Source organism: Gambusia affinis, linkage group LG07 (genome assembly GCF_019740435.1).
Source record: "Gambusia affinis linkage group LG07, SWU_Gaff_1.0, whole genome shotgun sequence".
In the NCBI taxonomy this organism is placed as follows: domain Eukaryota; kingdom Metazoa; phylum Chordata; class Actinopteri; order Cyprinodontiformes; family Poeciliidae; genus Gambusia; species Gambusia affinis.
The window spans coordinates 25,622,634-25,884,492 of record NC_057874.1 but is presented as its reverse complement, the minus strand read 5'-3'; the positions used below and the strand labels follow the sequence as shown (position 1 = coordinate 25,884,492).

General features: G+C 36.1%; 5 protein-coding genes across 9 annotated transcripts; 2 read left to right on the top strand and 3 right to left on the bottom strand.

Moving 5' to 3' along the window:
• Positions 1–22,684: 22,684 nt before the first annotated feature.
• LOC122833458 (metabotropic glutamate receptor 4-like) lies at positions 22,685–190,211 on the bottom strand. 2 transcript variants are annotated; one of them, XM_044121020.1, is made up of 12 exons: positions 189,781–190,168; positions 153,863–154,886; positions 94,100–94,316; positions 66,231–66,366; positions 65,889–66,043; positions 64,946–65,086; positions 51,900–52,100; positions 42,578–42,714; positions 40,430–41,365; positions 27,789–28,035; positions 27,527–27,572; positions 22,685–24,429 (listed from the first exon to the last, which is right to left on the bottom strand). In XM_044121020.1, coding segments are annotated over exons 2-11 (2,727 nt in total). In that variant the 5' UTR covers positions 154,418–154,886; positions 189,781–190,168; the 3' UTR covers positions 22,685–24,429; positions 27,527–27,570. The 2 variants fall into 2 exon arrangements, with proteins under 2 accessions (XP_043976955.1, XP_043976954.1); XM_044121019.1 differs by lacking the exon at positions 27,527–27,572 and having other exon boundaries at positions 189,781–190,211.
• A 12,095-nt stretch (positions 190,212–202,306) lies between these two features.
• nudt3b (nudix (nucleoside diphosphate linked moiety X)-type motif 3b) lies at positions 202,307–209,884 on the top strand. The gene is made up of 7 exons (XM_044121050.1): positions 202,307–202,370; positions 202,500–202,594; positions 202,733–202,833; positions 203,850–203,960; positions 206,052–206,096; positions 206,221–206,305; positions 206,560–209,884. Exons 2-7 carry the CDS (start codon positions 202,567–202,569, stop codon positions 206,754–206,756), a joined length of 567 nt encoding a protein of 188 aa, XP_043976985.1. The 5' UTR covers positions 202,307–202,370; positions 202,500–202,566; the 3' UTR covers positions 206,757–209,884.
• A 732-nt stretch (positions 209,885–210,616) lies between these two features.
• Positions 210,617–213,812, bottom strand: rps10 (ribosomal protein S10). Its single transcript, XM_044121054.1, has 6 exons — positions 213,692–213,812; positions 213,193–213,342; positions 212,170–212,344; positions 211,246–211,323; positions 210,803–210,858; positions 210,617–210,696 (listed from the first exon to the last, which is right to left on the bottom strand). The coding sequence occupies exons 2-6, from the start codon at positions 213,340–213,342 to the stop codon at positions 210,655–210,657; spliced, it is 501 nt and encodes a 166-aa protein (XP_043976989.1). The 5' UTR covers positions 213,692–213,812; the 3' UTR covers positions 210,617–210,654.
• Positions 213,813–214,474: 662 nt separating this feature from the next.
• Positions 214,475–241,827, top strand: pacsin1b (protein kinase C and casein kinase substrate in neurons 1b). Of its 4 annotated transcripts, none has more exons than XM_044121034.1 (10): positions 214,475–214,578; positions 228,849–228,974; positions 232,824–232,980; positions 233,110–233,345; positions 233,946–234,098; positions 234,547–234,722; positions 234,805–234,925; positions 235,340–235,464; positions 235,668–235,861; positions 238,820–241,827. In XM_044121034.1, exons 2-10 carry the CDS (start codon positions 228,915–228,917, stop codon positions 238,927–238,929), a joined length of 1,332 nt encoding a protein of 443 aa, XP_043976969.1. In that variant the 5' UTR covers positions 214,475–214,578; positions 228,849–228,914; the 3' UTR covers positions 238,930–241,827. The 4 variants fall into 4 exon arrangements, with proteins under 4 accessions (XP_043976969.1, XP_043976970.1, XP_043976971.1 ...); XM_044121035.1 differs by lacking the exon at positions 214,475–214,578 and adding an exon at positions 221,404–221,510; XM_044121036.1 differs by lacking the exons at positions 214,475–214,578; positions 238,820–241,827 and adding exons at positions 221,404–221,510; positions 236,763–237,160.
• Positions 241,828–244,017: 2,190 nt separating this feature from the next.
• Positions 244,018–252,477, bottom strand: LOC122833469 (SAM pointed domain-containing Ets transcription factor). Its single transcript, XM_044121047.1, has 6 exons — positions 252,175–252,477; positions 247,936–248,377; positions 247,119–247,316; positions 246,941–246,988; positions 246,538–246,672; positions 244,018–245,462 (listed from the first exon to the last, which is right to left on the bottom strand). Exons 2-6 carry the CDS (start codon positions 248,375–248,377, stop codon positions 245,284–245,286), a joined length of 1,002 nt encoding a protein of 333 aa, XP_043976982.1. The 5' UTR covers positions 252,175–252,477; the 3' UTR covers positions 244,018–245,283.
• Positions 252,478–261,859: the final 9,382 nt, after the last annotated feature.

The window sequence follows — 261,859 nt, the reverse complement described above, 5'->3', positions numbered from 1 at the left end:
GTTTTTAAAATTTAAAAAATAAATTCTTGCCTTTGGTATGACTATTCACAACATTACAACTCACTAGCACAAGTAAAGATTATGTGGCTGAGTGGTAACAAATCTCTTGATAAATGCATATCAAAAATTTAACTAAACAGTAAATTTTAAATGAGTTTAACACATTCTGCTGCAAATATGGCCAATATTTTGATTGCTAATAAATTGTTTAATGTGTTACTTTGTGAATATTTGATGCCAAGTAGGAGATTGAAATACAAATTTGATTAATTGTACATCCTTCATACAAACATAGCCAATAACTACACTTTTATCCTTTTTTTTCCTAAGTGGTGGTCCGTTTTTCTCCTACACCTAGAGAAAAAAACAAGTCAATGACGTGATCATAGGGATTTTAAGATAGTATTAATGTCAATATCAAATTTATTTAGATAGCACTTTTTAAAACAGGTTTAAAACTGCACTTGCTAGAGATGGCAAATGTCATGTATGAGATAGTTCTTTTGAAATAAAGGATTAAATATGTAAATAAAAAAAGTCTGTACTCGCAGAGAGAAAGCTTGTGTGGGTACATGGGAAGACAGTGGACCTTTTTACCAGTCGACCAACAAATTGTCATTTAATCTATGTGATGACCCTCTATTGTATGGAGCTAAAACAAAAGAGCAAATGTAACTCTTAAAAAACATCACAAAAAATAAATCTCTACGTTATGCATTTTCCAGTACAACCTTCTTATTCTTTGAGTTCATTGGCCTGAATGTTAACTGACCTGATAGACAATCCACCTTTGTACTGGGCCACAGCTTTTGGTATATATCACAGCCCGCCCTAAGTACCAACAAAATAAGCCCAGGCAAAGAGGTGATCCATCATGTGATGCCTGGTTGTAATATATCTCTCCGTCTTGGTCACCATAACTCATCCTTATAGGAGCTGTTGAGTACTGCAGTGTTAGCAGGGACAGGAACAATAACTCTTGTACAATAATGGACCCCTGCACAGCCATGATGGCAGACTATCCTTTGTTGGAGGAATATATTTCTAATATAAAAATATTTCTCCAGTAAAGGACCTTTCTCTTGGAAGTCCCATGTGAAAAGGAACTCAGGGTAGCGAATGCGCCACACTCCTGTGAATATTTGAAAATACCAATGTAGAAGCCAATGTAAAATGTGGAGGAATTTCATTCACCAGAAGTACACACATCTGAGCCCAACTGTAGCATGGACCAACTTTATGAATATGTGCTACTGTTTCACCAGTAAGACCAAGTCTAGGTGTGATGCTGTTAGTGAAGCATTTAAATTCAAATTCATGTATCAAATTCATATATCAAAAAACCCTACATTACTGTAAATTGGGTTTTAACAGAGATAATTTTATGCAGATGAGATGACATGCAGTGATATTCCTCCTTCAAATATTCTGTAATCCTCAAATCATTGATCTACTTGACTACCTAAAGAAATGACAAATTTTTTTAGGTAAACTCTGAGAGTGCCTCTGAGTGCCTGATTATTGCCCCAGAAAGATTCTTCTGATCGGGCAACAAATTAGACATTTCTACTTGACAATTTAAGCCAAATTTAAAGAAATTAGGTGTTGTTTTCAAGCAATTAATATCTCATAAGAGTAATGCAAAACAGCTTGTGCTGACCCTTTTTAGTATTTGAAAATTATTTCCCAACTAAGAAGGTTGTATAAAAACAGCATTTTGAAATCCATAAGAGGCATAAGAACTTCTGCTCTTGATACCACTCTGTTAAAAATGTAAATTCTGTATACTCTGCGACACCTCCAGCGCTGCAACCATCTTCTGATGTCTATTTATTTCTCGTTTTGTGCTGTTTGTTTGTTCATCTTTTTATGTATGTATATTTATATTGTGTGTTGTGTATGTGTATATAACCTGCACTTTAACTCGAGTCAAGCACGGTCTCAATCTCATTGTAATACCATACCAAATCTTGTTTACCTTAATAATTCAACGTCACTCTTTTTACTTGTATTTTACCTACTTTACAAATTGTCATAGGGTTTATCACAATGTTATGTCTGCTTTATGTTGTTTCATGAATACATAATACATATGTTGTAGCAGGTTGACTGTTGGAAAAGGGCACCTGCATGCAAATGCAAATCAGTTGCCGGTACATAAAAACATGATATTGAGAATTCCTTGTCCAAAACTAAGCTCTTAAGTAAAAATGCATTGTGTGTTAAGAAAATTCTTATTTAAAAAAACTAGAGTGAACAATTTTTGCACAAATCTCTGTTTTGTAACTAAAGCTACTGTTACATGTTTAAGACAAGATTTAAAATAAATCAACGTTTTAGTGAAATTGACAACATTTGAACCTTCTCTAGAAGATGCAGTTTTGGCATATAGCATAACACATTTTCTTTTAGGTACTGGTGGAGTTCACAACTGAAAGAAGCCATCTACTTGTGAAAAGTTGCTGCTGTTGTACAAACTGTTGTTTATTATTACTTTGGACCTTACGTGTTATTAGTAACTTTGTTTCCATTGAAATTGAGACACAAAACTATATTTCAAGCCCTGCTTACACTGACTGCTACACATCCATTCTTTAGCTGAGCAGCTTGAAAGACCACGAATTAGTTTCTGTTATAGGGACTTTTCTGCATCTGTCTGGAGTACATGAGGTGAACAAAACAGCAATATGAATCTGAATGAGAACTCAAATAATCTTTTGTTACTTTTGTCTTAGTCTCTTTGAAAAGATCAAAAATCAAAGATGAAAGGCATCTTAGTAGTTTTGTCAAACAGTACGCTGCTGTAATATTTAATAAGTATATAGAGCTCAGCTAACCAAACAGTATGTTTTGTCTTGGGAAGAAAAAAACATGATTTTATGCTTACTTCCTACCCCACTCAATCTCTACACAGAAACCATTTTTCTTTCATGTGATAAATCACTAGGGAACAGAATAAAGACAGAGGTAGAATTAGACAGGAAGGAAAACTCATACAGTCGCTGATATATATTGTGTGTGTGTGGAGCAGAACTGTTGATTTAATTCTTTCTACTACCAGAAATGTTTCTAGTTTTGGAAATAAAACAATAGAAAGTAGAAAAACTGCTTTGATATCTACAGTGTTTCTCTATCTGCATATCATAACCTTTTCTGATTAACTTCTGTTTGTCCAACCCCAAAACATCTTATACTTTTTCAAAATTGCAAGAAATTTACTAACCACTAAACAATTAAAAGAATGCAGAAGCTATGTAAAAGTTCTTTGCAGAAAGTAACTTAACTCTTATGTACTTTTCAGATTTTAAGCATTTAATCCACATATTTTCAGTGAGAAGGTATGTGAATGACAGGTTTAGCCTCGAGGTCGAAGGGTGAGAAATAAGTATATTATTGTAGATTTTCAATGTCGTCCCTCCAGACTCCATACTTGTCATACTGTGTAAAGAGATGTATTTCACTTATTACCTCCTGCAGCTACAAAAGACAAGAAAAAAATAATTTTAATAAAGAAAATCCCCTAAAACTAAAATTTCAGTAGCAAATATACTATTAAAACATAAACATGGTTCATTGGATGGCTGTGAGATTTACTGAAAAGTTTAGATGAACTAGGAAAGAGTTAAACCACATTTGTGTTGATGACTCACCAAGACTATTCCTTTGCAGTAAATAAGAGGAGGATTACAATTACTTTGTTTGCAGCTATCATGATTTTTGAGTCATTTTCCCTCATGATTTTTGCCATAATTAATGAAAAAACTACATATGAATACCACAATTTTAACATAAACATATGAAGTTTTATGGAGCTTTTTAAAAAAATAAATAAATAAAAATAAGCATGCATAAAATGTATGTTTGCAGTACAGAGCCCACATAAGCATTGCACTGAAATTTCTGATTGTATTTAATATTCTCAACTGGACAATATCATCCTTTATAATATGAATTAATCTTATCATTATGTCAGTCTTTTGTGATGACCTGCCTGATAATAAGTATAATTAATATATAATTATGCTGGACCTCATGCAGAGGCAATAAGAGGTCACAGATTTGAGAAGAGCTTAAAGTGGGACTAGCTGCAAGTAGGGACTCTGATATTTCAGGTTTGCAGAGTGTTTTTGTGCGTAGACTATAAAATCCAGCTGACATTATCAAACAAACTGTAAATATAGTGACATATCTTTCTTTTCTGTGCACCAGTCAGTTATTCTAGATACCACAGACTGTAAAAAGCAGACGGAACATTTACTGAAAGATAATATTGAGTGTTTGTATCACAGGGATATTGTTTACGATCAATGTGAAAGCAATAATGCAAAGAAAAATTTATTGACAGAATGGGTTTAATCCATCCATCCATCTTCTTCTGCTTATCCGGGGTCGGGTCGCGAGGGTAGCAGCTTAAGAAGGGAGGCCCAGACTTTCCTCTCCCCAGCCACTTCTTCCAGCTCCTCTTGGGGAATCTCAAGGCGTTCCCAGGCCAGCCAAGAGACATAGTCCCTCCAGCGTGTCCTGGGTATTCCCCTGGGCCTCCTCCCGGTGGGAGGTGCCTGGAACACCTCACCAGGGAGGCATCTAGGAGGCATCCTAACCAGATGCCCGAGCCACCTCAACTGGCTCCTCTCGATGTGAAGGAGCAGCGGCTCTTCTCTGAGTCTATCCTGGATGACTGAGTTTCTCACCCTATCTCTAAGGGCGAGCCCAGCCACCCTATGGAGAAAACCCATTTCAGCTGCTTGTATCCGCGATCTCGTTATTTCGGTCATGATCCAAAGCTCATGACCATAGATGAGAGTGGGAACGTAGATCGACCAGTTTATTGAGAGCTTTGCTTTTTGACTTGGCTCTCTCTTCACCACGACAGCTTCACAGCACTCCCTGCACCAATCCGACTATCAATCCTCCGCTCCCTTCATCCCTCATTTGTGAACAAGATCCCAAGATACTTGAACTCTTCCACTTGTGATGGGACACCCCCCCTGACTCATTTATCCCCGGGGACCAGCCCCCAAGGAGCTTTTTAACCACCTCGGTGACCTCGTCCCCAGAGATTGGAGAGCCCAACCCAGAGTTCCCAGGCTCTGCTTCCTCAATGGAAGGCATGTTGGTGGGATTGAGGAAGTCTTTGAAGTATTCTTCCCACCGGCCCACAACGTCCCGAGTTGAGGTCAGCAGCACTCCATCCCCACTGTAAACAGTGTTGGTGGTGTACTGCTTCCCCGTCCTGAGATGCCGGATGGTGGACCAGAATTGCCTACAAGCCCTGCGAAAGTCTTTCTCCAGGGCCTCTCCAAACTCCTCCCACGTCTGAGTTTTTGCCTCAGCAACCACCTGAGTCGCATGCCACTTCACCCAGCGGTATCCATCAGCTGCTTCTGGAGTCCCACAGGCCAAAAGGCCTAATAGGACCCCTTCTTCAGCCTGACAGCATCCCTCACCAAAGGTTTAATGGATATATTAAATAGTAACAGTTTTTATGTCTCTTTATAACTTAATCCTAAAGTGATTTTGTTTTCCCATATTTCCTGAGTCCTAAATATTTTAAAGTTAATTTTTCCTCATAAATCTGAAAAACTTTTTGAAGCATGAAGTGTTCTCAAATTCTAGTTATGTAAAGTTCAACAGATTATGTAATGATTTAAAACCTTAATTGCAATGTACTCGTTCTTGACCTTAGATTTCTTTTTATTGAATAGAATTACTTGATGTTTAAAATCTTGAATTTAATAAAGAAAATCAAAACAGCCCACGCTATGGCCATGAAAGGGCAGATTGCTTGCATTCTTCTTTCCCTTTTTTCTGAAGAAAATAAGTCTGTCTCTGTCTGTCTGTTTAGGCCTTCATGTCAACATCTTCTTCAGAGGCTCTGCCTGCAATGAACTGAAAGAGTTGTTTAGACTCATCAGAAAACTAAAACTGACTGATGGTATAACTTGACCAGGCTGATGAATTTGTCAGATTTTGATGCAGTCCATGTTTTTATTTTTATTTTAGTCCTTTATTTTTTCTTGCATCTCACAATTTGGTATGTCTGGAATTTTTGTGTGATTTTGATTTTCCACCATGGTCACTGTGTAACTCTGTTAGTTATTCTGAAACTTGAGTTGCCATTTAGACCCAGCATTCTTATTGGTTGTCCACATGTAGGCTACTTACCACTGTCTGGCTTCCTTTTTTATTTATTTATTTATTTTTCATTTATATATTTTAAAGGCAAGGTTTTAAATTCTTTTGACAGTGGAGATGTGGCTGATGTAGAGATGTATAGGTGTGCCAATCAATCGGCCACCAATCAAAATCAACCGATTCCATGAAAAAGTGTATGATCGGTGATCACCGATCACCAAAGACTTATTGGTGATGGGCAATAAGTTTCTTATTGCGGTCTCTGAGAGTGAATGGGGACGTTTGCATGTTGTTGCGGAAAATTTAGGATTGAAGCACATCAACATTTCTTCAACACAACGAATCTAATATGACACTTAAAAAACAAGCACTTGACGGAGTTTGGCTACATCGAGGCACAACACAAGAAAAAAAAACAAACAGACAGCAGGTAAAGCAGGTAAAACACAAATATCAACAATCACCTGGGTTAGCATCACGGTCAGAAAGCTAAACAGATAACCTGAAAAATAATTTAAATCAGCGAGCTAGCGGTGCAAGACGCTGGTTCTGATCTCATTGTTGGACCGCTGCGATGCGATACTGGTTGTAATATTTCATAGACGGAGCGCCGCTTCTACTCCACCTCACAGTGAACTGTCACATCGAACGTCTGCTTCAAGCATGAAAGTTAAACAGACAAAATGTTTTACATATGTATTAAAACTTTCGCTGTGTCCTAACATAAGATGGAAAATCTCTGAAAAAATAATCAATCTCGTCTGCCTCCCCCTGTGTTCTGCAGAATTACTCAGCTCAGTCAGAACCAACCAATCAGAACCAGAACAAAACAGCCATGTCCTCAGGAAGTTTTGATTTAATAACTCAGGATTGTTTATTTTGATGCAACCTGTGTTTAACATTAAATGAATGTTTCTTTTTTTTGACATTACTTGATATAGGCAGTGTTATGAGATTTATTTGATTTATTAGGCTGTTGAGATCCTTACTGTTAAATATTGTTTTCAGGTTGAGGTTTTTCAGTTGTCCTTTTGACTGAGTAGCTGCTGTATTGTGCCTGCAAATATTTTGCATGTTTTATGTCTAAATTGGGTGAATTTATTGCCAGATCATTTTTCCGATCACATAGTATCATTTATAACTAACGCGAAAAACATACAGCCAGTCCAGGTGATCGGCAGAGATCGGCCTCATGGGTGATCGGTATCGGAATCGGCAGCAGAAAACCTGATTGTAGCATCAAGACAAGATAAAAAAATATATTATTACATATTAATTCATATTTTGAGTCGGCTCTGGTCAGATTTCTATACACCAAAAGTTGATGAGTTGTAGTCCATCTTTTCTCTCTTCTATACATATTATCCTCTTATCAGTTCACAACTTGTGTGGAGGACTGCTAGTGTTTAGAGTGTAATTGCCATGAATAAAATGACTAAATAAGGTTTTGTTTCTGTCGTTTACTGCTATGTTTGTTGTGACTTGAGTCATGCAGCTCCAACTGTGAATGATGTATTTAAACACAGTCAGTGTTGGTCTCAAATGAAGGGGGACTGGTTCTGTGTTGCTTACAAGCAAACTGAGAAAATTGTAGCTTTGCATGCTTTTAAGTCTAACGATAGGGGAAGTAAGCATTTTGTTAAAGATATTCAAGGTTATGTTACAATACTGACAGAGTTTTATATAGCATGCCGGAGAGCTGCAGTCCTTTTTACCTGGCCTGTCAACAATTAATAAAATTATGCTTCATGACATACAGAGTGTCTCTAGACTTGTAAGTCAACTATGCCATTGAAGATGAGCAATAGTGAAGTGAACACATTGCTTAAAGTGACATGACTTTTTAAACTAGGATGGAACCACATAGCAAAACAACAGTAAAGTGTCTCCCTTCTTCCTAAGAGTTTGTGTTGACCAGTTGCCTTCTGCTTTCAGTCATATCACTCAGTCTCTAGAACTATGTGTGGTGCTCCTGTTTCAAATGCTCTGCCTTCACTATGATCCTCAGGAAACCTGCTGCTATAAAGTAAATAAATAAAAATGTAAATCAAATGGGAATAGGAAAAAAGACTGGGTTTGTGACCTAAACCTCTGTATAACCACATTAACTATTTTTCTGTGTTTTCTGTATCGCGACCCTTAAGTAAAGTTATTCATGAATATATTTATAGCGCAATCCTGCTAAATGAAGTCAAATATTCTTATAATTATATTTGGAATGGATTCATTAAATTGGATGTTTCTTGTTTCTCCTCATCATTACTAGCTGTGTAGTAACTGTTTATGCCACAGCCCTGATTTTTTAACACTAAACTTGTTATGCTCAGCACAACTAATTATTATAAAAAGGATACCAAAAAACAAAGATTTTTTTTTTCCTATGGATACTCAATTGTTAACTTCATTCAGCAAATAAAACCTTTCCAGGAATCACACCTCTGATTGTTTGTGTACAGAGCCACTGCTGCACAAAACAAGCTTCTCAGTCTTCATTGATTCAGTATTTTTTCTTTTTGTTTATCTGCTCATGTCAACTTATTTTGATTCAAGAGTCCATCTGCTGACATTTATTTCTTTTACGGGTCACACACAAAGAACGTGTGCATTCTTCTTGTGTTTGCTCCTTGTCGGTGCCTTCAGTCATTACAGCAAGATGAAAGCAGTTAGTCAGCTTCAAGGACTTGTGATTGCACTAAAATACAAGCAGCAGGGAGGCTCTCTAAACCGCGGACAGATTCACACGCTCTGCACTGATTCATCCAAGCACCTGTGAGCTATAGAACAGATCCAGTTCTTTCAAAGTCTATGTTCTTTCTATCATTCAATATTTTTAGTTTTTATGATTTAACTGTGCATGTGTGGAAAAAAAGCTTGTTAAAATAACTTAAAGGTAGGAAACAACATGCATCCAATTATGCACAACATTTGTCTCATCAAAAGCAGTTTTTTAGATTGTGTGGATCTTGTCTTCTCAAGAGGCTTTATTTCATTTTATATTTTGTCTGTTTCTTCTGAAAAAAGATAGCTACTCATCTGTTCTTTTTCTCATTCTGACTTTGCATTAGGATTGCACAAAATTAATTTTGCAATGTTGCAAGCCTTTCAAAAATATTGAGTGGGGTTTACATATTAGGCAGGCTGGAGATTTTTCACATTACTTTTTTAGATTAAAGGTGCAACAAACAACTGTTTCTCACAGACATTCTGGCTTGGAGCAAAAAAGTTATACCTATAGGTAAATGTCTAAAAATGAAGTGAATAACATTACTGTAGAATTACAGAATTAAAGGTTGTTTTTTGTTAGAATTCAGCCCACAAGTATTTTTGCCTCAGCAGGTAAAGCTGATTGCTATCACCAAGGTTTCTTTTCATCCTAGAAGTCTGTCTTTTTGAAACTTATTTTCTGCCTGGATTTATTATGCACAACATTTCTCTCCTTTAGAGCAAGCAGCAAATTTTCCCAATAAAAGCCTGCTACGAACTGTGCACAGAGCGAACGCAGAAGGATATGTGGTGTAATATTGTAGCTCTGCTTTCATGGATATCGAGCTAGCACTTCTGCTTCGTATTACTCCTTCTGCATCTTGCGCCTAAGTGTTTTGTTAGAAAACTTTCTCATGCTGATGTCCTCATTCTTTATTCTCTGGTAGTTACTGTTCTTAGTTTTCAAGGGTTTTAAATTCAGCAGTATATTTTTGTTTTGCAAACTTTAGCTCAGGTAATTTTCCATAATTTTGTTAGTAAAGTTACTTTTGGAATTTATTGCCTTAAAAGTAAATTGATTAATACTTCAAATGACGTAGATTTTCTTTAAACCTTAAGACCGGTTCATCTACTTTTGTAATGAAATAAAATCATGTGGTGGCACTACTCACTGTGTTGAAGTTTAGACGAAGACCCAATTGTGCCAGCCTGAATTGTGAGTCACAGCAGTACACTGCAGCGCTCTTAGATAATGATCTTGTTGTGACAGAAGGGAACATCACAAAGTTGTGTCATACAGTTCACTTACACACAAACACAGGAATATCTTCTTTTTCCAGTCATTCGGACCCTACATTATGTGTCTGAATGGCCCATAATGCAGTTATTACCAAATGCTCATTTTCTTACTTAGTAATCAACTATGTTTACATAATATCCATCCCTTCAGTGGATTTTCTATTCCAATGCAAATTTCCATCTGCCGTTTTCTGTACCCAAATAATTGAAATTGTAGTGAGACATTGCATGTTTCTTGTCACAAAAATAGATGGGGGTTTTTGGAGCGGAGAATGACCGGGCAACCTGCTTATGGTGCATAGGTAGTATATCTAACAGTCACATCCATGTACTCTGGTTCTGCCCACCTGTTCAGATGTTCTGGGGCTGGATATGTAAAAATCTACAAAAGCGTCTGAAATGTAGCATTCCACCTTGCTGCTGTATTTACTTATTGGACAACTTTGATGATTCAGTTGAAATTCCCCTTACAAAAAAATCCCATAAAAATCACATGTGACTTGCACATGTGATCACATGTGGTTCACACAAATTTTTACATGTGAATGATGTGAATCACATGTGCATGAATACGTGTGATTTTGGAACATTTCGTGGTAAAATCACATGTGATTCACATGTGAATCACATGTGATTTTCATGGGATTTTTTTGTAAGGGTCAGTTCACATGGTTCTCACTGACTTTGTTACGGGGGTTGACCAAATGTCGGGGTGGATGTACCTTATCTTCTGTGCTGGGGCTAGGTGGACACCATGGGGTAGAAGTACCAGGCCCTTCCTCTCTTGATGGATCTTGGCAAATGGATGACCATTTGCCAAGATCATTGTGGTTATCAGGGTTATTTCTTCTGTCCCCCAATCCTACCTGTCTAGATGTATTAATAACAACACAGATCAACAGTACATTTGAGTAGAAGCAGACTTGCTGGTGTTCTTATTGTATTCCCTTTATCCTTCTCCCTCTTTTCTATTCTTATCCCCCTCTTTTGCCTGTAACTTTTTGCCCCATCTTTGTTCATTTCTTAGCTCTCTTTTCCCCTTTATTTTCCGGAGCATTATAGAGAAATCTGTAATGCTTGACTTGTGGAAGTAAATCAGTTGGGCTTCTCATTTGTACTCTGACAACGATTCTGAGTTCTACACTCCCAGATAGGATACCTTAAAAAAACATTCCTGGACAAAACATTTACATTTACATCTGTGATGACCCATTCACAGAAGAAATTAGATGAACATTTTAAATGTTGGATTATTCTTCATTGCCAACATCATTAGGTAAGTATGTTGTAGCAGGTTATCACCATGTTAGCATGTCAGAGGTGTCAGATCCCAGCAAGTCACATTGGAGGAGAAGAGCATCCTCAGATACTTGTAAGCCTTCTCTACAGTATTCCCTGAATTAACTCCATGGGAGGTAATATCCATCACCGTAAAAATTTCGAGATAAAAAGCCAGGAAAACATGTCAGCACTCACAGCTTATGTGACTGAGACTCATTAGGTTTTATGCTGTCTGAACTTTTTCACACACATGCAGAGCAGCTCCCTGTAGTCATTTCTTGGAGTGTTTTCAACAATTTTGTGAGACTCATTTGGCTTTTAGAATGCTTGCTTTGAAATGCTCCACTTTCTAGACTACTTGGTATTGCTTAGGGAATACTTTGAGAGGATGATGATTGGCAATGTGGACATATGCTGAGACATATGTCCACAATAGAACATATTTGGGTTGTTTTTGTTTTTCATTTCAACTCTTAAATATGCACACTTAGTTTTGTGTGTGAAACTGTGTGCGATGGGACCAAGTCCTATGTCTTTCCACACTGGTCTTGAGTTAGTGCCTATCTTTTGAGGAAATTATTGAGTTTATGTAATGGAAATATTGCTTATGTAACCATGTAACTTTACAATTTCAAGATTCACAAATGGTACTTTTGACCGTCTGGTTATGAAGCCTGTCTGTCATCAATATTTGGCTTATGTTTGAGTTAGAGTCTGCAATCATTCTGATATTAATACACACATTGGTTCTTTTTTTTAGCTTTAGTCCACTATTGTTTGGAAATAGGTTTAAATGTAACAAAGTTTAAATGTAACAAAAAAGTGTATTACTGTTGCCTTTCTACTGCAATTGAGAGGCCACATGTGCAATGTGCAGGTTAATTTCTTTGATAATTTTGTTATCTGTGCAAATGTTTAATGATGCATACCTTCAATGTTTCGTTGTAGGCCTGGGTATTACAACACATCCTATAAGTTGATCATTTTATATACTACACATTAATTTATTCAATTAATTTAACTAATAAAGGTTTTTATTTGTGAACAATATGAGACTACTTATATATGTCTGTTCTATCTATTGTACCTATCTGTATATTTACTTGAATGTGAAGTTTGTAGGTTAAACTGAAACCTAAAATTATTAATCATAATAAATGTGCATGAGTTTGTTGTATTTCACAAGCACATTATTCATGCTGGCAACATTGCTTACTGGAATGTTAGATCCTGCAAGGCCGACACTTCCTCCGACAGGGGCATCTTACGAAGTCTGTTTTCCAAAGGACAAATATTGTCTTTGATCTATTAATGTATACAGTACATGTTCAAGTAGACTTGCATAATATTTGTTCTCTAGAAGTCTGTGAATAAATTACTGTAAAACTTAGTTCATTTGCCCCCAAGACAAACAGTATACACCGATTCTCTGACTTCCTTAGTCATATTTTTTGCATTTTTCTGTATTCGATGTGGTTCATATTTCAATTGTGAAACACAAATTTCATGCTTTTTAGTAAATATTGCTATATTTAAATGCAAAGCTATGTCAGTATTTGAGGTGAACTTGTCTCTATTAATAGACAGCTCTAAATAAAGATATTCATGTAACTTACCATTGTATAATATATACTCCTGTTTTTTTTTTTTTTGTTTGGCACAGTTTGCTTCAGAGCTCAACTTTTAGGATTCCTGTGATGCAGATGGTGGTGGGTAATTAGGAGGCTGAAATATTTCAGTTTTATGAGCGTAGTTTCTGGCTGCGCTTACCACAGAAAGCAGACTGCCCCCTGTTATTCCTCACGCCTAATTGACCATCAGTGAGGACTGGTGTGCTTAAGTTGTTGACAAAAGATGCTATGTGGTTTCCATAAATGTGCCAATTTTCTTTGCAGCAGATTTCTGATTTTGGCTCGGCACCTCAGCTCATAGCCTAATAAGCAGTTTGTATTGCCTTTTGATTTGTGCTATATAGACGCTAACACAAACCATTATCCTTCATATGCCAATGCCTTTGTTTTAAGAATATCTTTTCTATCTTGAAATGAAAACACTGTAGTTTCTCATCTTTTTTGTGTTTTTTGTTGTTGTGATTGCATGAACTGTGGCCTTAAGGCGACAAAAAAAGCATAGACAGAGCCACTTTGTGTATTTGGATCTGGAAGCAATATGGTTTTTAAAACTTGATGAAACACTGTAGGATTTTCTGAGAATAGACATCTTAATACAGTCCACATATCTGAAGACAGGTTGTAAACACCTTGCAGCCAAAGCTGCTGAATACGAGTGGAATATTAGAAAAAGATAAACTGGAGAAGTTATCACATGATTTACAAATTTTAAGTTTAGTTAGAATCACATACTAAACTAATGACTGCAAAAACAAGAAAGAATTGAATTACTGCGTGCGTAATTGCATCTGAAAGGACTTTTGAATTGTTCCTGCCTATTGTGAGGTGTTGTTAGTTTAAGAGAGAATTTGAGTCCTGGACAATAATTATAATCAATTCTGGTTTGATATGTGAATTTGTGATTACTTCTTTCCACTCCCTGCACCGGCAGTGTGTGTTTCTAAAATACAATCTGTCACCGTTTTTTGAATTGACAGCTTGTCTTGTTTTAGAGTGAACAAAAAGGCTTTTTGCAAAGATCTCCCAAGTGTGATTATTTTTCCTAGTCTGCTATTTTTTATATGTGTATCAGTTTAACTATACTCTATAGATATTAAATGTAATATAAAAATCAATGCCACTGCATTAGACACAACAACCCTGTATATCTGGGAGAGAATTCACAAGCCTAAAACGTTTTGTTTTTTTTCTAGTTCATCCTGTGACTGTCCATCTCGTCCTTTACATTTTGTACATTTCTCTTTCTGGTCACCTGGACAAACATAATACACCTTTTAAAAACGAGGTATACATTCTACAGATTAATTATTACTTATTTTATTAAGAGACATATTTGGTCAGATCTGCAACAATTTGGTTTGATAATGAATATAAATGACTGCTTATGGAAATTATTAACAAAACAAGCTATTTAAATAAAAACTGTCAAATCGGGCATCATATGATAAATAGGAAAATAGCCAAATACTTCAGCCTCAGTTATCGTCTATAAATTTTTGCCTGATAAGGCTTAGGTTTTAAAATTAACAATAGATGAAGATGCTTTTCGAAACAATGTGGTCCTCACAGATGAGTGTAGAAAGAGGCAGAGTTTCTACAGGAGCCCTCTTTTGTTAACCTGATTTCACATTCATGCTGTGAAACTCCTATACCTGCTAAAAGTGAAAGTATAATCATGCAGTGCATTGTGGGAATTTTAGTTCTTACATCAGCCTCTTGTAGTTCAGTCCTTCATGGCTGGAGGCAGAACAGGACAAATGTCTTTTAGTCAAATAACTATAAATTTAAAGTTTAGGACTTAGACTTGACTCTGGACTTACTGTACATGTCTTTAGTTCAACATTGATCTGAGACTTAAACTTAAGACTTATGTGTTATTTCTGAAACAATGACTTGGTTAAACCACTGCTAATGGCCCATTAACCTTTTCATAACCACTGGAGAGGCTCTTCTTATTGGACATCAACCTTTTTTGACTTTGTTTAATAGCTTACTGACAATTAACTTCATTGATATGTTGCAGCTGTTTGCAAAATATTGAAAGTCTACAGGATAACATACAGGAATATATGCTAAACTCAAATGCTTTTTGTTATGACAAATGTTATTTTTTATTTTATTTACAACCCTGGTGGATGAGTGAAGACAAACTTGGGTCATGTGAAAGACAGACAAGTATTCACTGAAAAATGATTCTGCAAAACATTAGTTCCTTAGCATGCGGTTTTAGTATTAATCTTAATTGTGGTCTGTGCAGCCAAATCAATCCTGTTGAATGATAGTTAATGTGCTACAAAAGTGAATCTCATGGAGATGAAGATTCCCTTGTTCCTCATATTAGTTAATTTCCATCCTGCTTCAATGACAAAAGACAGAATATCCTGGCTAGTAGTTGGAAAGAACAAAAATGTTTAAACATAATCAAAGCAAGTGTTGCTCAGAGAGTAGCTCATATTTCTGACTGAGTGGTTATATCAAAAGGCCCAAGTCTCTAGCCGGAAGGAGGAACTCCAGTATATTAAAAATAAGGAGCTATTTCCTTCTTCGTCCTCTCTTATTTGTCTTACAGTATGAACTTCTATCCTCTCTGAGACCAGACACTCCCTACTTATAAAACCTGAATGCTTTTTTAGCCCATATATCAGATTTACCTACAGTGTCATCTACTGTGTCACTGCAGAGGGGAGCTTTGAATGACTCGCAATAAATCATGATTTCCAACAGCTTCAGGGAGCTCACCTCTATCTAGACATGACCTACTTCTTAGCAAAATCCTAACAACCTTCTTGTTGAGTTCCCTTGTGGGATAAAGAATAAATGTAGATCTTCCCTCTGTGCTCATTGTCTGCTTTGTCACTTCATTAGTTATACACAGATGATGTCACTCCAGTCCTGGTCACATGACTTGTGTACTGTTTTAACTTGCATTCTACTTCATTATTCTTCTGTGCAACAAATTAGTGTTTGTTAGGCAGCTCTGCTTATGCAACAACAAAGCCGTTCTACTTGATAAGTGGTAGTCCTAATTTACGTACATAAGACAAACATGTGCTGGAATACAATAATTATGCTGACTTAAGAGATGTAAAACATGTTGACGCAAATACATAAAATCTTAATAGATCTTCACTCAAGATCTATTAAGTGCACAATTTCTTTCGGTCTTCAAGTGAAGCCAAAAATGACTTTAAAATAGTAAAGTTTCCTCTTACAATGAAAACCAGAATGGATTTTTTAATACACTAAGAAAACGTGCATTTGCCACTTTCGGCTACTTTTTTTATTACCACCTTTTGATAATAGGGTGGTTTGTATGCTACTCAAACTAAAAAATAAACATGAAGAATTTGACATTTTTTAAAAGTAAAACTTCAATAAAAAGATGTATTCACCTCGGATTTAACAATGGTCAAACTGTACAAACTGCAGTGTGATTTTCTGTGACTGTTTTGAAAATATGTAAAGGAAAAAAAAGGAACTTTTTTTTGATAATAGAACGCTGTTTAAATCCCCCATAAACAGAGATGTAAGACAATCATTTGAGGACAGGGTAAGCTCTCCTTTCAGGGCATTATGCAGACAGGGGTGAGAGTGACATTTTATGCTAGATGTGCTTTAAATGTGTCTCCTTATGGGATGTTATCATTTTCATTGCTCTTACAAATCAACTATCAAGAACATATGTTTTTATTTTAAAAAATCCCAAAAAGTTTTCTTTTAATTTCAAAGTGAAATATCCTTTCTACAAAATAATGACTTGACTAATGCAGACTGAAGCAGTGCCTGTTTGCTAACACAGCCCCAATTAATCTATCATTCACTTCCATCCTACCAAGACACTCGGATACTTGAACTTTTTCGCTTGAGGCAAAGACTGACCCAAAACCTGGAGGTAGCAGTTCACATTTTTTCCGTTTGAATACATTGGCCTAAGACCTTGAGGAAATGATTTCATATACATCTACATTTCATGACAAATTGGAGGAATTGTATTAAATTTGTAAGTATATTTTATGTACCAAAAATTTTGAATGTAGGAAGAGTGAATCTACTGTTAAAGAATGTTCCTCTCAAGATTTATTAGTTAATTAAATATTGAAAGAATACTATGTTAGCCCTTACACGTGACACTCGTTTATTTAGAAGAAACAAGTTGACCTTTTTGGCGTACTATGTGCTTTGCATCTTGTGTATAGTCAAGCAGCTTCTGAAAGAGCACTGAAATAATGAATTGTATTTACTATACAACATTATTCACTGAAGGTCAACAGAGCCTAAAACAGAGGGTGAAATGGTGCATAGCAAATGAAGGAAACGTCGATGGTAAATATAAGAGCTGGCTGTCGTTTACAAGACTAGATTCTTCTGTCACAGCCGTTCCCTGTCCTTGTTAGGATGGCCTAGTTTCATCGCAGAGGCTTTGCCCACCTCCTCACACTTCTTTTTTTCTTCTTCGTCTTTCGCTCCCTGAGGAAAATAAGTATCTCTCTTAGACCTCAGGATCTCTACATAAAGCATTTGTCTGGCTTCTCATCTTCCCCTGGGCTCAATTAGAAACATTTTTCTGTATTTGAGATGATCACTTGCTGTGCATTGCAGACAACTGTAATCTCTAAAGTCTCAATTTTAGAGCTAAACTTCCTAAGGACATCTTTATCTGCTGTGCATAGTGATTACATACAATAAAATACACATAAAGCTACTTCTCTGTAGTTCAATGATATGGATGTAAATCAAGATAATGTTAAGAGGATAGTATAAATCCATTAAATGTGATGCACTAGTGAAAAGCAGAATTAGTTATTTCATTTATATTTAATTGTTAAAAATATATATGCAATAAGCTAACCCTTTTGTCTATTCGTTTCTATTTCTAATTTATGTTGTCGCTTTTCATTGTTAATGTAAAACTGTTTGTACACATGTTCTATGTCATTGCTAACGAAGTTTTGGAACTGAAAGTTTGCAATAGTAAGTACCAACACTATCTGTACAAAAAAAACTGGCATGAGAAGACAAGTTTTTGACTTTGAACATACACATGATGCATAGAAAATATAACTGTATTTCTAATAATCAGCCCTTCTGAGTCTTTCTACATGAATGAGAAACAATTGTGAACACAGAATATTTTATGGCTGTAATCATTGATCTGGCCAATATGGCTCAAAAAATAAAATCTCCATTTACATACCAAATACGATTTCTGATTTTCTCCCTTTTTTTATTTATTTATTTTTTTTTGTTTAAAAAAAAAAAAAAAGAAAGAAATTTAGAAAATATTTAAAAAAAACTTTCTTTTATTTCAACCATTCCTTCTGGGAGTAGATCTGAATTGAAAGTCCAAATAAATGTAAAATTGTAAAATGTAAATTGTAAAATGAGATGGTAGGTCCTGAGCTGGCTGCCATCAGTTTGAACCTTGGAAAACCTCGAAACAAAAATCTGATTTTCAAAATATTTAATCTTTATAAACAAAAAAATGCCTTAATTACAAAAATCAATTTAATGCCCCCCCATATGTGATTATGTGTGATAAACACTGAAAGTTGTGAAAAGATCAACAATAACAAAAAGTGGAAGGATCAAAATATCCAGAAGAGTTAGTGATCAATAGTATTATTAAACATTTTGCAGACTTAAAGGGAAAAGGACCAATAGGCATTTATTGTTATTTATTTTGACTGTTTTCTTATTCTGAACATATGATACAAGAAGTAAAACAATAAACTTACTATATTCTGAAGTAGTAACTTTTGTTAAAACTATGTACAGTTGGTTAGAGCTTTAATCTGCATATAACACGGGCAATCAGTCATCGACTATGTAAAATTTGCTTTCTTAGTACGTAGGTTGCAGTTCCATGATGGCTAAGATAGTGATTAAAATTTTGAAGTTATGTGCCAAATTTACTTTAACTGTTCTGAGACTTGAGTTGAACTTTTCAGAGGTCATGTTGCAAACTTTTGAAGGCATTCCAGGACACAAACCGTTTACAGATGATACATATTTTCACATTGTTACCTGTAAAGCAGGTATATAGTGGCAATCTGTATGACTATTTGCAGTTGGCTCCTTAGATTAAATGTGCATTTTTTTTTCCCAGCAAGCAAATTAGGATTTTGTGCCAAAGTGTCAGTGGAATAGAAATCGTAAAATTACAACAAAAGTTACAGAATCAGAATTATTTGTTGATTTACACAGCAACAGTGAAATGCATTTGTGTTTAGGGAAAAAACAAAACAAAAAAACATTATATCCTTTTACGATGATGTAGGTGTCAGATTAACTGGTTCCATGTGTCTGTAAGCATCAAACACGCCTTGATGAGCTTGTATAAGCAGAATGGAATAATGTAAAGTCTGGGTAAGTGAGGGGTTTAGATTAATGGGGGGATACACAAAAAAGGTCACTGCTAGTCATAAGTTAGCAATAAGTTAGCACTGCTGAAAAGTGCATCTGTGCAGAATTTTGCTTTCACACACTTACTTAGCTGTCAGAGCCCTACCCCTTTGATTGTGCAATAACAGCAGGATATTCATGAGGCAGTTTCCTAGCAACATAGTGTATGCACTGTGTTTTAGCTACAGTAGCATGTCTTCTGGGATCAGTCACCACTAAGACAAAAGATGAATGAAACGTCGGCCGACTGTTTATAAGTGGGATGCGGACTTTCAAAGCTTTCCGAAAATTTTCTTTTATTTAGTTTAACACCACAGAAAAACTGTGGACACATACATTTTCAGCGTCTTCTTTCAGCATTAAATTGGCCGACTGTGTCTCTGATGCAGCCTCCAGATCTTTGCTTTTTACAGCATAGCAGTCCCTGTTTGTCGTAGCACACAATGGCATCAGAACACAGCTGAGAGAGCCCACTCACAGGAGCCCAGAGAGAAAACACCACCGCTTCTCTCAATCCCGCTGTAAATTGATGCTCGATTCCAGACAAATGCACTCCTGCGCTCATTCTGTCACCTGAGGGTACTTGTATTGTTCTGTGTTCAGGTGCTTATGAGAAAAGGTCTGTGCCTAGTGGATAAACATTTCATCTGCTCAACCACTTATATTTGCACAAGGACTGCCTCAGCATCAGTACTCCGGCTTACTTGCAGAGCACTCAGATGCCGCTTAAATGATCAATAGAATCACTTGGCTTTCATGACTCAAACTAAATGAAGTTATCATTTGTGGGGTTTTATTCAACACGAGGAATAACACTCACAAATGTACTTGCAATTTATAGAAATGTTAGAAGTTGCCCCTCAAACCATTTTTGTGTTTGTATGTGCTTCCCTAAAACAGATCATTTTTTTTTCTACCTTTCATCATATAGTGATACAATTAGGTGTAAGAAAACCTTTTTTATTCTAGTTTGCTGTAATACTTTGTTCAGTTCCTCAGATAAACTTTTCTCCCTCAGAAGGAGAATTTGTATCAGTTAATCTGCACTAAAAGAAACAGTTGGAGAGCTTGCACTGACCCCTTCAGTTGACATGTCATTATGGATGTCTTGAGTTTTTTCAACACAGAACATTTTCTTAAAAATAAAAAACATTACACATGTTCTGAAATTTAAATTAGCTGCATTCCAGACTCAGGCTCATCGAAGCACAGAGACACCAGCTGTTAGATACTCAGCTGTCAGTTCCACATGTACAAGAAAACCCCTTACATTTCGAGCCTGAAATCACAGAGGAGCTCAGAAATTAAATCAGTGTTATATGTTTAGTTGTTTGCATAGAATAAAAAATACAAATATAGAATAAAATTTAAACAACAAAAAATTTTATTTGATGTTTCTAATTTCTCTTTAAAATATACTTTGAACTTAAATGCAGAGCTATAACTAATTATTCAGGTATGAAGCCTAATGGAGTCAGAGTCCAACCTGCTTTTATCTGATCACAGAATTGGAAATCCACTTGCAACAAAGAACAAGAGTAAGGTTGGGTGTTTCAATTTCTTTTTCAGTTTTGACCATTATGTCTACTCTGATGTTCATGGGCTTGTACCATCACATTCCTCTAAACTGCTGTCACTAGAACATCCTGCTTTATACAGTATTACAGTCATTCAGGCATTGTGTGTCTTACTTTTTGCACATGACCAGCCTGTGCTTGACTGGGATGATTATTTGCACTACAGTAACATAACTCTGCCACACCGCTCAAGCTTTAGAAGTATGTGCAGTTTCCTCGTCATTATTTCTTATTTGGCACCAAAAACTTCATTTGAGTTGATGCTGCAGACATTGTGATTAAACCTGAAGTTAAAAACTGATATACAAAAAGATGGCTGGTGTAGAAAAACGCTTTGTCCTTCATTTGGCTCAGCCACAGTGGAAAGCAACTGAGTTGCTGGTGCAGCTTCCTATCCAAAGAAGACATGTGAAAAGAATATTTTGACAGAACAGACTTTGATTTATTTAACATTGCAATGTTTGGACAACAACATTTTGTGTTTGACAGAGGTCATGTAAAATGCACTTTGAACATGCATTTAAGGATAATGAAAACCTAAAATATTGTCCTATCTGCTGATTTTTTTATTTTATCTTTGGTGGTTCTTATGTTCTCTTCCTGTTTGAACTATCTGCTTTAGTCGTTGTAAGAACTATGTTGTGTTACCACCCTTGAGATTTGGGTTGTTTATCCCCTTAAATCTAAGATTCATATTATTTAATAATCCTAGGGCAAAATGTTTTTTTTTTTCTGAATAAAGATTTTATTTGAAAGTGGAAGAGATCCAACTTCTTTACCGGTTACTGTAGCTTCCACAGAGCTCACTCACATTTCCTGCATCCCTTTTTTGTGTTGCCTGTGGACACATTCCTGTTTGAAAATAAGTTTTTGTGCCAAGAAAAATCTGTTGTGTGAACATGATTATAGATACTGTCATGCTTCTGGACAGATCAGTTATGTGTGTTAAGTCATCATTCACAAATAAATGTATGTATCTGGTTTCGACAGTGTCTTAAAAGGATCTTTCTGTTAAAGGTCAAGTTTGATTTATTTATGTTTCATACTTTCTTTGTGTTATCTGACACTAAAATATAAGTTTTTGAAAACTGACTAATGTTTTGACTTTATCAGGACAGATGATCTAGATCTATAAGTTTTATGTAGAATAGATTGGTGTTCAAAACATGCAGAAAACAGGAGTCGTGATTGTGTGTTATGTAAATCCCTACTATCTCATGATGTTACCCTCCACTGTCTCTCCGTCGTGTTGTGGGAGGATAATGTACACTCCCCCATGTATATTGTTGTAATTGTGCAATGTGGACATGCATTTAGCACACTTGCTATGTAACAACTGTTATTTTCAATCCTTTTGTAAGGAAAGGCAGGAGGATGATGACGGCGGCAAGCATGCTGCCTTCAAAGACCTCAGATTTAAGCGCGGCTAAGCCTTGATTTAAAATAATTTCATGTTTTCTTCCTCTGAGTCACCATTTTCTAGTGCCATCATCAAAGCTCCTGCTATAAAATATATTTTCCAGGCAATTGTTGACATTATTTTCCTTTTTTTCCCCCTTCTTGCAAAATAAAGAGACTTGTTTCACCCAACTGATCAAATAAACAGAAACACAAACCAGCTTTTCATAGACAAAATCCTAAAATTGGACGCAGATGTTTTAAAACATTTTTAATAGAAATAATAAATTTTGTATAAAAAAAACTAAACATGCTTCACACACTTCTTAAGTTCTCTTGAGGTTTTACAAATACATAGTCATATAGCCAGGCACTGCATCTTTTTGTACATTTTCCTCAATTTTAGGATATGTCAGGACATAAAGCAGACATCATCAATCTATTTAATAACATATATTAACTTGCCATTTAATTTGGTCAGCACTCACATTTTACTCTGCAACACAAATGGTGTTGAAAGTAATAAAGAGGGAGGCATGAGAAGCAGCACTGAACTCACAACACAAATGACCCCACAACATTTTCTCCAAGACATCAGAGGGCTGTTATACTGCACAAAGCCAGATATTAATCTATTCAGCGAGCTGGGGGTGGATTGATAGATATATAGCATATCTTTTGCAATTTGATTTTCATTTGTTGAAAAGCTTTACAACTTCCTTACCCCTCCCTCTTATCATGAGAGTGCCAGAAGAGGACATGTACAGTAATGAATTTTTTCTGTAGTCGGCCCATTATGGAGATCATCCTCAGGACAAGCTGTACGATCTCCTCAAGGGCGTACTTCATCTTAATTCCCTTGCTAATGGATCTGTACAGCTAAGCTTCAGCCTTACGTTTTCTCATATGGCCAGGAGGGTAACTGATGGCAGTGATGGAAGGGTCATCCTTGATGACGGCTCACAGTGAGATCCCCACGGCTAAAACACAGACCGTGGTCCACCGTTTCAAAGTACATACAGGTATGAGGAGGGCAGTGGCAGCCTTTTAGGCTAGCTGTTAATACAAATCATGATCTCACTTAAGCACAGATAAACAATCACTCACTAGACCTTTTCACCAATTGAGAACAGATTTTTGAACGTACAGTAGGCTTGTGCCTAAACAATTTTAACAACGCTGCAACAAAGTTTAAAAGCATTCCAAAGATATTGTATTTTTTTCTTCTTCATTTTTTCCTTATTTTATTTGGTAAACAACACAATACAGGATGTTGAAACTGGCATGCTCAAAAACGGCAAATATCCTCTTATGTAAATGTGGTCCTTCTTAACTCAGTTGGACCCTGAAAGAGGACAGAAAAACACATGTAGTCTGGTACAGATCTGCTGCATTGTTGAGATGATCCCTGTTCCCAGTCATCTGAGCCATGAGACTGGAATGTATTATGAATAAAAACAAACAGAAGCCCGTTTTAGAAGTCACTGGATCATGTCTTCATGCCTTTTTGGTGTTGATTAATCCCTTGTGATGCCTTTAAAGTACTTGAAGATAACACTAAGAAAATTTGGAGTCAGTTCCAGTCAGCAGTGCGTAAAATGACAAGAGTCTCTAAAAGACGGCAAAACTGAAATGTAAAGAAAAACTCCATCTTTCAGTCTCCAGGCCTCTGTCCTGTTAGTATTTTTCTTTTTTTGTCAGCGTGTGTGTACTCTTGGTTGACAGAAGATGGAACCTTAAAATTGTAGTTATCTGTCCCCTTCGTCTCTTTTGTCCATCTCCACCCCTCTTTGTGGATTCTGCTCAGCGTGTCATGTCTTTGGGCAATGCTTGTGTGATCTCCCACTACACAATGACACTTCTTTTTTTTTTTTCAGCTGTGAAATTCCACTGCGTGTATTTTTTTTCTCCGCCGGGGTGGAAATCTTGAATTGAGATAAGAACCTTTGTCCCTTAGATTGCATGGTTGCTGTAGCTGATGTAGGTTTGCTTTGTGGAGAAGGCTGAAAGAGAAGAAATAAGAGAGGGAACTGAGACTCAAATACATGAGAAAGAGGAATATCTACCATTTGAAGGTTTTTCTTTTGGCTGTTTGTCTGATGTATCAACTATTACATGAAATGTCAAAAAATGGATAAAAATAAAAGCTTAATAGTTTTCAGCCACCACACGACAGTAATGAAATAAAATCAGTAATTCCTAATATTTCTCTTCTGTTTTTTTATTTATGTGATACTGTATACATGCATTGTCTACAGAGACCTTGCCACCTTTTTTTTCTTGCAACTGTCAAAAGTCAGCTATCCAGTTGTGTCCCCATACCGTGTTAGCTGATTCACTGAGGTGGAGCAGATAAATCCTGACATATTGCAACCAGATCTCGGCTGTTGTGGGAGCTGCCCTAGACAGGAATTTTTCAATTTCATCCACACCAGCGTTGACAATGACAAATGGTTCTTATTGAAATAGCCAAGCACTGTACAACCTCTGGAAACTGAAATCCCATCTGGATAAATTGTATCCAGCTATCAATTCTGTGTCTTTTGCCTTCGCACCACTTATGGTAACAAAAGGCCCAATTAAACCCTAAATCTGGAACAGAAATAATGGTGGTGTGTTTGTTTACATGAACACTTTCTACTGTAAACTGAGCATTGTGCTTTTGTTACTGTTTTGCATTGTCATACATTTTTTTAGGTAAAAAAAACAAAGCGTCAGCTCTTTTTCTGTATGCAGAAGAAAACACTTCCATTCTTGGTGTTAAAATAATAGACGGGACTGAAGCTTGAATATGTGCAACAAAAGCCCTGATTCCATCTTCAGGCCAGGTTCAGACCAGACTGAGTGAATTGATTTCTGTTGACAGAGAAAACTGATTAAAATTGCTTCCTGCCCAAGGCAAGCAGCAGAAGAGTGCTTTGAACACAACATAAGTATTTTTGCTCCCTCACTTTTCATTATGTACTTTTCTTTAATAAATCCTGGCTGTGCCACAGTACACTTTTATTGGTATTAGGAATAGTCAGAGGACAACTTGCTACTTGTTGAAGTCTTTGCTTCTTAAAGGAGATTTTTCCACAAATACAGATCCAGGGCTAACTAGAGCTCATTGTAGAGCCAGTTCTTTGCTCAGTTGGTTTTTCCACAGAAGGATTGCTCTGTCACTGAAATCTGTTTTTCAATAAATGTTTGATCTGGTCTATTGTTATCTAACTTTCTGTAAGAAAATACCATTTTTATACACCAACTACATTTACCTCATATTTCCATTTTTTAATAATAAGCTTAATTTTTCAGGGTGTTTCAAACAACAGGCTGAATTTGTGAATGCTTTGCACTAATTTCTGATCGGTAGCAGGAGCATTACAAATGGCAGTTAATTTCTGTTTTGTATAGCAGGTCAGTCTTGAACTATTCTGTCTCATGAGATCTAAATAAGAGTAAACTAAAAAAGATGTTTAAATTACCAGGTAATATTAAAAAACCACAAATAGGTGCAATAGCTCAGATTAAAAAAAATAAAGAGAATTTTGAGCCTGTCTCCCTGCCAGTTCTTAAGATGGTCAAGAGAAAGTTGGCTTGTTTGTTTTGGATAACTCTAGAAGAAAACTTGATAAAAATGGTAAAGAAATTGAATTAAGCACTAAATATTTGATCTAAATGAACATAAAAGGAGAAGCTTCTCTTTTTTTCCCATTTGACTAAAAGTTTGAAGCAAGGCGGCCTTGCTGCTGTGTTCAGATATTCAGAATTTGTGCTTGTCTCAATTCCTTTGAAATATGTTTGAAAACTTGGAAGGAGGCTTTGAATGTAGGAAAATTACAAAAAATTGTTACCAAAGAACAATAATGACATTGCTGATTACTGGTTTTGTTTGTTCTTCAAAAACTAAGTTTAATGGCAATTTAATGGGCGCAGGGTGATAGTTTTTTAGGCTTATAAAACATTCAGTCTTGTTTTAATTTTTGGAGAAAAAATGGATATACTTTTTGGTTGTTATTATGCTGTATATGCTTAACTATTTTGATGTGGCAGCATTTGTAATGCAACCATTGATGACTTCATTCAAAAAATAAGGCTTGTATAAGATAAACTGCTTGGGAAGTGGACAAAAGGAACCAGCAACAGCAACAGCATTCAAAGACAACAAATGATTGTAAAGCCAGATCAGCCATATGTTTTCAGGAAATCTCATCCAAAAAGATTAGGCGTTTTTTTTGCAATCAGTCTAGAGCAGGATTTACAAGCTTAGACAAGACTCAACAATAATTATTTAGAAGAATAATAAGAAGGTGAGAAATATAAATGAAGCAACTGCGCTAGGTTAGCATGCAATTTTGTTTTTAAAACAGTGGCGTGCAAGGACCCCTTTCAAATTTAATGCATAGTTTTGACGGTGATGCCGCGCAATACCTGCTATCATCCTAAACTGCTTCATTGCGTTTTTTCAATTATAAAGTGCAGGGTGAGGACATATATCATGATTTATGAATGGGCAGGGTTAGTTTTTTGGAAGATGTCTGGTTTAAATAGGCATATTAAAGCCATCTCTCATTTTACTAAAGCCAATGAAAACATCATTAGTTACTAATATGTACAAAAAAAAGTTGATTTAACAATAGACTTGTGTTGTTTGTCTACACTTCTAAATGTGTAGTTTAGCAATATGCTCTGTACACACTGAACATTTACAATTAGACACTAAATGGATGCAACAACAAAATTAAATATTTTGGAAAAAAAATTACCCGTGTGGAGGCGAAACAAATTAATTGTTACAAAATGGGAAAAAACAACTGTTTCCCATCACTCATGAGGTAGATGGTGGAAAGCAACTGAAAGATAAGACTGGGTCGGGGTGCAAACAGGACTGTTGTATTTAACTGCTAATCAATCAGCATCATGCTAATAAAGGGAATAATTCATTATTTAGGCAAGAACACAAACAGTATAAACAGAGACATATGAAAAGATGCGTTTTGGAAGTGAAATGTTAAATGGAATAAGATGTAGTTTAGTAAAACGGTAAGAGACGTAAGATGTACAGACATCAGAAAACACCATATTTCTTATTGATAATATAGCAATAGCAAAACACACCTTAAACTCCCAAAGTTATTTCTTAACACCAATACCCTCTTGGCCTCTGCATCAAAACAGCAAGAGTGACACATTTACTAGATTCAGTGAAGTTTCAAGGATCTTGCTACTCAGTTTTTCAAAAGTAATCTTTTTTTCTTTCTGATTTATATCACAGCATACATTGAGTTTGATTTGCATACAAAAGGACAGAAGACTTCTGGAAAACAAACCATTGTGGGTCTTCAGTGTACGGGTATCTGATTTGCATTTGTGTTCTTACATTGTGTTTCCAGGCTTTCGCATAGTTCAGTCTTGGCCTCTCCGTTGGGTCTGAGTCCAGCCTTGGGGTTGAACTTGTTGGACATGGTGGCAGCGGTAACCACAGCCTTCAGGCTGCGAGTGCGCTTTGGCACATTCTGCTCTGGGTGTAAAAGAATCACATAGACCTTGGGCATGTAGAGCAACCCGAGGGACACCGAAGCACTCAGGCTCACAGAGATGGTTAGTGTGGTTGTTTGGATGCACATCTGCGGAAAACAAACACCAGAAAAACAGCTAAAACAAACAGATTTTTCTAAATAACCACCATAACGAACAAGTGACATCTGCTTTAAGTCATTAGAATGAAAAGCATCCAATGAGCCATGGGTAAGCCAGGCTGCTATTTGAGTAGTTCCTGTTTTCTTCTTTGTCCAGTTGAAAATTCTGTAATACAACCAATGTGATAAAACCTCCTTGAAGCATCTCTTCTTTTATGAAGTCTGTGCTGAGCAACTCAAGGCCAGCATGTTTACTAAATTTCCTGCAATGATGGTTTAATATGACCATCACGTAAAGCTGGAAACCGATTTCATAACTTCAAGTGAATTGGACATTGCTATTATTCATAACAAGCAGACTCATAAAAAGAAACAAGCTCATGAAAATTTTACGCATGGTCAAATCCTGCGAACCGGGGGGGAGGGTAACTCTAAATATCAGCCTCACTCATTCCATTTTAATCGTCTGCAAAGCTGCAGCAAATTAATGAGTCATGTTAATGGAAGATTCGAGGAAGAGGAAAAGATATACATCAGTTACATTCAGTTTTGGAGTAATTCACTTTTAACTTATGAGTTCCAACTGTTTATTGACTGTTCATGACAGAAACATAAGTCACAATTGAGCCATTAAAAGCAGATATTTTACCTTGGGAAAGTTGCATTTTAGCCTCTACAGACTTGTAATACTGTGGATATCAGGACTAACGACAAAATAACACTTTATGCTACATAATTATGGCCGTATTGGATGGATAAAAAAATAATAGATTCATATCAAAATTCTCATGACTGGTTTAAATCATAGGGTGCAGGTCAGATAGCTAGGTGCCCTTAAAGGAATAGCTTAAATAATTTCTGAAAAAAATTATTTACTTTTTAATACATTTGTGAATAAGGTGAAAAAACTTTGGAAAAACCACATGAACTCATGGCATTCAGTCAAAGCAGATTTCTGCAAACTACTCCAGTCACAAAATTTTATTCAAAAAATATTTTAGAAACCCTAGAACTCTATTTTTTGTTCATGTAAATGTGTTTTACATGATAACTGACCCTGCATCAACTCAGTCAACTGAAAAGTAAAAGTTTAGAGTCTTGTCCTGTTGGACACTTATTTTGTTAAAATTAATTTATTTCTCTCTAATGCTTTCTGGTGTCTATGGATTGTACTGAGAGGAATTTTTTGATATATCTTTCATCATTGTTTTAGAAACTAGGATATTTTTGTAGTCTCTTAAGTGTCTGATCATTTTTGTGTTAAATTGATGTATGATGTGGAAAAAGAAAACAAAATCAAACTCAGATTCCACAGCTTTGTCTTTTAGGAAATTTAATAATTTATTTAAATTGTTAATGCTAATTATGTGATGGTTGTTATGACATATATTCTAATGTTGCAAAAAATCAGGTAATGGTCGGATTGGGTTGTTTACTTAATCTTGTTTATTTATTCAGGGACATTGCAAACTAGCTAATTTGCAGATGCCATATTTAAATAATCTCAACAAGATCAAAGAAGCGTCATACAATGAGCTGGTGCAAGAGCCACAAAAATAAACCCTCACACCTAAGGTGACTGTGAATCTTAGGTGAGTGAAAAAGCTAAGGTTGGATCTGGAATCTCAAAATGATCTCATTTGAGTTATAATATTGAGAGAATAAAACCATTAGGACTTCCTAAGTGTTGTGTTCAGTGCCCAGCCTACCTACTATTCCTAAAGGAAGTCAATAAAATACATATCTATTTATTTCCAGCATTTAACCTCACAGATAGAAATGTGTTGGGTTGTGGGCGACTCTGGATTAATGAGCTATAAACTGTCAGAAGTGCAAATAAACAATTTATTCCAACACCTTTTAGCTACTCTTCAGATATGCAGCTATATTGAACCAGAACCCAGGAATAATTAGAGATGTCTGACTTTCAAAGTCATCATTTACATTTCAAGAGGTTTTCTTAGATTTTCCAAATGTGTAACTTGGAAATTACAACTTCCAAATTTAAAGAAAAGTAAAATTGGTACATGATAAGAACCACACAGATTGTTTTAGAAAATCACTAAGCAGCATTGAATATCATGTAAATAACCTTTTTGTACGATGCAACTTTTTTTGTTGATCTACTCATCTGTAGAATTATGTTGTTAACTCAGAATTATGTATTCTAATTTAACTAGCTGAATGTACTTATATACTTTTTTATTTGTAGAAACTAAATGTTCCTTATTAGATTATGGTGGAATTACAGAAGTTTTACTTAAAAAAAAAAAAAAAAACAAACAAACAAAAAACGTTTAACAAACTGTACAGTGAGTACAGTTCCAACTATAGTTAAGTTTGCTGTTTCATCTCTTGTTTTGGTTCAGTCACATTAACAAATGCTGCAGTAAAAACTTGATGAATCTCTTTGGCAAATGCTCTGATAAGCAAGGTTAATGCTAATGCTAAACTGGGATTTTTAAAGTGGTTGAAGATAGGTTCAACTGCCTGACAGCAGACAAGAAGTACAGCCACTGATGCAGCTAATGAGCCCCAGGATTACAGGCATGAACTTTAAAACTAAACTTATGAAAACTATAGTGTCTTTTTAGCTGCGGTACTGACATCTGAAAGACCTCCTAAAATTATTTCCAACTGAAAAATAGTCTCATACTGGGATGGTAATGTACTTTTATTTCTTTTTCAAAATCAAATCTATAAAACCAACAGAAATAAACTGTTTGTGTATGTGCATAAAATGGAGTCCAATTTAAAACAAGTAAGATGAGAGAAAAATATCTTTGAAATTCTGTCTTATCAGGTTTATTTCTCTGTGTTGCTTTTATAGGTGGATTTCAATTAATCAGAAGTGTTTATCAGATTTTCAGAGAATGTTCAATAAGATCAGTTTAAAGCAAACATTTTAAAACTGCACTATTATGGCCTACATTGTTATGGACAACACTGTTGATTTAACTGTTGTCCAGCAGACAGTCAGTAAGTTTAATTACTGACTGTTTAAAGAATCAGTTTTTTCACAGGAGCTTGTATCCAATATTAAGAAGATCTGGAAGGAAATGTACGATAAGAAGGAGCATTGCTTTTTGAATTATTGAAATGAATTACTTTATCTTATCTCTTTTGCCAAAGAGAGAGGGTCTGTGCTATTAGGGTACATAGATAACCTCTTTAATTTGTGATTGGTTAAAACATTTTAAACCAATATCTTAATTTATCCAAATGGTTGTGTATCATGCCCTGCGACAGACTGGCGACCTGTCCAGGGTGAACCCCGCCTCTCGCCCGGGACGCAGCTGGAGATAGGCACCAGCAACCCTCCCGACCCCATTCGGGACGAAGGGTGTTCAGAAAATGGATGAATGGATGGATGGTTGTGTATCAGATCCAATAATTTAACTGTGTAAATATCCACTGCATTTTGTCCTAGTGATTGTGTGAAATAGTTTGGAAATTATTCCTATATATCAAGTTTAAGTTTAGAAGTGGTAGGTTATAGATTCTTTCTGTTTACATGAGGCATTTTGGGATTACAACACAATTTTCAATCTTGAGCTACATCACCGGGCCGATCAATGGAGCAGTAGTTAGCTCTGTCACCTCAGAACACTTCTCTGCAGGTCTGACTCAGCACTGAGCTGTACTACAAAGCAAAGAGATTACAATTTGACATTCTTCATGCTGGCTGTCTTTACAAAAGAAGAAGCGCCACACAGAGATGATGGTTATCGGAACGGCCGTTAATAGGTTTTCTTGCAAACCCACGTTTCATTCATTGTGTCCGATGCATAGTCTCATTGGGGGTCGCATGATGCATAATTGGACGCCTGTGCTTAAAAGACTAAAAGACGTCAGTTACACCACACCAATGGAGAGGGAAAGTAAGAAAAAAAAAAGACGGCTGCTGAAAGATTTGAACAAATCAGAAAGAAATTGTAATGTTCATGCTGTCAATTGTAAGTTGGATGATTCAGTTTACCCAACTGCCAGGCAATGTCTTGGAATGAAAACATTAGTTAAATCACATTTTTTGCTCTAACACCATCTTTATTTGTTTAAAATCAATCATATGTTTTCGATTACACTTGTGTTAGCAGTTTATTTACAGGTCAGATGCGGATCGGTTTATTTATACACAAATTCACGGAGTATCCATGCTCCATTCACTGTATTTTCCCATGCAAGTTTCTAATCAAGCACTGACAAATGGGCTTCTCACTTTAAGATATGGATTTTTATTTTTTTGTTTAATCAGGGTTGTTAATTTAAAAGTAAAAACAAATCACTTGTGCTCATTTTGTTTCTAAAGAATCCAGGAGCAGTTTTGCTTCATGTAGCTCTGCCTGAAGGAAAATGTGATGTGAATCTCAGCTTGAGCAACTGATATTGTTCTTAGATTACCATGAAAACTGATTTAGAACTAATTAAAGCACGGCTGGCTGAAATAGTCATATAAATGATTTGAGCAGACACACCAGCAAGTCAGAATCTGTAATTTCCACGTGGCATGAAATTAGAATCAGCTCATAAAATCCTTCATGCACAGGATTTAATTGTTTTTTTCTATGACGTTACATTTATTCAGCACTCCTTCTAGTAACTGGATGGAAAGTAGCATTTACTCTCCCAGACGTGACCTTGTCCTGAATATCTAGTTTGTTTTTATTATTATTTGTAAGTCTCCAGGGCACTCTCTCTCCAGACTGACTGCATCTCATCAGACTCCAACCAAGGTACTTTGTGAGTCTGTTGGCTAAAGAACAGACTGGAAGAATGGTGGCAGTATGAAAGAAAGAACAGCTGCAGTGGTCCCCTCCCAGCTTCAGAGTATTAACCAGTGTACTGCTTGAGGCTTGGTTTTCGTAAGGATTGACTATTCAAACAAATCTCCTACTCACATTAACAAATATAAAGTACACAAAAAACACACACTGAAATCTGTTACTTTATTCAGTGGTTGTCTGATAGATTGAAAGTGAACACTGAAACATGGAGAGTACGGTTAGAACAAATTAAAAAAGGAGCCAACAAATAAATCTGAAGTAAGTCTCGAAACCATTAGAATATCTCTCAAAAATAGATTAGGATTTTATAATGTGCAGATTTTCTCTTCCTAGCACTAACATTCAAAGCCAGGAGTGTAAGATTATGTGTAGTTCAGTTCCCATGTATGCCAAATAACAGGAACATTGTTATAAATCTGCACAAAAGACTACAAAATTCTACCTTTGAAAGGTTGCACATGAAGCAAGACAACAATGAAACAGACTGGACAATACAAACAGGAAGAACACACCCTCACTATTATTAAAGCCTGCTGTGTATGAACATTGATTCTCTATGAGACTGAGATCAGGGCCGTCCTAAACATTGTCCTTTTGATCCCTAAGCTACAATGTTATTAATCTGACACTATGTTTAGAGTTGCTGTTCGTTTGGTAGATCCACTTGTGGCTGATGTCTTGGCATGATGTGTCAATATAACAAAACGAGGTTCTTTGCTTTTGAGGCCATCTATTTCGTAATATACACCATAGCCCCCCAGAAAACCTAATTTTATATTGTCATTGCATGATTTGTATCAGTTAAATTACAAAGGTGTTTGAGTCAGTATATTTCTGTCTGGTATTTCATCAAGTGCTGTAAATGTGCCATTAGAAGAGAAACGTCCATCCCCAGTCTGCCTCATGAGGCTGCATTCCTGTTTTTACTGTCCGGCTAAATTCTATACCGGTACTCAATCCATTAATTTGTTTCCCAGGATTGCAGTGCACCTGAGCATTCACTGAGTGGAGATCGTAAACGAGGGCTGCTGTATATCTTCCGTTTCTGTCATCATACCACCTTCAGCAGATCATGCTCGAGGCAAAACACGACAGAGACGAAGCAGCTCATAGCATCATTAATCACTGAATTGCATGCAAGAAAAACAACACAAGTCCATCAGTACTTGTGGTAGAGATGACTGTTTAGAGAAAGGGCAACTCAACTGGTATTTTAAAGAGTACTAACTCTCAATGGAGTATGTTTTAAATCAGTGACCCAGGGAGGACCTTTGCTTCACAGTTTACATTATAAGATTAATTTAAACTATGTGATCTCACTCTGTATTTTAGCCACTGTGGTTTTTCTCAGCATGCTATGGAAATGTTCAACAGAAGGGCTTGCTGCATGAGAAGTCACTATAATTGCACTCTAATTAAGCCAATAAACAAATAGAAGCCTAAGGGGACACAATAATGTGTGCTTCACAGGAGAGTGTCATTTATAAAGATCACAATTCTTTGGCCTTGATTAGCTCCACGGCCTGTTCACGTTATTGGATTGCCCAGAGGTCAGCAGTTGATGCCCAGAGGGTGTAGCACTGCAGGCCTAATGAATGCAAAACCTGCTGTGTGAAGTCCAGGGTGTCACTCAGCTCCTTCTGCTCCATTGCATTAATCATTATTATTCAATATTAGGCCTGTGGGATATTAATGTGAATAATGCTGTTTAGGCCTGTCGCGATAAACGATAAATCAATTAATCGTACAATAAATTGAAACTATCAATGTCATTTTAATTATCGGCTTTATCGTCTCTTCCGGCCTTTTTCTCTTTCTGTTGATGACACTGAATGAAAAAAGGCTCAACTCCGGTGCTCTCCACTGACCCTCCCTTCCTCATATCCTTAGTGTAATGTCCAGGCACATTAACGCTGAAACAGCTGCAAAGTTACCAGGGTTCATCAACTGCGTAGCAATTTCGCTCCAACTCCTCCTCTTGTCATTTCTATATTCTTTGCATGAAATGTTCTTCCTTATTTAAATCTAATGATTACTGAAGGGTAATATAGTATACAGACTTCATAATCTGCACTCTTTTGGTTGAATGCAGTATTTATTTCTACTTTGGTGTTTTTATTCAAGTATATTTTTGTTAGAGGAAACTGAGAATCCATTTTACTTTTGTTTTTGGCTGTTTTGTTTATTTAATCAGCTCCAGTGTTAAATGTTCTTTTTAAAATAAAGTGTATCTATCTTTGGCAGGAAATCACATGTATTATTACATCATTTTCATTAAATCAGTGTAAAAAGGTCTTCAAAAAATATTATCGTTTGTCACAATAATTTTTGAGACAATTAATCGCTCAGCAAAATTTGTTATTGTGACAGGCCGAATGCTGTTATTGTTACAGATCAGAAGAGAGAACTGGCTTTTTTTTCACTGCATGAAGTTTGTTGATTCACAAACTTGATTTTCAGTTGTTTTGCCTTTGAATGCAGATGCTGAAGCCTTCAACTTAGATGAATCAGCTGAATTTCTACCAAGTTAAACTGCTGTGATTGAAGAACACAGTTTTTTCTCTTACGTTTTAAGTGGAAATTGAATTAACAAATCTGACAGCAATATTTGATCGAAGATTGCCATATAAGCATACATGGAAGCTACTGATGTTGCTGTGCTCTCATGACAATTCACAACCTGGTGTTACCCCTCTATATCTATATAAACAAATTTCTGATCCAGGCACATATTTGGAAATATGTTTCTCCAGAGAACAAGTTGAGTGTAATGGTTCAAGTTGCTAGAGAGACTTTCTAACATCCACATGTGATGAATCTCAGTGGTCTGCACTGCTTCAAAATCGCTGTCTAGTATTAGCTTAGCTTGCTTGAAACTTCAACCCAAGTACAAAGTACTATCTCTAGAGGACAAACAAAGAAAAAGAGAGTCGAGTTGAGCTCTACCATGCAGAGACACTGAAAGCACTGGGAATTGGGGGAGTAGTAGCAGGTAGCAGAAATCCACACTGAGTAACACACACATAGCACAAGCACACGCCTGTTTGACTTTTTTAGTCTTGCTGAACTCACTGTAACTCCCACTCTTTGTCTGCCTGGTGTGCCAACAGCATTTTCTGTTGACAGTGCCAATAGTGTGGTGGAGGCTTCATGAGGGAAATATATAACACCACTCAATTAATCAGGCCATTCATGCACTGTAATGGCAGGACCTGCTTGTGTGGGCTGATTGAATTCGAACTGAGCCCATTGTGCTGGAGCCTCATTCCAATGCATGGCCATTGTCTGACGCCCCTCCTCTTGCCTCAGTGTTACAGACAGCCACTGATTTAGACTGTTTCTCCAGGTAAGCAGGTGTCACATCTATTCCTGAAGGTAGTATAAAGCCTGTTGATGAACCCCCATAGATAGACCAGATGTCCTCATTTGAATGACAGAGAAAGCCTCCTATTGCACTCGCTACATCAATCCCTACACCAGATGACACAGAAATGATAGTGCTTGTAGTGCTGCTGCAGAGAAGCATTATAAACTGGTGATTAGAACGGTGAGGTTGTAAGATAAGGTAAATTAGGAAGATGTGAATCATTTTATTGTTCAGAGACATGTCGATGTGGTCTGTGAGGCTTTATAGAGCCTGTCATTTATAATGTGATGAAGATAAAGTGTATTTGCTTTGACATGTTCCGTCCTTACAACTAGAGATGGACAGGCTAGTAATTGAAATTAAACCGTATTCCTTTGATTACCAGCAGGTCAAAAAATACTCCAGCTTTTGGTTTGTATATTCACCTTCAGTCAGTTGAATAGATGAACTCTCACCTTGTCCAGATATTTATAGCTTTTGGGTTTATGTAAGCGACGGGATTTGACACCTTCATTCGTCACACACAGAAACATCTACTAGCTACGTGCCGCCATGATGAGCTTCACCACCCATTTGTTGAGACCAGGATGATATGAAATACATTTTCCGGTTCGTCCGTAAAGCTACACTTACGTTAATTATCTAATGTGCAGCCAAACGTAGTGTTCAGTCTATCTGCTCACCTGTCTAAATACACCTGGGCGCTCTTCGCCGCTGTTCACTCTGAACACTGGCCATCAGGCAGCAGCTCCAGGAGGAGAAATAACTACCGTACTCCAGGCATCGTGCCAGTCATTTTAAGAATGCTTATTGGTGCCCCGAAAAACGACAAAGACCCAGACATTATCATCAATCAATAAAATTCTCCCAGGTCGAACTTGAAAACTGAATGCTAAGCTTTCGTCAACAACTCAGGCGGAAGTGAGAGCACTGCACAGCGCAAGTAATAACCCAGCCAGAACACGGTGCGCTAAATAATAAAATATCATTTAACAAACCTTTGAGGCAGATAAATTTTCCTTGAGGAATTTTAATAATCTAGGTACTCAAATCACTCGAGGAATCGTTTCAGCCCTAATGTGGAAACAACATGATTGTTTATTCAACATTTCGTACAAGGAATATCAACAGTAATGATAAGGAGAGGAGCTGGAGCGAAATTGGGACTGCGGTTGAGAAATTTGGTAACTTCCCAGCTATCATTGACCTGCACAGTTACAATATATACAATGTATATTTTTGCAAAATCTGATCTTAAAGTGATTTATTTATTTATTTTTTCTTTTGGTTGCATTTGAACTGGTACCGTTGGTGGTGTTAAACATGTGTAATGAAGATACTTTCTGACATTAAATGTGGAACACCTTCGTAAAGCAGTCACCGGACCTAGGCTCTATTAAGCACAGTTTGACAAGCAGCAACCAATTACTGAGCAAGTTCAATTGAGTTTTTTTGGTGTTGACACTTAAAATTTGTAGGAACCTGGTTAGATATTGCACATGCTTATTTTCTCTCAAAGGAGAACAGAATAAGGAAAAAAAATAACTTTGCCCTAGAGCTAAACTTCCATTTTGTGTACCATTATGGATCTTACCTTAAGATCGCTCAGGGCAATGTCAGAACATTTTGAAAATGATAAAAGTAAAACTATCTCCTAGCCATTGTGTACAGTTGTCTACAGAAACTAATAGGTGACAAGCATCTTATATAATTTGGAGCAAGAAAGGGAGAGCAATTGAAATAAGCCTGTACCTAGAAGTGTTTTTGAGGGTTTGGAAATAACTTTCATCTGATGGATAGTGCACAAAACTAAATATAAGACTTCATTAACCCTTCAAAGAGTTTCCCTTCATTTTCTGTTTATCAATTCAAAGCCATGCTGGCTAATGGATTACCTCATCCTCAAAAAAAGCTGTTTCGTCTCTCTGTGACTGTATAATTCTCTTTCATCTTCAGAGAGACTAGATGGAATGATTAAACAAAGAACTCGCTGATATCCATGGCTCCTGTTGACATGCGACTTAAGATGTGCATCACTCGCATTAAAAAATAATGTGGGGCTTAGCACTTGGACTGCTTCCCCTCCGCTGTGTATGCCACTTCTGTTATCATGAATAATGAGAAGTGATGGTGACGCTTTTTAGTGTATTTATCCAAGATGTATGCAGGACATGTAACAAAATGCAACCAGAATGTAATCAGCTTGCTTGCTGATTTTAAACATTACCTTTTTTTTTTTTTTACAAATTATTCTAGAAATTTTGCTCAAAATATGGACGGCATATTTTGATGTAGATTTACCTGCTTAAGCATTCATCCCTCATGAAGTTGGTCACATTTAGCCACATTACAAATACATACTATGATATGGTGTAGACTCACACAAAGTAGGGCATAATTTTACAAAAAAAGGCAATCATAATAAATGGTGTTCATCTTCATAAATACAAATCTGAAAAGTGTTAAATTTCAGTAGAACCAGTTGTATTCAGAAATAACCTAATTAGTGGACTGAGTCCAAATGTGTTTAATTTGATTTCATTGTGAATACATCATCGTTAAAACCAAAGAACACAATAGGTAAGACAGGGATAAAGTTGTGGAGAAGTTTAAATCAGGGTTAGATTATAAAATATTATCCCAAGCTTTGAACTTTTCACAGTTCAATCCCTGTAAAGGAAAGTACCTAGCAGGATGTGATAGAAGGGGATTATTCAAACAAGTAGCCTGGACTTGAAAAGCTGCAAAGATCCTCATCTCAGAAAGGAACATTTGTTGACAAGTAAATTATTCATGCCCTCTAGAATGCCAAAATAGAAAAAAAAAGTCATAAGAAGTCCCCTCCTAAGTTTGCCAAAAGCCATGTCGGAAACACAGTAAACATTTGTGTCTCCAACATTTGCTGGGTCAACAATAACAAAAGTGGCATTCTTTTATAGAAGACAGGGAAACTGATCAGAGTAGATGGGAAGATGTATAGAGATAAACATAAAGTTATAAAAACTACAATCATCATCATTCCACTTATCAATAATGCAAAGGTTTGGGATGGCTTATCACATAAAAACATTAAAATTTGAAGTCAAAATGTGAAAAGGTTTAAGAGAAATTTATACTTTTGCAAGCTATTACATGTTGACTAAAAATGGAATTTCTGATTGCCAAATTTAGCCTTATTAATTGGCTGAAATTACATACAAATTTTATGCTATGCTTCACATTTTAGAACTTGTTTTTGGTGTTTTTTGAGAAAAGATTACATACTCTAGGTCTCTCAAGAATGTTTTTTTCCCAGAGCTTACTGTGAGAGCCAGTTTTCCAAACCAGCTTTTTCAGGCATTGTTTTGTTAAATCCCAAGAGGGAGGAGGTAAGGATTAATTTGTTGCATCTGTCAGGGTTCATGCCAGTATGAGTCTTTCCATCACCACCGTCCTCTGTTGTAACCACAGAGACCCTTTTGTTAATCTGCCAAAACAACCCTTTCAACTGGATTGACACATTTGTCATTGTTGTTGTACCCTGTTGGCTTTCTACCCGGACTGTCTCCTCTGAATGTGAGGTCTACACTCGGCCTCGAGTTTCCCGGGCTTTTTTGAATCCCTTTTGACCTGCTGACTTCCAGAGCTTCCACTGGATGTGATCCAGACTCATGGTTCATGAGGCTGGGCACATTGATTTGACATGGGAATATGAGAGTGAGCTTGTGTTTGTGAAAACAGCTCATGGCCCTCTGATGCAATGTGGCATACAGCCGTCACATATATATGAGTCACAAGCTTTCGTGCAGCCTTCAGAGTCATTATAAAATAATATTGTTTATTACTCTGTTTTCATTTAGTAGCTTGTGCAGTTGAAGTCTAAAAGTTTCAGATGACATCCCCTCAAAGTTTTGTTTTAAGATAACTTAAGATTCATTTATAAAGTTCTTGTTACCATAAAATAAACTGTAACTTTAACAACATATTTGATCAGTAAGATCTCAGAAAAATAAGTATACCACAGAGACCCTGTGGTCTCTGGTGCCAGGTACAAGCCTAAAGTGAACAGTGATCACAGGTTGACAAGGTTTTGGTTTTATTAAGGGTTTGGTCCAAAACCTTCAAAGCTGATATATTTAGTATTCTTCTTTTCAGGTTATTTTTAGATTATTTAATGAATGTCTAATACTTTCATCACAGTATTGTCTGTTACCAAAAATCTTGACAGAAAATAAGTTGGGCTCAAGCTTACCTTTTCTGTTGATTGTGAAGTGCCAAAGAAGATTGGGATGAATGCAAGCCAAATAATGCAGGTTGTGTACATTGTGAAACCAATGGGTTTGGCTTCATTGAATGTCTCGGGTACTCCTCTTGTTTTGATGGCGTAGACAGTACAGGTAACCATGAGCAACATGCTGTAGCCCAGCAAGCAGATAAGGGATAGGTCAGAGATGTCACACTTGAGCACACCACGAGCCAACACAGGGTTGGATGTCCTCTGGTCTTCATAGTCGATTATGGCCTTGGAGGGATCCACACCAAACCAGATGCACACCCCGAGCAGCTGCACTGAAGCCAGTGTGAATGTGATGACAAGCTGAGAGGCTGGAGAAATGAACCTGGGTGCACTTACAGACATGGTGCCCTGCTCAAAGATCCGGTAAATGCGGTTGGTTTTCGTGAGCAAAGCGGCATAGCTAATGCTCATCCCCAGGCCCAAGAAGATCCGACGGAGGGAGCAAATTCCTACGTCAGGGGTAGAAATCATCAGGAATGTTGTGGCATAACAGAGAAAGATTCCAGTTAGCAGCACATAGCTTAGCTCTCTCCCCGATGCCTTCACAATTGGAGTATCATTGTAGCGGATGAAAGTGACCACCACAAACAAAGTGGCCATGATGCCAAGGACTGCGATGAGCACAGGGATGACAGCCCAGGGGGAGCTCCACTCCAGCTTAACAATGGGGATTGGAACGCAACCTGTGTGATTCTCATTGGGACGCAAATCGAAGCGACACATTTTACATGTGTAGGTGTCTGCTTGATACTGATATCCATCACAACGCTCGCAATGCCAACAGCAAGGAATGCCCTTAACAATCTTCTTGCGCTCGCCTGGCTGACAGGGCTGACTGCAGATTGAGGTTGGAACCTGACGGACTCCACCCGGCCACTGCATCGAACGCACCTGCAGAGAAGAAAGGAACACAAACAGAGATGGTTGGAAACATAGAGCAAGATAAAAGCTGAGTAGAGTTTCTTACATTGGAGAAGGTGGATAGCTTCTGTTCTTTAATTAGAGGCATATGGAGGTTGTGAGGCTTTATTGATCCAGAAAGACCCTGAGAACTTTGCAGACCAAAGAGAATCTAGAAGGCAGTTACTTAATGTTCGAGTGTTTGACCTTTGGCTGCTGTAAACTTAGTTGTGAGTATTTATTTGAGCGGTAAGTGCAAAAGGTCAAACTAGGCATCACATCAGCATTCACTCTAGATTCAGCAAAATGTTTCAGTGGAAGGTGAAATTATCTGAAGGACAAAATGTTAGATGAAAAAGGAAACATGTTGTTTTCTCCACAGGGATTTGACAGCAGTGCTTCTCTCTTTTTTGAGGTTTATAGAGAAAATATCTGTGTAAAAAAATCAATCAGAGAAATAAAGCACAAATTTTATTTCTAGATATCTGTCTCCTTTGTGGATTTTCTCTTTCGCAAACATGCTTAAAAAGAATTAAATCCCTGATTTCAGACGGGGTCTTTCCTCTTTACTGTTATCAGTTTTATTCAATTGTGGCTGTTTGTTCAAAGCCGGTAAATTTCTCTTTAAATGTTCATTTAATTAAGACCTCAAAGAACACTAATTAAATACTGCCTTAAGAATGAGTACAGCCAAGTAGCACAGCAGGTACCAGCTTCAAACCTCAAAGTATTTCTTTTCTCTACAACATGTCAGCGAGTAAGAAATAAAAAAAAAAAGTCTTAAGTTGCTATTCAGTTGCCCTCCTGCCTGTTAAAGTCCTTTTCCTTTGCTTTTAAAAAACATTAACATTTCCATTTCTATTTGTAAATTACTGTTATTTTATGACAGTGTCGCCCCACAATGTTCTTTTTTTTTAAGTCACTGAATGTGTCTGGAGAGATTTTATTAAATATGTCTGTCCTTAAGCCTTTATGGCTCTCTTTTCATCACTGTCAGCCCTGTTAATCATTCAAAGCCCCCTCTGGATATTTATACCTTTGAAGATGGGACTTAGCACTATCAAATGATTTGGGAGCAGCTCTAACAAGCTGCTTCAGTGCTGAAAAAATATGGTTTTTATAGATTTTCATTAGAAACACGGACACAAACGTTCCACAGAGTGTAAGTGAAGAATAAATTGAAGGGGAAAGGAAAGTACTTACATTCAGATGTAGCTGGTCTGTCCAGTGACCAATGACTTTGTATTCAGGTGTTCGGTTTCTGATCTGGTATTGGTAGATCTCGTAGCGTCCCGGGGCATCTCCATTTTCATTGAAGAGCACTGGGTTGCCAGCTATGCCTAGATGTGAGAAAGACAATTATAATTTACAACACATTTGTTGGTTTCTGCGTACTGAACAGTGATCTGTGAAAGGAAGCTGTGCCGTTGCTCATGATACACCAGTTGTCATTCTACTACATTAGAACACAATCTGAATCTGAAAGGTTTTCCAACAAATGTGGATGGACTATTGAGCACTCTAAGTGCAAAAAAGTCTTTCCTTTTAAGACCTTAAACACAATCCTGACTTTCATTTTTATCTTATTTATGTTGGAAAGCAGAATGTGATGGTGTATAGGAGATAGCACATTAACTGTTGGGAACCAAAAACATTTACTGGCTTTTGCTTTGTTGCAGCCACAATTTATCTAGTCTGCCTCTATATTTCTATATCACAGCCTATAACTCCAATCAGTGCAGTGACTGAAAGGTCTGTTCCATTGTGCAAACTGATATGTAGCTGTTTCTGTCAACTGAAAGGTCACTCCGAAAATGCCTTTGGGGTTAGATAGAACTGTGGAAGGAGATAAAAACTGCTGTAAATGAAGAAACAACGTGAGAAAACTGACATAATGTTTAAGATCAAATATATATTGATCAAATATAATAAATAGTGTTTTTAGAATTTAGTAGATTATATGAACAAGGCCTAGTCAGTGGAAAAAAAATGACTTTATTTTAACAATGATCTTACTTCCTTATTTTAAGACTGTCAAATTGTCTTATGTATAGCTTTGACATTCTTAAAGCTATACGTAACAAAACATTTTACCACATTTAAGGCAATACATAATTATGAGTCACAATAAACAATAACCAAGTTGTCTACCAGAATCTGGAGGAGAACTTTATGCATAGTTCTCAAAGGAAAATCACAGAAACTTCTTCTCACTTCTGCTTTTAACAACTATCTGACTTGAAGCACCCCCAACCCCTTCTGTTTTAGGCCACTGTTGTGTCATTAAGTGTCCCAAACACAATGCACATCTTGTTTAAGACCAGGCGGATAAACATGTTCACTTGCAGCCAAAGTATTTCTGCTGATGAGCATTGTTTTCACTGCTCTTTGTTTCCACTCTGGAGGATACTGCCCTAATCCATATCTCGATGAGTCAGCCCTACTGGATTACAAGCATTACTGTTTTACAATAGCGCCCACACTAAAGCATTGAGTGATCACTGCAGGATTACAGTGACTTTATCAAGCTGAGGGGAAACATGTCTGTATAAACACATTAAGCTATTACTCCGCTTCTAAACAGTCACATATTTTGTCAAAGATTTTAATAGTGATGTGCTTTTTCTCTCAAACTTCCATGGTTACAAAAGGATTTTACAGTTTATCTTTAGATCTCAAACTAGAGCCTTGAAGTCTTTGAGTTAACCCATCTCCTCAAGTTTTTCTGGACACAACAGCACCAAAAGAGGAAAACAGATCTTAGAAATTCAGCTGTCTTCTTCTCAAACTACAACTTTGAGACAACAACATATATATATATATATATATATATATATATAATTTACAAAATATATATATATATATATATATATATATATATATATATAATTTACAAACATTAAATATGTAAAGGCTTTGTAGTAAAAAAGAAGCAGATATTTTCTTCTTTTTTTTCTCTGTGCTACAAAGTATTTCCTTTTATGTCACAAAATACTTAACAATTCTGCAATCATTGGCATAGAAGAAAAAAAACAAAATGGAAAATATTTGTCTTATTTCCTCTGCTTTTTGTAGTAGCATATAAGCATTTAACATAAGTCAGAAGAAAGAGAAACGCAGCTTGAGACAGCATGGCCAGTGTTTGAGTTAATGATGAGAAATTAAGGCTGTCATTTTCCATAAAGTGCTTGTCTAAACAGTCCACTCAAAAGTTAGAGGCATAATGAGTTCCACTGAGGCCCCTGCCATTACTGCGCTCTCCTGTGCATAACCTGGGGTCACACATGTGTACTATGGGCCACTCATCTGCTCTTTTATTTTGTGCTCTTAAAGAAACAGCTGGGGTTAATGAAGGGCATGTAATTATATGTAATATTTAATGATGGTGGCCCTATCTCGTCTTCACCACTGTATACATACACTCTCTAATTATTACTGGGGGAAATAATTAATCCAACCTGTGCTTTTTCTGCATCATTAAACAACCAAAACAATTTGGTGACTGACAAATACATGACAGCTAATCATTAAGCTCTGATGACCCACATGCAGAATTTACGTAGACCCCACTTCACATTTTAAGAGTATATAATGTTTCTTCGCTTCATCTGCCTTCTACAATTTTATTGTAAGTTCTGAATATGGTGTTGATGTAAAGAAGACTTTGAAGAAGAATTTGATTTTTTTTTCTCCCCTACCTCCTAAAAAAAAAAAATGTAGAGTCCAAAAAAATAGGAGGGCCTTGCAAAACATTCACAGTTATTAAATTTTCACGTTTTGTTACAATATAATTAGTGTTCAAAGTACAACTATCACCTGTGTGAAACAGGAAAACTCTTTTGAAACATTTGAATAATTCAAACAAAGTGGGTGGCGCCAACTGAGAGTGTGGGGCACAGCTAAGTGCAGGAATGAGCGGAAGAGGTGTAGCAGTGGTCAGGATGAAAGAAACACTGCTGCCTGCTTGGCACTTTATCAATCTATTTTTAGGCCCCTCTAGCAACTTTTCAAAAAAGCGACGAGCAACAACTGTGACACGTTTTACGTTTTTTTTCTGTGTTTTTGGAGACTCTTATGGCGACAAGAGAAGCACCAATTACTTTGCTGCTGAGCGCTGTGTTTTGAGCGAGAGTGCTAACGTGGGCCTCTCCTTCTTCCTAAGTACTGTAGTCAGTGTTACAAAGTTGTCCTTTGTGCAGCATACCGCCAGCAGTCAGAGCAGAGGAGATTCCTTCCACTCCATGTCCAATGGCTCAAAAAAATCACATGCGTGCGACACCAAGAAACGGCATCAATCAACACTCCCCTCACTTGTTATTCCAAATCCTCCTTCTCACAAGCCCATGTCTCTGAGGGAGATGGTTTATACTCCAATGTGGGGCTGTGACACCGACATCGACCAAGCAGTACTTTGTGATATGAATCTGTACAGTTGAAAGCAAATATGAATTTTCAACTGCAGCAACTACAGCTCACCCACAGACGCCAGTACCTGGATGTTTTTTGGGCAGTGTTTTACAGAACTAAACAAATTTATAGAAAAATGTCAAACTTGCACATAAATATAAAGAAAACACCATAAGAACCAATTTAGACAGATTTTTTGGCAAAATGTTGGTTTGGGTTTTAGTTACTCTTTGTAATGTAATGCATTTTGTAAGAAATTAGGTGATGCTGACTAACAATTTGTTGTTTTCAAATCTGTTTATGGATAAAACATTGAAAAATTTTACTTGCATTTGTAGTTAGCCCATTTATGCTTTATTATCTTTTAGGAAAATCAATCAAAATTAAGTCAACCCATTGCTTTCAGAAGGGACCTACTTAGTAGAGAGTAGTGGTGTGTAATTTAATTTACCTATAAATATAGTTGCTCTGGGAAGGCTTCAGAGGTTTGTTAGATAATAAATGAATGATTAATTTACTTTATTAATCCCAGAGGGAAATTCACATTTCAGTATAACCTGTCCAAAGAATAAACACAAACTTTGGACATGGCATGATAAACAGGTGCCTAAGGCTGCAGCCTTAGAGGGTGCCACCCTTTTGTTAGATGAAAATGGCAACATTAAGTAGGATGAGGGGGAAAAACAATCATAACAAATCTGACCTCCTAAGGTTTGAAAATCTTATTCTGGAAAAACAGAGGCACTAGGGCACAACTGCAAACCTAACAAGATATAGCTATCTAGCTAAACTGACAGGCTGGGAAAGTACAGCATTGATGAGAAAAGCAGCCAATAAGAAGCCCATGAGAACTGTTTAGTTTCACGTCTCCAGTGAAAGAATCTGTCGACAGCAGAACTATTGGTTGTCTTCTTCAAAAATGTTGCCTTGAAGAGTGACAAGAAGAAAGCCATTGTTGAAAGAGAGACAAGAAAGTTCTTTTGTAGTTTGCCAAAAGCAAGGTAGGCAACACAACTGACATGGGAGGCGTTATATTCTGGTCAGATGAGTCCAAGATTGAACTCTTTGGCTCATATGCAAATACTACATGTTGAGAAAAACTAACACTGTGCATATACACCACTCCCACTGTAATATATGGGGATGAGTGCATCATCTTGCAAAGCTGGTGCTTTATAGCAAAAGAAATGTTTGCTATAATTTTTTATTTTTTATTTTTACTTGTAAACGCATTTAAAAACACCTTGTGAACATATATATTTTTTCTGCTTCAAAATTATAAGGCAAACCTTTGTTGGTCTATCATAAATATACCAATAAAATACACAGAAATCTATAATGTAGAGAAAATAAAGATCTGAATATTCCAAGACTTTGTTTATATCTAGAACCAAAATAAATGCATGTGTCAAACTCATGACTGACAAACACATTCATATACAGACTACCATATGTGGAATTATCACAAACATGTCAGCTGGAACAATTCCTTTAGCTACACAACAACTAAAGCCAAAATCTTTTAGAGAGTGAAGGACATGCAAAAGAAGGAGTTCTAAAAGATTTATTTTTTTTATTGCAGACAAAAGTGGATAAGGTACTGCTTTTTGGTTTGTGGCGGAACAGAAACACTTCCCTTTCTATGATGTGATTGCCAGAGACATAAACGCTGACAGAAAGGTTCTTTCAGCTGTGGCCCAATAAAGTTTCAACAACTACCAGACATTCACTGAGGGAAGGATGGTCTAAATGTGATTGTTCTGTTGTTTTTGTGGCCTTGGCTTAGGTTGCTCCAAAGAAATGCTGCATCTATGGACAGAAAAATGCTTCCACAATTTCAGGTACATATGCTGTACAATCACAGTTGAAAAAAGTATGATTTCTACTTTTTTCTTAAGGGTTTCAGTATGAGCCAGCTTGAGCCTGGCAGATATTATTTGAATAATATCCATTTGTTTCTTCATCCAACCAGCTGTTTATGTAGTTTCAATAGATGAAGTCCAAACAAATCTTTTTGCAGATGTCAGCTAAAAACTGACATAAGACATAACAATACATCACTCTCATTGCTCGTAAATTATTCATCACAACAAAAGGAAAAAAACTGACCTACTTTTGTAAGCATTTTTTTCGATTGCTGATTTGAGAGAAAAAAGGCAGAACAACAGTTTGTTTCCTGAAGTGTAACACATAATTTACACAACACAAAGATAAATATCATCTTTGAAAATGTGACACGTAGCAAATCTACTCTCAGCAGTTTGCTGGTTTATGGATCCACGCCAGATCGATATACAGCTGTGAGCTGATGCAATTAGACAGAGTGTTATGTAGCCTCAAGGCAACCCTCTTGGACAGTGTGTGTGAATAGTGTCGACCTGGTGGAAACAAAAAACAACCAAAAAGTGCTTACTGCACAGGAGCTTCATGTTACTGCTTGCAAGCATCTTTAAAAAAAAAAAAAAAAACTTGTAGGAAACACAACAAGACCTCCTGGTCTCCACATTGTACAAACTGCTTTGAATGTCATGCAACATCTGTGTTCTAAAATCCATCCATCCATCCATCCATCCATTATCTGAACACCCTTCTTCCCTAATGGGGTCGGGAGGTGTTCTAAAATAAAAATTTTAATTCTTCATTCAGTTACTGTTTCTTTTATTCATTTTATTTGTGTCAAAATATTTCACAACTCTTGTGATTCGATCTGAACGTGCAGACTCAGAGGAGTACTTTAGATAAAAATCAAGTATACATCACTAATCTAAACACCTTCTTATCAAAATGCTTGTCTAGGATTAACAGGAGAACACAGAAGCTGTTTTATGGCAGGGCAAGAAACCCATTAATACAACAATGAGGCATGTTGTGAACAACAGCCCATCTCCAGTTTTTTTCTGCTCTGTGCTGTGGGACTCTGAGCTGCTCAGCCGGTACCTCTGGAACATTAAGGGAATCTTGATAGTTTCTTTTGAAGGACACTATTTATTCTGTGTGATTTTTTTCTCTCACCAAGTTCATACAGCTAGGTCACATTTGATGGTAAGTAATCAACCTATATTGAATATTGTTTCAGAAACACATCAATTACCATACAAATTGGCAAATATAAAATGCTTTAGCATTCACAAAAGGAATTTATTTTGCAGGTTTCATGTGTTAGTATAATATTTCCATTGTGATAATGCAAGTAACTGTCATATTTTTCATTCAATGTAGGTCTGTGGTGAAATCATTGCTCAAAAGGCTTGAAAAATAAAACTTAAAAATCAAAATTAATTTCTGCTTGTGAAAACAAGATCACATTGGAAGACGTCTTTTGCTTGAGCAGCAGCAGCTGGATGAGTCCAGGTGACATCAAGTATTATTATTTTAAACACCAGAAATTACATGAAAATTTCTGATGTATGAAAGCATTTATTACCATAATAAAGTGTGCCTGATCTTTTGTAATGCGAAAGACAGCACAATGACTCACTCAGTTATTTGAAGGAAAATGTTTCCCTTCACCTCTCAAATGTGAATTAAACATTGAACTGACATTCTGTAATAAGTAGATATTAGAATGACAAATTAGCTTGAAGAGCAGGAGTTCAAATGAATAATTTATCTGTATAAACAGTGCATACTCAAGTCTCTGTAAGGAATTTTAATTGTCTTGAGTCCCGTAGCATTATAAAACAGTGTCTACATAATGGAACTCTGGATCAGTTCGTTTTGTGTGAAAGCAGTCAATTATTAACATGCCAGTCATGAAAGTGAACTTGACTGATAAGTGGGTACAATGTAATTCTGCAGGAAGGGAGGGAAATTAGGCCAAAAAATAAAGGGAATGAAGTCAGTAGAGTTGTACATTGGTGCTTGTGTCTGCTGGCGGAGAAGGTTAGTAAACTGTGTGCTTGTGAAAGGATATCATTTCCAACAATGTCAAGGTAAAGTAGATTATATGAAGCACTTTAAACAGCTGAAATAATAGATATTTTTTCAACTGGTTTCTTCCCACATACAGACTCAAGGCCTAGTTTTTCAGGAAGCTATGATAAATTATATTACTTCTGAACTTTACTCTCAAGAACAGGACAGTCTAGAACCTGTAATGGAAATCTGCTTGTGAATTTTTATGAATAAGGTCAAGCAAAACGTTCAGTCATCTGGCATCTTTTATCCATTAACTGAAAGGGTTTTGAACATGGATATTCTTTTCATCACAAATAGCCTTCATAATCACAAGCTGCAGTGCTTTATGAAGTTACAACTAATGAAATGTATATTTTACCCAGTTTTGATAGTCTTTGCTTGCAAACGTTCATTTCAATTTAAGTTTGCAGTTTGTGAATCTAACATTAGAAGTTAGATTTTTTTTCAAGCTACATGAGGCCAGTGGGCTATAAACGAAGTTCTTTGATCCATCAAGCATCTTAACAATTGCCTTTGGAGCTAAACACAAAATGTTTTCCGGAGATTGAATCTTAATCCAAATTAGTTGACTTTTTCATTCACAATGCATCAAGGGTGACATTTTAAAATGGATAATCATGAAATTCAGCCATGACTTTCATGGTGCCCGACTGAGTAACTCCTGGTAATTTGTTATGCAGCGTGATTTCATCTAACACTTTCATCATTAAACAGGCTTAATATGTATATGTTGCAATTCCTGTCCAGTAGCGGGTCTTAACTTTATTTGGGTCTATAGGGTAGGGTTATCACAAACACCATCTTTTTTTTTTTTGCTGAAATTAGAAAATATTTATGGAAACACAGTGATATCGACCAAAACGTGTAAAAACTAGGTCTACTCTGGGACTGTGATTGTGATCTAAATGTAAGTGCTTAAATTTAGGCAGAATATATCATTAATATCATTAATATTAAAATACTACTTAACTCAATGTGGTAACACTTGCCAGAGACATTGAAGATTTTTTTTATTTTCATGTAAACAGTCATCGACTCAAGGAGAAAATCCTGTAAGGTCATAAATGCACCAGCTGGTTCACATTAAACTAAAACTGGCTTAACTCCTGGGCTGTGTTTTCTAGGAAGTGTGAAAATACACTAACTTGTTTTCTTAGATCATTTTAAATTTTTACATTTGAGACAGTGGCAGCTTTTACACCAAGAGGTTCTGACTAATTAATATGAAAACTCTAATAGACAGCCCTGAAATTCGTGATGCAGTGGTATTTTGCTTTACATCATGACATACATATTTGACAGTCATAGTGGCAGTGTGTAAAGAACCTGAACAGCATTATCAAAGAAAGTCGGAAAAAAGAGAGTAAAAAAAAAAAACTGTGAAGAAACCAGAACAAAACACTAACATTGTTATGACTCGCCGGAGAAAGTTCCGGAAAAACAGGTTGCAAGGCACATGGTGACTTAACCTTGTTTCCATCAGAGTAGTAAATAACAGCTTGCTTTCTCTGGGTTTGCGTTTCTTGGGTTTTGTTCCTTTCCCAAGCCTCTCTAATCTGACAATCATGATAATCATGAGATAATTTCACCTACTTGTTTCAAATCAAGGAAGTTTTTAAGCAAGCAGGATATTAATTTGTGTGAATCAATATGTTGGAGATCATAGACAGGAATTACACAAATATTTGACTCAATAGCACTGCTGTTTCAGTTATTTGCAACTGAAATAACAGTTACAAATAATTGTTATGATTAATAATAACAGTCAGATATTAATTAACTGTTATATAACTGGAGCAATAATTACTCCAATTATTGCTTGGAGTAATAATTGTATTCCAAGCAATTTTGAAAACCTTCAGTAGTTTTATTGTTTCAGACTGCAATGTTGCAATATGTTTTACCTAAATTTTATGAAATATGTATTGGTTTCACTCATTTACAGCTTTCATGTTAATTGAAAAAAGTATTTTAGGTGACTATTTATAGGTATGTGATTGTTTGCCAATATGTGCCAATATATAAAATAAGCAAGTTTATGAGTTTGGCTTTGAAAGTGCAGAATTAAGATGTGAAAAAGCGTTTCAGCAAATATTGTTTACATGTTAGAATTGGTCATTGAATAAAATGAAAAAATCTTCTTTTCATTTTCATTGTTTTTGTTGAGCAGAGAAAGACATTTTTGTTTGAAGGAACTGACCTGAGAAGTTTAGCCGGCGAATATGCTTGAGGAGATGGGTACCATTGATGGGATCCATTTTTGCGCAGAGACCCACCTTCCCAGGGCAGAGTTCTTTGTGCATGTTGTGCAAGCCATGAGCCATCGAATATACAGCATCTATAACAAACTGAACCTTTCCTTCTTGCTCAAAATCCGAGTCCTTTCCTATTCGCTCCTGATCTGTAAGACACAAGGATATTTGCAAATTTAAATCATTTATTCCACAATATTTGCAACCACAGTCATGTTTGATTCATGTTGGATTAGTTTTTAATGACTTATTTGAAGTATTTTTCATCTTGGGGTTGTTTTTCTAAGGAGGACTGACAGCACAAAATACAATTTTGATCATATTTAAACATATTGTGGATTTTCTCCTGTCCCCTAGAGCCAAAACTTTACATCCAGTTTTACATATACACATAGTTCTCTCTCTCTTTCTTTTCTCTCTCTCTCTCTTGTTCTCTCTCTCTGTCAAAATTAAAGTGACATAAAACCTAAAATATTAAAATTGAAATTGAAATCTGAAATTAACCCTGTCTCAAGATGCAAATTTTGTGCAATAACAGTAAGGAAAATGTTCATCTCAAGACTTGTTCATCTTTTTGTTAAAGATGCTCTTCAAGTGTGCCAACATTTGGTATAATCTCTCTTTTAACTCATTGTAGAGCACCTCAAGTTGGACTAATCTGGGCAAGCCATTTGGAATGAACCACCTATATGGAGGATGTGGCTGTAATCCAAAAGACATAGAAGAAAATGCATTGCTCCTTTGTGAGTCCTATTCTTTCACCACTGAATGGGTTCTGTCTCTTGCAATTAGCTAGAAGGTAAACATTGGGATCGCTACAGAGGAGCAAATCAATTTTAATATCTGGAGGGAAAGTTTTTCCTCTTCTGGGAAATCTCATCAGTTAAAAAAAAAATCTTTCTTGTATCTCCACTAATGTTTGATGCAATTTCTCTCTTAGCTTCTTTGTAAGCATTGAATATTGGGCTGACATTCTTTTGCCATTAACTATTAGCATCATGTCATGTGGTGTTCAAATTTGAGTGAATGCTGACCTGGCAGGTTCCAATTAAGCACAGACTAAAAGTAGAAATGGAGACATGCATCCTTAAGACAGGGATAATCCCCTTATAGTCTCAATGTAATAACTGGTGATAAGAGTTGATGAATGTTTTGGCCAAGTTGTTCCATAGTTTTTGTGATTATTAATTGCTGGAAGAAGGTAATGTCGGTAAAGAAGACACAATATGTCAATCCTAACTCGCCCTTTCTCTTCCTAAGCCTCAAATCATGAAGCATTCACATTGTAACTCTGCTGTGCATAAGAGATTATAAACAAACAAAAAATAATAATAAATCAGGTGTGTTCAATTTAGATTAACAATAGACTAATTACTGTGGATGAGCTAATGATAGAGCAGCATAAAACTGCTAAATGGAATCCAATTAGGCTTTGCAAGTTAATAAGACTCTAACAAGGGATATGCTGCTAAAATTCCTGCAATTATGAATAAGAGATTATAAACAAACAAAAATAATAATAAATCAGGTGTGTCAATTTAGATTAACAATAGACTAATTACTGTGGATGAGCTAATGATAGAGCAGCATAAAACTGCTAAATGGAATCCAATTAGGCTTTGCAAGTTAATAAGACTCTAACAAGGGATATGCTGCTAAAATTCCTGCAATTATGATTGTAATGTTCGGCAAAAAAGACCAACTGTTTAATGCTGTGCAACTGAATTGTCATTGGAATATTTACAAAAGCTGTTAAGTAAAACCAACTGTGATTAAAATTGTTTTCTATCTGAACATGTTAAATAGGACATAATTTAAAATCACAAAGTACCTTAATAAAATGTTAACATATCAAAGAAGAAGCTTATATTATATAGAAAACTATAAAAGTTTATATCTATTTTCTGATATAATTAGCAATACACATAAATGGCTTGATAAATGAATTCATTTGACAAATATTGCATCCAACAATGAGAAAATAAGATCTCTGGTTTGGCTCATGCGATTTTCATTGGCCACTTTAATCTGAGAGAGTCCTGGACCCTGAATCTGAGGAGGTCGCTTTCTGTATGCTGTCTTTCATTCCCGGTGTCTCCATCTCCTCGCTTCACACCAGAGGGGCTTTAATGTCCCCTATTATCTCATGAGCTTTTGAAATGCATGAATTATTGTTGGAGGTTACGACTCGGTAATTAGGAGCCACAGGCCCCTGATTGGACAGAGATTGCCACAGTTTTGGCCGCCACACTGATGCCATGGGGAATCCTGTGAGCCACAGTGGGTGTGAGAGTGATATTTCCCTTGGAGGCTTGGCAGGCCACCCACACTAACTTTCTGTTGTGTATTTTCCATAAGACCATTTTCCTTTTTTTCCCCTACTGTCTCTCTCTTTAGCTCCCTCTCATCAGCATTTTGGCTCTCTTACACATATTTCCCCGGCTGGCATTTCAGAGAAACCCTTTTAGATTGCATAAAGCGCAGGCAAAGTGTGGATGTTCTCCACTGAGAAGTCACATGAGACTTCATGTGACAGAGAGTGTGGGCTAAAGACTTTTGACCTTTTTATTCAGCTTGTGATGAGCCAGAGGCGAGCCAGTCTTTCCCTGCCAAGACAGTTGTGTATCCTCTCTAATAAATCTGACATCACTGCTATATCTCCCAAATGTACCTTTTTAAAATCCTATATTTTTCCTTTGAATCTTCTACGTGGAAATTTATATCTAGTGTGGAAAATAATATCTATCTACCTATGTAAATCATTTGTATTGTTGAGCAGCCTAAGCATCACTTTGATGAAAAGCCTTGATAAAAATACAAATATTACATTAATGGTAAATCACACGTTTTCAGGAAGATTTAAGTTACTGATGTTTATATTTGAAAAGCAAAAAAAAACATATATATATACTTTTTTGCTTTGGTGTATTGTCATATACATTTGTTTACATGAAATTCTAAAAATATCTATGTAATACATTTATTTTAGAACTTCCAGTTGCTAAGACAGTTGTATGAAACTACAAGCTTTTCTCCACGGTGGTCTGATTTCAGTATTTTTCCTTAGCTAAATAGCATTTTTATAGGTTCATTATTTTTGTTCATGAATGTTCAAAGAGATTAGAAAGTTTTTGTGCTGAGTTGCTGGTCATCATTTGGTCACTTTATGTTAAAAGATATTTTTTGGGATGCAAACTTTCCAGCTGGTAAACATTGGGTACTTCCAGAGCTAAATAATATCATATGTATTATTTACATTGGATATATAGTATTTAAATCTTTTTTTTATGTATTCCTGGATAGATAAATTTGAACAAATTGGGGAATAAGCAAAACTATTTTCTGTAAGTGCAATCAAAGAATTTGGTTTGGCGGTATGTCTTCAGATTTTAACCTGCAACTTTTTTGGTGTCAAGATGCTGAAATTACTCTCAGTACATAATGTCCAAGAGTTCATGTTAGCTAAAATTGTCCCCGAGTTACAGCTCATTTGTCTGATGAGCTGAATTTAGCATACGGCTTGATCCCTCTGAATTAGCTGCTGATAAAAAAGGTCTGACTTACTGAATTATCATGGTGATAGTTTTGAATCAGATACCAACTTTGCCTTTGTTTTCCCACTTGAAAGAGTTGTACACTCTTTTTAGGACAGCCTTTTAGTATAATAAGTGGAGGGTTGTCAAACAGTATTTCAAATGTCATGCATCTCTTGATTATAATCACATTTTTGTTCCATTTCCATTCCATTTAAATTATTATTTTTATTAATCAAAAAATCTCCCCGATTTTTATGGTATAATTTTTACCCAGAGCATGACAACAAAAACCGACAGCCTCTTCAATTTAAAGGTTTTACTATTTAGCACATTTAGTACTTTTTTATGCTGATGCCAGTTCTTAAAATTAAGTGAAAACAGATTCATAGTAGCAACATGTGACAGTTATTGCCCCTTTTTATTTGAATGATGAAAAAACTAATTCCAAATGCAGAAGCACAGTTTGAAAACATAGAGACACCTTTAATTCACATTAGGTGGGTAAGAGGCTGCCTACCAGTTATTGGTTTCACCTTAACTGATCATTAGTGTAAACTTGTTAGACTATTTATATAGATTGGTGTGTGTTAAGACAAATACATCTTCTTTTGAAAAACCATCTACTGAACAATATAAATCTGGGAGGAGAGAATCATTTGATTGCAATTTCATTTTCTTTTTCAAAATGGGATATCACTTAAGTCAATTACCGATATTTTCAGAAGCCAGTACATGTGTATGAATATAATGAGACAAAATCCTATAAAATATTCTTTGTATTAATTCTTAATTTAAAACAATAATGAAGACATAGTCTTATAACTTACTCCACCCCAGAGATCAAGGAGGGATCCAATAGGGCTCGGCTAAGTCACACATACTGGCTATCCCTCCTGGCTAATGTGCAGTCTTTGGAAACGAGCCAGACTACACAAAATAAGTTTTCTCATCTTTGAAAAAAGGATCAGTAGCTAAATCCTATCCTGCCTGATCAGCTATTGCACTATGAAGCACATAACATCATGGATAGGCTGAGTTTATGTAATTATGCCTGTCGCCATGTTGTTGTGGTCTGCATCCATTACTGGTGAAGTTTATTATTATCAATTGCCTGCCTTTCTGTCTACACAAGGAATTTGGGGATTCCTTCTATCCTTTCTAATGGTGTCTTCTGTCTGTTGCCTTCTGGAAAAAGACTCCAGAGTCTCTGGGCCAGAACCAGCATTCTTAGTGAAAGCTTTATCCACAAGTCTGTCAGAAATCTCAGCTCTCTCTCTGTTATGCCTTCCCATCTTGTCCTACTGCCTTACACATTTGAACTTTGGGCTCTTACTCCTTTGCTCATCTCTTTGTTTCTCCCTCAACAACAGGCCCCTGGCTTTTACAGGAGTCATTCAGTAATATGCATACACACAAACTGAACTCAGAGACCATACTTTCTACTTCATGCAATGTTGGACTCTCTTCTGCTCCTCTTGCACTTTTCATCCCTTTAAACTGACAGATGCCTTAAGTTACTGGTATGTTTTGCTTGAATCTTGTGTTCTTTGTAGGTCTCAGAAGCGCTGTGCAATGATCCAGAGTCCAGTTTTCAAATGAAAGTATATTGTCCATTTCATTTGGAAATTAAGATCCCAGTATGTGAAGGAAGACTGGAGAAGAACAGAATCCATGTTGCTAGAAGTCCAGTGTAAAGTTTGTACAGTCTGATAGTTTTGGGTGTCACTTCTTCTGCTGGTGTTGGTCCACTGTGTTTTCTGATGTCTACAGTCAACACAGCCATCTGGCAGGAAATTCTAGAGCACTTCATGCTTCGTTCTGCTGACAAGCTATTTGGAGATGCTGTTTTTATTTTTCAGCAGGACTTGGCATCTGCCCACATTGGCAAAGATACCAAAACCTGGTTCAATGACATTGCTGTTCCTGATTGGCCAGAAAACTTCCCTGACCAGAACCCCATAGAAAATCTATGGGCTGTTGTCAAGAGGAAGATGAGAGATACCAGATCCAATAAGGCAGATGACCTGAAAGCAGCTATGAAAGCAATCTAGGTCTCATTACACATACACGATACCACAGGGTGATAACCTCTATGTCACAGACTTGGGTGCAACATACTAATAATTTAATGATTTACAGAAGTTAATATTAGGGCATGCTTGCAAAAAACACCAAGTGCATTTTACTACCCTGATTTGCAGCAAAAACGTACATTTCAGTATCTCTTTTAAATAGATAAACCATGTTCTGTGCTGAATTTCATTTTTAATATACAAAAGAAAATCCTCCTGTTACAAATCCGACAAGCTTTCCAAAATATTTCCTATCTCTTGCCCACTGCATTCTGGGAAACATTCCAGCCACCCTGCAAGGCTCTTCAGGATAAGCGGTTTAAAAAATAGATGGTTGGATGGAAAAGCACATGTTCGGTTTGTCTGTGTTGCTTTGTTTTCTGCAGCTCTCCCACATCATTAATTCACAGGGAAAGCAGAGTCCACAGATTGACTGGTTTCAGTTCTACCTTATCTCTGCTCTCTGCATTAATCAATATCAGTTTTACCTCTTCTTCTCAAAGGGAAAGGACAGCTTTCCCTTTCTTTCCATAGTGAGTCATCCGGATCTACATACTTTGATACATACTAAGAAGCAGAGTTACCTCCTATGGACACAAATAATTCTGCAGGACAGCGCATGTGGCTCTTGCGCAGCTGCCTCAGGGATACTGCAGCGCTCTTTATCTCAGCAGAAACAACGCATATGCTACAAAAGAAATCTGACTCATTCTCATTGCCCCAAAACCAAGCAAATAGGGAAACTCGACATTAGAAGATCTGTATTGTGTGGGGTGAGCATTTGGCATTTCTAAAGAGTCTTTAACCTTCTCACCAAACAACTTGATAAAGTGAAAACACCTAGATTATTGCTTTGCATAATTTACGGCCCTCTTCACTCTTAATGAAACTTTTAATAATAAAGAAGTGCAAATAGCCTTAAAATAAGATAATTTTTCACCACATTAGCAAATAATGTTGAGAAAAACAAAAGTATAATCCAGTAGGGGCGGAGTTCAATTAATACTTAATTTTTTCGAATTGCTAAACTTTTGGCACCTCTCCCTTGAACAGTTTTTTTGTAAAGGGGACATTGTTTCACTAGGCTCTCGGTGCCTTAGTCCTTTATATTTCTTTCTCTTTAGCTCATCTGACAAGTTTTCTCTAAGGCTGAAGTGCAAGAACAGAAATGGCCATGATGAGAAGCTGATATTGTGTCTGTTGAACAATTTAATTTGAGATTTTCCAGATATTTTGAATGTTTATGAAAACAACCTAATGACCATGTCCATTCTTCTGACAAAAGCCACATTTATATTTGAAATATGTTGCTACTTTTAAAAGTTCATGATGCTATACAGAATAAAAAGGCTCTCAGAGCCTTTAAAAAAGAGGCAGGACCACACAGAGTTCATTACTTTTCATTACAAGACTTTTTAGACCTTGCAGACTTTCTTACGCTGGAGTGATATTCTTCTCAGTTGACAACCAAGTGTAAAAAATATGTTTTATCCATATTTATTTTAATGGAATTTGTTAGCAGAAACAGTCATTTTATTAAAAGCTATTATATCCCAAAGTGGGAAGTGAATTTTTATCCACTGAATAAAATGCTGGACTGTCCTACATTTTTCAGTTGAGGTTTCCTGCTGCAATTAAAAAATGTATTAATTCTCTGGCCCTTCACATATTTTTACCACAGGGCATTGTTTGTCTCCTAAATATTTAGTCTCTTATAGGTTATCCCTGTGGGGCTACATTTTATACTTCTTTCCTCTTATATTGGTTATATTTAACTTGTAATACAACAAGCTGTCAAAAGACTGAAAATGTTGCACATGCTCCGTAATGTAGAATCCAAATTTTAGTTAACATACTTTTAGATACAATATGGAAGTGCTAATCTATTGTTTTAATGGGAAAACTATTTTTGGATGTCCTTAAAATGCATAAGTTTGTTGTTCATAAACAGCAAAAAGGAAATAGTTAAAGAGGAAATTTCCTGCGGCCCTACAACAGCTAACATGAGTCAGAGTAATGTACATTTTCACAGCACATATTCCATTAGCTAGTGTCGTGTAACACTCACCACTCTGCTGCTCTGAGTGTCGTTTTTTATTTTAGCGAAACAAATATCATACAGGCTGTTGTGTTTTGGCAAAACCTTGATGATAATAAACTGTTGTAATGCAAACATATTATGATGCCTAGTTTTGTCACTTGATTTTTCTTACACAGTAAGCAGCACCTGGGAGGTTTGGGTTTGCACTGAAAAAAAGAATCAAAAGAGATGGATGTTTAATTTATTCCTACTCATATAAGCAAGACAGGACAGCATGTGATTGACATGTTTGATCTCAAATTAAATTAATTCCTGATCTTCTGTATATATTTACTTGAAAGTTATTACAAATGAGAAATAAAATGCACATTTTCACAAATGCACACATCTGGGAAAGCTATATCAAAGAGTTATCCTATGTTTTATTCCTTTTCATGCTGTTCTGTGGGATGATAAACTGATCTCAGTTTCTATGCTATAATTTCTATAAGGACACATTGCATGAATACTGTCATGTCTCGGTCTTATTTAGAAATACCCATGACTGGGGCATGCTTTGGTGGCGTAGGGGATAGCGCAACCCACATTTGGAGGTCTTGAGTCCTCGCCGCGGCTGTCGCAAGTTCGATTTCCGGACCCGACCGACATTGGCCGCATGTCTTCCCCCCTCTCCTTCCCCCTTTCCTGTCAGTCTATTGTCATATAAGGGACACTAGAGCCCCACCCCAAAAAAGAAATACCCATGACTGTGTGGAGGATTATACATTGTGTATTTGCAAATCTGGATCCAGGTGGTGTGGCTACTCAGTGATTAGCACCTTTAACTTATAGAAATAAGGTGGTGAGTTTTAATTCCTTTTTGTTTTTTTCTGAAAGTAGTGCATTCTCTTCTAATACAGAGCTTAAATATGCAAATACTCCAAGCCACAAAACTGCCCTTCAGTAGAAATGTGACAGTAATTGTTCAACTTTGTGTCCATTAAAGATATTGATTTATTGAGCTGTTCCTACTGGTCAATGGTAGTTATGCAACACTGTCAAATTATACTTTTAATATTTTTTGTGTTGCACATTACTGTCCGCCTACTTAAGGTAATATTTGTTTTTAGATTTTATTAACCTTTCAAATCAGCTCCAAGCAAGATGTATGGGTGCAGATGTCAACACTGTAAAACATCATATTGCAGTTATGCTATGGTATCAACTTTTTAACACTGCACTTGATTAATTTAATCATTGTAAAAATGGTTTGGATTTTTCTTTTTTCCCTTTAATATAATGCACATAAAATATTCTTTTCAGTGATTTAACAGACATATTCATGTTTACCACTAAATATACAGGTTTAGTTCCAGTAATATGATGATATTTTCCTTATATTTATTTTTTATATTGTGATTTAAGTTAGTACCCTTCAAGTATTATTTTAAAAATACGGTATTCCACTTATTCCATAGTCTGTCTTAAAATGTTAGAGGTTACCGCAGCAACTATGTTTCTTTCTGTCTCTATCCTTCTGCCCTTAGGTAGTGGCTCATTCCGCTATGAAATGTGTTATTCCTTAGAGAAGCTTTTACATCATCGGCTATTGCACAATTTCTTGCATATATAGTATACCCAAATGCTGCATGTCATGTAGCCATTATTGAGCCTGCAGACATTTCTTTATCCTTGTAAGAGGCAGGAATTTATACATTTTCTTATACATGATACTGTTTTTATTAACAAAGAAAATATTTTTATGAATATAGTTTAATGCAAGGTGCATACTCTAATAACATGGACCTAAAAAAATCTACATTGTTAAGGGGTAGAAATCTGTACCCCATTTCCCTCCCCTTAAATCAAAGAAACATTCACAATACTGGTTTGAGATTGAAAATGAATTGAAAGAATTCCAATGAGATTTAGTTATAGTCTCCGTTAAATCATCCACACACTGCTATTCTCTGGATGCGTTTCATTTTCATGACTCTCTCAGTTGATCTAGAATATTGGTGATGAGGATTTTTTTCTACATTCATTAGTTGAAAATACTGGGTGAATAAAAAAGCCAGCACAGGTTCTTTGATATAATTTTATTTTTGATTGTCGTCTTCTCACAACTGTTATTTCGTCAGAGCTGAATCTTTTTAAGATTGAATTGCTATTCTAACACATCTAAAGCAGCCTTGTTGTTTCTAAGTGGGAAACTAAATACGCTTGGACCTCAGTCTCCTACCCACAATCAGAGCTTCCTTTCCTTTGGGAACAATTCTCATTCCAAGCTGCTCTGAAAAGCTGGCAGCCTTAGTTTTGTGTTTACCAGTCCATATTGTGCTCTCCCTAAAAACATTTGCAGTGCTACTAAAATCCCCCACTTTTAAAAGAATATTTTGAAATAAACATGTTTAAAGTTAAATGAATGATTGTAAAGATTTTCTCCTTTAAGTGGCCAGATGTCCTGACCCTTTAAATGCTAGTTTTTAGTCTTTTTAATACCTGCACAGATTTTAATGTCAGCAAACGGGTTGCAAATAGGTATGATTGATACAAATCAAAGCCTCTGTCACAATTCAATAAGAGAATTAAAACTTGGCCTCCATCTCAAATGGAAATCTGGATTGTATCAAGCAGATCAAATCAGAAATTCCTCCACTGTGCAAGAACTCTGAGAATGATAGTCTAATGTATTCTTCAGGCAGGATCTTAATTGTATTGTGACACTCCTCAGGAGAACTTTGTGTTCATAAATATTTTCCATTGCAGAACATTTCCAGTATCAATTCCAATGTTGTAGTCATTAATTATTCAATATGAGAGTGAGAACATAGTAGGAATAATATTTTTTTACCAAGTAACGTGTTGAGTTTAGTTTTTATAAGCATGTCTACACAATGCTTAGATATTTGGTTTTACCAATACATTCTAAAAAAAAAATTGAGACAATTTTTCACATGTCATCATGATAAGTTTCAGTTTTGCACTTCCCAGGACAACTAATAATTAGGTTGTCATGCAATGATTATATGTGAAAGGGACGTACCCCCTTGCATTTAAAAAAGGCATTTGTTTGGACCTCTACACAATATAATGTTACTTCCTCCAACACTGTTTATATTGCTTTGTGAAGGAATCCATACCACTTAATTGGTAAGTGGTATGGATTCCTTAAATAAAGAAAATCCTTGTGTGCTTTTATATTATAAATAAATAAGCATATATTATAATTAATAATAATAGTAAAATACATTGACATTTGTAGCTTTAAAATAACCAAAGAAGTGAAAACATTAAGGTTTATGAATACTTTTATTGTATGTACAAGCACATCTTTAATTCTTTATTTTTAAATATATTTTATCCATAGACATTTGAGTCATTATTGTTGGTGGTGGTGGATGAAAATATGTTAAAATATCATTTTATCTCTACTTTTATAAGCATTTTCTGTTTTACCCTCCTTGAGGACTGCAGGTGGAAATTAGCCTATGGCTAAATCCGATGCAGTGGATATGCTTTATAGTGGGATTAATGTTCGTGTACATACTCCCAAATGAATAAGCTCAAACTCCAAATTATCAGCATAATATCAGATTTCTCCTTTTTTGTCTTATGCTATGCACAGTTCAAAGATTTCTTGCATCATAAGTTCTTCTCTATGGATTTTGTTGCACTGTGGGCCTCCACCTTTCCCCCCAGCACTATGTGCTCTGCTCTGCTAATGCTGCAGGCATAATATGAGGAAATGGATGCAACCCCAGAAAAAGAGTGTAATAATGGCATTACTCCAGTTGGAAGCACTAAGGTGTGCCTTTACCTATGTTTGATGCAGACTAAAAAAATCTACTATGTAAGAATTGAAGAAGGTTGGCTGGCTTTTTCTAGAAAAAATGGAATGCTTTATATATATGCACAAAGTTAATATTGCACTAATATACAAGCTAACCTCCAGAAACACCTGCCAAATGGACTATTTTAGTGAAAATATTGAGATCCACAACAAATTAAATGTGTCAGCTATAAAATTAATTTAACTTCTTTTTGCTACCACCATTACTGGTGTATAAAAAAGCTATCTAAAATAAATAAACATCACATAGCCTGTCCCTGCTGAATACACCATTCCCACAGTATGCCGTTGTGGGAATAAATTTAACATCTGAATTGCAGCTTTCAATTTGGCAATTTCGTGGTGAAGGGCTACTTTGCTATAGTCAAAGAATCTGGATTACCTTTGATCAGCTCTTGTTCAAATCCTAAAATAGTTAGACTGCTTTACCCACCATTCATTTTCTACAATGTCTTAAAATAGTACTTTACTAAAGTGCCAAATTGGAAGCTCTGATAAAAAACTGAATTCAGTGTCATGGAATGGGAGTGACTGGTTATAGTAAAGTCTTTTTAAAGGGTTAATTTTATCACAACTAAATATAGACAAGGTAATGACAATCTGACGATGGCATGACATTATATCAGTGACAAGTTATATCCCAGACTGACTGGTCTTATTAGAAAAGAAAAGTCTGGATAGTATCCTTAATTTTTGCTACTCACATTTCTAACGAGCAATTCTTTAACTTTATCAAGAAACTTTTCAGATTACCAAAGGAAAAAAAGAACTAAATAAAAGTTGTTTTTTTCAGGGATTCTAGTGTTCCCTCCAGCAGATGACCTCATGGAGGTGGAGTTTTGTAAATTAGCCTGAGGCAAACTGAATATTATAAATAAATGCACGTAATGATAGAAAAGTATGAATTTATTTGCTTCTGTATTAGTGCTTAAATTACTTTCAATTAGCCAGATGCCTGTACTTAGCAACTGCTAGGAAAAACTGTATACTCTGTTGAAAAACAACAGAAAATCTGTAAAATTTAGTATGTTGTTATTTATATGAGGTTGTATATATTTTCTTTTAGTTTTGGTAAATGTCTGCACAGCATACTTTAGAGTGGAACTTACGCTTTTCTATCACTGTATATTGTCCCACTGAATAGAGTTCTAAATTATGCAATGCTTTTCCCTTTCCACGCAGTGAGATTGTACTAAAAAGCCATAAAAAGAATGGCACAGAGCCGGCTTTTTTTCATGCAGCCCATCTAAGTCTTTCACTCATTATGGCCATATGGGTAAACAAACATGAGTCAGCAAAAGTACAGAGCAGCAATAAAACGAACTGCCAGATGAACTGTGGGTTTGAATTGAGAATGTATATCACTTCAACTTTTTATAGATGAGCAATGCTTTCCAAAACACTTTCACGATGAGCCCAATGTGTCACAGATGTAGGCAGAATATTTTGGAGTGAAGTGAATGTTTTAACAAATACACAAGATAGCTTTTTCCTGAAGAAGAGAAGATCTTACTTGTGCACTTTTTGAGACCGGACCCTTTCTTCACGGCGTGACGGCTGAGTTTGCATTTGAAGTTGTTCTCCCAGAACTCAGCAAACCAGATATTTCTTCTGTTGTTTTCCAGTGTACGGCTAATAAAGTACCTATCAAATCCTGAAAACATCAATGGATTCGCTGTCATAAGTTCAGCCAATGTAATCAATACAGGTGATACAATCTCAGAACAATGGCTAGGTGTTAACCTGTAATATAACTGAGTGTGTTTTACAATCCATTATACAGAATATATGCAGATTTCAAATTTATTTACTGCTTGTACTCAACTTTTGTTAAACATTTTCCATTAAAGCTGCAGTGCGTAACTTTTATAAAATTATATATATGAAATGGGTCTTTCGCTGTAAATCACTTCTTCATGTGGCACTGCTCATTCCCCCTTCAGCTCCTCCTTTTTTGCCTGGTAAGGTGCTGCTGCAGAGTACCAACTTGTCCAGTCCTAGAATTACTACCCAGACTAAGTAGCTCAGGTTAGTTAGTGTAGCCACTGGTGACAGCAGATGTACTGTTTTCCTGTTGTGATAAGTTGTTTTGCTGCCATTAGTACATTACGCAGAAAGCAATGTGGTTGATTGACAGTGCTAAAACATTCCTCCTGGCTCTGATTTGTGTTTTTTTTGTTAGGATAAATTGGGACCGGTGCATTCAAACAATAGTAGCTTAGGGAGGAGGTGGAGGAGATTGATCTTGTCACAGGTTATCTGTCTCATGACATACTGTCACAATATACAGTTTTAACAAATGCGTAAAAAAAAAATGTTTTGTTATATTCTGCACATGTAAAGCATTAAAGGAAACATAAACAACCTTGGTTCACATGAGGCGAATATTCCACTAACATGTGCACATAGTTTTAGAAAGACAGGGACACATGATGCCTGCGCAGTGCTCATTTTACCTTTGATGGACTGGCGCTTCGGCAAGATGGTGACTGCTCCCTCTGCCATCTCCTCCTGGTTCTCAACCGGAGCGCTCTTTGAGCCCCAGCTGTCTGAACCCACCCAGATAAAATGACCCGTCTGGTTGGCCTTTTTTGCTGCATGGAGTAGTCGCCTGCAAAAGAGAGGAAACAGATGTTGCCACGGATAAGGTCAGCATCCCAACCTGCTCCACTTTGATTTTGATTCACAATCCATTACACGGTGGGCCGATAGACAGGTAGAAACTCCTGTGTCTGCTGTAGTCCTGCTTCGCTTATCTTCAAAGCACTATTACAGTATGTAGCTAATCCAGGCTATACCTGATATCGTCTTCGTTGGCAAAAAGTATGACGACTCTTGCATTTGGATTTTCTCCGAGTCTTCGCATAATCTTGTCAAACTCTCCCTGCTTTGGTTCTCGGGGAATCTTAACTGACTGTGAGATGCACACGCCACCTGAAACAAGAAAAGAACATTTAGTGACATTATATCACTAAATATATAAAAAAATAAAATAAACATTCAGATGTCAGGAAAGTTGTTGTTGTTACCTTTAGGATTTTTTTTCCTTCAACCACATGTAATATATCTAGTGTAACAAAAACATGTTTGCTAATTTTTAACAACATGGATATTGAGGTACTGACTCTCGGAGCAAAACATGTTTGAAATGATACTTTGTGTTTACTCTGTTCAGCCAACTGTAAATGTAATATTAATTTCAATAACATAAATCAATAGTTAATTTATGTATGTGTAAACTTAAGAAATTTTCAATAAAACAAATAAACATCAAGTATTTTTTGCACGATGTGCTGGCATTATCTTAAATTTATGAATGAAATGCAGATATGCATAACGCATCTTCTTTATGTGAATACTTTGGTTCTTTACTACAGCAGGAGATTGATGCAAAGTCAATGTGAGACTTTGCTCAAAATGACTAAAAGAGGAGCTTTGTAATGCAAAGTTTAAAAAAACCTTCATGTTCAGACAAAAATCAAACACTCCAATTTCCCTGCAAAGCAAAACTCCTCAAAAGCAACTACCTGAAATTACAGTATTCTTGTGCTTATTATCATTTTAGGCAGGCACTACTTTATTGCCATGACAGCAGTCACAGGAACTGACCAGTGTGACTAGGACAGGACGTAATCAATGGACAACAAATTAATTAGTCACACTTTTCTCACGCTTGGCTCTGTGTGGTGTTTATACATCACCTACCTACATGCAAGTCTCCCACACAGAAATAAATAGAATGGATTAAACTGAAAACCACCTGTCTCAGTGTTGCTTTAAATGGTCAGAAGGTTGCTTATGTTTAGATTGTAATAATAAAAGTTGCTTTCTTTAAGCTTGAGCGCATTATTTGTGTATGTGGTTTTCTGCTGGGTAATGTTTGTGTGTCCTGACTGCAGTCATGAGAACCTTTCATCCTTGGAGATGTCCCTGTGATGACCCGCTTGTCCTGTTGACTCAAATAGTCTCTATTATCAGCCATTTTAGGTGTTTACTTAAATGGGTGGGTTTCGATAAGTGGAATAATTCAAAGCAAGCATCAACCTCCAGTTCCTCACATGTCACCATAGATGCCTATCCTGACTTTATCTCTACCATGTCCTTCTCTTCCTTGGAATTAATGGAAACCAATAGACAAATACCTGCAGCAGTGCGAGGCCCGGCACAGTGAGGGTGTCTGTCTTTGTGAGAAAGGATGAGCCATCTTATCTCTAACCTCTGTTTTTACACATATCTATACAACGTGCTGCTTTCCGGTTAGAATGAAACATGCAGGGAGATGAATTTGAGAGCAAGACAAATCCATAAATGGCAACTAAACTTCGGAATATCAGCAAACTGCAAATGTTTCATTCGTTTGAAGTATGTGAACAGAAACAGAAATTATATATTTACAGCAAAAGAGGCAATACATCTATAAACAGATCCAACAGAAAATATGTGAAAAGACATACATTTCACTTCATTTAATGATCGATCGACTGTTTAAAAATGTACCAAATCTACAAAAACTGAAGTCACACATTTTGGCCTTAACCAATGTTGCCAACACTTTTCTATATTATGAGACATGTTTCTTATTGCCTTTCCTCTCAGCTTTTATACCCCCAATCACATAAACTTGAATAAAGCTTTGCAATCAAAGCCAGCAGTATAATAATATACTTAGGCTTTTTCAACATAATGTAATTGAAAATGCTTTAGTTAAGTTTCCTCCCTAATTTTCATTACTTGTATCTCTTCTGAGCAATCCTTTTGTTGGAAATTGTTTTTCTATTTTCAAGGCCTCTTGGTCACAGTTGCGTTGCAGCTGCTCTATAAAAGTCGTAAAATACTTTTTCACTGCTCAGGCACAACAAAATGCCACATTTAGGGCAATTATGTGGGTAACAAGCAAAAAAGTATAACAGACTGTCTTTTTTGAGGGTTTGATTTGTTTGATCAGAATTTTTGTTATACATTTATTGCCTTGTGTGTTCCCTCCAATTTGAGAGATATCAGCTCAGCAGTCATGCAGTCGAGTTATAAATTCACTGTAATGCACTGCAGCAGTACATTACATCTTACACTGCATCTTAAATAAATATGAAAATTAGGACTGTTGTAAAGGAATATTTTAGTAATCAAATAATCTATCAATTATTCTTACGATTAATCAGATAAAAAAATGTATAAGATACAATATTGGTAAATCTGGCATAATGCTAGTGTTACTAATGGATATCAACATCAGTCCAATTTTCCATGTCTGAGCATCCCTAACAATAACTTTTCTTTAGTTTAGAAAATTAACTTGTACCAGCTCACTTTCTAAGTGACCTAAAGAAAAGTTGTGCAAAATTCTGAAATTATGTTCAAGTTAATAATTAAGAGTCATACTCACAAATTTGCTTATAAAAATGTCTATGCTCCAGCTTTTAGCTTATGTATTAATCTCCAGTCAGTTTACTAGATGAACTCTCACCTTTCCCAACCATTTATAGCTTTTGTATTTATGTTAGCGACTGGATTTGACACCTTCCTTCATCACACACAGAAACATATCTACCAACTATGTACCGCCACGATACGCTCCGTCACCTGTTTGTTGAGACCGGGATGATATGAAATTTATTGTGCGGTTCTTCCGCAAAGCTACATTTACACTATAAGCATCAAATACTCAGCCGCCCGCCGTCCTCAGTCTATCCGCTTACCTGTATAAATACTCCTGCAGCGCTCTTCGCTTTGAGCCAGCAGCTCCCGGAGAACAAAGCCTGCCGTACTCCAGGCATTGTCAGTCATTTTAAGGATCCTTATTGGTCCCCCAAAAATGATGAAAACCGGGCGTTATCATCAATCAATAAAATCTCCGCTGGCCAAACTTGAAAATTGGACGTTATGCTTCTAAAAATTCGCTTCGTCAACAACTCATAGGCTGAAGTGAGAGAGCTGAGCAACGTAAATGTAAATAATAAAACATAATTAAAGAAGCTTCGAGACATTTTAATGTTAACAATCGAGATACTCTAATCATTCGAGGAATATTTTCAGCCCTAGTGAAAATCATGATAATTTATTTCATAAAGTGAAAGTCATATATTAAAAAGATTTATTGCACACAGGGACATAATTAAAGTGTTAATTTCTTGTCATTTTTTATTATCATAACTTCCAGATAACAAACATGCAGAATTTGGTGACTCAAATATATTGACTATTTGAATATTATATAAGATCAATAAATAATTATATTTTGAACAGAAATGCCAGACTTTTTAAATATATGCTCATTTCTATGAACTCAACAGTTGGCTGGACCCCCTTTTGCATAAATTACTATATCAGTGAGATGTGGCATGTAAGTGACCAACCTGTTCCAAACCAAGCCCAGGTTGCTTCAGTGGCCTTTAGGTCATGTGCAGTGTTGGGTCTGGTGAGTCGAATTTTTTGCCTGACAGTACTTCATAGACCCTCTAAGAGGGAGTTCAGTGAGCCACTAAACCTGGGCGAGTTTATTGGCTTATCAAGCACAGTAACACTGTGGTACCTGAAACAACTTTTGGTACTTTAGGCAGTGTAAGCTGGTACCATGTTCTGCTGGAAAATAAAATTAGTATCCCATAAAATATGTTAAAAGAAGAAGGAAGCATAAAGTGCCCTAATTTTGTTTCTGGTACATAAACATACTTTTCTCTTTATAAACTCCTAAATTTTTAGATATGCGTTTATGTTATTGTTCACATTAATTTCAATTTGTTTTATTGTGAAAAAATTAGTTGGGAGAGGGTCTTTCAGACATAATTCATAAAAACCAGCTGCAGTCCTGCTAATTTCAAACAGCTTTTTAATTCCTTCGCTGTAGCTCTCTTGTTCAGTGCTCTGTAGAGACCTCTTTGTCTGTAAGTCAAGTTATTCCACGAAAAAACAAGAAAGTCACGGATGTTCTCAGAGTGAATATAAATAGTCCTAAATTACCTGTAATAATCAGCTATTGCTGGATAATTGAGGATAACCGAGTGATTTAATGGAGGTCAGCACTGAATAGGATCACGATGTGTGCAGACTTATGATCTAGCAGTTGTGAGTATGACATTTAAAAGGAAATGTTTGAACTATTCACATCATTATGTTCCCAGGAGCTGTACTTTGCTTTTACAAATGAAATGTGAAAAGCTGAAAAGTCACTAAAGTTTATAGGTGGCTCTATGTTCAAAATTAAAAGAACTTAGAGGTCCAGAGTCATATTTTTGATGGCTTTTTTTTTTCTGAAGTTCAAGACAGAGACAGTCAAGTTTTCTGTTTGGTGGTTGCGAAGATTCTTATTATATAAATGAAATTATTTAAAATTCTATCTTTGCATCTATGTTTCAATACTAGAATATCTGTAGTTCTGTTTGAGTCTCAGAAGTCAGGAAAGATGAAGAAGTAAAAATGTTTATATTGTACAGATATATATTACATTATTTATTGTAAATTGGACATTGTTTTATGTAGTGATATGTTATGATTTGACCATTTTCAGTTCATGTTCAGTTAAACCAATAGAATACAAAAGTATTAGTCCTGAGAACACAATTTTTTTTTTTCTGCTCCACCAAGTTTCCTAATTGTACATTTTTCCTCTGTTATTAGTTCACCACTCATGTCTTATTGTGAGTTGAGAGTGTGGAACCACTCAAGTAAATAATTAACATGTGCCACATGTCATCTTGATTTCTTTTTTTTGCTTTGGATTCCAAAAGGCTGCTTCCTTTGTTGCTGTTCTGAAGTACGTAAGGGAGAGCTTATCTTCAACTTCACATTAACACAATTTTATGAATCCAGTGGGAAAGAATGAGTCAAATATCAGTCAGCCAACACAAATTGAAAGTAATACTGACTTTTGGGTAATGTGCAGTCAACACAAAACCAACATCAGGGCAAGAACAATTTTATTTTTATGAAATCTATAAAATTGTGGCTTGTAATCTGCATGCAGCAATACATATTTGAAATAAAAAAATATACCAAAGGCAAAGCAATAAGTTCTTTTCTAGTGAGACTTTGGATTCAACCGAATTAGTTTGAGAAAAATGTTTTACATGTATTTTTACTACTGGTGACCAGTACTCAATTCATAAAAAGCAGAAATATATAGAATACAGTAACCGAGTAAAAATATTACTCAACAAGCAACTCAAGAAAATTTCCTAAGCATTGAAATCTCCTCCATCTTTGCACACAGTGCTCTTTTTTTTAATTGTATTTCTGATCCAAGTTAACCAAACCAATTGTGCCAAATACACCAAATTGGTTTTTTTTGTGTGTGTTTTGTGGTAATTTTTTTTCCCACAGAAAATCAACAATATAATTGTTGTGTGTATTAATGTAGCAGGAAGGTGAAGGGTTAAATTAGCTGTGTGATTTTAACTGTGACATTGGATTAAATAACCTGCCATTAAAATCATTACTTTGATTATTTTTAATTTGTTTTAATGTTAGGATGACCAGATTAATGCTGATATCTCAAAGTGATAATGATGTGAAAATTTCTTTTTTTCATTTACTCACATGAACTTTTAGCCTGAATCAGTTTCTTCCATCACTGCCCTGACCAAAGGTGTCACTGTATGACTTCACTGTCTTGCATGAATTTATGGAACCGTGTCAATTATGCAAGGACAAATTTTTAAAGTACTTTTTTTTCTATATCATTGTCACGGTTTTAGAAGAACTAATGGGCATTTGCAAGTTTACATTGGAACTTATAGATAAACTGTACAGGATATAATATGAATATGTTATTGTTTAAAAACATGGGTTGTTCAAAAACTAAAACATGGATTCATGTTTTTGGTTATTCAGGATTGCGTGTCATTTTTATATTCAGATTTTATTTTGATGTAAAAGATAGATGGCATGTCATAATCCACAGTAATCCCTTTTTGGTTGCATAAAAACGACTGAGGTTGTGTATTTGTGGGGATTTTTGTTTGTATTTTTATTTAGTGACTAATTCTGCTGCACACAGCACGGAGCCTTTTTATAATGGTATGTTTTTAATAATAATGTATTTAATCAACATTCCTTGCAATGGAGAACAGTTATACAACTTAACTTTCTCCTAAAACGCCCAATTAAGATGTTTAATTTTCAACCCTGTGGTTAATAGCAATGTTCTGATTATGTCAAAACCAGTAACATCCCTGGTTCAGTTACGATTATCCCTGTCCCTTGGTCAATCTTTTTTTTTTTTTTTTTTTTTTTTTTGTAGTTATGCTAACATATAGGTGAATAAAAGGCATTATTTTCACTTTAAATTATTAAATATCAATTGTGGTCTCAATTCTAAGGCATATGTTGCTTCATTCAATATAAATGTTGAAACCTCAGCCATCACTGCCAGCATTTTCCATTCCTTCAGGAACAACTGGCTTAAATCACTCACTCTCCAATCCCTGATCAGTTCATTTAAAAGAGGCATATTTTGAACGGTCACTGCACTGCTGTATATAGAAAGTGCTATATTTCTATTATGTTCTGCTGTCATCTGCAGTGAGGTGTTGAGAGAGGACTGTTGATATGTTTTCCTTCCTTTCCATTTTAGTTTAACGGTACAATGGCAAACAGTAAAACAGATGAATAAATAATCATTCAGTGAATCTTACATTTTGAAAGAAATTTGGTCAGAATCCCAATTATGACACTGAATGTGTTCCAAGAAATATATCTAATCAAATCTATGCTTTGTTTGCACTAATAACAGTCAAATTGCAAAAGAAGCCTTCATAAAAGCTTAATGTTAAGGGTGAACAACAACATTGCAGATGTCAAAACTTGCCTACTTAGAAGGCTGACCTTTAATTTGCATCAAACTAATCATTGTAGTGATTTTAAACACCAAATCACCGTGCCACAATGAATCTCCTTCTAAAGGGTGAGCGAAACAGGAAGGAGGTAGGGTATGCCATATCAAATTTACATAAAAGAAAGTGAATTTAATTAGAGCCCTCCTCCAGGTCAACCATAAGACACCTTTCAAATATACTATATCATCCCAGACATCCCACTACAAAATGGACTGACACAGGCATGTCACTGTAATCACTCACTGAAAGTGCATGACATTAAAATGCTACATGGCAGCGTAATAGCTTCAATGTTATTTTCATCTTTAAACCAGAAGCCCCCGCTTCAATCAAAACAATTGACTTCTGCCTGACCTCCCTTCTCTAACTACAAACCACAGGTGCCTGAGGCACCACTGAGTCCACACACACTGTACCCTTAGAATAAGAGTCCAGCAGACTGGAGCGTACCTAATTGACTTTGTAATAGTGCCATAGTTCACTGCCACCAAACGGACTGAATTTTCAAGCATAGTTTGGTAATGCTGATACTCTGAAAAAATGCAAAAGAGCCTTCCAGGGCATCTCTACATCTATCATTGAGATTGTAATACTACAAGAAGTAACAAACAGTTGAGCATCTGATTTTTTGTTGAATTGATTGTTTAGAACAAATGATATCATCCTGTTTTAATCAGACTTCTCTCAGTAATGTCTGTTCTTGTGTAACTGCATTTGGTTGTTTGATTTGAAGAAATTAAAATAAAACTATTTGTCCCAAAATAATATACAGAATGTCATTAGCCATTTTCCCTTAGAACTGACATCACCAGGCTTAACCCAAGGAGCTCAAATAGACAGTCTTTGTACTCAGCTTAGGGAAAGATGATCATCAACTCTGAGGCAATATCTACTGCCTATTTTCAAATGGGTCTGACCAGCCGTTCCTGACGGCCTTGGTTATTACAAATGGCTACATCAAAACTAAAGAAGAGGTTAGACAGGTGACAGGAAGCAGGGAAATGAGATTCACAGTCTTGGCTGTGATGACTGATTTCAAGATTTCAAGTGGTTCTCTGAGATGCTGATAAAGAAATGGAGCAGCTTTTCTTACTGCTATGATCTGATAGTTCAATGGAATAGACAAACAAATTCTTATTGTGCAAACATACATGACACCCTTTTTAACCTGATACCTCTAAAGAAACAAGAACACCCAACTGTATCACAAATCACCAGATTAATAAATGGACTTCGCCGGCAAAGCCTTGATAAAAGAAGCAACCAAGAGGCCCATGATAACCTTAACTGGAAAAACTGCAGAGGTCCACAACTTAGGTACTAGTGCACACCACACCACACATCTGAGCTGTGTAGAATGGTGGCAGGACAAAACATAGAGTTTATTGAAGTTCAAAAGTAATGCAGTTAGCTGCAAATGATTTTCTTTATGCCAGACCAAAAGTCATTCAGGGAACATATTAAACTTCTCCAATGAGGTGCTCCGGTCAAATGAGACTAAATTTGAACCTCTTTGGTCAACATGCAACATTAGGTTTCTGATGTTGCACCTATAGTTTCTAATGCTATAGGTAGCATTAGAAACCTAATGCTACATATAACTATAAGCACATTAATTCCCTTTGCGATGCATGATGGTGATATTGTCATGTTGTGGGGATGTTGTTTTTCAGAAATAGGAAGGTTGGTCAAAGTTATTGGGAAGATGTACCAAGCAATACAAAAGTGTGAATGTAAGGACTGTTTAAACGTTGCAAAAACTACATGAAACAGGGGCAGATTTTCCAATCACACCACATTTGCAATGAACTGCTTCTGAATTAAAGAGTATTTAAATGGTAGCCTATCTAGGTCAGAGTCCAGAGCTAAATATAAGTAAAAATCTATGATAAGAATATTTTTGTTGACTAACTGAAAGTTTGTGTTTGTGTGTTCAAGAACACACAAACTTTTGCAAGGTACTCTAAATTAAATTGATTTACAAGCCAAGGTTTTATTATTTTCTGTGCGTAAGCAAAATCTCTGATTTAATTTCATTTCAGGGGTATTTAACGGCTTATTAAATATTTAATGACATTTTGAATTTCAAAGAACCTCACTTGGTAGTGTAATGATTTTCTTTAAGAGGGAAAGAGCAGTCGTTAATACATTTATAAATTTTAATGCTGTTAAGTCTGTATGTTTTGACTTAAGTATATAGAAGGACAAATTAAGGTTTAAAGACTTAAATGTCACTTCCATAAGGGCATAACATAAAGGATTATATGTTTTAACTTTTACTTATTGTTGAGTTTGACCCCGTTTGCATAAACATAAAGGAAATAAATAGGTATAAAAATCATCACTTCTTACAAACAATGTGAACAATTACTTTATTCCTCACAGCGTTTTCTTTATCCGTCAAATTCACCCTGATTTTCTGAACAGTCTCAACCTCCTCCAGAGACTGGTTTTTCCACACTTTTGTCCTGCCCTCTGCAAAAAGCAGGCTGCTGCTTACCTTCAAAAGGTGTTAATTAAAAAGAAAAATAAAGTTGAGGCACCATATGGAGGACGCAGTGGAGGAGGCAGCCCCACACTGTTTTGGAATTTCACTTTAATGCGCCTCTCTGTGTTTCTGTGGAGAGGAGGTCATCTGGAAGTGTCAGCCTGACAATGATTAGGTAATCGTTCTTCACAGGCTGCCAAGACTTCATAAATTTTTTTCTGTTGGATCACAAAAGACTCATTCACAAATTTGCCATAGTTTGGATAGTTGGATAGTTTTTCTTTTTTAGCACAAACAAACAATTAGATGTTTTATCGACCACTGGCTTGCATAAAGTGATTCAATGTATGTGATAGATTTTTGTACTTCACAGAGAGAAAATTAAACAATAGCACTCATGAGAAATAATTCAAAGCAGCTTTTGAGGATTCTTGCACTGTTGCTGAACATCATATTCTATCAATACAGGGACTTATTGCTCAGGAACATTGAGGCTTTCAAAGAGAAGAATCTAACCCTTAAACCTTGAGGCCTTGTTGCAAGAGCTGCAGAGTCACAATTATAGACATTTAAATAAATACAGAGAGAGAGTTTGTTTTTCCTGCTCATTATACTGGACGGTAGGAATCAAGCTCAAGTTTCTTTTGTGCAAAATGAATCCAGCACAGAAGGAAAAGTAAAATAAATCTCTGCATTACAGTAAAAGACAAATTCAATTTCAGAGTTGATGTGGGAAACACAAGTGTTTCAAAGTGACTAAATAAAATGCCCGCTCACTTCTTTTAAAACCTCCGTAGTCTCCAGTTGTCTACTTTCTGCCCTTGAGACACAGGGCCTTAGATTGCTTCTGTCCTAAAGAGAGCTTTGACCGGAGGATGAATGTCCACTGTCTAGTTTCCATTATCACCTACACACCAATTAAAAAGCTCATGAAACATTACAGTAGAAGCAGCTGCTTTCATTTTACTGCTGACTGATTGATGTGTCTGTTTTCCCATCAGCTTATGAGAGGATTTCATGTTGAGGGTGGTTTGTTTGATTTATACAAAATGACTCTAGTGGACACAGTTGAGTAAGAACTTAAGAGAAATATAATTTCTAAATTCATTTTGGAAATGAAAGCCCTGTCTGCTGGGCACACAAAGCAAAATAAGTAAAGAAAACTGTTTTGGTAATTTGTCATTTCTGTTTTGCTCATCAAGAATGAACATGAGTCCGGGCAAAAACGACACAAAGAAATTGAACACATTTGCATTATATTCATAAACCTTAAAATACGGAGCAGCAGAGGACTAACTGTCAAGTGTGGGAGTTGTTTACAAGATTTTGTTGTTTATGCTGCCTGGTTCATCTATTGAGAGCCGTCCAGCCCTGGGGATGAGCTATTTTGGAGGAATGTTCCATTCATCAGAGATCTCATTCACTCTGTAGGATTAGCTAAACTTAATAAAGCATATTTAGTCAAATGATTTTTTTTTTAATCATTCTTGTCTAGCATATTTCTGGACTGCAGAAAGCATGTTGTTTCTAATGGTATTTTTAAAACTACTGTTATTTTAAGATTACTGCATCCAGTAATCAAAAATTTGGGATTTTTCAATTTGATCTTTGATTGCACTCACCTTTTTCAATAAAAAATGTAAAGTTCAGATTTCAGTTTATTTTATCCATACGGTGATACAGACTAATGTTTTCATTATACGATTTTATAAAATAAAACCATGTGTGACATTGATTAAAGTGCAATATTACTGACTATATTCATCATTAGATCATCCACAGCTGATCTATTCATTTGCGTTTATGTGTATGTTGGTTTCTCTGTCATTTGGTGTTAGCAGCAGAATATGAAACACGAGTACTGTAGAGTGTTTCTTTGCCCTAGAGCACAGACAACTGTGAACTTAGCAAATTGCCAAATGCTCAGCTGCGAAACGAGGCATTCTTAATTAAAAGGGTAATTTTAACTGCATTACTGATAGAAAACATTACTCTGTAAATGTTCTTTGTTTATTTTGTTGTGATGTGTGTTTGTGTTTTCCGATGAGAAGTATATGGTAATAATCCAGCAAAATAATCAGAATAATGATGATTATGTGAAAAAGGATTTTGCTGTTATTATCAATTTACATGTGCTTTAGTGCTTGTTGTACATGATGCAGATTTTAGTTCTTTTTTCCGTTTGTCTGGTATTGGTCTTGTCTCGGTCTCAGGTTAGGTGGTCTTGACTACAACACTGACATATAGTATGAAAAATTATTTAGGAACAATGCTATGATGGTTTCAGAAAATTATTTTAGCACCAATCAAAGAGAAACAGCAACTCATCATCATGAGGTTTCATGGTTGGTATTTCAATACTATTCTGACATCATTGCACCCTTTTATGTGTAACTGAAAGCATCTTGTCAACTTAATTCGTATGATAAGGCATGTGAATTAAACGACATTTTCTTGTCATCATTCTGAACATGTCCTCAATATTTTTTTTTTTTTTAATTGGTAACAGTCTACAATCAGTCTTAGTGTTTTTCAGTTACAAAATAAACCATTGCCCATATAAATTCTAATTCTGTTTGAGTGGCACCATTACAGAAATGTGTGTTATTGCTCACCAGAACAACCCCTGAAGCTGGATTGTGGGATTCTGTGTTCAGTGTAAACCAAAGAAAAATATTTTCGTACAGCCTGTGATTATATATATATATAAATATATATATATATACAAAACCTCTTGTTTTTCTTTGGGAAAACAACATTCAGCATGTTTCTTTTGTCTCACAAAATGTCAACAAACCTCAACGTTGTGCACAAACAAATGTCTTATTAGTTGTCTCTTTCAAAGTCTGACCTTTGATTCATTATAATGAATCATTTGTTTAGTGTTTATACTATTCATGCACCGACGTCCTTTTAATTTTTAATTACCAGACGAAGCTGTTTTGCATATTTTAAATTTTTCCTGCTGAGAAAGTGTTATTTAGAAAGCCTAGAAAACAGGGTGGTGTGCTGGGAAACACGGCCTCTCTGTGTTTAACTATTTGGGTGAGGATAATTATGTTTGTGCTTCTTGTGTTGGTTTTCATATTTGATTGAAGGCTTCAAGATGACAACCTCTGGAACAATCCTATTACTGTAAAAACCAACCTGTGAATCTCATACCTACAGAGAATGTTTCTTTGTATGAAGTAAATTCATGAACATTTTTGTTTTTATTCAGTGTTTTTTTTTATTCTGTTTTTTTTTATATTATTCTTCAATATTGAATTCCAGTGATATTCCAATACGCATACTGCACATACTGTACATTTATCTATGTCATTTGTTGAAACTTTCCTCTTTCAAACTCTGAATTATTTTTCACTGAATAACTTTCTACGATGTGTGCATCTACCTTAGTTTATTTAATTGAGATAATTTTCCTCTGGACCAGTGAAGTACAGAGGAATTTGCTGCTGGGTACACTGGCCTACCACAAGCCTGATCTGAGCTGGAAAGAAAGTTTCTTAATGCAGTCCAGCTTGTTCCACTTCTTCAGTCGTCTTTCCTTATGGGCATTAATTTTGATTTTCAGAGGTTTGTGTAGAACTGCAGAGCCACAGCCATTCCTCACTAGATTAAAGTCTGAGTATGGCTTGCATTTCATACCTTTTCTTAATTATAACTTCTGAACAAGCAATACTGAAGCTTAAAAAAACAAGTTACATGAGGCCTTGAGAAACTTTAGAAAGTGTTCAAACTTTTGGAAAGAGACATATTGACTGTACTGTTGCCTGATAATTTCAATAAAAATGTTAGTACTTTAATCTTTATTTTCTGTTTGTTTTACTGCTGGCTGCTTTTATCAAACTCTAAATTGATTTGATTACTACATAAATTACTTAACTTTACAGTAACCAAATTCGAGTCATGTTTTTTATTTGTTTGTTTTTCTAGATACAACTTAGCATTCATTACCATTCAGGCTACCAGTATGAAACAGATGGAGATGAAACATTTTTGTTTCTTCTCTATATTTCAAGTCTTTTGAGGAAATTTATGGAGACTTTTTTTTTGGTGGAGTGCACTTGTTCATTTTCTATGGATTCTTTTGCAAAGAACCTTTGAAGAAAAAAAACAAAACAATGACTAGCATGGCTTTGATTCATCGAAAGAACATCTGTCTACTATGAAATATTCATGAATCAAAGATTTGTAGATATGTTTTTTAATTTGGGGGTTCTACTGCTTTTGCTTTGTTTTTTGTAAAAACAAATCAAAAGCAGTAGAACATAGTAGTGCATAGTATGTGTATAATATGTAGTCTGATGGGATACATAAATGATTTCTAGATTATTATGTTGATGTGGTAACTGCTGATTTGGATACTCGTTGTAACACAGATTTATTTCATACTTTTCTCCAAATAGAATGACAACAATCAAAAGATAGCACTATTATGTATTTTATTTCAGTATTTTTGAGTTTTTCTGGACTATAACCAGGGTTGACCTCTTTAGTTTGTTTGGTGAAGGAGACAATGTCAAACCGGACTAAAATTTTATGTCAGTATGTAAGATATGTTTCAATATGCTAATCTCATGACCATGGTGTTGTATCTTTGGGTCTAATCTTTTTAAAGGCTTAAGAGAGGGAAGCAATGCTGCAGAACAGTCAGTGTATACGTATGCACAATACCCATTATTTGAGTCTAAATGTTACTTTAAGTTTTTTTCTATGGGTTTAAGCTATCTTCTTTCGCTGATAAATTACAAGTACACATTGGTCTTCAGGTTAATAACTTGTAAATAGAACTACACTCAGTTCAGACACATTTTATTCATCTCTGTTTCTCCATGTTAATAGCAAACTCAGATAGTAATCTCTCAACTATCAAGTAGCATATCAGACCACTATGTCTTTCTCTTCACCCATTTCATGTACTCAAGAGTGTTATTTGACAGTCAGAAAAAGTGGATTTGTTCATTTGTGCTGCACAACCACAATATTTGACTGAAGAGAAATGTTATTCTTCAGAGCAGCCACATCCTGCAGAAACAATTCAAGTGCCTTGAAAGGCACTATGTGTTTTTCACTGCTGTCTTGGGGAGCAGATGACACGTTCTCTGACTCTGAGTTGGAGAGCTTTTTTTACCAAAGGGAAATCTTTTGAATACCATGAGCATAGGCTGCACCTGTTGGTGGAAAAAGCTAGCTGCCTTATGGCTGTATCCTGTGTGACTGATGCGGTTGTCAGTCATGAACAGAAAGAAATACCTTTTAAAATTCATGAAAACTCTATTGAGCTGCAGCTCGGAGCCGTGTGAAAGAAAGTGAATTAAACTGAGACTTGCATCGTCACTTTTGGTAGCCCATAGACTTTGGGCCATTCTGCATCATTTGTATATCTTGGCAGCTTGGCCATATAATTGATGCCATTCATTACATGATTGAGGGAGGTGTTTATGTGTGGTGAGTGAAGGTAGCCAGACCATTGCTGAAAGCAATGTAGACTGTAGTGATTGATGGAAAGCAAGGTCCGTAAATGCTAGTGTTTGTTTTGTTTTTTGTTTTTTTTCCTAAATGCAAGTGCCAGACATCATTGCCAGCTTCAGGCAACATCATTAATAAACTTCGTAAATGATTATAGTGGCGTTATTGATTCCAGTTTGCCCCTACTATCCCAGTTGCCCCTCTTGATCCATTGCATTGCCTCAGTAAACACAGTCATTGAAACTGTGGATCTGCTCTGTCTCTGCCATCGATCACCCCTGCTGATGTTGCAACATCACATTTTCCTTGTTTGTCTGGTAGCTTAATCCATTCACAAAGTGTGCAGAATGTGGAAAACTGGATCAATACCACAGAGAAAAGTGTGTGACTTAATTTTGTCACTACATGGGCTGATCAGGATAATGCCAAAAATCATGTGGCACAACTTAACTTGTAAGGTTATAAAAAAACAGTGAGAGATATCAGTTAAAACAATTTAGGGATCTTAATGTGCCACAAACCAGTGGTCCGGCAATCCACCTGCCCCACAAAATCCCACATAATTGTGTGTTTTGATCTAGGCAACATGGCTTTCTGCCCAGGGTGGCCCGCCTGGGGCCACACAAGTGCTAATAAGAAAAAGCCCCCTTCTTTTCTTTCCTAATCACATGTTGAATCCCAATTTATTTATGCTGTGCAAGTGCTGTAGGGAAAATAGACCAAGTGACATTATTGTTAATATCTGATCCAAGTTTACTTTTATGAAAGTGGAATTTCATTGGTAATTTTTGTTGTGTTTTAAGAAACTGGATCACATTTGATCATCTCTAGTTTATAATCCAAAATGCTTACATGTATAGCTGAATTATCAAAGAACTATAAGACAAGTATCAAACAGAACAATAGCTTTTTCATTTTTGATATTTTAATAAGTTACACATCTATAAGTTCATGTTTTTCCATAAGCATGTTCTTTGCAGAAAGGGGGGACAAAAGCAAGAACTCGCCCTCTGTGTTATTAATGCAAAAATGCTACTGATCCAATATATGTACTCCCAAATAACTGGCTGAAACACAACTGACTCCAACTATTCTCCACAGAACTATCGGCATAAGAAAAAGAAAAAAAGTGCAAAACTTACCTTACTTTCAGATCTTAAAGCCCATGTCATGAGCCCTGAAAGAATATTACTCTGACCCAGCACCATTGCAGTTCTGATAACTAAGTTGCCTATGTATCAACTGGCACCAAACCAGACTGATAGAATATGCACAAAAGTGAGAAAAATAAGAAACACCTAAGTTACAGCAGCCAATTGAGCTTTTTATTTCAATAACCTAAGTTTAACTACAATGATTCAAATAAAATACTAGATACAAGGCATATGAGCATGAGGAAATCAGCTGTGTATGGTGTGGATGTTTAGGTTTATGTTTTGACTAGGAAACACGGGAAGTAACATTTCCAGAGAGCATCTGTTTTCTAGTAAGGTTTCATCACACAGGATGAACAAAATCCAAGGAAATCCCTACATACTGTGCATAACCATCAGTGAACTGCATTTAGAGGACAAATAGTTTCATTCTAATCTGGCTCAAAATAGAAGAAATGACAAACAAAATTTCAGCTTTGTGGCATCTTCCTACCCACTGGCATATTAAACAACTCTCATTTTGCATTCTGTTGCATTCATTTAATTTTTTTCAACCTTAAAATCTGATTCTGTATCATCCCTCCCACTCTTTTCCCCTCCACCTCTTTCTGTTTTTCAACAGACTGTTAAGCTGGTTGTCATTTCTAATGGAAATGACACACCCTGAGTCAAAGTGACATTGTGTCAAGAACCCATCCTGTGATTCCTCCCAGGCAAATCGCTCATTCTTTATTTCTTATTCAGAATTAAATTAAAAACCCTCTCCTAGGCCCTTATAACTTCATAAGTGTAATGTCTTCAATAACAGTTCAATAACAAACCCTGAGAACAACCCAGTACCTTCCTCATTTGCAATTTTGCAGAGAAGCCGGAAAACGTCCAGACTTCTATCGTGAATTTGAAATATGCCAGGAAAAAAATAGAGGGATTATTTTGATATAACTTAAAATGGCAACACAAAGAAAGTGTGTTTGTTTTCTTTCCTCTCCCTTGAAATTGTCCCCTTTTAATGCATTTGGACAGAAGAGATTTTCTGATAGTACCTTTGTGTTTGATGACTGATGGACAGTTTACTATTTTTATAAAGCTGTCAGAGGCTACACAAACAAGAAAAATGACAATGAACAGATTATTGTATTTTACTAATTTCCTTGAAGAATATTTTAAAATTTTAAATTTAAGTTTAAATTTAAATTTAAAGGCATAAGAACTTCTGCTCTTGACACCACTCTGTTAAAAATGTAAGTTCTGTATACTCTGCGACACCTCCAGGTGATGCAACCGTCTTCTGATGTCTATTTATTTCTCATTTTGTGCTGTTTATTTCTTCATCTTTTTTATGTATGTATATTTATATTGTGTGTTGTGTATGTGTATATAATCTGCACTTTAACTCGAGTCAAGCACGGTCTCAATCTCGTTGTAATCTGTTGATGACAATGACAAATAACTCTTATCTTATCTTATCTTATCTTATCTTCTGTTGTGTTTATGACTTTGAATGTTTGTACTTTTGTGATGTAAAGCACTTTGAACTGCCTTGTTGCTGGAATGTGCTATACAAATAAACTTAATAGATTGAAACTTGAAACCCAAAGCACATTCATTCATGGGTAAAGTGTCTCTTTCTAAGCCAATGTCTGAAAATCAAACACATTTGGTCTGGAAAAATTACAAATCTGCTGACATTCCCTCCAGTCATCTCTCAATGTTTAGCTCAGTCCAAATATTCCACTTATTTCATTAGGGCTAATGGGACAATTGGAAACTTATTTGTTAGTCCTTGTGTAGCGTATTACTGTATGGAAATTTTGCTCAAAACATACCATCACTGATTTCTTTTTTTTCCATCGCTAAACCAAATTCAATTTCCACTCTCAAGGTTATTCCAGCATACTGTGCATGGAGATTGGCTGTCCCTGACAGTCATTGGTTGGTTTATGCCAATGTTGCCTCATTAGCTACAAAAGTCATTATTTTTGCCCCCTCATGGCAGTGATCCCCATGCATCAATAAAACAGGAGTGGTTCTGCTATTTCTTTAGCATAAGCACTTCAGGGTCCTTGGCCAGAAGTAAATTTGTCTCCATATTCCAGTAGAGGACATAGATAGTGCAGTAATAGAGTATTTGGTCACACAAATTCCTCCTGTCTTTTTTGTTTGTGACACTTAAATATTTTAGATCACCACACAAAATTTTATTTCAGATCAAAATAGCCTGTGTAAATAAGAAAAAAACAGTTTTCAGTTGATGTAGTTTATTAAGGCAAGAAAGCTATCCTAAGTAACCTGTCTAGCTGAGGGAAGGAAATTGCATCCCTTGTTAAATCATGAATTAACATTTTTAAAACGTCGAGCTCAGTTTCTGCTAGAGCTGTGAATTTAGGAAATCACTAGAATGGAAACTGTCTGACAACATAATGTAAGATAAACGATCCCAAAATGACATCCACTAAACATATAATAATTATTGTTTTATGAAATTAAAGACAATTATAAAGATGTAAATATATTCTTTCTCAGGGTTACAGACTGGTTTTGTCTTCTTCTCATGATCTGTTGTTTTCTTTATATGCAGTGTGGTTGGTTCCATTCTTTGACTGAGGTTGGTGATGTTCCTATCAAATGTAGACTGCACAGAGAAACATCTAGCAAACCCTGGAGGTTGGAGGAAGATGATAATATCTTAAAACACAAACTGTCAAGCAGATATTTGAGGGAACTAGTAGGTATGTATCACTCTACTTTATTTTAAAAATATCTCTGAAAAAGTTTAATGTTCATGTCAATCAATAGAAAATTAAATTTCCATCCACCACAAATGAAGTCAGTTAAGGATATTTTTGTCTAGTACTTATAAACATTTAATATATCCAATTCCACACACAAACTCGTTCTTATATGTTCGTTTGAGAAGGTGTTTTTTAAAAGATTCTTTTACATTATCTATTGTGTGTCTGCAAACTCTTTCCAAGTCACCATGAGCCACACTACAGTAGTTTAAAATGAAAGCAGTCTCTGATGTTTTTATTTGATTCAATCTGTATAATACTGAATAATACAACATGTAAATCTGCTCTAATGACGATTATAAATTAAGCCATTTAGAAACTCTATGTCAGAAGCTGAGAAAATCTCATCCCTTGGACAAAAGTGACATCAGTATGTAATAATGAAAATAAGTTGTATGGATTAGTGGGAGAATTGTAATCCAGATTAGTTGCATGAGCACTCCCATATATAATATTCTCTCATGACTTCTAATAAAAAGCCTCCATTGAATAGAGTTAAACAAAAACCAATCTACATATCATTTAATATCTGATTCATGCACCATTGCCCATAATTTTAGTTGATCTTTTCTGAAAAGGTCCCCTGCAAATATTACCTGAAAAAAGTACACTGATATTTAAAACCTTATTTTGATCTGAGTTCATGCAGTTTTACATAAGAACATCAGGCTTCAATTGAATGCAACAGCCCACACACCGTCCCTCACAACCTAATCCATTGCCATGGATTTCTTTGTACTTTTGATTTGATCTTCACGCACATAATTTGCCCAATTATCTTCCCTGTTTGAATATGTATTATTTCACACTTGCATCAGAAACTACAAGCCCCATGTGGGAAATGTCATTATGTGAATTTACCACACTGCATTCACGGGTGCAGAACAATGTCATGTGAAAATCTGAGCTGGGGAAAAACACATTTCCATTGGGCATGTCTGAAGATCAGAGTTCAAGCAGCAGTGTTTGCTTTGAGAAATTGTCTTTACATTAAGAGTAATGATATGTGACCATCATGCCCGTAACAGAGAGGAAACAGCTGTCAAAAGAAAATTCTTCAGATGATGGATGATTATTCAACTATTAGCTTTGCCCAATTAGGCAATGACAAGTAACTGTTTAAACAAATACTAACAGGACATATCTGAGGCACTCAGGGGTCGTTTATATGGTGTCACATAATAAATAACACTATAAGTGGCCGACACACCGCACAGGGTGTGAACACAAGATTAGAAAGGCCATATGGATAGAAAGAGGATCATTGCTGAGTGTGCTGTGATCTCTTCCCTTGGTGACTGCAGTCATTTAGAGTACAGATGTTCAAAAACCTCCCAGGCTGCTCTGGGTGGAGCAATGTTTTTCTCTCAGTGAATCGCTGAGCTTTCAATCTTTTTTTTCATTGAATCTCCTTGTAGGCTGTTTGGCTTTTAGTGAAGGAAGTCTCTGATATTTTATGTTTCTCTGGGACATCAAATTTGAGAACAAATAAAAAAAATATATGTCTGCATGTCCAAAGCCTTGCCTGCAGAAGCATACTCTGGGTTTGCTCAAGTGTTGTCACATCATTCCCATGAGTGTCATATTCATCAGTGCAATATAATGAATACATGCCCTGTCTAACCCTCACACAAAAGCTTGCTCATGTAAACACCAACGGTTCAAGCATGTTTTAATTTGAATTTTAAAATGGTCCTTAACTCCGCCCTTGCATCAGTGAATGGCATGTCTGATGTTTTGGGAAATTCCTTTTTCTGTCCGTCCTCATTCGACAAGCAAAGGGGGATGGGAAGTGCATGCAAACATGTATCAGAAAAAGTATTCTGGTATTTTTATCAGCTCTATTATCCAAATAAATACACAATCCCAACACCTAATCAATGGAACAAAATCAACTTTTGATTAACTCATTAGGGTCTGATAAATACAACATAATAATGATTCCGCTCTTCCAGCTGCATTTTTTCTTTTTTTTTTCCTGTTACCAGGAATAACATCAACTCTCTCTATTGTCTGTTTTTTGAATCTTCAAATAACAAGCCTCGAGCAATTCATCATTGTTGATGCTCCCTGATTTCTGTTTCTTTATTTTGCATTTCCCGCATGCACTTTTCCATGCTGACTCCATTTCTAATGCTTGTAATCCTTTGCGTCACACAGGGGTGGCAGTTACTCCATTAGCAAGGATTCTCATGTTAATGTCAGGACGGTCGTTGGTTTGTGAGGGAATCTTGTTAGGGCTCTTATCGACATTGAGTTTCATTAACTTGATTAATGATGTCTATTGGGGCAAGCTCCATAGTAATGAACATCTTTGCAAAGATGGGCTGTCTGCAGTCAAAGATGTGCTTTTCCTGCCAAACTCTTGCCCGGCCACACAGTTGTTTCAGAAAGGTTACACGAAAAATAAATAAATAAATAAAAATCATAAATACTGAAGTAGTAAGAGTGCATGAAGTGGACCCCAGATAAACATTAAGAGCTTTCTGTTTCTGAATCTATGTTGTTTTCAAAAAGCTTTCTTTGAAATTAAACAAATAAACATCTTGTGTCCCTAGTTCTTGAGCATACATTATGCAAGGATTCTCCCACTAACTCTTTTGGTGACACAGGACTTTATCTTTCGATGTTAATGTTGTTTCTGAGGACATATAGATTATATATATATATATATATATATATATATATATATATATATATATATATATATATATATATATATATATCTATATATATATATATATATATATATATATATATATATATATATATATATATATATATATATATTTAAACCACCCTTTGAAAATGACCATGCTGCTGACTTTACCACTGCTTCTCTGCCTATTCTTTTAACGCCCCATCATCCTGCACTGCATCAATGTCATTGTCACATAATCAAACAAATACAAAACATATCAATTTAGACTTTGCTTTCACAGATTTATTAACTCAAAGATTCAAATTGAAATGGAAGTTGACAGCTCAAATATGAATGTTTAATTAAAATTTGTTGGATTAATCAAAGGTATTTTGTCAGTGATCCAGAACACAATGGAGTGAATCAAAAAATAAGAAATAAAAAAGAAATAAGGAGAATGCTGGAATCTGAAGTGAATGAGATCAGGAAGACGACAATAATCATCATCATCAATGCAAAGTTGTAATCCTATAATTATCTTGCTTAATACCTTTTAATTTACAAATGGACAGATACATGTCTTTTTCCATGTGATTTCTTTCTTAGTGCTTGTCTCTGAATTTTGCATCTTATCCAAGAGAGTGAAACAGGGGGTAGAAGACTCCGCATTCAGCAACAACACCTTAGAGATGAAATACTGGTCACTTTCAAGAAAAATGGAAGACTGAAGGTTACCAATTCACAGCTCTATATTCCTTTTTTGTCACCGGGAAAAGAGGCCAGCAAAGACCAAAACAACCTGGGATTCATATTTACCTTTCATCATCTGCTTCTTGCCCACAATGTGCACAGATATGTTATCTCTCCTTAGAGAGAAAAGTCTGCTGGTACAATGGCAAACAAGTGACTCCGGGCCATGTGGGGTCATTGGTATGGAAGATGATTCAAATAATTTGCCTCATCAGGTATTACCTTGGTGTATTGAACTCATACTGATCCCGTGTGATTTGGTAAGAGTGAAGCAAGTGCAGCAGTCTTGTTACTATTTACAGACTGTGTAGTATTTTGTATCAGACTGATTAGTTTGCTTACTTAATGCTATTGAAGCAGAGCGCAGACTAGAATTTACAGACCTCAAGCTGTAATCTAATCATAGGTAGAAAATTATCTATAGGTTCTTCTGAGCCTTTTAAATTGATTTGATTTGTTAAGTGCTGATTGAAGAAATTTACCCACTCAGAAAGAAAATCTGATGAATTCTATGGGCTTAGCTTTGCCCAAGTCTGAGGAAATTCCTATTCATATACATTAAAAAAAGCTTACAGAATCAGTATATTTTACATGGTCACTGAAGAAAGAGAAACTATCAATATTTAGGCTGACAGCTACTTAGGATAAAATACTACAGTGCCCAATACCACCTGTATTAGTGGGGGTTAGGAACCATAACAAATTGCAAACAGCTGAAATCTTCTAATACATGAGCCATCCTTTAATAATGTTCATAATTGCCTGTTTTAATGGTTAAAACACAGAATGTATGTTATGCGTTTGTATACACAGTGGAAACCATTTTGCCAGTACTTCAGAAGTTAACAGCCATGGTTTTCTTTACGCTGTTGGTGGTTCAGCTAATCAAGGAAAATGAAAAGCACTTCTGGATTGGCTGCTCTGCAAACGCCAGCTTAAGGTGTGTCATGAAGCATTGCACAATATTTCATTTTCAAAAGCTACATTTTCTTCTGAATGCTTAAGATGAGCTATACAAAAAAATCTGCAAAATGGCAATTTTTTAGTGAATAGGTAAATCCATGAATACTGAACTGTGAATAGGCAGGCATCCACTGAACACAACAAACAGTTATCAAGGTAGAAAAATTACAATAAGGTAGCTGAATAAGCATTTTTGTTTACGGTATTACATAATATTCCTGTCATAATACTAAATTTTTTTATTGTATTGTTCTGAGTGTCCACACTCTCTGCTATACCACTAGCAATGTAAGGAAATAAATTTATTTGCATTGTGTGTATTCATACATTAGAGGAACTTTCACATCTTCCAGACACAAACAAGAAAAAAAATGCTGTTCTTACATTCATGAAGAAGTATGCTAAGCTTAGACCTATCAATCTGCTTTGAGTTATTTGAGCCAGTGCTACAAAGATCTGATAGTGTATGTGGGTAATCCTGTATCACATTTAGCCCCTTGCAGTTCAGAGAAACAAGATTCGAGATCCAATATATCACCTACGTTTAACAGTCGTTGGTTTTTGGACCATTTTGCTGTTGTTTTCAACACCTTCGAAATAGGAGTGTAGTGTTATTTGTTAAAACACCAAAAGACATCGAACATGCTAATGACACTTTCCTTTGTATTCTAGAATTATGTTTATGCATATTATAAGCATCTATACTATATTTTAGTATCAACAAGACTTTGTACCATCTCACCTTGCTTTTTTGAATCTTTTCAAACCGACATGGCTATTTCACAAAATGAGCTTAATTTCTTTGTTTTCTCTTCAAATTTGCATACAATTGGCTGATTTGTTGAGAAAAAAAAGACATTTTCCAAATTTGAGATTCTTATTAAAATCTTGTTTATGTATATCTGTGATAATATTAAAAGGAATGATTTTAAAAACAAACAAACACTGAGCTTTGTCTATGATGTTTGTGCTCACATCTTTGATGGCTGGAAATCCCAACAAAACTTGCGGTGTTTTCACCATTTTACCTGCAGCCATGTTAATTTGTGATAGGCTGTCACCAATAAAAATCATGTGCTTAGAAAACATAACATTCTAAGTTTTCTTCATGCTTAGAAAAAACTATGTTTTTTAATTATATGATTTGAGGTGCTATTTCATCGTTTTCTTCTGAAAGTGAATGGAAAACTATCTGTTTAAAAATATCCATGGTCATGGCCTCTGAGTGTGGTGCATAAGACCTTGAATGACTGCCTCCTCCAATTACAGTTTGTGGGGTGGAATAATAAAGCTAATAAGAAGGATGAAACCATCTTGATATATTTTAGAGCAAAAGCTCTTTTACTGGGTAACGTTCCTCACAGGAGATATTTTTCATTGAGGTCATACCTTATTTTACGAGCATAGCTCACCTCATTTGTTTTAAGTGATGGTTGGATCTTATAGTGTAGATATGTTTATAAATTTCAGATGGATCAAGGAAGGTGATTTTGGTCTCCTTTCCACAACCTACTATGTTAGAGGAGCTCCAAAAGTATTTCAGTGGGTTGGCTGATAAAGTGCGAGTAACTTTAGGATGCTCCATCATCCATCTCTCTTGCATTGGGACAGGACAGAAAGAGACTTCCTGTTTTTTTGTTTTTTTTCCCAAAGGTGATAACATGAAACAGAACTGGATTGTTTTATTTGGAGACATTGCGTTCTTTCTTTAAAATACACAAGAGCACATTAGGCCAGCAATATTCATTTTGGGAACAGACATTAGCTAAGCAAATTTTATCAAGGTTATATTTAAAACAATTTGCAGGGAACATATATTTTCATTGCCCTATTTGGATAAAGTCCTTGGGATGCTTCATGCAGAAAGAATGTTTTTTTCTTAACCCTTACATGCATAGTGGTCACTACAGTGGACAGCTTCTTGTGGATTTTTATGTTATAAATGCACACAGACCATTGAAGTGAACGCTGATGCATCATAAAATACACTATCAACTACTGGCCATCAGCTGCAAATGCAAGAAATTATTTTTGTTAAATACAATATGACTGACAGACAAAAAAGCATGCCAACTGACCCTGTCCCTCGTTCTACTGTAGATGACTCTTGTAGGTAAAAAAAATATTGTGGCATCAAATAACCCCTAAAGAACAATACTGCTGATGTATTTTTCAAATAACAACTTTGAATTTGGAGAAAATTACAACTGATCACCTAAAAAAATATATATTTTGTAAATTTTTTTCCTACCTTTTTTGTGCCTTAAGAAAATAAAAAGAAAAAATTGGAAAAAAAAAATCCTGACAAAGGATCATAATTTATGCATGAAAGGGTTAATCCTCAGCAGACTTGTTCCCAAGCGATTAATAGAACAAAGTGACAGATTCAGCCGATAAACAACAACCTCCAAGTTTTGTTTTTTTTGTTTTTGTTTTTTTGTAGGCACAGTGCAAGACTGAGACATCACTGGGGTATCTAAGAGTGCATTTTTTAATTACAGTTGCACTTAGTCAACCAAAACAGTCAAACATCACGGGAACGCTTTCAGTAAAACAGAGTAAACACACCTAAAGCAACCTATAGAGTCCAAAAACACCTCTTGTTAACTTTGTGTAGGAGTTATGTGTTTTTAATATACAGATTATTGTCTATCTCTAACAGGAGGTGTTATATATGACATGGAATCACACTACTCGATAATTCTTCTTGTTGAGTACTTTGCTGATGATAGAAAAACTATTAAACCCTCATAGGTTTCTTACATTTATGCTTTTTTGTCACACTAAGAGGTGTCAGATTGACTATTATATTTTTTTCCAAACAAAGACCATCACAGTATGTATAAAACACAGTTTTTTTTTCTTTCTTTAAGGGGAAAAAAGCTATCTAAACCAACCTAGCTCGATGAGAAATATATAATTCCATACCCAGGTCTGATTTCTTACCTGCAGAATCAAAAAATCCCTTTTAATCACAACACATTTGACAACATGAAGAAGGCTAACATATTTCAAGAACCGAAACATCACACTCTGATCTAAAGAAAATGCAAAAAAAAAAAAAAAGAGAGAAAATAGTTGATTTCTAACAACCTTGAAAAGGTTACAAGCCATGTAACTTTAGGACTCATATTTCACAATTGGAGAGAACTTGGAACAGAGAGTGCACCAACAATTATTCTAGGATGAATACAGAACAGCATATAAGCACTGAAGGCCTCACTTTCCTCAGATAGGGTCAATGTCTTTGATTTGACAAGACATTGTCTTGGAAAATGTAGCATCCATATAACTTTCAAGGTCAAAATTAAGGCTAACCATAACAAACACTCAGATGATCCCCAACATGATTGGGAAATTGTTCTGTTGACTGATTAGACAAAATTTCTCCACAGAAATGTAAAAGGTACATTTCCAGTTAGAAGATAATTACTTTTTTCATATAGAGCCAGTTTGTTTTTGCTTTCCCCTATTGAGCAAAATCATAATTTAAAAATTGCCTTTTGTGTTTACTCAGATTATCTCTGTCTGATATTAAAATGTTTTAAATAATCTGAAATTAATAATCTGCTTTTGAATGACAACACAGCAAAAACAGAAGAAATCTGTGATGGATAAATAATTTTTGTACAGCCCTTTTTTATTATTAGGAAAAAACAACATGCAGGGCATTATTTAGAAAAAATAGATATGAGCCTAAAATACAAAAAATACAGCAGAACTTCATTAATGTTGTTTCTAGCTTCTGTTTCAGATGCTAAACATAAAGACTTAGACTTGACATTCCTTCTGAATTAATACGACAGCTAGAATGTGCTTACTTATACATTTTAACAACATAAAGCAACATCTCCTCAAAATGTTTGGCAGCTGTGAGTAAGAATGTTACATGGATTTTCGTTTTGTCACAATATGTCTTTTTTAGGATGTGAGTTTAGAAACTGAGCAGTTCTTACAAAAATGCACCTTTTTGTTCACTTTGTCTTGGTTTGTTATGGTGGGGCTCAGTGCTCTAAATGTAGGCTTCACACCAGTAGCCTAGAGAAGGGTCAGAGGGTACCAGTAGGTCAGCAAGCAGAAAGACAAAGGAAGCTGAGAGCCTGATTACTAGTTTGCACCTTTTTTCTTCTGCAGTTTCTTATTTTTCTACTAACAAAAAAGCTGCCTTCAAGCTAGCAAGCACACACATACATGGATGCACTAATAGGTGCAACCAAACACACATGTTCTGCCTTGCAAAATGGCAAAATCATTACTTATCTTTTTATTTATTCTTTCTTTATCCTTTTTAGGAGTAATATAGTTGATTTTTGGAGAGAATAATCAGAAATCTACTCCCAAGCACATCTATTTGTTTTTTGACAATGTGAATCTTTTCGTTTGTCTGATGCTGAATCATGTTAAAGATTCAGCATTATCCAATGGTTCTCCCAACAAGTTTTGACCCCATTATTTACTTTGTAATAACAGTAGACGTAATTTCTTCTTTTTCTTGAAGAAATTTATGAATTTGACTTATTAAACTGAATCAAGAGAATTAGTATTGTAAAATGCCATATGAGGACAGGTGTACTCACCGTCCTCCCGAGACTTCTGAATGAAAGCATCAACTCCGCTCTCTCCGTAGTTTCCCTCTGAGGCCACAGTGGAGACAAAGTTCCAGCGCATGGCCTTAACAATGTCCACCATGGCCTGGGCCTGATATGTGTCTGGAGGCACCACACGGGAGAAGAAGTCGTAGCGGGTGTTGTCACTCAGCTCCGGCGCTGTAGAGGCGTAGCTCACCTGGGGTATCTGTACACAGATATACCGATAACATTAAAAGCATAAAGTGGCCTTCAGTGCAGCTGTGGGGAAGGATAGCATACTGGCACAAGCTTATGGTGGTTTATACTGCGTATGATGAGGCAGTTACACAACACAAAACAAAATATTTTGCATAGGATGTAGTGACAAAAATTAGTTTAAAAGTGTGAAATAAAAACACAGACTCTACTATCTCAATAATATAAAAAACTATAGCAATGGTAATTCTGCAAAAAGTAGATAAGAAGACTGAACTGAAAAATTATCTTGGGGCCCCAAGGGTTTCTTCTTTAAAAGTATGGGTCTTGTTGTATTGAAATAAATTATTGTTTCTATTCAAGATGTGCAGTATAAATGTAAGTGAGTCTCTGTGATGTGTTCCGTTGTGCAATAACAGTCTGGTTTGGCTATAGATAGTCATTAATAAAGACCACAGGCATTTATTACCAAAATTTGTTATTAATCAAAATTACCAATTTGGAGCACTACCTGGTGGTAAAGTAGTTCCTAACCTGATAGGGTTTGGATATTAGAACAACAATGGATGAAAGATTAAGTTCAGCACATTCACAGACAGTTTAACTTTAAAAATGTATAGAATAAACACAGCTTATTTCTAAAATACAAGTTTGTTAATAACAAGAATTCCACCCTTCAGTTTGATGAGCAAACTCACAAAGTTAGTAAAACTCAAATAAACTACATCAATCAATCAATCAATCAAACTTTATTTGTATAGCACATTTCAGCAGCAAGGCATTTTAAAGTGCTTTACATCAAATCAAACACAAAATACATACATAATACATACATACATACATACATACATACATACATACATACATACATACATACATACATACATACATACATACATACATACATACATACATACATACATACATACATACATACATACAAAATACATAAAACTAAGGAATAGGCACTTCCGAGCCAGTGTGTGTGGAGCTGTCTTTTCTGTCAGGACGGCGGAGGAAATACTGGTCTGTTGGCAAGATTAGACAGTGTGTTTGTTTGTTGTTTGTTTTTTAGAATCTATCATTATTTAGATCCCTTCTTCCAAAATGCAATAAAGCAGGATCAATGCTTATTTTTTGGGGGAGGGTACAGTCACGGGATACCTTTAGTTAGAATGAATATTTACTTTGGATCCAGGACTGCTTCAAAAATGAAATACCTAACTTTGCCCGTCAAATAAAAGCCTATGCGTGTAGAAAAAAATGATTATTTTCATTAGACTCACTTTTTTCATACAGTGATTGATTTGTCAATCACACATTGGAGTCGGAAAAAAAAACTATTGGTAATTTTGTCCAACTCCTGTAAAAATATCTGTGATACACTAAGGAAAAAGAAAGACTGCATGCAACACTTATGTAGGTCAGCTATATCCCAAAGTTTTGTGATAATTTCAACTCATCACACCTGACTTTTGGATGGATAATGGATAATACTGTGTTTGTGTAAATATAATTTTTCGTCCACATGGATTCCTGAGAACAAAACAGAAAGGAGGCAGCAGGGCTTCCTGGTAATGATACAGAGTGTGCCTTTTTTTGATGCCAACAGGCCATGTTTTTTGTGTGTCAAAACAAAACAAGACGGAGGTGCAGCCTGCAAAACATGATTTTAATGAAAACAGCCCTGTATTCACCAAAGCTGTGTTTTCACCACATGCGCTATTTCACTAGTATAGACAGCAGATCTGAAGGCTGTGGCACACCTAACCAGATAAGCTTTGATGTGAAACATCTCTCTTAAGGAGGATTTCTCCCACGCTCTCGCAGTATGATAAGTCCAACCTGGTCAAAAATAAAAGGGTATGCTGGTTAAAATTATCTGGAAGATTTATTGTAGCTTGTCATTGGCCACAAATTAAATGTGAAGCAGTGAATACAGAAAATGTAAAAGCTTCTTCAGAAACATTAGACATGTTCATATTAAAGCTCAAAATGTAACCAAAAGCAATGTACTTTCAAAAAAAATACATGAAATAATATTGATGCTAAAATCATTTCATTGTAACATTGGTGAATGTTACACCTATACATAGTACTGTATTTAAATGCATCTACATTTGAGCATTTAGCTGTTTCTTTCTATGGTGGAAACAATAAATCTTTAGAAATGATGAAATATTTTATCTTCTTATTGAGTTCCTGAAAAACAAGCAGACACACAAGTTTAAAAACGTCTCTGTTGCTGACTTTTCTTGGAGCTGTTTTCCTGTATGATGGAAAGTATCAGCATACTCAACTGATAAATCCCCAATCTGGACAGTTGCTGGTCTGATTTTTAAATATCATAAATTAAATATTCCACATGGATTGCAGTTGTTTAAAACTTTCTCAAGTTTTAAAACTTGAGAAAGTTTTAAACAACTGCACAGCAGTTAGGATAGTCAAGTCCATGATAAAATGTTGAAAGTGTTATAAAACTGGAATCCCAGTGATGTCGCTTGTTATGCAACAGGTTACATTACAAATACCTACTTTATTTTAAATATAACAGTTAACTAGTAAATAAAACATAAGTTAATATAATATAAAATAATATAATGTACTTTTTGTTAAATATGATTCCATTACCTGCTAACGTTGTTGCTCTCAGTATTTAGGCAATAATTTTGAACAAAATTAGATGTCACAGTGCTACATTGTGTTAAAAACACCGACCAGAACGTGTTACTCTTCAGGCATTGTAAGTCATGATGACCATGTGAAAAAGTGGGTAATGGAAAACCTGCTAATTTTGGGTCTAAAGGCTGTTTGGTAGCTACTGTAGCTCCTGCCCAAGGGAGAGATTTGTAAGAGTTTGTTGGTGTGAGGAGGTCAGGAAGGATAATATCCAGCCTACTTCTTCAAGCTTGAGATGTAAAAGTCCTAAAAACAAGGCACAGGTTGCCTAACTGACACTTTTGGCTGCCTCCCATTTAAAATGCCCACAAAACATAGAAGCTGAAATACCAGTCAAATAGTTTAAGGAAATAAAAGAAATGCTTTAACATGTCAGTCTGATTTCTTTTCAACCAACCCAAGAACACAGCAGTAATGAAAAAGGAAGAAATGCTTTCCCTCTTCCTGCGGTATTTGGAGTTTGCTTGGTGTTTTCAGTTTCATCCACAGCAGGCTTATCTGTTCTCATCTAAGCCACTGTAGCAAGTTATGAAATGTATTCATAAAGGCAGGTTAGAGGCCACGCTTCTAGAGATACTCCACCTTGATACCGGAAGCATAAGACAATTTCCTCACAAAGCTATAGGACAAAAAACAAGAAATAATGATATGGAAAATGGAATGTAGCACTGACTTTCTTAAAAACAGAGTTTTGTCAAGCTCACATAACCATTCAGGACAAGACTGGAAATGGTGGTGTGGCTGAAATAGATGACAATTTTAAGTCTAAAAAATCATGCACTTTAATTGAAGATAATTTCCAACAACAAAAAAAGGAATTTTAAACAGAGAAGTCTGTGTTCCCCCCCTGCCTAGTGTCAGATTTTCTCTCTCTGACAACCAACATGTGCTCAGCTGAGAACTCAGCAGAGGGCAAAGCTGTTTAATTGTTGTGACTATTATCAGGTACAGTGTGGGGGCAACGAAAGCAGATTTCTCTCACACTGCTTCAGCCTGACAATCTGTCAGTTGCAGTGAAGATGACAAGTAGCTCTTCGCAAACAAAAACGTCTAAATTTTGCCTCTTGACAGGAGTATTTCAGGATTCCCTGGTATTAACACAAGATTTTGAGCTGTTCCCAATTGGCATTTCAGCTTTTGAGAGCAGTGGGAAAAAAAATTGTGACAGCAGTTAATGCATCTCAGTATAATTCATATTCCAGTGAAAGATTGTGTTTTGAATATAAAAAGGAAACTATTTAAGCAGACTGCACGTGTATTCAGGTTCCATTTTGGTCTTTTAAAATTTAATATAAAACCATAGCTTCCGGGTCAAATTCTCAGATCAATCCACGATAGAAAAGCACATGATTTATTTGATTTTTCTTTAGAGAACTCCTGTATAGTGCAGTTATTTTGCATATTAATAATGCAAGTGATGGGTAAATGTTTGTTCCCAGTAGAATCTTGATAACTACATTCTTTTAGACCCAGGCTCTACGTTTGTCTCAAGCTGCAAATGTTACTGCTCTAAAAAAACAACTAACTTTGTTTGTATCTGTAATTCAGACATCTGACATCTCTTTGCGATCTGCTTCATGAACCAAATGGTAATCATCTGTTTCTATCAAGCAGCGCATGAAAAACATGGATGAGCAAACACATTTATCATTCCTTCTCAGCACATCAGTCAATTTTGGGAATTATTTTAAGTATTGGCAATGGGTCATGACACCACATTCTTGATATGTTTGGGCAGCACAGCGATGCTGCTGCTATGTTGATAAAGTGACCTGCAGTGTGCTTTCTAGTCTGTCAAAGAGAAACAGTTATACCCAGATGAGTGATTGTGAGTTTTAGGGCTACCTTCAAGGAAGTCATAACTAAAAATGAAAAAGGTCAAATTTTTTACTCTTATTTTTTATTGTGATTTTTATTAAATTGGTAAAAGAAATGTAGATTTGTAGAAAAATGTGTATATTCCTTAGCTTCATAGCTAAGTATTCATATAGTTAACTGTGAGTTAGCAATACACAATTCTAAAACTATCAATAAATTTCCTGAAAGATGGCCTCTCCATTGTCTGCCAGAAGGCGTCTTCAACTCCTGCTTTTTGAGCATCAATTTAGATTCAAGACAAAAAAAAATCTTGTAGTCATAATTATTATCATTTTCTCCTGGAAACGTCTACTAGCCTCTGTCACCAATCTTATTTTCTGTAAAACTGCCAAATGTGTTGATCGCTTCACTCTCGAGTAGGCAATTTTTTTTTTTTATGTATGCTGGTGGAAGTCCTTTATCTTTTGTGCTGCTCTTTATTCCCATAGAAATATGCCAAACCACTTCTAGATTAAAAAAGGAAGCCCAACGAAGAAGAATGGATCATTCTCAGCATGTTCTTGGTTAAGAGATAACACACGTCTCTTTAAAACTAAATTGTCACAAAATGCAAAGCTTTGTCAAACGGCTACACAACAAGAAGCCCCCTCAGTTTCTGCAGCTAATAAGCAGACATCTCTTTTAACACATTAACATGAAAGACGCTGATAGAAACATGGAGAAAATATATCCTTCTACAAGTTTGAATTTAAAAACACGGTTTCGTGAAGTCTCATTTTGCTTGCTGTGAGCTCTGGGCTTCAGCATAGTTTTTCTGTGACAGAGGAAAGAAAGCTCACAGTGCAAAACAGCTCTTTGCTCTAACACAGCAGGAGCTTTGTGTGTTGGCTGCAGCACCGCAAAGGCTGCATTATACCCAAGCACAAGTGGGTAAAATGGCAGTGTGCTCGCTTTATTCCGGCAGAGTTAAGCCTGCAGTGTTCTAGAGAAACCTGAATTAAATTTGCCTAGATTACAACCCCAATTAATGATTAACTCCATAAATACCATAAAATAAGGATCTAGGATCAGCAAAAAAGTACAAAATCTAATGTACTTTCATTTCAGAAAAGCAAACATCAGCACAAACCCAAATAAGGGAGTAATTATTCTCTTCACATAGTGTCTCGATTTAGTTTAGAAATTCGGGCCCAAACAGAGCGGACAGAGGGTGCAAACATAACAAGAAGTCAGTGAAGTTTTGCAGCGAATGATGTGGGTAAACAGAGCACCACTTCAGCATCCAGGCTTTGTCCTTAATTGCTATCAGCTGCTGCTGCCACTGAAGAGAGATTAAAGTTTCACTTTGGAGCTGTCAGGGTAAGTGGAGCAGCAAATAGCAGAGCTTCTTGAATAGAAAAGCAATTTCTGCATAATGACATAACAAAACAGATAGTCTCTGGTACAAAAATGAACAATAGTTGAACACAAGAAAGCAATGTGGCCAGGATTCAGATCTACAAATTATTAAATAAGAATTAATGTGTCTCATACATATTTTATCACTTTAAATATTTTCCTGGATTTTCAGTGGAAACATTATAACTTTTTGAAAAAGGTAATTTACAGATCAATGTTGTGAGTGCTGGAAACAAAACCATTATCAAAGAGAATGAAGGTTGGAGGAAAGAGTTTGATTGAAACCATCCTGCAAATTAAGGCAATCCATGATGTTATCTGTTTTGTATTGATACTTTGCTTTAATTGAAAAATGGTTTCTGTTACTAAGATAGTTCCTATACTTGACAGATTGGGGCCCCTTCTCGTCATCTTTCCTTTAATTTTGTTGAATTGCTTGCATCCCCGAGGCTCTCCCCTCAGGAAAGGTATGCACTGTTCATTTTTTTCAAAATGCATCCAGTTTTGTTTATAAATACATTTTCATTACAATTGTCATCATTAAAGGGAATGTGATATCTCTCTCTCTCTCTCTCTCTCTCTATATATATATATATATATATATATATATATATATATATATATATATATATATATATATATATATATATATATGTATAACCAGGCAGGAATCTGTCTTTGTCCTGTTTTGTCAAGAATATATTTAGCAATGGTTCTCAGATAATAGTAATCTGATTTATCTCAATATAAAAAATTGGTCTAAATTCATGATTACATCTAGGTTTTGTAATTTTCTTTTTCACCTCACTAAGACTAGTTGAGTGCCATTCTCTAATCTTGTATTATTCTCCTAACAAGGTGACATGGACATAGAAAGTTTTTCATCAATAGGCTTCAATAGATCAGAGGATGTTGTGGTACTCCATAATTTGAGCTAGCTGGAGCATACAGTGTAGCTGTTGAATTATATTTACCTGTGAATACAGCCTTAAAGAGATCCATATATAGTTTGCTCAGATTTGTAGTTGCTAAGTAATACAAGGAAGTGATTCCCAAATACAATCTGAACCATTCTAGCACAGTGAACCAATCTTAGTCACTTTTCCATTGACATTTAATGAATATGTCATGATCAACATTGTCAAATGCAACCGTGACATTTAGTAACACCATTACAGATTTTTCTCCACATCACTAATAAGATATTGCTAAAGGCATTTGGAAATTTTATCAGTTGTATTTCTGTTCTTTGGTTTGTTAATCTGACTGAAAACTACAGAAAAGATTGTTGAACTCCCCATTCATCAGTAGTTGCCTTCTTTGGTACAGTGTTAGTTATTAATGACCCTTTGCGCTTGCGTTTTTTAATATTTTGAAGAAGGGTATCCAAGCAGTTAGGTAACATTGTCCACTGACTTGTTGAGCCCCTGTAGACTGACGATAAAAACTCTGAGCATGTTTCAGACCTTATCATAACATTTCAGTCTTTCCGGGTCGACCTTTAATATTTTGACACTCGACTAAATTGAGAGGAAAATTTCATCCTGCTTTGTCTTTCACACAGACTGACATCAGCCTCTTGCAATCATGCATATCACGCTTGGGAATCAAAATCTTTTCACTGTCTACTTTAATGCTAATCAAGAGATGGTGACTCTTAAAAACTTAATTTGTGAACTGAGCTAATCTTGCTAGTTACAGGCCATTACACACACAGAGGGAGGCACTATGACTGTGTGTCCCCAAATCTTTATATACATGTGATATAGGGTTTCTTCTTATTTTTTGTTTCTAGGATAAGACTGTGCTGTGTCTTTAGTTTACTTCTGAAAAAAAAATCATGTTAATATATCTTAGAGCAAAGGCAGAAAACATTGCCAAAATTAGAGAAAAAAAAAATATTAGTACAATTTAGAATCGTTCTTAAAAGCAAAATTTGAACCCAAGTATCACCCAGAGAGCAGAAATGCTGACCTAAACATTGAAGGGTGTGTGGGTGTCTCTGTTTACATGGATGAGTACGTATCTTAGTTTCTTAAAGACTTTCCAAATATTGATTACTGTGCTGCACTTCGGCTTTGCATGGTCAGATGGGATCCAGAAGCTGTCATCACTTTGATTTTGTCCAGTATTGATGAGATAAATGACCTTTTCTTTTTACTGAGTAGAGCATTTAGTTTGACCTCAGATTCTATTAAAACTGCTGATGGAAATGAAGAGAACATTGCCCATACATTCCAACAAACTTTTTACTTCTCCAAAATGTTTTGGCCTGTGAGGGTTTCTGGAAAGATATTAGGGCAATGCTTGGTAAATGCTTATCATTTTCTCCATGGTTACCGGCTGAGTTAAATCTTTCAGCTGTAATAAAGTTAAAGTTTGTGAGCAAATGTTCTTCCTGTAAAGTCAGTCAATCAGTTTGAATCCCGGTCTGGGGTCTTTTCTGCTTGGAGTTTGCATGTTCTCCCTGTTCATGCATGGGTTCTCTCCAGGTACTCCCTGCTGTCTCCCACATTTCAAAATCAAACTAAATTGCTCTTAAGTGTGAGTGTGCATGATTTTTTTTGTCCTGTGTCTTTGTGATGCTCTGTAATGGGCTGGCTCCTACCTAGACGTACAAGGCTTCTCGCCCAACAGTACTTGTTCACGTTGTATCAATTATTCGTGATTTTTTTTTTTTTTTAAGGCTGTGGACATTTCTGTTGTTTATGGACCTTTGCTACCACACTTTTTCATTCCACTAAAATATTTAAAACAATAGACCATCAAAACAAAAGAAATCCATTAACACAATTCTATCTAGCACTTTCTGAAAGAGTCAGCTTCTTTGGCACCTGGCGTTTTGGCTTACTCTCCTATTTGAGAGTGTTAATCAATGTCTGCAGGATAACTTTAAAGACAGATTTTGACATGAGGAAGCCAGGGGTCTTCAAATCAAGTCCTTGAGGGCTGGTGTCCTCCAATATTTAGATGTGTCTCTGCTTCAACAAACCTGAGTTAAATAATCAAGTCATCAGCAGGATTCTGGAGAGCTTGACTCCCTACTGAGGAGATAATCCATCCATTTGATTCAGGTGCGCTGGACCAGGGATACATCTAAAAGTTGCAGGACACCGGTCCTCAAGATGTGGAGTAGAAAATCTAACACTTGTCAAAATCCTTTTGTTTTCTTTTTCAGTCGAATTATTGAAATGACTTTTCTAGACTGTTATTTCCATAGATCCACCTTTGTGTACTCCAGTTTCTTTGGTTAAGAGTAGGACTCTGGAGAGTGAAAGGGATCTTATGAGTCTATATTTCCTTGTGAATAGAAGGTAAATTGAGTTAAATTATCATACAATTTGTTTTTCATCTGCTATTATTTCATTGAACAGCAAAAAGTGGCATAGTGCTAAAATACAGATACATATCTGTGATTATTGTAGAAAAAAAATTTATGAAAAAAGATGTTTAAATGTCACTTTATGATCTTACCATAAAGTAGAAAGTCAGCTGTTTTATATGTACAATGTAATGAGAGACATATGACTGAATAATTTGTTAAAAACAAAATTAAAAAAGTTTGGAAAAAAACTACAAAGTCAAACTCATGCAATGAGAAATGAAAATGATTTTTTTGAACAGTTTTTTTTTTTACTAAAAATATAAAATCTTTACATGATGCTCAGTTTTATGAGATGGATTCCATATCCTGTATTTAATTGGTTTTCAGAAGGTTTTTATTTTATTGCATTTCCTACAGATGTTTCCAAATCTTTTCATTACCACACTTACTGGTATTACATGTAAGTGTGTTTTATATTTCAAATTGATCCAGTGTTTACCTGGAACACCTAAACCCCAAGTAGCTCTAACTGAAACAATACATCAGTCATATAGTAATTTATTTTTTGTTATTAGTTTTTGTTTTTCCTTCTATCTTACAGTTGTTTGTAAGCTGAGATGATCCATTCATAAAAACAAAACTGAAAATGTCTGGGTGATTTGTAATCATAGACGTAAAACGATAATGCTTTGTCCACAAGTGTAAACAGGCATTATTCCAGATCCTGCTGGATACCTACAGTGCTTCAACTTACTTTGAGCTGCTTATCATCGGTGCTAAACTTAGCAACCTCCATCTGTTACAGACCTTCTGACAAATTGTATGAGGAATCGACTCCCTGTTATCTGGGTCTCTGTCTCTGCTCTCTTTTCAGTGTGTACTAAGAATTGCACCTCCAGCAACCCTTAATTTAAGATGAGGTGAGTTGAGTCCATCATTGAGGAACCGAAGGGATTACTGGTGTTTTTATAGAACTGAAAGGAAATGAAAACTCAGCCTAGTGTAGGGCTGAGAGTTAGTGTCTTATTTACTGCCTAAAAACCCAGACTTATATCTTGATCTGTAATCAGTGTTCAAAGTGAGACAACAGGATGTGAATATCCGCTATCTGACCACAGAGGCTGTTACTCCAGCAGCACTTCTGTCAGCGCAGTGAGCCACAGTCAGTCTTAGCTCAGTCCTACAGATCCATCATTGAAAGCATCCTTACACCATCCATCACAGGCTGATATGGCTCTGCCTCCTGCTGCTTCAAGGGAAGCGTGTCATTCAAACCACAGAGGGGGTTATCAAGAGCTGACTGCACTGTATCACACACACGCATCTGCACACACACACAGAAACATCTGAACAGTAACAGAGTGGGAAAATGGTACAAATTTCTTTCAACTCCCAACAACGTAAAGAGTCACCCAACAGGTGGCCTAAAAATGAGACTTCTGTTATGGGCAAAAACGTTTTTTTTTGTTTTTTGTTTTTTGTTTTTTGTTTTTCAATTCACAACACTAGAAAACAACAGACTGTTACTATGGGGGTTAAACTACATTCATGTTTATGCCACCCCTGGTAAAAATGTGTAATACCTACTTCTAGAAATAGTGATTTTTTTTTTTTCTGGCATGAAGTAAAACAATTAAGTGAATGTCTTACAAGAGAATTGTTTATTTTACATTGGTAGAATGTCTAAACAGTTTTAATGTATTTATTACCTTTTTATTTTTACATCCAATAAAGCAATATTTTCATCATTGGGAATGCTGGTACCCATGATGAATGAGTTAAAGAACTATATAAAAAAATACTTTCCAGACTGCTCATATATTTGTGTCTCTTGCCAAAAATGAAAATCTAAATGGTAGTGAATATTAAAACTTATTTGAAATGTTGTAAATAGATTGCAGTAAGTATGTCTGGAGTAAAGTAGGTTTTAACAACAAAACTTGAAATCAAAATTACTAAGTCTGTGTAATTTCCATATAATTTTTTTGTCTTTTCCACAATGTGAATAATATTGTCATATTGTTCAGTTGTTTGTTTTTGAATTGACAGCTTACCTGATGGGTTTTGCATTTAACAGTTGAGTTTCCAATAGAAATTCAACATACCAAAATTTTAAATCCTGAAATGTTTTACTACATATGCTCTTGTGGGGAAACACAGTTTAACACTGGAAAGTGTGGTAACAAAGTACAGACACAGCAGAAAAAATAGTGATATTGATTTTGTCAAATATTTTCTTGTTGCAGCTTCTTAGATTTGAATAGTTTTCTGTGAACATGAGGAGATATACGTGCTATGAAATTGTCTCTCTTCCATTTGATTCATTAGAGTCCCAAATGTTTAAAAAAGACTCAGTGTCAGTGAGAAAAGGAAGAAAAAATTCATACCAGACAAACACTGCACTGGATTTGGGTGTTTTGGAGTTGTACTTTAGGGTTTGTTTGTTTGTGTCAATTAAATGTGTTCCTCCAATCAATTTCAACAAAAATCTAATGTATAAAGGCTGTCATGTTATTATAATCTATTATTTATACAATATACAGTATTTTCTACTATTCTGCATATTTTGACACTTTTGAAGCTTGTAGTTTGTAACTTTTATTAATATATATATATATATATATATATATATATATATATATATATATAAAAGTCAAGGCAATTCAAATACGTAAAAAGTAAACTCAAAATGAAGTTTTTCAAAAAAGTTCTGTTATTAATGGAGCACAAAATTTCGAACCTACATGCTGCTTTTACTGAGCCACTCAGTCAAAACCTTCATTTTGCTTTTCCTTCTGTCATTTAGTGTTGGATTTGTTGATTTGTTTTGTATCAATGTCCTGCTGCAAAATTAGTCAGTTCTTTCTCACAGGGCTATGTAAATTTGGATTGTTTCCCTTTAATCACAAACAACTACTTTTTCTTCTTTTTTTTTAAATGCTGTTTTTATGTAGTTCCTTTGACAAATATTTAAATTGGTTTGGTGTTCTGAAACACTCAACTGACAAAATGGATAAAAGAGGGAAATCGGGAAGGGGGAAAACACTTTTTCATGTCCTTAGTGAATTATGCAGTTTCTTTGCAGTGAAAGCAAAAATCAAACCAAAAAGAACATTTTCCTGCCAGAACACTCATTAATAATTGTAATGCATGTGCTGCTCCAGAACTCTGAAATTAGACAAACTAAAAGTGAAATATTAAACATCATCAATCCTAATTACAAATGTACTTTTCCTGCTGTAACAAGTCAAATCTCTGCTGAGAAAATAGGCTGTAAATTTGATTTGGCACGCTAATTTACTAGAGATGAATGATGGACACCAATTAGAAGGCTCCTCATCCAAACAACAAGTCAGCTTTCATAATGGCTTCTACTTGAATCTTATTTGTCAGGGTAAAAATTGAAGGGCTGACTCAGCGTCTTTTATGTTTCTTCAATCAAAGTAAATCCAACCTGACAGGGTACAAAACTGACACCAAACAGAAACTTCTGTGGCTTTTAACCCAACCAAACATGGTGGGGATTCCATGCTACACCATATGGCTAATCATCTTTTAACAACAATGATACAACCAAAAAGAAATCAATCTGGCCATTGGAGGTTAAAAAATAACCACAAGCACAAAAAGAACATTCAATCTTGGATGGCAGAAGTTTAGAAAGACAGGCGTACACCATACAGCAATAAAATGAAATACAATCTTTCTGCACACAGACAACATGAATGAGAAAACAATGTTATAAATATCCATCATAGATAGTGGTAATTCAGTGCTTAAGACAAAGCTTTATCCAATCCAGTGGCTCTTAAGTGTCCCCCCTTGACCTCCCTGAAACATTTAGGGGGTGAGGGGGACTGACTAAACCCCCAGACTTGAGTAAAACTGAGAAGTTCATATCCCCAGAAATGTCATCAAAATATATTTATCATCAATCAATCAAGGCTGTGTGCTTAAACAATACCAAGATGACCCCTCAGACTCCAACAAAATATCACTTAATAACTGTGGAGGAAAAATCTTCACAAGAAGAGATATATTCAATCAATACACAACCATCAAAAGCATTGCGCTCCTGAGGATGGAGTGACAGGGAAGAGGCAAGATGTTTGTTTTAAGTCTAAATGATTTTTTCTAAATTGAACAGACTGCAAAGCATCACAGTGTGTCACTTTCATTGACCCATAAAAACAGCTATTGCTAGTACCCTTTCAACACTTGCAGGTTAGACTCTGAGCTTATTTTTGTCTTTTTTATGCCTTTTAGAAGACCTTAACATCCCAAAGTTTTTTTTTTTTCAGCCTGACTTTACCATTCACTAAATGCAAACAATGGTGGAACAAGGGGTTTAAGAATTTGTGGAAAACTGTGAGATATTCTCTTAATATTGCGCAAGCTCATGTTTCTCTTTTATTGTCATAAACTTCACACACTTGACAAAAGTTAAGTGAATGCATTGGACTCACTTTATCCTCTTGACATGTTTTACATCTTGTAAAATCATAATTGTGCGCAGCACGCACTGTCACAGGTTAGTCATACTGAACTGATTTATTGTTTGTCTTTGTAAAATGAAGATGAAGACATGGATGGTTCTAAAGTTATAAATGATCCTGAAGCTTCATCATTCCCACCTCCAGGTTGGTCAATAACCTATTACTCTCCGCTCATAAAAATGCTGTTTTTGCACGGCTGCTTATAAATCACTGGTCTTTAATCCTATTTCTTGTGACTTTAGAAGTTTTGAAATTGTGCCTGCATGGTGTTTTTTGATGAAAAATCTATTTGACATCAGATGCCTGTGTTTTATAAAAATCAGTCTGCTGCCTTTTTGATCTGTATCACTTAACCTCAGGAAATACCAAGAAAGATGAGAGTGTTTGCACCCTGCAAGCCACTTCTCTTCAGTGAAAGATGTCTGAATTCCACCTATTGCATCTTTAAATGAACATGCAGAGTGAGTTACAGGTTTTTGTGCATATTTGCACTACTAAAGACAGATTTATGACTCTATTAACTGCTGTGAATGCATTCATTTTTCATTGTGTAGTATTACATATTATTACATACTTCACAGTAGTAGTTAGCTGTTACCAAGAAACAAACTGGTGCATATTCAAATCCCTGGGGAGACAAAAAACCATCAGCATATCATTTTAGGAGTTGAATCTTATTTGCCGTCAATGGGACACCAGAAATTAGTCATGTGTTAGATTCCTGTAAAAATTTTTTGCTTATGCAGAGATCTCTATTCAGTTTGCATGGATAAAACTGGTATATGTGAGCTTGAATTCAAACATCTCACCACATTTACTGAGACAAGACACTGTTTGACTAATGGATGTTCCTAGAGAACAAGAATGAGTGGTAAAATAATTCTCATAGCTTTGTAACTCTGCTTAGTTATCAAGAATGGATTTTCACTATGAGTTAATATTTTTCTTCTTTTGGTAACTTTGAGCCACTATTAACTAAAAACAATGAGCATTTTTTTTGACTGAATAGTGGAGCAAAATCAAACGTGCATGCCGAGCACTGTGAAGAAGACAATTTCTGGATTTCAGAGGGAGAGCTTAAAAGCATTTGCTATTTTGTCTTCACAGTCAGTTGAGAGCGTACTGATGCTTTTTGTAAACCACCCTTCATACTTGTCAGAATTGTCTTTAAAAAAATCCCTGTCACAAACGCATTACCAAGTGTATCCCAAATTAAACAGTTAAATCCCACAGTGCTTTCCAGTATTTTCATCAAGTGTGGTTGGTGCAGGTAAAGTCTTTATCCTTACAATGCTGGTTTCTTTATGTTTTATCTTTTATTCAATTCATTGGATGAGTAACTGTTAGCTGTTAATGGTGAACAAATTTGGATGGAGCAATAATAAAAATGCATTTGCGTGCTAGGTACTGATTTCAGCAGTGTGCAAAGTCATGGAAAATGAGATAAAAGAAGGAGATATATCCTGTTAGTGGTCCATTCAAACTTGTCTCATTTTCTTTATAGTTCTGTTTTAAAGTAAATGTCATGGTCAGCTTTGCAGTAAAAGAGAGAGTACTGCAAAATTTGACAATCATTAACTTCTACATGAGCAAAAGATAAAACTATGTTCTTAACTTTTTCCGTTAAGCTGTTGCTGGCAATACATTTTGTTCTTTATTTAGAAAATGTGTGGTGAGGGAGGAAGATGCTGGGTAGTCCTAACTGAGCTGTCAAACTAAAAGCTGATTATCTTCATTAGATGCCCAGATGACAGTTATCACCAGCCCAATTATCCATGTGACATATCTGCCATCCAAGCAGAGAACCTGTCTGGGAACAGTAGGAGAAATACCTCCCAAATTACAATTCATATCTGTGTTTAGTCCAGTCTCTAGCCAAAAGATCAGGCTTTCCTGTCGGCCTGGGATGAGCTGTGCAGTATTTTACCTGAACCTGCCCCCTGGTGCTTTCCGTTTGTTGATTAATGATTAAACACATCAATTATTGATGATCTTGGAATTCCTCAATTATTTAAATGAACCTGTAAGTTGAAAGCAGACCTGGGGTTAATGTGGGTGATATCGTGGTGATCTCTGACTGTGAAGATTAACTCTGCAAGCCTTCTCATTGGGTTTGAGGTGTCACCTTTAACTAAAAGAGAAATACATCATTAACAACTATGTGTTGCATTTCCTTTTGAACCTATTATAATTTTAACAGTATAATAATGTGTCGTTTTTTATTTAAACACCTATGGATTCTTCTTTCCAAACCCTTTGTATCAGGATCCATTGCCAGTGGTCAAGTTTCTATATTTCACAAAAGAGTGAACAAATTAAACACCATTTACCGGTGATGATAGCTGCTGCTTGAAAAAGCTGCAACTTCCATTGAATTTGGAATAGAGCACATTATAAAATTAAGACTTACTATTTTCAGCTGATTTCAATTTAATTCAATTCAACAAAAAATAATACACAGACCCAGCACATGCCAGGTAAGAGACACAGCGAACAGAAGAACATTGAAAACTAACACTGCAAATCACCCTAAACACACCATCTTCACTATGAAGCATGTTAGTGGCAGCATTATGATGCGAAACACACCATCTTCACTATGAAGCAGTGGCAGCATTATGACGCAAGCAGGTTTTTCTTCAGCAGGAACAGGGAAGAAGGTTAGAGTTGATAGGAAAAAGGAGCTTGATAAAGGGCAGTCTAGGAAGAAAACACGTTAGAAGCTGCAAGTTATTAAGGTGGAGTCTCACAAATAATTTACATTAAGGTATATTAATGCTTGACAGTGATGTAACCCATCCAATGTGAATATCCAATTTTTCAGATTCTGTTTTTTGCAGTTGCTTCAGGTTATTCTATATGTATTTGTAAGCTTTAAGGCATATTTGTGACCTGCAGGGGAAATTATAAACACATTTGCATCCAATGTGACTCTGTTTTTTGCTATATATAACCCTCATTAAAATAAAAAAATGTTTATAAGTCAATTGGGCTAAAGTAAAATTACATTCAAGCCACAGGCAAATCAGATTTGTTTAGTGTTGGTAGATAATATTCACACAGAGCACTAACTGGATTTCTGTGCAGACATTTACAATCTGTATTAGTTGTAGTAACAGTGAGACCATCAGCAACAAAAGACCTTTGTTGTTGGCTTGGCTTTGTGACAATAGGACTATCCAGCTGGGTTTGTGGAGCAGTTCCCTCATAAAGACACAAATGTTTTTGCTTTAAGCCTCTCAATCTGTTCTCTATCATAAAGACACAAATGTTTTTGCTTTAAGCCTCCCAATCTGTTCTCTATAGTTTTCTCTGGAGCTACAACAATATGTCAATAAATGACGTGCAAATTTGAGTTTTGTATATTAAAGCCATTGAGATGAGCATTTAGATGAGCAAACATCTAACAAGCAGTTAGATGTTTGCTCTCATTTCTTATAAGAAATGAGAAGAACAGAAACCTAGAGCAATGAGCTAAATAAAGGTGAAAGAGCATGCTTGCGCAAAAGGCCCTTAGGATTTTTTCCTCTGCATATACTGTGCAAAGTTCAACATATTTTGCCACATTTTGTCACAATACAACCACAAACCAGGCAAGGACAGTATTAAACAGAGAAGCCAGAGAAATCCACAATAACTCATGTTTGCAGTTTCCCACATGTCATGTAGGAAACGCAGCAAACGTGTGGAAAAATGACAGATGCATAAAATGTTGGATGTGTGGAGGAAAACTAATCTTACCAAGAAAAAAATCATCTTTACTATGAGATAGTGTGGTGGCAGCATCATGGTGGGTGAATGATTTTCTTCACTGTAGACAGAGAAGCTGGGAGATAAGATAAATACAGAGCAGTCCTGGAAGAAAAGCCATTCAATCTTGCAAAAGATGTGGCACTGGGTCAGGGTTCACCTTCTAGCAGGACAGCTTGTCTAATGAAATAACCACATCTGCAATAAAATGGTTTTAGATAAAAATAGATTCATATTCCCACAAACAAAACTTGGCTCTAAATCTACTAGAGAATGTATGGTGAATCTTAAAAACATAGTTTTTAGGCACAAGATTTGTCCCAACTAAATTTATATGAAGTTTCGATGTAAAAAGAAAACTAATGGACTAATGGAATGTTTGAACTAATGGAGCTCAAAGTGATTTTCAAACAAGAATGTGAAGAAGCCTTGAGCCACAGCCACCAAAAGTCTTGAAGCTGGAATGGCAGTAAAATGTCTTCTTACAAAATATTGACAGAGGGGAGGCTGAAGCTCTTCTCTGATTGCTACTTAAAAAAACATTTATCTTCCTTTTTGTGGTTGTAAGGTGACAAAATTGAGAAAATTGAGGAGGCTTGATGGTTTTCTTGCAAAGCACTTCATTTTACATGTTAAAACCCAGATGAGCTCAGTATAAGCTTGACCATATGTGTAATGTAAGCATGTCAAAAACAAAAGATGCCCTTTTTGGCTATTACAAAAGGATAATACTGTCGTTTCGAGCAGTGTTAGCAAGAAATATTTTTCCCTGAAGCAGGCAGGTGTTCTGTGTTTCGCTAATTGGCAGTTTGGCAGTTTTACAAGTCAGCAGGCAGCTTGTCAATAACTCAGTAATTTCCCCAACAACTCTGCAAGAAGAGAAGCTTCTTGTCAGTTTGCCTTGACCTAAAATATTTTGCTGCTGATTGTATTTTTTTATTTTTGGTAGTCACACATTATTATCAATTAAATGTTAAAATTCTCTTAACTTTTGGGGAAACAAGGTTGTATATAGCTGAAGCATCAATGCACTGCCTATTTTGTGACATTTAAAGAAATGATTCTGGTCAGGGGAGATGGAGGCACTATGTTAGAGAGAGCAGAACACCAATGAGGACTACCAACTGTTGAAAATAGCAGCCTTTGAATGGAGAATCAGGATGTTGGATTTATCATGCTCTCAACATGATCTCTTTCGACTTGAAAAACACAAGTCTTTTGATTGCTACCGGCTCCCTGACACAAGCTTTCAATCAGATCCTTTGAGAGTAATTCTCCCGGCCAGGCTTTGTCATCCATATTTCCACAACTGTTTTGGAGCTCTGATTTTTGAAGAGCACTCACAAGCTGATCAGTTCTTCCCCACCTGACCTCCTCTCATTTCCAGAGATAAAGAGATTTTGGTCCTTGTCAAAAAGTGCATGCACACTCAATTATATGTAAGATGATTATCATGCAATCTACTTAGCACACACAAGATACAATCAAAGTGTTGATATTTAAAATACTAATTAAATCAGTCCAACATTCAGTGCAGTAAAAAAAAAAAAAAATACAATCTTTTATGTGTCCATTTACTGAATGCAGTTTTTCATTTCCTTTGTGTTAGTCAATGGATGATCATTAATTGTAAGGAATTGAAGAGATTTTTTGGATACACATAAAAAATTGTACACATATGTAAAAAGAAAACAATGAAAACTTGCAATAAAAAAGAAATGGGCAGAGGCATGAAGTCAGCAGAGGCATGTTTAAGGTAGATAAGGTAAAACCAATTGACAGTTCCCGCTTTTTCCCAGTGGCAACACACATTTTATTGGCAAGTCAGTAAGATGGTCTCCCCAGCCTCAAGAATACGTTGAAGAATTGCAACAGCTGGAGAAAATGCTATTGGTCACAGTCAGTCATTGAAAATGGAAGTCTCAGAGCTATGAGCTTTTCCCATGAAATCCTGCTTTTCCCCTCCATAAAGGTGCAGCATATTTCTAACAAGATCCCTCTATCACCCTTCAAGTCAGATATAGTAAGTAATTAACATGTTCATTGTGATGCACGCTTTTCTCTGCTCTGCTTAAATAAACTTGTTAAGCCAATGTGTCCCATAGTGGCATATGTTGTGTTTATTTATTATTATTATTATTATTATTATTATTATTATTATTATTATTATTATTATTATTATTATTATTATTATTATTATTTATTTTGTGTGTGTTGATTTGGAGAGGGTGGGTTTTTTTCCAATGTCCCAAGATGATTGTTGTACACTTAATATGTAAGTAAAACTTAAGGTTATTATGTAAATAACATTAAGTAAATATTTACATTTAAAAATGCTGTAATGTCCGAAGCTTAAATGTTCTGTAACAAAAAAAATAAATAAAAAAATCCCTTTCCATTTGGAAGGAAAATTATATTTTTGTGTCAATGTCAAATATCCAGACCCCACACCAGGCCTATATGTGATAAGGGCTAAAACAGAGACATTAGAAAGGGTGGCAGAGGAAATGTGTCACCGCGACACTAAAATAGCCCTGGGATGGAGTCCCTGGACACTCTGTTTCTGGCATGTGTTCCTTGATCAGCAGGCTCAGGCAACCAGACACATGGTGGGAGGGACTGGCAGTTCACACATAGCTTTCAGAGAGGGACAGAAAAAATAGATAGATTGATAGAGCGATCTTTATTGTCATTGCACAATTTTGAACAAAACCCGGTCTGGAGCGATCCAGCAGCAGCATAAAGGTAGAGAGAATGTGTAGTATGGGAAAACAAGCCGACCTCATACACACACAGCAATTGTACAAAGTTTCAAAATAAAGTAGTGGGCTACTTTATAACACACAGAGAGGCACAAAAGGTAATATATTTCGAAGATAAAAAAAACACACTTATATGGCTTGATATTTTTAATCAGATAAAAAAAACAAAGTTTATTAAAATATAATCCTGTTGTCAACATGATGTTAGGATAAAAATAGAATTTGATATTGTGCCTGATATTGTGCCTAAATAAATTAATAAGTCATTAAGAGATTTATTTATTTTAGTCATTAAATTCATTCAAATTTTAGTCATAAATATGTTTTGGACAGAATAAGTTTGATTAGTCTACAGATTCAAAAAGACTGTGAAGAGACACCGTGTTCTTTCCTTCTCGGTGACAAACTTAATTTGGGAATTTCTGGATCACTAGCCTATTGATTAATAGATTACTTGACGTTCCCAGAAACTGTAGCAGAGCCTGTACTTCCTGCAGCAAGTCAAGGAGTTCATTCCTCCACAGGACTGGATGGATTTCTAAAGTTTCAATATTCAGTCTGTATTGTACACACCCATCACTGTGTGGTGTCTCAGCTCGGTCTGCAGAGAGAGTTAGCCGTGATGACCTTCCCTAAAGCCTCTGCCAACCTTACACATTCTGGACACAAACTGTAACTTGGTGCTACAGAGTGCCATTTGAAAGAAAAAAAAACAACTGCCATGGATAGTTTCTCACCCAAGGCTTTCACTTTGATCACCACTTTGCAGTCAGTGTCCAAGTTGATACCATTCATATTTGCATAAAAAGTATACAATTTCCAAAAGTTGCTTTTTTTTACTTTTTATTTTATTTAAAAATATATATATATATATAACTTTTATATACCTGTATTTCTAATGTCTTCACTGAGCAAAGTGGAACCAAAGTCATATTATTTATTTGTGTGCACAAACTTGGCTAATTAAACTGAGTCTGATTATTATTTGAAAGCCAGAAACATGGAACTGGCTCATCCCTTCCAGTTATAACCACTTCTTCTCTTTTAGAAAGGCTAATTTATATTTATCAGAAATTTTTGGGTATTTCTGACAAATGTTCTTGAACCACATTTCTCAAGTCAGACACTGATGTTGGACAAGAAGACCTGGCTCATAGTTCCCTGTCTTAATTTGTCCCAAACATGTACTATCAGCTTGAGGTAGACTCTGTGCTTGCCAGTTGTTCCATACCAAACTTGGTCATTTTGTGTCCATATGGACCATGCTTAATGCAATGGTCTGAATGAGCCACCTACAAACTCATCCCAAAGGACAACAGCACTGTCCAAAATGTCTTCATATGCAGCAACATTGCGAGTTTATTTTACAGAAACTAATAATTTCTAATAATACAGCACTAATCTAGACTCCAGTGACTGTGGTGTGTGTTGTACCACTGAGTCTGACACTTTGTGTTGTACTTAGTGAAGTAAGGCTTGAATTCAGCAGTTCAGCTATTGAAACCTATTCCAATAAAGCTCTTCATCTACTGTTTTTGACCTAATCTAATGACTGCATGATATTTGCCATTGAATCTGCAGGCAGCTGGCAACTTCTGCACACTGAGCAACTCAGCATGTGCTGTTCACTTTGTTCTTATTGTGACTGAATTATTGTTGTTCCCATTTGCTTCCACACTATTACAATGCCACTGTAATTCAGCCATGTAATATATGCACAGGGAACAAACTGTGGTACCACAATGTAATTCACTGACCTTCTGAAAGTGACCTATTCTTTCACACATTTGTAGAAGTAGTGTGTGTCTTTTGACATTATAAAACATGTACTTTTAACTTCCAATAATTTTAATTAAAAATGATAATGTAACCCTCACAGTCTTGTGAGATTTTTAATGTCAGTGTTCTATTTAAATATTGATCTATAGCAGATAACGTTCATGCAGGGTAAGATGTTTACATGGAATTAAAAGCAAATACACTTTTTAAATTAAATTACTAACTAATATGTTTTGTGGTGATTTTATTCTCTTTAATTAAGTGAAGGTAATAAAACAAACCTGTTTAACAATCAGTAAGTATTTTCTCATATTGATTTATACTAGAGAATCTTTTTTTTTAATCTTGTGACTATTAACAGTGTCTCTCTACTGGAGAAGGATGTCAAAAAATATGCCAATTCCAACTCAGATTTGTTCCTTTAATTGCCTTAATTTGAGAGGAGATTCTTGTTAATCAACTAAATATTTAATTGGACAGTAGTGAATTACTAATCAGTTATTAAACAAAATCCATTTTAGATGCTCCTTCTCTCAAATGACAAAGCTTGGGAGAAACATCTAAAACTGTTACAGCCACATCTTTCCAACTTATTACCAAATCCTTCCTTTGAATCTTAGTTTTAACTGAAAATTTATTACCACTTATATTGCCCCAGCTCTTCAAGCAAACCTGTTAGAACTCTAAGCCAAGGATCAGCTTTGCCAGCGCAGACAACAAAAATCTGAGAAAATGACTTTTATCATAGCCTTATTCACCACAGAGTTTACTAATCGCCTGTAAGCAACATTCCTGCAACTGTTAGTTGGTAAGCTCATTATTCCTTACCACAGATCATTGGGTTCATGCATAATTATTATTCTACAAGGCAAGTTCTGAAAAAATGTTAATTAGTAATGACTGTAAGCAAGTTGGCCCAAATAAGAAGATTTATGGAGTTTTCACTTCAACCAGTGAAAAAAACAGGAAAACAAATGTAGATGTGCCCACACCCACCTTGAACACCTATCATTTAACTTTACTAGGAGCAATTATCAGAATGAGCTTTGCAGCACACAGTAGCCATAAAATACAAATTACAGCCAGCGAGGGTATTTCTACTGTTTTTCCATTCATTTAGATAACATGACCTGCAGTTGGGTTTAAATGAGGCACCACATCAACAAGGCGGACCATGAGAGAGCTTCTCCTGATCAGCTTGTCTGAATGATTAGTGTAGGTGGTCTGGGAAACGCTAAGGTCCTTGTGGAAGTTAAACCCTGAGTAGAGGGTAAAGAGTCTCATTTGTTATAAGCGAGCTGCTCTGTGGTGTCAATAATGACAAAAACGGTGAAACTCAGGATGTTTTTTTCTGTTTGTGGCATTCATTTATTTAAGCTTTTAACTTTGAACCACATTTGTTAATTCAATATGTCTGCAGCTACTGTATGTACCAATTTATTAGGCTAAAAAGAGAAAATGGATGGTTGGTTTTTTCCCCTCCTTTTTTGGGCATCTGTTAAAATATGGCACTTCACTTGGCAAAATTTGTTGCTTCTTCCACCTTTAAGAACATTCTTTTCTGTTCTTGATGTTTAACTCCATAATATCCTTTTGAAAAAAAATATTCAAGACCAAAAATAAGAGAAATATCTAAATATTTTTCCCATAATTGTTATTTCAATAACCCAAAAGTCTGATTTAAAAAATTTTACTTCCAAGACAGAAGTGTAAAGGAATTTGTTTGTATATGACAAATATGAAATTAACACATTTTGTCAAGTTATTAGGCATTTGAAAGTCAACATTGGCCAAACAAATTATAAAGAATTAATGTAAGATATTTAATCATTCTTGTTTTATTACTTTTTATCTACGTTTCCTACTGTAATTTAGCATATCTTCCAAAGTCATGTAGAAAATGTGGTGTTTTTCTAAGTTGTTTTTATGCCTCAAACATTTTCACATTTTGTCGTATTACAACTACAAAACTTAACCTATGATCCTAATTTCATCAGTATTTTTATATGTTATACCTAGAACACGGAAGCTGAGCAAACATTTTTTTGTGGGTTTCTTTTAGTGTTCGATTATTTTTCATTATTTGGTTCCAATTAGATTTTTGTTATTGTAGCCAAGTTTTAAACTCTAAGACTTACACAAGGATCTGATACCAACTACAGCAGTATATTTTTATGTATAGATTTAATCTAGATTTACACTTCTATGAATAAATACTATGTACACATTTTATTTTCACCTAATAAGTTCTAAATATATTTGACTAATTTAAGAAGTTGTTAATATTAAGATTGTATTTGATTCTCCTATCATACTGCAGTGCTTGAGAACATCATCAACATGTTGAATCTGTCAGTCAGACCTCAATTCCACATGGACAGAAATTGCATTGCCAATTTGCCCATTTCACACTTTGCAACCCGTTTGTAATTCAGTTTTGTGCGAACAGCTGTCCTAAAATGGGATTGCTCTCTCCTTTTGGCTGCCTAATTGTTGGGACATAAAAGCTGGCTATTGAAAACGCTCCTATCTTGTGCAGCCAAGTAAAAGCACCACACTTATGAGAGAGAAAACTTGCACACAAATATGTGCTTCCATTTTAGCAGGATTTTAAGTTTAGTTCGCAATTATTTTACATATTTTACACATTCAAGACATGCATACGTAATTAAAAACAGGAAGTGGACTGTCACCCAAGACACCAAACAAATAAGTGAAGAGTTATAAAATACTCAGATGCATAAGAACCAGCATGGAAGCTGACTTTGATTAATTCTGTTCCTAAATGTCTATATCTTTTTCTGGAAATACACAAGAAATGTCTTCTACCCACATGATGTTTTCTGTAAATGCATTTCGAGGTGGTCTTTACTTAAACTAAGGATGTAGATACAAAAGTGTTTTGATCTAAAGATAGATAAACATGAATGTAAAATAAACAGAGTAACTTGTGTTCCATTTGCACTTTGAAGGTGACTTTTCCTACTCCATAGTTGCAAATAGAAACTATCATTATGACTTGGACAGGTGGAAGTTGCAATACTTGAATGCATAAAATACCACTTGAGTTCTATATTGAGTTCTTATTGTTTATTGACTTTGTTGCTCATAGTTAATACTCTGAATAGACAGCTCAGCAATCACCAGATCGAAAAGCATTTCCAACTTGAGCAAGAACACAGTTATATCTGATGTCTGAGATCTAAGTCCTGACTTAATAGATTAAATTTATTAGATTATTATTCTGATATGTTAATGGATTGTTTTAAATGTATTTTTGTTTGTGTAGTCACTTGGTAGCAATTAATAACAAATTTTATAAATTCCTTGTGTGAGATCTGCTTGACTGGAGGAAAAACACAGAAGCTCTTTAAACAAAATACTCCAGCTGTTGCTTTTTTATTGCTGATTTTGTTATCTTTGATGAACTGAACACAGATTACTGTAAATGACCTTGCACCAAATCTGAAGAAGCTAGAGCTCTTTATAGCAAAGGCCAGAGGAATTCAGCTTACTGCTAATTCAATCTGTATAATTACAGTTTCACATTTTGCCCACCCCGTGGATGAGTTCAGCAAGAAAAAATGAGTTCAGGGCAGATATGTTACACCCATCATGCAAGTCCATAAAATGGCTCCTCCTGTGTACTGTACTTACTAATCTCATTACATTTCTTCCAGCCCTATGGTTCATATAGCTACACCCACCAGCTCCAGCAGGACTCTCTAGAGACTGGGCTGGGAGAATTAGAGATAGGCACTTAGCTCTGCTTATATTCCTCCCTTCATGGCCAAATCCCACATCTTTTCTGAGTGCATTGGGGAGAGATCAGATGACATAATGTGAAAACCACTGGACAGGAGGGCTATTTTTTAATTCCTATTTAAAACTTGAAACACGTTTCTGTTTCTTAAATTGACATAATTTGATGCCGAAGACAGGCAGCAGGAAAGTAGCTCAGCTAGATTTTCTGTGTTGCAACTGTAAGACAATACAGTTTCCGTCAAATTGTGGTCGTAGAAAGTGACCATATTCTGGTACTTCCTCAACAGTCATAGCTGCAGGGCAGAGCCATTGATCCAAGGCCTAAATGTTTGAAATGGAAAAGATCAATCAAAAGCAAAGGGGTTATCAGACTGTATGAAATCTAATAATACGACTCTCACAAGGAAAGCTCTTTTTTCTTTTGTACCCATCGATCCCATTCTCAACTTGCTGTTTCAATTAGACAGCTCTTATCAATGGCCTGCCCATATGGAATTATAACAACTAAATAGATCAGTATCTTTTATGTGCTGTCCAATATTACAGATATGTCCAATATTGTGAACAGGCCCACCTGGGATATAAATCTTTAGCAACACTGTAGGCTGCATGTCGAATTGTGGCACAAACGTGGGGCCCAAGGTGGCAGAAGAAACATAAATATTAGGAAGTGGGAGCTTTCTGTTTGGCTGCGGTGCCACCTGTTGTAATCTCAATGATTCCTTCTGCAATTCCCAGACTGATGGGCACCCTGCAGATTTTGGCAGTTGGGACGTCAGTAACCAGGTCGAACGTTGTGGAAAGATTTATTTAGGGATTGTATTTTTTGACTTGAGTCTTTTAAGCAGAGGTATCCATTTTTCAGAGAGGAGACATTTCAGAAGCAATGATCTGTGAGGAATGTTTAATGACATCATCTCCTTTCCCACATAAGGAAATGGGACGATGGCAATACAAGCCATCAAAATGGCAAAGTGTTTTTTCCTGCATACATATTCAAAATTATTCACTTGCCTTCTTTAAAATGTGCTATTAGAGCATGGGAATTCACTGTTGTGCAGGTAGCTTTATATAAATCCTAATTTAATGTGACCTTTTTCCTTCCTGAAACAGGGATGAGTCATGAAAAGAGCAGTTTAAATGGCATGATACCACGGAGATTTGCCAAGGATGTACTAGTGAAAGCACAACAATAAGCAGTCAAAATATGACATCAAATAAATAAATATAGAGTTAGCAAGTGTGCAAAATATGTGTGAAATATAGTTAGAAATAACTGTAATAAAATGTTCAATTTAGGTTAAGTCAGGTGATTAAATACAATGCCTGGCCAAAACTAGTCACCATTAAAAATGGTCAGAAACTCCAGACTGCCTTTTGCTTTTATTATGGCATGCATTTGCCGCAGTATTGTTTCCATAAGCTTCTGCAATCTTGCTGCCCAGTGCTGCAGTCATTTTTGTCAAGATTTTTGAGTTGATGATACCAAACCCTGTACAAAAACCTTGACTGGAACATCTCAAACATTTACACTGAAGTTAAGATCTGGACTCTGTGGTGCCTCCCTGAAATACTCTTTCACAGTTTGAGACTGATGAGTGCTGGCCTTGGCACCTTGAAATATGAATGTGAAAAGGCAAAATTCACTGTTGGAACATTGTGGTTATGCACTATAACCAGGTAGTCAGCCGATCTCATTCTTTGGACACATAATGTCACTGAACCTACCCAAGATTACAACACTGCCCCCACAGGCTTACACAGCCTCTTTTCTTACCCTGATGCCCCCATCCCTCTGTAACAGGGTCAATCTGGGCTCATCAGACCACATGGCCTTCTTCCATTGCTCCAGGGTCCAATCTTTCTGTTTCCTTTCAAACTGAAGGATTTTTCTCCAGTTAGCCTCACTGATTAGTGATTTTCTCATGGCTGTTCAGTCCCAATCCCTTTGGTTCCCTTGACATTGAATGTTTTTACTTTCACAATTAAACATAACTCTGAGTTGTACTGTTGTTTATCATCAGTTTGATTTCTCCAAGCATTTAAGTGATTGCTGATCACAGTCATTTAGAAATTTTTGTCAACCACATTTCGTGCTCAAAGATGATGGTTTCCAATTTTAGTTTTAGTTTTTGACATGTTGGACAATTGTTAACTCAATTTTAATGGTTCCTGCAAATCACCTGGGATGTTTTCTCTGCTTGATGCTAATTATTTGAGCCTTCTTAATCAGACTAAAATTTTTTCCACAACCTCAGGATTTGTCTCTTAACATGATAGGAGAAACTTCTCAAATAACTTGTTGTAAGATGATTGCCCATGCAGTAATTATTCAATGAGAGGCTTGTATCTGTTTGCTTAAATCCAGCTAAATCCTTTATTTTGGCCAGGTAGTGAAGATTCACCCAACACATCTTTTCCATCCCTTTGGTCAAATATAAATTTGGGACATTTGACAAACAGTTATTAATAATGCTCTATTTGACCTCAATGGCATTTATGTGACATTGGTTTTCTTTGTTTTGAAAGATCGTTATTGTAGTGGCAGATAGGATAATTACATTTTTTTCAATTTATTTCATTTCTCTGTGCAATGTTAGGTGAACAAACTTTCACACATGTTCCCTGAAGGATTTGTTTGCTGCGTATACCAATATTACAATCAAAATCCTAAACCAAAATCATCAAAGATGCATTATGTCTTTCAGCACTACAATTAGACTTCCTTTCAGCTGGTCATGAAATTCCTCCCTTTTGATGGGAGGAAAAGAGAAGAATTTACAACATATATTATAATAAATATTTTTTTCTTCTAACTGTTGCTTTGATTAAGATTTTAAAGTGAATGCTACCTGTTAAAGGTTTAAAGGCTTGTGTTTCCCAGTGGGTTAGTGATGCAATGCAAAATCATGTGCTGCTTGGAAGAAAAAAAAAAAATAGAAAAATATCACCATTCAAACAACAGTAACCAAGCTTCGCTTTTCCTAGGTTGTTCCTTTTTTAACATCTGTGAGATTAGATCCAGACCATGTGAGTATCCATGTTCAGAGTGAAAAATAATAATTTACATTTTATGTTGCTCTACTTCAAAGACATGTGGGATAGATGAAAGCTAATGATCAGTAATTCAACATGCAACAAGAAAAAAGGAACAATGAGATCTTTTCAACACTGCTCTGAAAGGAATCACAAAATATAGTACATCTGCAATTTGGTAGAGGTAAGGGATTCAGCCTAAAGCACTGTGACCAGCCTCAGTGAGTAGGTAATCTACATACATAAGCATGCACTACGCCCACACATTCATTCAGAAACTCTTCTTCCTTATCCTGATCGTGACATATTAGACCCTTGTTTGTCACTGTCATATTTTCAGAGACTCAGCTTAAGGGAGCATCCATGTGCAGTCTGCACTCATGCATTTTTCATGAATACCCACTGGAGTTTCTTTGAAGGACTACATTCTCTAGTCACCATCAGAGTTTGGTTACAGTGGCTGTGATATGTAGTAGAGGGGAGAAAATTGCATTGGCCCCAGATAAAGGCCACCGAAGATGAATATGCCCGACAGAAGTGGAACCTTTTAAAGTAGGGCGGATTAATTGGAATAACTTTGACCAGAACTCCTTCAGAAAATAGGTAAAATCTTTGTTTGAGGATTTGTTTATCCTTCTAAATCAAGTGAAGTTTATTTGTAAAGCATGTTTCAACAACACGGTAGTTCAACATGCTATAAAACAAGACACAATGAACAAACAAAAAAAGAGAAAATAAAGAAAAGTTGTCATTCACACTAGAATTAATCAACATTACAGTTACTAATAATCCAATTTAAAAGAACTCAGTGCTTCAGCGGTTTTGCAGTTTTCTAGAAGTTTGTTCCAGATTATAAAGAGAAAGGCATTAAAACTAAATGCTGTTTCTTTACGCTTCGTTCCGACTCTTTGTACAGAGTGATCCTGATCCACAGGACCTGAGAGGTCTAGAAAGTTGATACGACAACAAAAGATCTTTAATGTATTTTGGTGCTAAGCCATTCAGTGATTTATAAATGGACAAACATATTTTACTGCCTTCTAATGGGAGCCAGTGTATTGAGTTTAGAACTGGGATAATGGACTCTATTTTCCCAGTTTTAGTCATATAATAACTCCTCCTTTCTTAGTGGTTTTTAGATAATAAACTTGCTGACACAATGAACTTTTTATTATTTCATAGCAGAAGGAGCAAATGCTATCAATCTCTGCAATATGGCAGTCTGCATCAGACACCAGCCACGTCGCTCGGCTACTGCAAAGCTGAACGTCAGAGTCAGCAAAAAAATCCAGGAAAACAGAATGGGAGTGGACCTTTATGCCACAGAGGAAAACACCATGAAATAATGTGAGCATGGGGGAGGCATCTGAGTTAAATGAAAATGGAAACTGACAAAACACATTTTCTGATAAAAACAAAACTGTTGACATTGAAGTTGTAAAACTGAGGAGGCAAAATGGAGGCAATGATGCAGAAGTGTTGGGAAAGGAGGAATTTTAGTCTTTAAAAGGTAAAGTCCTCGTCCTGATACTCCCACTTGTTCTTACAAACGCTAGAAGGCGGAGACGCTTAATTAACTTCATCTCGTTCACCTCTGAGCTCAGTTTTTAAGAAATAAGCTCTTCTCGTTGAAATGTCAAAAATACAATTATATGCAACACTTATTCCAGACAATTCAATTATCATCAAATTTATAAAGTTGTATTTCCTTTATTGAACATCTTCAGTAGCTCCGTTGTTAATTGCTTTCTCGCTCTCTTTTTTTCCTTTCTCTCTCTCTCTCTTGGTGTATACATATATATAAGCAAAGATTCAGAAGAGTGTTATCCCCTTAGGCAAAAGATTTGGAAAAGTTCTGCTCTGACTTTTAGACCTGGAGTTGACTGACTTATGGCTTACAAGCTCCTGGGGCTGTAGGGGCCAGATAGGATTCCTCCCCTCAGATCATTTTCTTGAATGTCAAAGGTAGCCAGTGTTAGCAGTGACTACAGGAAAATCTCCTTCCTCTGCATCACATCACAAAAGATTTGATTTAGCGTCGCATACATCTGCAAGAAGGTGATAAACATGTCTGCTACAAGCTATTCAGGGGCTTCACTCTGTTATTGTTGTGGTTGGAAATTAAGAACATGGAGAAGAAAGATGAAAGAACATGAGAAAACAGCTCAGGACTGTGGAAACATGTTCAACAGGATTGGGTTTTAAAGCTCAGAGACAAAATGGTGTCTGTAACCATGTGACCATAAAGGTCTGGTATTTTTATGTAGATTTGGAGAATATCCATTAGAAAAGTTGGTATTACTTTGATATATAGAAATAACTTAAAACTTCCAAAGCCATTTATGAAACAGATATAACACAAGAAAATCCCTCATTGTGACGTTGGTTAAAAAAATTAGAAATGCTCTTTTCTTCTGATAACTTTGCATCTCATATTTTTCAACACATAGATAAGTGAATGTTATAATATTTCAGAGTCGCAAGCAGTGTTCAAGTTTTTTCCCCAAAAGCAAGGAATTTATCTTAATGGTTTTTAAAGTTGTTTGTATTTAAGCACAAAAGCAAATTTACTTGGCAGTAAAACAGATAAATTATTTTCATATTACTCGCTCTTACTTCAAGCTGAAAAATAAGCAGACTTGTGGACCTTATTTTATTTCTTTACTAAACCACCCACTCATAAACATTTTTATCCTCAGGTGTCTCTAATATTAACTCTTATGTTGTGTTAGGACCAGCCACAGTCCTGACCTAAATTCAGCTCAGAACTGGTGGGAAGAATCAGAAACAGATGTTCACAGCCACTCTAAATCAATCTTACTGCGCGTTAACAGTTTTGCAAAGTGTGGGCATCTTTTGATGTGCAAAAGTGGTAGAAAGATACCAAAAAAATGTATCCAGTTATAAGAAATAGGGGGTAATACAATGATAAAGCAATACTGTATTGAAAAGGCCAATGTGCAAAAATACATTTGAATGGCATTGTGGCTTACAGATGCTGCTTGTATTAGTTTTATACCAGGATCAAACATGTAAGGATAGTATCATTAATGTTTTTTTTTTTTTTTTTGTTAATTTCATATTGTGGGTCACACCAGCATTCAATTTCATCTAACGGATTCATGAAAAATGATACATTTGGAAGAATAACATTATAGTTAGAGGCCTACATTGAAAAAGTCTTAAAATGCAATTCAGGTCTTAAACATGCTTGGCTTTTTGTTTACTGACTCAAACATTTTGTTCTTTCCTGAACAATACAACCTGTATGCAAACAGGTTGTATTGTTTGCATACCTACAAAGCAATATGTTTGAACTGTGAAGAGGATAATAATTTATCTAGTCATAAGAGACACTAATGATTTCTTTTATTTATCTGTCTTTCATTTGAGCCTGGTGAGAAAATGTTGATAATCTGGAGATGTGCCTGACCCCATTTTCCCAGAATGTATCAGTTGGTGTTTTATGAGGTGCTGTTACAGATGTTCATACCTCTAAGGAAGTGTAAAATTGCAATAATGACTAATTAGTGATTCCTTATTAGTCCCATTCAGGTAACCTGGTTTTATGATGTTATCTGTAGAAAGGCTGCTATTCTTACAGGGAAACAAATATTGTGGTTCCTTCATAATTGCCTGTTTAGAGAAAATGTGCTAGGAGTCATACTATGTTGAAGACAGGTCTCATAACTATCACACAGCTAATACTTAATTTGAATGTCTAAATTTAGGCATTAATGTTTCCCAGTGCTCATACTGGTGGCAAACAAAATTGGCATTAGTTCAAGTGGGGTCGGTCTAATTTATAAGGTGCATTTACAACTACAGCCACTGATCTAACCACTGCACACATGTATGTAAAATACATCAAATAAATATTCCAAGAACAATTTATATTTAATTTTTGCAACATTCTACAAAGAATCCGACAAATAATTACTATAAAAGTTGTAAAATTGTCAACAAAACAACAAAAAATGTGAAAAGTGTTGGCTTCACAGCAAGTTTAACTGGACATACTTTGCACATTTTTATGCTACTCAAGTAATATCTGAAATCCAAATAAAAAGCTGACTATCAATCAGTTAGTCATTCATTCATTATAATGAACAAATAGTACATTAGTGACTGGACAAATAAATATTTGAAACATTATACATTATTATCAATCAACAAGTCTTTGTGTTTTTATTGTTTCAAATGCAAATAAAGGGAAATGCCACCTATATTAGTGATACAAATCAGCATCAGAAACAGTTTCAATGTTAATTTGATTTGAATGACCATTCATAAATTAAAAGTAATTACTTAAAATATAATTATAATTAGGTAGATAATTAGGTAGTAGTTATCAATATAGTTTGTGAGACATTGTGCAAAAGATTGTGAGTAACTGGCACATTTTATGTGTAATTTCCTTTATCGGATTTTCTTGGCCATATGAAGTAAATTCAAATAGCATGTTAACAACATGAGCAAATGTAAAAAGAAAAGAAATTTTGAATTTTTTTTTTAATCAGCCCTGTTTTAATGTGTTGTTTGTCAGAACACTGTTTTTTGTGCCAAAATTGTGCGTTTCTTTTAAATCCATGTACAACTGTAAAGTAAAACTTGTATGTATGTATAATACACTTACATTTTAGTCTACGCAACATTTCACCTTCATATGCATACACCTTGTTCAAAGTTACAACACCACACTGCATTTGTCATGTAATCCTCTCTTTCCTTAAACTCTCCAAACTGCTGGTGTAGTATTATCTGTGCAGCTCCTTGCCCAACAGTGGCATTAAAAGCACATGCCCACATTTACTCCAACATAGCCTATATTTGGCTCACTTACATTATATTTTTCAGAAGAGCGAACAGATTCACAACTCATTGCATCATTCCATAGCCCTCTGCCAGAAGCTTTTCTGCTTGGTGAGCTTTTCTCTACTTTGTTAAATGTACAGTGTGGGTTTGACAGTTTGCTGAAGATGAAAAATAAATCCAAAAAATAAATATATGTGATTGACAAGAATTCACATCTTTGATGTAACACCTGGGAGAACTGAAGAAATAAAAATGAGACAACTACCTTTCCTGAGAAAACCTGACAGGCATGAGCATCAACTGTGCCATTACTAATACTTGGGTAATTTTGAGTTGTCAAAACTCCTCAATTTCAAAATAGTAAAAAAAAAAACAACATCCTTGCTGACATTCATAGATATACAAACCCAATGTAACATATAACTTTAGGCTGCAGAGACCAAGTAGAAAGAGAAAAATGTGCAAGACTTGAGATAGTTGTTTACCAAATGAAGCCAGAACGGAAAATCTCATGCATGAATTTAAATAGCTTTGAAGCACTACTTGCATCCCATAGGTCTAGGATCCCATAGCATTTGACTCAGTGTGCAGCAAACTTAGTCATGAGCTCAGGATTTGATTGATGTTTACGTCACAGCCTCTTGTTCAGGTATGACCATCACACTCAGACACATGTCCCAAGTCAGGAGTTGAAATAGCAAACAATTATTGATCAATAGTGTTTCTTTGCTTTCCATGTATGTATCATTGCTAATGCACTACACAGGTTGTCACTAAAATCTCCAATAACAGAAAAAAGGCGCAGCACTTGTGGCTAGTTGCTGTTTTGTTTTTCTTTTTGTTCTTTTTTTTCTTTTTCTTTTAGAAATCGCCAGTGACATCTCAAAAGTTGCTAAATATAGCAACAAAGCCACCAAATGTGTTTTCTCTCACCTTGACCATAATGCCGCTTAACCCTTACCACTCACCCCCATGCTTGGTCGTTCCATCAGTGTCTTTTAGCACTGCCCACTTTGGTGAAATTTTTCAAAACTTAAGGGTTCACATTGGGTTTATTTACATTTTGACGACCAGAATATTTGCAATTGCATCATTATTACATTTCAGCAGCATGCAGCACACTTCCCTTTGATGTTTGCTTGTTGCATTATATGTTTCCAAACAATAACTTTACTGCCGAAAGTGTTTTAAATGTATTTTTAAACAGTTTTTAGGTTTTTTTTAGTTTTTAAACTGTTTTCAGAGACATGCCAGTGAGTGAGTCTTTTATTTTCTTCACTTCTTAGAGAAGTGCTCTGTATCGCGTAACATGAATTAAATAAGAAAGCAAGTGTTTTTGTTCAAGGTTTTTCTGTCATACAGCAGCTCAGCCCTTTTATTCTTATAAACTATTTATAGAGTTCAGACTTTTGATTTGGGGTCAAACATTTCATTGATTCTGAAAAATGAGACCTTTCGTTTTTATGTACTTACATTAAGTGCTTCTGTCAGCAGATTTTTTTCAGATCTGGTATATGAGCTTATGTATTTTTCCTCCAACCTGACCACAGTCTTTGTCAGTATAAATTCTGCTATTTGCTGGAGATGGATAGAGTGAGAATTTGAGGATGAACACTGTTCGTTATAAATGGTCCATATTATCAAATTATCTGGTTTATGTTTTCATAATGAAATAAGGACATGGATACTTTTCTGTATGTTATTTACACAACACCACCCTTTACAATGTGCTACTGTTGAATGTGTATGGTCCTTATGACATTTGGCTCTCCTTGTGAGCCTTGATTATGTACTATCATCCATCTTGGATGGATAGGTTCACATAGGTGATGTCCTTGTGCTGACAGATTTGCTCCACCTTTTCTGTTTTTCACTGTGTTGGGAAAATTTATGTTTTTACAACCCCCTACAAACACAAACACCTTCAAATTAAAATGTATTTTGGTTTTGCGGGGTTCCTATGTGAATGATACAATCATAGTGACAATGGCCTTGAAACCTGCCTCTGTGTGTAATTAATCTGTGTAATTTATTTAATGTATAGAATTGTTGTTTTTTTTTCACACTTAACTCAGGCTAAGCTGGTTCTAATGCTAAAAAAACCTTTAAATCTTATTTTTGTGTTTTTAAAAATCAGATTAAGATGTATTTGACTCTTGGAAGCTGTGTTCAAGATGCAATCACTTAGTTGGAGTCTCAGCAGTCTAATTGCATAGATTTTGAACCAGAGAAGTAGTCAGGACTTTATTTAAAAATAGTTTTTTAATTTATCTCCAATACAAAACCAGATACCAACTTCTAAAGGGTTTTTGCCTCTACTGGTAAAAACTGATTTAGTTTTCAATGCTAAAGAAGAAAACAAAATATGATAACCCTACAAGTTATGGACTCCTTGTTATTTTAATTTATATTGTTCATCAAGAGTATGAAGAAATACATATAATTTTTTAGATATGCTTTTTGATCATTTTAAAGGAATCACAGTTAAAGTAACATGATTGGAAACTTTATCATGATCCGTGCTTGTAGCCACCCACACACAGAAACATTGTCTGCTGAGGCAGCTGACAAGATATTGGCCCGAATTGATCAGACGCACCATGTGACTACTTAACATTCTTTAGCCGTCAAAAGTCCTCTAATTGCTTCTTTGATGCTGTTTTTCTCAAACAGAACATGAGCTTGGCATTTTGTGCCACAGAAAGATGAAGAGAAACTCAGGAGACTTGTAAAATTGTCTTCTGCTAAGATTAATTCTTTTCCAGAAACAAAATATGAAAGGTATGAGTTTATCATATTAGCTTTGATAAAGATTTAAATAATCATTATTCAATTGATGAATAATATAGATTTTAATACTTCAATCCACATGATATTAAATTGACATATTACACATATGCAGAACCCCTGAAATAATTTTTAAAGTCTTTTCATAAAGTCACTTTTGGATAACCTATTATTTTAATTCTATTGTCCCACCTTAGCTGAGACCTATTTTTCATTTCAATAAATTATTAATATTTGAGACAGGAGGCTGTCTCCAGGAAGCCTGCACCATGACTGTGTTATGTCAGCTGAGCCTTCCCAGGCTTGACTCAGGTCTGTGTGCGCTGCATCCAGCATCTTAGCCAGAGGCGGTTTCCATGGGAGGATGGCTTCCCAGATCTCTTCATCATCTGGAGCGTGCTAGACATGTGTGTAATGGTCTTTCTCATGCCTCACTGCAGACTGTCTTCAGTCTGAGAAAACTACATAAAAATTTAGATGGCAGAAGACTTGACAAACGTTCTTTCCCAATTCCCTACTGGTCCAGTGGCCTTTTCGCAAATAGATGCTCAGGCAGCATGCACAGGTTGAAAGCACTTGAGGACAAACATGCACACATGTTCACACTAGAGCACACGCACAAAGGGGAAACACAGAGGCAGAGTTTGTTTGCTGTTTCTCTGCACTGTTTGGCATTTGTCGACTTTAGTGTCAGACTGACAATCACTATAGGTCAAACCAAATTGCCTGTTGTCTAAAGTGTCTTGAAAACAAGCTTGCCTAAATAATTACTCACTCCATTCTGCATTCCCACATCCGCCAGCTGTGAGTGGAGAACCACTAGGCTTTTAGTTTTTAGAGCTTATAATTTGTCCAACTGAATGAACTTAATGATATCCCTGCAAAAAGTAAAAATGGAATAACAAGAACTCACTTCTCTTCAACTCCACACTGTCTTGACAATCGATCTGCTGTTCAGTCACGCTCACAATAGGAAGTACCCAGACTTCCTGTAGACTATTTATTATGCTTTGTGGGCAAAGCCTGGTATTTTCCCTGCATGATATTAGTTTACTTCAGCAGTCATCAGTAAGCATCTGTTATCCCTTGTATAGGAGTGGGAATGATTGGATTTAAAACAGAGCACAATTACCAACACTGGCCAAGAATGTCAAAACTTAAATGCTCTCATCAAATATGATCAACAAAATTATATAACATCAAGAGACAGAATGACAGGGGGCTTTTTTAATAAACTGACATTTGCAATCAGATCTTTGGCCTGAACAGAAGATATTCACATCACATAAATCATTTAAAGTCAAGTGTTTTTCAAAAATGTGTTTCAGTAAATCACATTTAAATTGTACATTGTTAGGTAAATCTTAAAGAAAGTTATACAATCATGGAGTTCACTGTTGCATGTGAAAGTCAATACTGAATCAATAGAGTGCAATAATTTCACATCTACATTAGCACATGTCAAACATTACCATAATTACTGAAAGTATTTGGATATTTTGAGGCTGCTGGCATTCACTACAGTAGTTTAGCAATGATGAAACAAATACTGTTTCCTTAAATGTCTCCTGGATGTCAATATTTTTTTAATAGCCAACTGCCCATAATTACTATCTAATTAAATGTTTCATATAACAGATTTATTTTATATTATGCAATAATCTGATTTTAAAAATAAAAGGTTTCAGTTGGAACAAAAGCCTTGCGGTTACTGAGAAGCTCTAGCTGCAAAGCATTTTGGTGCTTAAACATAGTAAATGTGTGACTTTATAAAGTCTAAAGAAGCTGAAATCTAAAGAAATGGGGCACCTTGAACTTGGACAGGTCCTACAGAGGAAGACGGGAAAACTGTAACAACACAGATCTGTTCTGTGATCAGATCATCTCTACAGTGAAGTAAAAATACCATATCTAGTATACTGTAACTGCTGCAGACTTTTAAACTACAGAGGCAGATAGAAAAACCTTATTTCTGCGAAAGTTGTTAAGTACCTGAGATTATATGTGATAAGAAAACAAACACTGAATATTTACACATAATTTGGATCATCTACTCCAGGCATTATATAGCACAATATTGTAAGGGTTTTTAAAGAAAATGTATGGAACACCAAGCAAAGATTAGTTGTGATAAAGGTTCCTGGGGGCCAATTCAGGAAAAGGTTACAAATAAGAGGGTTACAAATAAAATCAGCAAGCTTCAGCTTGCTGATTTTCATGTGGAAGGGTTTATGACACAGAGCTTTCAGTGTTGATAAGAACAGATAGATTGAACAGATAGAACTGGTAGATTGTGTCTGGCAAAGTTAAGAAAATAACAGACTCACTTGTAGCTCCGACAGTTTGGATGGATTTGCAGGAGTCATTTAAAGCATTCAGTGAAATCAATGCCACCTTCAAGCATGTAAGCCTATGTGAGGACGCTCAGATCTCCAAACAACTTCATGCCTTCTGGGAAGAGGAGTCTTCAGAGTGAAGAGGAAATTGAGGCACTGAAAAGCTTTCAATAGACAATAATTTAAAAAGGTGGCCACTATCAAGGGGAATTACTATGGTGACCTGAAAAACCACATCTCCCAAATAATTTCAGAGTTGCTAAGAAACAACTCAAAGTGAGGTACTATGTATTTTTCAGGCACATACTGGCTTTGTATAGCACAATCAAGGAACAATGTTACCTGCAGTTGTTATTAATGCTGAATATATCAAACATAACTACAAGAAATTTGACTTTACAATTTAATGCCTTGCAGTTGGCCTCTACCTCTTTAAGAAGCTCTTATTCCTTCCTATTCTATTGCCACTGTGCTATTTACAACTATTCATAAAAGCATTAGACTGAGAAGTAGTTTATATGATGAGTTCAGTTCCTCCAGGTGTTTGCTAAATACTGAGTCTGGAGGCCTGAAAAGTGGAATCATTGATGGTCAGAGCTCCCACAGGCCTATTTAGTGGTTTTGGCAAGACAGTATCAAATTGAAATCCAGTCATAAAATTGAATATCTCCTGTGAAAAAGTAGATAGTTCTGTGGCACATATGCAGGGACACAACAAAAACAAAGAAGCTATGATACGTTTTGTAGTTTCCAAGTCAAAGATTGCACCACTGGGCGTGCTGTGGTGGCGTAGGGGATAGCGCGACCCACATTTGGAGGCCTTGAGTCCTCGACACGGCTGTTGCGGGTTCGATTCCCGGACCCGGCGACATTTGCCGCATGTCTTCCCCCCTCTCACTCTGCCTTTCCTGTCAGCCTACTGTCATATAAGGGACACTAGAGCCCACAAAAAGACCCCCTGGTGGGGAGAAAAGAAAAAAGATTGCACCACTGAAGATAAAATTGCCTCATTTTAAACCTAACAAATCCGCTGATCAGAGCAATGTTGGGAAATAATACTTTGTTTCAAACTCTTGAGCATATAAAGGAATCAACTGAAGTTATGGACAGATCAAATGGTTGTTTTTCATTGGATGTGCTGCACAACATAGAGGTCTCACAACACAGAGACGTCTCATGTACCCATAATCCTTATCTCTCTTTTCTAGCAGAACAAAACCAGTAGATCTGTCAACAAGAGGTCAAAGGTTAGAGGAGCCAGTTGTGATGACATGGACCAGCTTCATTATCTACAGCTACAGAGACAGAGAATGTTGCCATGGACAACGATTCAGAGGAGGTATGCACTGAGCTGCGGTCAAAGTATCAGGTGGTTACAGAGTTTACTAGTCCTAACAAGTCGAGCAACTATTTGATCTTGAGAAATACAGTAACATCAGGACCATTCTAAAAATAACTGAATGGAACATTTATTTCAAATGTCTGTTTTGAACGAAAGACCTCACATCTGAGAACCTCACTGATACAGAAATGTATTCACTAAAAGTAATGTAAGAGCACAGTTTTGACAAAGAAATCTGTCTATTAAGATGTTGCCAAGGAGTTTAGAAAGATTTCAAGGTGAATGATATAAAATCCATCTTACATGAGCATGACCTTGTGTGTGTCGTTGGAGGGCTGCAGCACTAAAATCTTTGGCTTTGAGAACATCATCATAGGCGCTGCCAATAGGTCACTGATATTCTAGAACATAAGAGAATAATGCTTTCTGCAGGACAAGACGTACTCAGCCAGTTGAGAGAAAATAATTGGATTCTAAAATGCAGACAATTAGTAAAACTGATGTTGTCACTGTGCTCTGAAAGAAAAATCAGAGCTAAAGCAACACAGCAGGTAACAGTCCAGTTAAATTGAGATTGAGTGACTGACTCACCACCGCTTCAAATCATATGGTTGGACTTTTTAAGTACCCTTGTATGTAAAAACTGCTGATCAGACAATAAACACATACATTGCTCTCTTGACTTGTGCTGTCACAAGAGCAGTTCATTTAAGGTTAGTCTAAGACCTGAGTGAACGTTAACTCCTGGTCCTTACACAGTCCATGTAAAGCATGGAAAAAGCATGGACTGTGTAAAGCTATTTTCTCAGGCATTGCCAAGATTTTAAAAAGAACAGAGCAAGATCCAAAAGAATTATTGAAGTCATTTAAAGTGTTCAAGTTTCTTACAGAGAAGAGTGTGACATGGAAGCTTTTGGGAGAGGATTGTGAGATCTTTGAAAACATGTTTGAAGAACTTGTGGAAGGCTTCACTGAGCTTTGAGGACATCACCAATGCTGACAGAGGTCAAAATCATATTAAACTCTAGGCCCCTCGCATACAATAATGATGCTTCAGAGCCCCAACCACTTTCATGGTTTCATTTTCTGGTCAGAGGAAGTTTACTTTCCTTGCAAACAAAATCTATGATACCCTACTCTCCCACTGGAGATACCGTCACAGACTTTTGACCAGGTTTTGGAATAACTGGTGAAAGGAAAATTTCAATCACTCAAAAATTAACTTAGACATGTGAGACAACTATATGCATTGTGCTCAAAGTGAGAGATGTTGTCATGATCGGAGAAGATAACACACCAAGACAGATATATAATACAGGCAGGATAGAGGAGTTATTTCCAGAGAGGGAAGATTTATTTGATGAAGATAAGTTAAAGTCATTACAAAAAGGTAATTAGCACATTTTGCTTTTGTTATTTGAAATTCAAATCTTAAAGTTTTTTCTAGGTAAAATACTGTGAATGTATTTTCACAGTATTTTGACAGTTTTGTTTTGAAAAACTGTACATGGGTGAATGTATTTCTAGGTAAAATACTAATGTATTTTACCTAGAAATGCATAACTATTGTATGCTTTTATTTTGTAAAACTGGAACACTAACAGTTGTCTTGTTGCCAGCGTGATAAAAATCAGCCCCTTGCCCTACGATAATTGTTTTGTACAGAGGGTCTGGGCTCTCGGCTGTTGAGAAACAATTCCTTCCTGGAGCCGTGGACTACATTGAAATTTAAAATTTTACCCAATCTGAAAAATTTTTCCGTAATGTATGTAAGTCGCCAGATGGATGCTATGAAAGCTTTCCAGAAGTTGTCTGCCCTGTAAACAACCATCCTCCTATGAGAAGAAAGAAGAGCTGAGCTCAACAAAGTGGCTGTCAATGTTAATTCAATATTTGGAAGCGTGGCTAACATGGACTGAACAGCTTCCTTCACTTCCTCCGCTGCCATTGCTAAAACTATAGGCAGACTACAATTCTACAACAGCACAGAAAGTCAGCATCATCCTTTACGACTTCTCCTTCTGTTTGCTGATTGCCCCAGTAGAAAACCTACTGGAGAGAATTCAAACGATAGCCCAAACTGTGTTGGAGGAGAGAATTGTTTTGGAGCAGAATTGCACAGGAAGCCAATGGCTAGGCTACCTTGTTGCAAAAACTATTAAGAATGCAGTATCTAAGATGAACTAATGGTATATGATAGGTAAGAGTTAGAGCAACAGCTTTGCAGTTGTTATTGAAAAGCTCCAGGAACACAACAGTTGTCAGCAAGACAAGACAAGTGCAACAAAATACAGAAAGAAGTACAGATATGTTAACAGCAAACTGACTGAATAAACAATGCATTAGTGAAAACGGCAGTTCAAGCTTCGTTTTACATTTTTATTAAGAGATTACGAGACAGTAGAGGCTGCCTTTATTTCAGAATCTTGGAAATATAATTCTTACTGGGACTTATGTGAAAGATTGCCTGACTTGAAAAGTGAGATCTGAGGTAGTTGTCTCGAAACACAAACATAGGCTACATTCAGAAAACCTGCATATTATTATCACTGTTGTGGACAGCATCCTTCCATTCTCTAAGGTGGTGCAGTGTTCCAGATGTACAACTGCAGACAGAAAGACTCTCCAGAGAGTGTTTAAAGCAACTCATCATTGGTAGTTAGAAGCAACCAGAGGACATTAACCAGCATCTGATGTTTTTTATTGGGTTACAAATATCATCAAAGACGCTTTCCAGCCAGGAAGCAAACATTTAACACTGCTGCCTATAATTCCAGACCAGGGCCACAAATAACTTTTTTCTTTTTTTGGTGACTAATAAAATAACAGTAATAATGTAATTAATAAGTAGTTTACCAGTTCTTGTTCAGTCTTAAAATATCACATTAATAAGTTTAATTTCAGGTAATAAAAAAGTACAATGCTTGCAATGATATTTTTTTTTCTCTCCTTGGAAAGAATACCAAAGGAACAATCAGGGCTAATCAACTGCTGTACTTTAGGGGGATGACAATAAATACCTTGAACCAAACTGAGTTTACTGTTAGTAGATAAAAATTATTATCCCTTCACATAAAGAGCACAACCTAAGTATGTACTGTGAAAAATATTATAATAAATGAATGTACGCACATTGTTAAATTAGAAATAGGTTAATCAAGCCTTGTTTTGCCCTTGGTTGCAGCACATTTTGGTTAAATTTCATTCAGCACTCTTTGCAGAGAATCAGTCAGGATATTTGGCATGTTTTCCCACTTTATATGACAAAAGTTATCCAATCAGATTGTAAGGATATCTTTTGTCCACTGTCCTCTTCTGGCAAATTCATAGTTTTAGTCAAATTTAGGTCTCGACTCTTCTGTCTATATATTTGGATTTGGATGAACGTTAGAACTCACATAAATGCTGAAAATTAAGTCCATTTTGTATCTTCAACTTTATAGCATACACTTGAATGTTTTGTTTAAACATTGGTATTAGGAAATGCTCCTAATTTCATCAGCTTTGATAAAACCCCTAGTTCTATCTGAAGAAATTATTATCATATTGTCACCATCATCTTTCACAGAGCTCATGGTGTTCTTTTGTTGATTGATGCCCAATATTGTTTTTGTGTCCAATGTAACTTTTTTAAAGTGTTTCCATAGCTGTTTGTTTATTTCAGACTAAAGCACAGTCTCCTGAAATATTTTGAGCGATTCAAAAACAATGTATTTGAGAAAGTAGTTCTGCGTTTTAACCTTCCCCTTTTGCCAAGACATATGGACAGTACAGGGGGATACGGTTATATGTAAGACACAAAAAGTTATTTCTGCAGAGTCTGTCAGCTCCTTCAATGTTGCTGTCCTCTTGGCAACATCTCCAACCAGTTTCTGCCTTATGTTTTCAATATTTCTGGAAAAGTGTCCCGTTTTTGTAATGTCATTATTGTGCTGTTGTGTTCCTGGCAAGTTAGGGTGGTAGGTCAAGAAGACTGCTAATATTTTACATTAAAGTTGACATTTACTGTACATTTTCCCCTTAGAAGACATGTTTGTTTTACATTTTCTTTACAATAAAATTTTTTTGTGAAGTATTTTTCAATTCTATTATTGGGAATAGTTTGTATGTCTAGATTTTTTAACAGTACTCATTGAATGCCTAACATTAATGACCAAATATTTTCAGGATACACTTATTTATCAGTTGTTGTTTTGGGGGGTTTTTTTGAGTCATTGGTAAAAAGGTGTATTATCCTGGATAAAAACACAGAGTCTGAACATGGTTTTTACTGGACATCATACAAGGACTCCAAAGAATAAATCACCAAAATTAGATTATGCTATTTTGCATCACCTGATAACATGAAAAATGTGATTCCATCCAGAATTGTTTAGTTTATTTTAGAATAATTAAAAAGAGTCATCACCAGGTACATACCAAAATGCTTTTGATGCAATCTAAAACAATTAAACAGGTGATGCAGCATCCAGAGACATGCTGCAAGAGTGATCCTGTGCAAAGTCTGATTGAATCAACCCCACCCAATATTAGATAAACAGTTATGACTGGCCCTGTCCCAGTCCAATAGAAGTCTGCTTGAAAGGAAGGGGGCAGCCAACATTCTGCCAGAGAAAATGAAACATGAGCTCTCAGATTCATCGGCTTTCCTGGCAAAGAATCCCAGCAACACAGAAGGCATCTTAAAGTGATTTTACAGCTACAGTATCCTCTGACTTCACCTTGGACACTGTGTGATCTTACATATTCTTGCCAGAGTGGTGACTATGTTTTATATATGAGGGCCAAAGATGCTGATTAAGATAAAAGCCACCTTAAGAGTCCGACTAATCAGTAATGTTGGGTCATATGCTTGAGACAAAATGCAGCATGTTTTCCTAAGGCCCAGCTGAACACAAACATCTTGTCGATCTTCATCTAACAGTACTGTGTGACGGAAACATTTTACTGACCACGTTTTTTGTTTTTTTTCTATTAATCTTACAGAATAAAAATATACTGTAAGATTATTACAGTATAATAATACTGTACAAAGCAAAGAGTGCTTTGTTCACTCTGTCATTGTTTCTATTAGTTTCTCTCTCCAGCTTTTCCAACTCAGGTCTCTAGTCATATTCCACTCGGCAACCATCAAAGATCGTAGCTTTGTGCAGACAATGTTATTTCTAATGCTCTAGGTACGTTTTTGAGCATATCTCTTCCTTTGTGTTACATACTTTCACTCCACCTCTAGTGCTCTGTCTGTCTCTTCATTAAAATATACTAATCACCAGGGGCGCAGTATAGTGGGAGAAAGTTATGACAATTCTTAGAGCCCCTGACCAACAGGGGGCCCTCCACAGTGTATTTATTTACTTTTTGTTCATAGAAATAAAATTAAAAATTGGGGACCTGTCAATTATAAAATTAACCATATAATATTTTCGAAGATTGTTTTTAGTAGTAAAAATTTTATGTTCCCACTCCCAGACCTAAAAAACACACATCCATATTTTCCCTGAACCCCCCTGGATCTGCATGAAATGGTTCTGCTTGGAGCGCTTGAGGTGACGGTGTTCAGCAGCAGTCACTGGAAAACAAGAACGACTGTGGCAGTTACTTTGCCGCTAAGAAAAATCATAAAGTTAGATTTTCAAAAAATAGAGAGACGGAGAGAGAAAAAGGCAAAAGTGTCAATTTCTTACCCAGTTTTTCTCCGAGAGATGGGTAGACTGTGAGATTATCAACCATTTAGCATAGTTAGCTTAGCTACAGACTGCTGTTTGCCTTTATTTCACTAGCATCTAATGAATTAAGGAAAAAAAATTACCAAGATATTCCTATATTTAACTTGTCCCTGTATTTTTTACCACACTTAACAGATTAGTCACTCAGTAGCAGCTCTAACCCCGTCCCTCCTGACCAACCCTCTCCTGAATGAAATTAAATGCAGTATGTAGCTTTTATAAATTATATATATTTATTCATTAAAACTGTCATTATGTTGTGACGGTATAACATGAGAGATAATCTGAAAAATCTATTTCCTCTTTTTTCTCAAAGTGCTAGAAACAACCATTCAGTGGCAGGAAAGTTTTAGTGCTGTCAATCACATTCTCATGTGGCTGCTCATCCTTCCTTCCCCTCGCTTTGTGCTATGCTGCAGCTAGCATAGCCTGTTGTAAAGGCTTAGTCTAATTAGCATAGCTACCAGTGACTGCAGATAAACAATTTTCCTGTAATGATATGTTGTTTTTCCACCATTAGCACATTTGCTATCGGTGCTAACAATTAGCACTGTTAGCGTAGTGAGTGAATGAAGTTGATTGACAGCACTAAGACCCTCCTCCTGGTTCGAATTGGTTATTTTGGTCGGAATGTTACATTATAGCCAGTAATAGTAGCTCAGGGAGGACTGGAGGATATTGATCGTTTTCACAGATTTTGTGTCTCATAACAAACTGTCACGACATGGTGACAGCTTTAACAAATATGGAGAAAACATGTTTTTATTAAAGTTATTTACTGCAGCTTTAATAAAATGCAACTACATAGCATTTTTTGAGAAGTCTGGATTGCTTTATCTGTATTTTGCATGTTGCCTATGACTATTGCTTGTGGGGAGAGACATTTCAGTAATCTACCGGTAAAACTAATAGAAAAAATTTAAGCAACCTACGGTACTAGCATACTGTATGCAGACTGGATGTAAAATTCATGAGCAGTAAATATTGGGCTAGTTATCAGAAAGAAAGCAAGGCAGTTGCAAGGCTTTAAAATTGTGACACTTTTGATAGGTCAGATAGACTCAAAAAATTGTAACAGCAACTGCGTGGGGGGGGCGTAATTTAATTTTTTGTCAGGGGGCCCAAGATTCCTGGCGGCGCCCCTGTTCATCACAGAACCAGATTCTCTCCTTCATGTCTTTATGGACATTGACTTGTGTATCCGGGCACCGTCGTGTTTGAACTTGAGGGAATAGATCTAAACTGGTCCTCCAGACTCAGGAGCAGATGGAGCAAAATGTATAAAACACATGAAACTTTTAGAGCTTTTTTTACTTGAACTAAAGGACCAACTTCAAACCCAAAAGAGCACCATATTTTGTTCCAAATTGAACAGTTGACACAATGCAGTCAGGTCTCTAAAGTGCTAGAGTCCTGGAAACCTCCAAACCCTGACATTTCCACTGTATTACCAGATGGTAAACTGTGGTTAGTCACTCTGGAGAACTTGTCTCCACTATTCTACAGTCTACTGGTGGTGTGTTTTCCCCACTGCGTCTGACTCTTTGCATTGCTCTTGGTGATGTAAGGCTTTGATCCAGCTGCTCAGCTCTGAAACTCATCATTCGAAGCTTTGTACAGGCTGTTCTTGAGCTAATCTTAAAACCACTAGAGGTTTGAAGATCTGCAGTTATTGACTCTGAAAACAGTTGGATTTTTGCCTACAATGTTTCTCAACATACTTACCCAGCTCCATGAGTTTTCCATGGCTGAGTTGCTGTTATTCTAATTTGCTTCCATGTTGTTGTGATAGCACTGTCATTTAACTGTGGAATGTCTTATAGCAAAGAAGTTTCATAAAATTGTTTTGGGTTTTTTTTTCACAGATGGCATCCTGTCATAGTAGAACACTAGAATTCACTTACATTCTGAGAATTTTTCAGGAGTGAAAAGCAAATAAAACACAAATAAATGTAATGGTTTGGAGGAGTAACCCAATACTTTTGGAAATATATTGTACATCTTGCTGATTGATTGAATTGGCAACAATAGTAATAGTTGTGGTATGTGTATTTTAGGGGATAAAGAGAGCAATCATTTAGTAAGTTTTTTACATTTTTTTGTAATTTTTGGAAATTAAATTTTTTTCCCATGCTGTCTTGTTTGGCATGAGGTATTCTTAGGGATAAAAGGAAAATAGTTTTGGTAACACTTTATTTGACGGGTTGTAAATAAGTATGTCATGACACGTCATAAACATGACATAACACCTGTCATGCACATGCGTAAGTCTTCATGAATATTTATGACTGTTGTCATAAAGTGCCATTCGGTAAATCATGACACTTAAAGCAAAGTTGATATTATTCAAAATGTCTTTGTTATGACAACTTGTCATAAACCAAGAAATCATGATCTGACATAAATTTGTTATAAAAAATATTGCTGATTAAACTTTAAAGATTTTGTAGCTTTATGTTATTAAAGCTAAAGTTTCCTGTCATGTTTATGATGGTGACATGACAGTCTTATTCACAACCCGTCAAATAAAGTGTTACCATATTTTTTCATAGCATGTGTTTTATTAAAAGAGTACCTCGAAACCGACGGAACAAATGTAATTCTAATGATTTTTGGTTTTATATAGATTTTCAATTAAATGAACATGTTATTTCAATTGTCATTAATACAAATTGCAGTACAGGAACACTCACGTCTATGTTTTATGTTAAAAGCAGAAACCCAGATTCACATACAAAACATATGAGTGGTTGGCATCTCAGAAAAACAGACAGATGGCTGAATGTCTGGATCAGGATTCTCAATGGAGGTTTGTCAGCGCTTAGAAATACAAAAATGTTGTTATATCTAATTTGTCTCAAGAATGATTTGGCTGTATTTGGCAAGGGGACATTATAACTAAACAAAATATGATTATGAAGTAAAACAATTATGCAGGAATAAACAGCATGTGGCTGAGACAAGTCTTACAAGCCAGCACCTGCCTCCACTAATGTATCTTTTATTGCATAAAAACAGCAAAGAGAATCAGGTCACTCTTAAGAAAATGGATCACAAGGATTTAATGAAAAATTGTTTTCAATCATGAAATCATGTCAATCTGTTATTACTATTAAAATACATGCTTTGTCTTTGCTGTCAGGACTTTTTTTCAGAAGAATAAGTCACGATGAATCAACACTTACTCACCAAGCAGCAAAATAAAAATAAAATCAGCAATAATAAAATAGGAGACCATTTTATTGAGCGCAAAGCACTTGAAGCATGTTTAATCAGTTAATTACTTATGTTAGTGCTGAATTAATTATTTTTATTTTCAAGTCAAAAATCTAAACAAGAAAACATTGAATGAAGACTGTGAAGCATGGAAATCCTGGAAGACCATGCCTCCTGCAGAGATTATTTATGAATTAAGACGCTGTGGCAAAGGCAACAAAAAGGCATATGCTTACACACCATATGCTTGCAAAACTGTTTGCATAATAGACAAATATATAGTGTTCAAACAACATCAAAGATGATAAAGCTAGACCGTACAGGTCATTTTTGGAGACTTGTCTTTGTTGGTACAGTCAGTCACATTCAGTTTACATGATTCATTAGGTATTTTAAGGTGGATAATTTACACCAATTAGTCTCATTTGTCTTTGATCAAAAGCTTCATTAACAACAAAAGCTTAAATTAAAATGCAGATTTTCAGTCTGATTGTCTTTTTGGGTGCACATTTTTTCTAAAGTCATATTTGTAAAAACAAGATGCTTGTGTGTGATTAGAAATGACAGAGGCATTTCCAAAAATAAAACAAGAGTATATTAGGAATGCAAGGGGTATAGTCATGGTGCATTGCACTTTGGGTTCATTCTGTGATTGAGTTAAATTTCTGATGATTTAGAGTCGTAGTCTTTAGTTTATGATTTTCCTCATTTATAGTTTCTATTTTAGTTTGGTTAGCCTGGTCCTTTCTGTGATCAGTCCTCTTTACTCTGTGTGGCAGCTTCTGTTTACATATTCTTCCTCACTAGTATCTTCTTAACTGATCATCTCATCATTTCACTCTGTTTTTGGAAAAACATATTTCTCCTGCTCTTTGCTATGTATTTTTGCTTTGGAATCAAATTGTTGATATTTGTTTTCTGTAACTTTTTCATTAAATATGTTTTTTTTTAATTTACCTTTTGCCTGCCATTAAAAAGCACTTTTAATACTCTTCTCAACATTTGAATATAATAAACTTTATTGAGATTACAACAATTAAACACTTAATATGCTTGCCAACAAACCTTTTGCATGTTTTCAATTGTAATTCTGATGTTTCAACTTTGTCAATGTCTCCAAGACCCAAATCTTATCCTGAATTTAGGTTGGGATTCTGGCTGGGCCACTCTAAACTATAAAAAAAAATGTTAGTGAAATTTTTAAATTTACATAGAAATCTGCAAGGAGTATGAATAATTTTAGTTGTAGAAATGTCTGCCAGAAATTCATAGTGAATGTTATCTACCAATTAGAATTTGGCTTAAAAAGCAGAGAACTCTATATAGTAGAGTCTGTGAGAAGCATTGAATTTAAATAAGATCACTAGAAGGCCTGTGTGTTGAAGATCTACAATACACAGGGATAATCTGGTGAGAAGCTGAATTTTGGGGGGTTTAGTAGATCAGAACAAAAGAACAAAACTATCAGCAGAATATTTCCTTCATGTTGAGGTCACATCAGCCTGGCTCTGTAGGTGTAAGCAGCTGGTGCATGAGCAGAATGAAATAACATGGATAATGCTGAAAAATCCTCTGGCAAAAATGAACAGGTGATCACATCTGATGATATCTGACTGATCAAAGCATAAACCTTTGACAAATAAAATCTGTTACTTTATGTGTTTTAAATGCCAAAGAAAAGACAGTTATAATAAAACAAAGCTTATCAATCAGTGAACATTTTGGTAATGGGATAGCAAGAAAACAGAAACAACAAAGGATGGGATACAGAAGAGGAAAGAATAGCATTGAAAATTACTGAAAATGAAATGGAAAAACACCACCCTGCTACACCAGGCAGGATTATCATCTGCAGCTTCCACAATGACTTACTCTACTCTGGCCAAAATGGCTCTCATTGTAAAATTACAAAGTAGCAGCACTATGCAATTTTTCATTGTCCGTCGGTTTTCCCATTTTAAAGGAAAAAGAATGATACAGACAAAATCATTTGTCAAAATGTAATGAAATATACTCATACTGATCCCCTATGAGTAAACGTGACAGTAATTTATACCATGAAACATGTCTCTGTAATTAGGCGTCACATTATATGCAAACGACAATTCACCTTCACCAATATATCTCCCTGATGTTTAAACATGACACCTTTTTAAGGTAAAGTCCTGCAAAAATATGAAGTAGTCAATGTGAACAATCATGTTGTCACTTCCTCACTAAATGAGAGGGCTTGGTTGACACGAGACGCCTCGATGGGCTCGGGCTAGTTAATCTTGATATAACTGTCATACCCCCAAATGAGCAGCTAAATCAATTTTGGCACCAGGCCGTCATTAAACTATGTCACTGGAAGGTTTATGAGGGGAGTAGAAACCATCAGAACAAGGTGAGACAAAGCATGAAATTTCATGACCCATTTTTGGGGTTTTCAAAATTCATCATACGGGGGAATCTTGCTGAGGGAAAATTAAAAGAGGAGTATTGAATATTTAAAAACTGATTTAAAAAATACAACCATGTAATCAACTTTAATCCAGAATCCTTAGAACTGATTAAATGCTCTAAAAGGGTAACCCACTTTCACCCACGAAGTAAGTAAAGTGTGTGTACAGAACGCAAATTCATGCCCTACAACTAATACCACATGGATTTTATTTTAAGCATGGGAACATCCTTATTCCATTTTTTATACAATTATCAGAGATCTGAGCCTTCGTGACTTTTTGAGTTAACTTAGGAAGGTTTAATCAAGTAATTCCACAAGGCAAAATATTGCCAAAAAGAATATTTGTTGGAACAGATTTGGATTTCCATTTATTTTTTATTGTTACAAATAATAATCATAGTTATTATTATCACAATGAATACAATTTTAAACGTGTCTTACCCCTTCTATGCAGTTTCAGTTAGTGACAAGATTCCTCATCCACTATTTTCCCAGCAGAAAATAAAAAATAAATAGCTGAGATTTTGTGGCACATTAGTTAACCATAAAAGCTGAACATTTACTGATTTTACGCAAATGAATTGAAGCTAAAATGGGTGCAGTCAGGAGCAACTGGGGGCAAATAACCATTAACTTGCTGAAAGAGAATGCAACAAAGCAGATGGTGAAGACCTCTGGGAACGGAGGATTCGGTGCAGCTTTGACCACAAGACAGCTGCAGAATAGATCAGCTTACTCACTGAAGGAGCTCAAGAAAGACACTGCTGGCTCGTCATCCTGTTTACAGGTTTCTGTGCTGCTAGGCTCCTGCTGCAGATAGATACTTTGAATCAGATCGACACCGGTGGCGCTTATCTCACATGTTATGTAATTGCAGCTTTACTATAAGTGTTTTCTTTTTAAGTACTTACTCCAAAATGAGTCATGACCAAAGAAGAAAAAAAATCATGAGTAAATGAACACATGTGCCACTTCAGGCTGAATTAGATCAGAAAAGGGATTTGTGTAGTCTTTTAACTTGAAATATATTTGCTTTGAATGTGCATCAATTAACTAAAAATGAGTCATTGTTCAGTTCTGACATGCCTTGCTTCACCGTTTTCAATACTTTTCTCCAAAAACAGACAAGATAAAACATGTTATTTTTCAACACATTGGCTCAGGTTTTGATGATTTTCCAGGGAATGTTTATTTGGAAAAATGAAAACTCATGATAAATTCTAAGTGAATGACACAAAATCCCAGCTGTGGGGAATGACTGACAACTAGTTATAATTTGTAGTTTGGATTCACTCCAAATAATTACATAAAATACATTTTCATTTTCTTTCATATTGAGTTTAGAATTTTTTGTTTCTGAGATCTTTAGAACATAAAAGATAGATAATCAACACAACACAATCTATCAACACAAAGAAAAGTTTTTGTTTTTGTTCTTGTAAAAAATATATGTATATACCTTACATATATTTTCTTGCATTTTTATCCAAATGCATCATTTAAAAACCAGTCAGCTAATCAGATTCTTTGTTCAGGTCAGCAGCAAACTGTCAGAACGAGGAGCCGGTGAAATGATTCCCAGTGAGCGTTAAAGCGTGGAACACTCTTGAGCTTCTTAAACCTGGGTCACTGCCTGGCTTTTAACTACTGATGTGCACCACAGAAGCCAAGAAAGTAAATGTATAAAAACGGTTTTATTTTCCAGTGAACAGAAACTAAGCTTTTGTTATGGTTGAGTTGAAAAGGAAATCCTTTTTTCAGAGCCTCCTGCTGAGCTAAACGGGTAGTGTAATCTGCCTTGTAGGTGATGTGTGGCAACTTTATGAGCAAATCTGCAAGGCAAATGAATAATGTAATCATCTGACATAGCTTGTGTGTGATCATGAATTATCTTTTCCCTGAATGCTTGTCACAGCAGCTCCCACTTCTCTGAACAGCACAAAAATATTTTTGAATTGCAGCTGCAAGTCCCTGTGTTGGTATTACATAAGGTTAAAGTAAAATATTCATCAAGCTGCTTTGGACCACATCTGTATGCATCTGAGTATGCTGAGGAAACACTTTACTGTAAACTTGCAAGCTATGCTAAGGTAGTGGCTGTTGCTTGGTTAAAAGGAGTTAGCTTGCAAATGTGCCTGATTGCTTTTGGTGTTCACTTGTTTCTCTGTGTCAGTCAATTATGTGCACACTGTGTGTCCCTGAATGCTGCCAGTTTTGCACAGCGCCTTTGTGCCTAAGTGCGTGCTCATGTGCATGCCTATATGTCCAAGAATCCACTTGTCTTCATCAGTATGCTGAGACGGTGTTTATGTGCAAGCATCGGCTCCATTCAAAGCAAACATTTATGTCTGGCTGCAGAGCTAGTAAAGGCAGTTGTCCTTCTCTCTGCAACCTGGGTCCTGCAGTAAAAGACTTGCTGATGCAGACTACATTATGAGAAGGCTGTAAAGTTAAAAACCTCAGCAGGTCCAGCTGAACCATATGGGATCATGGTGACCTAAACATGCATATATAAATTCATCAGTGGTGGGAGTCGATTACATTTTTTTAATATAGTTAATTGTAGTCATAAATTTGTCAAAACTAACTGCATTTTAATCAAAACCATGTCGACAAAATAAATATTTATAATTCTAAAACCAATTTTGAACAGGCACATGAGCTCAACAACATATATCAGTCATTTTATCTCATGTCAAAAGTTGTCTTCTTTTTTTATATTATTATGTCTGTTACTCAATTAAATTGGATGTTGAATAATTAACCAGAGAATTAGAAAATTTATGATGTCAATAAAGTGATTCAGAAACCCAAGTGATTGTCAACAGTAAAATCCCATCACGTTGATCTACTCGACACTCTGACAGACAGGATTTGCTTCGGTAATCCTCAGCTTTTTAAATGTAAGACCAGGAATTTATAAAGTATACAATGAAGCTGATGTGAAAGAAGATCAGAGAAATGTAAATTTAATATGCAAGGACAATGCTTAGGCACATTAATGAATAAAGAACAAGCAGTGTGTTAATGACAAAGGATTTGAGGCTTGCATGTGAGAGTGGGATCAGGAGCACGCTGCGGGAGATGCTCATTACTGCAGCCCACACTGACTACTACCTGTGTGAGGAATACTACTGAAATACTTCATCCACGGAAGATAGCAGTATGTTCAGATACAACAACATTGTAAACTTGTTTGTATTTTCTTTAGTACAGGACAGCACCTGATTGGAAAATAAAGCCAATAGTACATATTTTGAAAAATATGTAAACGATTCAGAGAACTCCAATGTGTGTTTTACACTGGGTTTGCTGACAAAGCTGGAGGCTTTCACAAGCATGAAACATCCCATGAGATTTTAATACTTTTGAATCATGGAGATTATCCAATAATACATAGACTGCAGGCTGTTCCTGAGATATTGCATTAGCTTATACATAAATAAATATAAAAAACAAATATGTTTCATTTACCTCCCCATAGAAATTTAGAGCTCAGCTGAAGTAACACTTATAAAATGTAATGAATTGATTTGATAAAGTCATAAACTGGTTGACAAAAATATAGGTTTATGGGTTTTTGTGTCATATTCTTTTTGTGCTCTATACATTTGTTTTTCTTCAGTTTAGGAATTGTTCTGGTTATGTTTATTGTTGGGTGTAACTCTGTGTTGATGTTAATTTAATACAATCTGGAATAAGCCTGTACAATAACAATGTGGAGAAAGTGAAGTGCTGTGAGTAGTTTCTGGATGTACAGTACACATGATGTACAGTGCATCCAGTGCATTGTGCTGCTTGGTTTAAAGTCAGCAATAATAAATATGAGTCCAAACTGTGTCTAGTTCTAAAATTTGCTGTAGTCAAAAATAATTCACTGGTATATTTCTTAATATCAACTTCTAGTTCTAAATAATAAGAAAAACAATGATCTCATATTGTAAATAAAGGAAAACTGAAATAAACTTAACTGAATTTTAGAGAATATAGACGATTTGTTTTAGTCCACAGATGCAATACCCGTGAATGGAGCACACCAGAAAGCTGAATGTAAAGCACACATTAACACACACTTGAAACAAGTGGTAGCTTTATGGTGTTGGGCAAGAAGTTGTACAGTTTAAAACAAACCTTGAATGAAAAGTTACAAACTAGCAAGTTGTGTTAGAGTAGAGGCTAAGAGGAGCTTCATCATCCTTAAAAGACTTGCATTTTGAACTATTCATCATCCTGCCTTTGACTTCTGCTGACAGGATGGCACCCCGCAGTTTATTATGCAGGGTGATAATGACCAATAAAGATCTAATATAAGATAATCTACTCTATTACTACTCTATTACAGTACTCTCTTTCTGAACAGAATCCAATTATTCCCCCAGTAAAATAAAATAAAAAATGGTTTAGACAGTGAATTTATGCTACAGAATCAAGTTTTAATTTTCTGAGTTGACACTAGAAAACAGGCTTGTTCATTTAAGATACCGTTTATGGTGAGGCCAGACAAAGATTTACCTTTTTTGCCACAGAGATAAAAAATGCATTTGCAGCAGTCAAAACGAGGCTGTCCAGCATAGAAATACTGCACTCCAAGCATTGTAGTGGGAACATTATGTTGTGGGGATGCATTGTTTGCACAACGTGGATGAAATAATGAGAAAAAAGAGCTACGTCCAAATTAACAAACCTATCAGCTAGATAGTTGGAACTTGAACATATTTGAATTTTCTACTAACATAATGATTTCTAACCCACATCAGAATTTTTTTTTTACATAAAGAAATCAAAGCTATTCTTAAACTGATGAAAATATCCCATTACAAACCTGGTGAATATTTGCTTGGTATAAGCCAGGAAGCAAAGAAAGCAAGAATGCTTAAATATCCAGCAGGAATTATAATAGAATATTCCCTATGGTTCCCTAAGATGTTTAATCAAGGTCTCACTTGTCAAGGTACATCTAATTGAATAACAGAGTGTGTTTGTGTTTGAGCGTTGATATAAAGCATAATTTCCTATTCTGAATTGTCCAGATCAAATGCATAGTGAAAAGGTCAAAATATGAAAAAGAAATGTTTGTATGTATATGTAAAGTTCTCACCAATACTGTAGTTATATATCAGTTATGGACAATGTTTCACTTGGACTATTGCATTTTATTGACTCTGCTCTCACAAATGCAATTGTCACTTATGACATAAAGATTCCTACAATCAATGAAAGACTGTATCCACTAATCATAGCTCAGTGATAATATTGTGTCCCACTGCAGACTCTCTCTCCAGATGGCAATGATCACAATGAAATGCAAAAGATAAATCATTTAGTATTGCACAGAATACCTATTTGTATCAGTATCAGGAACAAAATATGCTAATTTTGTGACACCTCAATCTTTACTCTGATTAACGTGGATGCATTCTTTCAAAAAAACATGGGCCATTTCCTCTGTTATATGTCTGTCAGACAAACAAAGAATGACACAACATTCTTCCTAATCCTTAAACCTCAAGCTGTTGTTGAATGAGATAGAAACAGCCAACAAATACACTGATGTTCATCTATAAAAGATAGAACAATGAGCTCCAAATTTAACTCTCTGGCTCATCTTTAAATGTCACTTTAAATGAATAACTTGCAAACAAGAAGCATGTTTAACTGGCAATAAATCAGCACCAGACATTATTTAATTATAAGCATCTTCGTCCAATTTCTGGCTTGCACTCTAAAAATATGCTTATGAATATTTCAAACTTATTCCAAACTGAAACATCACCAGTGATATATGCGCTTGCATTTTTGCTATCTTAGCATTTCATCTAATAGATATACATTGGATTGGGAGACACAATCTATTTTTTGATACATCCATGCATGGATAATTCTGGCTTGATTAACAACGTTGAAACTCCAATATCTTAATGTTAATTTATGATCTATCATTTTCTCATTTTGAGCAAAGCTAATTCAGAACTCAGATTTGCATTAGTGAGGCACCAGGATAGTTTCATCCCAAACTGTTTGCATCAAAGTGAAAATGACTTTAAAAAGAGCCACACCATATTAACTCTAAGCTAAAAGTAATTATTTTAACCAGGACAAACATAGAAAATTGTTTTACATGGTTCCACCTAGTGGTGGAGGTAAAACAGCTGATCTTACCTTACCATACCCTGGAAGACCATTAAGCTAACAACATCACATCTCCTGCTAACTATCTTTAGAATTATCTGAAGGTTAGCTTCAGTTATTCACAAAGCATAGTTCATTTAGACTTGAGACAATTCTGTTCAGACATTTAGTTTGAATTTCTAATCACTTCATCTCTCGATTATTGACGTAAGATGTCTTCACTCTTAAGAAAACAACCCACCCATATGCATACCACCATATTCCCCAAAATTAAATCAGAATATATATGTAACATACATACTAACAGTTGTGGAAAATAGTTAGGACTACTGCAGATTCCAAATAAACAATTAGCTAATCATTGCTTCTTAGGAATGCAGGATTTCTCTGCAACCATTTTCATAAAGTTGTTTTGATGTTGCTGTTGTGTTGCTGTTACAGTAAAAATATCTTCAAGGTAAAATGTTACATTCAAATATAGCCCTAATTTACAACCCATGATTGTCATGAATACATCAGGCTAATATTTACAATAATTTTTTTAATTAGCTTCACCTTCTCTGAGTAAGTAAACTAAAATTGTACTTAAAATTAACTAAAAAAAATAAACTGAAAAACAAAGAATCACAATTTGTCTTCCGTGTATTCAGTTTGGTTGGCTATGGTATTGTTTTGCTATCGTAATTGTTTGGTATGATGATATAGACATCATAATTTTCTTACTGTGACAGCACTTCAAGCAATAAAAGTATTAAGTCCATTAACATTTGGCAGGAGTGCTGGGAAAAAAAAATAAACCAGGCAGACAGAGAGAAATGCCATGCATTATAATCTCAGGCCTTCCAGCTGTAATATCTGACAATGTAGCTAATGATTATTTACATGACTTATTCATCTGCAAATATTGTGAAGATTTAAACAATTTTATGGTTCAGCAAAGAGCCTATGCCAGTCTCTGAAAGCCAAATACTTATCAGACACCTGTGAATTTGGCTTTATTTACTTGAAAATCTGGTTCTTTTATTCTGTTTATACACATTCTATAAAAAATGTATTACTCGTTGAACAGCCGTATCCTTTTTTTACACCTGTAACGCACTGCAGAGTTGGAAACAGCTTCACATTCAGCAGTACTTGTAAAGAAAAGGTGAAGTGGAGTGTGTTTATGTCAGACATGTTTTTTTTGTACAGTATCAAGACATCTCCCTGCTCTCCCTGCCCCGTTACAACTAAGGCATAGGATTATCATAAATTTTAAAGTCCAAGTGTTAACTGAAACAAAAAATTGTTGGTTGTCTCAATTGTGACTGAATTATGTAATCCACTGCACTGCTGAAATAACTATGAATTATGTGCAATACCCACAAATCCATGGCAACAACATGACAGTAACTTTTTTTTTTTTTAAATGCTGTTTTCTGGCAAGCCAACCTGTATAAAGGAATGTTACCTTCAGCAAAGAATAAAGAACTGGGACATTTGCAACAGCTGACTGGCAAGAAAACAAAATATGTGTTAAATAATTCATCAAATGTCCAAATGCGTATGAACAGAACATATTTTTTTCTGTAGTGTGGGGAAATGTAAACACCTAACTGATTGTGTGAAAGGCTTTGGGGAAAAAATGAAATCAGGAATCTTATTAATCACTCCTGTATTGTGACAGGTAATACCTCTCATTGCCTAGCAACCCGAGTCCTCCGGGGCAACAGTCAGAATGATGAGATTTACAATGGGATCTCTTCTGTGAAGTTAAGGGAATGTCCATTGTGTTGCTGCAGACATGGTGCACAGACATCCAGTGTTCTTTTATACTTCAGCTACTGATGTTCTTTTTCAGTTATTAATTATTCAAACCAATACTGGGTATGAGATGGTCAATAAAGCAAACACGTCATAAATCTTTTCTCTGCTGTGTTTTTCTCTGCATTGCATTCTGGCAGTGTCTTACCTTAAACAGGCGCAGTATGTTGGCCACCATGATGGAAACGGAGCTCGAAGACGCGCCGATGACGCCCACCACCCTCTCAGGTTTGGTGATGATTGGCGACCCCCCACCGAGGCATTTGACATCTGTCCCGTCCTTCTCGATCAGAGCCTGGACGAAGGTGAGTGACTGCTCCAAGGCGTGAGTGTCCCTGGAACAGGTGTCCAGGATCCTTGCTCCCAGTGTGATGTTAGGCAGGAGATTATTATCATTATTTATGCGGTCAAGGGCAAAGAGCATGGCTTCCAGTCTGTGTATACCCTTCTCCTTCTTCAGCTCCCCGCAGGGTTTGCCATCATGGCCCCTGGCATGCACAGGGAACAGCCCTCCTAAGGAGATATCTCCGTCAATGCGGATGGAGTTCAAATGTGTTTGTCCTGGCCCTTTGGGTTTGGCAGCCAAAGAGGCCTTGAGGGAGCTGTAAAGAAGCAGCAACAGCAGCACCAGCAGAATGTGGATATTTCTCTGACAGCCATTCTGATTTGGTCTACAGGCTGGAGGCTGAAACATGATCACCATCCGAGCACGAATCCACACCAGCAATCAGGAAACAACAATAGCCAGGTATTATTTTATGATGGCCAGAGGGTTAATTGCACTGCCTCTTGAAGCAGTTTTCACAGAAAAGGATTCCTCTCATGTCTATGCCCTCTCTCAGGCATTCAATTAGAGTAGAATATGAGCTTGGCACTTTCTCGGGATGTAATCCTGCTTCTTTCTTTTACTCACTCCATCCTTTGACCACTGTTGTGGGCAGCTGTTTTTGTGTCTTCTGTTATTCTTTGGAGATCCTTCACTTGGGGCATTAACAAGAACAAAGGTGTACGATAAGCTTTTTTCCTCTTCTGTCTCTTCCTCCCTGTCTTTGTGTCTCTTTCCTCTCTACCTCAATCAGAAGTTTTTAATCTCCACCATTCCCCTGGGCAGGGATTTGGTGTATGTCAGAGCCCTCGGGCCGTCTCAGGTCCACAGGCTTCAGAGCGAATTCCTAAAAGATGAAAAAGAGAAGCGAAGTGAGACAGTGCTCAGAGAAAGCAGAAAAGGGCAAAGGAATTTGAATTTGTGTGAGCTTTTCAATAGTGGTTTTTTACTTAACCTTTTAACTACAGCATTATGAAGGAGGAGACAGTTATGTTTAAAAATGTCTTCCTTTCCTGTTTTTGCAGCATATGCCCACATTTCAAATTTCGATCCCTTTTGCTTTGCTTTTATATAACAACCTCTTCTGAAATTGATGTCAAAATTCTGCAAAATTCTATGACTCTTTTGTTTCCCTTTGCTTTCACAGAAGAGAAACTGAAAAAGAGCATGACTTTTATGTTGTTCCAGAAACAATCCCTGTGTTATGAGTAGCAGCAGCACATAACGTGTTAACATTATCGCCTCAATACCTGACAGATGATTAGTCAGATTACGGGTTTAAGAAAAAGCTCAAAATGTTTGAGTAATCTATAAATAAAGTTAATGCTACGAACCTTACCTAGGGACATCTGTTTATGTCGGGCAAAAAGAAATTACACATATTGTAATGTATGGGACTCATATGTGGGTATTAAAGTCTCTCAGGCATTTTTAAATCTGTGGTTCACAGGCAAGAAAAATACAGGAGAAGAGCAAAGGAAGGCTCTGATAAATTGCTCTAAACCTCTTATAGTGTTATTAAAAAATAAAAAGTAGATTTCATTTTCAAAGAAGCGCTGAAATTACTTATTTCCACACATCGATCTGCTCCCTGCAAACACTTCCCAACTTTTAGACAGATACACACTGACCATTGTGCTGCTGTGAACCAGACAAATGAGCATTCTTTTTCTAAGGTTTTTCACACATTAGTGGCCTTTATTTGCAGCAGGAAATGGGTAGAGGGAGAAGAGGGTAAGACAAGCAGCAAAGGCCTCAGGGTCGGGAATCAAGCCCTGACAGCGGCATACAAAGTATATTGTTACAACACTTGGGGTTAGATCAGATATTTACTAACTTGGGACACCTGGTAAAACCTTCAGTTATTGCCTTGTCTCTGCTTTCCTCCACAGGTATGCTGCTGCCTTTTGCTCTCTAGATTATTTTTGATTGCACATAACAAATCTGTCTCCTACATCATCCACTCAAACACACCATACACCATTGAGCTCACTGAGTTTCAATCTCTATATAGGACACTTTGATTTTGATGTTAGTTTGTGCTGAGTAAATGTGCACTTCAGAAAACTCTTCTACATATAGCAACTGCTCTACCTCTACACCATGCACCGCCCCATTGGAGCAATCCTGAACAATCAGCGTATACAAGAAAACAAGTGTTAGGCAGTTAGTAAAGACACCAGCCTAGTTTTTCAGAAATAGCCATTTATCAAATTACTATGAAGGATTTTATGGTCAATCAAGCCTTAGCTGACAAAATGGAAACTGAGAAAATCAATTAAACTCCCCAAAAAACATTTACTTGAGGCTTTTCATTTTGTCTAATATGTCTCTTGGCCTTTGACGATTATAGTTCTTATGCAACCCCCCCCCCACCCCCCCTGCCCCAATATAGATTATGCTGTAATTCACCCACAAGCTGATCAGATGAGCTCACAGGGCACAACCTGTGACTCAGCAGGACAGATGTGTGCAGTGTGTCATCGCATCCCCACTCCTTCCGACCAAAAGCAATTAATGCAACATTTTTCCCAGCTTTGCTTTTATGTCTATATCAGATTCTGCTGACACTGTAAGATCATAAAGTTGTGAGGAAACAGAGGAAAACAAGTGTAGATACTGAAAATGCTTTCTGGAATATGCTTTATTTGGCCAATACACAACCACTATCATAAATTTACTTATCTTTTTCTTTCCCTGAATGATCTTAAAATAACTTTGGGTTTGCATGGGTTTGCATGAACTTGCTCATACAGCAAAAATTCTTAAGTTTAAACTGCTTTTCTAAATTCCTGTAGCAGCTAACTGCGTTGCTGTGCTACTGCAGGCTTGTGGCCTATGTTAGTTATATTTCCAAGCCTTATCAATAATGTAACGGCACAAAACATTTCAGTTAACATCCGCGAGTAAGAAATTTAGTTTCATTTGTACATGAACCATAAGTTACTGTAGCTGTCACCCTCCAGTTTCTGCAGTGATTGACAGATCTACAATTTGCAGAAACTAATAAAAGAATCCAGTATCATAATGTAACAAACTCAGAGAACCTTTGCATCTCTTTATGTTTTAATGTTGTGTTTTTTATATTCATTATTTTTTTTCTGAAACAGTTCATGTTTACTTAAGTTTTACCCAGCCCATCTGTGATCTCATACACAAAAATACTTTGGGTGTCGTGTGTCATTATGCTAATTCTTTTTCTGAAACAGTTAAAATTCATAGTTGAGTTTGGACCTGTTACCACATTTTGACTATCAATCCCCTTTTGCAGGAAATCTAATAAACTCTAAGTTATTTGGCTGTCCTTTTGAAATGAGATTAAAATAAAAGTAAGCCAAGACAACACAAATTGGGGAATTTGCCTTTGGAACCAAATCCACAAAGTTAATGTCAATAGGAGCTTAAAAACATGAGGTCATTCAAACGTTGTATGTGGAGTGCCTTGAAATAAACATCTGGTCCTGCTGCAGCTCTTCCCTTAGATCCAATTAAAGAACAGAAGAAGAAGGGAAACCCTCAAACAATAAGCAAGGATGGGATTAGGCCTAGTTACTAAATTAAAACAATTAGACATCCTGATGGATTTTGTAGGATGTTAAACAAAAATATTCTGTACATCCAAGCTAGAAAATTAGTTTATATATATATATATATATATATATATATATATATATATATATATATATATATATATATATATATATATATATATATATATATATATATACAGTGGCATTATGTATTTGCTTGTAAAGCAGTACTAAAAAAGTTATTTTTTTTTTCTCTTAAACAGTATTTTTTTTAGATCAAAAGCTGTGTCTTTCTCATTTATTTCACTACTTGAAATTTGAATCTGCACACATTGACACAATTATTGATGCTATTTATTTATTTATTTGTATCACAGAATCAAAGAAATTCCCGAAAGATACACAAAGTATACCACTACCAGCCATCTTGTGAGTTGATGTGTGCAACCTGTTAAATCTTTCCATAGTAATAGGCTCTGAAGGAACAATCTCCTTGCACACTGTGGCAGAATGGGGTTGTAGACATTGGTTTTGTAGCAGAGTACACTGAGACCTTGGATCAGCAATGGCTGAGATTCATTGAGAGCATATTGGAAGTGACAAGGTCCTTTGAATACACTCTACTATCTCCTACTGAGTGAGAAGTAATTTTTCAGACTTGATTCTCTGCAGGCCGAGTTTAACTGCTTGCAGAGCAAGTGACAACTGGGAGGCCAGCCAGCTCACCTTAGCCCTGTAACCAAATGCAACTGTACATCTAAAATAAGAGCAAGCACTGAGATTGAAGAAACAAGTACTGCTGCGAACAGACACTCTAGGGTATGAAGAGGACAAAAAAAAAAATCCTAGCTGTAAGAACTAAACTTTTCAAACAAAACAAAAATGTTCTGCGAGACTGAGGAATCAAAGACAAATGTCATCAAACTTCATGGTTGTGGAAAAGAATTGCTGGCAGCATGACAGTCCATAAGTCTTCTTCAGACTGAAAAACATTTGCCAATCTATGAAAATACCTCATCTGTGCAACAGCCGCAGAAAGAAGTCACATAAATCACAGATCACATAAAACACTTTGTTGATGAGTCTGTTTTGCTATATTCCAGATCAATAGGTTCTGATGTTCCATTACTGGAGATAATGCAAAATAACTCTTTCAGTATTACCTTGAAAGATCTCAGTGCGTGATCTGCAGTCGTCCCATAAACCATGGGAAAAAAAATGATCTCAGAAACTGTCGTCACTTATCTGATGCTCAGATATTCCTTTTTAATGAATCTCTGAAGTTGGGACAAATGCACCCTTCAGACTTGTATTCAATGTGGCATGCATTGATGTACAAGCTGAATGAGAATAGAATGTTGGAAACCTGGTTGTATATTTTTGTCTTCAAGTAATTTGTGTGTGATAAATTGTTTTAAAACACAGATGATGAATGCCAAATCTCATCTGTTTGTCAGAATTTTTAAGCCCCCCTTTGTTTTAGCTGGTTTTCAGTACAGGCAAAAGAAATACAAAAAAGGCTCCAATGATACAAATACAAAATAATTGTATATTTAAAGATTGCTCTTTAATGGCAAATCTCAAACATTCACTGTAGTGACACTAAAAACAACAAAAAATGTTAAGCAGCTGGAAAATGTCAAAGACAGCTGCAGGAAAACTGAAGATTTATATCAGGGAAGCAACCTTTTCCTAGGTGAAAAAGCATATTTCAGAACATTCATTCATTTCAAAAGGCCATAAAATAACCTTGAGGCAAATAAGTACCTATTACAGCACAGACTTACAAACTAGAGCTACTAAAGCTGCTCTAACTTATTATTAAACCTGTAACCTGTAAAAATAAAGATCATACACTGAGCAAGAGACACATCAAAAGGATGAAACATGACCTAGAACTCTAACTATGACAGATAGATTTGGTTCGTCCTTCAAGTGTGCAAGTTATCCAAATATCAACAAATGTTCATATGTTTGCAATAACAGAGTTCAGAGTGTTGTAAACTGTGATGCACTTACCTATAATGCTCTCAAATGTCAGGTGAAGCATGTGAGATGATTGATCTTGTGCTGCTCAGAATAAGCAGAATTGTGACCTACTGCTAGCCAAATTACACCAGCCACTCCTTAAATAGGAGCCCAGTTTTTGTTTTCTTTGTGTGACTTAAGATAATTTATTGGATAATTGAGGTTAGTAATCTGTACCTACTTTTCATCAGAGCAATGTTTGTGCCATTTTAATAGTTGCATCCTTAGAATTAATCCTTTTGCTTTGGGTCAGTTCACCAGTTTATTTTATAGTTTATGCATTGCTATTTCATCATTTTCTTTTTCCAAACTGTTTTGGACTTTTTGCAGTAGTATGACCCCTGATCAAACCTCAATAACTATAAGTGACCTTTTGCTTAAAGATTCTTTTTATTGGAGTCACATAAATACATATATTTACAATAAACTACAAGTAGATTCTTGAAAATTAGTTTAATTTGCTAATTTCATGAACAGGTGTGAAACAACCAGAACTGCAGAAGTACAAAAAAGTAAAGTAACAAAAGAAATCCATATGAATGAGTATCAAGAGGAAAGGAAAACTGGCTGAAAAATAATTGGCATATCTACAGTGAAACATAATGGAGATATAATTTTAAGGTGACACAATATGAGTTTAGAGGGTGAAAGTACTTTTGAAAGTAACAAAACAGTTTTTAGTCAGTTTAAAGTGTTAGTTCAAAAAATTAGTTTGTAACGTCAAACCATCTCTCCCTCATTGGTAACTATGTATTTGTGCAATAACGAGTATATTACATAAAAGTTATGATTTTTCCACCAGAAAGCTTAATACTATTTTCCAAAGTTTCCCTCAGAGATAATTTTTCTTCACAAATGTCGGTTGGTAATCTCCTTAGTGTTTTTTTTTTCAAGATGAGAGCTCACTGGGGAAATTATGCTTTACGACATGGTGCATGTTTAGATTGTGTAATATAGATGGGAAAAGTGTTAACGCTGCAGCAGGCAACTTTTATAAAAATACATGTTTTTTTACATATTTGTGAAAACTGTCACTATGTTGTGACAGTTTGATATGAGACAGATAATCTGTGAAAAACTCAAGCTCATTTGGTTCCTCCCTGTTTCTACTGGCATCTACAGAAATGCATATCTCATTCAGAAAAAAACAATCAGAACCAGGAGTAGGGTCTAGTAGCTAAATTACATATTTACAATAAATATTATAAAAAATTTTAAAAAAGGATTGTCGGAAGGATATTTATTTTTACAAGTAAGGTAAGTGGAGCAGATTAATATTATTAATATTACAGAAAAGAAACTTGAACAAATTACTTTTTCTGTTCATAAGTGAAATCAAGTATAATTTAACTAAATCTCCCCAATAAACTGTACTCATATGCGACTGCTTTTGGCAACATTTGCAAAAAATACTTAAGCTGGAATATTAAATTATTAAATAGATATATGAATATGAAATCTAGGATTTACTCTTACAAAATGGGCAAGATATGTGATATCAAGAAAGCCTTTAAACTATCTTTACCAAAATATTAACTGATTGCACTTCAAGAGCAATTTTCCCATCATACAAAGAAATCAAATTGTGCTTTCCAGTACATCGCGTTCACTGATTCTCACATCCTTGTAGTGCTGGATTTAACTCTGACATACACATGCATACAGAAATCACAATAAAGTCCACTGAGTAAAGGTGGATTTCTGTATGCTGGCCAAAGAAGCACAAAAACACAACCTCCCTTTATGCAGATGGAGAACTTCTGTACTTTCTGAGACACAGATATGATCTGTAGACAAATAGGAGTTTTCTGAGATAACATTTATCTATGACACTCCGTGTTGCTGAAGCCTTTTCACGAATAAAACTGAACCATGAAATAAGCTAATAGTTGAATGGATCATTGTGTAGCTTGTCCCATCAGTCACATACTCACACTTTCTCTTGACAGCTTCTTAAAGCGGTCAGAGTGATTTTCTCTGACTGCTCACACTTTACAGACAGTTTTTTTGAGTTCATCATCTTCCTGGGTTGGTTGACAGACATTGTCCCTGTTCTCTTCTGCACTAAAGATGCTGCAAAGACATTAAAAATCTACTTTCACTCATCATTAATTAATTTGCTTTTCAATAACAGAATATCACCGCATAATAAAGCATGTACTTATCTGAAAGTTCACCAATCTATCAAAAATATCTGAGGGGGAAATGTTTATCTTTCCACTGACTGATCTCTATTACATATTTGAAGAAGAATGACAACATTTCTACATGACTGTGGCTCTTTGGAAGTTGTCTTGCAATCTAAAAGTTGTGAGTCTGATTCCAGCTTCCCCTTGCCAAATCTTGAATGTGACCCTGGACTAAGCACTTAAGCGACTATGTAAATGTGGTTCTAATGTAAAGTCCTTTGAGTGATTGATATGGCAAGAAGAGTGTGATATAAATTCAGTACATTTAGAATGAATCAAAGATGATCACAATTACAAAAAAGATTAATAGAAATGTCATGAAGGATAAATTAAATCAAAAATGAAATGTGTTACCACTAAAGTTGTCTAGTCACTACTGGTAAACTGAGCTAAAGAGCAAATAAATATTAGTTGGATTGTATTATGAGTTTACCAGTGTCTTGTGAGACCAATGGAGATTTTTAAAGTCTGATTTTCAGCCATAATGTTTAAATATATTATTTTTGAGACACTAAAAAGAGGAATGTTTGCTTTCATATACCCGGCTTATTGGATCCCCACCCTGGCTCTGATCAGTTTTTCAGCTATAACAGCAAGTCTGGAAGTGGCTTGTTTTTAAATCTACTTTAAAAATATCTCTTGCATTTCTGCATGCACAAACAAGTCAGTGAAGATCAAAAAAAAAAAAAACTCTACACTTTTGTTGCCATGAGTAACAATGCCACAAGAAGGATCTCTTCACTCAGAAAAATGTGTCCTTCTGATCCATTCATTCTGCTTGCCCTTACAAATGCACTTTACCTGAAAACAAAAAATCCTGCAGGATGTGCTCTTTGAAGCAGACAAAGCTCCTCTGCAGACCTGACACTGCACATTCACAAGGTTGCATGTTTTTTTATCACATCACATTAGAGAGTTCACAGCTTCACACCAACCATTTTACTGTCTTGTCTATTTTGCTAGAGGATTATAAAAACAAACAAGGGTCCAGCTGGAATAAGGGGATATGTGTTGTAAGCAGATGAAACCTGAGGAGTTGCTACGTGGCAAACAACCCAGAGAAACTTTTAGCAGGAGCTCTCTTCTCATACATGGGCAGGAGGGGTTCTCTAATTGACACTCCAGCATGTTGATGCTGCACAGCAGATCAATAGGAAGGTAGAAGTGCTGCTGCCCAAAGGAAAATGAATGGAGAGAGCAGGGCTTAGCTGCACACAAGGACTAGAGAGTTTAGAGGAGACTGCCACTTTGTTTCTAATGAAGGAATAAAATGACTGAATTATCCTATAAAAGATCCATCAATAATCTGGATCAAACTTGTAAGTGGTCTAAGGGTAATGCTTTTTTCTTGAGGAGCAAAATTGGAAAACCACAATGCAATTATTTCAAACAGCCAGCAATCTGTCATGGACCTACTTTTTTAGCAAAATTACTCTTTAAATATAATCTTGATCTTTAAAAAAAAAAAGTATAATAGATTTCTTTTTTCAAAAACTGTACTCCACAGCAAATTTCTGCCTGGTTTGTTCTCCCTGAATATGCATGATTTTTTTCAGCTCCTTGTGTTTGTCTTCACAGTCAGGAAGACTTTCATTTTAGGTTCATTAGAATTTCTAAGTTTTACTTTGTCAAATGTTTTGCCTTATTCTGGACTAATTCTGGAGTACCTACCACCCACTTACTACTGACGATAGACAACACCAGTTCTTTTACGTGTTATGCTCTACAATCCTGTGCTTTATTTTCAATACGATGTACAATATCAATACGATTCATATCATATTTTAAATACATAAAATTAATAAACCTCTTAAATAAAAACATGAAAAGATGAAGACTTCACCCCATGCACATTTTGTTTTCAACACATGAGCTCTGTTTGATAAAGGATCTGTTATGCCCAGTACAAATCATCGCACCAGGTACAGTTTTTTGATTGCTGCAATTTGTTTATTTTACCTGAAACTTTCACCTCTGTTACAGTTCGGTTCAATTCAAAAGTCTACTCTGCGTCAACAATGATTCGAGGCACTGTTCACAAAGCTGGCACTGGTATAAATGTGGTTGAGTCACAACTAATCAAAAATCTTTTTCCGGAGTAATAACGGAAACAACCTTTTTCTGACCCAAGTATCTTTTCAATCACTGTGAAAATAGGTGGTGTTTATATTAATGCAATAATAATCAGCATGTCAATATCAATTCTAGCAAATTTCCACAGTTCACTTTTCTGTACACTTGAATTTCTGACTTAATATTCTCTGAAAAAAAAAAACATGTTAAACATTCCCAATTCCAGGAAATATTCAGTGTTACTATGGTAATATGTTTAGGATATTTTACCAACTCTAACTGTGGTGTGAACGAACAAAGAGACATGCTGGACATCTTTTGATTGAATTTTATTCATATCCAGCTCACACAGCAACTGGTGGTGAGATTGAAGCAATGGGAGCAAAAGTAACATTAGCTCTCTATTTAAAGGGGATTTATATATCAGGAGGAGGCGAGGTGATTTGAACATTAAAAGCCTTGGTTTATTGGTTTGAAATCAGTATGGAGCACACACGTTAATTATTTTCCTTCCCCTTGCTCATTTATTAATTAGCGGTAAAATGCCTCCTGTTGCTCAGCAAACATTTCTCTTTTGGCTGGAATTGTATTAAACACAAGGAGGTAGAGCTTTTGAAAATAAACAGGGCAAAATATATATCATACAGAACTGTTTAAAGAAATACCATCCATACAGCAATGTAAATAAATATTACCCTCTTTCCAAATATATTGTTCTACTTTTTTGACACACGTAAATATTTCAGCTCATGGAATACCTTTATGTTTGAAAGGTAACCCGAGCAAATGCAAAAAATTATTTCCTTAGGGAAGAACAGTTATTCAAACCACCTTAGACCTGTTTGGAAATGTAATTTCCCACCTTGTTAAATTTAATTTAATTAAAACTTAATTAAGCATGATTAACAACCTTCTTTGTTCAGTTTCACTAGTCATAACCAGGCCTGATTTCTGTCCCATAGAATAAAAAAAAACACTTAATAGAACCCATCTGATAACATGACTTAGGCTAAAAATGAATAGACCAGCATCGTGCCTCGCTCTAGAGAAATTAGAAAAAGGATGTTAAAGTCATTCATCTATCAATCTGGAAAGCATTAAAAGTTTTCGTAATGCTCTGTTGCTTCATTGGGAGCAGTCAGAACTTCATGACTTTCCTAGGACACACCAGCTTCCCAAAGTACTTTAAGAGCTAATAGGAATTCTTCCAATAGGTCACAGAAGAACTCAGGACAACATTCATAGCACTGCAGTCCACACTTGCTTCAGATAAGGCCAGGGTCCACGTTTGTCCTTATTGTTTGCAAAAAAAAGAACATTTCTGAGAAATAATATTATACCAACAATGAACCACAAAGGTGGCATAAGAAGCTAAAAGTCCTCTAAAACTGAGAAACTTACTAAATTAAGATTTCAAAGTCACGGTTCAGTATGTTTCCACTTCAGTCAAAAGACATTTTTTTTTGTTTTACTTCATTCAGCTTTGAACAAATACCTTCTTCAAATTTGTGAAAATAGTCTGTATTATGTTATAGAACTGAAGAGAGCAGCTTGTAAAGAACTTCCTGAAAATTGAATTGATTATTTTAAATTAATTCTGAATAATCAGGTATAATTGTGTAGGGATTTTAGGATGAATGAATGCTACTACAGACAGTAGTTAGTGGACCTTTTCTCATTTTCTCCAGTACCAATTGTGTCCACATTCCCATGGAAGCTGTTTCAGGAAAGTAATTAGCTTAAGCATTTAAAAATGCTGACAAACTTTTATTTGGTCCTTCTCTAATTCTTCATCACTGCTGCAGCTGAATAAGAAACCTTAATTTTCCCTAAATAGCAGACCTTAGTGAGTCTACACTGCTTTGGACTGCTGATAAGCTTTAAAGTTATGTACTGGACCGCAGCTTCTGTTCTGCACATAAACATTCTGAATGTATTCAGCTTTAAACAATGCTGTACTCTTTGATACACATTTATATGTGTACCGTTACCTTTGTATAGTGGTAGTTTGATGGTCTTGATGGCCTTTCTTTTTATGACCAGTAGCATGCTGTAATAAATAGAACTATCAATTATTTTCTCCACTAGAAGATGCTAAAAGTTCAGCCATCAGTTTGTGACCTTATGTTCAAGTGCATTTGGGTTATTCAGCAAGACAGTGATCAAACGCATCAGCAAGAACACCTAAATCTAAAATAGAAAAACAAAAAATATCCAGAATGTCTTGTAGTGGCCTCATAAAAGTCAGCTCAAAACTTGATTCAGTTTCTTAGGTGTGACCTTAAACACGCTCTTTTCTGCTGGGAGAAAAAGAGCAGGCTGTTTTTGTCAGATTTTCCCTTTTATAAATGTAACCACAGATATTTACTCAGGTTATGTTCAACATTCTAACTGCTTGATGGTTTGAAACATTTAAGTGTGAGAGAAAAGCAAAAACAGGAGAGATTTATGAGGGCACTAGCAATTTTTCATGGCACTGTAACACCAATAGTAATCATTTACAATGGCAACTGATCCCAGTATTTAGCTTAGATTTCCATCCAATGTCCAAAATAAACTATTTCACTCACGAATAATGGGAGCCATCCAGAAAACGTGACAGGCAAAGCATATTTCTCACCAGCCAAATTAGCTAATTGCCTTTTTGTGTCTCATACTAAATTGCTCTCCATATTTTATAGAGATTGTTTTTGTTTGTTTGTTGCGTGAGTGTGTTTGTTTTGTAAAATACTAGCATAAGGAAGAGACCTAAGCTAAAATCTTGAAAAAAAAAAAAAAGAAAAGATATTGACCAGTAGCTAATAGATTAAGTCTTTTATCTCTGATTGTATGGGGGCTGTACCCAGAACATAGAAGCTAGACAGAAATGCCAGATGAGGTCTTGGAAAAAACACTGGTAGTGAAAAAATAATTCTGTGTGTTGTGTCAAACTCAAGAGACAGCAGAGCGAAAAACTTTGACATCCCCAGGCTGGCGTGACATTACATTCCAATCACAGATAATGGCTATCACTGCAGTTGTTATCAGCTTCCTTTGTTGAGCTGGTTTTTTTTTTTCCTTCTATAGACATGCTCCAATAAGGAAGGTGTTTGATCATCATTTGACACTTCTTTCACGTTACAAGGACCAGTCACATGCAATTTAGTTCAATACAGAGAATAAGGTCACTGGGGCCTTTATTGAATACTAAAACATCACAAGAAAATGTTAACATGGTGACCTAAATTCACTTTAAGTTCTAGCTGTCTTTGTTATCAGAGCATACATGCCTTTTAAACTGTCTGAGAATGTTTCATAGTTAATTGTACACAGAAGTGATCATTTGAATAGGTTTTAGTGCTAGATATCCTAAGCAGTCCAGTTTTAATAGCCTGATTAATTTTCAGGCATTAAGAGTATTACAATGCCTGCAGTACATTGGACTTGGCAGTGTGGGACCAGAAATTTCTGCCTTAACAGTTGAATACAGAATCTAGATGCGTTTCTGTGGAAATTTGACACATTGTATCAACACTTTCTAAATCATCCATCAATCAATCAATCAATCAATCAAATTTTATTTGTATAGCACATTTCAGCAGCAAGGCATTTCAAAGTGCTTTACATCAAATTAAACACAAAAACACAATCCAACATAGAATCAACAATCAAAACACATTAAAGGAAGGGTGTCACTTTTTACAACCAACCAAACTCAAAGTAATAATTCTTTGTGGGCTGCATGCATCATCAGTTGCCATGGTGAACTAGCCAGGTAAAATAACAGTGAACCTTGTGGCACCTAAAATTCTACAATTTTCAAAATTTAATCAGCAATTTTGACATAAGTAGACAAAGTACTGTCATAACAGTTTGAGGTGTTTCAAGTCAAAAACATTTAAACACTGAAAACAACAAAATAATTATCCTCCAGAATGTTTGTGAGATTTAGACTTGGAGAGGTGTAGAGAGGAAAGGGCTTGTGACACTGTGAACATCAGTTTTATTATTTAGATTTCTAACACCTGAATACGCATCGATCTAAACCATACCATAGTAGCTCTGAGTGTTTAGGGTCATTATCCTCCTCTAAGGTAAACCTCTCCCCTGTTCTCAAGCCTTTTATAGCCTCTAACATGTTTTCTTCCAGGATCTTCCTGTATTATGGTCCATCCGTTATCTTATTAACTCTAACCAGCTTTCTAGCTCTCTTCAGAAACCATCTCCACAACACAATACTTTCACAGTCCACAGAAATTCCTTCTAAGAAAGGCTATAACAAGGAAACCTGGGTTTTAACGAATATCTGCATTGACCAATTCGATAAATACTCAACACCTGTATTCATTATATTAATGGAATTACATCCAGACTGATGTATTGATTTTGTAAAAATAATACAAAAGGTTAAGCTGGAAAAGTGTAGCAGAAATCAAAACAAAATACTAATTTGTTTACCTTAAAATCAAAGGATCTTGTAACCATTAAACATTAAGGCAGATGGGAAATGAAAGTCAGAACATTTAAAACCTGAACTGTATTAATTACAAAAAATCACAAAAACTAGCAGTCGACAGTTGTTATTTATTTACTGCCCTCAGATAGTATGTGGTAATTCTGTCTAAGACATTATATTCTCCAACTGCTGGCTGTCAACGTTTGATTTCACTTCACCAAAAACCCTGAGGAACCAAGGGTGTAATTTATCTCATGAAATCTCAGCTTTATGACATCTGCACTACAGAGCTTTTTCCTGTCTATGCCGGATACAGAAATTTTAAGACTTGTATGCGGGGTTCAATAACATAAAGCCAGAGTTGTGCTTTTGTGGCACAGTGGATGTAATGTGTTGTTTTGAAGATAGCATAAGTGATTTGGAAGACAAGGTTGATGACAGGGAAAGGGGAGAAGAAATGAGCCATCCCGAAAATTTCTGTTTACTTGCACAGGATGCTTTTCGGAGCAAGCTAATGGAGGGCTAAGATCACTGAGCTGGATCTAGCAGGAGATAAATGGACTGAAATGCGAGAACCAGCTCTGATTCTCCTGCCCTGGAGGAGAGGAGGCAGGAGGCTCATGCTGCTTAAAAAGGATGTAGATGATATGAGGGAAAACCATCGGGGAGTCAGAAGAGCATATTAAAAACTGTTGACTTCCCGTTCGCTGACTGGCTGATTCAATGACCATCATCTTGAAATAACAATGTGAAATAGACACTCCCACAAGTCCCACTTCACTCCTGATCTTTACCAAGTCTTATACTTTATTCACAGAGTCTCTCCCATAAGATTACATTTTAAGGGGAAAAAAAGCACCTCTCTGCTTGGTATTCATCACCATCACCATTTTCCTTTCCTGTAAAGCTTTCTATTCCTCCCCATCATGACATGCACACCTTGGGGCCCTGGATTGAATATGACTCAGAGGGCAAGTTTAAATGTTGAATCCACAGGTTAAAACATATCTAGGTCTCTTAAGCCGCTGGCACTGAAGACAACTCTTGCTAAATATGTGAGCCTGGTTAATGGCCCAGTGAAAAGATGGCAAAAAGGAGGTGAACCATCTCAAGCCTCATGTTGACTCTAAGTGTCGCTTGGTAATGATGCCTAACGTACTTCATCTTGCAGGTCAAATACTGTCTTTTTTTAAACTTGTATTTCAGAATACCAGCTGCTAAAGTATAGAATTTACAGGGGCTGACAGAGAAGACAGTCTATATCACAGGCCAACGCTGTCTAGCATGTCTTTGCAAGTGTTATTGGGTGACAGGAGAGGAGGAAAGAGGGGAGCACAATCGATACGAAGAGCTGCTACTTCTCAGACACATTGATTGATTTACTGTATCTGTTGAGCTGGTCCTGCCTGTCTGTCAGGATTAAGGAATTATGTTTTATCAAACCTGCACCCCTCGCAGACCTATTTCCAACAGCATTCCCTTGAAGCCACATCACATGGAAAACCAGGGGACATCAGAGAGAACAATGCGTTCAAAGCTGCAGTTCGTGCTTGTTGAATGGTCCAGGAAAATGAAAACAATGTGATTAGTGGCGATACAAACATCAAACGCCTGTGTGACAGCTGCAGTTGGGGCTGTATGACCTAAGATGTGTTTATTGTTAAATCATACCTCATCCAATAAACTAACAGATGGGGGAAAATGAGACTTAAAGAGGAAAGCTACTTCCATTGCAACAGTGAGCAAAACAAAGACTTTGGTAAATACCAAGAGGTTTTATCTGCAGTAATGCAGGCATTGCTCCTTTATAGTGAAGAAAGAGCTAAATCAAAAGGGAACCTCAGACTCTCAATGTCATGATCCGAAGATATGGATCATGATCAAATGAACAAAATCCCAAATCCAAGGAGATGAAATGAAAGTTTTTGTATAGAGGGCTGCATCATAAAAGGGGGCTCAGAGCAGAGCTCCTGGTGACCTGCTTTGAAATGAGACAGCTATGGTAGTTTTACCACTGGATTATATTGCCTTACTACAGACTGTCCTTGGGGATTTTCTGGACTTTTCCCAATGAGAGGTGGCCTGAGAACAAACCCAGAAATTATTGGTCTGACTGTTGTTCTTGGTACATCCTGGGTTTCCCTGTTGGAAACATTTCCAAAATTTCAAGTTTAAGACAATAAAATGGCAATTGGACAAATGTTCTACTTTCTGGGAACAACATCGGCTTCTCCAGTGTCATTAAAGAAATTTTCTTCATATAAGAAAAAAAATGCAGGTGGCCCAAGTGAGACCCCCAGACACACTAATCCAAATGTAATTTTAAAAGTAGATATAATTTTTCCTTAGTTTTTGGAAGAAAATGTCAAAATTTTCATGCTTCGTTGGATTCTATTCAAGAAAATGCTGCAATACTTATGGTGTTTACCTGTTTTTGTTCTCTGTAATTATCTCTTTTTCTTCTTTAGCGTACATTTAAAAATCAATAGAAATAGACTCAGGTGAAATGTGGAAAAACACACTGCTCTGCCGTCGTTGTGCTGATGCATGGTATGTGTGAAGAGGTCCTCTACGTTATTGTTTTTAATCATCTCTCAATATAAAATCCACACAAACACTAAAAAATAGTTTTTGTATGTTTCCACTTTGAAGAGCTTAGAAGAATCTATTTTTCTCACCATAAATGGTCTTTCTAATCTCTTACACTTCAACATTGTGAGTCAGCAAACCTATAATATACAATCCCACTACTCTTGAAAGTAGACAGGCATTTCATAGCTAGATTTAAAGCTTGAATTATTAAAATGATTTGTGCAATCGAATCCAGTGTGAAAAGTGATTAATAATGCAGGTAAACTTTTTGCCTCTCTGACATTTATCTAATTATTTTTGGGGGAAATGTTGGGACAAAGGGGGACAAAAAAGAGAAAATGTCAACTTGACCCTAGGGAATAGATTTTCTGACATTGTATAAATGGAGACAGAACAATTAATCAGTCAGCTGATTAGTTGGCATTTTGAGATAATCAGCATTGGCTGCAGATTACCTCACTTGGCTGGGGAGTGAAGTTAATGCTGTGTTATTATTATTATTTCTGTTGCTGTACTGGAATGAAATTTCTGATTACCAGTGTTCATTCGTTAACTTGATAAATTATTTTTGGTTCAATTAAATCTATTGCAAACCAAGAGCAGAGTCTCATATTTTAATCACATGCCAAAACCAAATAACAACAGCATGAAATTTATATAATTTCTAAGCCAAGCAGAGTCCTGAAATAATCTGCTCAGACAGCAGAAACATGCATGTCCGAATGGAGCACTAACAACCAAAATAAATCTAAAAAACAGCCAATTTATGTAAAATTATATTGTAGCTCTAGACCAAATCAGCAGGTAGCAAAGAAGAAGAGGAATAAACAACATGAAAATAAATATTAACATTCAAATACAGTAAATAAATGCATATATGAAATCTTTGTATTGTTCAGTTTTTCAAGCTAAGTCTTTATCCAAGCAAATAAACTAATCCAGTGTACTGTAGATAACAAGTACAATAAGGACAAAACCCCATCAAAGATCAGCCAATAAATACAAGAGAGAACTTCTGGCACATCCAACTTAATGAGCTCCATCCCTGGGCTTTCTGGGCGTTGTTAACTTCAGCTGACATGGGCACTACAAATCCACCCAAACAACCAAATGGGGCAATTTAAGCAATAAAACCTTTGCTGGAGTAACAACCTGCCAGATTATACATCGTACCAGTCAGTTCTAAAACAGAGAAAAGAAAGATGGAGAATGCATTTGGATCATCAAGTGTTATTTTCTTCAATCAATGTTGAATCGAAGAATTGCCTTGAGTAGTTTTTAATTCTATCTTTTTTTCACACTGAACAGCAACGTTTCTCAAATAACAGCTTTTTATTTTTAGATTAATGCTCTTCACTTTTCTCTACCTCTGCTTCATCTTCTAAAGTCTTTATGTCTTACCAATATTCTTTGGAAACCTCAGCCATTTATAAGATGGGTTTATTAGCTTTCACTTACACATACCATTATGAGCATTTTGTTACAACAATGTAGTTCAAATATAGAATAGGACCATAAATCTTTTTTTTTTTTTTTGATGTTTTTTTTTTTCTTGGTTTGGATACAAACTTTTCTTGCCTGGTGGTAAAGCACTACTTTGTCAGAAATTACAGTCATATTGTAATAGCCCTATTGATATGTATATTCAATTTATTACTTCCTTGTGTTGTTTTATATGCATCCATGCAACTTTAAGTGGTTTTATATCATTTGAGCATTGCAGTGCATTTTTCTTGCCATGTTAAACACAGTTTGCATTGCAATGACCTGTAGAATAGATTTCTGTTCCACTCTTCAATAACTCAGAGCTGTTCTTCTCTTTAAGTTCTCTTTAAGCAGAAGCAGTAGTTTTTTCTACATTGGGTTCACCATTGAACTGGTTCTAAATACGATGAAAATCTCTGTGGGATAGTTCACAGATCGACCCCCCGCAGAACCTTGTTATATCCAGCACCTGCATGTCATCATGCATGTAAGGAGTCATTTTTAATACATGGTTAATTACATTTTGCTGCTTCTCAGGAGCACAAACACCTGCTCCTTTACCTCAAAATGCAGCTTTTGAGCCATTTTCTTGAAATTATGCGGTGTGGATTTTCATTTTTGAGGCTTGCACAGGCAGAGCTCCTTCTATCTGTCAAACTCCAAAGCAGATCAAAGCCAAACCTCCACAGTAAAAAGGAGCAGTCTACAGCCCACAGCTCCTTTGAGATCTACAGCAGATGTTGGCAGTGTGAAGACTTCTTCCAAAGCTGCAGGTGGTGGAGGCCGTTCGTCGTGAAATGTGCGGTCAGTGTGTGGGCTGGACAGTTCTTTTCTCCACTCATCTTACCTGCCTCTCCACAGCACAAAACCAGAACTAATAGCTTTATCTCTACCTTTCCTTTAAAATTATACATTTTTATCAATCCTTGACAGAGCATCTCTTAATCGTTTCATGAATTATGATCATTTCACTTAGATCAGATCAAATTTGTAAATATTGCAGGTTGCAGTAAAAAACTGAAAGTGCTTGCACAGTAAAGTTTTAGAAGCAAACTTATAGTGTGGGCCATCTTTTACACATTAGCTGACAAAAAGATTACTTTGAAGGGTTGTGTGGTTCCTTAAAATTTATTAAATACTGTTTCATGTATTTAAGGTAACTAGGACTCCACAATTTTCATTGGCAATCTTCATTTCAACACTACTGTTTGCAAATGAAGTTTCTACAGATGTGCAAAGATTTGCACACACAATTGAATACAAATGCTTGCCACACATTTCAGATATTCTATATGTAACATTTTTAAACATTTTGTTGTTTTCCTTTAACTTCCATTGTGCATCAGGTGTTGGTTTGCCTCATAGCTTCCAAACCAAGTTTGTGGTTGTAAGATGTAACAATATTAAACAGTTAAAATGGCTTAAATCCTTTTGCAAGACACTTTACATTTGCTGCATCTCAAACAAGCAAATCTACATATCAGAACTTCCTGACACATAACAAGCGGCAATAATGTGCACCTGTCTTAACTACACAGACTATCTGAGGTCTTTACAAGTGTAATTGCTATGTGACGCTGAGGAAGACAACACAACAATGCAATCTCAAGAAGGATAATCTGAATTTAAAAAGGAGGAGACATTGTTAAATAAGAAAGATGTCTTCCAGATGAGAATGGTTCCTCCCCGTCTGCATTCATGTCACATTCCTGACATCAGTTTACACTGCCATTCCTTCACAGGCTGCCGTGAGCACTGTAACAAGTCTTCAGGGGCAGAAGAGAGGGATGTCACTGACAATTTTGTAGCGCATTAAGCTCGATTGCTAATGAGATTTTTTCTCTGTCTTCTTGATGCAAATACAAGTCGTTTTCTGCAAAAAAAAAAATATAAAAAAATATATATTTCTAAAGAGACATAACTCACCACTGGCATCAAATAATGTATTTAATGTGTTTTCTTGGGCAAAGCTAAATCAGGTGAAAGATCATTACATTTATTTTTCTTTCAATTTTCACATTTTTCTCATTTTTGCTTTATGCAATGGAGTCTTAATGGGTTTGTGACCATTAATTTGATGTTTACAGCGTCTTCCCACAAAAGGATGTGGACTTTTCTATTGCCCACTAAACTGGGAGTATATAAAATAAATTAACAATGAATAAACCATAAAACCAAGGTGATGCGTTCTGCTTGTTTCACAGTCATATATATGCATATAAATTTGCTTGGAGAATTGCGATATCTTGTTACCAATAATTAAATTGGAAAATTGTTTGATTTTTCAAAGTTCCTACAGCTCTTCTGCACTCCGGTGAAAGTTAATATTTAACTAAAACTAAGCTGTTCCTGCTCAGAACAATAAACAAAAAATCTGAAAGAGAAAACTACTTCAAATTCAGAATGCATAAATGAGGGAGAGTGCACAAATACATGAACAGGTGTTATTAAATCGGTAAAAACCTGAAAGACCAATTAGCTCAGTGAGAGAGATTGTAAAGATTTGCTGCTAATTTGTAAAAGTATGTCAGCAAAGAGCTTGAAAATTAGTACTCTGTATCCTGAATAACAGCTTTGAAAACAGATATTCAAAAGCAGTAAACGATTTTCAGATGAAGCTTTTACTTCTTTACAAATACATTTTAATGACTGCCACACCTGAACAAAGGTATACGAGCATTTACTTTTTTCTGGACTGGAAGTAGGCTGCATGCCAATGACTTCAAAAGAGCTACGGCTTTTTTGTGAATCAGAAATGTATTGATTTGATGAGAACAACAGACACATACAGTTAAGCTCAAAATGATTAATATCCCTGTTTGATGTAGATTAATCATTATTTTAATTTAATTAAGAAGTTGGATTCTGACAGGAAGTGAGATAAGTATCTCTCAAATGATAAAAACATTCTATCCATCCATTCATTGTCTATGCCCATCTGTCCTTGCTAGGGGCTATCTCTGAGATGGAGTACACTCGGACAGGTCTACAGTCCATCACAGTACACTTTAATTATGTAGGTTTTATTTTAAAACATTTCATGTTGAAAACTTTGTGTGCTAATTATATTTGTATAGAAAAAGCATTAGTCTGCAGAAATTAATCGTGAGCCAACAAAACATCTTTTAGAAATGCAACTAGGAACTGAAACACCTTATTTATTTTTTTCAAATTCATATTATCTTACTAAGTACAAATCAGTGAGACCAATATCTTTGATTCAGTTGTGACAAAACTGAGTCACAGAAAGGCATCATCAAAGATGTCATTAACTTAAACAGCATGTGGTTGCACAAAATGTATGGACCTTTGTTAAAACACAATTTATCTGTGATGAATGAATAAAAGTAAAATTAACCTCTTCATAACTTTGATATGATGTGTGTTCTGTGCAATTAATCCTCATAATACTACTACTACTAATAATAATAATAAGCTTCTAGTCATACTGGGTGCACTCCAATTTAGCAAATCTAATAAGCTATGAATAAAATTCACTGCATTTGTTGAATATATTTTAATTTCTAAATGTTTGAGCTTGTGTATTCTATGGGCTTTTTCATACTTGTTTTGACATTATTAATAATGTCAGTGTGATTTATGTTGCACAAAGCTTTGGAACTTTGTTTCTGTGAAAGGCACTTTATAAATACACTTTACTTAATTACTCTTATCCCAGAATATAAATAATAAGAGAGAAAACATTTCTTTCGCTCATGGTTATTGGTTGGATGAGTCTTTTGAATCATAAGGACAACAGAAACTATCCATGATCAAATATTTACACAGTCTGGTGCGTAATACTGTGTTTTAACATCAATGACTGCTTCTACTCAAAAAGAGCAAACACAGTTGTTTGATAATAAATAGCCTCATTCAATCACGACTCATGAGTGAAAGATTAGATTTTCTATTATTCATATATTTTTTAAAAGCCTTTGTGGTATTAGTGGCCTCTTTTTGCAGTTTTTACAACTAGAAGTGGGCAGAGAGAGAAGCGGGGAAGACATGCAGCAAAGGTTGCAATGTCAGAAATTGAACCCTGGATGCCTACACTGACAACTCATAGCCTCCACGTATGAGACACTTGCTGTACCATCATGCCATTCAGCACAATATATAAGCATATACATGGAAAAGCAATCACACAAATCTGCATTTTTTTTTATAAACCAGTTGTTTCCTCCACTTGCCTTTTTATTTACGGTGCACCTTTGTAGCCTGTGAAATACCAGGCAGGATTTAATAGGTGTGGTCACTGAGGTGGTGAGAGCAGAAGCGGTTCTCTAGTGTTAAACCGGGAATAACATGCAGCATCATCATCATCCTGCATTTACACAAGCCTGCAGCGATCCAGAGGTAGCAAAACTAATTCCACAGCCTGATGGCCTGAAATACTGGAATGAAATTTCAGGGTATGAAAAGGTGCTGTGACTAAGAAAGAAAAGGAAAGGTTAATCGTAGAACTTCCTTTCTTGGTGAATCTTGTTGTTATGGAGATTGTTCAGAGATATTTTAACATAAGAGGGTTAAAACCTGCTTTTTATGCCTATAGTAATTTGTGCCTTCTACCGGCAGAGATTTTTCAGGTAGTGATGTTTACTGAAAGAGCCAAGCTGATTTATTGCCATATGCCTAATGCCATAATTAACATCCCATCATAATGGAACCAAAGCGTCATATCTTCCCTTTTTAAACAATCAATAGAAATGAAGATTTTAATCTTCCTGACCACACAGCAGGCTCCGCTTTGCTTATAATGGTTGTTGCGTTAACTTGCAGTTGCATGAGTAGCACTTTTTTTTTACTATTTCCACAATCAATATTGTTTCCTTAGCATATTTTGGATTGACAATGGAACTTTTATAGCTGGTTCAACATTTTTCTTTTGTCTGTGATGAGCCTTTGTTTGAATTCAGGCTGTGATGCACTTTCATGGCACACAGTGTGACTCCTGAACCCTCTAACAGAATCTGAAACATCTGTCAAAAAATATTCATAGCATGACATTGTAATAATAAAAACCATCACTATCTGAGCTACAGCATGAAATATTCATTCAGATTGTAATGGGGTCTTCACCTTACATTTGGAACCCCAAGAAGACACAATTTAAAATTGTACCTGTCTGCACACAGAGGCCCTCATTAAGGTAGAAAAACACATTGATCAACCCTGTTTGTTCAAACTGAATTCATCCAAAAGAATATCCACTGAAATTAAAAAAATAAAATATGGTCTAATCGACTGCAAAACAATTCTCTTAACTGCAAAGTTTTTTCTAGCTCAATCCCTTCAAAGCAATGGCATCACTAAGCAAGTATTGCTTTGGCAGTTTGATAGCTTCAGAAGTCACAATTTCTACGTAGTGAACCATAAACAGGTACCTGCCACTTCCTTTTTGGGCCTATATTCCCTTAAGCAAAAAATAAATCTACATACCATATTTTTTATTTCAGCATCTGTATCTCTGTTGGCAGCTTGTGACATTCAGTCATTTTCACTGGAGTACTCAAATCCAAGATGAAAGCTTTTTCCCTCCTTATGATTGTATGTCCTTTGAATTTTTTAAACATGCAGGATGATGACATTCAAAGAGTTCCTGGTGGGGGAAAACATACAGATATTGGACCTCATAACTTTCTCTTCCCAGCTTCCTTGTCCTTTCTCTGCTGGCATTAAGAAGCCTACAGGTCTTGCCTTTTAATGAAAGGTGTTCATCATCACCTTGTCAGCAACACTGTGTGACTACCACAGGTTGACGCCACTTAGTCTCCCTACGGGGAGCTTGTGCTGTCAAGTAGAATTTGCAGTTCTGCCATTTTAGCCTGACAGATGAACCAACCTGGACAGGACCAGAGAGTATGGGGCCTCTGAATGGGCCCTCCAGTTGTCTTCCAACTAAAAACGTGAATTGGAGTCCCGAGCTCTGTGTTTACACCAACAGATAAATCTGAGCGTTCCTTTCACCGCCACTCATCGTTTACCACATTACATCACCATTCTTAAAAATCCACAAAAGGTCATTGTGGAAGAGATGCCTGGTTTCTGCTTGGCTTTCATGAGCGAGTGCCTTTTGCTTTGCCCCAGTTCCTCTGACTGGTTGAGCCCTGATCACAGGCATAAGGGGGGGTTACTGTAATGCCAACTGACATCCCGAGAAGTTGCAAGTGCTTAGAGGGCTGCATGGGCAAGCTGGGCAGAGGGTGTTGGTGGCAACAGAGAGGCAGAGGCTGTGGCTCGAAAGGGCCCTAAGAAACCTTCTAAAGAGCTCAGAGATGGCCTGAGCTCTTTAGAAGGAGCTCAGGCCATCACTGAGTCCCCCCACAACCCTGTTCCATGGGGATGTGGGGGGAATGCTGACAAAGCTTCAGCAAGGCAGGAGGCTGGGGGGGCAGAAGCAGTGAAAATGTGTACCAATTCCTCGAAAGCGTCTAAATTCAACACATCATCCTGCTATGATGCTATGATTTAGACACACCACAATCTAATTGCCCTTACTGTAGATTTAGTGTAATTACAACCATTTTCTCTGAATAATTCACTAGAGGCAACAACTGAAATAGCGTCTAGCTCTTTTGGTATTTGCTTCTTTGACTTGTCCACTGCAGCCTATTACATCATTCCAGTTTCTGTCAGCCTGGTGTAACTGCTGACACTAAAACATCCTGCATGATAAACTTTTGACCTGCTACCCCTCTCAGTGCTCTCACAGAATTCTGTGTCTCACCTTAAAGAGTTTGGCTAAACATCCTGAAACCATGCTGTGGGTTACTGAAGCCTCTGTTTCTTTGGACAATAATTTACTCAGTCCTCAGGAAGCTTTATTATGCTCACTATATTCAATAAGTCCTTCTGACTTCCAGTTGTGTGCCATATTTCATTTCTGCTCTGACGAATGAGTTTCCCGACAGTGAACATGAGGAATGCAAAAAGACTCAATGGGCACGTCTGGAGGGGGGCGGCTTACCCACAGAAGATCTCAGCAGTGGCGATGAATGCCTCAGAAAACGCTGCTGTAGGCAAGCATAAGTCAACAGCGCCTAATGTGAGCCCTTGGTATGCACAATGTTAAATAGATTGTGAAAATGCTCTTTTCATGACTAAGATGGAGCTTTTCATTAATCTCAAAACTGAACCTGCCTCCGCAAAACAAGGAGGATCCCTCGCAGGGAAGACAAAACACCCACGCTGGACTAAAGGGATCTCAGAAGAGCTCCCATGTAGCCCATAGGCTCTCTCTCCATTCCTCTACCTCCTTTAGCAGTGCGTGCATTTGTGATTTGCATGTTTGTAGTCACATAAAATGAGTTCAACATGTAGCATGTTGTAATAATTGTTTTCAGTCTGAGCATGAATGATTTTTCTTGTACTGACCTGTAAGTGTGCGTGTATGCCGCTCTGTAGCATCTACATATAGTTTTTAGCTCTACATGCAAAGAGTAGGTGGATGGTTTAAGGCAGAGAATCAATCAGCTCAATAAGTAATATTCTGTCTTTAGCGTGCCACAATTAGTTGGAGATGTCGTGTTTTCATTTTACTTTTGGAACTCCTTGTTAATGTTAACCACGTGCTGAAGATTAAAAGACCACGGTTCAGAGAACATTCTGATAAAGCTACCTATTTGGTAAGATGACAAAAATACAACTGCTGTACATTATTTTAACACTTTTTTTCCTTCATTTCTCTCCAAGGTTGTTTGTTTTCACACAATCGAAGCTGAAAAAAAGCTTGAAGAAGAATGCATGTGCAGGTGACATGTTCAAATTCATTTACAGACACAATCACAAAACAGAATTGCAGTTTACAAGTTCCAGCTGAGTAAGATCATCCCTTAAATTGAATCCCGCCAGTTCGCCTTTGTGGGGCTGCTTGCACATCTGCGCCGGTGATTACAAGTTTTACTTTCATACACAGGTGCCACTGATAGCTCTAAACGGCGAAGTGCAAATTCAAAATGAAGCAGGTTCCATATGTCAAAGTGTCATCCCGTCATGCTCTGTTAAAAAGGTGGCAGAGACAGTTTAATCAGCCGTTGCAAAGTTAAATGAATCACCACAGGCCATCAGAGGATTCAGGCTTCGCCTTAGTGCCCCGAGATGCTAATTTTAGGGTATATCAGCCTGATAGCCGCCATAGAGTCCCGTCTATGTGCTGTCAATTCTCCCGAACCTGCAACACACTAATCTCATCTGAGCAACCCCAGCAATCTATTTCTGAGCCAAGTCATTTTTTGAGTCAAACGCCTTCCTTCCAGCCAGGAGAGTGTATGAGAACCTCTGCTGTTCTCATACAGCACAGGTTGTAAAACCCCAGGGTTCCATTTGCAATGCACATGTCTGAGCCAATAATTGCAACCACTTTATCAACACCCATGTTGAAAAGTGATGGCTGCAAAGTGATCTCGATTTCTACAGCAGGAGTCCAGAAAACAACCTAAAATCCACATCTACCTCCATCAGACCTGTGTTTTTGGTTTTTTATGGGTTTTTGGAAAATGATCCTAAAAGCAGTGCATCAGCACAGCTTCATTGCAAATTATAATTAACCATCTGAACTGAAATCCACTCAATAAGCAGGTTGCTTAATGGCCAGTTTCAAGTCAAGCTCAAAAGTCTAAGACATAACAAAGATATTTTTCCGTTATACCGAAAAAACAAAATGGTGCACATATTTTACTGCACGAGCCTCCCTGACATCACTGTGCGTAGAAGGTGCCCTCATCACAAATTCTCAAGGGACGCTTCCACTTCAGAAGTAGATTACTCATGAAAACAATAACTAGAATAACAGCAGCATTTTAACCACATATCATGGGATTTTTGTGAAATAGTTACTGTATTATAATAACCAATTATAATACAGAGTGAAAACTGACATTTTTCATGCTATGTTGGACCATATAGCTTTAATGATCTTTGGCTGAGTCATTTCCATCCTTAGAACGAAGTGTGCTGGAGGGGTGAAGAGAAATGTCATTAAAATATTGGATGTTTTAATGTCATTGCTGAAACACAATGACACTCTGGTTGCAACCTTGGCTTCTGTACAGTTTACAATTTTTCTGAACTGTATCTCTCAATGACATTTCAGAAAAATATGATCACAACAGAGCAGCACACAAAACTCATCTGCCTATAATGGCAAGTGTTTACAAATAAACATTATACTTATAAAAATGCATTTTTTTTTTAGCACTTTCCACTCAAACCTCCATTTCCAATTCAAAGATGAAGGCAGCTTTTTAAATATTTGCACTCAATGAATGGGCTAACTATTAGCAACATAATTGAGTAACAAAGCATTGCTCTTTTATGCATTCAAACACTAAAGCGTTTTGTTGACAAGTACAGGTTGCACTGTACTTTGTATTATGCTGTCAAAATTAAAACTAAAGAGTTGGTGGAAAAAGTCTTCAAACATGTCCATTCTGTATTCAGAGCTCAGGAAGTGTTGAAGGTTTTTCTTTAGCTTGAAAATTGGAAGTTCTGAGGTCAGAATGTGAATGTAATACAAATTAAAAAGCTGAAGGCGACTTTTTATTCAGCATTACTACAGTCAGTCCTTGCCATTACATAAAGGTGCATCTAAAAAAATTGAATATTATAAAAAAAAGTTCAAAATTTTTTGCCCCTCATTTTAGAAAGTGATCCCATATATGTTTATTTCTTGTTATAGCAAACGTTTGATAGCAATTGTTGCTGCTTAGGGTGGCTAAACTATGCATAAGGTTTTGGGGATTTAAATTTGAAACACTTAAGTTTGACAAACATGCAAAAAAATCAGATAGGAGGCAAACACATTTTTTTACACCACTGTACACTCCATCTGCCAAGAATAAATCACATTATAGCACTTTTTTTTCCAACTGCACAGGAAACAATGTATAAAATGGAGGACTTTCTAATGAGTGCTGTTAACTTATACTAACTTAAAATACCAATGCAAGAAATATAATTCAAGAACAGATAGAAAAAGTTTTACTTCATATATTAAGCTACAAACCTATTTTTTATATTTGAAATGCACAGTTTATTTGTAAGCACTGCATACAATGGAAATTATAGGGGAAATACTGGTCTTTTGAAAAATGTTCCCAGATCATTTTTTTCTGTTTTATGTCAATAAGTATATTTTGTTTTTAGTTATTTTTTCTAAAGCTGTGCCCTTAATTTACTGCTCTGACCCCAAACACATGTAAAAAAAAAATAAATAAAAACATACAGCACATATCCTAGATAAATTACTATCAGCAGAAAATCTGGTGTTTTCTGACCTTCAGTGGGTTAAGGTCTCCTCAGCTACAAGAATATCGACATTTACTCTCACTGTTGGGTGAAAATAGAGAAACAACCAAGCAACAAAGCAGTGAAATACTCCCTTTTGACCTGATGTTAAATTACTTGTGGAGCAAACTGGAACTCTAGCTGTAAAAAAAGAGATATGATAAATAAGTGGGAACAGTATGTATCACTATTATTACAAAGAACTGAGGGAAAATGATAGGGTGCATTTAAAGATGATCGTTTCAGAGGAGCTTTTGATTCAAAATGAGCACGAACAGAACATGCAGAGTGCACTTCATGATTACACAGTTCTCACCCACATTCAGAGGTGGAAAGCACCACCCATCCATCCGTCTTTCTATCTATGGTTACACATATGGTTTTTGAACAAGGAGTATGTGTTGGCTTCTTTTCTATTATTTCATTATGCAAATGCATCACAGGGGAAACACTGAAATCAGCAAACATTACACAACCGTGCAGGAATAACAGGAAAAGAAATCATAGGTGATAGTTTGGGAAAAGAGGATGCAACAGCTAAAAGTAATATCACCAGTGACACATCTCTCATTCTCAGCCAAGCCTCTCATCTCTGGCATCATTGTGAATGTCATTCTTTTGGTAGAAAAGGAAGAGGACTGAAATAGGCTCACCACAAAAGTCTGCAACCGCTTTGTTTGCTGTAGCCATAATTTTGTGTAAAGAAAAAGCTGAATTTGTTTGTTGCTCATTAATATACAGCCTTTAGCTCTGTGGATGACTCCATGTGTTTATGTCATGAGATTTATTCACTTAATCATGAAAATAGAAAAAAGCAGAGAAAATAGGTGGTCTGCAGAGTTCAGCAAAGAGAATGAAGCAAGACTAAGGTTAACTTTGAAAAGTAACATATAGAAGCTTTTCAGTCATGCTTGTTGTTATATGTCGGAACCCTGTAATTAGAACAACAATCAAATGAAAACCTCCAGTAATGTTTTGATGTGTTTCAGATAGTGAAAATATGTCACATGGAGAATAATTCCTGAAATTGTAGTTTCAAATATTTGAGAGATTTTTTTTGTCCAACAAAGACACTCACAATGAAAAATGGGCTGGGGAAAAGACCTGTAAGGATTAATTACATGAGGAAACTGAAGCACAGTTTATCATCAGAATGTATAAAAGCCATTATTTCACAGAGCAAAGTGTGTCATTATCCCTTCACCGTGGTGAGATACCTATAGTTTTTGCAGGGTATGCTTGAGGCAGGATTCATTAATCTGGCAAACTGAAAATAAAAGAAAAATTGAAGTTTCTTGCATGATATTACTGCTGTGAATACCAACACTGCGTCCTATCTAGCTTTTCATCATGTTTTGATCCCGGAATGAAACCAAAGTGCTCACATTGCAATAACAAAATCTCTGTTTTTCCATGCACATTCACATTCACACCACAGAACAATCTTGAGTCACCAATTAATCCGGCATCCAGTCTGACATTTGAACCCTTTCTGCATGTTAACTACTAACCTGCCACAAATATTTTTTGGAATCCATGTCTAAAATAGGCAGTCCTTTTATTTATTTATTTGTTTGTTTGTTTGTTTGTTTATCTAAGAGAGTGAATAAAGCTTTTAAAAAGTGTTTAAATTTGGAATGACAAAAGAAAAACAGAGGGAAAAAAATTATCTCAGTCTGAACAGAGTGCAAAATATGTACCCTTCTGGTACCAACAGTGTCTTTAAAAAATCCTGTATTTGAGTTGTGCTGCCACTGTTCCATCAGAATACACATGTACAGTTGTCCTCGGATGGATTTACGACTTACGTATCCCACCTCTTGCCAGACCACCAGAAATGTCTGGCTCCCTGCCATGATGCACTGATGCTGTAATGACTGCAAAAAAAAAGCCTAGAAAAAGAATTACTAAGTCCGCTGTACAGTACATGGATGTACTTTCAGTAGTCTTTTAATTCTGTATTAAAAATACTCCTTTACATTCCTTATGTAACATTCAATGAAATTTTATTGTGGATAAACCATATTCATCTAAATTACCAGAAATACACATATGAAATGTATCAGTCTATATTTATAAATCTATGCAATATAAGCTTTTACAACTGAATTACCTGATAATTTTATTTTTTTTAAACTTGAATTATTACTTTTTCAGGCACACTTGTATAAGCAGAGATAAATGTTAAACTTTATTTATTGTCCAGTATGATACACCACCAGAAACAGAGACGTTTCCATTTACTGTCCCTCCGTTTCATCTTCCCCTGCTGCAGAGTTTGTAGAGTTTCCAACATGATGTTTCCTTGTAGCCCCCTCACAGGAGGAAAAGTGAGCATGTTCCACTTATTTCCAGCAAATTTAGACCTGTGGGCAGATGAATGCAGCTACCTATTGCACCATTTTTTGAAAATGCAGTTGTAGCAGTGATCTTGGCTGTCCTTTTTACTCAAAATGCAGTATTTTTCCTGCACCATTGTGGCCCGCTGAGGCCACTTTGGCTGGAAAAAGTACAATTGAAAGTGATATCAATTTCTACTCTGTGATGGGGGCTACTGCTGCCTGTATATGTGAATAACATTGGTGCAAAGAGTAGTACCTTTTGGCAAAAATAAATAAATTAATAAGTAAATAAATAAAAATCCTCAGATTTTCATAAAATATTGACGCAAAAAAACAAGTATATGCCTTTACCTTTTATTTGCTTTTTGCAGGCTGTTGGTGCAGTGCAGGAATTTCAAAGTTGAACTATTCATTTCATCACAGGTAGTAGAAGGTAACAAAGCTTATTTAGCTACGTATGCCACTAAAATAGAAGGCACTAAAAGGAAGATACATTTGGAAAAATATTTTAAATCTATTGTACTTGATAATTAAATAATGCATCTTGCAAAAGTGTGCAACTTCTCTTCAAGACTATTCAAAAATCAAAAGACTAGATACTATTTGATTGGAAAAAGACCTTTATTGTAAACTCACAGTCAAAATTGTATTGTTTCAATGAGTTCTTTATTAACACAGCTGCATTAGAGAGCAGCTTTGTACTTAAATCACACACATTTTTTGATTTCAGTAAATATTCAGCTCATTATCACTGGATTTGATTGGGATTAAAAATCAAAAAGCAAAATGAAAATGAAATGTATCTCAGGTCTACTTCTTTTTTCTTTCTGTCTGTGATGGTTAGAGAATTATTCAGGGAATTCCTAATAACAGAGGAAATGAGAAACAGAAGTGTCCCTGTGAGTAAAACTGCATATCAAGTAGTTCAAGCCAACACTTCAACCTCCACCAGCTCCAGCTGTATAAATAATAACCAGCTATTAGTCATATGGACAAAATCAGCATGAGAAATTACAAGTTAATACCGTGCCTTCCAAAAAGGAGCTATACTCCTTGAAATATTTCAGATTTTACCATGTTACAACCACAGACTTGAATGAATATTATTGGATTTAATATGATAGACCTGCAGAATGTGAAGTGGAATGACAAGAAACTAGTCATCGATTTTTTTACTCAGTAAAACTCTCAAAATGTCCTTTTGTATTCAGCCATTTTAAAGTTTGCCTATAAAGGAAATCCAGTACCCACCGATTGCATTCAGAAGTCACCTAATGAATAAATAGTCCACTTGTGTGTAGTTTCATTTTAGCATAACAGCAGATATTTTATCTGCTAGAGATAAACAATATCAGTGAACATACAGTATCATGAGGACTGATGAATACCACAGATATTTAAGAGAAAGGGTTTTGGAAAAGTTTAAATCAGGGTTGAGTTATAAAACAATATCCAAATTTTACTCAGGGCAACAAAATACCACACATTTCAGATTTTTATTTACTAAAATTCCTGAAAATATTGTTTTCCTTGCCATAAAAATTGCAGCTATAGCATGACACAAAGAGAAATAATTCAAAGGGTGTGAATACTTCTGCAAGGCATGGTTGTTAATTATTTTAAATAATCCTTACAGTTTTTATGTACTCTTACTTGGCTAATTTACAATTCCTGTGTAATTGGCAGTTTATTTCAACAAAATGGCCTTAAAAGTAGAAAATACTTTGAATCTGCAGTGGTATTGAGGTTCTATAAAAGAGGAGATGCAAGATCATCATTTGTTTGTTAAAGTAGGTATTGCACTTCCTCAATAGCTTACACTTTGCAGGAGAAAACAAAACAATTGAGAAATAAAAAGAGTTTGAGAGTGGGTTTCTGTGTTTACAACAAAGAACAATTGTGGATTCAATAATGATGCACCAGTGCGTTTTTTAGGTAAACCTCAATAGTTATTTCATGGTATTTCTGTGTGGATGTCTGAGAATGAACTGACTGAGAAAAACACTGAATCTACATAAGGAAACATTGTAAGAACTTCAGGAGAGGTGAATTTTAAGGGATGCAGAAAGTAAAATGGTTTCAAACCCTTGTGTAAGATAATGTGCATAATCCACTGCAAGGATGTTAAGTGCACTCATTTCACACTCCATTTCACACAATGCCGCTTCAGGAAGAATCTGTGTTTGTGATTACTCAGGAAACACACAACATACCTAGTTTGCATCTTTTTTGTTGATGTTTTTCTATCAATGTTAATAATTTTTTGTTATTTTGACATTAATATGGAATAAATGACTTAATAGAAATACAATAAGAACTAAAACTATGGTTATGTGGGAGGATCTGTCTGATCAGTGGAGGCCAAATTACAAACACTGCCTTCATAATTGATGTTAAGCTGCTAAATGAGCTGCTAAAGGTTTATTTTGTACCTGTTGCTTTTTCACATTTAGATCCTTATACAATAGGAAAACTAGAACAATAAGAGGAAATACTGTCTGCTTATGTGATGTCTTGTTACGAGGAGAAAACAATTCCATTAACCCAAGATAGAGTTAATTTCCCCGAATGCAAACTACTCATTATCTTGAGGAATAAATAGATTTTCAGTACATGTCCCTGTAAAGACTGTAACCTTGCAAAATAATGAAAACAGATAGACAGGTTTAGGGAAACAAAATCACTGGCATCTGCCAGTCTAAAAAAGATTAACCATTTCTATGGCTTTAGGACTTCAGCATACTGTAGACATCAGCCACGTCCCCCAGGTCGCCTGTCTTTACTGTATGGAACCACTTGGAAAACCTCCTCGGTGAGCAGATGGCGTCTGCCAGGAGGAGGATGAAGCTGAAACCTGGGCTCCACGGTCTGTGCACACATTTTGCCCCACAAGCTTTCGTAAAAGGGGAACAACGCAGATCTCTGGGGAATTTGACCACAGGTCTGTTTTGGGAAGCAGTGCACATGTTTGTTTGTTGTAGCCTGTCTGAAAGATCTGTGAAGTAGCTAGAGTAAAATCTTCGACTGCTTGGGAGTCTGTCTGAAAAGCAGGATCAAACATCCCTATTTCTCCTAAAGAGATTTCACACACTTTGATCATCATAGTTTCTGTGAAATGAGTGCAACATGTTCATTATTTGACCTTTTTGCCAGTGGAGTGAAATGCAGAGAAGTCTGCATTTTGCAGGCTTGCTAATCCACAGTGTGCTGCCGAGTCCTCCTGTATTATTAAACAGAGAATGAGGCTGTGCTACAGTATCTCTTCATAGCTTCTTACATTCTAGCACATGACATATTAAAGATAACTTCGCATCAGGCAAAGCAGAGGCCTTATTTGCTGAGTCTGCACTTGCTAAACTAACTCAGAGGACAAGATAAGCAAAGCAAAGCTTGGCAAAGTAAATCTAAGGCTGGTTGAAAAGCCTCCCTGCCAACTACACAATCTACACCCAAAATATTCCCCTCAATCTCTCTCTAGGGGAGATTTCTTTGCACGCTTTGTTGCTAAAGCCAGGTAGGCTATCAGTCACTCAAGAACACACCAACAAGAAAAACCCAACGCAAGACTGAAAATCCACCTCATGGGACCTCAAAGCCTAGATGAGGCCAAATTAAAAGCCCTTTTCTGCTGAGTCTCACTTTTGAGATAATTATGCATTGATATGAAGAGCATTTCCCTCCTCGCCTGTAAGTTCTGAGGGAATGCATACAATAGCATATTTGGCAGTAATCATAGCAGCATCCCACCATGAATTGAACCTGTGAGAGTGCTACAGCACAAAGCTAATCTGTGGCACAGCAAAAAGGCCCCTGGGAGCGCCTCAAAATGGAAACAAGTATTAAAACCAGGGTTTCTTATGTGTCAGGTATTTACTCATTTTATGAACCCTGACGACAAACTTCAGCCCTTGGTTACATGCCTTTAGACAAGCACAGAGGGTGCAAATTCGGTATAAAATACACCACTGTCAACAGAACAACCCATTAAAGTAAGCTCTGGGTTGCAGCTTAAGCACTGGCTTGTGTTCAGCTTGTATTAGTAAGAGGTTGCACATCTGCACATCTCCAGTGATTGGCAACCCTTCTCCACCTCCAACGCACTCTCAGAGAATGCCACCAAAGCACTGGTGCCCCACCACCCACAACCCCGCTCCCCTCTCCTGGATTCAACTTGTTCTTGAGGCTGATAAGGGAGACCCGAGGTGAGAGGTGGGAGATGAGATCAGATCAGATCTTGGGGATGATCCTGAGGAAGCGGCTGTTTGCGTCCTTCCAGATTCAAACAGGATTGGTTCATGCACAAAGAGAAGATTCATCCACGGTTAATCAGGTCGTTCAGAACTGTAACTATAATTATATGAAAACCCCGCGGCTGCAGCAGTTTCCACGTTGAGTCATTCTTTTATCATATTTTGTGAGACTTCAGGCGCCTCTGCAGCGCAGCGAGGCACAGAGCTCCACGCATAACGCTGCGCCTTACCACGCTAAAGAAAAAAAAGAAAAAATCAATACACTTACAGTTCAGGGCGTTGCACTGCTTTCAAACCCAATGCGCGGGTTTACTTTGCACAACTGATCTAAATCTATTAGCAGTTAATCACTTAAAGACGCATTAAGATGTTTTAGGTGGTTCGCACATAGTCATGTAACCCAAACGACCAGAAATGCGCATATCAAACATCTGCTTTGACAGTTAGGTAGATGGAAGTCACGATGCTTTCTAAACATTTGATTACAATAAATAATGTTTGTTGTTTGTTTGTATTTTCTCTGTACTTACCCAGCTCTCCTGCCCACGGGGAATCTACATGGAGTGACCCATATCCAAGGAAAAAACGTTCATTTTTTACTGGAATATTAGGAGAATAGAAGGTTTCCTGAAAAACTACGGTTGTGCTTTCAGTGAATAAACACTGTAACTCAATAGTATCCAGCGGGAATCCAAACGCATTTCGAGGCTGCGTCGAGCTCCGGAATTCATTGCGAGCGCTGTCCACGAAAAAGTGGTGCTGAAAACTCCTCAAGTCCCAACTTCAGGCTTTGTTCGAGTGAGGGGGAAATGGCAGGTCCGGTGGAGCTACTCCCCAACGCTTTTCCAGCGAAAAGGGCATCAGATTTTTTCAACAGGATTAAACAGGAGAGGAGCGCATATCCGACACCCCAGGCGAGAGCATACACTCTCCAACTGATAGACTGAAGACTGTGTGCGCTCTGTGCACTGGATGTGATTGATGTTAAATGCAACCCCAACCCACCGCCTTCATCAGGGGAGGAAACACAGCATCGCTGAATAAGAGAAACGTTTGAATGACAAACTGCAGCATATCAACAGCACTGTGGCGACGTTTTAATCAGTAGCTGACATGCAAAAATATCAATTTTGACATTGATTTCAGCACCTCGTTGCTTCTCCACGAGCACTGCTGGACCTCACTTTTAGGGGTTGCATCTGTCCGTGTCTATATATCAGTTGAAACCATGTAAACTATTTGTAAAAGTGTAGCTATGATATCTCACGTGATCATGTTGAAGCAAAATGCTTCAAACTCATAATAAACACGCTGCATAGATAAACTGTAATGAATTCATTTTTAAGCTCTTAATGAAACAGGACTAGTTTTATTGTTTCTACTATGTCGGTTGTGGCTCGTCACGCACGTTACAGGTGTTGCCGCAGCCTATGCAGTATGTCGAGTCTCAAAGCGGTTGGGATGCTGTGCGTAAACCATGACGAACGTATCAAGTCCAATCACTGAGTGCGAAAACTCAATCTGGACACTATAGGTTTGTGTTTTGTAAGTGTGCGTGTGGGATGCCACACTCTACAGACTGCTTGTGAAATTATATCCGACGGTATGTCTCTGTGTGTTCAATATTTTTCTGGAAAAAAAGAAGAAAAAAAGATAAATTACTTTTAATAAAGAGTGGCTAAAAACTATTTAAGGTTATCACCCGATTGCAGTTATGTCGTAGTTTGGTGGAAAAAAGCAAAAACAAAAGACGTTCTTGTCTTTTTTTCCTTAAATACTGGCTTCTGTACAGGACTGTTTCAAGCTTGCATGACGTTATTTGAGGGCCCACTTCCTGCAAAGCATTGGTTCTTAAGAAAACTTAGGATATTTAGTCTTTTAAGTGGGACAAAATATTTGAATATCTGAAAATATTGCTGTTTGTGTACCAAACATGTTGAAAATGTAGAGGGTAATCATGGGTAATCGTGGCTATAAGGCTTACTTGAAGTTTTGTGGAAAATATGAAAATCTTGCCGGTCTCAAGAGAACTTATATTTCATACAGACACTGGAGTACTTCAAATAAACAAAACAATAAAGACCAGTGAGCTCCAGCTCCATTCTTCAATGTTAAACCACTTTGTCAAGCATTGTTTCAGAATCCTGATTTGGGGGAAGTTTAATATTTTGTTCACAGAAAAATGGGGGTGTGGGGGTGGGGGGGGGGGTAAAAATTAAGAAATGCTTGATTTAATAGGGATGCATGATATATTTGCACCAACACTGGTATCAGCTGATATTAGGGATTTTTTAACATATTGGTATTGGTCTAATAAATAAAACTGGACTGACATGAACAACCAATATTTATCTTGATCTGTTTCTGATGGGTTTTTTTCCAAAAGTGCCTAAATCGCAGTGAAATATACACAATATCAGTAAATACTGATTATTGGTCACAACAGTAATATTAATATTGGATATTGATTTCAGGTCAAACTTTGTATTGGTGATTCCCTAAGATTTACATAGCACTTATAAACGCAGTTCTCATTGGTCAAAGTGTTGAGCATCATATCCAGAACAAATAAACAAGAACAAAAACTGAAAAACAAATAAGCTACAAGAAAAATTCTAAGTAAAATTGAAATTATACACCCACAAGCAGCATGTACACCGGGCAAATGAAACAAACCCAATAATTTAGTAAGAAATATGTGTAGGCTTGGAAGGCCAAACTAACAAAACAAAAATTTTAACACAGACTCAAGGTTGAGGTTGAAAGGAGCACAGTTGGTAGAAAAGGGTCTCACCAACATGAAGTAACAACTGAAAAGAATTAGTCTCTTTTGTGCTTGAGACATGATTTAGTTACACAGAGGTCAAGTTTGTTGATTTGAACACTCTGATACAAAGTGTTAAAGATATTTAAAGGGAGAGTAATACAAAATTGTTTAATCAATATGTTTTCCAAAGAGCTTGTTTTGCAGATTAAAAGCACCTTTATGAAAAACTATCTTTAAGCAGGCAATAAACAACATTTTAATTAGATTGACATTTCTGCATTAAGGTTTTCTTCTACTAGACTGATGTAATATTGTAATCGTGTTCTCATTAGCTGTAAGTGTTAATGGCAAGAAAGGCTTGGAAACATCAGTCTGTGTGTAATGAATCTATAATGTGTTTCACTTAATGAATTACGTTACTGAAATGAATGAACTTTTCAGTAATGTAACAAATTTAGAGGGTGTAACTGTATACAAAGGCCAAAAATACATCCATCCATTAATTTTCTGTATTGGCTTGTCTTTGCAGGATTGTGAATTTTAAAGTAGACAGGAAGCCAATGCAGAGGTCACGAGTGATGAGCTCATATAGAAATCATAAAAGACTATTTATTGATTGTGAGATGCTAAAAGGATCTAAGTTTTGTGATTATTCTTAGCTGATGGTTGCTATTTTGGTGAAATGTTGATCTAAAGTAGAGGTTCCCAAAGTGTGGGGCTCGCCCATTGAATGGGGGCTGGGTAAGCATCATGGGTGAATGAAAAAGAAAAAACAGTTACACAAAAGTGTTTCACTGTAAAGATGGTTTGTAATTTGTTTTGTTGCATCCTGAACTGTGAAATAACCTTCAGTGAAGTTTGAAAACAAAATATGTGTATAGGTTTACGTCTGGTTGAACAATGTATGTTGATTTTTTTTTTTCTTTTTTGGGGGGGATTTTATTGCAATCCATAACGGAGCCCAGAAAATCTTTGGGAACCACTGATCTAAAGAGGGATCTGAATTTAAAATAACTTTCAAGTTTTCCACTTGAAGCTTGAGATCTGGAGTAATGGAATGAAATATGAGATAACTTGTAGGCCAGGGTGCTAGCACAATGATGTGGGCCAAAACATAAGACCTCTATTTTGTTGCTGTTTAGTTAAATGAGGTTGTTTTCAATCTATTCTGCTGTTTCATTAAGGCTGAGGAGGAGATTGAACACAATACAAAGATGTTTTGAGAGAGGTATAGCAATGTTTTCAAGTGAGAGCACAAACGAAACAGACACTGGATGTCCCAGATAGCAGAGAAGAGCAGATATTGACTAAATATGCAAAATGGTCTTGTTTTGGATACATGAGATTAACCACTCAAGAGTTGAGTCATTATGATCAACCCACTGCTTCAGGAGGATAATGTGACAAATACCTTTGACTTGTTAATCCATTTAAACATTGTCATTCTTCATGAAATTATGCCCACAACCTAGACATAAGAAGAAGTCCCCATTAATCATTCACTTAGGTATTAAAGCATGCTTCTCATTATGTCACTTTAAAATGTCTCTCTCGGCTCTAGCGACAAGCAGGAGGTCCCTAAGCAGCCGTGCAGTTTGCTTATTCCTCAGGCCAGCTCTGCTACAGTGACCGCTGCAGTCCCGATTGGCACGTCTCCCTGGTGATAATTGAGCCTTTGCTTTCTCAGATTTGTGCAGCTGCTCCTTTTGCCTTCATGATCACAGGACAGAGTGTTGTGTGGAGCCTTTCACAGGTCTGAGTGGGTCACACCTGTGGAGTGCTGGACCCACTCCACCAGATCAAAAGAAAAGTGAAGGGAAGTGCATGTGTGTAGAAGTAAAGACTAGGGGGGTGGAGGTCCTTGTCTCTGAGGACCCTCGAGGCAGCTGTGCCTCTGAATATTCATCAGCACCTCTGCTGGAGCAAATTCCAGCCAAACGTTTAAGCTGACTATACACTCCACTGAGCTGTGGTGTCGTCGTACAAGTTGTGCAAAAGAATGACAGAGCTAGCTTGTGTACATTATTGAACAGCACGCTCTACGTCATTTTATCACTTGTCAAAGCATTTGAGAACTTCCATCTGTCAGTCCCTCAAACTAGCGTTCTGTTTCTGTTCAACATGGTTAGCACAAATGATTTATTCAGCTGTGGCGAATGAATGTAAAAGTTATTTCTTCCAGGAGGCCCATCGTTGCTTTACTTTGCTTCCTGCAAGCAGAGCTGTTGTTTTGCTGAACGTGTCTGCAGAGAGGATAACGTGTAACGCAGCTGAGTCCTCCCAATTCCTCTATGCAAGGCAAACTCTGGAGATTACTTGTTTCAATTAGCTATGGGGCGGAGAGAATTTAAGCCATGTTAATTCCAGTCACTAGTGAAAATCCAAGTCGAAAGGACCAGCCACTCAGGCATAATCGCCTGCCCCCAGACGTCTCCTTTTCCATGGAAACATTATGGGAACAAATCAAAATATAAATTCTAAGATTTGAAAAAATTACTTTATTGATGTCTTTCAGGAAAGAATGAAAGTTCTGCTGTATTTTGTATGATCGAGAGAAACTTTGTTTATGGGACTTTTGTCTTCAATTTAGCTTCTGGTATGAATACTTTTTTCAAACCGCTGAATTAAAATTTAAATAAATATGTGACGTCTCTTTTTCAGTTAGCAGAAGAAAAATAAATTTAATTGCAAGATTTTTGTGTAAAATTTTCAAATAAGCCTCTAGTCCTTTAATATTGTGAATCTAAAAGCTTCAAATGTTTGATTCAACAGCATCAAGAGAGTCTAGCCAAAACGTGGGAGGACGCTCAAATGAGTCACTTTTCCACTGTTATTTGAAGCAATATGTTACAACAATGGCGCATGGCAGTCGGGTCATGCAGTCTGAAAAAATGCGCTCCACGTGTGAGGGATATATCTTGTTCAGACAGTTGCTGGCAGTTGTCGCAGGTGTAGCTTTTGACCCCTTGCAGCTTACAATAAAATTTTTTAAAGGCTCAGAAAGAAGAGAAAACAATCTATTTGATGTGAACCTCCAAACTCACATATATCCAGCCCCTTCTGTGATTTTACATCATTAAGATATTAACCAAGAAATTAATAAAGGAGATAAAATTGTCGCTCGGAAATTTAGGTTTTACGAGACCAAAGACAGTTTAATTATCCTCATAAATGTTTCACAATAATTATTAAATTATAAATCTCTAGTTCTTGGAATATGTAACTGATTTTGTCTGATAAAAATCATCACAACTCTATATTCACTGAAATTACAGATTTACCATTGTAGCTTTTTTTGCTAAAGCTTGTGGTTGTGTGTTACTGTGCACATAAATGTTTTACTCTTGAATTGTAAGACCTGTCTTCGGGAATTTGAAGTGAGTGACAGTGAGGGATTTCTGTAACCAGAATAAGAGCAGCCCCTGGTGGTTTACACATTTATCAACGCCAAAACATTAAAAGTGTCTCAAATGTTCATCCAAACACAGTGTTATCCAAAAGTGTTAATACCACTGAACTTTTCTGATTTTGTTATGGTATAAGCACAAACTTCAAAGCATTTTTTTCTGACTATTTGTGACAAACCAACACAAACTGATGGGTCTTGAAGTGGAAAGGAAATGATTTGTGGTTTTCAAAATATTTTGCAAATAACCATCAGAAAATTTCAAATCACAAATTTCATTGACTTTATGTGCATTATGACTTTATGTGATTGATGAACATATATCTATGTACATTATTTTAAAGTGGAAGAAGGATTTATTTAAAAACTAAAATCTGAAATATGTGGTGTGCATCTGTTTTCAGATCATTTTATACTTCAAAATAAAATACTGCACAGCTAAATTCATAACCAAAATGTTTGAACTGTACTACAAAATCCAGGTAGGTGGCATAAAGCATACTCTGCACATGCTATCCCCAGTATTAAATGGGGATGGGGCAGCATCATGATGTGGGAACCCTTCTCTGAAGCGAGAATATGACAGCTGGTAAGAGTTAAAGACAGGTGGAGCAAAACAAGGCAGAGTCCAGGGAGGAAAAACATCTCCAAAAGACTTGAGTTTTGGTGGTAAATTTTCCACCAAACTAACAACCATAAACAATTACCTAGCCCTCTGGTTCATCACCCTGGTAGTATACATCTCCTCACCATACCAGTGGTCTTCAGAGGCCTTCTAATCAGCCATGAGTTGATTCAGGTGTGTCAAAAAAATAAATAAAAATATGCAAGATATTGAAAAGAAGTAATTTTTGAGACACAAACCCTATTTTTTTTTTTTTTTTTTTCCCCACCAGGGGTCTTTTTGTGGGCTCTAGTGTCCCTTATACCACAGTAGGCTGACAGGAAAGGGGGGAAGGAGAAAGGGGAAGACATGCGGCAAATGTCGTCGGTTCCGGGAATCGAACTGCGGGAACGGCTGCGTCGAGGACTGAAGGCCTCCAAACATGGGGCGCGCTACCCTCTACGCCACCAGAGCACGCCCCACAAACCCTATTTTTGCATTAAAAAACCATACTTACTAAGTAAAATTAACTTTTGACAGTTTGTTATAGACAGTGATTGTAACAATGGATTTAACTTTCTTTTCTTTCAGAACATTTAGAAAAGGTAAGTTTACACAACACCTTGAATAGTAAAGATTTAAATGAAGACTATCTGCTCAGGAAGCAATGCCACATTAGGTTAAAAAAAGAAAGAACAAATTAAACATGGTAACTTCTCTTATCTTTGAAGCCAAGCACAGTCTGTTCTGGCCTTGGGCAGGACTGCACTGTCTCCTGCTTATTTAGTCATTAATGTGCATATTTACCTGGAGAGAAAAAAAGGAGCTTAAAGGTTAATGTTTCCAATATCCTCACACTCGTCTGTTAAACAAACCCCAGCTGCTGCATAGCCCTTGGTGTCGTTTTATCTTTAGGGATTTCCCCTTTTATGAGATACAGCACTAAAGCCAAATTTCCCGGCTCATTTACTTTTCTCCACACTCCAATTGCGACAGTTCTGCTTATCTTTTATATAACTGCCAGCAATATGCTGTCTGTTTTACATCACTTTCTTATTTGAGTATAGGGTAAGACTCGCTAAGTCGAATACACATTTTCACTATCTAAATAAACTCACTCCTACATGTGAAATAATGGTTACCTGCTTTTGTAAAACTACTTTGTGCAAAAGTCTAATGTAATTTTATAGCTTCACTAAAGCAAAATGTGTTCCCTACTGAAGACTTTAATTATGTCATTTGGTCAGCTATACTTGTGATCAGTTTGAAGATCTTAAATGATGGTAGAGAAAGTAAGATGTTAAAAGTTATTTCCTAATTTACGTAAAAGGAAAATTGAGGCTGCCCAAGTAGTCCTCCAACAAATTCAAACCAAATCCTAAATAATTAGAAAAGGTTTGAAAAAGAAAGAGAAAGGTAGAGGCTGAGACACATAATAATGGAAACTAAAGGCTTGCAACATGGGGGCAATCTGACAAATGAGTCAAGGGATGATGGGGGATTATAAACCTAGAGGGCTCATTAGCAGAGAGAGAACAGGTGAGCTATGGGGTGGAGAAGGTCAGAGCATGGAGAAAAACAACATGAAGGGTAAGTGGGAGTGGTTATTCCGAAGTGGCAAGAGAACAGGATGACTCAATCAATTAAGAAAGCAAAACTATAGCAGAAATCCTTCCCATCCATCCATGCATGAAATTAGATTCACATAAATTTACAGGAATCAGAAAGTTTAAACCAAGCTGAGAAGCTGGAGGGTGTCCATGCTTTGCAAGAGGGAAATCCAGGCGGACTTAAGACCTCAAGACACCCATTCTTGTGTTATTTACTTTTTAAATGAAATGGAAAAACAGCTTACTGTTTTTCCCCCCATACTTTTGTTTTTTCTGGCTCAGCCAAGGTTTCAGATGGACAGTTTAGGATGGACCGGCATCATCTTCCCTCAGGACCAGATCGCAAGGTTGACCTTCCCGACCAGAGGAGTCTAGTTGGGATTACATCAACTAAATCTAAAACAGACCTCTTGTTCACTTGTTTTCTTGAGGAGAAACCCAGTCTATGGGTGTCATGTTGTTTTTTTTACTGTGTAATACATTATCTGGAAACATTGATGAAGTTTTATTTTGCTTCATCCTGTAAATCTAACAACATGTAACTTACCTGAACATTTCTTTAGACAAGCTTTGAATTTTTACCTTTCCCAGTTCAAAAACAGTCACTTAAAGGTTCAATCATTGGAGGGAAACAATGCATTAAGTGGAAAATCTATCTAAGTGATTACACTTATAGACTTCCCAGTCTTTCTCCGAATCTCCGCTGGTTTGTTTGCCAGTGCTGTTTTATCTCAGTGTGTCTTACTGGCATCAATGTCAATTTAGTTCAACAAGTTAAAGCAACTTCTCAGAAATCGAAATCATGTCCTCGGTTAGTTTCTAAGAATAAGAGCTTTTGTCCCCCTGGGATTATGTCAAGTCTGTAAACACTGCATTTCCTCCCAGCTCAGAACGTCTGGCTGACAGTATCTCTGACAACACTGAGCAAAGATTTTAAACTACTTTATGTTCAAGGAATCAGACTTAAAAAAAAAAAAACATGCTTAAGACTCCCTTAGGGTCCTTAATAAGTTTTTTAAGACATTGACTGCTTTTTCACTCATTTTCTGATTGGTCCCAGTACTGGCCATGAGTGCTTATTGTACAGTCCGTGTCAAATAAAAATAAAGACTCTGGAGGAAAGAAGCATTATAACCTAATATAATACCTACAGCAGAGGAACAATATGTAAATCATGTCTGTAGGACATGAGAAAAATTCCATACAATAATTTTCTGCTTACAGCTAACTAAAACAAGTATTTAAAATTATAAAACACACACACACACACACGCACACGCCCACACACACACACACACACATCTGCATATATATGTATATACATATATATATATATTGGACACAAAGACATTTGTGTGTTTAAGAACCTGAATGTAAAAAAAATGATTGAGACTCTGAAGACAAAATACTTCATGACGCAGTCATGAATCTGCTGAGGTGTATTCTGAGGGCGCCATCTGTTGGACAGGAAAGGGACTGTAATCTCTACCCTTGCATTAGAATTTGCAAAGAGAACAGGTTGCCGTGGAAACAGCAGAGAGCAAAAGTGCACCCTTTAGTATGGCCCTGCACTGTTATGTTTAATTGTCTAAGGCATGCTCTTGTTTGCCTGAAAGACAGAGAGAGAGAAAGACAGATAAAGGTAAGTTAATTTGTCTCGATGTGAAACTGTTGCTAACCCTAAGATCTTTTAAGTTTACCTTTTCAACATGTTATATACAAACAATAAATTTTATATAATTATTGATGTCTTCCCACAACTCATTTTGTTTGACTGGTCTTCTCACACTCAACTGCTGTTTTGTAAATTTACATCAAGTTAAATAATTTATTGAATTTTGTATTAGTCTTCAAAAGATACTTTCTGTACTTTCTTTATCAATAACTGTATATTAATGTCACCCACGAAGGATGACATTAACATACAGTACTGTCTGTAGGTTTCCAGTAAGTTACTTACTGGTTAATGGAAATAAAGTTGGAGTATGTAACTTTTACAGAGTTGTTTTTCTACATATTTGTTAAAACTGTCACCACGTTGTGACAGTAATGTAAGACAGTTAATCTTTGAAAGGATTGAGCTCCTCAAGCAATCTTTTTATTTGTGACAGGAATCAGAGTTTAGCACAATTATTTTGTGGTTAGATTAAGTGTTTTTTTAAGTAGATTTCTTTTAACAGGGAGCCATTTAAAAAAACTGTGAGGCAGTAAGGAGCGACTTCAAATGTCAGCACCTATGGGGAGAAACTTGAATGGAATATAAATAATTAGATTAGATGAAACAGTATTGATCCCTAGCAGGAAATTGCTTCTGCAACGAAGGCAATATAGTTTAGTAAGAGAGAATGAGAAACTAGAAATAAAGGTAATATAAAAAGGAAAAAATACAAATAAACCAAACAAACGGCTAACACATTTAAAGAACATTGTTGAATTACGGAGAAAACATAATGTTTTCATCTTAACTGTGTAATAAATGATGAATGTGAAGGAACTATTTTTGAAGATATGTCTAGCACTCCTAGTGAAGTGTCCGCTGCCACTGAGAGAAGGATCGTAAATAATTCTGATGGCCCAGACTAGGCGTCTGTACTGCTACTTTTGTTCTTTTCTGGATTTCTGACCAACAATCTGCCTTACACCTTGTAATTTGCTGTATTTTGTCTTTTGTATTTGCTGTGTTTAGTAAAAACTAAACACAGCTTTGATCACGCCAGTTTAATCCTTTCCCTGAATGAGGGAATAAATAAGCTCCATAAAAGGCTTCTTTATAAAAGAAAAATAGATATTTATACATCTGTACATGTTCTCTATACAGCATAAAGACATGGAGCATGGTAAGAAGGGAAAAATAATCCAGAAAACGCAGATATTCTGGCTGCAGCACCCTAATCCCTCCATGGTATGCATCAATCTTTATCAGCAGGAGATGGAGCTTCCTGTCAATCCTTGTTATTAAAGATAGAAGTGGTAAAATTAATAGTTTAGAAAGCCATAATTGAATTATGTTTATTTACATAGTGCCAATTCACAACATGTCATCTCAATGCACGTTACAAAAAAGGTCCATTTAGTTCAATGAAACATACATTCCAATTCTTTCTTGGTATTAAACAAGGAAGAAAGTTCAGTTTCTTGTTAAACAAACTGAGAGAAAACATAGTTAAAAGTTGAAAAAAGTTGAAATAACAGTAAATATTGAAAATTGAAGAGAAAGACGTGAATGTTGCAGAATTGCCACAGTTTTTCCTCCAGGAGCCCAAGCCAATAGTAGCATAAATATAGAGATAGCTCACAATAAACTCACTCTAATTATAATCTTTATCAAAAAGGAACATCTTAAGCCTACTCTTTATTGATGTACGTAGATGTAACTTAAGCCTTCAATTGAGTCAATCATGGTAATTTGTTTTTGTTTGTTTTTTGTCACTAATCAGATTCAGCAGGGAAGTATGCTAACACTTAATTTATTTCATTTCTACATGGATTATCAGACTGTTAAACTAAGAGATTGTTGGAGTGCTTGCAAAGTGGGAGACTATGCGATCGTTCCTCTCATGCATGCTGAAGACATAGTGCTCCTGTAACCTTACAGTGCAGATCTATGACAGCTACCTAGAGTGTGTTCTATGAAGTGCAGATAAACCTCAGGTTCAATTCTGGAAAGAGTACTGTCATGACTGCTAGGTAAAAGATGGGAGGTAAACGTTTCCTTCCTTTTATTTGTCCAATCCGTTTCTAAGCATGCACATAAAGAGAAGTAACAGAAAATCTATTATATTGATTTGCTTTATAGAACGAATCTATGGTGCAACTAAGTGATTATAAAAAGGCAAAGTCAATGTTTTGGCATGATCATCACAAAGCCTTGGTCTTAGATTAGTGGGCAGATCTGAAAAGACGTGTGAGCAAAGCAGCCAATAAACCTGACTTTGTTCCAGCAGTTCTGTCAGGTGAATTGGGCCAGAATTTCCAGCAAACTATTGGAAGAAGATTATTGTGGAGGGAAACGGAAATGATAAAAGGGAATGCTACTAAATGCTGAGAAAATATATGTAAACTTGTAATTTTGAAGACTTTAATCAATAAATTACATATGTTCTCCCATTATTATGGCACTTATAAAGTAAAAATAATTTTGGTGACCTAAAATTGACCTAAAAAAGAGAAGTTTGGTCTGAATATCTCTAGACACTAAGAAAAAAGTGCATATGTATTTTAATTAAGTGTATGTAAACTTCTAGGATAGATCTATCTATCTATCTATCTATCTATCTATCTATCTATCTATCTATCTATCTATCTATCTATCTATCTATCTATCTATCTATCTATCTATCTATCTATCTATCTATCTATCTATCTATCTATCTATCTATCTATCTATCTAGCATTGGACTGGAAATAATTTAGAGAGAAATAAACACGAAGTGCTGATTTATATATGTAATGTCGTGAGATCTATTCCAAATTTCAATAAATAATTGAGTTAATCTAATCTTGTCCTTCAGTTGTTGTAATTCTTATATAGATGTAGAATTTTTTGCATTGTAAAGTAGGTGCAATATCAGATATAATAACCTTCTGACGCTGTCCGTTACCTACAGTGCTGAAGCCGTTTGTTTGCATATAATTCCATTCTGTAATTTTTGACAGTTTTACTTTAATAACACTGTTTTAAAAAGTTTTGAATAAAATAAATTGAGAGGGAAACGTAAACGAGGCTGACACAAGTGAGTAGTCGAGTTAGTTTGGGGCCAAACTGCTAGTTTTCCTCACCGGCTCACACCAGTCAGCGAGAGCGTGGTGTTGCATTTCCCCCGCTTCAGTCACTGCTACTCAAATTCTTCAACTCTCTTTAGGCAATATCCTTACGCCCGCAGAGCTGTTCAACGTTGCATTACGTCGTGGGCGTAAAGGCTCCTTGTAATGGCGACCGTGCCGTCGATGTGCCTAGGTTTGTGAAAATGAAGCGGAGAAGAAGTTATTTCTTTTAAGTAAAACGCCGAGGTTCCCCGGAGGAGGACTTTGCGTCGATAACCGTCATCTTCAAGCGTGGTAAAGAAAGCTGTACGTTTATACTTTTGTGCTCCAGAAATGATAAAGCTCAAGTCCAACCAAACCCGGACGTACGACGGGGATGGCTACAAGAAGCGGGCAGCCTGCCTGTGCTTCAGGAGTGAGTCGGAGGAGGAGGTGAGCTCGGGGATGTTGCTGCTTGATAGGCCATGCTAACACTAGCAGCAGGGGGTGTCTTCAGTATCTTACGTATCTGTAAATCGATACATTTATCAACATGGTCACCATTTTAGTGACTACTCAGCTTAATTCTAAATTCTCTTTTATCTTGTCTGTATGTATGTTAAAAGTTAGTTTATAGCCCTTACTTATGCTAGTGTTATATAAGCCTCTTTAGCTTTAGAAATGGAAACCCGTGGCATGGAGTTAGCTTAGTGCTAATGCTAGTTCTAGCATGCTAATTAGCGCTGCTGCTGCTCCGGGGAGCCAGCTGTCAGCCAGCAGCCACAGCCTCATCAAAGGAGTAGTTGCTTTATTACTGAGAGCCTCATGACCATAAAAATATGTATATTTCATTGGCTGACTAAAATATTGATGTAATTTAAAAAGCCATGCTAAGTATATTATTGTGACGACAAAAACAATTTGGGTGGGTTTTCCCACCCATGGTATGTTGTTGGAATAGTGTAAGCTATAAGATAGCCTTGTTGTATTGGTCATTTTGTTTCACATGTTAATGTACTTTTGTGAGATAAAGCATTAGACAATGAGAAGGCATAAATCCTCAATTTTTGCATTATTGTATTTTGTTGAAAGGTAACAATGACTACCCTGATTTTTAATCTATTTAAGAAACTCGTATGCCTTCGACACACAAGCACAGAGGTGTCTTTGTAAGAAAAACATTACCAGGAGAGCAGATAAAATAATAAATCAGTTCCTCATCAAAGGAAGTGCCAGACTGTGAACAACATCATTGATTTCAGAAAATACACATGCACACGCCCACAAACTTTTCCCAGGAACAGTAGTTTACCTGATTAGTTTGCACCCCATCCTCGCCTTTTGACTTACTATCTATTTAGTTAGTAATTTTACTAAATAGATGAAGATAAATATCTATATCTTCTGTACTGCAAAGGTAAGTTAGGAAAAAAAAACACAAAAAGGAAATTGTGTGGGATTCATTCCAGGTGCTGTTAGTGAGCAGCAGTGGACATCCTGATAAGTGGATTGTTCCTGGTGGGGGAATGGAGCCTGAAGAAGAGCCTAATGTTGCTGCAGCTCGAGAAGTGTGTGAAGAGGTCAGTTCAGATTTATTTTTTTTATCTCGTGTAATAGCCTTAGTCTTTACCTTTTCATATTTGTATTCTAACAGGTGTTATAAGTCACCCAAAAGTAGAATATTTGTTACAAGTCTTTTCTTAAATTTAATGATGAACAAATACAAAAACCTGTCTTTCTTCACATCAACTAAAGACAAAAATGTTATTCTGAGAACAGCTTTCCATTTTTGGTGTGACAAATTAGTCTGAGTCGAGCGTAGGCTCAGAGGAGTGTTGTATTACAATCATGCCTGTATTTAACACTAGGAGTACGGCCTTGCTCTTAGAATCTTTTTTATTAATGCAGTCATCCTGTTTGCACAACCAGAGAGACTGGGAGCCTGGCAACATGTAAGCAGTATCATAGCATCATGTTTCAAGGCAGTGTTGTGGTGTCGTAAGGGTCACACTGAGATTAAATGCTAGCTGCACTAGCACTGTACCGTCCCAAAAATAGAAAAAAAAAAAAAAAGAAAAAAATTTGATTACAATTTTTGAGAAGTTTTTAATTCTGCCTCTTAAATAGCAAAATGTTGCAGTTGTTATAATTCTTTGGAGGAAATGACTAAACTAAAATTCTGCTTATACAATTTATACACTTATCCCTCGTGTGTGTGTGTTCCATTCATTTTCCTGGACATTTTGATTAGAATACAAACACCGATACTGAAGATATAGAAGTTCTCTCAGCATCTAGCTCATGCCGGGCCCCTGACATGTAAAGCCTGCTCTTTGTGTGTGATCCATCACACTGATGGATGCTGATATAATCTCTTATCCTGGCTCTCATAGGGGCTGCCGGACATTGCTTGTTGCCAGCACATTTTCATTGACTCAAAGTGTCTAGCCACTACTAAGGGTTAGTTGAGCGCTTAAAGCAATCACCCAGAAATATATAGTCATATACTCTATTTTTTAGCCTTATTTTGGATGCTGGTGTAATTCTAATCCTTGTGATCAGATCACAAGGAGCGATTGCTTGTGCTTTCTGACCTGGAATGTTGCCAGATACTATTCAGGACCCAATCACAGTCCAGATGTTACTCCAGCTTCATTTGTCTATTTACCCCTTTCTGGCCTGACCTTATTCTGTTGTCAGTGATACGCCCCAATCCTGCACCATTAGGACAGATTGCATAACCATAATGCAGCCTCAGTGCTGTCCATCTTCTTCCAAGATGATGCCTCGTAGTTTTCAGTTACACAAATGCCTGAGCAGGGAGACATTTTCCACTTCATAAAAAAACACACAGGCTGACTTTTGGCCTATTACTTAATCCCTGGCATGGTTTATGAGTTTCTTTTGATGGGTCTGTTCTTTTCCATCAAAACCTTCCATCAGTTGAAGACTTGAAGAGTGTAACACAGAGGCCGTGGCGCAGTATGTGGAGTCCAACGTTTATTTATAGAGTGAAACTGGAAGCTGAAGAAGCTTCAAAGATGTCAGCAAGCGGCCCAGCTCTGTATTTGAACCTCTCTAACTATTCACTTGGGAGTTAAGATGTTGGACATAGTTTTTTTTTTGTTTAGTTTTTTTCAGAGTAAGCCTGAATATTATGTTTAAGTTTGTATCTGGTGAAAAGAGGTTTGCTTACTTGTAATATTGAGAGGGGAATAGAAATGTCTAACAACAAAGATGTCTATATTCTGAACTTTTTATAGCTGATTTCCTATTTTGATATTCCGATCTGGTGTTTGCTTCGTTGAGTCATTGCTGAAAAGTGTTATCATAAATAATTTGAACATGGCTTTTGTTCTGCATTTGTTATTTGGAGGACTGAACACACACAAAGGAGTGACTGCAGTGTGAAAACACAGTCTTATGTAACATAATCCACTGCAACACAAACTAGTTTCAAAATTACCATACAAATTACATCAGCACTCTAAATCCAGCTCAACAAAACACACCGAAGTTTAGATGCAATATTTATTTTTGGTCTATCTGGCTGCATTACTTTGAAATGTCTTGGTTTTTTTTGTATTCCTTTTTATCAGAACAACCCTTTGTCATCTTTTGTGGTTTAATTACCATGGTATTATTTTCTAACCTTTTCCTTCATCTTGCAGGCCGGTGTGAAGGGAACCTTGGGTCGTTTAGTTGGAATATTTGAGGCAAGTTTCCTTCTGCTTCCTGTGGATTGTGTGGTTGTTTTTCCCCCCACATTTTTAAATCTCAACTAAGTGGCTTGTGTGTGACTGCAACGTAAATATCCAAATTTGTAATTTTCTCCCTCAGAACAAGGAGAGGAAACACAGAACCTACGTGTATGTTCTAGTTGTAACAGAAGTACTGGAGGACTGGGAAGACTCGGTCAACATTGGTAAAGTACTTTGTTCAGTGGTCAAAACAAGAATCACACGCAGTCACATGCTTCTCTGTGGCTTTGTTGTTTTTTCTTTTAGAACTCATTCTCGGTCATATTGCATTTCAAGGATCAGCCCTTGCGATTTTTTTACACAAACTTTCTGTAGTCCTGATCATTTGTTCAATTTATTTTTTATTTTGTTTTCTGTATCAATTGTTCTTTCTGGATGAACTGTATCTACCACTGGTTTCTTTTTTTTCTGCCTACAGGGAGGAAAAGGGAATGGTTTAAAATAGACGATGCCATACAAGTGTTGCAGTCTCACAAGCCCGTGCAGGCCACCTACTTCGAGGCTCTCCAGGAGAGTTGCCTAACCAGTAATGGAACGCCACTGGTGACCACGATAGGCGACGACCTCTCCCCAACCTACAGCATTAATCAGAGCTCCGGTTCGGGTATCAGATAACTAGAACCACAACTCTGATTTCCCCCTGGAGCTTATGCCACCACTTGCGCTCTTACTTGTGTCACTTCTTTCTCCTCTCCTCTCTTCTGTCCTCTACTGTTTTTTTTGATGTTCTTTTTTTCAGTAACATGGTATGCCTTGCCAACTCCTTTGTGCCAGAATTGTGGCACAGACTTGATGACAAGTGTTGGGTGAATAGACTGAAACACTTTGTAAATGTAATTAAATGTAATTTTTGATCCCTGTTCTTTTTCCCTCTTTTTACAGAAAATGCATGAAGTATCCCCTCATTCCCTGTTCTTATGCACCCTTAGTGTGGTGTTAAATGAATGCAAGAACTACTTTTTACTGTTGTAATGTAAAAGTGTATGCGTAGTGCTTAACCTGAAGGCTTTTTGGTGGTCTTTTTAATGTCTTCTCCATTATTTTGGTTGTTTTCTGTTACTGAATGTGCCCATAAATGTACTCCCTCCCTCGTTGTAAGGATAGGAAACAGTGTCCGTATCTGGAAAAAACAGATTTGTGGGAAACGTCTTGCATGAGCACCATTAATGTCGCCTCGCTCACGTGAGTGACCTGATGCTGATTGTGCAACAGATTTGTGGCAAGGTCTTAGGTCTTTGGCTTTTCTCCATGTTCTCCTGTGTTTATTTATTAATTTTTTTATTTTAAGCTCAGCTTTTTAGCACAGCCCCTGAGCAGTTCTTCAGTTTGAATAGACTTTCAAGTGTCAATTGGGTTTCTCTTTTATTTGGGAAGCTAGCCAAGCACTACAGGTATCACCCTCTAGCTGAACGTATACAGTAAACTGTACAAAGAGTGGAAGAATGCCAACTTATAATGTAAGAAGGATCGCTTCTTCTCATTGATGTCTTTACCTCAGTTCAGTACTTTTTTTTCCTATTTTAAAATTTTCTTGTGATGACAAAGTCTTCCTCCACGTACTTAGAGGGTGAAAGTAGGTTTAAAGAATTTTTTCAGAATTCAGCACATATCACTTAAGTTATTATAACCCATGTCCATATCTTACTCCTCACATTCAGTTTAGTTGAAAAACAATTGTTTACATTGCGTTTGTACCATAGCACAGATGACTTTAGTGGGCACTTTCATTACATACATGGCTTTTTATCTTTTTTTTTTTTTTAACCCTTATTTTTGTTAGCATTTAAACTTCATCCCCAGAAACACTCAGAACACCTGATTGACATTGAAAGTAATGGATCTGTAATGTTGTCTTCGGCAAAGGTGCAGAACAAACAAGCCTTGTACAGTTTGAGAACTCGTTTGTACTTGTAAAATGCTTTTGGATACTTTTTTTTCCTCTCTTTTAGTTTCTCTTCTCTAATTCATCTGGCGACTCTCTTTAGCCGAGCTGTGTCACATGACCTTGATGCGTGTGGCAGCAGGCTCAATACTGTGAAACTGGAGGCGCTGTAGATAGCATGCAAGAGGTTTTTATTGTAAATTGTTTATTTCTGTATAGATCAAAGGTGAAGAGTACAAATGACAAAACACCTCTTACACATCTGTGAGTGCTATGTGTTATTTCAGCTGTGGCTGGAATACTGAAAACTTCTTTTGTTGGCTTTGGAGCTGTTCAGATTTTTTCTGTTTTCAGGTGGCAAACAGTACACCTGAGACTAAAGAACAAGGAATGTGGTTGTGAGATATGAGCCTTTTAAATCATTTTAGAAAAATATTAAATCCCTTCCAATTCTTAGCTGTTAGGGTTTACCCATTATTTTCTTTTGGTTCAAGTATAAAACAGAGTAATTGCCATTGAAGTTTCCAAACTGCTATGTGGTTAAAATATTAGCAAGACTGTAATCTAAGTATTTTTCTGTAGAGGGTTTCATTCATTGCAAAAAAATTAATATAAATTACAAATTAGAGCTAGATCAATGTTTGTTTTTACTTATGTGGTAAACTCATCATTAAGCTTGTTTGAGGTAACTATGTAGTTTCAATCATGTTTACTTTCCTATCTTCAACTCTTAAAGACACAGGTAAGTCTACATGTTATCTATAAATATGGCTAAGAAATAACAGCAGAGTGAAAATTGATGTGAAACCCCTTACAGAAAATTGTATTGAGAACTGAAGCGTTGTGAAAAATGTCAATAATGCAGCAGACCAGCATATTCAGCGCTGATGATAGAAATGTGTTCCTGCTTGGTGAACTGGGTCAATGGTCTCCTCCCTGAGACTTTGAGCAGGTTTTATTGTTGTGCGTTTGCAGGGTGTGGTGACTAAAGTCTTGCTTTATGATTTCATACCTGGCAGTAGACTTGTCTATTTGACCTAATATGTAAATGTGCTGTTATCAGTAATTAGCTGGGATTGAAGTTGTTTATTTGGTTCAGTTTTAATGATGGGTACTGGATTTCCATAAGTAACAGCCAACAATGTAATTATTAATGACCTTTTGTTTCTAACCATCACCTAACGCAGTTGTCTGTGATGAACTAATGCCTTGTATATAGGTAGAACAACCTTAAAACTAGAAGAAGCACTTTGGCTGTGGTTAATTAGAATTACTAATTTCCTTAGTTGGAAAATTTCACTGTTCTGATCAGAGGTAATTAAGTAAATACAGAACTGATATAAATTCCACATTGGCATTTATCCACTTCCTTTATATGGGCTCTTATTTTATGCTAAAGCAAAATAAGAGCACGTTTGTTACACAACTGAATCTTGGAATGACATCACTTCCTTCGAAGTTTGAAGCTTGTTTGCTACGCCAGTGAAATGGCTCCATCTTGTGGCCATGGTAGAAGTATTAAAAGCACATCTCAACAGCTGAGGCTTGTAAACAGTTTCTTTTATCAGCTGAGGCTTGTAAACAGTTTCTTTTATCAGCTGAAACACTGCAAAAAATTTTTCTATCTAGTTAAATTAGGAAAACAAAGACCCCTAAAATATTTGCAACTGAATTACAAACGTGTTCACTTCTAGCTATGGAGTTTGGCCTGGAAGTTACATGCTTGCAAACATTTTGTCATTTTGTGTCACTGGAATGTTGTTTTCCTCTTTTGTCATTTGGGACTGTGGAATAAAACGAGAGCAAGACTAAAGATTGTAATATAAATGTGCCAACAAATAAACACCAGTATTTCAATTTCTGACATGTCTCTGTTTGTCTTAGGAAATATTTCTACTTCAGTTTAGTGGAATACAGTAGAGACCACATTGAAAGATTCAAAATTTTCAACATAATAAAACGTATAAAATATATACTTTTATAGTATATGTGGAATAGTTAAAAATGGTCATCTTAAATAGGGAAAAAAGCAAATCAGGTTTGAGGTGAAAAACTTTCCAACCCTGTTGAACCATTCTGGGTGTTTGTCTAACAAGCACATCATTGAACACAACTAAAATATAAACATTTCTAAAGGCTTCAAACTCATACAGACGCAAGTATCCATCTTCTGATTTGAAGTTAAACTTTTCTGCACTTTGACAGTTAAAAAGGCAGACTGGGTCTGGTGGAAAAGGGAAAATATTGGCTTCAAAAGCACTTTTAGTGAATAGCAAATTTAACAAATTGTCTCCTTGGGGCCTTCTGTATTCTGGAAAAGTGATCATTTTGAGATACAGCTGGACTTTTTAACCGAAGCCTGAGACTTTGATCGGGTTTTATTGTTGTGCATTTTCTATTCAGAAAGTTCTGACTTGTGCCATTCAATCTGGAGGCTTAGGATGCAAATGTAAGTGAATCAAGGAAAACCTATTACAGCTAATCAGTTTATTTAATATTTATCAATTCTGGTTGAGTGATGTCACCGGACATTAGGTCAGGGAATTAAATTAGTATTACTCGGTCATAATGTACTAATGACAACAGCCATAACTTGGATTTTGATTCTTTATTTGTAATAAACAGTAAAATTTACTGAGGCTGCTGTCCTCTGCCACGTCCAAAGCCACCTCTCTGTAACAGAGAAGTTCAGTCAGTCGAAATGGGATCAATTTACTGAAGCCACAATGTTTCAGCAGACTGTTAAAAGTCCTGAACAACAAAACCTGAAAGTACTTACAAACTGGAACTCTGTAGCAGCTCCAGCGCCAGCCTCTGCCTTCTTGTCAGCACCAGCTGAGGAGAAAAAGGTAAAAATTAAATCTATATATTTAAAAGCTTGCCACAGCTAACATCATTCTATTGGTCCTTTTATTACTTTTTCACATATTTGACAAACAGGAGAAATGTGCCTTGCAACACTATTTCTTAATCTTAGGGAAAATTACTTCCATTGAATATACTGAACAGAAAACAAGCCATTGCAGTTACTGAAAGTGAGCTGAAACATAAAAGTTGGATTTTTTTAAATTTTAAAATAAAGTCTGAGTGCTGTATTTTTTTAAAGATATTGATTGAATTGCAAATATCCCATGTGGAATAACTGGCTAAAAAGACTCAATTTAACACCAAACATCATGCCCAGCTATCAACCCTAAAATGTTTAGCCAATGGTTTACATACGGGGTGCAGCAGATCGCCTGTATGCATCTCTGTCTGCCTCGCCACGGTTGAGGCGGGCAGGTCTCTCTCCCTCCATACCTGCACAAAGAAAAAAAAAACACAGAAGAATGTTTACATCCAAATCTACTATAAGACTTGGATCCAATAAGTCAGCATGGACACAATTTGGCCTTTGGTATTTACAGCTAACTTCTGAAGATTTTTAAATATCATTTCAGAGTATTTTTAAAACATCTGAGTTTTACATTTTTAAAACTCAAATGTTTTAGAGCTAAAACAAAGTAATGAGATCACATCAATGACTTTAGTGTGAAGACGGTTTGTTTGTTCCACTCCAATAACACAGTTGTTCAGAGTTGGAAATGGTTGTTGAGGGAAAAAAATATTTTACATTTCCTCAAATTTTGGATTTAAAATTTATCAAATATTAGCAAACAGAATTTACAATGTAGATGCCTAAAGTTACTTTCTACCGAAGGCCCTGCTCAGTAATTATTTTTAAACTTTTCTGTTTACAATACAATTATAAAAGAGTTAAGTGCTCCCAATTACACCAAATCACCTCAAGATCTAAGTTTTTGAACTTTGACACACAAGAAGTTTTACATCTGACTCCTTATTAAAACCTTTTAGCACCTGCATTATATTACAGCGTCTTAAGCAATCTCAAACATTTCGATAAGCATGAATCACATTACATTTCTGCAGGTAAGAACCACCAATACAATTTAAAGTTAGGTCATTAACAGCCAAACAAAATAACTGTCTGATGTCACTCAATTCTTCCTTGAGTCCAGTACTTTCAAATTTAATTATGAGTGGTGTATCAATTTGTGTAAGATTTTTTTTTAATATCACCAAAACGTGTGAAAGTTCAATCATCAGTTTTCCACCCCGCACTTAGCAGGGGCTTTAATATCTCACCCTTAGGCCTGGGCCTGGCTGTCTCAGGGCGGGTCTGGCGGCGCAGGGTGGCGGGGACGATCTCAGGGGGAAGGTGGAGGAAGTCTCTCAGGTACTGGATTCCCTCATTGGTGAGATACCAGTAAAAATGGCGCCAGGCAAATTGCTCCTTGACGTACCCACAGGATTTCAGCGACTGAGAAAAAAACACAAGTGAAAGAATTAAAAGCAAATCTACTTGATGCAATATTAAATAGACTTTTATCCTAAAAGAAGTTTTACATCTGATCTCAGGATTCACTGTCACCAAAGCTGGTGATGACAAACTCTTCCCGACCAGAATTAACTTCTCTGGCCAATTAATATGAAACTGGCAGCCTTACAAAGCTCTTGGTTTTAGTCTCATTCAGGCTTGTAATAATGTGGAATACTGTGAACATTTACAACACATTTAGCACATTGATTTCATTTTTCTTACTTCTATAAATCCTTCAGATCTTGCCTCCATTGCATCTGCACAGGTTTTTTAAATTGCTGAAACCTATTTTGAAATCCTGTATACAAATTACATGTAATGCTTTTTAAGTCGTATCAGCTGACAAATTTTGCATTCTGAATTTCGATTTAGGAAAACTTATATGGAGCAAAATAAAGAGAAAAAAATCAAAAAATAGCTATGGCTTTTGTTTAGAACCAACAGTTATACTCAAACATTGTACGGCACCTTTTTCCTCATGTGCTGTAATAATTATAACAAAAGGACACTGTTCTGATAGTTTCCAGATATTATTTCATAAGCCAAGACATGTACTTGCTGCTAGCTCTTAATCCAGATTTTTGGAACCACTGAACTACACAGGAAATGAAAGCTTCCATGAGACAAGATGTACATTTCTACAAAAACAGCTATTCTCCTGGTATACAAACGTATTACTATTTTTAAGTAACATCCTTGAGATCTGAGGTAGCTAAAGACCGATTGCCATCACCAACAGCACCCAGGTATTCCGGAGAAGTGTTCAAACTTGTGTTCAGCCGTCTCACCTGCATCGCCTTCATAACATGAAGGTTGGGGACATTCTTGTCAGCAAGCTCAGGATGCTTGGCCAGGTGGACGTCTTTCTTGGCCACCATGACTCCCTCTTTAAAGAGGAGCTCGTAGATAGCAATGCGGTTCTTCTTGGGCATAAGCATCTGCGCAAAGTGAGAAGGCAGGTTTTACTTTCCTAATGTTTTAAAAAACACAATAAGCTATTGTTTGCTTCATATATTTACATCAATAGCAGGACATTTTCACACACTTCACAGTTTAAAACAGACGTCCGCGTAATGGGGCAAAAATGGCAGCCTGCCGTGATAACCAAAGCCGGGAATACTTCCTCACTCCAATACTAAATATCTACAAATATTAGGTGTTTAGGACTAAAATACGTCAGCCATTTTTATAACAACAATAACAGAAAACACAAACCAAAGAGTATTTTCTTCTAGAACCTGAGATGTTAAAGATTTATTTAGATTTTGACACCATGTCTAACTTTACCTTTCCACTAGAGAAGGGACCGGAGCCGGAAGGAACGAGTGGTCTTGTTCAGGAAGGTATATGCTCCCAGCGCGAACCTGCTCGAATATGCTGCCCCCTGCTGGTGTGGTGGTATACCACCAAGAAATTGTGAAAGTCTGTGCCTTCAATTGGAAACTATATGTACATAAATACGAACGTCTTCTCTTTAATATTTTTTAACAGTTTAATTAGATCTGTTTCCAGTTTGTGGTGTTACAGTTTAAGATGTCAATCGTTTCTCATTGCTAAACGAAATGAACAATAGCAAATCGGATTATTTGCAAGTTTAATTGAAATAAGCAATAAAATGCTAAATTTGAACCACGTTTAGTATTGTTTCGCATTTTTTCTAAATAGACAAAAGAGAAAATAATGCACAGTATTTTTCTAAAACTGATTTTTACAAGATAAATAAATCGTTACTGTTTAGTTTGATATACTATGCATGCATAAAAACAATCACTCGTATACGCAGTGTAAAAGTTTTTGTAACGTTTCGGATCATCAGACATCATAAGACAACAATGATCTAAATTTCAGGTGACAAGTTAATTTGTAATTTCTATATACTTGTTAATTTATGGTATAAAATATATATGTTTGGTGACATATTTATGTCAGTTATAACTGTTTAAATTGTGATGTGTGGAAATATTGTTGAACAAATGATTAAAGATCTGCTCTAAATACATGCATGGTACGCCTGTGGAGCCCTTATTTTGAAAGAGCTTCCCGGATGTAGTTGCTGATCATTTGGTCTAGTTTTATTCCAACTCTCTCATCAGCAGAACATTTCCAAAACGGAGGCAGTCCCTTCTGCTGCAGAGCGCTATGGTGACATATTAAAAAACGGTTTCCTTATCCAGGTAAGAAGTATACATATATCCTTTTACATTTTTTGCAGGGTTGAAGTGTAAACAGTCGGCTACGGTTTGTGTCATTTATAGCTGCATTACATCTACTGTTGTTGAGAGGAGCCTCTGGTGATATGATACCCTCTTTACTGAATGAAATAAGTCCCTAAACTCAGTGTGCTATGTGAATGTAACCTGAACCACTGCCAGTCTACACCTTGCGTCATTGCATAAATGTTGCATTAAAACTCATTTCCAGTTTGTCTGGGGGTGAAAAAAAATCTATCGGGTCCACAAATTTATAGCATTTTCAGTGCAGAACTCGCAGTGGGTTCTGGATTTTATCAGTGCAGGCTGCAGTAGAGTGGGGCTTTTAAAGTAAAAAGAAAAAGCTTGTCTCAGGGGAGAGCTGCGTTTCCTCTGATTTATTCTAGAGAGCAGCTGTTGCTGGATCAGGTCAGAGCTGCTGACCTCCATCTCAATGCAGACTCCCCTCCCTGATAAGTGAGCTCTGTCCACGGTTCTGAACTCAAATCAGCTAACAAACTGAAAGTACAAACATCACCTTGATCTTGTAGCAGTGCAGGCCTCTTTCTGTTAGATTGATCAGTAAGCGTAAGGTTACTGGTTGAAGTTGGTTCAGAAAGGCAAATTAATGAAGAAGAGTTGCTGAATTTCTCCAAATATAAAACAAAAACAGAAAATGAAAAAAAAAAAGCCACAAATAAAGTAGTCTGAATTTTTTTTTTAAAGTGAAAGAGTTGAATTTTATCTGCTTTTTTTTCTGTCAGACTTTTCTTTTTGTCAATCTGGATCTATGTCTTGTGACAATGTTTTATCTCATGGCAATATCATGGTTTATGCTTTGTAAGTGACTCTTTACATATGAATTTCATAAAAAAATTATTTGCATATACAGATTTCATAAAAAAATTAAATCAAGCTAAAAGGGGTAATTATTCTACAAGTAATTCACAAAAGAACCTCCTGACTTCTGACATAGGAAGTGTAGGTGCTGGTGTCTTTCTAGGAATGGACTGAGCAGTGGGTTGGACTGAGTAGTTAAAATAAAGACTTCTATAAATAGTAACAAATGCGCTACAAGGCGGTTATGATGATGCGCCCTGGGTTGGGCTGCAGCACCTCCTGATCATAGGTCAGAAAGGTATTGGCTGATAATCCTGGTTCAGTGCTCAGTCAGGCCACATTTCCCCTCTGATCTGATTGAATTTCAAAGTTTTAACCTTAAACCTGCCTGAGGAGTAAGGTGTAATTCCAAAATGGCTCCTTTAAAGTCATTGTGCTGAGTCAAGCTGAGTATTCTTTACTGATATATAGTATTATTTTCCTGCTTTTAGACTTGAGGGTTTGAATCTGTTTCATCATCATTGGTTGTTCTGACTTTAAGGAAAATGTTACAGATGATAAAATAACTGATACTTCACACATTTGTCAAGCTTAACTATGAATCTGGACTGGAGATGAAGATTTTTTCTAGTTGTGATGATGTTTATCCAAGGATTTACTTACTGAACCTCACTAACAATGCAAATAATATTATAAATAATTTTCTCTCTTTGGATTTGCTGCCATCTGTTCTGGAGTTCTTTATTGTGAAAAATTATTTTAACTAATTTCTGAACTCATTAAAACAAACTCTGATGAGAAAGTGAGCTACTTTTATTGAGTGCCTCTAGGAATATCTGGGGTTTTATGTGTTTTATTCAAGGGTGGATTCCTCAATGGGTTTCTCTTTAGTCGTGAGTGATTTTACGAGTGCCGGTAAGTGGATTAATCCACTTGAAAAATTAGTGACACTCATCTGATTTGCAGCTTTCAGTTCCTCTCCTTATTTTGGATGATAGATGAAGTGTCACTGCTAATGGGATTCATTAGAACAAATCTTAACTTGTCTTTCAGCTCCATCCTTCTCACTGTATAATTAATTGTGGGTATGATGCCCCCCCTGGGTTTAAACAACAGTTTGCAAGCTGTTTCATTCGTATTTACAAGCTTGGCACATCACATCTGGTGCTTTTTGTTTTCAGCCATTGTTTGACGACTGAAAGGATTCAGCTCAGATAGCTTACTCTTTTTTTTTTCCCACACATTATTCACACATTCATACATTAAAGGTTTTTCCATCTCTGTCTGGCTTTGAATCAATATAATTTCCATTCTGTCTGATTCTGAGAATCACCATAACATTAACATATAATGCTGTAGGACAGATGAGCGGGTTTGGTATATGTTTTAGAACCTGTCTTGTGTTATTTATTGACTAACAAGATAATTTAAATTTAAATTTGAACTTTTTCAGCAGCTCACACTGAGAGGTTAGGGGTTGGTGTGCAGGGCCCTGACTTTGCCTCAAATTGTGACGTAATTGGAGCTCAAGGTAAGATTGGCATTATGGGAAACTGAGAGGCTGCTTTTTCTTGAAAGTTTGCATTCTTTTTCAAACCCATATTAAAGTTGTTTTTATTAGCTTAGCTGACAGTAATTTTTAGTATCATTATAAATAATTGTAATGAAAATATTATGTATAATTCAAACTTTGATAATGTCCATTAACACAAGCAGTTGCTTTGTATTTGTTTCCCATTAACTCTATGTGGCAGATCAATGTTACTGGTACCATTTTTTTTTTTTGTAATTACTCTTTTAACACAGGCAAAATCCTCCATTGCACTATTTCTATTGTTCAAAGTCTTTTCAATGGGATGTCAGAGAAAGTGTTTGGGTTTTCAGCAGCTCTGAAAAACATTAAGTTCAACGTCTGTCCCTTCCCCACCTGTTGCTGCCCACTGCTGCTCAGTTGGTTGGAGACTCTTTCCATGTTTAATTTTTCCATGTTTACTAGAAGAATACAGTCAAGCAGAAAGATAATGATAATCAGTGAATTATAGGAATTTTTACTGAAATAACAGATTTTTATAAAAAAAAAAAAAAAAACAATCAGTATTTTGGCATAGGACTTCTCTAAGAAAACATAAATTGTATTTATGATATTGATCATCAATCGTGTCACTCAAAAATATATACAGCTCACACATTACAACTGTAGTTCTACAATCTAAGTGCATCATTAAGAAGAAGCAGCAGTGGTCTCAGGTGTATCTTTGTTGGAGATGATACATTACAGAGACCATCTCACTGTTAAAGAGGAACAGGAAGAGGCTCTTAGAGGTTACTGGCTGCTGATTGTCTTTGCTCTCCTGGGGATCCTGTTCATCAGTTTTATGGGGTCGGTGAAAAAGCTCACAGCCAAACATTGGATCAAAGAGAACCCCATGTTGTTATAGTGACTGTTTGCCAAACATTGGGATGAAGTGTGGCTTTAATTTTTAATGTATGTGTTTGTGGGGTTTACAGTCGCAAACATTTTCACTGTGTGTTCATAAGCTGGTTTGTTGCTTAAAAACAATCTTAGTCATATTTTGGCTTAAAATAATACTTTTAGATGAATGTTTTGTCCCAGTAATAACCAGAAGCATAAGCTTTGAAGTGATGTTGTAAAACAAGAAATTAATTTTCAAATTCATTTGCATTAGACTGCATTTTTAAATGAAGTAAAGTTTCTATTCTTTGTATGACAGCGACTCTCTTTACACTTTTTACTCTTAACCACTTGATACCTTATAGACATTATTTATTGCACACCAGTATTATATATAAAAAATATTAAGTATTTTCACAGACTTTTCATCTATGATCTGCCAACAAAATCTAGCTACAGAACAGAAGTATGGCAGGATATTGTAGATGATTTGAACCAGTGACGCCGCAGAGACTAATTGGATTTAATAATCATGGCTTTTTTCTGCAGCACACATCAATGTGCTGCTTAGCCACCTCTATTTCTCTGTTTGCTTCACAGGGTTAATTCTAAACCACTTTAAAATTCACTAAAGTGGTTTAGTGAATTCTTTGTTTAATTCACTAAACATTCACTGTTTGGATGACAGTCAGATGAAAAAGATGCATAAAATGTTTTTGTCAGACATCTAAGTGTTTGTATGTCTTGCTTTTATTTATCTACAAAATAACAACTGTATTAAACATGGATGGAAATGATGCTTAGAGCCTTTTGGAAACATTATGAGTCATTCTTGGCACTTTGCTGATTGCCAGCAACCTGTGTAGTTTGCAATCACTTTACTACATCATGATGCTCTTTTCTCTATGGTGATCTTTTAGCCTGAAGAGTTTTCATTCATGAGAACAACAACAGAGGCTTTTATGTGTGTGCGTGAATGTGGGAGTGTTTACCTCTCAGGGCTTTTAGCAGCTGCACTGTCTGAATGAGTCACTTCCATTTTGGCCCACTCAGAGTTGTGCTCAGCTAATGCTGGGCTCATTCAGGGCTCAGAGTGTGTGCACACTTAGACTCTAGCAGCTAAATAACAGGCTTCAATAAATTCCCTCACTGCTCTGCCACCACTCATTGATTACAAAGAAACATAGATGCAAAGCAGCACCATGAGTATGTATTGATTCAATTCTTCAGACTCTATAATTTAAGAAATATGCTTTGCTGCACACTGAATTATATTCACAACCACAAGTTTCCACATCTTATGCACAGTATGGATTTTTTTAAATGCATTCCTTAAATACATTGAATTACTATCCAATACCACTTGATATCATAGTAGTGTAATTCAAATATCACTTAAATTTCCTAGTCCCGGTATGAAGAAAAAAAAACCCTTCTAAAACTTTTATCTGATCCAACATTTTTGGGTTCTTTCTGTTCATTATAGGTTTTGGTAAAACTTCGACTGTCAGAAACTGGATTACTTTTTTTCCCCAATCAGCCAGACAGAATTTACAGAACAACAGCATATGTAATCCTCACTTTACAATCTCTCCCACACCTGAAGTCCTCCCCCTGAAACAGGGTGATGTGGGAACCACCAACCATAAGGTGTTTCACTAATAATAGACCCTTACCTAAACTATACTTAGAGTCCCAAAAAATAATTCACAAAGAGAATACTTATAGTTAAGCATAAGAGTACAGCTGCAAAAATTAAAAGTAAGCAAAGTATTGAGAGTATAAATTAATAAATTACAATAAGAAGACATAAAAGGTAAAATAATTTTGCTAGCCTTGCTTTTATGATCAATCAGTAATTATTTATATAAGGAGTAGAGGTGATTTAATCAAATGTATCTGAGACTAAAACAGGGTTTTATAAATATTTTTAAAAGAATGAAATCTTCTGTCTTTATCAGAAGATATTGTTAATTAGGGCACTTAGCATGGCTAGCGTAGCTAAAACCACCTAAAATACTCTACACAGTGTACATCCTTATATCCAGCAATTCTAAACTTGGCAAATCTTTCATAACCGAGAGAGAGAAGCTTAGCTGTAGTATTCTTGCAATCTACTGAAGGTTTTACTTACTCTCGCTTTCAGCCTCAATGTCTTGAAAAATAGGTTTTCTTTTTGAAGAGTTACCTACGTCATTGTGGTTCCACTTACTTAATTTAAAACACTTCACTGATGTTGAACACAGTGAACTTTAACTCTCACGGTAGCTGTGTCCACATCAAAGAATATTGTAGCACATTGGTGCAAAACTGACTAACTTTTGAATTTCCAACTGGCTGGTTAGTAATCAGCTCTGATCAAATTGACAGAACAGTCATTTTTTTAGAATTTACCTCTACTTATTTTATTTGTTACACCATTGATTGAGCTTTGTAGCTTAATTCACTAAACATCAAACCAGAATTTATGCTTTATGGCATTATGTTTTTATGATTGGTGAGTTACCAACATTAGTGGAACATAATGACATTTGATTTGATTATTCAGATATGAGACCTACAATCAATCTCACTTGGAAAAACAACTGCACAGTTCCAGCACAATGTAGTTACCTTGGTGTTACTGTTATGAAATTATAGTTTTAGTTATCTCTCAGCACTTGGTAATCTTCATAGAAATTCTCTTCCTAAATTAGGTTTAACAATGTTTTGACCAACTCTAGTCTGTATACAACTAAACTACTTCACCAAAACAATAAAAAAGGATCTTAAAATAAGAAAATCACAGCAGAAAGAAAAATAAACTGAATTTTGAGATTGCTTTTCAGTCTATGGGAGACCTGCAGCGTTGGTCGTTGGCTGTAAATTACTTCCTGAGGTAATAGGATATAACAGTGGGGTCAAACGGTGTGAGCCCTGTAGGGAGAGACATGATTAGATGATACACAGATGGCTCATACTGGGAAGGAGATTGTCTGTCTGTGTGTATACTGAATTTTTTGTGGGTTTTGTTATCACATAAAGTGGTTGAGGGAACCATCTTGATCAATGACTCAGCATGTGGTTATTGACTTTTTATGCTGCCATCATTGTAATTGATTTAATTTATTTTGCTGTCATTAAATTAAACTGTTGCCTAAATATTTTTGCAGAAAAATATTTAAACATATATTTTTAATGAATTTCTAAAGGAATAATTAAAAAGAAAGGTTCTCCTCAAACGTTCAAATTTCCACATCACAAATTCGTATTGATCTTGAAAGAAGCAAATCTAACTGATACCCTGATGGTGATCTGTGTGTATTCACACGATGGGCTTTATCTGACCACCCATGTGGATATTTCCTTTATCTGCCCTTCCTGTCCATCTTAATCTCTGTCATAAATGCAACTTTCCGAGTCATCTCTGTGTGATGTTGAGTTTTATTTTTTAAGAATGACTGCATGTGTCCAAAGTCTCCACCTTTACACAGGAAGCTAATTATTGACGGGCTGATGTGCTCTCGAAAGGAAATGTCAAAGTTCTTTCTTTGCTTAGTGGGAGTATATAAAAGGCAGGTGAGACTGCTCGATGTGTCAGGTTTCTACGTGAGCAAAGACTTAAAGTTGTCAGTTTTCTCTGGGAGTCACATTATCAAGGACTTTGCAGAAACAACACCCAAGGGTCAGTAACCTCTCTGATCTATGTTTATATATTTATATATTAATATAGGCAAGATATTTTTAAATAATAATTTAATGATTCAGGTTAAAATCAATCATTTTTTAACAGACGGTCATTTCTGCTTATACAATTCAATGTATCAGCTCTTCACTCTTTGAATAAATTTTGTATTTTGTAACAGTGATAAAGAAAATTAAAAGCTTAGGTTTTAGAGGTTTTTCAGTCCGTCCTGAAATGCTTTGAGAAAGGTGGAAGGGATGGTTACATCATATTCCCCCAGGACAGTTATTATTGTTGTACAGGAAACTTTTTCTTATATTGTGTAGTGAGAGACAGCAGAGGGTGACAGAATAAGTCAGAAAAAGATACAAAACATCTTTTCTATAAACCTGAACCAGCTTATTGTGAGTAAAGTGAACACCTTATGTATTACCCGGTGTCATTCTTCGGAGACACAATCGGTTTTTATAGACCTCAATAGCAAACAGTTACTCTACAGATGCAGAATTTAAAACATTGGAGGCCATGTCCTTTTGTTTTGGAAGAATATTTTGAGTCAGATAGTTGAATATCATGGAGTGTTTAAACAGAACGGTGAAACACACGTTCAAACTAAATCAGAAAAGCATTACGTTTTTAGAAACGCCTTCCCTCAGCTGTTCTTAAAAGAGTAATGCTGAAAACCCGGTCAACTCCAGAAAACTAACTTCAAAAACTTCTAACATTTGTGCCAGGAAGTATGATCAAATATCCAGTCAGAAGATCACTAGATATTATTTTCTACTACATGTATTTTTAGGGGACAGCCCACTAAGAGACTTAGAAAGAGCCAAATATATAGCATATATAGTGATTTGTATATATGCTTCATCCTGTACATACACTTTTGTGATTCATGGGATTGTAGAAAATCTACACTAAATTCAAGCATTTTTGCCAGGTTCTTGAATTTTTAAATTGAATGTTTATTGATTATATGATCAGTTCACTCTGGAAAACGAATGGCTCAAATAAATCAATCAAGTCCCAAATTAATTTGACGTTTCAGCTCATGATCATGGTATGTAAACTTCAGACCAGCGCTATACTAGTCACAGATTTGAGTACCTTCTAAAACATATTAATATAACTTTATTTTGGGTACAATAAAGAGCTTCAGTGGAGGAAAATAAATCTTTGGGAAAACTTGTGTAATATTTCTTTAATCAATTGTTTTATTGTAAACATTTGTTGCTAGAATATGTCTACATTATTAGAATGTATAAAGGACGTTTGCTTGCCCTCAGTGAATTGTGAACTAGTCTACGAATGTAACCACATCTACATTCATCATTAAGTGAAGACCTCATCGGTAATGAAGCTGTAAGAAAACTGAGAGAAGCTGATTGGACTGCATACAACAACCCATGCACCAAGTTGTTGTATGTGTAGTTGAAGCAGGTCTTGCTATCGATTTTAGTATCTTTATGTGAGATGGTGAGATCACTTAACATCATTTAACACATTGATAAAATGTGCTTTGCCCACTGATTTGTAGAAATAAAACTCTTATCAAAGAATTATTAGATTAGATTATTAGATAATTTTCCAATGTTTCAAACATTCCAATTAAACATTAATTTTAAATAATTTTTCTGAATTATTTGGCTCAAGAGCAGATGTGCATAAATAACAACAGTTTGTTGCAGCTTCAGAAATGTGGAAAATATCTACTGATGAGGCACAAATGCTTGCTGGGAACCAAAATTTTCTGGAACTCATCAAAAACACAAAGATTAAATTTTTAATATATAATCTGGGTCTACGGTTTGCTTTTGCTGATCGACTAGACATTGAATGTGTCATTTCAGGGCTGTAGAAGGAGAAAACATGATCATGTGAGTCAATTATTGATGACACATGAATTAAAGAGGACGAGGAGTTCAGTTGGAAGGTTGTCTTGTTATGACAAGCTGTTTTTCTGTGTTTGAATTGTAATATAATGTGAAAGTCTTTCAACTCTATTTTGTCTATTGCCACTATCATTCATACAGTTCTACACATTTACATGCCAACAGATAGCGTGACAAACTCATTATGTGTTTGTTTTATGCAAACGGTTCTGCTTTTAGTCAGATGAAATGACTCAGATATACATCTGTCCTTCTGGGTTTCACCAAAATTGAAATGGTCTTAGTGCTACTTTATTGGGTCAGTTCATTTGTTTCTGTGACTTGTCTTTGACATCAGGCTGCATCAAACCTTAAAGTGTTTTAGCTCATGAGTCCGGTTTGCTTTCACCTCTATCTGTTTACACAGCACTGCAAATTATTGATGAATGTGGCTCTAAATATAGGCCTTAAATACGATGAGGGCAGCAGCAAAAGTTTGTCCTAAGGGGAAAGGAAAAGCTCGATTGAAATAATACAGCCAAGAAGTGTGTGTTCAGGGGCCTAAAGAGGGTGGTTGTGCGTGTCCGTGCATGTGTGTGGGTGTGAGAGAGAATGTTTTAAGGGATTATTAATCACCGATTGATCTCTGGCCAATTAACAGGCAGGTCAAACAGAACGTAAAGCAAGAGGTATGTTGCTTTGCATGTTGCTTGCATTTCTATTGAGGCCCTGAGGGGTATGTTGGTAGCACTCTAAAACATAAAATTGAAACTTCTATGATGTCTCCGAGTCATGGGTGTTCAGCAGGGGAAATTTAAAACAGGTTTAAAAAAGGGACTGTGGCGCTTTAATTTACAGATGTTGAGCAAAATGTTGCAAAAAAAAACCTCATAGATTTTGACTCTCAGTCTGGCCTAGTAGGCGGAGTTTTTATGTCGTGGACTTGTTGTAATATCTTCATTTTTGCTTTAAACAAGTATTTTATTTCTGTCTCCAGAGCTGGAAACTGCATTTTTGTTCTGAATTCCATCTCAGTCTATGACACAAGGATTAAGATTAAGCCATGACATTACAGAGTCCTGTTAGTCTGCTTACTTTGAACTTTTGTTTGTTTGCCTAGGATGTTTAGTTCATTCTAGAACTAAACATTCTATCAAATTGAGAGGTGTGAATGTTCAGTTGAACCTTGATGCAGACCAAAAAACGCAAACTCTGGTCCGCTTGTCTCAGCTTGGTATAAGTAAACAGGAGAGGGGGTGAACACGTTTGGTTGCAGTGTGAAAGCGAACCGCACCAGCTGAAAATTTAGCAAATGTTGTAATTTTGGTCCCCAGTCAAACCGAGTCTGCTGGAAGGTTAGATGTGAAATGATCCTAAGTAGTGGCCAAAATAAGTCAGGCAATTTAAACAAACACACTATACCCCTTTCCTAGGACAAAGTGCAGAAAAAAAGGGCTTTGCAGAGGCTTTGTGTAGGTGGAGAACGACGGAGGAAGTCTTTGAATGCAGTAGAAAATCAAACGGCCTGTCTATCTTCCGCTCCATCTGTCCTCCCCACTGGACTGGACAGTCAGCAGAGACTGAAGGCCGTCTTTGCTCCTCTTGTCAGGCTGTGATTCATGTCAGCCTGGTTGGCAGTATGATCATTCTTCAGCTGAGACTGCCACAGAGGCACAGCGCTCCTTAAAAACTACCAAAGCTGCGGATCAGTCTCATTGAGCATAATATGTTTTTGCTCTGAATGGCAACAGAAGTTAATTATTTATGATTTTATAGCATTTATGTCAATATTGTTGACATGCTCACTGATCACGAGGAAATTCCAAAGATCTTAGGTATTGCATGTATTTATTCTGAAACTGTGATAAGATTGTTGTCGTTTGACATTTGCTGCATTTTATTGATAGTGTTAACCCAGTTGTCTTTATTAATCACAATCATGTTATCTTTGGTGTTCCACAGTTTGTCTCAAGTTGTCCAAATTGTCAGATGCCTCCGGTGAAATGTTTTACTACCAAATTGTAAGATATCGTAAACAGAGATTGTAAGTTTCTGTTTTTGTGTCTAGGAGTGTTTTGGTTTTAGAATTAATTAGCAAATGGTAAAATGTTTTATGTTACGGAATATAAACTTAAAACTACAGTTTAAGTTTTTATTCTTTGGAGACGTTTTTAAAATGGCATAGAACAGAAAAAATACTCTAAGATTTTTAAATCGGTTATGCTCGTATATCTCCTGTGATGTAAATCAGTTCAGACACAGTCACCTTTCATTTTGCTACATTTTTTTTTTTAATTTTGGGAGAAGATAGTTGGTTTTCTTTTATTTTTCTCTGGATTATAATATGTGTGCCGCTTTTAAGGATGGATTACCTGGTTTAGCTATAGCTAAAACATTTAAAAATTGTTTTAAATGTTAATTATTCCTATAAAAGTAAAGCTGCAATGCTGCGTGTGCACTCTGTTGATTGAGCGCCTCGTGCACCTACACCAAACCTTCTGCGTTGCCACCTACCCCACCCCCCTCTTATCTTTGCCCCTGCTCTGGTCTCAGCCATTAAAACACAAGGATTATTGCTCAGTCGGTGGGAACACAGACACATGTAAACTTTACACAGAAGTCCAGGCTGAAAGACCTATTTCCCTCGCTCTGGATGCACCACTGAGACGACTGGCAGCACCGAGCAAAGATCAGCAGACAGGAGGGGTGGCAATGAAGAGCAGGAGCCCACGTGCTTCTTTTTCCCCTCTCTCGCTGCACCCTAAGCTGCTGTTCATGGAGGACTGGAGGTAGGCTTTTGTTGCTGCTGTGGGGGGCTGTGTGCCCCTGTTCTCGGGGCGTCTTTGCTGCTTTGTGTTGGGGTTTTCCTCACTTAGACGTGTTGATGCAGCTGGCTTGCAGTGATGGGAATCATCTGAATGCTTGCATTACATGGATGCTCTTGCTTGTTTGTGAATGCCATGGATGCTGAGCAGTAACTGCTGTCTACTTTTAGAGGAAAAGGAATGAGTAAGTGGAAGTGGTGTGATGGTAGCCAAATATTAAAGGGTGCTGCTTGGATTGGAGTTCTTGCCTGTTTTTTTTAATATATATATATTTTTTTTACGCGTTTAGGGTTTCTCACTAAATTCTGTATTGTATTTCTAAATTTGGTCAGTTTATTGTCCTTGTGTTTGGAGAATCAAGTCAGTGGTTGTTTTCATATTCTGCAATCTGCTTTTAAAATAAGCCAAGGCTGAACAAAAGCCCCCCGCTCAGCATGTACCTAATGGCTCAACCAAGCATAATAAACACCCACTTCTTAAGCTCACTCTCTGCAGAGCTTCGCTGCAGAAAATAAAACATTTATTTTTTCCCCTGAAACTGTTGGTTTCTGCTGAAACCAACAGTTTCTCCCAATTTAAGAAGATTTTATATTGTTTTTGGGAAACAACTTCCTTGTTCTAACTCTGCGTTTCATTGTGAACTATGTTGTTCCATCCTCTGGTCCATGTTTGACCCAAATACTCGCGCAGCTCTCTCCCCTCCCCCTGACCTCAGATCAAAACAAATCACCGCTGCATCCTTTTCTATTGTTTCACATATGCCTCTTCTGTATCAAACTGATTTTTACAGTAACAGTTTTTAATTCCAGATATTTTTAATTCTACCTTTTTATTATCAGACACAAAAAGGATTTGGAATCCTCCAGATTTCTATGAAGCTGCTGAGAGGAGGTTTCTTTGGACAAAGAAACCTTAAGAATAAATGTGTGGCTGCTACTTAAAGTCACAATGTCTATGAAACAGCAACAAAAAATTGCTTCAGTTTATTTTAGGGGATATTTATTTTGAGCTAGACACTTTAGACAATGCTGATTGATCTGTTTGTTACAAAGAATTTAAATATTTACATCTAAGTTCCAATTTTTTAATCATGTAAAATTAAGTGTTGCTTTTGTTTCCAATAAAATACTTTTATTGGTATTTTTGTTCGGTTAAGTATGCATACTAAACTACGGTAATACTAAAGGTTGGCTATCTGAGAACCAATCAACATGTAAAGAATTAAGCAGAATGTGGAGAAATAATTTGATAATAACTAAATAAAAGCTATTTTTCACAATATGTGCCTGAAAGTATTAATAATATAAAATAATATAAATATACTGCCTAATTTTTTTAATCCCTGCTTATCATTCATATATTTGGGGAGGAAGAGGCCCTCATGTATTTATTTAGCTTCTATGCCTAATGTCTGTCTCACTATACTGTCAAAATGTTGAAAGTAAAAATTTATTTAGATGTACTAAGAGTGAACATAGTGTCCTGATAAGTAGATTGGTTTTATTTTAAAAATTCTTCCTTTCCTTAGCTGTTTCACTTCTTAGTAACTCATGCAGTAACAGACATAAATACAGCATTGTTCCTCTTATTTAGCTCTCAGCAAGAAAGTAAATAATCTAATTTCTCAAAATGCCAAACTTCGTATTTATCATGCAACATCTGCAATGTAACTCTGGTCATGGTTGTCCTTCCTCAACATGTTAAAAGCCTGGAGCAGAAATGGCATCGATCAGCACGATTTCCAGAGAAATGCTTTTCCTGTCACGTCATCTGTTTGTTGGTGTTTAATATTCAGCAGAGGCTCCATGTAACCTGCCGTCTGCCCAGATGCAATGAAAGCAGCTTGTCTTCGTGTTGTTCTGTTTCATATTTTCCATCCAGTTCATTTGCATTTTCACTTTGCATTTTATTCTGATCTCTTTCATGCAGGTCATTATTTGTCTGTGTTGTGTGATTAGGGTTTGAACCTCGTGCCTCAAATGCCTACTTTCATGTCTGAGATCTAGAGTTTGTAATCTTATGTTACGTAATGACTGGGATTCATGCACGAGTATTTAAAAAATGTAGACAACGGGTTGCATTTATTTTGATGGTTTCATCTGCAACAGCTAAGTGGTCGTCAGCTTATAGCTCAGCTCTTCCATCTTTTTTGTGAAATTAACAAACATGTATTCACTACTACACGTACAATATTCATAATATAATAACTGTGTTTTGTTTGAAAAACATAACACAGTTAACTCCCTTTCATATCATAGCACAAGTATTAATTGTTCTGTAATCTTTTAGTTCAGGTTTAGGTTTTGGCATAATGTGTGAAATAACTTGCTTATCACTCATATAATCACTGTGGCTATTATTGATTTTATTTGCATTGATTCTGTGTAAATGAAAGCTCTTTTTAAATTTATTTAAATCTATATCATCTCAACATGACTAAACCCCAGCAAACGATGCACGATGTGACAGGATTTCACTTTGTATATAAAGAAATTTGATGATTAACATGTTAAATTATGAGAATGAAACTAAAACTTAAGACATTATTCAAAAGTTCTTATTTGTTTTATAGAAACTCGTTTTTTCTTTTCATCTCACTCATCCAGGGTTAGGGTTCACATTTCTCTCATCTTCCCCAACAGTGCATGAGAAACACCACTCTTCTGCAGACCCCTACATCCTGAAGCCACCCTGCCAAATCTGGGACCATGTCGGGAGGCTACGATGAGTACGCCAGCCAGGAGGAGGCCACAGACAGTTTCTGGGAGGTGAGAAAAAATAGGGCAGCAGGGTTTGACAGATTAAACCTGAGCTCATAATGACACTGCATTGTGATGAACTGCCGGCAGACCAACCTCCTCTGGGTTGGTGAGAAGAAATACGATGCGCTGTCTCGTTTATCAGCGTTGTGTAGAGTCACAACTGTACATAAATCAGGCATGAGCTCGACAGTAAACATAGCATCAGATTTATCATGAGTGTTGCTCACACTTACTGAGCTGGTACAGGCACACTTATTGTCAACAAAGTGACAAACTGTCGCATTCTGAGGCCACTATTTAAGAAGGAAATGAGTAAGCAACTAAATACATTCATTCAACTGCAACATTAGGAGGTTTTCGTCCTGTGTCACTATCTTTAGCCTTAGCCACTCTTGTTTTATTTTTCCCTTTATAGTGTCATTTTTATTGGACCCTTGTACTTTTGAAGTCATAGTTTTCAGGTATTTTCTCCCTGTTTATAACGGCTTCAGTGTGCTACTTTGCCTCTGTGCTGACTTTTATCTACTTCTAAGCATTAGCTCCTTGTAGTTATCTGCAGTTGTAGATGCTTCAAACTATCAGTCTCTTATAGCTCTGAAAAGTTTCAGACAGAGAAGAAAGAGTTTATATGAGCTGTAAAGTCTTCCAGGCAGCTTAAAAAACATCAAAAGCCAATGCAAAGCAGAAAGTTAATAAAACTGTGAATTAATGATGAAAGGAGGAGATAAAGGGGCTAGAAGCACAATGTCACCTAGCAGTGAACAAAGAAAAGAAAAAAAGATGAAAGAAATAAACTAACATAATTCTGAACAATAAAAATAGAGAACAGATGGAAGTGGAAAATTCATTTAAAGATCCCTTCATATAGAATAAAAATTCTTAATAAAGAATCTTACAACAGTAGACATAAATTATTCAGAGTGTAGGTGGTCTTTACAAGGTGTTGGACCCTTATCAGTCCTGCAAAATTTGCTGGCAAGTCATCAAGTAAAGTTCTGCATGCTATTTGGACCACAGCTGCTAATCTGACTTTAGCCTAATTGATCTCAACAAGTTATTTACACCAATACAGCAGATACCTCACCAAACATAGGTTTGCTAGAAGTCAAAGGTAAGAGACTAGTGTTCACATGTCGAAATTGCACATACATTTAGATATGCTGTTTGCTTGAGGATTAAATGAAACGTTTAGTTTTTCGTGCTGCAGTTGTAATGCAAAATATATCCATCAAGGAAAACAGTCTTGGACATGTTTGACCAGTCAATTTTGTGGAGACTTTCAGGGTGGTTCTTTTCCAGTGAGGAGGGGTATTTGTAACTGCAATAAAAAGGAAGTAAGAGAACCAGAATATACATTTCCAACTAAGATACAAAGCTCAGTAATCATGATACAAAAAGAAGATCTGGAATATCTGAGTTAAATTACTGTCAGTTTATCACAGTAAAATTTGATAAGTGACTGGAAAATGAGTTGGGGGCTAAATGAAGAAGTTGGTGCAGGGATTGTTTAATAGGTGAGACTGACTGTTCTGTATCCTGCATAGCACCATCTGAAATAACACTACAATGCAGCACATCAAGTTAAAACTCCCTTTCATATAATGACACAAATATTAATTGTTCTATAACCTTTTAGTTCAGCAATTACATAAAATTAAGTTACAAACAAGAAATGTTGTCTAGAAAGAAATTTTTAAAGATAAAAATTGTAGGGTGTATTTAGAATTACTGAATAAACTGATTCTAATATCACAGAATGTATTGTTAAATAAAAATGTTACTATGTTGCGCCATTGGTGTCATGGTAATTTTGGTTTCTCTCACGAACTTACATCAGCAACAATGTTTCTTCAGCACAAAGAGTCTCATGTTATCTGAGCTACAAGTTTCCTGAAAAACATCTATTATTCATGGGAGCTGGTGACTGATCACGGTGTGCAAAGCTGGAATAGGTTTACCTCTCTTCCACGAATACAGCCTGCCAAGTTCCTTTACTCTCAGACATTTCACATAGAATAAAGATCCACAGCAGATGCTTTATTTCACATATTTAGATGTAAAATGAAATCTCATCTTAGACTGAATTTTCTCCTCCGGAAAAAATTCTGTGCCTTCAGAAATCAGCAGGTGTGGGGAAAATGTCTCCCTCCAGCACTCAGTCACTTCATCACAGTCTCTGCATCACAGTAAAGATGCTGCAGTACCGCCTGGTGATTGCTGACTCGGCTGACTGCTGCTGAGGCAAAGGCCTGGTGTGGAATACTATTATACGGCCTCAGCTGCTTCCTTTTAGTCCACACTTACGGTTTGTTGAAAGTCATTTACAGGGTGACTTGCAAGCAAACACTGCGTTTAAGTGTTTTCCACTTTTCTCGGTCATAAAGGTGGAAAATAATGGTTGTAAACAGAGGTTTCAGCCTCTCTTTATCAAAACAGCTTTGTGTCTCTGGGGAAAACTATCAGCTCTCTGGGAGGTGGCTGCTCCTGTAGCTGTGGAGGGCTGTAAATTATATGACATTAACCACCCCTTTCTTTTGATTGCATAACTACTCACAGAGCAGCAGCAGCAGCAGCAGCAGCAGCGTCTTCCCTGCTGCTCCTCCTGCTGTTTCAGTTCATCTCCCACCGACTGCAAGGAGAAAAGAAGTGACATCTCACACAGTGAACTTTGGAAGAGTGAAATCACAATGCCTTTTAAGCAACCACCCAAAGTCTGTCACTTACAAAACCAGGAACAATTTGTATTATGAACATTTGTATGTAATTTACAAACACATTCAAAAAAAAGATAACAACATAAGAATGAGACTTGCTTCACAATTTCCATATAGGTAGAAATTATTTTCTGTAGTTGTGCAAAGTTTCTGATACTCCATATTAAAACTAACCTAATAAGTAACTATGTAAACGCCTTTAGTTGGATGCGGTTTGGAATTTGTGCAACTGGATGTCATTCAGTTTTACACACTGAACCTTTAAAGTGATAATTTAGTTTTTTTTAAGCAGCTGTTCTATTACAAAGCCCAGAGATGCATTTAGACAAATTCAGTTATATTAATTTCAAATTATTCCTATACAGTCCAATGAAAGAATCATATTTACATTCCACTCAGTCAAATTTGAACCCAAATGTGATACAGTAAAATACTGAATTCTTTTTACTGGGTAGCTCATGTTTTTGTAAAGTTGAGTTTTTCCAAGGGGATATCAACAGTCATTATCTTACCTGCAGTAGGTAACATTTGTTGAAAAAGACATGGCAGTTTGTATAATAGCTTCTGTAATACCTTCAGGACCTTTTTCAGATTGGAGTTATTTTAATGCAGTTTGACCTTACCTCACTGTGACCAACTATTGACCGGAAAACTAACCTCTGCTTCTTATATGTGAAGACATTAAAGGGAAATGTCTCACCTACAATGTATAAACATTGCTGGTAAGATATTTCCCTCTAAACAGAACCCACCTCGAAAATTTGTAAAGGTCCCAGAAATACTAATATTTACTGTGTTAAAAACAATATCCAATTTTTTGTGTAATGTAATTTCAGTAAGACTGGAATTTATTGAACTGAAACAGTCTAACTTGAATTTGGACAAATTGAATTCCATATAAACTGCAAATGAATTGTACTTGTTTGCAAAATGCCTTGAGATAAAACTGGTGCTGAATTGGTAGCATGTACTGTACATACTTAATGCATGTAATTCAAAGAGATCGTACGAAGCTTAATAAACTAGTGATTGATTTCAGAAGGAATAACAGTGAAATTAGCAACATTTTATTTTGAAGATAGCAGACGACTTGTGGAGCTTCAGTAAACATATTGCACTGGTGCTTTGTTTTGTTTTTAAGGTTGGGAACTACAAGCGCACAGTGAAGCGCATCGATGATGGTAATCGACTCTGCAATGACCTAATGAACTGCATCCAGGAGCGTGCCAAAATCGAGAAAGGCTATGCACAGCAGCTCACTGATTGGTCCAAGAGATGGAGGCAGTTGGTTGATAAAGGTATAATAGCAACAATTGTTTTTCTATTAAGCTATTAGTTTGTTTTTTGCCAAATAAATTTAGAACAGATATATTTGTATTAGAGTATATATAAAAGAATAAAGCTTCAGATCTTAATTTCTCCACCAGGTCCTCAGTATGGCTCAGTAGAGCAAGCCTGGATGGCAGTGATGGCAGAGGCAGAAAAGGTGAGCGACCTCCACACAGAAATGAAGAACCACCTAATGAGTGAAGACTTTGAGAAGGTGAAGAACTGGCAGAAAGACTCCTACCACAAACAGATGATGGGAGGATTCAAGGAGTCCAAAGAGGCAGACGAAGGCTTTAAGAAGGCCCAGAAACCCTGGGCCAAGAAGCTGAAAGAGGTGAGAGTGAAACTGTTGACATTTATTAAAAAGTCACTAAAATATTACATTGTTTTCTACTATATTCTAGTCATGAATCAGTCCTGTTTAGAAAGGTTTTAAAGTCCTATTTTTCCTGAATGATAATGCTTCATGATAATGCAATGCTTTTGTTACTGTTCTAACCAGAATCTGCCTTTGAAGACATTTGTACTGAGTGAAACTGAGTTGAAACTGACTATGATTAAATGACTAAATGTTGGACGTTTTCAACAAGCAGCACTTTACAGCGTCAGTGTTTATTGCATAATTTATAAAGCTACTCAATTAATAGATTGCTTAGTCATCTTAGTGATTAAGATGATTGAGCTGATTATTAAAGATATCCTGATTAAACTCAGTCATTTATCAGTAATGGCAGTAATCTACTTTTACTTTTTTTTCTATAGTTATATACCATATGTCAACCATAAACCAAGGTCATTATTTGCTGCATGTCATTTATCTGGTTTCATGTTGGGAAACCATGTTTACGATATGCAATACTCCACTTAAATAGCACTTCTTACTTCGTAATGCAGATCCTCTGCTCAGGTTGTTTATGTTACCTTTTGTTGTCAGGTTGAGGTTGCTAAGAAGTCATACCACATGGCCTGCAAAGAAGAGAAGCTAGCCACCACCAGAGAGGCCAACACTAAGGGAGACGGCTCAACGCCGGCAGAGCAGAAGAAACTGCAGGACAAACTGGAAAAGTGCAAACAAGACTCACAGAAGGTCAGCTGCAGCGCCCATGGGCTCATCATTATGTAAATATTATGTCCAATAACCCTAAACGCAAATGAGTTGCCATCCTATTTCAAAGTATCAGGGTTTTAGTCAGTGTGGCTTGGTTAATGAGTGACTAAATGCCACTCCTGCTCTTCTCTGAATCTTCTCTTTTCTTGAAGTGGACTCTGATCACTTTTTATTACTTGAATCATCAAACATCTGATTCATTTCCTGTCTCGGGGGAAAAAAAAGAGAAACTAAAACTCTTTCTAGATTAATGTGGTTTATGTGTGATTGGAGAGAAAGAAGAAGAAGAAGTCAGTAAAACACCAGTCATCCCAATCATTTTTAGTAAAAACTTTACTAAAACTATAAAAAAATTAAAGAGTTCTAGCTACCAGTAATTTTAATCATACTGTTTTCTTTGTTTGTTTGTTTGTTTGCTCTGATGTAGACAAGGGAAAAGTATGAAAAGGTTCTGGATGAGCTGAATAAGTGCACCCCTCAGTACATTGAGAACATGGAGCAGGTGTTTAACCAGTGCCAGCAGTTTGAAGAGAAGAGGCTGAGCTTCCTGAGGGAGGTGCTGCTAGATGTCAAACGTCACCTCAACCTGACAGAGAACCAAAGGTGAGTCAACCTACCATGAGACAGAAAAAGAAAGATAACATCCAGTCTCTGTGCTCACACCCAACCTTCTTTTTCTGTTCAGTTATGTCACAATATACAGAGACCTTGAGCGGGTGATTACTGCAGCTAGCCCTGAAGAAGATCTGAAGTGGTTCAGTAGTATCCATGGCCCTGGCATGCACATGAACTGGCCAAAGTTTGAGGTGCTGTTGTTTATTTTTTCCTCTTTTCGAACATGTTGTTTTTCTAATTATTTTTAATTAGAAAATAATTAAAATAATAACTTTAATGCTTTTTGGGTTTAATGTGAAGTACTTTGTGATTGTAACCAGAGCTCAGTGCTGTTTAAATGAACCTTAATGTCGTTGCATAGTTTCATCCATAATAAAATGATTTGCATAAACCATTAAAAGAAAGAAGTACACATTGGAAATGAAAAACTTATGCACAAGATTTATACAAATTTTATATTTTATTTTACTTTACTGCAGTTTAGTTTTGCTTAGTGTGTTTATTTATGTACACTTGTTCAATATAGATTGACAACTAAAAAGCCATTAATTTTTCACCTTCATTGATTCAGTTTTTTACTGCTCTGTTCATTGACATTTTTGCAGGAGTACAATCCAGATCTTATCCACACCATCTCTAAGAGAGAAAAGTCAAAGAAGCTTAACGATGAAGTCATGCTGACTAATGTCAAGACTCCAGGAAGCAACATTCAAGCAGAAGACAGGGGAAGGTCTGATCTTTATACTTTTTAGCTCATCCGGTTTATTTCACTCAGCTCTTCCAGGCACCAGTTACAGTACTTGTCTATAATATTCAGCATTTTCCTTCATTATTACACAGTCATTCATTACCCAGCATAACAGCACAATCAAAAACAATAGACATAGAGTCAACAATACCAGGACTCAGCCAGGTGTTTCCCCTTCCTTTTAGCGTGAGCAGCTACGAGAAGAACCAGGCGTACTCGTCCAATGAGTGGTCAGATGATGAAGGGAAGGGCCTGAACTCAGGCAGTGACACCAATGGAGGGCCAAACCCTTTTTATGAAGAATCAGGCGAAGGAGTCAGAGTCAAAGCGCTGTACGACTATGAAGGCCAAGAGCAAGACGAGCTTAGCTTCAAAGCAGGTGAGTGCTTTGAACAGGAAGTACAGTGTATCTGCATTTTCTTTTAAGCAGAAGATATCATATGACAGAACCCACAACTTTGAGTGAAAGTGAATACAGTCTTGTGAAATGTTCCAGAAGACTGTGTGCAGACCTGTGGACAGAAAGGGGATTATTCAAAGTATCTCCTGCTGACTTTCTAATAGACTACAATTTTTAAAATTTATTTCAAAATGTGGAATATTTTTCTTCACTGTATAAATGCATTCAAGATCAGAGGATGATTCTTTTTTTTTTTTTTTACTATATTTTAATCTGAAGGTCTTCTACTGCAGTAAAAGGTGAATTTATTTTAAAGATTTTTAACACATCACAAGCAAAGTAACCGTGGAGGGGGCTGATTTTAGCTTTGCTCCAAATTATAAATTAGAAAAAGAAAATCATCTGTTTGAAATAAATTGAGGTGAGATATTATGGCAGCTTAGGTTTTGTACCACAGTTATTTTTCCAGTCACACCTCTTATGAACTGTCAGGTCGTCTCTACAGACAGTTACCTTTTCAGCACCATTTGTCATGCTGCGGGGACTCAACACTCATCGTTCTCATCCCTTTGAATCCTGATCACCCCATTTGTTCCTTCCTAACCTCCTCATTTAAAACTCCAACTCTTGTCATCACACTCTTTCAATCCAATTATAGTTCACTTTTTTAACAGAGCACAACTTCACAACTTTTCAGAGCACCCAAAAAAAACTGAAATTAAACCATAAGCAATTCATATCAACTCACAAACTGTCCAGTTGACTATCAATGTTAATCAATCCAATCCATCATTCTTCCTTGTTGCTTTCACCCTTCATTGCTTACCTCATCTCCCCCTTCTATCCATTCTTCTCTATTTTTGCTGTCCTTTTTTTCCAGGTACCATCTAGGGGAGATCCTAAGTTGACCAGGTCATTTGGCCCATCCTGAGTCTCCTAGACAGCAATAACAAGACTCCCCAGATGAGCCTCAACCTTCAAACTCATCCATTATATCACCCTCTCTTCCATAAATCAGACATAACAGCTTATTTCCACTTTATTTCTTATCATTGTTGCTGATGCCATCCAATGGCTCTAACAAAATATTAGCAATGTTAGAAATTTCACCAAAACTATTTAAAATGCAATCTTTACAGTTTTTAGATTTCTTGAATTTTAGAAAATAACATTTTAAACTCTTGTTTTGTAATGTGACATATAGTCAAATCCAGATTTATCTACTTAATGCATTTTCATTTTCATTGATTGGTTAGGTTTGACGCATGCACACTATGACTGGGTATATATATATATATATATATATATATATATATATATATATATATATATATATATATATATATATATATATATATATATATATATTTTAAATATAAAAGCACAGAAATCCAAGAATACTTTGATATGGAGAGTTTAGACACTCAGGGTGGGTAGCGTCATATTTATTCACCTGGATAAAAGTCAAAGAAATGTAATCAGCAATGATAGAATGAGGAAACACTGTGAATGTGGAGCAGTTGGTACCTCGTGTTAACATTTCTGGGCAGCAAAGTGGCTCTTTGACTGCAGTGAACGGTGGCAAAATTTGATGCTGTGATCCAACAAACCTGTGCCAGTCTTGGGTTTATCCCTGTTTGTCTGAATCATCCCAAAGCTTAATTGTTTGATCCAGATCCTGTAGCCATGTTTCATTAAAAATAATATTTCACTGCTGTCCCGATGTTTCCTTCATGTTTTAACTTTACCAAAAAGTTTATTTAAAAAATGTCTGCTGCTGTCTGCCAGTTCCTGTTGTTTAGCAGGAAAGCTGTAAATTACAGCGAACTCGAAAGCAACCCATGTAAGAGTAGCAAAACTCCTAGAGTAAGAAGGCCAGAAATAAATCTCTAGAGTGATATCTATGCAACTAGACAGTAGTTAAAACACAGAAACAAGCTGGAAGTCAGAGAAACCAGTTAGAGCTTCAACCACACAGACTTTTATCAATAAGAGGATCAAATTATCCCAACTCAGACTCCAGAACAAACTGTGATAAAGACATGCAGTCTTAACTTATTTTCCATGGCAGAACTATTCAGTTTCTGCAGGGATTGTTAATAAGCATAACCAGACAGGATGCAAACATACACAACAGCATATATTTATGATCTGTAGTCTTGAGGGGCAAAGTACCATAATTCAATACATTAACATTATATGTAGTAATGTGACATAGTACTACTGCTAAATCTGTATTTCAGGCTTTATATAATGATTTCATGGTAGCCATTGGAAAAAAAAGCCCTTTTCTCAGAATTTATTTTTTTTTCTTTCAGAATCAAAATTTCAATTATTTATGCAGCATCAGGCAAATTTAGTCTTAAAACTCAGTTCTTCCAAACCAATTTGTGTCACTCCTTTAATGTGGATAAAGTGCAGATTTATAAGCCCTGCAAAAAAGAAGAAGCTGTTATGTGATTATTCTTATAACAGTAACACAACTTACTTACACCTGATAATGTTTTTTTTATATATTTGGATTTTGACATAAATTGACAAAGAATCAGCATACTGAGAAAGAAGTCTGAATTCTTTCATTTTCAGTCACTATAACCCTTTTCCATATTTTCGATGCATTTTTTTAAAACTATTTTTTGACAAGATATTTATTTGTTGCATTGTGTCCCTTTTGCACATCAATAACATCTGCAGAGTTCAACATTACTTTAAATTTCATTAACAAATTTTTAGAAGTCAAAATAACTTTAATACAAATATCCACATGAAAGGAAAATACGCCAGGCAAACATAAAACTTGAAAGACGCTATAAATCCTCCCGATTTGGAAAATTGGTGGCAACTTCCTTTCATGTCCTTGTGGTCAGCTGCAAAATACAAGAAAGAGGCATTTCATTAAATTCCCCTCCTTCTTTCTGTCCCTTTTTATCAATCAAGGTGATTTGCTGACGAAGCTGGAAGACGAGGACGATCAGGGCTGGTGTAAAGGTCGCCTGGATAACGGCCAGCTCGGTCTTTACCCTGCCAATTATGTGGAGCCGATCTAAACGTCCCAGCCGAGGACGCTCGAAATCCGGACTGAACTGTCCACTCACGCCCGCACATTGCCAGAGACTTCAAAGCAAATCTTTCTTTTCCCGAAAAGGAGCAGCAAGCTGTCGTCATCATAAAGAAGATTGCTCAAACTCACATCACCTCCAGTTAGAACAACTGAAGCGATACGTTGTTGTCTCTGAGTTTGCTGTCAGTCGTGATGCTCTTCTCTCATGAGAAATCGAATAAGGCGCCGGGGTATCAAGAATGAGCTGTGCATTTATGTATTTTAATCTCTTTTTTACCATCTGGATGCTTGTACAGTTTGTTTCTTTATAAAATACACTGTTTTTTTTCCTTAGTATTTACACTGCGTTTAGCATTTTTGGAAGTGTATGTGCGTTTCACCTTGTAAAGTTCAATTGGAGAATTTAAACCACTTTCGAAGCTGCATGGCCTGCAGAATGGTAGCTTTGCTTAAAATTGGCATTCAGGCTCACGCAAATGTAACACAAATGCCTCCCAGCGACCAGAGGGCCAGGAACAAGACAAATATACCACAATTGTTTAAACGCTTCATTTTTTTCTTTTGTCACAGACTTATGTGTGAAGTCCTGCATACAAACTGAAGGCACCAGTGTTAAGCTCATGATTTCGTCAGTCGAAAGTGGAACTGACCTTTGACCCTTAAAATAAACTAAGTGGACTTTTTCAATGTCAAATAACTGTTACTATTGCTGGATAAGTAGACTTGGTTATTTTTGAATAATTATGCTTACAAACAAAACACACAAAAGAGCTAAACTTAATGGTGGATCAACCGTCCTGTTGAAAAGTTTTTATGCACTCACCATGGGCATGAACATAATGTGGTGCACAAGTTTGAATTTATTCAACATTGGGTCAAAATTATACATATAGGCTCAAGTATGTACATACACAACCAGTAACATTAGGTTAAATATCCCATAAAACGTTTTTAGAGATATCAACAAGCTTGCGGCGTAATCTGACCTAATGTTTGACTCTTCTTATTATTAAAGTTTGCTTAAACTGTTTGGTTTTTTGTTATACACTCAACTTTTTAGTATTGTTCATAGATTTTTAGTGGGGTTGAAATGACAATCTGCCAGCCTGCTTCATTTATTCTGTTTGAATTCCCAATTTTGTCTATAAATTTTGACCATCAGAGCCCATCTTTCAGAGTCAAATAATATTGACATGGAATGAAATTTGGATCTGACCGAAGATTAAGGGATTAAGATTCAGAAATGTAACCTTAATTGCAGGAATTAGTAAAAGTCATGCTTTCAACTCTGAACACTGTAACTACTGTAAAGGAGGTAGAGGCAGATTCATGCTGTGGGGCTCCATCCAATTTGTTCACCTTCAGTATTTGTGGGTTGTGTGTGTTGGAGCTTGTATGTGTAATTCTGACCTTCTGTGCATTAGAATAATTGAAAATGAATTCAACAAATTGTGCACCCAGTTCTTGTTTTTTATTCAGTGAATTTGCCTGTCGTATGATTAGTGCTCCCTTGAAAGAATCCCAACGTTAACATGACATCATGCCTATTGTGAGAATATACAAACCTTCCATCGGCATGGGATAAGTTACTACCTGGCGTGTACAAAAGAACAAAATCCACTGTGTAACCTCATTGAGAAGGTCCCCCACCAAGAATACTGCAGAGTGCAGAATTGTCCTGGCTCGTTTCACAGGTGTTGCTGCTTTACTCTATTAAAGATAACAGAAACTCACAGTTACTCTCAACAGAGATTTCATTTGAAATGGAGTTCTCTATCAAAAGCAATTTATTTTATGCAAGGCTCCACTTTTCTCATTCACTGCAACAATGTGCCTAACTTATCTATCACCTTTTATTTACTCTCTTCTCTTTCTCCCCCAATCAGATGTGTTGATAAAGCAGCCTCTGTGATCACAAGCTGTCTTGTACACATCAACTTGTAGCTATTTTATATGGAGATTAGCCACATTTACAAACCAGTTTTATAATTTATTTGTTCCTGTAATCAGTGTGGATTGCTTGTTTTGAGCAAATGTTGGTGACTCGCAGCTTTTAGCCCCTGTGATTTTGTGCATGCTGATGCGCCCACACACTGTTTACTGAACTGATCCAGCGCATGGTCTTGATTAGTTTTCATCTACTTATTGGCTGAGGCTCAAGTTAATTAAAGCCCCAGGTTGTGTTAATGTTTGTTTCTTTCTTACATTTTATCTCCAGTCAGGAAATTCAGCATATGTAGCAGTGCTGTATAAGAGGCTGGTTTGATAGCTGCACATGCTGGTGCAGATTGTTGTTTGGTCTGGGTGGGAGGCTGCTGTTTCTCACGCAGACAGGAAAAGCTGCAGACTTAGAAGCAGAAAGAGGCTCCGTCTGAAATATGAGACACCAGACTTTTCTGCTTTGAGAGCAAAAATAATTTTTTTTCCCACAAACCCCCGAAAGTGACACATTTGTTGTGTTAATGCCTCTGTATGCTCTTTTTCGTGCCTCCCTCTGTGTGGTGTAAGCGCTCGATTCAGAGAGGTGAAAGGCCTCTCAGCCAGAGGTAAGCTCTCAGTGACAGAGAGCTTACCTCTTCTGAGTCTTACTCCAGCTCATCTAGATCAGTTTACACCAATACAAGAACTGACTGAAGAACCCATAGATGGAAAAGCTTCCACATCTCAGCTGTTGTAACTGTGTCTTTGTCTGTATTTTAACAAGATGGGACTGTTTACATAAACTGTGAAGCTCCTGAAAGCCAGTAAATGACAACCTTTTCTCTTTTGCTTTATGCTGCAATTTCAAAGGAAACTTTTAGATAACTAGAGGACTTTCTCTGTTCTTTTAGCATAGTGCTGTAATTTCCAAACTGTAGTGCCTGTTCTGCATAAATAAAAAAAATATTTCATCTGAAGTTTGAGACATACATTGAAGTCTTTAAATACAGTTGAGACTAATTTAAGTACAGACTTGTATGTCTTAGGACTGTCAATATCTATTGCTACCACTAGATGTCACAAGATATCTTACAAATTTTTATAATTTAGGCAATTCTTTTTAGAAAAAATATTTGTTTAGTTTAAGTAACTCTCTTGCTGTCAAACTAATAAGCTTATATCCAAATGAATTACAGTTTTATATATTCCATCTTCTTATGATATATTAATATGCTTAATACAACTATATTCACAAACTTTCAGAGCTAACAGTTTAACTTTTTACAAACAAATACGCAACATTATGTATGGTGAACTAGTTCAAGTTCTGGAACTATTATATAAAGTTGCAAAGACTCTATTTATGTTTTATTATTTTACTTTTGTCTTTGTTTACATTGTAGGTGTCACTGGAATTACAGAGAAATCCTTCAATGGAAAAAGAAGAAAAACAAGTGCTATCTTCCTCTCTAAGTAAATTTTGCGGTTGACTTCTGTTTTTATTTCTTTTTCTTGTTGACAGTTGCTAAAACACACACTGTTATTTCCTTCAGTCATTTTTGCCCTCTAATTATCACTGCGTAATCTTGTGCACTATGAGAAAAGTTTTGATCCCGTGCAACTTACATTAATTTTAATGTAAGCAGTCGTATGAAATGGTAATAATTACCCCTCACCGAAGAGGCACATTTTAACTGAGAATGCACTCTGCATGCATGTTGTAGCTTGTTAGCATATTGGCATTTTATAATACTAATTTTTACTCATATTTTCTCTAAGTTCCTTTGAAGTGTGATCAGCACATGAGGAAACAAGTTCACCTCTTACTTGCTGACCTCAGGGCAAGAGGTGTTTTATTTTTTTACCTGCTTCATTTAGCTCAAAACCACCTTATCTTGGCAGATCTTCACTCACCACTGGAGGAAAATGGTAATTATGATAAATTTTTTAAAACCTGTTGGATTGCATGAAAGTCAGTTACAGGAGAAAATGTCAGTAAGGACATTCCTCAGAAAAGAAAGGACTGTGAAACTAAAACAGCTTGATACCTATTCAAACAAAATGTGGTTGTTTTCACATGTAATATAAACTCTTGCAAATTACCCACACACAGAATTCAAATTTAGTTTCTGTCTTAGGTTGTGTTCTGCTTGAATCATGAAATCTGCCTTTGCTCAAGAAGTAGATTATTGGGACATTTAAGATCTGATGTGATCAAAGTCATTGAAGTTCTTTTGAAGCAGACATTTGCATAACTGCTTTAAAATCCCACGACTGATAATGATTTGATTGTGATGTGTTAAAAGATTAAGTATGACCTTATTTTTAAAACAGATGCCAAACTATAACTTCCCAAGGCATGCTCAACATACCTCATTTTATCTCAGATTTGTGTCGGAGTTCCCATAGCATTACTGCGTTATTCTTTGGTTATTTCGACGTTATTCTGGGACAATTTTGACTTCATTCTTCTAACATTAGGACTTTTTTATGGTAAGACTTTGTTCCAATATTAGTACAATATGAAAACAATAGTCAGAATATTATTCTCGTAAGATTCTGATTTTATTCCAGTAATTTAAAAACATTTAAAGTTATGCAAAGTTATGTATTACTGAAGTGAAATAAATTCAATGCATTGTTCAAAATGTTTGAAAATTAGACTTAGAAAAGTATTACATGTGTAAATATTCAGAAATTATCTTATAATGCAGCCAAACATGTTCAGGAGTCACCTAATAGTATCCAGAGTCTATCTGTGTGTAATGTTGGAATATAAATTTAGAAGTTCAGTAAATGACTGAATAAAAACAGGAAATACACCAGACAGGTCAGAGGTCAAGTTGTAGAGAAATTTAGAAGAGGGTGAACAATGTGGCGCTCTTCCAGTCATCGTCTGAAAATCTAATAAACATACCGCAAATTTACAAAAGACATGGATGTTCACTGTGTCACAACCGTCAACAATACTACTGTCAAGTTTGGCTTTTATAGAGAAATGGCAACAAGAATCCTATTGCTTAAAAGAAAAATATGGTGATTTTTTTCTCCCTTTCTGCAGGTGTAAAATTTTAACTATTTTTTTTATCCTTTTTTCCTCCTATCTTCTTATCTCATTTCCCTTTTCACTATTTTTTCCAACTCTCTCCTTTTGTGTTTTCCCCTTTCTTTTCCGTTTTTATGTCCATCTAATGGACCGCAAGTGTAAACTTACAATCAGGGCTACAAGAAAATTGTTTATATCAAGGCATATTCATATGAAAGAATGTCATAATGAAGTTCCAGATCTAAACAAATGTACGTAAGCTTTTCATTTAATCTGACTGTGCTTGGCATATTCTGGAAAGAAACGGGCTAGATTTTCATGTTCAAAGTTGGTAGAGGTGTACGTTCCAAGGTTTGCAACTGATTGCACAGAGAGGTGGTCGATCACAGCATGGACTCAGCAGGGAGGGATACAAATGCACACCGCACTTTTCAGAATTTTATTTGTAAACATTTAGACAATGTTTCCTTTCACTCCACATTTACTTTGAGTTCTGTTATATAAAATCATCCTAATAAAATACACTAACATTTGTGGCAATAATATAGGAAAATGTGGACATCTTATTTTCAAAGATGCAAGCCACTCCACTTGACGTCATGGTTACTACCCACTTCATTTAACATCGGTTATAGTTGCATTATGCTGTTTTCATGTTAGCAACGAGACAGTGAATTGTGAAAAATTGGTTTTCGGCATGCTGTGCCTCAAACATCAGCAACCTAAAATGCAATCTATATAAAGCTATATAAACCACAGCTGACAAGCTAAACCATGAAGCGCCTCAGCAGGGCTGTTTGAGAAAATGTCACTCTTATCAGGGAGAAAGACAAAAACAAAATTGGCCTTATCATCTGCATCACAGAAAGTTTTAAGAATTGCACTTGTGCATCCAAATTCATGAAAACTGCTCAAGTGTCCTTTCCTGTAGTTCCCAGATGAGATATAGAAACCCGCTGTGGCTTAACAGATCCAACAAAACAAGATTACCTGGTGGCAGTGTGGATGACTGAAACAGAAGTCATAACAAACATAGGAAAGGGGCGACTGCATGAAGCTTGTTTGTTAAAGCAAAGGTGTGGCGCTGTGACATCTGAATTTAATCATGGAACCATCACCAGGCAGATCATGCAAACAACAAGGCAGTTTGTTTATTGTAATCTGTGTTTGCGTGATTCTGCAGCAGGAAAAAAAAAAGCATCAGATGCATTATTTTCTCTCATCCTCATTGCTTCTGCAGAGGAAGGCACATTTATCAGTGCATGTGTCCAAAGTCACTTTTCATCTTGGGTTTAATTGTTCAAGTGCATTGTTAGATATAGTTCGGTTTTCTTGTCATAAGTCTCCTTTTCATCATCCCAGTCTCCTGAAGCTTCATACTGGGTGAACAAACTGGTAGACCAGTCTCTGAGACACGTCAGGCTTGCGGATGATTCCCTTTTTGTAGTACTGCCGAATGGAGCGGCTCAGCTTGTCATAATTCATAGCAGGTCGGTTCTTCCTGAGTCCCCACAGTCGCGCCACATGAGCCGAGTCTTCAATTTTAAAAATACCTGCAGGGAGAAACGGGAATCTTTAAAAACAAAGCGAAGCAAACAAAAGGAACACACAGCAACAAGTACAAAACAGAGTGTGAATAAATTTTTGTACTTCAGTCACTAGTCAAACACTTGAGCTTAGAACGAAAAGTACTGCAAGTTTTTCCAACCGCTGACCTGTAGTTTGTGGTTTTTTTAATTAAATACATAATAATTGAATAAAATAAATTGGAGAAAAAATTACAAAAGTTATATCATTGGAAACTAATCAGACATTTTATTTTACTTATATAAACAAAGAATAATTTTTATCCAGAATTTTGCAGTTCCAGAAAAACTGCAATGACAATGAATATGTGTTAAAATTAAAATTATTTTCATTCAAAATGACTAGCAACACATGGTTTGAGATTGATCTAGTTCTACTGTTATATATTAAGGTAAAAAAATTAATAAATTCACAACAATAACTATCTCTCTAAGTGGTCTAAATAACCACATGGCAAATATCAGTAAATGGATCTGAAACGTTATGTTATACCAGGTGTGGGCACTCCTGGTCCTGGAGGGCAGGTCTCCGTTTAGATGCATCTCTACTTCAACACACCTGAGTCAAATAATGAGGTCATTAGCAGGACTCTGGAGAACCTGACTGCACTTAAAGACTGCTCAAGTGCAGTCTTTAACCTGACTGCACTTGAGCTATTGGATTCAGGTGTGTTGGACCAGGGACACATCTAAGAGTTGCAGGTCGCCGGCCCTCGAAGACCAGGAGTGCCCACCCCTGTGTTATACTGTCACTTTTCTGACCTCCTGTGCTGTAAGGCTAACACTAGCTTTACTAAAGTAGGAAAAACAGATGAAGAGTCTTCTCTAACCAAGTTAATTTTATTTATCTCCTCTATAACAGGTCTTCGGCATAAAATTTTCTTGTTCCACTCATGAAAAACTTCTTTCTTTTGAGTTAAATTACAGTATTTTTATGAATCACAAACGGAGCCCCCACCCCTGAAACCTGACTACTTTTTGCATTCCTATTTGTCATACTACTTTAAAATACATTTAGTGAAATGGCAGGAGATTCTGCAACCTTTTTCTTTATTGAGCCAGCGAATGCAGCGACCATAGTTGTAAGGTTTGAGCAGCAGCTCTCGGAGGAACTGCCACAGATGAATCGGTTGACCCGAACAGGATGAATCTGCCTCGGACCAAAGCTCCTCACAGCCTGCACAACAAAACACAGGCATGTCCTCCTTTAGTTGTTGATATCAACCAGCTAACATGTCACAAAGACATTATTATTTGAAATACACATAATGTAATAATTAAAATTGTGAACTTATAAATGGTGAAGTAAGTTGGTTATGTGACGAGAGGGGGAAAACTTGCACTTTAGATTTATTGAGCCTCCTTCTGTTTGTGTTAATGCAGCTTTCATTAAAGTTAGGTAATGTCCTTAAATACAAGAAAAAGCAGTAGGAAATCAATCTTACCTGTAGCTTTGGTATCTGCAGCTGAGCACCTCTCTTTCATCCAGGCAGCTGGAGATAAAAGTGACAGACAATCAGTCAGAAGAAACAGTATTTTTCACAACGCTTAGTTCCACCTAAACATAAGTCTATTTGCTCCTTTCTTTTTGTGGTTTGCTAAATAAATGAAGAAATCATATACCTGACTTCCATATATCCAGGTGAGCGTACAGCGTATCTCCACACAGTGGGGAGCGCTGCCGAAACTCCTCTTCGCTCATGGCACACAGATCCTTCCCTGTCAGCTCCTGGAAGGCCTTTCCTGCATGGGGCAACCTGTACAGGTGTTCAGTCCACAGCATCCACTTTTGGACATTCCCCGTGTTCCACTCTGTAGGGTCTGTAATGAGGTATGAAATAGAAGAAATTCAAGCAACCTGTTCAGAATAATCATAATATGTGCAACATTTGGCTTACGCAAAGCCATTTTCAAGTGTATGTTCTCCGAATGTTGTCAGGCATAACTCAAAGTTCATAAAGTTATGTTAGTATATTATCTCTTTTATGTCGCTATAGTCCTAATCAGGTGAACAGATGACTGGGGATCACGTAGGTTTATAACAGCCAGAAGCAATACAATGCACAAAACCGCTTCTTTTGTTTGCTTTTCAAGAAGGTGAGACCTCGCCCTTAAGACTGTGTACACGGCTGCTGCCAGGAGAGAATCATCACTGTCACAATTCAGGGAAACTTGTTCAAAAGGTCAGGATTAAACAGATCCTGGAGCAGGCAAATATGAGTTTGCGTCAGTAAGGATATGATTGGGAACAGCTGTCATCTTAGCAGGGCTATTTACACAACAATGTGTTGATTTTGGGAGTAAGATTGATTCTCCAACTTAATAATTCTTTTATTTGCAAATAGTGAGCAATGATCATTTCACTTTACCAGTTAGATGCATTAAGGTTCCTCAAAATGATGAAGTGTAGCAACAGGTGTGGTGGTGGTGAACAGCCTACCTGGGGTGATGTTGAGCAGTTTGCAGGCTGTTTCAATGTCCTTCAGCACCTCTCCTACGACCATGCTCTGCACCTGCTCCAGAGAACGATCCTCCATTTGACCCTCAAGCCCAGGGGAGAGTCCGTGCTCCTGGCTATCAATGACAGGGCACTGCTCTGGCTCCTCTCGGCTCTCCATGCGATTCATGGGTACGGCTAGTGCAGTGGACCCCTCTGAAACTTTCACCACCCAGGTGGCATCTTCAGTGAGGAGCATGTCATAGCAGGAGAGATAGAGGCCTGTTCCACGCTCCAGAGCTTCTATGTTGGGTTTGATGTCAACTGTGTCCCAGGGGTCTTCAGAGCATCTGTTTCGCTCGCGGAAGACGAGTGAATCCTCTGTCATCCCAATCCGGGACATAAAGTCAGAGCTCTCTGGTAAGCTGCTCACTGGATTCGACATCTGAGGAGAAAGACAAAGAGAAGATCTGAAAGTCATGTAAGCATCAGAATGATGTGGAAGATGCCAGAAAAAAACGTAAATACACCACTAACATCGGAACCTTGAAGAGCTTACTTTGTCAAATTATGTCTTATTCTTGTTCCTCCAAGTGCTAAAGTACCAACTATCCTCCCAGAAACACCATCCTGTGTTACACGAGGAGCTGATTTGAGTCTGGGTAGTTCTTCCTTTATAGCTTTCCCAAAGTCAAAATGAGATTCTCGGGAGATAAATCTCAAGGGAGAATAAAAGGACACCCACCCCTGGCAGGCATGAGGCAAAATGGATTTGACTGAGTCTCTTATTTGTGGGTCAGTGGCCCAGAATGGTTCTCATCTTGGGGATGGGTGACTTGTATTGAGATCTGAGGTAACCCTGCTGCCACTTTCAGGCTTTCAAGGTACCGTCTTGGCAGTCCTCTGTCTCCAGAGTCAGCTGGAGATTTTAATCAAAAAGATAATAAAGACAAGAACATGAACAAAATGTGCCCAAAACCATGTGTCCACAAAAAAACAACAACTCTTTTTTCAAGTGAAAACCCTTATTGATGGGTGTGGAGTTCTTTCGAACAGGAGATCATCCTCCAAAGTGAACATTTGTCTACGTAACCTGCGACAAAAGACTAATCTCGCATATGGCACCAATAATTTCTACCTGCCACATCTGGCATATGGGAAGTCGCACTACTGCCACACACCAGGTTATCAGTGATAGTGTCTGAAGTGGTAGTAAAGGAAGTGTGTCCCCACTGAGCACATGTTCAGTGGAGTAATGGCTTGATTCAGCGTAGGACAAACAATTAAAGTCTCATAAAGTTTGAATAACAATAAATTATACTTTTTAGGCCAAGTACAACTTTAAAGCCGAGCTCTGAATAAATTCCATGGGATTTATTCAGGTTATGAGTAAAATTTTAGATTAGATTTCTTTTCTATCAAAAGTTTATATTGATAAAAAAGAGATATCTTTTTTTCCAAACCTCTCCAAAGTTGAGTTATGATATCATTCTTATATTTTGTAAAGATTCCTCTTTCAGCCCTTACTTTTTAATCCCCCAATATAAGATTATTCTCTTTGCTCTTCTTTTTATCTCCAAACTTTTGGTAAACTGCAGCCCATCCTCCACTTTTCTCCATCAGGAGTGAGATTAAACGCCTCTGGTATCCCAGCTTGCTGCTGTGTGTCAACTCTGCTGTGCAACAGCTTGTGCTAAACCCATTAGCAAAGCAAATTTAGCCATATTACCTTCTTCCAAGAGGAAGAGAGGACACAGGAAAAAGATACAGGCTCACACCTCCTGTTGAGAGAGGGATTAAGACCCTGACTGATCTCTAAATGAGTTTGGTCAAGACGCTGATATTCATTTCAGGAGCTTTAGAGCTTGCTCCATTTACTCTGCAAAGAAAAGAACTCCTTCCTGGGAAGTTGATGTGTTTTCACCATGATTGGTTTCATTTTCTTTCCTACAGTCTTGAATGTTATTCATTGCAAAAATATCCTCTATTTTCATTGGAATGAAAAACAAAATTGCTAGAAGGAATTCTTTTTGAGGCCAAGAAGTAAATCCTTGAGTCACATGACTGAAAATGTGGCAAAAAGTTCAAATTAAAGTTAATAAATCGACATTAAACAACCAAAACGTATGGGCTTTGTTTAAAATAAATAAGAACAAAAAAGGCCATAAATGTCATTTGAAATTCTTTATCTAATGGTGAAAATCATGTTGGCAGAGAGCTCTGCTGGTGTCATTTCAGTCTGGAGTTAGAGGAGTGTGAACAGCCAGGCGTGACTGTTTGCAGAGTGAGTGTTAAAGGGGGATCGCTTTCTTTTTCTTTTCCTTGTTATTGTTTCTCATGGAAATCTTGGGCTAACTAAGGAAGTTATTTTGCAAAGAACAAGATTGAAGGAAGGAGCGTCATATGGCTTCATGTGATTATTTACTGGATGAACCTCTGCTGGGTCCTTTTTATGGCAATACTAATAAAGGCAGGTGCTCAGCTCACACTGTAAATTACATTCAGACATAACATGAGTCTGTTTATGGATATTTGCTTATTTTATGAATCAGAGATAGAAGCCCATTTTCCATTATCTGCAGAGCCTGTTCTGAATATCATGTTCAGACCATCACAAAGCTCCTTTCCTTATTTTTTCAGCAGGATTGTCATTACTATCCCCTATGTGGGTTGTCTTAACTGGCATTGGGGGATGATGGGCCACAGGATGAATCATTCCTGCAGTCAGGTGCACAGGCATCGGGCCAATATCCTTGGTAACTGAACTTCTGCCGACGTTTTTTTTTTTTTGCTAGTCCTGATTAATTCTGTCCGAGGATTGTATTTGTACTAAATGGCTGAGATAAGCCTTCAAACTTACATTGGTAGATGAGCAAATAAACCTGTCACCTGGAAAGATGGATGAGGGAGTGGAAGTTATAAGACCCAAGCCCCTGAAGCCTGATCTGAATGGTTATTTTTCATAATTGCTGAGGATATTTATCATTGTCATCATCTATATCAGAATGGGATTTTAAGGGCTCTATATACTGTCACCTGTTCTTTTGTTTTTTATGTGATGTAACTGAAGCCTCATCTCTTGTTTATACCTAGATTATAGATTTGATTGTAGATTCAATTTTGGCCACAACTTCCCATTCCTGGTTAATGCAAAGCTTTTTTTTCTCCAAGTAAATCATTTGCTGTTCCGCTAAATTTACATGCAAGTGAAATGCAGTTGTGGTACTTTTTCCATTTTGTTCTTCTAAAAGACAAAGATCAAAACAAATTTCGGTTAAGAATTTGAAAGGAACCCCTAGAAGTATTTTCACTGTAAAAAAAAAAAACTCCTTAAAGAAAAACAGCATCTTACTTGGACTGCCACTTTCCAACAAGAAAGGAATATTATCAAAAATTCCTAGCACTGCTGAGAGCAGATTGATTGATTTTAGGCTTCAGATAATAGTTACTTCCTTAAATGAAGAGTTATTAATAATTTATCAGTGCACACACATCCCAATCTTTTTTATAACGCACAATTTTTTCAACCTACAGCAAAAATCTGCCACTTCAAAACAAATAGAAATTATATGGGGAAAATTTCCCCATTAAAATACAACTAATGTTCTCTTCTCAGATTGAAAGCATTTTATCAAGATAAAATTAAGTTATACTTTTATGGCTCTTGAGCAGCCAGCCATCTTTATTTCTGATGATGATGGCACTGAAATCCCAACTTGGTGATTATAACCGACTAATAAAAAAAACTAACACAAGCAATGTGAGTCTAATGAAAAGTAGGCTTAATATTATATCTTAAAGGTTATTTTTCAAAAGGTACTTTTGAACTGATTAAAGTCTTGTTGAAATGCATATACTAATTTATTGAATATGCAACATATCAGCAATTATTGGAATGAGGTGAAATTTTCAATGTAGGAATCAACAAGTTTATTTTGTAATGTATAGATGCAACTGTGCTAATACAATTTTTATCATTAAATGCATTTATAATTGTCTAAAATGACATGGATTACGCACTTTCTGATGAAAGACTTTAATACAATTAAAATGTAAAGGTTTATTGTTGTTTCTATGCCTGTTCAATTGTGCAGCAATCTTCTGGTTTCTAAAAAAAGATGAAATCATCATTTTAACTCCTGACAAAGATCTGCGCTGTCACTCCCTTTTAAATTGTAATATTAAAGAGAAGAATCACAAATGCAAACATAAAATATTTAGGTTTGAGTGGTGTCTTCTTACCTCTGCAAAGATGCTCTGAAGGAAGAAAGCTTCAATGCAGATGCAGTTCTTTGCCTATGAATGAAGGTGAAGCAGGCAGTCCACAGTCTGTTTTCCCTTGACGACTGATGCTGAGCCCCAGGCTGAGGCCTGGGATCCCCCTCGTAAGCTTTTCTTTGGCACAGTTTCACTGAACCTAAAAGACACAGCCTAAAGCACAACAGCAAACTAAACCTCAAGTGAAAGCACCTGCTGGGGGTGTGTACAAAGTGAAAGGGAGAGAGGACAAGTGACTGGGTGACTGAGTGCAAAGGAATTCCAGCACTATTGACTGCAATTTATATTTATAAGGCCGTTGTGTTTACTTACGCACACAACCCAGAGCGTGTGTGTGTCTTCATCTTCGTGTGTTTCCACGCAAGCACAGAGTTTCCTTCCAAATTAGTAGTTGTCTTCAGAGCTTGAGTGAGAAAATTGAAAGTGTCACTTTAAGTGTTACAAACAAATGCCTTATTGTAGTCATGCTCAGTTGATAAGTACACTTAGGTTTATTTCCAAACTTTTTCTTTTTGTTGTATTTCCAGCCTTGACATCTTGTTTTACTTTAAAATATTTTTAAAATAGGGCATCTAATAGTTAGTTACTATTCACAAAGTAACTAAGTATTTACAAACACAAAGTAGCACAGCTAACCAACTTTACACACCTAGAGAAATGTTAGTCTGTTATTTTTGGTAAAATAGATCAAGCTCAGTCAGGTCAAACAGCGGTTTCACATTTCTAAGACATACATTTTCATTCAAGCCATTCCTTTCTTATTTTACTTTTATCTTTAAGGTAAAATAGAGCGTCACCTTCTCACTGGAAGGTGACGCTCTACCTCTTTTGCAGCCTCAAACAGCATTTCTTACTGGATGTCCGTGTATTCAGCCCTAATCTTCCCATCAAGTCTGACCAACTTCCTTGTCGCTGGTAAACAAAGGTACCCCCACAGAATAATGCAGCAACTGTGTCCCTGCCTCAGGCACTGTATGTTTAGAGCAATGTGCAATGTGTATTTCTTTTATGTATTTCTTTCCGCCACACAGAGCAATTTGCACGTAAACCAAAAAGTTACATTTTGATCTCTTCTGTGGTGAACACCCTAATCCACATGTTTGCTTTTTTATGACTTGTGGCAAATTGCCATAATCAGATTTTTATTTGTAAATCACATTAAAATAACGCAAAATTTTTATTCAACTGATTTTCCAAATGAGTTTCTAAATCTTCTCAAAAATGTTCCATAATTCTGAACATGCCTACATTTAGGCTATATTTCTCATATGTATTAAAATTTTCCAAGATATTCTTTGTTCAGCTTTCGTAAAACAGCATATTACCAAAAGCACGATGAGAAGACACTGAATTGTTTCTGTTTCAATTCAAATTCAACTCAGAAATACTTTATTGATCCCAAAGGAAAATTAAATAACTTAAGTTGGCCATCAGTTGATAGGAATTTTGTCAAGCAATACTGAAACTGCTAAAACAAGCCCTTTAATATTAACAAGACAACCTGGCCTAACCTGTTCCTTGAACTGTTTTGTAATTTGATATGTATCCTCAATGTTCTCCTTTGGCTGTCTTGTGCTTTGTAACTAATCCAGATGTCGGCCTATCTTTAGATGATGCAAGGACAGTGGAACTGCTTGTCTTATTTTACTTCTTTGCTATCTCTGTCTTTGCATGCAGAATATTAGAATTAGTACTTTATATCAGCAGTTGTTGAATCACTTTATTTCTATTGTGGTTGTACATGAAACCACAGCTTCAACATGTCCAAACATCTCCACCATGTCTTACCTTACTGCTTTGTGTTTAATTCAAATGTTTTGCTCAGTTCCCAAAAAAGCAATTATGCAAATTGTAAAGCTTTATTTGCATACATTGTTGACTTAAATGAAATGTTTGGTATTTTTAAAGTGTGCATAGCCATTAGAGGTCAAGGTCCTACCTGAAGCAGAAAGAAAAATCTCAGTTTGCACACACTAGGTTAATAAAACTAACCTAAGAATCAAATGAATAACCTATTCTGCGTCTTCACTGTTTTTTTGTTGTTGATTTTTCATTCCTATTAATATTAGCAGTAAGCGCTCTCTCACACAGGCCTGACAGCAGCGGCACATGCCAGATCAGCGGTTTCTGGGCTTACGTTGGCATGCCTTGATTTAGTTTTGAAAAAAATGATTCTAACATGGTTTAGAATGGCTGTTGGTGTCGTTTCCTCCCATTCTTTTATCTGAATAAATTGGTTTATTGAAAAGCTTTTAATAAATTTAACTTCTTTGAAAATGTTAAAGCAACATTTAAAACCTCTGTAATTGATTCTACATAATCAATAAAAAAGTTTTGAAATACAGAAATGAGGTCCAAATAAAAAGCATTCATTTGTACTGCAAACTGTATGTACATACATGTTAGAACTATTTTGCATAAATTGCTGCAGAAGTGCTGTAGTACAGTCAGTAAACCCAGGTGTGAGTATTTCTGCCAGTGTGGGCAGGTCCCAAGTTTCTCACCAGATGGAAGCAAGAGCCACTTGTTTCTGTCTTTTTACAGTGATAAGAATGTGAATTTGAAGAATTAGACTGAAACACATGTGAAATAGTTATTGTGTAGTCAGACTAAAAATGTGTTGCATTTTTGTTGTTGCTGTTTGAAGCTGAAAGAAGCTCCTTCACACAATTGTCCAGTGTTTTTATTTCATCTGCCTGGCAGATTTCTTCCCTAAGATTCTTTCTGTCACTCACCAAGGCTAGTTTGAATAACAGATCTTCAAAATTACTAATACTACAGGCTGTTTATTTAAACAAAAACTTCAAGCCTACTCATCCATTTTTATTTTTTTTTTTCACTGAGATAATCCATAATGAATGAAGCATCGCATACTCAGCTTAAGTTCAGTCAACCAGTAAAAGTCAAAACATTGTGGAGGGTGTGTGAGCTTTTATCTGACTCATACAGATATAATGCATGGTGTTTGTAGACCCTATGTGAGGTTTAAAAGATTATACACAAGCGTGAACTTGAAGACAATTATCATAGGGGATCTTGGAAATGTGTCTTTAACTAGATTTTAGCTCTTATGGAGAAGTCCAACAACATCATCAGTTACCAATAAGATTTTATAAATGCATGGAAAAGTCAGCAGCGCAGCTTTTTCTTCTTTTGTTATTTAAAAATTTAATTATCCAAACTACTTTCTTAATTATGAAAACATTTTATAAAGAAAAGACAAAGCGCTGATCAGTTGTCTGAGTCTGGCAGATTAATAAGGACCTTTATTTTAAAGAACAAAAAAATTCTTTGAAATAATGAGTTTAGAACAATAATATCCAAATAGCAAACTCTTAATTTGCATGAGAAATAAAATCATAACAATCTGCATTGCTGTGCTTTTATTTGACACAGAACAAAGCAGACCTGTCAGGTTTAATCAAAAAATGATTACAGATATCAAAATTAACATTTTGACGACTGACTGGTGAAGTGAATAACACTGATTATCTCTTCAACATACATCATGGCACCTGTTTGTGGTATGTATTAAGTAGTGAATGGTGAAGTAAATAAGATATTATTTTGTTCTGAAAGGAGGAACAATGGGCAAGTTTAAGAGTTTGAAGAAGTTTGTCAAGGGCCAAAATAAGTTGGCAAGACAACTGGTTCAAAGCATCTGAACTGAGCTCTATGATTTCTGATTTGCAATGGTCAGTAATTATCTAAAATGTCACAGAAAGCATAACAATTCATCCTTGAATCCTGTGTTGTGGATCAAGAACCTAAAAACAGCAAAGTGGAGAAAAGAATCATATCTCAATGTTTATTGAAAGAAGCAAATTACATCTCTGAGAAGGAAACATGAAGGAACACCTCAAACTAGTGTTTGTGGTGAAGAAGCAGAGGAAGAACATTGGGCAACAGGCCAAAAAATGGCAAATTGGACAAAAAATGTTCTGGAATTGAGAAACTGAAAACTGGAGACTTAAAAGCTGAGGAGGTTATTAATGACTGTAAATAATGGCGAGTGATAATTAATGGATTGCAGCGGTGGAAGAAGACATGGAGCTGAAGAGAACTGAGGAGACTAACTCCAAATGGAGATACATGGAACATAGCTAAACATAAATGAATACTAAGAAAACAGAGCCAAATATCAAAAAAACTAAGATAACTCAAAACATAAGAAACAGAACACGCAATTCAAAGTCCACTAAATTCAAAGTCATGGGACAACAGCAACTTGCAAATATAACATATAACACAAACTGATCAGTTTTCTAAAAGGAAAAACAAATCTATAAAGTTCTTTACCTGATTGGATTCCTACTGATTTGTTTTCCAGAACCTTTCCATGGATGGTCAATGCATATTAATATGAGAATAAGATATACTTATAAGGAAAACTGTGACTTGTTGAATTTTATTGTCACACCGTGACCTCATTGAAATTTATTATCTACTTCCATAAATAACAAAAGGCCTCTAATTTTTTATGTTCAATTTGTTAGACACAAAAATTTATGTGAAAAAGTTTTAGAAGTAACTTAAAATTTCTGAGCATAATTCTTTGACATGGGCTTTAGACATTATTGTTCATTTGTACATATTGACTAAAATTATTTACATGATGTAACTTTGACATAGCAAGTTATTTTCTTTTACTTACTGCAACTCTGCTACAGCACAATGAACCAAAGCAATGTGTTAGACTTTGCTTTGCTTGTTAGCTGTTTAAGTGATTAGATTTCATTTTGGATTAGGAGGGAACAACTGAATAAAAGTTTGAATTATCACTGAACTGTGACATCTGAGTTCCAGTTACCGTTAATCATTTAGTGCCAGGAAATGACAGGTGTTTTGTCTCATTGAACGTTGTTTTTCACTGTGTGCATTTAAACAAAGTAACTGTGTTTCTGCTCTACAGGTGATTTCATGAAGAGCAGACAGAAACAATGAGACACACCATGACTATCTCTGCAGATTTCTCTCTGCCATGTAAGCATAAATATTAGAATATTTATTTTTCTTGAATGGATGCAAATTAATCAGTGTTTGACCTCTGTAGGATATAAGTTTTGCGAAATTCATAATCACTCTATCGCTTGTAGTTAACATTTCTTTTACTGACAAACATATGTCACATGTCTGTTTTTTTTTATAATATATTTTACTCTCAATAGATACAATTAATTTTCATTTTAAATGAAGATGACATCATCAACACCCAGGAACAGAGTCTTAAGAGGAGAAATGTGAGAGAATGTCACATTTGGCTGGTTTGTTTTTCCACTTTTTAGTTTTCTTTCATTTTCACAAAAACTAGCAGAATATCAGTAAAACGTTGAATTGATTTGCAAGAAATTAAGAGAAACACAAAATGAATGTCCAACAGAAAAGCCCATATTCTTGTTCATACAGACTGGTCATGTGCCTATATATGTCAATTAGTTACAAAAACTTATGATCTCAACTTCTAATAAAAAAACACATGTAAGAAGAACCATTTCCTTCCACTTCAATCTCTAAATTAAAATCACGTACAGAGGTAGGAACATGGTTTGTGTCTGATTTTCTGGCAACAGTTCCATCCTTAAAATACTTTTGAAGTTCACATCTTTTTACTGTTTTCATGGGACTACAAACTAAAAATATGCAAAATATGTGTATTGACAACAAAACATCTAGTTGAAAACAGTTACAAAATGTGCAACCTGTGACAGACTTGTCAGAAAAATATTATTTTGGGAAAAGTCACTGAATTATATAATTATACATCCACATGTAAGACAAATAATTTTTTACATCTGAAACATGTTAAATATATGGGAAAACTTTTCACATGAAAAAGCTTTTCTTGCAGATCTGTAGAGGGCGAAGAAGCTTCAGTTTCTGGAGACTCAAAGGGAAACACTTTTTACTGTTTCAGTAAGCAAGAATGGCCCAAAATACCTTCTGAAATTATATACAAACTGACTACAGAGGTTTATTTACCAAATATTAAGTCATGCTGAGTTTAAGAATCAAAAACCTTGTGATTTTTGTGTTTTTTGTGTTTTGTTTTAAATCTCCATTCAAAAGCCCAACTCCTCTGGATTGTTGATCCAATACAATATTCAATTTATTTTTACATTTTCTTGTGTATTGATACTGATATTTTATGGATGTTATTTAGCTGTTGCTAAATAATATGGTGATTCTACTCATTAAAGTGTTTTATGAATAAATCTGACTTTTCTTTACCTGCACTGCACCTAAACCAGCTTTGCTGAGCAAATAGAATAATAAAAATGTTGCTCAACAGGTAAAAAGAGAAATAAAGAATATTTTTTAGAACACTGGTATTTTTAAAAGAATGAAAAAATGTTTTTCAAATATTTCTTACTTGTAAAAAACCCTTCACTAATATTGTTCAAGCATTTTAGGACTGATGTTTTTTAAATCTTACCTGGAAGCAAACACTAAATCTTAAAGATTACTGCCTTTTTAAAGTTCCTCCACATAGGTCTTTGTTTTATTATTTAGCTGATTGCTGTCAGTGTGAGTTTAATGTTCGTCACAGCTGGGATTAAATGTGAGAGGGTGTGCACAAACTGTGTCAGGACTTCGCAGTCGTCAGAGTGTTTGTGGACACACCAAATCAAACTCAGGGATGACAGACTCCTTTTTTTAGAGAATTCAATTTGAAGTCAGACAGAAATGTATACAGTTTTCATGGAGAACCCTGCCATAGTGCATTATTTTTGCTCATTCAAATTTGGCATAAGTGAACATTACATAAGATGCATTTTGCAGTATAGGACACCTCTCAATCAAAAGTATATCTACAAAGAAATTACTTATTTGTACTTGGAGAAAATTTCTGTTTGCTTGTGGCTTCTCCTGACATCTATTTCTTGAACTTCATTTGCATGGCAGTTTCTTTGTGTAACCTCATTGAACTTTTCCCTGGCTTTGGAACAATATTCACACAGTTGAGAGGCAAAGGGCTAAAAGATGCCAAATACCAAGTCACAATTGGTCTACAGTGAGCTTGATATGAGTAATGATTGCGCAGGTGTCCCTACTATAAACAGGTCTCAGTGACCCACCTAAGCTGTCTTAGCAGTGTCAATAAAAACTTTTTGGTTGGCCTCAGTGTGATCTTTGCAGGGTGCCGAGTTTACTTTTGTCAAGTATGCAGTCGGTTATCATCTCATTGTGGTCATGATACCTTCTCCAACTGTTATCTAACTCAACAAGACACAAAAATTACTTTTAATTCAGAAATATGTGAACAAGCAATTAGAAAATGTGTGTTGGATCACATGAAGCACTTATGCAAGATGCAGAGTGAATGCACATGAGACATAATAACAGACGCACTTTGGCTTCAGAAATTTTAAAAACTGTTTATCAGTGACAAAATCCTCTGAAAAATGCTGACAGTGTAGTGAAAAAAAGGAACATTTTCTTCTCAAGTTTCTTGGTGATTAGATCTTGGTGATCTAATGTAACAGTCAGGCAGCAAGCCAAAAGCACAGTGCAGCTTATTAAACAGTGTTATATTGCAGAGGCGTGCCTGATCCTGCAGATGTTTAAAAGAAAGAAATCATTTTAGGTTAGAAGATGAACATTTATGGGATTAATGAAATTTTGAAGTAGTAAGCATGGTTTAGTTGAAGAAAATGCACAGCATGTGCAAAAAGTTTAATGTTTCATCACTGGTGTGGTCTGGGCTTTTGCACACATAAAATTTCACCTTTCCTTTAGGCAATAGTCAAAGCAGCTAATGAGGTTACTATTGAAACACCCATAAATAGAGGTATTGGAGTGTGCTGCTCACCCAAGCAGCTCACTGGTAAATTAATGGTGTAAGGCCAATCCCCACATTTGGCCTTTTTCTTAAAAAGTAACAGTGAAAGGCTGTGTGTAGACAAATTGATATCTGACAGATATTGACTGACAGGTGTCTGACAAATCTGGGGCTTATCCCAGAGGAGGACTGAACTCTAATTACAACCTTGACAATGTTTACAAATAGGAAATATCAGACATTCAATGTCCTGTGCCGCTACAGACAGAGAAATTAATTAAACTCATCATTGAAGGTCGACTTTTGTAGATGAAAACAGCTTCAAAGGAACAGCTTCAGGTAAGGTGGTTTTGTGTCGTTAGCGTTAGCCTCTTTCACTAATCATTTCCATCATATGAGTCAGACCATGTCAGACTGGTGACGAGTCATAGACCTGGAGACTGCAAAAAGGATTTAAAAAAAATATTTTTAAAGTGATACATGAAAGGAGCTAATATCTTTGAATATCGGGATACCAAGTGTGGTATTATAAGTAAATTAAATATGAATTGAGCCAAAGCATAGAGGTGGTAGTCTGTAAACTACTGCTTCTGGTAGCAATCAAAAATCAAATATAATATAATTTGGGCAGTTGGATATATAAACTCACATCAGACTAAAGAAAACAAGACAAGTTTAATGGTTAACAATTACTACATAGGACCAAATTGGAAAAAAACCATCAAAATAAGAAAATAAAAAAAGCTTGAAGAAATAATTAATGGGGCAAACATTGCATCTAAAAAATAAGAGTATTTCCAACTCAACTAGGAAGACTGGTTTGTAAGGCAATGTGGTCTGTGTCAGAATAGGCAAATAGATTGGAAGAGTCAGAGGAAACTGAATTTTGCAAATGTATAAATATTGGACCTCCAAAGTGAAAACACCACACCAGTAAAAAATATGAATCAAGCTCCAAGCTATTAGTAGGTACATAAGGGGTAATAATCGCTAAATAGTGATGAATTACAGACAGAAATATTATCCTGTGTGTTTTCTAAATTGCTCATCAAGAATACCTCACAAAAAAACTTGTTGATTGCTATTTACTAGACAGGACACATCAAACAGTTGTTTAAATCTTATTCATTTTTATTTCCTTATTTGACTTCAGAATTTTCCAGTGGCTTTTTTTTGTTAATATAAGCTTCTTACTTCCTGTCATTTGGTTTTGGAGGCATTCTGAAACCCTTGATATGTATTTCCTTATAAGCTTATCAGGTCTGTTTGCTCAGTTGCACCTGGTGTTATTGACACCATTATTTTAAGATGTATTCAGTCTCAGGTAACGTAATCAGTTGAAGGTTTCCATTATGAAAGACAGCACTGAGTATAAGAACAGCCTGACAAACTGCAAATGTTTTGGTCACAGAAGTTGCTGTGAACTTGCCAGTTGTTAAATTGGGCCTCTTTGTTTATTCAGGTCTGCCTGCTTTGTTACATGCTTGCTTCCTCTGTGACACTTTTTTTAAAATGTGGGGATAATGTTAACTAAGGAAATGATTACAGCAGCTAAATAAATACAATTGAAACACCAATGTGATTTTGCTGATATTGTAATCTCCCAATCAAAGTGGAGACTGGTGTTTTCACAATATCCCTCATACAGCTGAAGATGTTTAAGATGATTGTCTGCTGTACATATGAGAAAGGAATAAAAAGTGAAATCTTAATTTTGTGTGCATCACTATACATATTTAACTGAAAATGTATTTGGAAGATATATTAGTAGTCAAACATCACTAAGAAGATTTCTGGGATTGAGAGGTTCCACACACTTGACTTCCAAACACCTAATTCAAGACATATTACGCTGGGAAGCTCAGAGGT

Coding starts and splice junctions, on each gene's coding strand:
- LOC122833458 (XM_044121019.1), bottom strand. CDS start 154,417: ATGGTGATCATGTTTCAGCCTCCAGCCTGTAGACCAAATCAGAATGGC. Junction 65,087..65,888: donor GAAGCGCCAGTCCATCAAAG/GTAAAATGAGCA, acceptor TGATGTTTTCAG/GATTTGATAGGTACTTTATT. Junction 42,715..51,899: donor TCGCCGGCTAAACTTCTCAG/GTCAGTTCCTTC, acceptor TCTCACATCTAG/GCATAGCTGGCAACCCAGTG.
- nudt3b (XM_044121050.1), top strand. CDS start 202,567: ATGGCGACCGTGCCGTCGATGTGCCTAG. Junction 202,595..202,732: donor CGTGCCGTCGATGTGCCTAG/GTTTGTGAAAAT, acceptor TTTGTGCTCCAG/AAATGATAAAGCTCAAGTCC. Junction 206,306..206,559: donor GGAAGACTCGGTCAACATTG/GTAAAGTACTTT, acceptor TTCTGCCTACAG/GGAGGAAAAGGGAATGGTTT.
- rps10 (XM_044121054.1), bottom strand. CDS start 213,342: ATGCTTATGCCCAAGAAGAACCGCATTGCTATCTACGAGCTCCTCTTT. Junction 211,324..212,169: donor AGCCAGGCCCAGGCCTAAGG/GTGAGATATTAA, acceptor TTCTTTGTGCAG/GTATGGAGGGAGAGAGACCT. Junction 210,859..211,245: donor CAGGCGATCTGCTGCACCCC/GTATGTAAACCA, acceptor TTTTCTCCTCAG/CTGGTGCTGACAAGAAGGCA.
- pacsin1b (XM_044121034.1), top strand. CDS start 228,915: ATGTCGGGAGGCTACGATGAGTACGCCAGCCAGGAGGAGGCCACAGAC. Junction 234,926..235,339: donor TGAACTGGCCAAAGTTTGAG/GTGCTGTTGTTT, acceptor ACATTTTTGCAG/GAGTACAATCCAGATCTTAT. Junction 235,862..238,819: donor CGAGCTTAGCTTCAAAGCAG/GTGAGTGCTTTG, acceptor TTATCAATCAAG/GTGATTTGCTGACGAAGCTG.
- LOC122833469 (XM_044121047.1), bottom strand. CDS start 248,377: ATGTCGAATCCAGTGAGCAGCTTACCAGAGAGCTCTGACTTTATGTCC. Junction 247,317..247,935: donor ACTGCTCAACATCACCCCAG/GTAGGCTGTTCA, acceptor ACCTCATTACAG/ACCCTACAGAGTGGAACACG. Junction 245,463..246,537: donor CTGGCTCAATAAAGAAAAAG/GTTGCAGAATCT, acceptor TTCTCCCTGCAG/GTATTTTTAAAATTGAAGAC.